Source organism: Apodemus sylvaticus, chromosome 14, assembly GCF_947179515.1.
Source record: "Apodemus sylvaticus chromosome 14, mApoSyl1.1, whole genome shotgun sequence".
Lineage (NCBI taxonomy): Eukaryota > Metazoa > Chordata > Mammalia > Rodentia > Muridae > Apodemus > Apodemus sylvaticus.
In genome coordinates this window covers 24,840,051-25,128,408 of record NC_067485.1, presented here as the reverse complement: position 1 = coordinate 25,128,408, position 288,358 = coordinate 24,840,051, and the positions used below count along the sequence as shown (strand labels likewise).

The 288,358-nt window shown below is 42.8% G+C and overlaps 2 protein-coding genes across 4 annotated transcripts in view; both read left to right on the top strand.

The window, feature by feature from the left end:
• The first annotated feature begins 49,281 nt into the window (after positions 1 to 49,281).
• Positions 49,282 to 175,338, top strand: Hivep1 (HIVEP zinc finger 1). Of its 3 annotated transcripts, none has more exons than XM_052156388.1 (9): positions 49,282 to 49,375; positions 55,354 to 55,496; positions 120,512 to 120,565; positions 142,782 to 148,699; positions 151,697 to 151,830; positions 152,645 to 152,820; positions 155,935 to 156,036; positions 171,744 to 172,246; positions 173,672 to 175,338. In XM_052156388.1, the coding sequence occupies exons 2-9, from the start codon at positions 55,457 to 55,459 to the stop codon at positions 174,809 to 174,811; spliced, it is 8,067 nt and encodes a 2,688-aa protein (XP_052012348.1). In that variant the 5' UTR covers positions 49,282 to 49,375; positions 55,354 to 55,456; the 3' UTR covers positions 174,812 to 175,338. The 3 variants fall into 3 exon arrangements, with proteins under 3 accessions (XP_052012348.1, XP_052012347.1, XP_052012349.1); XM_052156387.1 differs by lacking the exon at positions 49,282 to 49,375 and adding an exon at positions 51,937 to 52,054; XM_052156389.1 differs by lacking the exon at positions 49,282 to 49,375 and adding an exon at positions 52,350 to 52,408.
• A 111,034-nt stretch (positions 175,339 to 286,372) lies between these two features.
• Positions 286,373 to 288,358, top strand: part of Edn1 (endothelin 1) — a 6,849-nt gene continuing 4,863 nt past the window's right edge. The window contains exon 1 of the mRNA XM_052156736.1: positions 286,373 to 286,862. Within this exon, the coding sequence (XP_052012696.1) occupies positions 286,799 to 286,862 (64 nt within the window). The 5' untranslated portion in view covers positions 286,373 to 286,798. The remainder of the gene's footprint in view (positions 286,863 to 288,358) is intronic.

Below are 288,358 nucleotides of genomic sequence, written 5' to 3'. Positions count from 1 at the left end.
ATTTTTTTTTACTTTCATAAATAGAAAAGATGATTCAGTAACACAGCAACCATGGAGAATTATTACTTTTCCTGGAAAGAATTTATTCTAATGTGTTCTGCAATCTGAAGAAATCCCTTCATGAAGTGAAAATTCAGAATTCGATGGTAAGAAAAAACTCGCTTCTAGATTGCTTACACAATGGTTCTTGGAAGCTGTGAGAGATGACATTGCAATGGGTCTTTTTTTTTCTTTGCTTCCTTTCTTTCTTCCTTCCTTCCTTTCTTTTTGAGACAGATTCTCAGTATATAACTTTGACTGTTCTGGAACTAACCATATAGACCAGGCTAGCCTGGAACTCCCAGAGATAAGTATAGGGATTAAGGGCATGCACCACCATGGGTCTTCCTTTTAATCAAGAAACTCAGATATAATTTCAACTCCCTTAAATCACACAAAGTAGGAACAGGGTTCCCATGTCTCTGATTGAAATGCCCATATCTAGCTTGTCGAGATAAAGATTTGGGATTAGCTCATATCCTCAGAGTGTCCTCTTGGTTATCATCACCCTTTATATTTCTCTTCACTTAAATATTGTATTATAGATAGCAGGAAGTGAAAATGTATAGCAAATAACATTATAAGTGGAGAAAAGCGGAGAGCAGCAGTGAACTCAGAAACTGGGAATGAGCAATCTCTCTGAAGAGCATGCAGTTAATCCGCAAGCTTGCTCTAGGTGAACGCACTCTTTGAAATTCCTGTGGGCTTACAAATCTCCTGTCTCCTGTAGAAGACGCTGGCTCTTTTCACCAGCTTTGAAGTGCTCCTCAAAATCCAAGACAATGGCCCAGTTCATCTTCTGCTAGGTCTTTATCTCCCAAGGTGATGGAGATATAAAATCCACTGAGTGACCAGGTTAAGAGTTAGGAAATAAACATATTTTTATATCTAATGGGATAACTATAGTATAAGGTTGTTAAAATTCTATAGACATATGAATTCAAGAGGATTCCAGGAACCAATGAGTTTGTTTCTCAGCGATGGCCTGCAAATACTTTCCCACAGAATTAGCAATACCTGGGAGATGTAGACTTTAGCTCACAACATGATGTGCATGAGGTTGCCTGGAGATATCGGACTTGGAAGATCACCTGTAGCATCATCTTGCAGCAAGCCAAGGCCCATGTCTCAATTTCCAGATATCATAGACACCTCCCTCTAGAGCCACAGTGACAATGAGGACAAACAAGATCCTCTTCTTTATCCCAGTACTGAAAGAACCTCTGAAAGAAAAGTGGGTCCCAAGGAATCAGGAAGATAGGACCCCAAAGCCTTCCATAGCAAGGGAGGACAAAACGCAAAAAGGGATACAAAACAGTGTTCCGGCATGCTGCATAATTTCACTTTTCAGACTTAAAAATAAATTGCCTTCCGGGAGGTTGGCTCTTCTGTTCTTTCTAACTGTAGGAGTTTCAGGTTCTGTGGCTGCATCCCAGCCATGGCAGATGCTGGTGACATTTATGGGGAAAGGATGGGACGGAAACCACCTGTGGTGTCTCATGCCTATCATCCTAGCACCAGGGAGACTGAAACAGGAGAATTGCCAAGGTTTGAAGGAAGTTTTGAATTGTGAATCCATGGCCAGCCTGAGGGATAGAGCAAGATGCTGCCCTGAGGGAGACTGGGAAGAAGAAAAGGAGGAGGAAAAGGAAGAAGGGAAGGAGGAGGGAAAGGAGGAAGAGGAGGGGAGGATGAGGGGAAGAAGGAGCAGATAAAATATGTATATATATATTTCTTGTAACAAGTTTATAAGTGCTAGCGATGGCTGGGAATGTGACTGTGTCCTTGCCTGTAGAACGCAAGCCTGATAAGGGAGCCTGTTGCTCTTCCATTTTCCAGGGCTGTTCTGACAACACATGCATTGTGTGTCTTTGTCCGGCTTTGGGCCCTATACATGAATCATGGTAACTTAATGCTTGGTTTTTTTTTTTTTCCAAGCTCAAATGATTTAATTTATATAGAAATAGGGCAGGAAAATGTGTGGGTTGCTCTTCTCATCAGTGACCTGACCTCATTTCTTATCTGTGCTAATCCCACCTGTGAAATCCATGATATTTAAAAAATAATAATAATAATTAAAATTTAAAGCAGTAGTTTTGTTTTTCTATCTCATAGTTTGCTTCTTCCCATTGGCAAGTTAATCACGTGGTCCTGGATTTTCTCTTTTGTAGAATATAAGAACTACAGAAAATAATATCCAAAGGCTTTTCTAACTGAAATAATTCCACAGCATTCTTCATCATTAAATTCAGGCTGGCTGGTGATACTTAAGTTGTTCTGCTCTGTGGGAAAATAAGGAAACAAGGGGGAAAAATAACTGGAATAATCTCTGTAACACTGAGCAGATGCTAAAGGCAAAGGGATTAATAGGATTAAGATTGTATTGTAAGAATATTTCTCTGCTGGGCTGGAGAGATGGCTCAGTGGTTAAGAGCACTGCTTTTCTGAAGGTCCCAAGTTCAAATCCTAGCAACCACATGGTAGCTCACAACTGTCTGTAACAAGATCTGATGCCCTCTTCTGGAGTGTCTGAAGGCAGCTACAGTATACTTACATATAATAATAAATAACTATTTTTTTAAAAAAGAATATTCCCCTGATAGCTGATTAACTATGGAATTGCCAGTGCTTAGTTTATAAAATCCATACAGTATGATGAACAAAGGTCCATGGCATGTCTGTGCACACAGACTCGTCTCCCAGACTCTAGTTCTAGCTATGGAGAAGTTCTAGAAATAGTGACAATCCAGTAGCAACTAGCAAGCCGAGAGCACAGATGTTGCTTCTAAGTATGAATTCTCAATAATAAGGCATCCAGGGTGTAAGCAGAACACAGAAGATGAGCCCGGAAATCCTGTGATGTCACAAAGAGCAAGGTAATGATAGAAAAAGAAATAAGGCTACATTAGAAAGAGAGACAGAGGAAATGCCTTGGAGGTGTGCCCAGACCGGAAGTTTATGAGTGCTGAGACGTGTAACGACTGTCAGACAGCAACCCATGGAGTGAGTCAAGTACCCACTAGTACAGGCTTAGTCAACCAACAGGGAGTGGGGAATACTCTTCTTCATAATAGAATCTCAGTAATGTGAAAGAAATGGAGATTGGAAATGTCCTCAAGGCATACAGAAGAAAGATTTAAAGATGCTTAGTTAGTGGGCGAAACCCTGGGAGGAATGAAGATTTACACTTAACCATTTAAGGAGGGGAAATCCCCAGATTTTATCATGAAGAAACTCAGTAAACACCAACTGAGCCAAGTCACTGAAACTAGCATCAGTAAGAAGACACCCCAACACATACCACCCTCTGATTTGATGTCTGAGAAGGATGTAGCATTTCTTCAGAATTCATTCCAGACATGAATGACACCTGCCAATTACTGAGAAAACAGTGGCTGGATATATGTTGAGGAGCATTATACAAAGTAACTGGCCCGGGCTTTTAATGAAAAGTCTCATGCTTGGCCTGGGGATGTAGCTCAGGGGTACGATGCTCATGGGACAGGAATAAGGACCTAGCATTACATCTCCTGAGCCAAACCATGACGCATCAGTATGTTTACTTGTCATGAATTAAGAAAGGACAATTTGATGTCACAGGGCTTGGGTCTCAAAAGGAAATCAGACAATAGTGGAGGAAATTTGGAAACTGGAGAAATATGACTTTGGTTTAATGGCAATTCTTTCTATTGTACCACAATTACCTTATTTCTTTCAGTCATTACATTGGAGTTATGTAGGATGCTTACAGAGGATGTTGGTAAATGTGTCCAGGAGCTCTCATGAGGTATTTTGTTTTGTTTTATTTTGTTGTTTTGTTTTATATATTTTTTCTTAAGTATAAAATCATTCTAGTTTTTAAATTAACAAATATGATACAATCATTAAAGTGTACAGATTCTGAAATGACGATGTTCATTTACTTAACAAATGATTATTGAGCAAATTCCCTGTGCCAGGCACCACATCTAATAATTCTACGAACAGTTATGTGTATTTTAAGTAGTCCTTATCATTGGTGTTAAGACAGGAGCTTTAATGTTTCCAAAAAAAATGAAGAACAGACTTCTATCCTTGTAATGCTGATATCACAAGAGGAACATAGAAAAATACTTTTCATATTAATATAGTAATATTAGATATTTTCAGTATAAAAACCCCACAGAATTATATGGGGCTTTATAAGTTAATGCTAACATTTATATGGATGATAATATACCTAATTCTATGCAATGACTAATAACCAATATTAATAAAGCTATTGTACTTCCAATGTATAGTAATTAAAATGGTTTAAGAGAACAGGAAGAGAATAATGGGATACAACAGAGGACCAAAGCATTTCTGTGATACTTTAGCACTAAGCGCTGATGGCTAACTATATAATAATTTTAATTGCATTAATTAAAATATTTTGGGAAACAGTAGATTCATTTACTAATTAAGCAAATATTTAAATTCCTACGTACTTTAAGAACAAGACTTGAATGTGCAGTATAGCCAATTCTGCCTGCATAAAATTCATTTCTAATGGAATGAAGAGGTAAGTAGCCTTTTGGTTTATGAAAATTATTAGTATAATACAAGAGAGAATTGCCTTTATAATTTTGGATGAGAAAAGGCCTTTCTTTCTAGCTAGCATAGAGGATCTGTGGTGGTTTAAATAAGAGCAGACCCCATTGGCTCATAGATGCTTGGTCACTAAGGAGTGGTACTATTAGGATGTGTGGCCTTCTTGAAGGAAATGTGTCACTGGGTGGTGGGCTTTGAGGAGCCCAAGCAGGCCCAGTGTCTCTTTCTCTTCCTGCTACCTGTGATTCTGTACATAGAACTCTCAACTTCTGCAGTGCCATGTCTACCTGCATACCGCCATGTCAACCCGCATACCTCCATGTCTACCCGCATACCGCCATGTCCACCTGCATGCCGCCACACAATGATGACAATGGCCTAAACCTCTGTACCTGTAAGCAAGCCCCAGTTAGATGCTTCCCTTCATAAGAGTTGCTGTGGTCACAGTGTCTCTTCACAGTAAGAGAGCACTGAGGGGACAGGACCTATAATGTATTAGGAGAAAATTAAGGTTTAATATCATCACATTATAAATTTTTACACAATAAAAGATACAAAAACACATTTAAAATGTAGAATACAGTGAAAACATTTTAAAACATGTAACCAATTTTGAGAGAAAATAAAGGGTTCCTATAATAACAAAAGATAACTCAACAGAAAAGCAAAGAGCAGCTGTAGATGGGCCTCCTACATCAACCTCCTTTCCTTATTCCCTTCCCCAGGGCATAGGGAATATCATGGAGACAGGGTCAGAAACAGCCCAAGACACAAAGCCGTGGAGTTCAGTCACTTGAACTTACAGTACCTGTGGTCACGTGCACAGGGTCCACACAAGAGCAAGCCAGCTAAAATCCCAGCATGGATGGGGGAGGGGTCCCCAGCTAGTGGAGGAGCTAGTGGCAATTGATTTCTTCTTCGAGATGGAAAGTCACTTTTCCTTGGGGGTTTGACCTCTAGTCAATTGCCTATCCCCCAGTGGGTTCCCCGACATTGATATGCATCTGGGCAGCATTAACAAGGCTCAGTGTGTTATTTAAAAATCCATGGGACTTGATGCTTTCTTTTAAAAGAACAATAATAAAACTATATACTGAATAAATAAATCAATCAATCAGCACAGAGATACTTTCACCAAATTCAAAAACATGTGAAGATCATTAAAATCCAATGTTGATGCTTGCTTGTATGCAAAACCAAAAATTCATATGGATTGTATAATCCGTTGATGGCACAAATTAATTTCAATGACTTTATATTCAAATTTGTGCCAAAAAAGTACACATATAAAAGATCACCTGACTTGAGTAACAAGATTGAAAAGCAACCTCAATATTTCTTTAAATAGGGATGCTTAAAAAGTATAGAGCATCCAGGTATGATTAAAATACTTCCCAATAAATGTAGTGATCTAATGGGGGAAAGAGGAATAATGGAACAGGAAGGGTTAAACGGGGTGCAGATCAGAGGGCAGAGTAGAGGGGGAAGAGTGGAGAGGAATAACTAACTCTAAAGGCTTTTAAAATATGTAATATGGAAGCCTACCACTATAGAAGCCTCTTAAAATATATGCATACATAAAGAGAGTTTAAATGGGGTTTCCTTATATCAAGACAACAATGCCACTCTAATGACCACAATCTAGCCAATAAGATATTCAGTGCTTGCTGGTGGGGTTGCAAATTAGTACAACCACTCTGGAAATCAGTCTGGCGGTTCCTCCGAAAACTGGGCACCTCACTTCCAGAAGATCCTGCTATACCACTCCTGGGCATATACCCAGAAGACTCCCCACCATGTAATAAGGATACATGCTCTACTATGTTCATAGCAGCCCTATTTATAATTGCCAGATGCTGGAAAGAACCCAGGTATCCCTCAATAGAAGAGTGGATGCAAAAAAATGTGGTTTATCTACACAATGGAGTACTATTCAGCCATTAGAAACAATGAATTCATGAAATTCTTAGGCAAATGGATGGAGCTAGAGAACATCATACTAAGTGAGGCAACCCAGACTCAAACGGTGAATCATGGTATGCACTCACTAATAAGTGGATATTAACCTAGAAAACTGGAATACCCAAAACATAATCCACACATCAAATGAGGTACAAGAAGAAAGGAGGAGTGGCCCCTGGTTCTGGAAAGACTCAGTGAAGCAGTATTCGGCAAAACCAGAACGGGGAAGTGGGAAGGGGTGGGTGGGAGGACAGGGGAAGAGAAGGGGGCTTACGGGACTTTCGGGGAGTGGGGGGCTAGAAAAGGGGAAATCATTTGAAATGTAAATAAATTATATCGAAAAAAAATTAAAAAAAAAAGATATTCAGTGCCAAGAATGGATTACCCCCTTTAGAGTTGTTAGTGAATGGTACAATAGACCTCTCAGCAGTATGTCCCACCACCATTGCTCTTGGTTTCCCTCCAGAATTTGATAGTAAAACCCCATTGCTCAACAAAACATGAAGAAATCAAGCTGATACGAGATTCTCAAAGAATTAATAAATATTTTTAAAAGGAAGAATGAGATAGCATTACAAGTACAAACATGGAATTTTCATTCAAGTATCTTATGTGTGAAATAAAAGTTGCATGGCAACCAACAGAGAATGACTGTATACATGTATATTTTCACTTTATACATACTTGTAGGAAAGGAGGGGTGTATAATGTATTTGTATTTGTTTCCTGTAATTCTTGGTTTGAAAGTTTTAAATTTTTAGCATGTATGCCTCTCTCTCTCTCTCTCTCTCTCTCTCTCTCTGTGTGTGTGTGTGTGTGTGTGTGTGTGTGTGCTATATGCATGCAAGGACCCGAAGAGTCCAAAAGAGAATGTCAGATCATCTGGAGTTAGAGATGGTGGTTGTCATGAGTGCTGGAAACTGAATTTGGGTCTGCTGAAATAACAGGGAGTTCTTAACCACTGAGCTGTCTCTCCAGCCCTCTTGCTCTGCAAGTTTACATTGATTTACATTGAACATGCATTCATGCATGCTATATGCAGCTGTAAACATAAAATAAACCAAATTAAAGCTTCCACATGGTCTGTGCAGTTCCACGTCACTGTGACTCCTCTCCAACTCTCAAGGTCAAATTTAGAAGGGGGAAAATAGCTTAAGGTAGAATATACAGCCCGAAACACATATTCTTTAGATCAAACTGTACAGTTGTTTCTTTTGTAAAGCTCCAAAATGTGAATGACTTGATCATCAAGGATACATCGGATGAGATGCTGGAAACAACATCTGTATAATAGTCATGTGGGAGGGTCAAGTGGTGTGGAGGAGCCAGAGACCATCCAGCATCCGTTAAAGATATGGCGGTTCATGCAGTCCATGCCCAGGACCCACGAACCTCTTAGACTTCACTGAGTGCCAACGGAATGGGTTCAACAGTTGCAAAGCATCCCTGGCACATTATAGAGATCAACCTTAGAGAAGGGGAAGTGGGAGACAAATGCTGGTTGTGCCAAACAAGGTATAGAGAAGCCCTGGAGCAAAACAACAAGTCAAGAGGTAAGACTGTCCGTAAAAATCTAGAGGAGAAGCTGGAGGGATGGCTTAGCAGCCAAGAGCATCTACTTCTCTTGCAGAGGGTCGAGTTGATTGGCAGCACCCGCTTTGGACAATTAATTGACAGTTGCTTGAAACTCCAGCTCCATGGAATCCACTGCCCTTCCCTGGCCTTTGCAGGTTGTCCCTGGTCCCTGGAAGATGCAAGATGCTGGTGAGCTCAGATAGAGGGAAGGTGTAGAGCATCTACTATACTGACTGCATCAAATTTCTTACACACATACACACACACACACACACACACACACACGCGCGCCTCTATTAAAAAAATATAGAATATAAAGGAAACCTTTGACAACCAGTGGGCAAATGATGGACCTACAGGACATATTTAAGCATGCATTTGAATTCTGTAAGAAGACCTATGGGGGAGGGGTGTCTAGAAAATGAAGTTTTGCGTCCATCTGCCGTTAAGAAAATTAGAAAGCCAGGAGTCATGTTTCCTACTTCTCTTCATTCTCCAGCATTTTGAGAGAAAAAAAATACACCATCAATTCAACTTTCAAAGTATCTCAAATCTTCTCACTGCCTTCGACTGTCAGTTCCAACAGCACGTGTCCCGCACATGTCTCGAAGCAAAGGCACAGCATTGCTCCTGTTCTGAACACCAGTCTCCATGGCAGCTCGGTGATCCCAAAAGTGGCTCACTCTATGTGCATCTCTCCCATGCTGTCTAAGGGGACGGCTACGCCATGACCTTCAGGACAGAAGTTCTTATCATGAAATGACTTAGCTTTTCCAGCTTCCGTCCAGCCTCTCCTATTCTCTAGGCTAACTTTTCTTCCTCTTTCTCCCTGCATCTGTACTCATTATTCATCTCACCCCTGATTTCTTCCACGTTGATTCTTCTCAACAGCCAGGCCTCAACTGAAATGACAGTTGCCAATCAATGCTTCCTCTACCACACTGTCCCTATTTTGATCTTGGGTATCAATTACAAAAATGTGTCATCACCTACTCTTTTGAACCTATTATAGATATTCCAAGGCAGAGACTATGTCTCCCTCATTCACTCCTGCACTTAAGTGTCCAGCCTTGACATGTAGTGGTTATCCAGTAAATGAATTGGTAAGCACACTTCCATAATCAGGTCCAGAAATACCTTGAAAGGATGGAAATACCTACTGAAGTGAATATTAATAGGAATAACTATTGATTTGGCTATTTAAAAACAGAAACAGTGTTACAGGGATAGATGTAAGGCCCTTGAGGGAGATTGAATGGTTTCCCAAATAATACAGCAGAGTTGCAATGTGTCTTTCCTCCCTATCTGTTCTACTACTAACTTGTGAATGAAGGCACTAAGAAACAGCATTTGAACAATAATAAATAAACTATGACAGATTTATTTGTTCATTATGAAATATGATGATCAAGTCACCATGATCTTTTGTTCTTTGTTCAGAAGTACAGTGTTTTTAAGTAAAATCTTCATGAATGTTGGGCAAATCCCCCACCAAGTTCTATCCACAGTGTCCTTTCCATGTTTTAGTTAGAGTTTTCCTAGGTTACCAGGATAGTTTCAACTTACTCTCTACTCCAAGCAAACCTTGAGCTTGTGATCTTCCCTGCCTCAGCCTCCCAAATACATGAGACCACCAGATCCAGCTTAACACTATCTTTGATACTTCTTCAATTCAGTTGCTGTCTGTAAGAGAAAGACAGATAACTAAATTATTAATTTTGTGACTAAATGAATAAATGGGTTGAAAAAGATTTCTGGTCATATATTATTTATACTGCTGAGGTACCACCATATTTGACTAAGCAGGGGCAACATGGTGGAATGCTCCATCCTCACAGATTTCCCTCAAGTGCTCTCTCCAGCACTCCACATTCTTTTTTCTTCCATCCATTCTGTGGACCACATCTCCACCTCCTCACTTACTGGCTTCTGTCCTTCTTTAGAATGTTTTCTTTTAGAGGCCATCCTTTTTATCCATAACTCACCCCTTGTTGGCCAATCTTCCAATATCCCTGAACATTATGGTGGTTCCCACCAGCCTGCTTCCAGAAACTGATGACAGGAAAATGTCTACCTGACTGCAGGATCTAGATACTGAAACCATCATATCCCCAACTAAACTCCTGAGTCTCACCGCAAACCCAGCATGCTCCTAGTGTACCTGTCTTAATCTACACTCCCAGCAAGGAGCAGGGTCCTCTATGTGATGGGTTGGAGCACTGGTTTGGCTTTTCCTGATAGATCCTAAATAGGGGAAGTTCTGAAGGTGCTGCCAAGACACCAGGTGAGGTGAGTCTTGAGAAGTCACAGGTATAGACCCTTGTTGACCTGTAAGTTTAGGGGTTATGAGGAAGCCTGATGGCACAGATGAAAGAAAAAGCAGGAGAGGATGGAAGAAGTTAATGCTATTGCAGCTCTTATCCTCCCAGATGCTTTTTTGTTGTGTGGCCAGGGGTCTGATTTGTACATGGCTTTGTCATGACCTTCTGGGCATGAGAAGGGCACACATGTTTCTGCCTTGACTGCCCAGACAGATATCCAGACCGTGAAATCTGCAGCACCCACCCAAACCCTCTTCTGCTGTTCTGACTTTGCCCCACACGTCTGAGGCCAACCTGCTGCCCTTTGTCTTTATCTCAACCACTCCTCATCCTCTCCACTTAGAACTGGCAATTACTCAGACGATTGCTTCTGGGTTGTATTTCAGTTGTCCCTACTAACTTGTGCCCTCCCTTTACCCCTGGACACCTTGAGCTGTACAGAATTCCTTACATTCGCTCCTTGGTGTCTTCCACTGGCTTGTTTGGTTAATGCTCTAGCCTGGAGTCTCCGTAGGACCGCAAGAAAGTTGATCTATTCAATTGAGATTGTTTGATTTACCACAAATTATATTTATTTTTCTCAGAAGAGGATAGATAATAGGGAGGTAGTTAGATGATAGAAGGTGAGAAAATAGGAAAAATAGGCAATAATGACAAAGTATGGGGATATAGTTGAAATGTAGATAAATATAGAAATATAGTTATATAGTGTCCTAATTAGGGTTGCTATTGCTGTAATGAAATTCTGTAACCAAAGCAACTTGGGGAGAAAGGGGTTTATTCAGCTCTGTTCATCATCAAAGGAAGTCAGGACAGGAACTCAAGAAGGGCAGGATCCTGGAGGCAAGAGCTGGTGGAGAGGCCACGCAGGGGCACTGCTTATTGGATTGTTCCTTATGCCTTGCTCAGCCTGCTTTCTTATAGAACAGCACCACCAGCCCAGAGATGGCATCATCCACAGTGGCCTGGCCTTCTCTCATCAATCACTAATTAAGAAAATGCCCTACAGACTTACCTACAGCCCCATCTTATGGAAACATTTTCTTAATTAAGGTTCCCTCATCTCAGATGACTTTAGCTTGTGTCAAGTTGAAAGAAAACTATCCAGTACAGATAGACAAGAGATTGGGGATAATAAATTCAGAGAAATGTTTGAGATGGAGATGCGTGGAACACTTGGATAGGAATTCTAAGATGGTTTCTAAAATTATTACCTCATCTCCTGCCTGTGTCCACACCTTGTGAACTGTGACTATCACAGAATTTCCTTATGTGATTAGGTTGCATTCTATCATATGACTGACTTTAAGGGATGGGGTGTATTTAGGCCTGTATCACCAAGTCATGTTAGCCTTTTAAAAATAGTTACAGCTGGGCAGTGGTGGCACATGCCTTTAATCCTTGCACTTGGGAGGCAAAGTCTGTAGAATCTCTGTGATTTGGAGGCCAGTCTGGTCTGCATAGTGAGTTCTAGAACAGTCAGGACTGTTAACACAGAGAAATCCTGTCTCAAAACCCCCTACTCACCAAAAACAAAACAAAACAAACAACAACAAAAACAGAATAAACCAACCAACCAACAAACAAATATAGTTACGTGTTTTAGCTGCAGTCAGAAAAGCAAAGAGGAGATCCAATATATAAGAAAGGCCCCACAAACATGTTGTTTCTGTAACAGATCCTTAGGTATTTATAAAGCAAGGTGACTCCAGACTGGCAGAGAGAACCAGGTCCTGTGTAATGGGTACAGCAAAGTATGGTGCTGACCAACGGTGATTGTACAGCAAGGTGCATGGGACCCTTGGATTCACTGAGGCACTGAGAGGAGCCAGGGAGAACATGATTGCTTAACATTGCAGAGTCCCGAAGTAGACGCTCTATATAACCTTAGAGCCTCTTCCAGATCTAGCATTCTAAAGATGTCTAACAGAAGTCAGTGTTGAATTAAGGCTGAAAAGGATGGATGAATGCAGAAGCAGCGTTCTCAGCTGGGGTCCAGATCTAAATGTTGGTAAGTTAGGGTCCGTAGTCAAGTCAGCAGATGGATGAGCTGAGAAGATTCATAGAGTGTGGGACCATTGAGAAAAAACACAAGAAATTACACTGAAGAACTTACATGTAAGGAGTACTTACATTGTACCAATATCATCACTGACGAATTACACATGGATTTTCTTTTTCATTCCCTTGTACACGAATTTTCTTCTCCCAATAAGGTGCAACTGTCTCCACCTTAAAAGGAAGAAACCAAGACAGCTGAGATTAGATAAATGCCTCCTCTTTCCATACCTCATAACGTAAAAGTTGGGGTGAGACATGAAGTGACTTTGGTTCACATACTGTTGCTAGTGTCATCTTTTTTTTTTTTTTAAGGTAATATGCCTTTTTCTTTCTTTCCTTTTTTTTATTGAGTATCTTCTTCATTTTCATTGCCAATGGTAAAACCTTTCCCGATTTCCCCCATCACCAGAGACCCCTAACCCCTCCTTCAACCCCCTGCCTCCACATATATGCCCCTCCACCTGACCCATCCTCCCCCCCCTCGGTTTACCTTTGTTGGGGCATCTATTGAGCTAGTGTCTTCTTTAACTGGACTCCAATGACAATTCTGTTCAAGGAAAGTATCTTGAGTACTTAGCCACCCCCTTTACCATCTGTTGTGGTTTCATAGTGCTAGAATGAGGTCCAGTGGGAACTCATTCTGGGGTGACTATCTCGGTAAGTGGGATTTCTACAAGCATTAGAAGAATGGTAAGAACGGTTATGAAGTCAGGCTTTGGATGCCTACTTCATAGAGTATGCTAGATCTTCACAAATGTCATAAATGACAAAGCATGATAACTACTTAATGATGACAATTTCTGAGCAGTTGTCACCATGGGGAAAGCCTGTAAAAACTTCAAGAGCAGACCTAAACAGTCTACCAGTCTTTAATGGGGTGTGTGTGTGGGGGGGGGGGGGGAGTCCTAAAGCCTTGTTTGCATTTGAAGTGAAAGTAGATCAGCTGGCCTGGATGAGATCAGAATAAAGAAGCCAAGAGATTTCCAGTAAGTACATGGCTTGAGACTTTGGGTGAAATCCAAGCCCCAAATGCTTTTATCAAAGTCATCTAAAGAAAGCAGGGAAAGAATGAGATTGTAACTAAGAAAGGTCGAATCTAATCAATATACCCCCATCTGGACAAATCTGTTAAATGAAAGAATGGTTTGAATAGAGCTTTAAGGGATTTAGCAGAGTAGAAATCTAGATTTTTCCCAGAGATAATCTAATGCTGCCTGATAGATCACCAGAGAGGAAATGGCCATGATACCAAACGTCAACTCTTTCCCTAACCATTGGAATCTCTCTTAATATTACTTCTAATTCCATGTATATGTGTAGTCTTCCAACTGCTAATAAGAATTTGGCATCAGAACTTAGTATCTAGATTCCAGACAAATGATTAAATTGGAAGTCTTATATAGGCACCAGTCTTTTATAAACTTGAATAATAGTTTATCTCTGAGAAACTGAACTATCACTTAGGAAAACAAGATCATAGTATCTAGGCTTAGTCATTTTCTAGGAATTGGTGCATCTACTTAGAACAACAGAAAGTCAAGAACTAGGTTATGAGGAAATGGATACCACACTCACACATTGCTATCTTAGGGACTCTTTAAGGAGACTGCTCTATGATGTCTTTTTAATTCTGATAATTATCAGTTTCCTTAAGCAAAGGAAGGTGAAAAGGATGAGGAAGATAATAGTTAAGGGATAGCAAGATAGGGTAGGGGTGTGGTGGTTTGCATATGCTTGGCCCACGGAGGAAGGGGTACTATTAGGTGTGGCCTTGTTGGAGGAAGTGCATCATCAAGGGGGTAGGCTTTGAGGTCCTATGCTCAGGCTCCATTGAGTGCAGAAGAGAGCCTCCTCCTAGCTACGTACAGAAGACAGTCTCCTCCTTGTTGCCTTTGGATAAAGAACTCTCTTGGCTCCTCCAGCATCATGTCTGCCTGCACACATGCTTCCTGCCGTGATGGTAATGACTGAACCTCTGAAACTGTAAGCCAGCCTCAATGAAATGTTTTCTTTTATAACAGTTGCCTTGGTTGTGAAGCAATGAAACCCTAACTAATGCAGATGGGCATGGTGTAAACATTACACATGTGTGTGCAGTATTATCACAGTGAAACCCACACATAAGTACAATTATTCTGCATGTGTAACTATAGTTTAAAATCCCTGAGAGACAATATTCTGGAAGCGGGATTAGCAGTAAATAATGAGCCACAATTGAATCTATTTCCTTCTTGGCCACTGGAGGAAGATGGAGAGACTCATCTTTCCTCTTGGAATCCACAGGTAAGAAACAACTCCTGGGACTTCACTGCCCAGCTCACCTTTTTACACTTTTTTTTGTCTTTGTTGCTAAAGAACTGGCTTTTTGCATTCTTGCTCCTTGTATTTGCATTGAGAAAATGTAAATCTACCTCTGTGGCACTGACCTTTGAGGCTCTGGGGCGCCTCTGAGGTCTACTCTTCTTATGGTAGAGGCTCGATGCTGCAGGTTATCTGTATCAGATGCAGTTATGCTGATTTCTGTGGCTGAAAGTGAAGGTTTCTCTCTCTCTCTCACTGCTTGGGGGTCTTGCCTCAGGTACCCAAAATAAATCATCTGACTGTCACATAAGCTTCCTAAATTCAGCATTAGTAGATACCCATGAATCTAATATGTAAACGATGGCCAATGGAACTTGGAAAACAAAACAGCTTTCAAGAAAAATTGGATTTGGTTAGTTACTTAGCTTTAATTTCAAGAGTCTCTGCAACCAGACTACCTTCAAATTTATAATCTTCCCATCTTTATGTCCTGATAAAAGAGCTGGAGTTACATCTGTATCACCATGGTCCTGTCTTGCTGTGTGCTTTTTGCCTCAATTAAAACCAAAGTGTTTTAGTCTAGTGTGATGACACGTGTAATGTAATTCAAGAACTTGGGAAGTCGAGGCAAGAGTATGGTAATTTTGAGGCCAGCCTGGGCTACATCTGGAATCTATCTCAAAACAAAAACAAAATTATTTTTATACATTAACTTCTTGCTCATCTAAAACACAGTTACTCATGCTAAGTGTGTTCACAGTATTGTGCAAGTGATCACTAATCCATCTTTTCCATCTTCCAAGACAAAATTAGGCACCCATTCAACAATAGCTCCTTGCCCCTTTCTCCTGACCTTCGGCAAACACCTCTCTAGTTTCTGTTTCTTTGTATTTGACTTCTCTACATACCTCATCTATTAGTAGAATCATACAGTATTGCTCTTCTGACTGGTTTCCACCACACTTTTAATGATAACCGGGCTTCCCCAACTGTATGTATCTTCTTAGCGGTTATAAGATACTGTTACCATGTCATCTTGATGTGAGTTAACCTTTGCTTTAGTATGCCGGTCAGCATGCTGAGCCTCCTAAATGGAATCTCAGTTCATCTTCACCACAGCTTTAAGCATAGTGCTTCCTAAGTGAGGACACAGGCCAAGGAACTATACCAAGGCCACAGAAGGAGCAAGTGTTAAAGATTTTGTTCATACTCAGGGAGTCAGACCTCTTAACCAGTAGACTATACACCTACATTTGTAATTTTCCCGGAGTGTAAAGGCAGTCTCTCCCAAGGGGACCAGATATTCTTCACAAGAGAACTCTGGTTAAGTAACTTCCAGTTTCACAATCTCTTCAAAGCATTCATTCTAAAGATATACACAGGCTGCCACGTGTTTCTTCAAGGTAATCGACGCGGTTAGTACAGTAGATGCTCTGGACCCTCCCTCTGTCTTGAGTCACAAACATTTTCCAGGGACAGTTCCTAGGTGCCTTGATGGTTTCTCTCTCGGCTGTCCTGCCTGCATCTTCCACAAGTATACAGTCCTGTCACCTTACCTAGCCAGCATATCAAGCATTTGAGAATACATGTGGGGAATGTTATCATTTCAGTGACTGAGGAGACAGGTAAATATCTCACCTGCCCTGAGCACTGCCCCTCCCTTTACATCTCCCCACCCATCCCTGTCCCTGTGCCCCATTAGTGTTATACCTGGATGACTCTATAAGCATCTTTCTCATGCATGCACTTCCCCTTTGTCTCAAGGCCACCAGGTATTCCAAACTAAGTCAATCAACAAACGTGAAAAGGGAATTGCAAGGGCAGTTATCCCTTACTTTATTATTTCGATGTGTGTTTGGAGCACCCAGGGAGACACCATCTTGACAGTGAGGTCTTGGATAAACACGACTCTGAGGTGAGCTCCTGATCCGCCATAGCATGGAAGCACTAAATGCAAAAGGAACTTCCCGCCTTGCTCAACAGCCCTCCTGGTAAACGCAGCAGACACCGAGTCATTTTAAACAACAAACAGCATAAATTAAATTTGAGCTGCAGCGTACATGTCTTTGTTGGCTCTTTGCAGAATAAATGCGATACAAGCTGAGCAGATCTAAAAGGCAAGTCATTTCCTCTGTTTCTGGGGAAGCCACCTGTAGGTCTCTGTTTACGGGTCCTCAACGTCACCCTCGGAGCACCATCAGGGGTGCACAATGGGTCTGCATGGCTTTCCCATTTATACCGCTATTGAGATAAATGAGGCATTCATGGGAAATAAAACAGTAAATGCATGTTGTACGTTGCTTTATAAAAGAAGCACGGCTATTCATCCAAAAGAGAAATACCCACATTGAACTCATTAGAGAAATTATGAAAACACCATTTTGTCCCAGTCCTACGCAGCTGGGTCTAGTAGAGGTGAGTGGAAGTTAATCAATCATAAGCAATCAAGAAAATGCCCTATTGGCTATTTGCTCATAGCCAGCAGCAGCTTACAAAGCCCATACAGAAACCCAGCAGACAGTCCTCAGATACGCTGGAGCAGAAGAGGTGGAGCATCGCTGGCCTAGGAGTCCTTCAGTCCAAAGGATGAGCGCCTGCCCATGATGACTCACACAGGAAACTCAAGGGTGACAAGCAGAGACTTAAATCTAACCCAAACAAAAGATTCCACAACAACTCTTGGTACTTTCAGTTCCTCCAGGAAATGTGTTTTTGGGAGGAAGGGTGCACAACCCAAAAGGAGAAAGTGAGAATTAGGATAAGGGATGCTTCTAAGTAATAAAGACATTGCTGTTTTTAAGTCAAAATTGGTTGGAAAATTACCACATGATCATGGACACTGATCAGTGTCCCTTCAGTGCACCTTGCCATAGCAACCATGGAAGAAAAAGGAATAGGGAAAGGGGGAGGAACCATACGATGAGACCAAAGTGAATGGTTATCTTCCATTTCACAGAAAGCAGGAAGCCTTGAGGGAAGGGATGTGGGGACTTCCTTCATTTTACTCTGGCCGAAGTCTATCTGCAGAACGCCATCCCAAAGATTCATTCTGATGGTCTGCCTTCTTATCTGTCACTAGGTGTGTCTGTGGTGCCCGTGTCCAGAATGGAAGATTCTAGAGTATGAGAGTGTGCTTTATTATGGATAATGCCATTGCATTTGTGGGACAAAAGGAGAAACAAGCCTCTCTGTGCTGATTTGAGGCATGGCGGGCAGTTTGCTGTATTGCATGTGGTGCTGTTGCCAACATCACAAGGAGCTTGCTTGAGCACTTGGATCCTATGACGTCCCAGGTAGACATGGTACCCTCTGCAGGGATGGAGGACACCTGGAAGTATTTACCTTTCAGTGAATGTTGAATCTGGCCTGTCAGTGAAGTCCAGCAGAACACTGCAGAGTACTATCATTAGGAGATATAAATGTAAGTAAATATAAAATATATGCCAGGTCATCTTTTAATATCAACATTTAAAAACTTTGACCTTTTAAAAGAATCAATTCGAAAGTGGTCAAATATTATGTAGATTACGTGGCAAACTGCTGACACTTTGCAGGATATAAAAGTATTGTTTCAGCTTAGTGCTTTGTGTGCCCAGAGTATATAAAAGTTTGGATGAATAATGGCAGTAAAATTCTTTTTCTCAGTGAGCTCATACTCTGTTTGTATAGGGATATCAATTACTTTTACAGAAAGTGGTAATTAAACATAGAAAACTCACCTATGAGTCAATATGTCTTTATATACAATTATGTCTAATACGGAAAGTATGTGCGTATCCATCCTTACTTAAATTATCCCTAAACATGTCTGTTTCAATAACAGCAGTATGTATAAATATGTTAAAGGTATACAGCTCTTTCTGATTTGTGTAAGAATAATACACATGTACACACATTCATCTGCTACTTTTCTTGATGCTCTCACCAAATACTTAAACAATCAGCTCACAATTTGAAAGTCCATCAAGGCAGGAAAAAGTAGCAGGAGCAGGAGCTGCTGGGTGTCTTTGTACTGTAGTCAGGAAGCAGGAAGAAGTATGGAGAGCCTGTGTTTCAATTGCTCTGTTCCTTTTGATTCAGGGTGGAACTCCAGACTACAGAATGGTGCCTATACTCAGGGTGAGCCTTCCGCCTTAGTGAGAACCAGATCCCCACTCCCCCACTCCCCAGAAATCTCCTGGGCAATTCTAAATCCCATCAAGACTAAGCACCCCAATCTGCATCTTTTTCTTTCTCACTTCATGCAAAAAAAAAAAAATTAACCTATCTACTCTATCACAGTCTGGGCTCGCTAAGCAAGAAGGGTCTTGTTCTCATTTGAGGAGATCACAAATATGCAAATGTAATATGTGTGCAATATATGTGTAATCAGCTTTTGGTGCCTGTAAAAAAAATACTGGACATAATCATATTGATGAGTTTATTTTGGCTCTCAGTTTTGAAGGTTCCCCCCCCCCCCCCCCCCGCCCAGGCTGGTTAAATCATTGCTTCTTAACCTGTTGTGAGGCAGGTACATCATAATGTGAACTCTTAGAGGTGAGTTTCTGCTCCTAGTTACTGTGTGGTTTGCTGAGACATTTTCTGAAATGAGACCAGAAATGCCCTGCAGGGGCTGGAGAGATGGCTCAGTGGTTAAGAGCACTGACTGCTCTTCCAAAGGTCCTGAGTTCAATTCCCAGCATCCACATGGTGGCTCACAACCACCTATAATGAGATCTGATGCTCTCTTCTGGTGTGTCTGAAGACAGCTACAGTGTACTTATATAAATGAAATAAATCTTAAAAAAAAACAAAACAAAAAACAAAAACAAAAAAAAACAAAACAAAAAAACCCCAACTTGTTCTTTTTTAAAAAAGAGAGAGAAAGAAATGTCCTGTAGAAGTAAGGATTCAAATGTGTCAGTGAGCTCATATTCATAGATAATTATGAAGATATTGTTGCATAAGTTGCTCCAAGAGTCAAATCATCACTGTTGGAATTCATCTTTGGCATCTGTCTTACTATTATAAACACAGAATAAACACACACACACACACACCACGTTTTTGCAACCACTCCTGTCTCAGAACATTCTCTGTGGTTCAGTCCAGGTCGCTGCAGGCACTGTCAGAAGCAGCTGTGTTGAACTCTGTGTCTTTGTCAAAGATTGTCACCTCCTCTATGGTCAGAACGCCACTGTGCCTGTGACCTCTGTCAATTTGCTGAAGTAATTGCCTGCCACTTCAGCTCTCTACAGAGTTCTCTAGTTCCTTGGCCTGTTTCTTGATGAATCTTTAATGTTTCTTGGCCTCAAAGTTAGTAAGTCAATAAAAGTTGAATTTCTCAGTGTGAGCCTCTGCTAAGTGTGTCTCCTGTGACTAGCCAAGGGGCTGGTCCAAACAACAGGTTCAGTTTAGCTCCGTGTATTGAGGGTTCTGAGTCCTGAAGACTCAGTTGTTACTTTCTTGCAACAGGGTTGGGCTGTGTGGTCTGTGTTCTGTGTTCTGATCCTTTCTAATTTCTGCCATTTTCCAGGACTGAAGTTTTCAAAAATGTCAGCTTCTGCAAACCATATTTTTAATTACACATTGATTCTGAGGACGGCATTTTTAGCGAAACAAGCACATTCAAATACAAGTTATTTTTCAGCCCTAGTTTCTGCCAAGAAGTTCATGAAATGATTACTTTCATGCCAAAATAACTCTAGCTAACGCCAAATGGATAGTACACTGGTTTCATATCACAAGAAGACGTGTATGAGGTATTTAGAATGCTGGACAGTATTTGGATAGCACACAAAGTCCCAGAGTCTTTAAAAAGGATTGATGGGCATCTTCCCCCTTTCCTTGGTCCCTTCTGCACCCCCCCCCAAGATAAAAGAGGTTGATTAAGGGGGTCACACCCAGAACGGGGCAGTGTGCTCTTGACTCTCTTTCTTTGCACATGGTCTGAGTGTGCCTCTGGTTTCTGAGGAAACCTCAAGGTGCCAGACAGCAGGGATATTACCCTTTCATTTGGTCCCATCTGCACCACCTCTGATTGAACACAGTAAGATGTTCCACTGCTCCATGTTGTCTGCCATTAGTACCTGTCATTTGCCCATCAACCTCTTCTTGATGGACATGTGAATCCTATTCTTTCTATTCAGGTCGTCTATGGCCCTCGCTTTCCATCAACTTCATTGTCATGTGACTGACTAGCCATCTCGTGTAGTTCTTGCACACACTATTGTGACTACTCTCTGTGATTATTGCCTGATCAGCTCTACAAATCCCCAGCAACTAGCAAAAGATGAAACTCACTTTGGGTTTTCAATATACATCTGTTGAGTGGAGTGTGATGAGCTGAAATCAAGATAGATCTGTTACTTTTTTTTCATTGCTGTTATGAACACGTGGCAGACACAACCTTGTCTTGTTTCCGCAGACTTGTTTCAGCTCATGACTTCAGAGGCTTCTAGTGACCTACTGGGAATGGCACGGTGAAACAATTCACACTGTGGAAGACAGAATGCAAAGACAAGTGGAATCAGTTGGGGACTAGAGCAAGATACAGCCCAAAGGACACTGCCCCTGGACACCTAGTTCCTAGAGATACAGTACCTCTTACATTTAAGCACAATCAATAATACTACCATATTATTAATGTATCAAGGATTAATCTATTAGCTAGGCCAGAGCGTCCATGATCAAATTGTTGCTGGAAATGCTTCGGCAGACACATTCAGAGGCATGCTTACCTAATCTCCATGGTGATTGGGTTTGTGATACAATTAAGTCGCCATAGGCATCAACCATCCCAGAAAGGTGACTCAAGTAGCACTCCTTTCTTCAAAGCAGTCTAACAATTTGTGGGGAGAGGTGGCAATTTCATCTTTAGACCAGAAAACAATAGTAACGGTGAACACATTCCGCTCTCTTATGCACATACGGACAAACAGCCTAACAGCAACTAGCATGTAGGAGAAAGGAAAATGAAAGAAAACAAAACAGAGCTCAGGGGGGCAGCCTGGACTACATAGTAAGTTTGAGGCAAGCCTGGGCTATATAGTCGAATAAATAAATAAATAAATAAATATAAATGCACAAGCCTAGGCTATATAGTCGGACCCCTTAAGTAAACAAAGAAACAAATAATAAATAAATACATGAATGAATGAATGAATGAATGAATGAATGCACGTTTTTAAAAGAGCGAAAAATCAGGAAAGAATTGGGGAAAATAATCATTTAAATATCAATGAAAGGCAAAAAAATCACTTGCATAGTAATACTTATACCAGGGAGTCCTGGTGCTTTCCTCAACTGGCCTTCAGTCTTTGCAGGAGGCTCTGCCTCACAGGATGCCAGGACAAGCCTTGGGGCGTCAGACTCCTCTGTCTTAGGGCAGAAACAGCAGCTATCTCAGTCCATGCTGGAGCAGACCAGGGATGAGCTTGGGTGCTCTCTCCTCTGTGTTCTTGGTGATCTTTTTCAGCATGTCCCTGAAATACATTCGCTATCACGCATTTTCTGTGACATTTCAACTTCCTGTTCTCTTCTGCAGTGCCGCCGTCCTTGTAATCAGCTTTATTTCACATGGACTGTGTGTGCTTGTACATTGCTGTTTGTGCACACACATGGGGGAGAAGTGCGTGAGTGGGTGCATGTATATGTGTGTGCATACAAATAGGGTGGAGGAGTGGGGAAGTGTGTGTATGCACGTATGTGTGTGTACATGTGCATGAGTGTGTACATGCACACACACAGGAGTGTGTGCATCCCATAGTTGCCAGCACTACAGTGTCCATGACCTGAGGAGGTCGGAAGACAACTTGCAGGAGTCTGTTTTCTCCTTCCCTGTGGGTCTGAGGAATTCAATTCATCAGGCTTGACAGCAACAGCCTTTGTCTGCCGAGCCATCTCACCAGCTGATAAACCACAGATTGTTAGATTATTCCATTTAATAAAAGGAATGGATCATATTATCAAAGGGGAAAAATTAAATTTTGGCAGGAGCTACAAACATCAAGGCAGATGTAGTATATTGTACCATCAAGGACAATTTATTGAAAGAATGAAGCTGATTGAAGGCATCTCTTAAGACAAGACTCTACAGAAGACCACCTGGAGTTCCCTAGGTCATCCAATTCATGAGTGAAAGAAACGCTTGAGAAGTTTTTCAGTTTTTGCAGTTCATCCTCAGTCCTAAAAACTCACCTTCCACTCTCTATTCATAGGTAATTGTAAAGAAGCAGGGAGCTTTTCTATATGTTAATTTAAAGGACCTGCTTTGGGCAAACAGAAAATACATGCCTGCTTTGGCTTTTTATTTTCTCTTTAGAAAATACTTTTTAAAAATTCTTGTCCTATAAGGTGGCAATCTTGTAACAAACAACATAGAAGAGATTTTTGGAGTGCATTTTCATGAATGTTGAATTTGGGGGAATTTCATGCGGCCTTTTACCAGCTGTGTTTTCTCATCCAAAGTAGGCATCTACTATGTCTCTAATTCTGCATCTTAGTTTTTTTGCTTTGTTTTGTTTTTGCATTATTTTGTTAAATGCTTGCTCTAAAATTCATTGGACTTGGTTCCGAGAAAAATCTAAATACTAACATGTTCTCCTGTTTAGGGAATTTTTCTGAAATGTAAAGATGATTGGTTTTTACATTGGAAATATTTGTGTTTGTGTGGTGTGTATCTGTGTCATATGTGGGTGCCCATGCTGAGGCCAGAGGAGGAAATGGAATGGCTGGATACACTTACCTGGGATGTCCCCCTCCTGGAGCTTCCGTGGCACATGGTCTCGCGCTAAGCCTGTCCCCACTCGTGGGTTAGGCTGGCAGCATCAAGCCCCAGTGGGCCTTCCTTCTCTGCCACGGTATGGACTCCTCACCAGCACTGATGTTACAGTGAGCTGGGCTTTTTAAGTGGATTCTAGGATTCAAGCTCTGGCCGGGCTGGTTGTGCAGCATCTGGTCTTACTGGCTCATCTCCCAGTCCATTCCAGACCATATTTTAAATTTTTATGTTTGCATATCAGGATTGAAAAGTTCTTCCTGCTGGGCCGTGGTGGCGCACGCTTGTAATCCCAGCACTCTGGGAGGCAGAGGCCAGAGGATTTCTGAGTTCGAGGCCAGCCTGGTCTACAGAGTGAGTTCCAGGACAGCCAGGGCTATACAGAGAAACCCTGTCTCAAAAAAAGCAAAAACAAAAACAAAAAACAAAAAACAAAAACAAAAAGAGAAAAAGAAAAAGAAAAATTCTTCTTCTTCTTCTCCTTCCTTTTTTTCTCCTTCCTCTTCTTCTTCCTCCTCCTCTTCTTCTCCTTCCTCTTCTTCTCCTTCCTCTTCTTCTTCTTCCTCTTCTTCTTCTTCCTCCTCTTCTTCTTCCTTCTCTTCTTCTCCTTCGCTTTGAAGTATACTACTAGTTTCAACATCATTATAAATGATCCATATACATATCTCCTGTTGCTAATAAAGTTACTGTGGCATGTTAGAAATTCTTAAGAATGCCTGATATCCTAGGGCCTTCCCTCTTCCACTGTACTTGCTTTGTCAATTGTATTTTGAAAGCTATTAGAAAACCCCTTCTCATTCTTAGGGATTTTTCTGGATTATTAGAGTCTATTTTTCTAGGTAATCTTTGAAATCGCCTTCTTCTCATAATTAACTATTACATAAGGCTACAGGGGACAGGAGAGATGGCTCAGGGGCTGAGGGGCGCAGGTTTGATTCCCAGCACCTGCATGACAGCTCACAACCATCTGCAATTCTATAACATGCTCCTCTGAACTCTGCAGGTACTGCGTGCAGATGATACACCAACATACAGGTACAACACTGACACAAAACAAATTTAAATGTTATTGGTAGAATTCTGCTAATTTGTAATTAACTACCAAAACTGTTATTTTAATAATGCTAAATCTTCTTACTTGTTTGGGTCACTTTGTAGTTGTTCTCATTCCTTGGAAATGTTTCAAGTGTGTTCTCATGGGTTCTGGGCATTGCCAATGCATTCTCATGGGTTCTGGGCATTTCTGATTAAGAAGCCATCTAGGTCTCTTGCTTTTTTTTTTTTTTTTTTTTTTTTTTTTTTTTTTTTTTGGAGAAACTGTTTTACAAGGAATGTGCCTATGTGTGTTTCATAAAAGGCCCTTTGTTCAACATTCATATTTAAAGAATATTCAGATACAAATATTGATACGTCTTTTGACTATTTTAACTTATTTTTCATTATAGTGACTAACATTTACCATTCTGCAGTAGTTATTTATAGAAAGTATTTGTGAATTTGGTAGTGTTGTGAATTTGGTAGGATGTGAAGGAGGAAGAGGGAGGAAAGAATGGAGAGAGGGAAGAAGGGAGGGAAGGATAGATTTTTTTTTTAATCTTGGTAGCTGTGTATGTATTTGTGTATATATGTACATATTCAATGGAAACACGTTCTCTCTAGCTTCCCTAATATTTGAGCAATCCTAGTTGCTAAAGAACTAGGCTTTGTTTGGGAGGACCCTTGTCGGATGATGATATTTCAAAAATAATACTTCTCTATTTCAATAATAGCCTTCTTTATACTAAGCCGTCGTTGGTTCTGAGAATAAACCCTACCATGGTAGTGACTCGTTGTTCTGTTAATATACGTGGGCTGATGACTTTATTTAGGGTTTTTCTTCCTCTATAATCACCAGTGAGATTTAGCTCATGGTTTTCTCCCATTGTGATGAGTTTATCGGGTTTTGGTATGAGGTTAAAATAAACTGGGAAGATTTCCATTTTTCCTTCCACTTGCATATTTTAAATTGCAAAAGAAATCTGTAATTTCAGAGTCGAAAATAACTTCCATAAACTCATCTGGGTTTGGCAAATTTGGGGATAATTATCATCTTTTTCGATTTTATTCAGGGCGGATCATCTACACATTGAGCCAGTTAGGGTTATTTATATATTCCACACAGACCATCCACTTCACCAAGAGTTTCAGAGGGAAGCGGCTCCGATTGTTCTTCTTTGCAATACCACTAGTTAAAACAACCTTTGAGTTAGAACATCCATTGCTTGTTCTAACAGTGTGACTACAGAATTGGCTGGCCTGCACTGAAGACTGTGATACGCAGACTGGCTTTTTTTTAAAATTATTTTTAAAATTACATTCTTTCATTTATTTGAGTGGTATGTGTGTGTTGTGGCATGTATGGCATAGCGGTAGGCAGAAGACATCCTGTGGGAGTTATTTCTCTCTCTCTCTCTCTCTCTCTCTCTCTCTCTCTCTCTCTCTCTCTCTCTGACACTTGGGTTCTGAGGACCAAATTCAGTTCATAAAGCTTGGGAGCAAGAACCTTTACCTACTGAGCCTTCTCCCTGGGAACACACACACACACACCACACACACACACACATACACACACCCCACACACACACCACCCATCTCATTTAATTTTAGCTTTGTTTCTTAAAAAAGACAAAATCTCAGTATGTTCTGATGGTTTCAAAAGACCAACTACTCAGCCTCAAGGAGGGTGAATATTCCTTGATATCCCCTAGCTTAACAATCATGCATGTGTGTGATACATAGTGTGGTGTTCTAACATATGTACACATCGTGCGAGGATCAGGATCTTTGGGGGCAATTAACATATGTATCATCTAAATCATTAATCATTCCTCTGAGGCAAACTATTCAAACTCTCCCTTTCTGGTTATTTTGAAATGTACCGTGCACTGTTAACTATCATGGGGCACGATAGATAGCTTTGTACTCTGGAAGCCGTTTTGCCTACCTTCTACCTTTCCCTTCTCTCTGATGGTTAGTGTCCATTGTCAGCTTGACACGGTGGGCCCCTGCATGCCTGAAAAGGATTGTCGGTTGTCTTCACTGATGTGGAAAGACCCATGGACTGTGGGTGCCACTCTTCCCTGGCTGAGATCCAGGTTGTACAGATGCAGAAAGAGAGCCGGGTGGAGGTGGGGACGGGGCAGGTTGCATTCGTCTCTCTGTTTCCAGATTGTGGCTATGATGTCAGAAGCTACTTCATACTCTTGATTTCCCTGCTATGGTGGACTGTCCCCAGGAACAAGGAGCCCAAACCAACCCTTTCTCGCTTAAGCCGCTCTTGACAGACTATTTAAAAGCAGTGACAGGAACAGAAACTAAGACACCATTCCAGCATTTAGTAACTTTTATTCTGTTCCCTACATCAATGGCATCAGTTTTTTGAGATCCTAAAAATAAGTTTATGTGGTATTGGTCATTCTGTGTTTCGTTCATTTAACATAGAGCTGTACAAGTCCATCTGTGTTGCCTCAGTTGACAAAGATAGTATCCTTCTTAGTGGCTGAATAATATTCTCTCTCTCTCTCTCTCTCTCTCTCTCTGTGTGTGTGTGTGTGTGTGTGTGTGTGTTTGTGTTTTGTCATAGTCTTCTTACATATTCATCTACGTATGAGCATAGGTTATTTCCACATGTTGGCTGTCTGGAATGCTGATGTAATTAGTACAGGACAGATTGATTACCTCTGACATGTTGACGTCACTACCTGTTGGTAAATGCTTAGTAGTAGAATTGCCAGGGTCGTATGGAAGTTCTACTTTTTAGCTTTTGGAGGCGTTTCCAGACTAGCTGTACTATTTTATGTCCCTACCAACAAAAGTTCCCATTTCTTTACCGGCATTTACATTCCATAATTTCCATCAGAGTTACGAGGTGCAGTGGCAGACATCTGTAACCCCCACACTGGAGGTGAGGGGCAGACCCGGGTGGATCTCTGAGGCTCATTGGCCAGTCTGTATTGCCACATATTTGAGCTGCAGGTTCAGTGGAGGATTCTGTCTCAAGAATTAAGTCAGAGGGCTAGTGAGAGAGACAGCTAACATCTATCTGTGGCTATCACATATGTATACAAGCACACATGTGCAAAATCACAAATATAAACTAGCAAGTTTATAAAGATGTAATCTGTGTACTCAGGACTATACCACTGATCTTAAGTTATCTTTAGGTTTCATTAATAGTGTTACCATCTGTACTGGCTGGTTTTGTGTGTCAACTTGACACAAGCTGGAGTTATCACAGAGAAAAGAGCTTCAGTTGAGGAAGTGCCTCCGTGAGATCCAACTGTGGGGCATTTTCTCAATTAGTGATCAAGGGGGAGGGCCCCTTCTGGGTGATACCATCCTTGGGCTGGTGCTCTTGGGTTCTATAAGAGAGCAGGCTGAGCAAGCCAGGGCAAGCAAGCCAGTAAGAAACATCCCTCCATGGCCTCTGCATCAGCTCTTGCTTCCTGACCTGCTTGAGTTCCAGTCCTGACTTCCTCTGGGGATGAACAGCAATGTGGAAGTGTAAGTTGAATAAACCTTTTCCTCTCCAACTTGCTTCTTGGTCATGTGTGTGCAGGAATAGAAACCCTGACTAAGACACCATCCCATAGGAACTCAATACTAGCCTCCACCCATTCTTATAAATCACATTTTTAAAAGTCAGAAATTACATCTGATCACTTTTTGCTCTTCAACATCTATCCCCATTGTATTCCCAATGATCCTCCCCAATAATTCCTTTTGATATTTATTTAGTTATTATTTGCCTTTTTTAAATTATGGAAATAAATTTTTTCTATAGCAAGATAAGCATATGAATTGAGAGCTCATTTAAAAAAAATTATCAGTGAACAGAAGGCTGTACGTGTCAATTGCCTCTTGGATAGAACTATCACTGCTATTGTTAGTACATAATTAGTCAAAACAACATAACCATGTCACAAAAATTTCGTAAATAATTACTAAACAAAACTCAGTTATTAGACATGAAGCACGATGAGGCGAACCGGGTCACATTGCTTTTATGTCTGCATAATAGCTAATCATCATTTGATGGGGGCTCACATCAGTTGTGCGCATAATCCCATATTGCTGAGCACAGGCCCCGAGAAGTCTCTTTCTTACACACTGAGGTGTAAGTTCTGTAACAGTGGTACTGCTGCCAAGATCAGCCCCTTCTAGATCACAAGCTGACACGTTCCCAGGGATGACAGCAGTTCGAGCTTATCCTTTGACCATGCAAATTTGTTTCTCAGTTTTGGTCTTGCTGTGTCACCTGGTCATTGAGACCCACTCATTCAGAAGTTGCTGGTGTATATGAAATGATATTTCATCGGTAAGGCTTCGCTGCGTAACAAAATGTCAGCAGCATACAACAAAACCAACTTTCATCACAACAAAGGCCAAATTTGGAGTTATCAAGGAGGGGTCTTCTTGGTCTTCAGTGTTTGGGGACGTATTTGGTCTCTATGTCTTTAGCTAAATGTTATTCAGATCCAATTATTTCAAATAGTAAAATCTAAATTCTTTGAAATGGGGTGATAATACAGAATTATGAATATCTTTTATGTTCAATAGAGATTTTAAAGTTCTTTTCTTTTAAAAAAATGTATTTAAGAGTTTTCTAAACAATATTCTTTAAATGGAGCTAAATGAGATGTTCTTTAAGTTATGTGAAGATTTTATTAAAGTTACATGCTACAAATAGTTTAAAGTGTTGGCTGTGCACAGCTCAAGTCTGACACAGGCGTTCTGTGACATATGTGACAATGGGGGAACCTCATGATAAACCCACTGCCATTTTTTTCTCTCTAGCATATACAGATAAACTGAGGCATGCTTGGTTTAAATGCCAGGTTGATCCTGGGGTCCACGGTGCAGCTGCCTTGCCACCATGGTGATATGGTCTCATGGGAGAGATGGAAGGAAGCCATCCTTCTCAAAGCCACGCCCCACTTCTGCCCATGGTTATCTGGCCAAAGAAAATCAGAGGACCAAGCCCAGTGTTCACGGGGAAGACTGAACAGTCCAACACACCATATCTGCTGATTATTCTAACAAAGTTTGACGTGAAGATCCATATCCTGGCCAGGCTCCAGCAAAGCCCTCCCCTTCCTGCCATGGAGATCAAAGACCTTCCGTTCAGAGACTATTGGAGTCACAGACTGAGGGCAACATGATGCCAAGATTCAATCCTCCCTGGCATGACATGAGAAAAGCATCCCCGATTCAAACTGGTGAGATGTTGGCATGGTTTTGGTTCACAGAGAGCCCTGGTCAATTCATGGCGTTTTGCTTGGTTCAGCGTTTCTAAAGTAAGGTAAGGTTTTTGGACATTTTAAAAGGAGGAGCCTGTGGATCTCTGGGCCACCCTGGTCTACAGAACAGGATCCAGAATATGTGACATATGGAAATACACAGAGAAACCCTGTCTTGAAAATCACTTTTATTTTTATTTTATTTTATGATATTGACAAGGGAAGTAAAAACACTTTATGATAAAATTAAAGATTTACATGGAAAATATTTCAGATAAAATAGGAGAGATACATAGAAAAACACGTTAAAATTGACAATTTCATGGAAAATTAAAGAGTAAAGTGGTAGACATGTAAAACATTGCTAAATTAATTGAAATATGAAATAGAACCATTTTATGATAGAATTGAAGATTTACAGGAAAATATTTCTGATAAAACTGTAGAAAATTTTAGGTGTTAAAAAATTTAAACATGTTAGAATTGAAGATTATCATGGAAAATTTTATATAGATGTAATAAAGGTAGGCATAAAAGTATTCCTAAATTGATTGAAAGTGGAATTATAAACATTTTCTAATAAACTTGAAGATTTACATGGAAAGTATTTCTGATAAAATTGAAGAAATATATAGAAAAACATGTTAAAATTAAAGATTATAATGCAATTATACAGATACAGAGATAGGCATAAAGATAATTCTAAATTGATTGGAGGTAGAACCATAAACATTTTCAGGTGCCGGGTGTGGTGGTGCACGCCTGTAATCCCAGCACTTGGGAGGCAGAGGCAGGCAGATTTCTTAGTTCGAGGCCAGCCTGGTCTACAGAGTGAGTTCCAGGTCAGCCAGGGCTACACAGAGAAACCCTGACTCAAAAAAACCTAATAAATAAATAAATAAATAAATAAATAAATAAATAAATAAATAAAAACAAAAATAAAATTGAAGATTTACATGGAAAATATTTCTGGTAAAATTCAAGAAATATATAGAAAACATGTTAAAATTGACTATTTCATGGAAACTTTTACATATAAAATGGTAGATATAAAAACTCTAAATTAATTGAAGGTGGAAATAGAAACATTTGTGATAAAAAAGATTTATATTGAAAACATTTCTGATAAGATAGAGGAAATATGCAGAAAGACATTAAAATTGAAGATTATCATGGAAAATAATGAAGATAAAATGGTAGACATAAAAAACATTACTAGGCCGGGCAGTGGTGGTGCAAGCCTGTAATGCCAGCACTCTGGGAGGCAGAGGCAGGCGGATTTCTGAGTTCGAGGCCAGCCTGGTCTACAGAGTGAGTTCCAGGACAGCCAGAGCTACACAGAGAAATCCTGTCTTGAAAAAAACCAAAAAAAAGGGGGGTGAGGGCTGCCCCAACTCCAGGACAGCCAGGGCTACACAGAGAAACCCTATCTCGAAAGAACCAAATCCAAAAAAAAAACCCAAAAAAACATTACTAAATTAATTACAAATTTAATTACAAAACATTACTAAATTAATTAATACAGAGCACGATCCAGAACATTTGACACCTGGAAATACACAGAGAAACCCCGTCTTGAACATCTTTTTTTTTAAAAAAATAAAAAAGAAGGAGAAGTCTAGACTGTAGGGAGGAGCAGGCGGACGCTCCTTCACGCAATGGTTTGACTTAAGTGCGGTCAGTCCATGAGTCGTAGTTTCACTTCCATGTTAGATCTGTTTCCAATTAGCAGTGTGAGCTCTGATTTATACTTGCCTGTGTCATGCACGACTCTTGTAAGTTTTGGACTTATCACAGAGCTGTGCAGTGACATCATCCAGTTTCATGACAGTTCTACCATCGTAATCTCACGCCATCCCTCTGCACGCTCACCTCGGCCTACGGCGAACAGTAACGTTTCCGTTCTGGACTGTGCCTTCGGCGTTTTGACCTTTCCTGCGAACAAGCTTCTCCCACTTGAGTGGCTCGTCTTCCACCAGATGAGTTCGAAGGTTCTTTCTCACTGGCTTCTACAGAAAACTATTTCCAAAATTAAACTAACCTTCATCTTATTTTTATCTTTCTTTGTAGATGACTTGTAGATAGCAAAACAAAGACAGTTTGAGGGTCATTTTTCTCTATTTTTGACATTGGATATAAAAGACTCATTTTTAACAAATTATTTGATTTACTGGAAAAGGCTCTCACCTATCTATATAGCAAGGGTTGGCCCACAACTAAGAATCTCCTGCCCCAGTCCCCTGAGTGCTAGAATTATAAGCATATACCACCATGCCCACCTTCACCCTGCACATCTGATATGAATGAATTATAAGCATATACCACCATGCCCACCTTCACCCTGCACATCTGATATGAATGAATTATAAGCATATACCACCATGCCTACCTTCACCCTGCACATCTGATATGACAAGAATTCACTTGTTCATGTTATTGTTTTTTTCTCTTCATATCTGATATTTACCATTTTTTCTGGATTTTTCTTATATTTCCTTTTTCTTTCCTTTCCAGAATTTTCTGAAATCAAATAGCTTCTAATATTTTATGTTAAATACATATATTATTATACATATATTATATATATTCCATACACACTTTAATTTCATGAAGTAATTTTAAAGGCGAATATGTGCATATCAGTGTGGACAAGAGTCATTTATAATTTTATTCTCTTATTCTCTTTGTTGTTCTTTCTAGGGTGCAAGGTACTGGAGTTCTTCAGGCCTTGTGAAGTGATAAATAGTCCCATTTTCTGCTCTTCTTCAAAGTTTTGATAAAGCCTGTGCTATCGGTTTAAATAACTTTTAGGTTTTATTATTATTGTTATTATTATTATTATTATTATCATTGTTTTTTTGAGACAGTGTTTTTCTGTGTAGTCTTGGCTGTCCTGGAATTCACTCTGCAGACCAGGCTGGCCTCGAACTCAGAAATCCACCTGCCTCTGCCTCCCAAGTGCTGGGCTTAAAGGTATTCGCCACCACTGCCCAGTTTTAGGTTTTATTTATGTAACAGATTTTAAACTACTGATTCAGTTTCCTTAAGATACAGGAATAGGTAAATTTCTATGTCTTTTTAGGTTTATTTTTTTCTCTAGAAACTAGTACATATTTTGCTGGCACTTTCAGAAGTACTGGACTATTTTTCTTTTTTAAATAATTTATTTATTTTCAGTTTTTATGTGCTTTGGTGTTTTACCTGCATGTATGTCTGTTTGAGGGTGTCAGATTCCCCAGGAACTGGGGTTACCCACAGTTGCAGGTTGCCATGTGGTTGCTGAGAATTGAACTCAGGACCTCCGGAAGAGCAGCCAGGGTTCTTAAACACCGAATTATCTCAAGTCCCCTGTTATTCTTAATGTGACAATGATCATTGTCATTTTCTAAATGAGCCAGGCTTCCCTGTGTGACTCTTGCTGTATAGATACCATTCTCTGATTTACTTTTAAAGGAAATATTTTTGGCTTTGCTAATATTCTTTATGTTAAGTTCAGTTCCTATTTATGATCTGCCTTTTATTTCACTTCCATTTTAAAAAGGTGTTTCTATTTTGAAGATTAGAATGTAACTCACCGATGTCGGTCTCCCTCGTTTAATTACGTATTGGAACCCACACTGCTCTAGGTACTGTGTTAACTGGACTTACAAGTCCGTATGTGTGCCGCCTAGTTTTATGTCAACATGATGCGAACTATGAGAGGAGAGAACCATACTTGTGAAAATGTTTCCATAAGATCAGGCTGTAGGCAAGCCTGTAGGGCATTTTCTTAGTTAGCGATTGATGTGGGAGGGCCCAGCCTATTGTGGGCGGTGCCTTTCTTAGTCTGTCAGTCCTGAGTTCTATAAGGAACTGGGCTGAGCGAGCCATAGAGAGCAAGCAAGCTCCCCTCCATGGCCTCTGCAGCAATTCCTGCCTCCACGTTCCTGTCCTATTTGAGTTCCTGTCCTGACTTCCTGAAGTGATCCACTCTGGATTTGAAAGGTTAAGCCAAATAAACCCTTTCTTCCCCAAATTGCCTTGGTCATGGTGTTTCATCGTAGCAATAGTGATCCTAACTAAGACAATATGTAATGCCTTATTTTATTTTCTAACTTTCTTTGTAGTATCATCAGGGTCAATGTGCTATTTTGAACTAATCTAATAGATTTCGTTTTGTAACTTTTCGTTTTGTTATTATATTTTGAGGGTTTTGTTACTATTTGCTTACATGGAGTCCATCCAGATATCTCAAGTCTGACCTTGTGACCACAGCCAAGTCCTTTCGGTTTTCCAGTGTGTTTGAACGAGAGAGGTTTGTCCTGAACCACATCATTGGCATGTGTACATCAAATCCTGCTCTCTTGTCGTTAACATTCAGCTTTCTAAAAACTGGCTGAGTTTTAGCCTATGGTTCTATTATGAAGAGATATGCTAAAAACGAACAAGTAAACAAAAACCCTTGAGTGTGGTTTAGTATGGTAGGAGATTAGCCTGTTTTTCAGAGTTCTGCTAACTTTGTTTACATATGTTGAGGCAATATTGAATCATGATTTTACATTTTAGTTTCTTCCTCGTTAATGACAACTTTATCATACAAGTGTCTCATTTCATACCTAGTAAAAAGAATATATCTTTTCCTTAAATAGTAACTTGAGAATCAAGGATCTAGGAGCAGTGGTTTGGGGGAGCTGACAGTTGTATAGCATATTTTTTTTATTGTTTCATTTTCAGTAACTGAATGTGTACCCCTTATTTCAGATGTCTGATGTAAACTGCTCACTGCCCCACGTTGTTCAGACTGGGGTCTTTATCTTTTAATTGGGCTGTTCAGTCCATCACTACATCATGAAGCTGTTAATACTTTGTTCTAAAATCTCCATCCCATTGAGTGCTGCATAAATTGTCTTATCTACTTCTTGTTGCTCTTTACAGTTGTCTTCTCTTCTTCCAGACTGGGTCTTAGATTCATCCTTCAGTTTCCTCTTCACTACGTTGAGAGTGAGAAACTCATTCATTATCATTATAGTGGTTAGTCTCGAGAAACAAACAAGGAGTCCTAACTTATTCAAGTCTAGAACTAATCACGTTTATTCTCTTTAGGGGAAATATATGAAATTAGAACACTCTAATTCCACTTGTCTTATTTTAAGAGTCTTTATTTTTGATTACTACACATTTCATAGGTTTAAATGTGCTCAAAATTACACTGGAGTTGCAGGTTAAAGGGTTCTCCGCCCCCCCCTATTGTTTCCTGCAATAAACAGAGAAGTGGGGTGATTAAAAAAGGAATTTCCTGTATTGCTCCATCTTAGTTGCCTTTTTTTTTTTTTTTTGAACCAACAACTCATTTCAGGAATTTGTTATTGTTTTCACTTGGTTCTGCCCTATTGTTCGTTGATGGTCTCGGTGGGTTTCTTAGAAACTTGACTGTATAAAACTGAAAGCCAGTATTTCTCTCACTGACTCCTTAGTCTTTTGCTTGGGTTATTTTTCAATTTCTCCCATCAAGTGCTAGATCCTGTCTTTTCTACATGGCTGGTCCTGTGACTTGCTTTGACAGACGATCTTATAATCAAGGTCACTTTTTAACAGGTAGTGACTCTAGCAGGCTATAAGACAATCCCAGGGAAGCCATCTTGTGCCAGCCAGGCCCAGCCACACTCATGACCAGTCACATACACAAGTGAACCCAGCAGAGACCACAAGTGCCTTCATGATTGTAGACTAAGCAAACGGCAATTATTTTAGGCAACTGCTCACTGTAAAGTCCTTCCTTAGTCAAAACTTTTCACTGTCAGAAGAAAGGAGAAAGGAAAAGCTTAGATGTTTGTCAGATTTGGCAGATTAGAATTCTAGCAATCCAGAATAGGGTGGGGGTCAGGGGTGGGCAGGGAGGCAATGACATGCGTGCCACCAGCATGGTCAAGTCACCTTGTACTGGTGGATCTTTTTCTCAACCAGTAGTTCTTGGAGGAAAAGGCTACAGCATTTTAAATCATTAGTGAGTCACCATGGTGGTTTCATTCTGTGGGATATTGCTAGTCATGCTCTTGGCTTATTTAACGTCAAGTTCTTGTTGGGCAAAGCAGTCGCCAATTATAACACTAAAACTGCAGAAAAAAATATCATTTATTTACAGCTCTCAGGGGTTTCTGCATAAATCCAGCAGAAGCTTTAAGTATTTGTTACCTGTACAGGAGACATTTAGACCTTGTGCTGGAAGGACTTGGACTGGTCTAATTTTTAAGTGGGAGGTAAAAGCTCCAGGGAATTGTGCTTTACAACTTCAGGAGAATGTGGGGCTGGGGGTAGGGGGAGGGAGAATGAGGATTATAAAAAACAAAAGCAGATACTTTAAGTATAATACTGAGAGAGAGTCTAGAAAGAGGAATGAGAGAAATTGGGGGTGGGGTGGGGGAGCATTTGTGTGACATTTTGGTACTGCTAAGGGAAGGAAGTTTCCGATTGTGTTAGTCATCTTTAACGTTGCCTGGATAGAGTAAAACCAGAAGGAACTGACACTGAGCAGGGAGTGAGGTTTGCCTGCGTTCAAAATAAATTCCTAATTGGCCTCATTGAACAAAATCAAAGATACATTCCATTAGCGTTATCCAGTACAACGTTAACTCTACACACATCTTAATGGTATTTTTGACATTTCTAAAGGTGTAATTTAAGTCAACATTTACATTAAGAACATTTATGATATAGCTAAAGGAAGAACCACTTAGCTAAAATAATGATCAACATAGCAGTTTTCCCCAGAGACCATATCTAGGTATAGAAACTATCTCTATGTATGTATTAAATATTAATGATAAAGTTAAACAAAATTTTATGTGTGACTCTGTCCTCAACCTTGACCTATTTTTTTTTCTTTTGAATGACAGGTCTATTATTAAAGAATGTCAAGCTAAAATGTTGTCATTTTACATTAAATGTAGATTCTCTGACCTTCCTTATTTCTTCCCTCATTATCATTGTCCTATGTCCTAAGAAAGAAAAGAAGTCTATCACCAGGCAGCAGAAAGGGCTAAACAAAGTCTACATTTGCCAAGTCTATGGTGGAGGGAAAACATGGCTTAACAAACACATAATTGGACAAAGGCAAATGCCTAGACTGGCTAACTTAGACACAAGCAAAATATTACACAGAATAAATCCACCCCCACCCCCTTTGAAATTCATACAGATAGCTTTCCCATCGGAACTGTATGTGTGTCTGCTGGCAGACAAGTATAGGTAATTGCCTCCAGGTGTTTGCCTGCAGGAAGTCATTGAAATTCAGTGCCAGCAACAGCAGCTTTCTCAGCAGCAAAATCTAACCTGCAGGAACCTCCCAGGCACAGGTACATTTCAGAATAGCAATGGCAACGGCCTTGGAAGGGCCCTAGACCCATAATGCCCAGCTTAAGAGAAAACAGACAAAAAGGAGGGTGTACTCATTAATCAAAATTTAAGGCTAAAACCAGATGTTCCCTGGCTTTTAGGAAAGTTTTGAAAATGTTACTCTTCTTCCAGAGAGGATATAAATCATGAGCACGATTTCACTTTTCTTCAAGTTCTGCTTTCACACACGGTCACAAGTTAAAATAATTTCGTACTGAACAATGACCTACATGCTTTAGGCACTGTGACTAGACTAGATATTGTCGGACATTCAATTAAAGATGTCAGACGAACCAGTAGCTTTCAGATGAATTCTCCACCTCAGATGAGAATACACTTTTTGAAAGTCACGAAGTTAACAAATGCACACCAAACAAGAGTATACAATGTAGCAAAAATTTCATTGCTAGAAGCAGATCTGAGAAAGAATCTTCAGCTCACTGTGAGAAAATCTAAGCAGCTGCCTTCTCTATTCGTTTTGGAAAGGATTCCAATGGAAATTCAGGAACTGCAAGTGAGATTGAGAACCAGGTACATCTCAGGAGGACCCCCCCCCCCCCCCCCGCCTCTAGTGTCTTTGTGGCAGATAGTGACTACCACAAATGAGAGGTTGACTTCCTGGAGACAGACACCCAATAGGGCACTATAATCAGGGAGACTGAACTTAAAACTCTATACTGAACACATCATGGATTTTGATGGTTTTTTGTTTTTTGTGGGTTGGAACACTGTGACACCACACACAAACACACACACACACACACACACACACACACACACGCACACGCACACGCACACGCACACGCACACGCACACCAAGCTGAAGTCTTTCTGAATAATCTGATCAGCCCATGAGAACAGATCTGAAACAACTACAAAGACAGACTTCAAAAGAAGCGTAAACCAGGTCAGCTTGGAGGGAATTAATTCCCTGGTCAGTGCAGACCAGCTCTGCCCATCAGTAAAGAAGGCTCTAACTAGTCAGCTTTTGGGGTGTTGCTCCTAGATGAAGGTTATCTGAGTCTCAAACAAGAGGAAAATAATTAGAAGAAGCAAGCAGACAGTAGGAGGACAAGTAAAAAATGAAAAACTACCAGTAATATACTAGGGTAAGATGTGTATAGGGAGAACGTAAGAAAGGGGTTTTCAGAAAAAATATTTTGGGGAAAAGAGTCCTTAGATATTAAAAATTGAATTGTGGAAATGGGAAAAATGAAGGCAAATATTAGAAGACATTGCAGAGAAAAAAATTCAAATGAGAAGCCAAAGTAGAAAAATATGTGATAAAAGATTATGAAAAAGAGTCGAGATGCCCAGGTGGTATAATGGCTGGATTGTGAGTGCTTCCTGAAAGGAATCAGAAAGAGTCGATTAAAAAAACAAAAATGGAGGGGGTATGATTTGAAAATATTTTCTCCAAATGAAATAACACCAGATTTTAAGCCAAAGTTTAACCGAAAGAGCCTAAAATATGATGATGATGATAATGATGATGATGATGATGATGATGATAATTAATTTAGATATGTTACTGTGAAATTTAGAATATAGGGGCAATAAAGAGAACTAACTCTGGGTTCCAAGAAAAAAAGACATCTCACGTGAGCAACAGCTATTCAGAGAGTCAGGAAGGCTCTCAAGTATCTGGAAGTCAGAGGAACATGGGTTTAATGCCTTCACAATTTTGAGCCAAGAAAAAGCTTTCTATCCTAGAATTTTCTCTCCATTTAAATTGTGTGTTTAAACCTGAGCATTAAATGAAGACATTCTCATGTGTAACGTCTCCAAGAGTTTTGTTTTCCATGAACCTTTTTCTGGGAAGCCACTGGAGGGTGGACACACCCAAAATGAGGGAATAAACTCAGAAAGAGGAAGTCACAGGATTCTGGAAATGTTGTCCAGCAGGGGAAAAAAAGAAGATGACAGTCAGGATGGCTGTGGAAGGGTACCACAAAACCTGGCAAGTCAGACCTCAAATGTTTGGATGCAAAACTAGGCAATGGTGGCTCACACCTGTAGTCCAGGTACTCTTGGGAAACTGAGGCAGGAGGAGCACACCCTCAAGACCAGCTTGGCCTCTACTGTGCAAGAAAACCAGAGATGTTCCACCAGGCAAAATTAATACTATATACAGTGAATTTAAATGTATTGATATGCTTACTTAACAGGATGAATTAATAAATACATATATCCAGGTAAATACATAGATCAAGAATTTTCTTTAGGGAGCTGAAATAAAAGGGAAAAAAATGACCATAGTATGGTGTGCAGATTGGCTTTGGGCCATATCCACAGTGGCAATCATGGCCATTAGATACATCTAAATACTGGTCGATGACTCAATCAAATGATTGGGTCCCATGGGATGATGTGTGCTGGGCCCTGGGGACATAGATGAAAGTGAGGGAAAAACAATCTGTTTGAGAGAGTGATGTCACGGACAATATCTAATAGCCAAAATTTAATATTCAGGATGCTTATATTATTTTGAGACATGTGCAAATATACTACTGCTGGTTTTAAAGAACTGAATCCTTTTGCTCCTCAGAATGAAAGAATAGATGCTAAGAGACAGCCTTTTCTACCATACCTTACTACCATCTAACTCTCTAAGCCAGGGATTGTATATCGGATACTTACAATCCATAACAGTAGAATAGAAAAATTACAGTTTTGAGGTAGCAATGAAATAAGTTTATAGTTGGGGGGGGGTCTATATGAGGAACTATATTGAAGGGTTGAGGCATTAGGAAGGTGGAGAACGACTGCTCTAAACTTCCAATCATCTCCCTAGGACAGAGCGGTGGGAGGCACAGATGTATTATGCTACCCTACCCATCTCCGACACATCTGAGTTGGACTGGAATGAAGGCACACATATTTATTGCAAAATGTTTAAGGGTAGAAAGAGTTACAACAGAATGGAATCTGGAATGGAAAAATACCTCTCTGGGACAACAGGAAGCCTTTCTGATTGTACAAAATTGAAGAAATGAACAAGATAGAAAAAGGTCTTGTGTTCTATCTTTGGAGACTTTCCTGGGTCAGACTGCTTGGAGAGGCAACAGTTCTATAAATATCTCTTTAAATGGCGATGGAGGAGTGGCTTGTTCAGTAAAGTGGTTGGTTTAAAGGCTTGGGAGCCTGAGTTCAAATTCCCAGTACCTATGTAAAAACCCAAGCACAGTGGCACCCATCTGTAACCCCAGTGTTGGGTGAGCAGGGCCTAGCGGATTCTACCAGCTCATTGGCTAGATGGCCAAACCACATCAATAAGTTCTCAGGTTCAGAGAGAGACCCTGTCTTAAGAGATAAGGTGCAGAGCAATTGAGGGATATACTCTATGTGACTCTGACATTTACATAGGTATATGAGTGTTTGGAGGTACACATGCACATGGTTACACAAACTCTACACACACACACACACACACATACAGAAGAAATAAATAAGACTTCATTGTTTAAGTCAGATTTAGGTATAAAGAACTACCACATGCCTTTAATCCCAGCACTTGGGAGGCAGAGGCAGTCAGATTTCTGTGAGTCTGAGGCCAGCCTGGACTACAGAGTGAATTTCAGGACAGCCAAGGATATACAGAAAAACCCTGTCTCAAAAAACCAAACAGAAAGAACTTTCAGTTCACCCTGTTGGTATCAGGTTTTGAACTGCCAAAGTGATGGAACAACACTGATACATTGTAACAACTAGTTCTGGTTTTGATTAGAGTCAACCCCTTGTATTATACAGCTCTATGCACTACAGAGCATTCAATGTATCATTTCTACTGTTCCATCTAGAAAATGGTTTGATTCATTAGTTTGGTGTAGATTTCTGGATTTGTGATACAGTGTCTATCCAAGATTCAAAGCAATCATTTAAAGGACTCTCTCTCTCTCTCTCTCTCTCTCTCTCTCTCTCTGTGTGTGTGTGTGTGTGTGTGTGTGTGTGTGTGAGTAGTAGTAGTAGTAGTAGTAGTAGTTAACAGTTATAGTGCTACTTTGTATTATTAGTATCACTACGTTCCCATGCCTTAACTACTTTGTATAAAGTGCCTGCCATCTATTTGAGGTTAAAGAACCTGTGGATCTGTTGGTTATTCTCTTGATTCAAAGATCAGTCATATGAGTCCCAAAGCTGGTGAGCTCAAATACCTGGTTGAGAGGAGGCCAGCCTTTAACATCACCACGCAGTGCATGGAGGAAAGGCACAGTTCTAACGGAAAAGGTGAAGGCAGGCATCGGGCACAGGGAGCAATGTGGAGCTTGAGTGAGTGAGAGAGTAAAACACAACTTCAGGCAAGGTGGAGCCCTGCAGGGGAACAAGGGCCTCGTCATTTGTCATTAGGGTAGCAGCTGAGGAGAACATTGGACATGATCTGTGGGATCACACGGAGGTGTGAATACTAGCTACAGAGTATTTGTAGGAGAGGGAAGCCATCGACTTTCTTCAGGAAGGGAGTTAACAGGATCAAAGCATTATTGGAGGAGATAATTAGGGTGGTGTGCGTGGTTAAAAGAAGCGAGGCATGTTTGGACTCTGACCTTCTTTGCCAAGCTGATGTCATGGTGGACAACTGCCTTCTCTCCTCAGACACCCTTAGATGTTAATACAGGCAGCACCAGAGGGCCCTGGGAGCAACCTGCTATTGAGTCTTTTATGGGATGTAGTAGAGATGGGTTTGTTTTTCATCTTTAGCCATCTTTTGAGGAGGATTGAGGAAAAAAAATACTATGTGTCATATTACATTTGTACAAATTTTCTAAAAGCCAGAACAAAGGCTAGAGCTGGGGGGTGGGGGTGAGAAGAGAGAGAAGAGGAGGGCTGGTTATGAGAGGGGGAAAAACAGGCTTCGAAGACAGTCGGAGTTGAGGTCAGAATTGCAGGATGTAGGCGGCTGTAAAGAGATAATTCTGATTATAATTAGTCAAGAAATCTAAATTCAAGAAGCCAGGTGTTGGGGCAATAAGCTAAAAGAGTGTAGTATTCCTCTCATCTAAAGATGAGAACACTTGTAAATATTAATACAAGTAATTGTAAGTGGATTTGAGGACAGGTGTCTCATCACGTTCATTTAATCTATGTATGTATATATTCTTGGGGTTAGGAAGAAGCCGTTTACTTCAAATGCAGAAGCAAAAAGAAAGAGGAAACAGTGCCGAGAAATGGCAAGTAGTTGCAAGTGAGGAAATAAATACTTAAAGGGGGACCTGGGGGGCTGCAGAGATGGCTTAGCCGCTCAGCACACTCAGCCTTGCCGGGAATCCGAGTTCAGTTCCCAGCACCAAGGTCAGGTGGCTTGTCATTACAGTTCTAACGGATCCAACACACACACACACACCACTGCACACAGCACCCCTGCCTTATGTTTAAAGGGAAAGAGGTCCTTAATTAGATACTTATTGAGGTAGGTGCTTCCCAATCAATCAGCACACACTGCTCTCTATAGAACATCATTACAACCTCTCTTACAGTTGAGGGCAGTGTAAAATGTTTCTGAACATATTTAATTTTAGGCTACAATCAGCAATGTGTCTGGGTTGGAATTTGTCTACCAAAGTGACATTAGGAAGGATTTCTCTTTCTAGATCTTCTAGATTAATGGAGCACAAGGCTCATTTTTACTTGTTACCCAAGTGACCAATAGCACATGCCAGGCTCTCGACACTGCCATATACATAGGCTGTCCCTGCCCAAGCCAGGAAGTGAGGTTAAGAGCAAGAACTCCACACTGTTCAACTCTGTATAGTATTTCTAAAGCACCTCCGAATTTCTCATTTTTCGTTTTTGCAGTGGTGTGCATGTTTAGGCAAATATTCTAGCTCTGAGCTACATCCCCAGCCCACCATCTCTCAGTTAAATAATCCCCATTCTCACCCAGGACTCCCATGAGTTCATAAGAGCAGATACAAACTCTGTGGAAACGTACTGCAGATTGGCCTCTGGGGATGGTGAATCACGGACCACTATCATAACGTTTGTTATGGTTCATTTTCCACAGATGTGTTTGGTTGGGATAAATTGTGTTTTAAAAATTAAGACAATCTGAGATTTCTTAAGAAGAAATCTTAAGAGGCTTTAATGAAAAAAACTTGTGTGGATTCTGTTTTCCACTGTATGCGAATGGATTCAGGACCATCAGTGGCTCAGACTAGATGTCCCTGAAGAACACACGCTCATTGAGACAGTAGAAGAAGTAGTTTTGGAAGATCCATTCTCCCCATGGTCATCAAACCTTGCTAAAAGAGAAGTATGTCTTTAGGATTTTTTTTTTTTAAATAATGGGCGAGATATTGGTTGGTACAAAACATTTGACTTCCTTTCCTGAAAGTTGTTTTATTTTATTTCATGTGGTGGACGATGGGACTTTTCTGTGAGAACGTTGTTACGAAACTGCTGTACCATCCCAGCCCGGGAAGGGGAAGGGAGGGGGACTGTTTAGACTCTCCTGTTACAATGTGAGGGATGGAATTTTACAACCAGAAGGTTCCACAGCAGTTGGGAACAACAGTTGTATGAGTAGCAAGTAGAAGACAAATGTGTGTGTCCTGTTACTCCAGCTCTGAGCGCGCTCCATACTGAGACGGTGCCAAGTTTTGCGGCTTGCCTCAATATTTTTTATAATTACCAACCCTTGTGTTCATAATCCATTAACAGGGGAAAAAAATCTTTCAAATAAGATCTATACTGTCTTTCTGCTAGGTAGCCATCTGGTTAGCTGATCCCCCGGGCCCCGACCTTATTTAGATGTCTTATTTCAACCCTTGTTCCATTTGTTTTAATCACCTTCCATGAATAAAGTTCTACATCCCCTTGCAGAAATTAAAATAGCTGAAAAATTTTAAAGCATTAGACACAGATAAGCACTGTCGAGGAGCCTTTACTTACTGTCTTGTCATTAGTGGCTAGTCTGCCTCTCCTCCTCCTCCTCCTCATCTCTCTAAAGGTGAGTTAACGCTAACTTCAGTTTTGTTAGTATTTCTGTGAAACTTCAGCTTTTCCCAAGCTGGTCTTTGACCTTTATTGGCTTCTTTTATATTAATACCTAAGGATATTTTGGCATAACATGATTTATCACAGTGGAGGGAGGAGGCAACAAAACCACAAAGATGCCGATGAGCTCAAAATCACAAATTCATAACCGGGGGCTTTTATAAATAGAAAAATTGGCAAACTAGCACTGAATAAGACAGTGGAGAATTTAGGGAAAAATTGATGCCTGGATGGTTGTTTGCTGGTAGCAATTCAGTTTCTGATTCCATGAGCAGGCACGTGGGAAAGTTCTTAGAACCCAGTAATATATTGAGAATTGGGAGCTTCTGTGCTGTGAAGCTCAGGGAAGGGGCAATGTCGAAGAGGGCTAAAGTACCAGGAGTCTAACCAGTGGGCATATATTCTAGCAGCAGTACAAGCATTACTAAGTACTCACCATTCCTCAACTAAGAATGTGTTTGCTTTTTAAACCTCTTTAATTCAACTATTATAGCAACCCAGAGAGAAAAAGCTGAGGCACTTAAGTTGAATTAGGTGGGATCAGTTGACACAAACTTTTTCTTATAAAATCACCCTTGAACCTTTACTCCATGTACAGAATTTCAAGACAGGTTTCTCTGTGTAGTCCTAGCTGTCCTGGAACTCGCCCTGCTATCTGCCTGCCTCTGCCTCCAGGACTAAAGGTGTGTACCACCACTACCTGGCCTTGACCCATAGTATTTTTCCCTCGATATTTTTATGGAGAAATGTTTCCATCGTTCCCTCCTTCGTCTTTCCTTCACTTCTCTTCCATTCACCCAAAATGCTAAGCCACGAGAACTATCAAACCGCAGCCAATGAGAACTTGTGTTTCTAAAACAACCAAAGAAAATTATGAGCCAGCACAGTCAGGAGAGTGGCTGGTGAGAACAGGTGCAGAGAATAAAGGAACGGACTTGGGAACTGGCGGATGGTCTGAGAGTGCTCCACGCATGCTCTGCTCTTTCTGCAGTTTGCTGGTGATGCTGTACTTCTATGGGACCAGTCTGTAGCCTCCCTACAGCCTGAGCAGATCTCTTTAAACTCTGCTATATAATCCTGAGTCCGGAAATGAAAGTTGAGAAAGATGTTTAAAAAGAAATGATGAGGTAAGAAAAGGCTCATTTATATTGACACAGAAGATGATCAGGATTCAGATTCCAACAGGATTCTTTTATTCCACAAACATTTGTTTCTACATTGTTCTAACTGGGAATAAGAACAGCCGGAAAATGAAACCAAGTCCACTCATTCCAAGCCCTGTATTCTACTGTTCTCTCCTTCTCCCTCTCCCCCCTCCCCCTCCAGGTTTTCTCTGTGTGTTGTTGCCTGACCTGGAACTAATTCTGTAGACCAGGCTGTCCTCCAACTCACAAAGATCTGCCTGCCTCTGCCTCCGCCTCTGCCTCCTCTGCCTCCTCTGCCTCCTCTCCCTCTTCCTCTGCCTCCGCCTCCGCCTCTGCCTCTGCCTCTGCCTCCTGAGTAATGAGATTAAAGGCATGCATTGCCTTGCCTGGCTAAGGCCCCCGTATTTAAGGGTTGAGAAATTATATATATATATATATATATATATATATATATATATATATATATATATATATATATATATCTCAGCCAATTAGGTAATTCTAGAATGTTAGATGTTATAAAAGGAATTAATAAAATGATAAGACAGAGTTTGTGTATGGGGGCTACCCAGACATTAGATAGTATGATGCTTAATTTACACGTAGTCAGGAAAATGAGACCCTTCAATCATTCAGCAATCCATAAAACAGATTTATTTACACCTGTGCACACAGGTGGATTTCTATGAGGGTTTGATATCTCTTCTTAGAAATGTTAAGGTGTAGCGTACCCAGCACTATTTTAAGAGACAACTTGGTGTGGAGGCATGAGTCTTTAATATCAGCACTCAGGAGGCAGAGTTTGAGGCTAGCCTGGCCTACATAGCAAGTTCTAGGGCAGCTAAAACTACAGAGAGAGACCTTGTCTCAAAACAAGAAGAAGTCCATCTGTTCCTTTTTAAAGCATACATCCTTCCTAGGTTGGTCTGTTAACTAAAAAATAAAAAAAAAAATCATTATGGGCTGGGATTAAAACAATCTTTAACCTCAGTACTTAGGGGAGAGAGATGGGTGGATCTCTGTGAGATGGAGGCCAGCCTGGGCTACACTATCTCAAACAAAATGAAACAACCCCAAAACAAAACTATTGCATGCCATAGGACTGTTTGTCCCCTACCTCCTTCATGAGGGCTGCTCCCCAGTGAGACTGTATTTGGAATTAGGAACTTTATAGCAATTAGTTAAAATGAGGTCGTACGTTCAAACACGGACCCCATGGGTTAGTATTATCTTACTTAGCTCATAGTTTGAGAGCGCAGTCCATCTCAGAGGGGAAGACTCTGAGCCTATGGTAGCAGCCATGAAGGAGCCAAGAAAAGGAAGGAAATCATCTCTGCTATCAGACCTGTAGGCCCACCCTTAGAATCACCCACTTCCACCAACAGGGCTCTGCCTCCTAAGGGTTCCACAAGCCCCCCAAACAGATCCACCAGGTGGGGACCAAGTCCTTAAACGCTTGAGCCTATGGGGACATCCATCCTCCATCCCCAGCAGTGTCCTTAGAAGAAGAGTGACCACAGGGTTCGTTTTCCTCTTTCCTCCTCCATGCGCACCCACTGTTCAGGAAAGGCCATGAAGAGTAACCAAGCAGGCAGCTCTCTGCAGACCAGGAAGACAACAGCTCTCCATAGAAAGGAACCTGCTACAGACTCACTTGTGGATTTCTACCCTCCAGAACCGCAGGGCAGTTAATGTATGTTGCCTGAGATTCCTGGTTTATGGGATTTTTGTTCCATTGCCCTGAGCAGGCTGATACTAAGGCTTAGATGATTGGATAGCGGGTGTGTGTGTGTGTGTGTGTGTGTGTGTAGCTTTAGAGAACACTGCTCACTCCTTCCCTGTGTTTCCCAATGCTCTACTGAGGACACAGAGTGCAGAGGATTCTGAGAACTTCATGTAGCACGTCTGTTGGTCATAACTACCTTTCTTCCGGCCTCTTTAACAGGTAGTATACTAAATCATATTCATGAAATTGTCTACTTAACACTGAAGCAGGCACTTTCCAGGAGAGCTAGAGACCGGTGTGTTGTAGTATGAATTAAACACGTGCCAGGGACATCATCCCTCTCCACATTAGATTGGTTCAAACCCAAACACCTTTCCACTTTCCTCCTGTCAGCCTCAAATACCCCCAACAGCTACACTTTTATGACATCATCTATCACTTTCTAGAAACTTGAATTGCTGTAGATTTCTGAACAACCATGTCTTCTATTTTTCTGCTCCACAGATGCAGAATGTTAAGTTATTAAAATCTACTTTCCATAAGACACAGCCTTTATGTTTTAACCAACCTAATGTTCTCTGGATCCCAGTCATGAATGTACCGTGTACTAACTCCATGGCTCACCAGAGATTATGTGACATTTTAGAAATGGGATGAAGGAGAAACGGGAGTGGGATGCTGGCCACCGCCTCTACCTTCAGACCTCACTACAACAGCTAGTGTGACCACAGCTGCTGTCTTTCTACCCAGATCCCATATCTATCCGAAATCCATCAGCTACAGCAGCTTTGCTTAAAAAGACTATTCTCTGTCCAGATGTCTCCCAATGACTACCAACTGCTTGCAGTGTCTTAATTCCTTCCAAAGGATGGATGCATTGGCTCCACTGACTGGCGCCAGTTCATTCTGACTGCCTCACAGCTACTATTAGAAAAACCTACCCATCCTACTTCCAGGGACAGCCCAGGTGCACAGCTGCCGTCTGGGTTCCCACGGGAGGAGTGTCCCTCCCACTTTCATTAGTGTCCTCCCTAATTTGGCTGTCACTCATTTCTCACCTGCCTGGACTTTCTGCTGCATGTAGGAAACAACATCCCATAGTTTCACTGCTTCTCACTTACTAACTGCCTCCCTGGGCTGGAGTTCTCTGCTTATCTTCCGGGCAGATTCTGAACTTTTCCCGACCCCTCTACTGAGGACTCACCCTCTCCTGGAACTTTTTGGATAGACACTCCCTCCACCCAGAGATCTCTCAGCAGTCATATAAATATCTCCGTGTAACTTTAATTGGCTCTGTTTATATGCTGTGGCTTCTATCTTTTCTCCCTCCAGGTATTTTTCCATGTGTTTGTGCTGTCTCCATTAATTTGTAAATTCCCAGGAGGCAGGGCCTGAACACCAGCCTGGTGCTGTCATAAAGGGCATGCCAGGGAGAATGAATGGGAGACACTGCCTTTTCTTTATTACTAACCTGCCTGGTTTGTTTCTGATTTTCAAAACATCTTTCCTTAGTGATGATTCTGAGGCTGAAAACATAGCAAGAAATATATATATCCTGGTTGAGCTAGTGTCTGAGTAAATACAGTAAAATCAAGAGCTTTCTTTCCATAAGGGGGAGGATGCGCAGGTATTTTGACCCAAAGGGGAATCTGTAGTGTGTTATTATAGTTTATCATCTTGGGGGTTGTATTCTTGTCTCTTGAAGGCTGCAGGAATATCTCAGAAGAAAAAAAATAATATCTGCTTCCAAAGCTGAGATCTAAAAACTGAACAGAACCTGGGGAAACATCCAAACGATCTTATTACAAGTTTGTACTAAGTGGAAGGAAAAAGAATGTAATCTGGGAGACCTCCTTCTCTGATTCAAACAGCAAGTAGCCCAGTCTGAGACTGCGGATCTCTAGCTGGGAGAGCCCTATTCTGCTCAGGTGACAAAGGTCCTTTCCCAGGACCAGTAAGAGCTGGAGGATTCTGTCCTTTGGCCACCTGCTGCGCCGCCTTTTAGCAGCACCCACGGAGGAGAGTATCTTGACTGTCACCGGGCACTGAGCTCAAGGTATAACCCACGTAGGCGGTGCACCAGATAACATCAAAGCTCCGGGTAAGGGCCAGAAAGGGGGGGCAGCGCAGCGAGGGAACCAAGCGCCTCCCCCAGCGTTTCCTCTCACGCCCACTTCCAACCTAGGAGGCTTTTGGTTTCTGCTTTTGTTGTTTTTAAAATGAAAAGTTGAACCCAGGAAGCTTGGGAGCAGACTTTTTTGCCTTGTAGTTCGGTAAGTTTTCCTCCCTCTGTTCTTTTGTCTGCTTGGCTTGGGAAGAAGAGCCCGGGTGCAGGGGGACAGTTGCTGCGGAGCGTACGGGGAAGGGTTTGTTGCCGGGTCGCCAGAGTGAGGGGCGGGGGAGGGGACTCGTTGGTGGACGGGAAAGCCCAGCTCGCAGGGCGGAGGGGAGGGACAGGCGATGTGACCCGGGGCCAGCGGGAGGAACCTCCGGGATCTCCGCGTGGCGGTGGCGCTGCTGGCCGCACCGGGCGGGCGTAGGGCCGGTGCTGTGGAGCCACGGGGCCGTGCCAAGGGGGAGCCCGAGGCAGGCAGCGCCCGGTGGCTGCGTGGGAACCGGGGTTGGGGGACGCGCGGGCGCGGCTTCAGGTTGGCTAGCTGCTCAGCAGGAGAGATAAGGTCAGAGCACCCAGGACTCCACGTCTCCCAAGGGGTGCAACAAAGACGTTTACTTGGCCTGCAGGATGGAGATAAAGAGGCCCCCTGGAATCTCTTTGCCTTTCTAGTCTAGAGCCATCACTGGGATCCCCATTGTTCAAGGATTTTTGACAGTTGAAGCTGAAGTTTACCAGTCACCAGGCTGGTCGGGTTCACTCATCCATTTCCCGTTTATTTGCTATATTCTGAGGATCTGCTATTTACTGTGTCACAAAACAAACAGAAAACAACTACATACCTATAACATAGCTGTCTTTCCCTACATTTTGATATGGAAAAAAAAAAAAAAAAAGAAACCTCATTTAGAAAATTCAGAAAACTTACCAGGAAAGAGTTCTATATTATCTGTTTCAGAGAGGAGTCTTAATACTGGTTTGTTGCTCAAGAAAACACAATGAAATGACAAATCAAAACCAGACATGCAGTTTGCTCAAACGCTCAGAGCACTGCTGTATCTTGGAGACACACTGGGTTCAGGATACATTTCTGTTGTCTTCAGCAACTATTAAGTCAAAAAAAAAATCCACTCTGGCACTTAGCTTTTTTTTTCCGTTTCAAGTAACAAAAACTCAACTTATGAAGACTGTGTTTTTATCCTAACACATTAGCTATGTCTGCATGTTTAGCTTTTGATTCAAAGAGCTCAGCTGGGGGAGGGGCACTGCATTATATGTTTTGTAAATCCTACCCATTGGGTATTTTATTTAATAAAATAGATATCCTACTGGAAATTTAAAATGGTATCATTGTAAGACTAGCATAGCATCAGAGATTTCTAGCTGCATGATCTTTGCTCCAATGATCAAATTTACTTTTTGGTAGGCATTTTTTTTTTCCTTTGCAAAACATTATTTTTGGCTCTAAGCTCGCCATTACTGAGTATTCCATTTTTAATAATTTCCATTCTGGGGCTTTGAGCTTTTCTTAGCTCCAGCAAGCTAGAGGTAAGACTCCCTCAGGGGTCTTTAGGGGCCAACCGTTAGGTTAGCAGGAACGACCTGGACATCTTTATGGAAGCCTCAGGGAGCAAAACAACTTTGCACAGATGGTCAGCTCTTAGCGGGCGTATGGTCGGTTAACAAAGAATATTTTTGTTTTGCGCCATTTTTTTTTTACACCTTATTCTTTCCAACTTGAGGTTAAATCCCGTTAAATCCGTCACTTCTGCCGGCTTTTTTGTAGATGCGTGGAATTTTTAAGTTCAAAGTGCTAGTATTATGTCTACCCTTGAAAACCTGTTTCGCTCCTCAGATTCAGCTCTCCTGATATTTCCAGAAGTTTCCAGTTCCCGTTGTCTTACAGCTTTCTAGCAGCCGGGGTCAAACTCTGGTTTGTAATAAATTAGTCTGTCTTGCCATTTCACTCCCCCAGAGTTCCAGAAGCCTGCTGGGTGGCTCCGCCCCGCACCCCCTCCTGGGCTTCCAAAGTTCCCTGGCGGGTTAGTCCCCAGCTGACAGGCAGTCATGGAGGGGTTAACTGCGCTCGCTGCTGTTTAGGCTCTGGGAAGCACCGGCTCTCTCCGGAATAACCTTGGCTTTCCTCGGTCTTTTAATAGAACATCCGCCACCAAAAGAGTGGTTTTAGTTCAGGGCTTAATAACATGTCCCCTTTGACCCTCCAAGTCAACACCCCAGCCCCCTTTCTCTCTCTCTTTTTTAAAAGTTATTTTTCAAAGTTAATGAGTTTCAAGTTTCACTATGATTTCCCCTTCCCTCTGCGCGGAACTGAGGAAACCCCCTTGGGGTCCCCCCCCTCCCTCCCGGGTCCTCCTCCTCCCTACCAGGGCCAGGGCGAGGGGCGGGGCTGGGAGACACCATGACGTCACCGGGCCGGCCCACAGCCTGCTCTAGAAAGTCAAAAGACGGTAAAGAGAATCCAGCCCCGCCCGGCCCCGCCCCTCCTCCCGGGCCAACCGCCCCCGACTGCTGCCCGGCCGGGCTTCCCCCGGCCGCGGAGCCCCGCCTCCGTCGCCGCCCCGCCCCGCCCCGCCCCTCGGGCCGCGCCTCCTCCTGCGTCCTGGGTCCCCGCGGCGGGGCCTGCGGCGGGCGGGCGGGCAGGCGGGCGGGGCGGCAGGGGGCCCCGGGGCCGGCTTCACAGGAGCCCGCCCTCCCGCCGCAGCCCCCGCCCCGCCGCCCCCGGGGATCCCCTGCCGCCCCGCCCACGCGCGGGGAAGCCGCCGACCTTCGCCCTGGCTGCCCTCGCGCTGCTCGCCGTCCTCACGGACACCCGGGAGAGGTAAAGGCCGCTCTCCCGCCGGGTTCCACTCGGTCCCTCCCGCGCCCTGCTCGCGCCTCGGTGCCCGTCGGGAGGAGGCACCGCTTGGGTCCCGGTTGTCAAGTGCAGCGCAGTTCCCGACGGGTGCGGGCCGGGCGCGGCGGAGGGGGCGCTGCACCCGGGAGAGCGCGGCGCGGGGGGCGGGGGCCGGGACCACCTCCCCCTGGCGGGCGGGCGCGCGGGTGTGCGTGTGAGTGTGTGCGCGTGTGCCGGCGCCGACCTTGCGGAGGGGATGCTGCGTGCGGGAGTCGCTTGCCACTTCGGCGGGTCCTGGCCGCACGGGCGGCGGGAGCTGTGGTCCTGCGAGCCCAGCAGGTACGGAGGGTCGGCCTCCCGGTCGCCGCGGCCGCTTCTCGCAGCAGGGCTCGGCAGGGCTGCGGGAGACCAGGCCGCGGCTTCCGCACCTCCCGGCTTTGTGGCTCGCTTTCCCTTTCGTTCTTTGCCCGGAGTGCCTGTTTACTCCGGGCCACCTGGGTAGTTTCTCTCCGGGTAGGGCGCGCGCCCGCCGCTGGTGGGTCGGGGCCGGTGGGCAGGGGCGCGGGGCGGCTTGGGCTCGCCGCGGGGTCGGGCTCCAGCTGGAGTTGCGGCTAGAGAGGGGAGGGGGCTGTGGCGAGGCTGGCGCGAGGAGGAGTCTCAAGGCTGCCGCTCTTGCCGACTCTGTCCTCCTCCTCCTGCTCTCCGCATCCACTCCAGGCTCCTTCCGGAGCTGGCACTTCCATTCCCCCCTCCTTCTGGCATGCGAAGCGCTTTGTTCAGTGCAGCGTTGCAGAGGGGTTTTCCCAGGCTCCGCCCTCCACATTCATTCATGTTTTTTCTCCTTGTGACTGTCTTTACGCTTTTTGATCATGTCCTGTTTTTGCACCTTGTAGTATGTATTTCTTTCGCGAGAAAGAATGGTCGATCTCTGGTCCTAGTCGTTACGGGTGCTGTTGTCTTTCTCCACCGCGGATTTAAATGTGGGCTGGACAGCTAGGGACAGGGGGTGGAGGCTGCAAAACCGGGTCGCACCAAGCTGTTACAGGTTGGGAATTTGCATATTTTACATTTAAGCTTGGGAGCCGATGGGGGATCACGTGATCGGCTTACAATCAGAGTTCACGCTTTAAAAACTTCGTGATATCGTGACCGCTTAAAAGCTTTAGTTTTAATGCGGAACGTTACACGTTTAGCTTTATCTTTAAATTCTCTGTGCAGTCAAGACCTTTTTGAATGTGATAACTGATGTCTCTATGGTAAAGGGAGTTGAGGAGCCCTATCTTTTGTAGGTCATTAGCTGGTGCTGCAAGAAGCACCATCCATCATTCACCATCCTGTTTCATATTCTTCCTCTTGTGTTAGACTGGGAATAGTTTTAGCTATGCAGACTAATAGTACAGTCGCAAGGACGTTGATTGCCGCCGCCTTTTCCTTTGCGTTTTAGCTAAAATGAAAACATATATCTAAAACCTTATCCTGGAACACATGTTCGTTCCCTTAGAGGCGTTCTTACCGGGAATTAATATTTCAGCATTTTCATGTGGCAGGCAACGCTTCTACATTGTTTAGCTAAGTCCTCAGTCCTTAGCTGGTCTGAGGTGGATAATGTTTCCTGATTTTACAGCTTGGGAAATCTGATCTTCTTTTCTGAGAACTTAAGTACCTTGAACGAGGCCACCCAGTATGGGGTAAAGCCTGGCCTTGAACCCGGTCAGGTTTGATTCCAAAGTATGTCTTCATGATTTGCTGTGTCATTCATCCCTTTGGGAGGGGATTGTCCTTGGTAGGTAAGACTTATCTCCTCAGAGGAGTCGCGTGGGGCCACATTCCATAGATCTGAGGAAGATTTCATAATCTCTCCCCAAACTTGTTTTTTGTTTTGTTTTCTCTTTGTAAAATGGGTGAATTGAAGCTGTTGTCTTGTTTTATATCTCTTCCCAAAACTTTTTCTTCCCAACACTGTAAAGTGGATGAGTTCAAGCCGTTGCCTCTGTTGTTAGGATTAAATTAGGTGATAAGTAGAAACTCTTCAGATTAAATTAGGTGATAAGTAGTAAACCCATTAAGTGTTCTCTTGTGTTGTGTACTGTAATAGATGTTAGAGGTTTTAAACAAAGCATCCTTAGTCTATTGTGTTTGCTTAGTGACTAAACTTGGCTTCACCCCATAGTGCTAGCCTAATGGCTTTGCTCATCAGCATTGTTGCAGGAAGTTAAAGCTAAACTTTTAACAGATTATTGAGAAAGAATCTAGTGGAAGAGAGAAGGAGGTTGCTGATCTGGACTGATGGGTGGTTAACTTTCAGACAAGTTCAACTTTTTGACATTGCAACATATTACCGTGGCTAGAGAACCTTGCAACAGAGTTACAAATAAATAAATAAAAATAAATAAAAGAATCTCAAAAGAAATCTTGTAATATTTTAAGTAGGTTTACTATTTTGTATTAGGCAGCATTTATAGAGAACTTCAGTCAGACTTAGGTACTGTCCTTGGGCTATAGGTTAGACATGCCTGTTGGATGATTACGTCTTGGCATGATGCATTTCAGCTTGAAAAGGCACAGTCAGGACAGACTAGGTTGTGCTGCAGTAACAAGTAATTCCCAGCCCTTAGACACTTAAGTCAACAAAGGGCTGCTTTTTGTTTAGGCCACATGATCATATTGTGTCACTGGCAGTGCAACCTTTTAGTCACATATATTGACTAGAACAGTGCCTGGCTTGTGCCAGAGGGGACGGAATGCTCTGGAATATCCTGCTTTGATATCTAAGAGCAGCATGGATGCGAGGCATGTCTGTGGTCTACTCAAAGGTCAACATGCAGCTGTGGATCATAGGCGTGTGCAGTCCTGCCTTGAGCCTGGAAGGGAGACATGTCATCCCTGGGGAAGAGCCACCAAAGCAACTATGCATGTTAACTGAGTCAACTGAAATGACATGACCAGGACATTGGGCTTCCCTTATGAATGGGCATATGTATACAGCATAACTGTTTGTCACCTTACACTAACTTTAATTGTACCTAGCAGTGCAGTTCTAAAGTGAATTTTCATTCTTGTCTAACTGATGTCTGGAGACTTCCCCCCCCCCCCCCTGTTTTCTCAACAAGGGGGCCTAGAAAGTAACAAGGAGACCTGTCTTATGTTTAGTTAAAAGCAAATGGTGTTTGCAAAGGTTACCTTCGATTGAGGTTAGGTCAGCACTGCTCTAAGCCCCTGACTTTTGAAGTATCCTTCCCTTTTGAAGGTGATGAGATTTACTGCTTTTATCTTTTTCTTTGCAGCATGTGGATTAACTGATGTCCGATAGTACATGGAGCCAGCCTTTGGTAACCTGCTCTTCCAACGGTTTCTAAGAAGAAAAAGGAGCTCTTAAATCTAAGAAAAATGCCTCGAACGAAGCAGATTCATCCCAGAAATCTCAGAGGTAAGGCTTTGTGTTCAGTGAAGAAAGGCTTCCTTCTGGTGACCCCCATCGTCAGGTGCATTGCTGGTCCCAGGAATGGCTGTGGTGGGCATCTTACACACTGACCCTGATTCATGGCCGGCGCCATGATGCTCCGCTCCTCTGTGTGTTATACAGTAACTGTCTCTTACCTGCTGGATGAATTAATTCCACAAGAATTATAAATCTTTTCCGGTGACTTGCTCAAAGGCTGACATTTATCATTCCTTAACAGGAACTAGGGAATCTGAAATGGACGGTTGATGTTTTCTTATAATTGAATCACTGTGAATTTATGTTCATTTGTTAAAAAAAAAGATTCCTCCTCTATCCTTCACGTGCCTTTGGGAGATTGCCTGGGCTTCAAGCATGCTAGTGAGAGGCCGTGTTAATGAGTTTTGCTACTGTATGGCCATATCTGTTGGAGGTTTACTTCTGTGCCTTATATCAAGACAAAGAAGTGAAAGAGAGTTGGAATTGACATTTACACAGTTCTTCATTTGCAGAATTCAGAACAAGCTGACTATTTCAACAAAGAAACATCTTGTCAAACTTGTATGTAAGGCTGGGAATGTCGCTTGGGGTTGGAGTATGGGCTTTTCATGGTTGTGGCTCTGGGTTCCATTCCCAGCACCAAGCAAAGCAAAACCAACAGAATACGTATGAAACACATTTCATACAAATGCTGCAAGATAAATTTCTTTCCATTAAAGGTAAAGATATTTAATAGTGGGACACTAAGCACATTTCACCTTATCTGTTTAATGGTTTTTATTGTTTTGAGGTGTTGTATTCACTGTGACTAGCAGTTATCTTTTCTGTCTGATTCCAGTATATAGGGTTTAGTAGTATTGGACTTGTAAGAGGTCTCAGTTGGTACAATGCTGGTTGTACCAGAGGCAGTAGCATAGGTCTGCAATCTCAGTCTGTGGCAAAATAGGGCATAGAAACATGAGCATGCCCAGAAACTCGTGGTCCACACAGCCTGGTATGTCCTGATACTAAGAGAGGCTTTCTCAGACAAGGTGGCAGGTGTGAACTGATACCTAAAGTTGTCCTCATGTCCACACATGCACTGTGTCATGTGCACACCAGTATTCACCCATAAGCACACAAAGTTATGGATGTCTATGTAAAGACTGTAGCAGTGTGAAGCAAAAAACTGCCAAATCAAATGCTCTTAAGCAAAATAAAATACTGTGTGAGATAGCCTTGTCTCAATATTACAGTTGCATACCAAGGAATGCACAGCTGGTGGTTCTCTTTTAACAATTATAGATGGCTCATCTTCCATGCATCTTACATGGTCTCGACTACTACACACCTGGCCTGTGTGGTTAAGCCACTGCTCCTTGGCTGCAACCAAGAGCTTGTATTTTAGGCAAGGGCTGATTAAAGCTTTTCTATTCATAACCTCTTTTTACTGAAGAAAGTTCTACAAGCTCTTGGTTATATACAAATGCAAAATATAAAGTAGGTATATAAAGCAAGTGTTTGTTAACAGTCATAATTTAAAAAAATACTTTGTATGTTTGTTTATGCACATGTGTGTGCAGTTATCTCAGAGACCAGAAGAGGGTATCAGAGCCCCTGGAGTTGTTACAGGCACTGGTGGCTTGTCCAGTGTTGGGGCTGGCAACTGAACTCTGATCCTCTGCCAGATTAGCAAGTCCTCTTCAGCATTGAGCCAGCTCTCTAGACCTAAATCATAAAAGTTTAAAAAAATAATTATTCATTAATTTTGCCATTTATTAATGATAAAAGAGAATTTGCATGCTGAATTTGACATGCTTGTTTATTTTTATACAAAAGAGTTAGGTCTTAGCTGAATATTTGATGCTGCAGGATGTAGAGCAGGTTTTCTGTTGGTCAGTGCTTTGGGGTGATGGCTTTTGGTGTTGAGATGCTGTTTCCAAGTTTATAGTACCACATGGCAGCCGTATAATTAGGGTCATTTCAGAAATAGTTAGAAATTCTATCCTAATCCCAATCCATTTATTTGTTTGTTTGTTTAACAAAACTCAAGTCAGGAGCTAGAATAGCAGTTTTTAAAATCAACTATTGTAACACTAACAATACAGCACAAAGGTCAACACTAATTTGTTACATGCTATACTAAGTTGTTACATGTTTTTAGAGGAGCAGAAAACTTTTAACAGTGTATCATGGCAATCTAGAAGATAGAGTTGTCTGGCATCTGAGCTTAGGTGTCTCAGGCAGGGTTGGTTGAGTGTAAGATGGCCTATGCTGTCCAAAGTCTACTTGTTCCCTGCCCAGAGCCGAGGCTGCAGTACAATTCATGTGGTAACATCAGTGATCACCCCACCCCCAACATCATGCAGCAAGTTCCCCATAGGACTGCTACTGGGCCACATGGCTGCAGCAGGGTGTTCCCGTGGCGGGTCGCTGCCATGCCAGCCCCATGCAGTGACCACCCACCTTGTGGTTAACTGTCATGATTCCCAGTAACCTGGTAAAATCAAAACTCTAGAAGCTTATAATTAAGCAGTCAGATTTATATATCAGTAGATTCTCAGTTCACAAGATGCCCACACAATAATTTCAGAGCCAATTGATAATGATACAAGCTGCCCACCTAGTTAGACAAATTATTCCAATTATTCTAACCCTATATGATATTATAGCTACCTGTGGTTATTTAAAACCACGTGGAATCTGGATGGCCTTTCTCTCCCTCCATCTTCCTTTCTTCCTGTCTCTGCCAGTCTTAGCTCCGCCCCCTTTTCCATGTCCAATCACAGGCTTCTTGTTGTATTAGTAATTAAATCAATTGGACAGGGAGAATCCTGCTACATTCAGTTAGTTAATTTTTGGTCTGTGCATATTTAGAAATATTTTCTTGTTACCAAAGTTTTTTTTTTCTTTTTTTCAACATCCGCATTTAGTTTTTGAGAATTAAGCCACCCACAATGTAAGACTCTGAGCTGAGGCAATTGTAAAATTGTAACCCAGAAGTATTTGTGTATCTTAAAAGAGTAAAGTGCAGTATAAAAGGTAAAAATGCTACATCCGTCCAAGTTTCTCGCGCTGTCTTGCTGTGTGTGTGTGTGTGTGTGTGTGTGTGTGTTGCAGGCCTTGAAGCTGCTTTAGGTGAGTTAGAGAGTGGCACCCCTGATGGCCTGGGGCACAGGCACCAAGGTAGACTGAATGTTGTGGTCAGGCTGTGCGGATAAACGTTTCTTTTTCGTCCAGGAATAAATTAACATTAGTATACTTAGACTACCTTTTTTATCTAAAAATGAAAAGGAGACTTGACTTTTTGACTCTTGTAATACCAATTAGCATGAAATAGAAATAGATTTTACAACTGTTCAAATTTGTTTTTATACTCTTATTCTATCATTTTTTCTAGGTTTCTTTGCTTTTTCATTTTTTATAATTCTTTGTTTCTTTTTTTTTTCTTTTTCTTTTTTTTTTTTTGGTGAAAAAGTTGAAAGCACACACAATAGTTGAGGCCGGGTCAGGAGCATCCATGGTCCAGGTTTATACCTCTCTACCTTGTCCCCAGGGAAGGTCTTCAGGGATCTCTGCACAGAGCTGGCTTTCTTGGAGCTGTCACCTCCTGTGATGGCAGCACCTTCTTCAGGATCCTTCCTGAGGCCCTGCCTGAGGCCACTCTACAGCAGAGAGAGAGAGAGAGAGAGAGAGAGAGAGAGAGAGAGAGAGAGAGAGAGAGAGAGAGAGAATGAGAATATGAATATGTGAATATGTGTGTGTAAGTGGCCAGTAACATTGTTTATATTAGCATTATTATATACCCTGTAGTATCTGCTTTTTCATTCCTGCCGTGCACCAGATTTTCAACTCCAATAGGAGTGATGCCTTTTGCTGTGATACTGTTGAATGACAAGGAGTCTTCAGTGCTGTGGTCATTGGAAAACATACTTTAGGCACATGCCTTCAAGGTTAGAGATGTCTTAAAAATCAATCAGGTTCATTGTAAATGTTCTTAGGAATGACATATTTGGCCAGTCATCCTGAGGTGGCATTTGGACAGATGATCAATTTCTGGAGCTACTTGAAATCAGAGCTTGCTTCCCGCCTAGAGTGCACTAGAACCCTGCTGGCATTGGTGACTCCCTGGGCTCACATAGGAGCTGATGAGTGCAGTATAGACTTTAATGAGGTGGGGATTTAGATGGAGCACTTTAACTGCAGCGTTTGGGAGTGTGATCTCCCAGAGTCATGGAGAAACTGCAACTTAAATATGTCTGCCTCACTCTCTTAGAATTTGAGCCTTTTGAAGAGCTGACTTCATCTTGTTTTCTGATGCAGGCAGGGCAGTCGGGGTAGGACGCCTGCCAAGGTGGGCATTAGGAGGCTTGCCTTTAGGATTTTTCTGTCTAGAGAGAACCACATTCCCATTTGTATAAAGGCAGGAGACAAGCTAATAGCTGCCTTACTTAGCCAGCTAATAGGGGCCCAGAAATTTGTTAATGAGTCCTAAACTTCTGGATTAATTTATGGTTTCTTAGCTTTACAATTGTGTTACATGACACAAATTTAGTAGAAGCCCTCTATAGCTGTGAATGGTGACTGTGGACTGCAGCTAATTCAGGAAGCTGAGGCCTGAAGATTCCTGAGACCAGAAATTCAAACAATTGTTTGTTTGTGTATTTGTTGAGATAGTGCTGCACAATTAGTACTATCTCAACAAACAAACACACAAACAAAGCTGGTTGTTGGGTCTTTTCTTAGTATGCGCTCCTGTGATCTCTGGCTGTTGGCCCGTGGTAGGGAATATCAGCACCTAGTTAACTTTCGAAGAGGAAGGACACAGTGCACTCTGTAGAGTGCTGCACTGAGAAGTGAGAGTACTCATTAGTCAAGGGTGGTAAACATATTACTCCATTTTTTTCTTCTTTCTTTTTTGTACTGGGAATTGAAGGTAGAGCCTTGTACATGTTAGCCAGTGCCCCACCACTGAGCTAGCCCCTGCCCTTTAAACTCATTTTAAATTAAACTTGTTCCTTGATGGCTGCACATTTGTATACTTTATAATTTATATAATGCAGTCTGCCCACATCCCTCCCACCCATCTTACTCCCCTACCCGCCAGCCAAGCCCCTGTCCTCCTAACAATGCCTCCCACTTTATGCCTTTTTCTTTTGTTTTTGTTAAACACATTTTCAACTTAGGCTGTTTTCATTTTAGGATAAGGCTAAAATTAATTTCAAGGTATATCTGTTTATGATCTGAAAGTATTCATTGACTCATGGACATTAAATGTCTGTACAAGTCAAATGTAGAGTAAGAATAAGAAACTTGCTTCTTTTCTAAAATTAAAATATTTTTCACTTCTTAGAGAGGGCTTAAATTAAGTTGGGTCCACCAACCCACTACAATATAAGGTTGCTGATTTGGGCGGCCTGGAGTTAGGGAGCATAGGAGACCAGGGAGGAGGGGCTTCCGCAGGTCCACTTCCTGTCAGAGGGAGGCTGAGCCCTTCTGCTCACTGGCCAGGGCTTGCATGAGGGTGAAACTTTCACTTCTGCTGGAAAGGCTGACTGGGGAAAGGCAGATAGTAGAGTATGGAGTTCACACAGCTTTCCTCTGTAGGTAGTTAGGTGTGTGAGTGTGTGTGTGTGTGTGTGTGTGTGTGTGTGTGTGCATGTGTGTGCATGTGTGTGTGTGCATGTGTGCATGTGTGCATGTGTGCATGTGTGAGTGAAAAGTTAGGATTTAGCCGGGTGGTGGCGGCACATGCCTATAATCCCAGCACTCAGGGAGGCAGAGGCAGGCGGATTTCTGAGTTTGAGGACAGCCTGGTCTATAGAGTGAGTTCCAGGACAGCCAGGGATACAGAGAAACCCTGTCTCGAGAAAAAAAAAAAAAGAAAGAAAGAAAAGTTAGGAGTCGGAAATAAGCTGGTGAAAGAAGCAAACTATTCTTTTTGGGCAGGTGCTTTCTCACTGATAACTTGGCATGTCTTTAGTGTGCTTTCGTAGTGTGCTGTCCCCAGGGCCCTTTGGTTTACTTGCCAAAGACATCTCTTGTGCTGGGTAAGAAACTGAGAGACAGGAAGTGTAACAACTAGACAGGAGTCTGAATCCAGCTTGTTGGTATTGGTCCTGTTGTCATCGTAGCCCGGTCCCTCTGGAGAAGGAGAACAGTCTCTGGAGTATTCTCGTCTTATGCTTAGTATTGAAACCAATAGTAAAAGATTAATGTCTTTTGAAAAATCTCAACTTATATTTATTAATGCTTCCGTGCCAATCTTGACTCTTAACAATATAACCCTTGATTTATTCTCACCTTGCAGCTGGGGTTGCTATGTGCCCATGGCTGTGGAAATGGACAAGATAACACTGTCTGGAAGGGGAATTCTAACTGGGGAAAAATATAGATGAGTGCTTGCATGTACACACACACACACACACACACACACACACACACACGTTTCTCTGCATACACTAATGAGTATTATAAGTATTGGACTGTCTTGAGAGAGCACGTGTGCCCTGTGCTTCCCAAAGGGGTGGGTGGGCTTTGCACATTTCTATTCTCAGAGTTGATTTAGTGGACACAATCGGATAAGACTTGATTTGGCAAAGGCAGAAATTAAGTTTGAGGCACACGTGAGGCTGAGGGCTGAGTTACCCATGACTGGTGCTCCGCCCACTTTTTGGAGTTAGGTCTCCACATCCTTGCTCATATTACCCAGCTAGGTGTTTGTCTTGCTCTCTCCTGCTTGCACAGCATGGAAGTCGTGGCGCTCCAGCGTGGACTGTGCTCTGTGAAGTGGGCGAGCAGTGTGGCTGAGCACAGGGAGCGTGTGTCTGCTGAGAGGAGCAGCTGAGAGGGCTGTCCTGGGCTCCGGAGAGAGGGAGGGCACTGAGGGTACTGAGAGGCAGGCCGTTTCCAGAAAGATGGGACAGTGCTGTGGCAGATGTTAAGGCCTACGATCTCATGCATGGTCTTAGTGAGGTGACAGTGGTGTGGGCCATGTGGCCCCCAGTCAGTGCTTTGAAGATACGTCATCCTTCTCACCTTCCTGGGCTTTTTTCTTGGTTTCTTAGGTGGCGAGGCTTGAGGAACTGGTAACTCACAGGATGACCCATGCCCGTCATTTCAGATACAGGGCTGTTCTGTGCTGTGCCAGACATTACATTGCAAGACTGTGGAACAGGAAGCGCTGCTACCTCTTGTTCTATTTAGGTCTAAGGTTTCAAAGCCTCTGCTGCTTTAAGATTGGAATTCAGTGTGATAAATATGAGATATTAGCCTTTTTGTTTGTTTTGGAAATCATATTTTGAGAATTTGGTGTGGCTAACTTTCACTTTTACTGTTTGCATGCATTTTTGACTATCTCAAAAATGAGAACCCTTTTTACCCTCTGCAAATTAGCTTTATTAAAATATACTAGACAGCATGTGGGGCTTATCAGACAATGGGTGTCATCACCTTACAGGATAAAAAGCAGTGTCCTGAGTTTATCTAGGAGCCTTGGCACTGCTAGGCCTTGATTTCTCTGTGTCTGGTGAGGGATCATTAGCCATTCTAGAGCTCATCTTTGTACTGTTCTTTTTCTTCTCAATCTTTCTTTTTCTTCTTCTTCTTCTTCTTCTTCTTCTTCTTCTTCTTCTTCTTCTTCTTCTTCTTCTTCTTCTTCTTCTTCGCCTTCTTCGCCTTCTTCATCTTCTTCGTCTTCGTCTTTGTCTTCATCTCTTCTCTCTCTCTCTGTCTGTATGTGTATGTATGTTGGGGGGGGGTTTACCTATACTTTTGGTTTCTTCTTTTCTTCTGACAAAGTCCCTGCTGCCTACAGGAGCACAGTGGCTCCTCTGTGCCACGCCCGTCTCCTGGCACACCTGGCATTTCACCTTTGCTGATGTTTGCTGCTGCCATTGTTGGCCCAACAGACAATGGCTAGGGTGTGAGAAGGTTGTTATGGAGACATTTATGAGTTTGAACCTTAGTTAGGGATTGCTTCTTTTGATCCTTAGTCATCTCTGATTAATTTCCATGTGGTACAAAGTTTTAATTGCCTATGCTGAGAAATCATGCATTTATTATGAACTTATGTCGAATATAAATTTCACTCCAGAATTCATTTGTAAACATCTGCAAACAGGCAAATAAATCAGAATAAAACAAAACAGACAAACAGAAAAGGAAACCAAAGAAAAAGCAGGAGAAACACGTTATGTTCATAGGTACAAAACCCATAAAAACAATATCAGAAATCATAATAGAGAATCAAAAGATAAGTAAAGGTAAAAAAAAAATGCCCAGAGAAAAGCAGTGTGAGACAAAACCAAAACAAAACAACCTCCCCCCCCCCAAAAAAAATCCTCAAATCCATCAAAATACCACTGAGTTGGTTTTATGCTGGCCTTCTGCTGCTTGCATGTGAGGCCTGCTCCTAAGTGTGGTTTGCATGACCAGTGAGATGCCATTGGAAAAAAGCTTCCGGGTAATGCATGAGAGCTTGTATCTGCATCGCCTCAGCCCTAGGACCCCGTCTGACTAGACACAGTCAAGTCTTGTGGCTGCTGCCGGTAGTCTCTGAGTTCATCTGCGCATCGGACCAATTGTATCTGAAAAGCACTGCCTCCCTGGTGTCCCAATCCTCACTGACTCTCACAGTCTCCGCCTCCTCTTCTGATAATGCCCTGATCCCTGCGGGGAGGGGCTTTATGGAGAGGTTCCATTTAGGACTGAGTGTTCGAGGCCCATCTTTCTCTGTGCTTCAAACAGTTGTGGGTCTCTGTTAGTTCCTATACACTGAAGGAGGAGGTTTCTCTGATGATGGCTTTGGATTGGTGGGGAGGGAAGAGTTGGACTTTGTGATATGACCTGTGTGGTCTTGTGCAAGTTGTTTTCCTTGTCTGTGAAGTGCAGATAGTGGGTGGAGGCTAGACCATAGGACTACTGCAGTGTTTGTCACATGCTGGTACAGGCTAAGCAGTTGAAACATAACAGTCACCTCCCAGAACTGGCTTACGTCAAACCTCTGGTTTGCATGTGTTTCACAAGTGGAGGCCAGGTGTGCCCACAGAGAGCCCTTTATGGATTGCACTTGGGGCTGCACAGGCCACTTGGGGGTGTGCTCATGACTGACTGATGGAGACTGGGGTGGAGCAGAGGGAGGCCAGTGCAGAGGACGCCACACTGGCTGCCACCACTGCCAGTTTCCACTTGAACTCACTTAGCCCTTGCCTTGTATTTTCTTTTAGATTTGTTGAAAGAGGTTAAACAACATTTGTGTCCATCCACTATTCAGGAAACTGAAAGCTCTCGGATTTTATTATACTGGAGTATTACATATTTCGGCCTGACTCATCCCATGGGATTAGAGGACTGTATTTAGGTTTGGAGATGAGTGCCACCTCTGTCCCTTGTTCCCCTCCAGTGCAGGAGGAGAGACCCAACCTGCTTTTCAGGGTTATCTGACTAATGAGAAAACTTTCACCAGGCACTTCCTGAGCCTCTCCAGTGGTGGTTTTTATAAAGGCTTCTATTATGACCCAAGCTCGTTCTGTTAATGTAAGGATTATCTACGGAGTTCATGAGTAGAATCTGTCCAGTTGCAATGATTGTCACGGGCAATTCAGTTCACACATTGCTTTTCACATTTGGATGTTAGCTCAGCCATTCTGTGCTGACAGCGAATGCCTTGAGAGGCCAGGAATTCTGGAGGGAAAACAAACCCATGGCTTATTAAAAATCTTTTTTTTCTGTATGTAACTGAAGCAAGAAAGGAAGTAATAATTTAAAAACTAGTTTAAGATGATACAAGCAAGGAAACCATTGGTGTTTTTAGAAGAAACTGTCACATAAATGGCTGGCATTATTTAATTTGACTAGGATAATATGGGAATAGACTTAATATAGACAATCTCTAATTCTGTTTGGAAGGTAATTATTTTTCAGTTCATATTTAGAGTACATTTGATGTTTTCTGAATGCTTATCAACATTAGCCATTTTTTCTTTTTATAAGGAAATATAAAATGTGATAATATAATTAACCATAGTAATGATTTTTATTTTAGGGCATCTTTGCACAAAACATATTCTGATGAGGTATAATTTTATCTTGCTGTAGAACAGAAGAAAACGTAATGCGAATAAAAACTCCTCTCATGTCCAAGTCTAGGTGAGCCCCATGGTTAAAACGTACTGCTTTGAGCAAGTCTGGGCTGCTGCTTGCTCTTGTATTCAGGAGAGTAGCTTATGAATAGATGGAAGGCTGTACTTTCAGTTTGTATTTAAAACATCTAGCAGTGTTCTGCCTATCACGTAGGAATGCTCTTCTGAATGTGATTAACATGCCAGTCGCAGAACATCAATTACCTCATTAGAGCTAGAGATGGCTCACTGAACACTAGAACTTGTGTCCACAAAGGGTCATTTTATAAGAATGCTCAGTTCTTCAAGAAGGCCTTTTTTGGCTGTTAGTATCTAGATTCATACATTATTCAGTTATTATTATTATTGGTGGTGGTGGTGGTATTATTGATACATAGTATTAATATGTAGCCTTGGCTGACTTGGAACTCAATATGAAGAGAATGGGTTTTGAACTTACGATGATCCTCCTGCCTCTTCCTCCCAAGTGTTGGGATTAAGGCATGAATCACCATGCTTACCATATTATATTAATTTTTACTCTCTTCATTGTAAAAATTTAACCAAGCTTTGAGTTGGTTCTGTGATGCGTTCCATTCTAGTGAGTACTGTACTTATGTTGTACAGGGCTAGTCAAAGGTAGGAAGCCCTTACCATGTGGTTGGATACAATTAGAGTCCTTAACTTCGGAGTCCCTAGGTATGAATGGAACCATGGTAGTCCTGAGATGTGTGTACCTATCTGATTGATAGAAAGCCTGATTTGTCAGGTGCTGAATGAGTATACGTTTAATGGATTTGCTCTTGGGAAGCACACTTCCATCTTCTTGGCTTACACTGAGGCTTGCCATGAAGAAAACTGTAAGACCAGGTATAATTGCTTAGTACCTGTAACATTCAAATACAAGTAAGCCAGACTTATAGTTAGGGCAGTATGCTATGTTATCCTGGGATCCGGGAGGTAGGTCTCCAGGTGGGGAGGACCTTGCCTCGCGGTGTTTGTTCCGTTCAGCCTTCCTCAACAGATGAACAGGCGATGGAGAAATGATTCCACTTTTCTCCGCCTACTGGTTTCTTATATTTGATGTTTGTGGAGTGTTCTTTTCCAGTATTTTGGTTTATTTTGGTTCGTGTTGCGATGGGCAGCTGCCATGCTGCCCACGGTGACCTCAAGCCGTGGGCTCTGGCTTGAGTAATTCAAACCAGGTGCCTTGGCTCCGGTTGTCTTTAAATGATATGGCTTCCCATGGTCAGGGCTGCCATGGCTGGTGGCTGGCAGAGGCTGCTCCGATGGTGTCCTGGTGTCGTCGGGGTAGCTGCCCTTTCATAGGTCCGTCCAGAGCTGTATGCCAGGGGCTTTTCTTTTTCTCATGTGTGCTTGTTTCAACCTCATAAAGTAGGTGTATTATCACCTCGGTTTATAGCTGAGGAAAGTGAGGGGTGGAACGGCCGTCACTCGTCCAGAGTGTCACCAGAGCTATCCCCTTGGCTTCCAGCATGCACAGTCATGCTCATAGTGGCTAGCGTTGACCCCACCCAGCCCTTTCCTGATGGATGAGTTTGTGAATGCTCTCCAGCCGTGGAGTGGAGCTTGTTAAGAGAACTGTACAAAGCCAAGGCTGGGGGAAGGGCTAAAGGAGTATAAACGTTTCCCTTTTAAGTCTTTTCTTGTTGAGAATCCATTTCAGAGTTGTTTGTGTATATGACTGCAAGTTGAATTCGCCATCACAATCCTGGGAATTTCCATCTCCTCCTAAGAATAGCCAATCTGTAAAGACATTTGTGTATATGGCTTGCTGAGTTATGCATAGTTGGAAGTAGAGATGGCTTGTCTAAAAGTAAGAAAGGGAATATTTTACTATCTTGCTTTACAGAGGTGAACCTATTAATATTTAAGCAAAGTGTTAACTGACATTCAAAGCTTTTCCTTGTATGCTATGCACTGTAGAAATTTGGACAAGCAGTCTGTTTGCATTGTCGGGGGGTGGGGAGGGTCTCCCACACTGCACCTGTAGATAAAGGGGGGCCCAAAGCACTGTTTGGGGATCAGAGTCTGGAGGCTGTATTAGTTTTCTGTTTCACTTCCTGGCACAGTGAGAGAGAACCTAGTTCCCGCTTCTACTTTTCAGTAGAGCGTGCCCCCTTCCCCCGGTCCTAGAGGAGGCGTAGGAGTGACACACTCTACAGCGGCCACTGGATAGGGCACATGCAGTAAGGAGTGCAGAAGAGCAATCCAGAAGTGATGTCAGAGCTAGAGCAGGGTGCGTCCTTCTCAGAGGCAGGCAGGCACTTCAGTATTGTTCTGGAGGAACTCAATTGAGGCAGAGTGGCAGAGAAAATAATTTGTTTAGCTTTTCTAGAAGGAAGAGCCGGGTGGCAGGACCATCGTGGGGTCCTGGGAGGGTTGGTTTGTTTAGTTACAGTGAATTGCCCAATAAGGTTGAATTCCAAGGACCTAACAGCAAAGACTTCTTAGATATGATGTGTGTAGTTTCTATGCTTTGGTAATGATAAATTTATTAAGTTAATATTTTTATGCTATTAGGTTAGGTATATTTGAATTTTTAAACAAAGTTAGAGGCAAGGCGTTGTTATATACTGTGAACTAAAACAAAAACAAAGAGACTCCCAACTTCCATGCAGGGCCAGTATAGTTTGTGGCTATCCAGGGAAGAAGAGGGAAGGTTAATAGAATGAGGCAATCTTTAAAACGTTAGAAAACCATCCTGCAAATGAACAAGACAGCAGAAGTATAGTTGGAAGTAGAATTCGCCTGTTTGGGAGCAAGGAATGAACTGGCCAGGCCTGAGACTCTAGGAAGCAGATCTCTGCTTCACCACTCAGTGTTTGTCCTTTTGGAGCAGTGGTCAGAAAAACACTGGCTAAATCCAGACTGTGTGTTTCTGAAGTTGGTGTTTCACTCAGACACACTTGTGTCCGTTGTTCTGTCTAGGGCCATTTTCATTGGGTGGCGGCAGCTCCATGTGGCCGACTGAGCTGAAGCACCTGCTTCTAAATAGAGCCAACGTTAGCACACAGCTCCCCGCCTTCATGTGAATCAGTAACTGCTAACGTGGGTTTCCTTCTCTGACAGCAAGAGCATACTCGCTCTACCTGTGGTGGTGGCGAACAGCCACATTGACTTCCATTGCCCAGAAGGCTCTGTGTGGGTTTCTATGGCCCTGCTGTGATGTGCTGGCTGATGTGGCCCTTACCACTTCTGTCTTGCATTTTGATAAAAAGGTCTTCCTGCAGTGAGGGCTCTCCCCACATTCACTGAGTGTCTTTACTTCCCTTTCACCTCAGGAGAACTGGGTTCATGGGTTGGGCTGTTTCTTCTCTGCTCCTGTCTTCTCTTTGTCTGTATTGAGAAGGCAGCTGTTTGTGTTGTCATTGTTATTTTGCTTGATCTCTGTTCGCTGTGTCGGCTTTCCCTCAGTCAGATCCTTCGATGGCTCCCCTTGCCTTTCAGCAACTGAGTGCCATGCGTTCCTCCAATGCAGAGCTCCAGGTGCCCTTCTTACATGCTAGATGATTACACTTTTAAGGACGTTTGATATTTTATACATCGATTTACTGTGTGTGTGCTAATGTGCATATGCATGCATGTGCCAGCCAGCGCCCCTCCTCTGCAGAGGTCTGGGTTTGGGCGTCAGTTCTCTTCCATCATGCAGGGTTCCGGGATTGAACTCAGGCTGTTAGTTGAACCAGTGATTGAACTCGGTGATTGAACTCGGTGGCAGGGATGTTTACCTGCTGAGTCACCCTCATCTCACTGCCCCTTTTCTTTTAATTTAATTTAGATAACTTTAAAATTGGCATACAAGGCATTATATGTTGTTTAAATATTTTCAAAGCTCTTTAGTTGATTTTCCTCCTTGCTTCTCTCCTCCCCCTCCCCAACTACCCCCTCAACCCCCATCCCCCAACCCCCTCTCCTCTGTCTTTTCCTCATTCATATCCTGTGACCTCTGTCTACCTCCATCCTTCCTCACCCATCCCTCCCCAGCCCCCCCCCCCCCATTTTCTCTTCCTGGTCATCTAGTAGTCCCTTGGTATGTTAGGAAGACTGTTTTCAGGATTGTCTGCAGGTGCTCCAGGCCATCAGGTGGTGTGGCTGCATGAGACGCCTCTCTCCTTATCTCACATCCCTTGTAGTGCCTGACACAGTCTCAGTGCTCTGTAAATAATTGTATATGGTACTGCTGTCTGCTCCCATACTGCACAGCAGCTATGACTTGTGAGTGTGTGTGCTTCCATACTGCACAGCATCTGTTACTTGTGAGTGTGTGTCCTTCCATACTGCACAGTGGCTATCACCTGTGAGAGTGTGCTCTTGCACACATGCATGACATGCTATCTGTATGGGGGTCAGAGGACAGCATCGTGGTGGCCTGTGCCTTTCACTTTGTTTGAGGCAGGGTCTCTCTCACTGTTTGCAGCCACAGAGCCTCTGGTGGGCCATGGAGAGTTTATCCAGCACGCAGTGGTTACCTCCCCTGCCTGAGCTTCCTGTGAGTTCTTTGGGATCTTGTCTCAGCTGGACAGGACCTCACCCTCAGACACAGAGAGCCTCTGGCCTGCCAAGTCCACTTGCTGTCCTGACCTTGTTCCCTGTCCACTAGAGTTGGCAGTAGCAGTGGACTTGCTGGTTTTGCAGCCGACCTCTGGTTGAACTGTGGCACTGATGGAGCTGATGTTAAGGTGCAAGGAACAGCCCCGGGGAAGAATACTTCGGGCCTCTGCTGTGCCGCTCTTACCCTCCTGGTGGGTCTGCACTGCCGTGAGGACCTGTGTATCTATCCGAGTGTGCACATGATGGTGGTAGATTTTTAGAGTTCAGGAAATGCTTGTGACTATTTTGATCGCCTGGTTGTGTTTCAGGGAGAGGATTTGTGACCTTACTTTATCTGTGCTGGGTTAGCTGTGTGTATGCACTAGATAACCCTCTGGCAAACAGCATCCTGAACCTTAAGGGCATAGAGTTGTGCACAGTGTGTGCTAATAAGCTTCTTGATAAAGGCTCCTTGCAGAACCCCATTAAGTCAGCAGAGAACTACATGCTGTTTGAAAGATTTAAATTACGAGGTGAATGTGTGTTAAGACACTTGTCAGCATTACTGACTTTTACAAGCCATACTCACGATACCAGCATTAGCTCACTGAGAACGTTAAATGTGAGCTTTTGTTGCTGAAAGAGTAGTTGAGGTGGAGAAAAAAGGAAGGGCTCGGGGTGGGGGGTGGGCTTGGAAGCGATTGCTAGCTCTTCAGCTGTTAGCTCTGTGGATAGCACAGTGCTTTCTCTCCCTGAACCTCAGGCGTTGGAGTAAAGCCAGCCTTATAACTGATTTTGGAGGTTACCATCCAGCACACAGTAGGGACAGTCATCCTTGGACTCCTCAGGAGATTAATTATAGGACTACACAGATCAAAGTTTGAATGCTTCAATTCCTTACATAAAATGTAGTGTTTATACAAACCCATCTAACTTCATATAAACTTGAAGTCATCTGCTGCTGGACTGTACTCCACATAATGCAAATATAACTAACTATAATGTTATATTGTTCTGGAAAAATCGAGGGCCAAGAAGGGCCGTCTGTGACTGTCCAGGAGTTTGAGGTATTTTTTCTCAAATATCTTATGGTCTCCCACCTCAAAGCAATACTCCCGTCTTTGATGCAGTACGAGGAGTGCACAGTTTTTGTGAGCACACACATTATACTGTAGTACTCTTTGTACACATTGAGGTATTCCTAGTGTTTTTGGTGAATTGCTCTGACATCTCTATGTTACAGCCGTGGGAGTGTATTTGAGAGAAGAAGCCTTGGCGATGGCGAGTCAGCCCACATCATGTGACCGTTGGGGGGGAGGCCGGTACTGGGGAGTGGACTTTGTTTTTGGGCATTCTCAGGATGGCTATGGGAGGAAGCAGTCAAAGGGTTGTCAAGAGTTCACGCTCTGTCCTATGACACCTCAGGTGGCTCATATATATGTCAGTTTTGCTTTTCGGAGAACAGGATGGGTCTCGGCACATCCAGATCCTCCCCTTAGCCATTGATTCTCAGAACCGCAGTAAGTCGTTCCTCTTATGTCGGGCAAACTCTGGCAGGTTATTCCGTGTTCCAGGCTATTTTAGAATGGTTTTTAATACACTCTTGCCATAAAGTTTCTAGATACTACTCTTCTTGGAAGCCTTCAATTTATCCCAAATAATGTGTATTTTTCATGGTGTGTGTATCAAGGTTGTTCTTGGAGATCTCGCATGTGGGTAGGCACACATTTTCTAGCATAGGCATTCAGAGGATATCTGACTGAGAACCAGGTTCAGAGCTCTGTCATCCAGGGAAACCAGGAAGCCCTGACTACAGGAGGAGGATAGTACTGGTCACGCGTGGACTTGTGTGCTGTGCAGCTTAAGAGAGCGCCTGGCTGTCAGATGCCTGCTGTGGGGAGGCGCAGTCAGCATGGATGAGTCTCACTGGGCTTCTGGGATCTGTACTTGGTGTAGCAGTGAAGTTTGGAGTTGTAGTATTGGTCTGGATCTCATCAGAAGGTGATATCAGTGTGGCATTTGAGATGGTATTATAACAATAATTAGCTTTTCTCTTAAAGGCTTTAAAAACCATTTTTCTGGTGATGTAATCTGTGAAAAAAGTTTTTAAAAGACTTTATTATATGAAGTAGAAGTGTCAACTTTGCATTGACAGTGATTGGGTATTTGTCTTGTTTGCTCAGTGTTGCATGAATGGCCCATAGGACCCTGTGCCTGCCAAGAGCTATAGAGGGCGTCAGAGTGTCTCTGACAAAAATGGAGGCTGCAGTGACTCTGCTGTTCAGTAAGAGGAATAAGACAAACTCTAAATTATACAACCTGAACTGATGCTAACGGCACAGGAGAGACAGGCTGCTAGCAAAGACAGTGGCAGGCCATGCGCTCGCACGAGGGAGCTACTTCCCGATGCCAAGGTCAGCATTAGACCAGTTCTTCAGGGCTCACTCTCATAAAGCCCCAGTGCGTGCGTGTACAATTTCCCTTCATTTGCAGATGTTTCCAAAAGTAGGGAAGCAGAGGTCAGGGAGGGAGGTGTTTGACTGAGGGGAGTACCTTGGTTTAGGTGGATGACTCCTAGACTTGAGACCAAGCTAGACCAGGCTACAGATGCTGTGTGAGGCATTCTGACTTGATATGCTGTTAGAATAGCCTAGAAGTGCAGAGCATGTGTGAAAAGACCATGGAAATGGGCACTTGTGTAGGCTGGAGCTGAGAATGAGTTACACATGGAAAAAAATACCATTTGAGAGAATCACGCACTTAGTAAATATATGAGGAGCTGACTGACATGGATGGGGATATCGTTACTCCTATAGACGTAAATAAGTGTGTATGTATGTTTGTATGCATGTATGTATGCATGCATGTATGTATGTATGTATGTATGTATGCATGCGTGTATGTATGCATGCATGCATGCCAGGACTTGTACATGGTTAACTGTCATTTGAGCTCAGTCTGTGAAAATGAGAGCTGTTTATTATATTATTGTTATTATTGTTTTGGAGGCAGGGCCTCACAGAGTATGCTGGCTGACCTTGAACTCACAGAGATCTGCTCACTTCTGCTTCTACTGCCCTGGGGCTAGGATTAAAGGTGTGTGCCACCAAGCCTGGTTTGTTTAATATATTCTTAAATTATTTGAAGATAAAGTTGGAGTATATTTTTCAGTAAAATAACAGGTTAATTGATGTAAAAACATCCTAGTTTAGTCTATTAGTTTGTCCTGTCAATAGTGCTTCTGTGAGTAAAAACCAGGGAACTTTTAAGTAGTGCCCGAGCCTTAGGTTTATGGGGGCACTGGTAGTATCTGCTGTCATGCTTTCCTATTGTTAATGAGACACAGAGAAGAGTTGAGAGCGGCCAAGTCTTGTCAGCAGGTAATGCAGGTGCATTTCGTTTCAGCAAACCTTTGTCCATGGCCCTTGTGCTTGGCATGTGCCCTTAGATCTGCGCAAATATAGTTGGTCAGTGGTTCCCAAAAGTCTTATAAAGTGAATCTTCTTTTTTAATATTTACAGTTTCGTAATGAGTCTTAGTCCCACATAAATACTTACACACAGGACAGGAGCTTTTATAAGTCATGTTGAGCTTTAACTGAGGGGTGGTTTAGAAGATGACATAAGGATGCTCACCTCATGTTGTAGGGCTGGACCTACACAAAACAAGACAGCAAGTTGGGGAGTACAGGCCATCTTGCACCTGTACAGAGAGCATGTCCTCAGGCTTGGAGAATCAGAACTCAGCAGTAGAAAGCATGGCAGATGCAAAACCAGATCTATTTTTGTTAATTGATAAAGTTAGTACTAAAACATATGTAGTTTATTTTATTGCATAAGTTAATTGGAAACTAACCATAAAGTAACACAAATATGAACATTATTCTCTACAATAAAATGTAGGAGCCGGGCAGTGGTGGCGCACGCCTTTGATCCCAGTACTTGGGAGGCAGAGGCAGGCAGATTTTTGAGTTTGGGGCCAGCCTGGTCAACAGAGTGAGTTCCAGGATAGCCAGGGCTACACAGAGAAACCCTGTCTTGAAAAACAAAAACAAAAAAACAAAAAACAAAAACAAAAAAAAAAAAAAAACAAGAAAGAAAGAAAGAAAGAAAGAAAGAAAGGAAGAAAGAAAAGTAGGAATCCGATAATTTTTATTTCCTGAAACGTTTGCTATTTTTTAAAGATTATTCTTAATGTATGTGTGTGTTACCCAGTTGAATGTGTGTGTACCATGAGTGCCCATGAAGGCAGAAGAAGCTTGGTACCCCTGGAACTGGAGTCCATGGATGCTGTGTGACACCATATGGGTGCTGGAACCTGAATCTGGATCCCTTGTAGGAGCAGCAAGCACTCTAACCACTGGGCTTCAGCTGTAGCTTGCGAGACTTTAAAGAATTAAAGTCTGCAGCTGCTGAGGTTGTGTGGAGCATGTGTGCTCCCTTGTGGTGGTGGTGGTAGTTTGAAGGATTTACATACAGGTTCCATTTCTGGAAATTTATCTCTAAGAAATAACTGAAGCTAAAACACTAGTGATTTCCACTTCAGTGTTATCTGTAACTGGGAGCACTTGTGATGCTTTCTGTACCCATTAATGTAGAAAAGCAGGTGGTTCTGTGTGCTAGGTGACACACACACACACACACACACACACACACACACAGGAACTTAAAAAAAAAAAAAGAGTATGGAAACAGGAAAAATGTCTTGCAGGCTTCTACTAGGATGTCCCTTAAGTACCAATTACAACCATCAACTGCTTTTGTAGTGTCCAGAATCCCAAAGTCTTCCAAGTCCACCTAAAGACAGCATGCTCAGGTCTGCTAGTGTCCAGAATCCCAAAGTCTTCCAAGTCCACCTAAAGACAGCATGCTCAGGTCTGCTAGTGTCCAGAATCCCAAAGTCTTCCAAGTCCACCTAAAGACAGCATGCTCAGGTCTGCTAGTGTCCAGAATCCCAAAGTCTTCCAAGTCCACCTAAAGACAGCATGCTCAGGTCTGCTAGTGTCCAGAATCCCAAAGTCTTCCAAGTCCACCTAAAGACAGCATGCTCAGGTCTGCTAGTGTCCAGAATCCCAAAGTCTTCCAAGTCCACCTAAAGACAGCATGCTCAGGTCTGCTAGTGTCCAGAATCCCAAAGTCTTCCAAGTCCACCTAAAGACAGCATGCTCAGGTCTGGCACAGCAACAGCCCAGTCTGTGCTGCCAACTTGTGCCTTAGTTACATTTCTGTTGCTGTGATAAAACACCACAACCAAGGAACCTTCCAGAAAGGAGGTTTGTTGTGGACTAATGGTTCTAGAGGGGTGAGAGCCTGTCATCCTTTGGCAGGGAGGGTGGCAGCTGGCACCAGGAACAGTAAGAGGAACAGCTAAGAGCTCACATATTGAAATGCAGATGGGAACTATTGAAAGTAAATGTGAAAACTTCTGGGTCTTTAACCTTTAAAACAGACCCTGACTGACTGACTTCCTCCAGCAAGGCCTCACTGCTGGCTAAGCTTCCCCAGCAGGGTCACCAGCTGGGAACCAAGGATTCAAATTCCAGAGCCTGGGATACATCCCACTCAAACCACCACATTTGCCATATGTAAAAACAGCTAGCAGATTACACACTTGTATGATCTTCATGGAAAGTCTTCTGTTAGGGTAGCAACATATGAAGATTTTAGCTTATTTCAGAGACACGTTGAACATTTGCTATGAGACACACGTTCATTGGGTCTGCCATGTGCAGACAACCTCCTAAGGGCATGTGGGTGAACACACACACACACACACACACACACACACACACACACGCACGCACGCACGCACGCACGCACGCACGCACGCACGCACGCACAGCTGTATAGCTGGATGGAACATCTTTCTCCAGTAGACTGCCTGAGACCTGGGACTTGAAGATCGACTCTGAGCATCTGTGTAGATGGAACCCTGCAGACAGATGGTGATGTGTGAGCTATGGGGTAGGGGACCACAGGGCTGCTGAGGTATGCATCGTGGGGATGGGGGTTTCAGAGACTTGGGGTGCATTTAGTGTGAGAAAGTAGCAGACTCAGTGGGTGCCTGGGTTATGCAGTGGATGAAGGGAAGAGCCTCTTTCACAGGAAGCCTTTCATCTTTTAGGGTGTTACCTGCACCATTTATCTCCTCAGAAATGCCCTATTCTCCTCCTCACTGTGCATCGCAGGTTGTCTGCTGGTTAACCAAGGGATACAGCATCTGTATCTGTTTCTTCATGTTCTCACTGTTGTGGTCACCCATACTGATCAATGACTGCTTTGTCTGACTGTACAGTGAATTAATGTCAAAAATTAAAATTTTTTTTTCTTTTTTGGTTTTTTGGGTTTGGTTTCTCTGTTTAGCCCTGGCTGTCCTGGAACTCACTCTGTAGGCCAGGTTGGCCTCGATCTCAGAAATCTGCCTGTCTCTGCTTCCCAGAGTGCTGGGATTACAGGTGTGAGCCACCACCGCCCAGCAAAATTTTCTAACTTTTTTTTTTTTAATATTTTTTTATTCTATATATTTTTTATTTACATTTCAAATGATTTCCCCTTTTCTGGCCCCCCCACTCCCCGAAAGTCCCATAAGTCCCCTTCCCTCCCCTTGTTCTCTCACCCACCCCTTCCCACTTCCCTGTTCTGGTTTTGCCCTATACTGCTACACTGAGTCTTTCCAGAACCAGGCCACTCCTCCTTTCTTCTTGTACCTCATTTGATGTGTGGATTATGTTTTGGGTATTCCAGTTTTCTAGGCTAATATCCACTTATTAGTAAGTGCATACCATGATTAATCTTTTGAGACTGGGTTACCTCACTTAGTATAATGTTCTCCAGCTCCATCCATTTGTCTAAGAGTTTCATGAATTCATTATTTCTAATGTCTGAATAGTACTCCATTGTGTAGATATACCACATTTTTTGCATCCATTCTTCCGTTGAGGGATACCTGGGTTCTTTCCAGGTTCTGGCTATTATAAATAGGGCTGCTATGAACATAGTGGAGCACATATCCTTATTACCTGCTGGGGAATCCTCTGGGTATATGTCCAGGAGTGGTATAACAGCATCCTCCGGAAGTGACGTGCCCAGTTTTCTGAGGAACCGCCAGACTGATTTCCAGAGTGATTGTACCAATTTGCAACCCCACCAGCAGTGGAGGAGTGTTCCTCTTTCTTCACATCCTCACCAACACCTGCTGTCTCCTGAGTTTTTAATCTTAGCCATTTTGACTGGTGTAAGGTGAAATCTCAGGGTTGTTTTGATTTGCATTTCTCTAATGACTAATGAAGTTGAGCATTTTTTAAGATGCTTTTCAGATATTCGAAGTTCTTCAGAAAATTCTTTGTTTAGCTCTGTACCCCATTTTTTAATAGGGTTATTTGGTTTTCTGGGGTCTAACTTCTCTTAATCCATGGAACTATACTCCTTTGTATAGTTTATTGCTGTGTGGAAGGTTATGTTCCATATAAACCCATTCGAATAAAACAGTCATGTTGGTTGGTAAGCAAGTCTGTCTGTTAGGAGAAAAGACTTTGGAGTCTGAACTAACTGCAGAAAGCACTTTGACTCTTTTGTTTCTAAATCCTCTTGATTCGAGGAATGAAATCTACATGATAAATTCTGCTGATTACATTTCTTCTGAAAAGCATCCTGGGTAGGAGGTTACGGGACATGGCAGAGTGGGCAGATAATTCCTCCCCTGAAGACTCAGTGTGACCTTAGCGTGCTGGTCTGTGAGAGCTCCCTGCTGAAGGCAGAAGCTACTGGCCGTTCAGCTTCATAAGGAAACACATGTAGGGCCATTTCTCAAGTGTACACTTTAATATCTGAGAACTGTATTTTGGCATAATTGCTCTCCCCTTTTATCCTGTGTGTTTTATGCACTCACAAACAGTCTGGAAAGGGCCCATAGATTTTACTAGATTGCACAGGCATACAGCAAGCAGAAACAGCGAAGCTTGGATTCTCAGGGCCAGCAAGGACAAAGATGAGCTGTGCACGCTGACAAGTGGCCTGGCTCTCCTCCCCCTTTGCCCCAGTTGGATTCTGTGGAGGTGACATTTCTGCTCTGAGTGTCATTGTTGATATTTTCGAATAATTGTTGATGCACACGCCTCAGGCTCATGGTGAAGAACGAACTGTGAAGTAGCCCAGCAAGCCTCTGTGGGGGAGATCACCGTTGCCCCTTCACCCCCAGCGAGCCTCTGTGGGGAGAGAGAGATCACCATTGCCCCTTCATCCTGACGTATACCAGAAGTTGGCTTTAAGCTATGGGAGACTTACTTTCTCATGCATTCATCCATTTCCATTTGTGTGTTCTGATTTCAGCTAAAAGTAAAATCAGCTTTATTTTCAAAATACAGGTCTGCCCCTCTGTAGCTGGAAAGCTTGCGGAGCCAGGCTGCAGGAAGGGCATTGGACTTTTGTCGCTCCTCCTCTGGTACCCCTAGATGGTAGGAGGCACAGACACCCATTTGATTAAAGGCATGTGTGCTCAGGGGAGTAACCCTCATCCAAAATGCTTGGGACTAGCAGTGTTTGACATCTCTTTTCCCTGGACTGTGGACTATGCGACTAGCCGTTACCAGTTGTACGTCCCTAACCCGGTGCTAGACAAACTGGCATTGCTTTCTTATTCTGGACCACCTGTCTTCAGCAGTATTGCTCATTAAATATTTTCAAGTCACCTTTGGTAGAAATTCTGCCTTTTATAAGCCAAAGGTCATGACCTAAAGTGAAAAAAACAAAAAACAAAACAAAAAACAATTTATCTAATTGTCTTTAATTCCCACCAGAGCCATGGGGAAACTGTTTTTGCAAGTAAGCGTGCCTTGGGGTTAGGTTGCAGGAATCCTGCTCTAGTTTTGATAAAAGTGACAGTCTTTCCTTTTGCCAGTCATTCTCCTCTGCTAGTCTAAATGCCCGTCCTTCTTCATGCTCACGCCAGCTTGGCTGGATGACAGGGAAGCCTGGTGAGCGGTGCTCGACAGAGCGGCGCTGGCTCAGGTTTACACTAAGGAAGCTGGATAACTTGGGGTTCTTTCTTACGTATGTAGTACACTTATTTTTCTATGTGTAGGTGTCTTGCTTGCATGTGTGTCTGTGTGTGCCCGGCACCCATTTCACAGCTCCCCTAGGCCTGGAGTCAGATAGAGACGGCTGTGAGCTGCCGTGTGGGTGCTGCAAATCAAACCCAGTCCTCTGGAAGAGCAGCCATATTCTTAACCAGTAAGTGCGCTTACCTACTGAGCCATCTCTTCAGTTTCTCACTCAGGATTCTTGATTGCCAAATCTCTGGGTTTAAACACCTTTAAACTCAAGGAAGAAATTTGTGGAAAAACACCAATTTCTGCCACAGTGTTCCCTTACGGGTGGCTCTCTGTGTTTAAAGACAGTGAGTAACAAGAAGCTTCGCAGCTGATACAAGCAAGATCATTACTAAGATCCATTACTACGGAGTAGCTGGCTACTGGGCAGAGAGTGCTTAGGCAGGGAGCACCAGGGCACCCAGCCTGGCATGTGCCTGGCCTGGCTCTGCTCTGCTAGTTGGAGATGAGGGGAGACAACTCGGCCTGACTGTCTGTGGGACTCGTCTAGCAGTGGAGTCTCTGGCTGTGAGGAGAGAATCCTGTTGCAGTGAGGTTTTTGGCAGCACTGCTTGTGCACCCGCCCAGGAGCTATCTCAGATCCCTGAATAGAATGCGCGCGCGTGCGTGCATACACACACACACACACACACACACACACACACACACACACACACACGGTTAATTTTAAAATGTTTTGGCTACCTCATGGACTGTGCACTCTTAAACCTTCTCTTGCCACCCCAGGCCCAATCAGGGAAGTGGCCACTTATCTGAAAATCTTACCCATAAAACTCAAAGTGTCCTGCCCTGTGCCCAGCCATTGGCCTCTGGCATCTTTATTGATAGATCAAAAACCAGTGCCCGCAGATTCCCTATTAAATCAAAGCATCAGAACTACTCCTCTACAGAATCCCATTGCTGGGCAGTCATGGGGACACAGCCCCAGGTCAGATGAATGTTTTCTACAGCTGGGCCTTGGGGATTCGAGGCTGTGTTATTTGTGAGTATGTGCCTGGCTTTGGAGGGGAAGAGGTCCTTTCATCAGAGTCCTAAAAGGGTCTTTGATCAAAAGGAACTAGGCACCTCTGAAGAGAGCTTCCAGCGTTTGGGCATTGCATTTCTCTGAGAAAGTGCAGATCTGCTGGTGTTCACTGAAGGAGCTTGCTGGGAGGATAAGAAAAATGAAATTTATTCATGTTATGTTTAAGACAGTTCAGCCACAAAAATGTGAAGAATTGTTGATCTGATTCTTGATTTTGTTCTGACTTTAATAAAATAAAACATAGATTATATATATTTAAAATACATTTACTTAAATATACCTAAATAATTCATTGGTTTTGGGGCTTTTGAGACTGTCCAGTTTCTTTGTAGGAATACCTTAAGGAAAGCATCATGGACACACTAATGCTGCTTCTTTCCTCCATGTCATAGTAACTGGACATGCAGCATGGAGAATCTGGAAGACCCAATGGTCGTTAGCAGGAGAGTCACAGTAATATTTTTATACTGTGAGATCATACTAAGGGCTGTTTTAGAAAAAAAGGCAGAGCTCTGCTATATAAAAGCTTGGATATATTGCTGTTTTTCGTACACATTTAACAGGGTGTTAGTTCTCTGATAGCTCACACTTGTATATAATGCGTTACTCTGGTCGCGCCCCACCCCTCACCTCCTGGTCCTCAGTGATCTCTGTCACCTTCCCAGGCCTTATTCTCTACTGTGCCTTCCTTCCCCACAGACTCATGACTTTTTTTTTTAATTTTTAAAATTGCTTTTTCATTTTTGTAGTACTACCTTATGTACAGTGAAGTATCATCATCCTCCCATCATTCCCCCTCCCCTCTTTCCCAATCCCTCCTAACACTTCCCCTCATTCTCCTTTGTGACAGTCCACTAAGTGCAATCAATGATGTCCATATTTGTGTCCATATGGGGGGATGGAGCATTCACTGGAGCATGGGAAACCCACCAGTGGTGTTATATACAAAAGTGATAATTCTGCTTGGAGGAACAGGCTCTGGGCAGTTTCCAGTCTCCATTGCGTCCTAACAACTAGTGCCAGGTCCTTGGCATTTCATGGCCAGGATGAAGAGTGTTTTGTGTTTAGGCACCCTCGACGATAGTCTTGGCACCTTGGACTTCTTATTTTATTTTATTTTGTTTTATTTTATTTTATTTTTTAGAAATGCTTTGAACATTCTGGAATTAACTGGTCAAATTTAGTTAACTATTAACTACTAGTAGAGCCTCATAGGTCTCTTACTTAGCCACCTAGCTAGCTCAGCTCTGACTAACAGCGAGGATGACTATAACAGTGATAAGGTACTACACATAGTAGATTCTTCTCAAGTCAGTGAACAGCCCGGGAGGTCTTGGGTTTTTGTTGGTTTTTTTTTTTAAGGTTTATTTTTATTTTATGTGTGTGAGTACTTTGCCTGCATGTATGTCAATATATTACACATGTCTGCGAAGGCTAGATGAGGTCTTCAATCAGATTCCCTGGAACTGGAGTTTCATTGTGATCATTGTGATCCTCTATATGAATGCTGGGAATCGAACCCAGGTCCTCTGGAAGAGCCGTTGGTGTTCTTAGCCTTTTGACTCATCTCTCCAGTGCCCTGTCCAGTGCTGTGAAGATTTGCTGAGTGAGGTCCTTTGGGCTTCAGGGCTCTGCTCTGTAAGTGGATTCTAGACCAGTGCATTTCACCCTGTTTGTCAGAATTCTTCCTTGTGGAGGAGATTTAATTATTTAAATTAAGATTCTGGCTAAGCAGAGACATTAAATACTAAAGAATCTCCCTTTGTTGGGTATGGTTATCATCGAAGGCCACGAACCACAGAAACAGGTAGAGAGTGTTTCTCCCTTGAAGAGGTAGTTTCCTTTGTAGGATGGTATTTCCCCTGTGGAAGAATCATGACAGAAGCTCTGCCGGGCTCGGGCGCTTTCTCCATGTGCTGCTGGGCCCTGCTTCTAGAGCACAGTGATCCAGCCACCTAGAGATGCCAGCTATCAATAAAGCTTGGGCTGTGTTGAACACAATCATGTAAATGACAGCAAGATTGTGCCTTATTTATTTGTTTTTGATGTTTTATGAAAACAGCAAAGTGTAATATTCAAAGTAGCAATCTAGTCCGTTTCTTCACTTCATAGTTAAGCAACTTGAACTCAGGTCTTGGTGCTCTGAGGGGGCGAGTTAAAGGGTAGCCTCCCAAAGAGGAAGAAAGGGATTCCTAGTTCATTTACCTCAGAAGGCCATGGATCTGCGATGAGTTGGTCTCTGTGTGCTCTCTGAGCCACAAATGGTGGCTTCATCTTTTCCGTCTTTGTTTTAGAACTCTAAATATCCAGAGAGAATGCAGATTGCTAGCTGTATAAGGTTATATAAGGGTGGACCGCCGCATACATTACCGTCTTGTTTGTCTCATGCCAGAGCTTAGTGTGGACTTGCTAAAGGTCATTGCACATAGATTGTAGAATACAGATTTATATGGTAAATATTTCTAGTATTTGTTCCTTAGTAGAACAAAATAATGGTTTTTGTTGTCTTTAAAAATTACTTTTCTAACTTTGGTATATTATTTTATTTGGTATATTATTGATTTTTTATGTGTACATGTATATGGTATGCATGCATGAATGTGTGCATGAATGCATGGGAAGGCCAGAGGGCAACCTTGGATTCTTAGGTGTCCTTCCTTCTCATGTTCTGTTGGGTTTTGTGTGTTTGTTTAACTTGTTCTTTGGGATCGACTCTCTTACTGTCTAAAAGTTGACAAACAGACTAGTGTGGTTGATCCTTGAGCCCAGTGGTCTGACTGTCCTCCTCCTCCGTGCTCCTCTGGTTAGACTGCCCTCCTCCTTAGTGCTCCCCTGGTCTGACTGCCCTCCTCCTTAGTGCTCCCCCGGTCTGACTGCCCTCCTCCTTAGTGCTCCCCCGGTCTGACTGCCCTCCTCCTTAGTGTTCCCCTGGTCTGGCTGGCCTCCTCCTTAGTGCTCCCCTGGTCTGACTGCCCTCCTCCTGAGTGCTCCCCCGGTCTGACTGCCCTCCTCCTTAGTGCTGGGGTTGCAAGCCTGTGCCTCCGTATCTGGGTTTGTTATGTGTATTCAAGGACTAGAATTCACTCCTTATGCTTGTAAGACAAGGGTTTCACTGACTTGTCTCTCTAACTCTATTATTATTTTATGCCTTTATTTTCACAGGACAGGGTCTTACACTGTACTGACTGAGGCGAAGCATGCCCACTCTTAGTTTTAGGAAACACAACTCCTCCATCCCATCCTCCCTCCCTTCCTCCTTCCCCCTGTTTTCCTGTTTGTGTATTCTTGTGTATGAGTGCAGGCATGCTATTACATACATGTGGAGGTCATAGAACCTGGGTGTCACTGTCACCTCACCTTGCTTGACACAGAACCTCTTTGATATTCAGTGTTGCACATGCCAGGCCAGCTTGGCCTGCAAGCTCAGGGATTCTTCCGTATCTACCGCCCGTCTCAGTATAGGACACTGTGATCCACGTGCACCTGAGCATGCCTGACTTTCACGTGGGCCTGGGGATTTGTGCTCACGTCTGCACACACACAGTAAGACTTTATTCTCTGAGCTGACTTCCCAGTCCACACTAGGTTCCTTTTTCTCTCCCCACGGCCCCTTCCCCCCCCCCCCCAGTTTTTTATTCTTTGAGAACTTTGTACGATGTGTTTTGATCATGGTTACTTCCATTCCCCCAACTCCTTCCAGATCCACTACCTCCCCCCCCCCACTCATATCCAGTCCTTTAGTCCATGAGATGAGCTGCTGTTAGTGCCACCTCTGTCTTCCTGCCTGAGCCTCACAGCTTTATGTTGTAGCAGGTAAAAGATGGTGTCTGGTGTGGTTTTGCCTTTAGCTGGGAATGGTCTGCTCACCCGGAGTCTCGGACATTGCCTGCGTCTGACTTGTGCTCGGGCTGCATCCTCTATGAGGGCTCTGGGGTTATGCTTTACTACGCCTTCAGTCGCATTCACCCAGGGGCCTTCCCAGGCTGCATGCCAATTGTGTTTGCGGAGCATTGTTGTTGTGCAGACAGTGTATCTATACCGGCTATGTCTATATCTGCAGATGGAGGGGGCTGTGGGTATTTTCTTGTCCTTATTATGAATTACCTGCATACTCTTAAAGCTTCTAATTTTTTCTTTTAGTTCTTCTCTTATAAATATTGAAACAACATCTTGTCTCTGACATTTCTTATAATGCTGTATCGTATCTTAGCTTTTAGTATTTTTTCCCTCCTTTCAGGGCTATATCAAATTATACATTGCATGATGCCTTGAATTTAACGTAATGGTTAATTTTATATTTAAATTTTCAACTTTTTATACTTAATTTTGTGTATTTTGAGGTAGGTAGATACAGCCAGTTTGCTAGGAGCGTTCACTACAGGAGTCAGTCACTGACAGTTGCCATGTAGAAATTTCCAGTGCATTAGTTCATTTCTCCATGAGATCCTATTGAAGTATTGCTGTGCCAGTGTTACCAACATTAGTCTCTGAACATTAAATTCCGAAAGGGATGGATTGGCTTATCTACTTACAGATTTCTCGATCTTTCCTTTAAATCTACTTTTCGATTCCTAGGTTTCTAGTTTTCCAACTGTCTTTACAGCTAATCACCTGTGCAGATGCTTGTGGCATGCGTGTGTGTGTGTGTGTGTGTGTGTGTGTGTGTGTGTACACGCACTCGTGTGTGCTTTCCAGTGACATTGCTTCGCTTGGTCTCAGTCCCATGAATGGGTTCTCCCTGACCCATACAGCTTGCTGGCTTGTGAGCTGCACTTTGCCTGTGTCTGGAGAGAGTGTTCTAGGCTTCCTGGAATTTCTAGGGACTCTGTATTTGTTCCTGAATGCCAGTGCCAATGCAGTGTTTATTTTAACCAGAAATTCCCAGAGCATTGCTTGTCAAGGTAACCCGTGGGGCAGGTCTCAGGGCTGCTGGAGGGGGGGGGGGGGTGTGGCGAGGATGAGGACACAGGGCAGGCCAGGTAGGTTTAGGGACACTGGAGTATCCAACAGTCAACAGTTTTTTCAGTGTCTGTGGGAGTCAGAGAGTACTGTGTCTGAGGCACATGCTGTGCGTTCCCATAAAGTGACATCATTAAAAGCCCCCACAAAGGTTCCATTAAAGTGAGTGGTGGCCAGGGAAAATGGAGTTTCAGCTTTATCAATGACAATACTTTATAATGAATATTATCTTGAGCAAATTTATGCACTTAGCTGGGCAGTGGTGGCGCATCCCAGCACTTGGGAGGCAGAGGCAGGTGGATTTCTGAGTTTGAGGCCAGCCTGGTCTACAGAGTGAGTTCCAGGACAGCCAGGGCTACACAGAGAAACACTATCTTGAAAAAATAGAAAACAAACAAACAAACAAAAATAAAAATTAGGCACTTAATGAGCTAACCAATTGTAAATTTTTTTAAGAAAATGTATCTAATTTGTAAATAAAAAAGTTAGCTGAATTTTACAACAGGAGCGTTATGAAGGATCCCCTGAGAAGCGTTGCCTCTGTCCCCATCCTGAAAGTCTGCAGTCAGGACCTGAGGAAGTCCTCTGCTTGCCACTAGTGTCACTTTGGAGCTCCCCTGCCTCCTCTGCCTGTGAGCCTTCCCAGAAGCCGTGTTTACTCTGCCACCTCGTAAGTTTGTGCTTGCTTCCTGATTCACAGGCTTCTGTGGCTCTTAGATGAGCTGCTGAGAGGAGCAGACTAATGGGATCAGCAGGGTGGGGTGGTAAGGGGCAGGGTGGTGAGGGGTGGGGTGGTAAGGGGCAGGGTGGCGAGGGGTGGGCGGGGTGGCAAGGGGCGAGGGGTGGCGAGGAGCGGGGTGGGTCTTGGCTCAGTCCCTAACTCTAGTCTTAGGCAGTTTTATTCGTACACTACTTGGTCAGAGAAATGTTTGTCCTAGTGAGCATGTGGACCCACATAGATCCGTGTTCATGGGGTGGCACCTGCATCTTGGAAGGACCAAGAGGTTGCCGTGAGGGGGGAGAGCCAGGATACTGTGTTCTGCCCAAAGTGATTGGTAGCTTTGGAAATACCCGGTTAAGCAGAGAGAAAATGGAAATTCGAGTTTTCTGTTGATATGTAAGAGCAAATGGTCATGTTTGTACGTCTTATTTAATTGTTTATCGGCTGGTTGTGTTTTTAAGGGTGCTGACAGGGTGGAGGGCTGGCCAAGGGCTACTAAGACCTCAGTGGAGCACAGCAAGGATGCTGGTACCTGAAACTGAGCAGCAGGCTCCACCTGGGGCAGGCCATTAATTTCTACAGTGAATTTATTTTATGTAAACTCCTAGTACTGAAGGGTACCCATCTGTGGTAAGGAGATCTTTGCTAGTAGTGATTATCCAGGAGGGATTGTTAGCTTGGCTGTAGCACATAAACACCTTTTTTATAACACATCTCAAACCTGATTTATTAACAATTAAAACCATGTTATAATTTCAACACTTCTTGCCTTTTAAAATGCTCTCTACCACAACTGTGGTGGTACCAGCATGCCTAATAAAAGTGTGCTCATATTTCTAATGCTGGGAAGCCTGGCTCTGTCATTGCCTTCCACATGTGTCTGTTTGGAATGGAAGAGGTAATGTGTATTTTTGGTCCTTGACGTTTCTTTTTCTGAAGTCCTGCGACCTTGGCTGGACGCTGTGCATCTTTCCTGCATCGTCCCTCCCTAGCGGTTACCAGACGGAGCATTTTACAGATCTCACTTTTTCTGGAGGCTCATCCCCCCCTTCCATTTAATCCTCCTGTCCACAGCCTGCGGCATGTTAGTCCCTACTGTAGAGGTAGGAGGCGGAGGCTTTAGGCCCCAGTCAGTGCTCTCAGAACACGGGCAGAGTCCTGTTCTTGCTGTCCCGTCTCTATAGCCTACACTTCTGGTTACTGCTCTACTGTGCAGGCTGGGGACACGCCATGCAGGCTCCTTTATAGATCAGTAAGAATGACACCTACCCCTTGTAGGGATGCCTACAAGGTATAGGTTGTAAATTTTAGTTTAGGTGTTGAAGTGTAGCCTCTTCAGCTTCAGAGGCAGTTTGCCAAGTTGTGGTTAGAGAAATCAGGAAGCTGTACACGTTCCCAGCAGGTGCCATAGTGTCTTTGGAAGGCATCCTTAGGGACGTGGAAGAATCTGATGTAACTGAATGCTTAACTATGACAAGCTCCATGTTGGCCGCTGTCTCTGTGGCTGCATCCTGGCAGCCCTTAGAATGCTGGGAGTTCAGATGGGCCCTTGGTAGCTCGCTTGTGAGCTTGTTCCCATGGCCACAGGTAGGCTTGCTGTGACACAACAGAAGCTAGGCTTGTGACACAAATACCTCACCTCATTCACTGGGGCTGCCTCCCCCTTCATTGGGTGTGGCTGGCTAAGGGACGGTGCTTCCCTTCCTTTTTTAAGTCTTGAAGTGCTGGAGGTCCTGTGGCCCAGGCCCTGGCTTGCTGCAGATGGCCAGGTGGAAAAGTCCTCTGCATCCTCAGTTGTTAGCAGTCCAGAAACACTTCAGTTTCTTTATCAGCCGTGGTGTGGGGCTCCTGGCATATGTCCGTCTAGAGCAGTGGACTCTCCCCCAAGCAGCACCTAGGGCCAAACCAACCTAGAGACCTGAGCTTTTAAGTGACCTGTGACCTTGACTCTCATTGCTGTGTGCTTAGCAGTTAGGCTGCTGATACTCAGATTGGAGTAACTGCTCTGACGTTGTTCTGCCCTCAGACATCTCTAGGCTTTCCTTTAGTTAGGTATCTCCACGTTATTCAGTTCCTTAACCTTCTTTGAAGGTCCTAGGGACCCCATGATAGAGAAAATGGGTCTTAATGGAGTCCGAGGCTGGCCGTGGCAGGGTCTCTGGGTGTAATGGAGTCCAAGGCTGGCCGTGGCAGGCTCTCTGGGTGTAATGGAGTCCGAGGCTAACCGTGGCAGGATCTCTTGGTGCTGATCATGAACACAGCATCTTCCAGAGGTCTCCTGAGTTGCATTTTAGATAAAGGAAACTGTGCTTGAGTAAAGGACCTCGCCTCTTGGAGGAAGGACCATTTAGGATGGAGAGATGGCTTAGCTCTTCAGTAGTTCAGTTTTCCCCACACCCACTGGCTCTCCAGTCCCTCCAATGCCCGTGTCTTCCATCAGAGCTTACTGTGTTTCTTACTGTTATCAGGATATTCTTGTGATTCCTAGGATATTTATACACATGCAAAGCCAATCTGTTGTTAATGGGGCCTGAGTATCCTATTTGGAAATTCCATGTTAAGTTATAAGTTGCAATGTTTGTTTTTGAAAAATGTCTGTGTAGGCTGGATGTGGTAAGCCATGCCTATAATGCCATTATTTGGCAATCTGAGGCAAGTTTAAGGCCAGCCTGGGCTATGTGGTAAGTCCCTGTCTCACTAAACCTAACCAAACCAAACTTAAAGACAAAAAAAAGTGTCGTTCCCGTTCATCTGAACAACTTTAGGGGCCGAAACCAGATATTTTGCTTTTAAGGTCACTTAGGAAAAGTAGTTCTCTGTGCTTGTGGAGTGACATTAACTTGTTTTGTGAGATTGTTAACCAGTTCATATCTGAACACAATGGTGATACTGTCCTGTATGTGTGTGTGTGTGTAATGTACAACATGTGTGTACATGTGTGTGTATGTGGTGTGTGTGGGCATGCAGGTGTGTGTGTGTGTGATGTTGATTGTGGTGTGTAGTGAGCATGTCAGCTGCTCAGTACATTTTACTGTGTGTTAGTAATGTAAAATGTAGAAACGGTTCGGTGTGTTGAGAGGCTTTAGACTACAGAGTCTAACCAGCTCTAGGTGTCCAGGGGAACAGAGCATCTGTGAGTGAAGGTGCATGTGTGGGAGGGGCATGGCTTATTCTCCCAGCCTAGTTATGCTCATCGCATTTGAGTTTCAGGATAGTCAGTAACACAGGCACTGCTCAATATGGTGTTAAAATGTAGGTATCTTACGAGGATGTGGAAATGTGAGATTAATGAATTTCCCTTAGGAGTCCTTGCTCCTCCTTAATGTGAAAGGTCAGGCTGGTCCACACCTTCATGTTGGCATCTGCCTTCTTCTCAGTCCTCTGAACTGGATCATGCACCCCTCCTTAGCACTTTGTCTAGACCGGACTGTTGGCTGTCTGAGAACTCGGGGTACCAGCGTGAGTTTTGTTTCATAGCACACCCTGATGGTAATCCTGCCACACTCTGTCACTTGTTTGAGTGGCTTCATTTGGATCTCTAACATCTTGGTTCCTTCCCTCCCATTATTCATAACAGGCATAAGTAGCAAAGGTGTGCTTCAGTTTGTGGCCTCTGATGAATGGGTGGGGAGAAGGAGAGGTAGAGAGAGATGAGTTACCTGTAGCGTGAAGTTACTTACAGACAAATTCAATTGGTGCATTCCTGGTAAAGTTGAGTTGTTACAGAAAATACACTTTATTTTCCCATTGTGCATTTATTTGGGACTTGAATCATCATCATCTTCTTCTTCTTCTTCTTCTTCTTCTTCTTCTTCTTCTTCTTCTTCTTCTCCTTCTCCTTCTCCTTCTCCTTCTCCTTCTCCTTCTCCTTCTCCTTCTCCTTCTCCTTCTCCTTCTCCTTCTCCTTCTCCTTCTCCTTCTCCTTCTCCTTCTCCTTCTCCTTCTTCCTCCTCCTCCTCCTCCTCCTTCTCTTCCTTCTCCTCCTCCTCCTCCTCTTCCTTCTCTTCCTCCTCCTCTTCCTACTCAATGAGGGAATGCTTTTGGGTCATTTTGCTTCTTTTCGATGTCACTTATGGAGTTGGGATTTGATCTCGTTTATAGTATTGAATGATGGTGGGAAGCCAGGAGCTTTTTATCACAAGGATGCTTGAGCCTGGGTGCTGTTTAACTTACTCCCTGCTCTGCAGTAGGCTGGGCCAGTATCTCCTGGGACCAGCTCAGCCTGGGACTCATCCTGTTGTCCCACAGACTACCTACCTACACCAAGCTCAGGATTACTTCATCCAGCACCCTAGCCAGAGAAAACCATGGTGCGACTTCAGACGTCAACTCTGCATACCCTGTCCGTGCACTGCATGTTAAGCATTGATCCCTCCCTTGTGAATGAGGAGAGCACTGAGGTCTGCCACTCATGGGATTGGAAAGATTAAGCTGACGCGGAGCTGGCGGGTGAAGGCAGCACCGGTTGCCTTTCGGCTTACTCAGTTCTTGCCCCCCACCTGCCCCCCATGTGCCCCCCGGCGTGGCATCTTCCTCTTGGATCTCCCTTTTCTCAAAGAACAGTTTGTTCCTAGTGAGGCCTGGAGTGATGGGTGGACCCATCCACTAATCTCTCTGGAGTGATGGGTGGACCCATCCACTAATCTAGTTGACTGTTTGGCCATTACTTGATCATCTGTGTGTTTATATCACAGCTTAGCACATAATAAAAATTTCAGGTTTTTTGTTTTTTTGTTTTTTGTTGTTTAGAAATAAAGATTTTTCATTGTATTATTCTTTAAGATATTTCTGGGGTAGAATCTAGAAAGAAAATTACTCTTAAGAAATCTAGCTTCTGTTTCTCCCCAACAATAAGTATCTACTTAAAAGTTATGGTTTATGCTGGTTTTTTTGGGGGGGAAGTAAATAAGTAATAAAATTTAAGACAGGTTTCACTATGTAGCCTAGACTTTCCTGGAACTAACTGACCCTTGCAGTCTACCTGCCTCACCTCTAAAAGTGTTGGAATTCCAGCTATATAAGTCCACATCAGGCTTATTTTTTTAATTTTTGTCTTTACTTTGTGTATGCATGTATATGTTATACAAACATATATGCCATGTTTATAGGAAAATATAACTGGGGTGTATGGTCTCTCTCTCTCTCCTCTCTCTCTCTGGGTGCATGCATGTGTACGTGTGTTTTATATTTATGGGGAGAAAGCCTGTGGAGCTGCACTTGTGTGCTGGGGTACACACTCAAGCCACTGTTTCTCTCAGGCAGAGCAGGATTATGGGAAACGGTGGTACATGACTGGATATCACTAAATTGTTAAGAGATGGAAGCCTTTGCTAGTTTTCAACCTTTGTAAACTCCTGGTTAGCTGCTCCCACCCCTCCCCCATCACCCTTGCCTGCAGCAGTCCTAAGAGAGAGCCCCTCCCCCTGGCTTCCTGCAACTGTCCTCTCCCATAAGCTGTCCTGATGACTGATAGGAGAGAGCACAGCCTCTGCTTTCAGAATGAGTTCAAGCCCTGTGTGGGGACTTTCCAAATGAGAGAAGATGCTTCGAGAGGTGGTTACCCTGAAGAGCAGAGCACAGCAATGGGTACATCTGACGCAGGTAGGCCACGAGGGTGAGAACAGGGTTGGGAAACTCCTCACACTGCTTTGTGCCTAGCTTGGGATGAGAAAAAATGTCGTTGAGGTGGAACAAGAACTGGGTTTATCCATGACAGAGTAAGTTCTCCTCGCTTACGTTCATTACTGAAGACAGGCCGAAGAAGCACGGAAAGTGTGAAAGGTCTTCAGGGGGCTTTTGTAGCACACGAATTGCCACCTTCAAAGGTTGTAATCTTTAAGATATGCACATCTTTTTATAAAATGCCCACTGTATATGAAGTAAGTACAGTTATCTGATGTCTGTGCACAGGACATTATTTGATGAGATTTAAAAAGTTAGCATTTCTGAAGATGGTGGCAGGTGCTAATATTCCTTGTGTGTCCTGCAACACATCAGTTTCTCAGGAATCAGAACCACCTTTTGAATTGAACCTAGGATGTCTTTCTTTGTCAGGAGCCAGGACATCATCAGATTCTCCTCGTCATGCTCATTGTATTGTCACCTCAGCTCACTCCCTCCTCTTGTTCTTTAGCTCAACTCAAGGGATCCTTCCAGGAGAGTCACTGGGTGACCATTTCTGCCCCAATAGCAGCCATTGGTGCTGAAGTGGCTGGGAATGTTTCCCTAGGAAGATCTGGGCTGGAAACTTGACCTCTGAGATGGGGTACAGATCTCATTGTCACATCTGTGAAGAAAATGTGGTTTTCATTATTAGAAAAGCTGTGCACTTCCTGGAGCTGGACTAAATGCCTTTATATTTTACAGCTTTAAGGATTTCATTTTAAACTACATGTCTATGTGCATGTCTGTTTGTGGATATGTGCATAGGTGTGCAGGTACCCAAGGTGATGAAGATGTCAGATGCCCCAGAACTGGTTTTACAGATGGTTGTAAGCCTCCTGACATGGGTGCTAGGAATCAATCTCAGGTCTTCTGCAAGAGTGTGCTGTGCTCTTAACCTCGGAGCCCACCCAGCCCCTCCAGTGCCCATCTACCGATCAGGAGGCTTTCTGTGCACCTGCTTTAATCCACATGTCCTTTGAGGTGGGGAAGGGAGGCAGTCTCTGGTGTTTCAGAATAGAGTGTGTGAGAGACAAGGGACATGGATCGCTCCTGATCTCCTAATGTGGTGTGTGGACAGGACTGTCTGGTGCTCTGTCTAGCCAAATTGTACTTATTCTTTAAAAAATTGTGTTCTCACTGACAGTTTGTGGTTCACTGGAAAGTTGGGTTTCCTATTGTAAGGTTTGTGAAAGGTCAGAGCAGCGGCAGCAGCAGCAGCAGCGGCGGCAGCAGTGGACAGATGTGAACTGTGAAGAAAAGAGGCTCATGGGAATGGAGAGCCGAGTGCTGACAGAGCGTAAAGTGCCTGCCTGTCTTCTGCTGCTGGAGACCAGCGGAAGAGTCCGGAGCCCTAGAGAGGCACTGACCCACAGTGAAGAGGCTCCAGGGGTATTGGAAAGGGAAGGATCTTGCCATGACATCAGGGTGCTGCGGCTGAAGGTTGTGTGTGTGTGTGTGTGTGTGTGTGTGTGTGGAGAGAGAGAGAGAGAGAGAGAGAGAGAGAGAGAGAGAGAGAGAGAGAGAGAGAGAGAGAGAAACAAGAAATCTCCTGTTGCAGCCCTGTCAGCTCCCCTGCAATGGGGAAGGCCATGGGAATGGAGGAGGGAAACCGACCTGCTAGCCATGGCTTTCAGCCTTAGCACAGATGCAGGGGGGTGAACATCTTGATACCTGCACACAACTTGTTGGCTATTTAAGGGCAATATTATTATTTTTCTCTGATCAAGATTCTCACTAGAACAGTTATGTTTAAGGGGTGTACATTTTTATTAACCTCCACTCAGAAATGTGAGCTCCCAGTGGTTAATACCAGTTCAGTAAGAGACCTTACCTCAAAAGATACAATGGAGAGCTATGGAGAATATATTGTCTCTGGCCTCCACATGCACAGAAATACAGTGTGTACACACACACACACACACACACACACACACACACACATAAACACACCCTAAAATTCTTTTTCTTTGGTAGTAAAATCTATTGTTTATTCACTTATTTACAAATAACATTGTCTCTTTGTATAACCAAGTAGGTCTCAAACTCACTGTCCTTCTAGCTCAGCCTCAGAAGTGCTGGAATTGTTTCTAATTAAAGTACAAATCTAAGTGTTGTTATCTGAGGTGTTGCCACAAATCAGAAGACACAGCATGAAATTCTGTCTGTCTCTCTGTCTATCTATCTAAAAACATGTAGTGAGTAGAGCTGCAGAGATGGCTCGAGATTAACAGACCTGGATTCTTTCCCCAGCAGCCACATGCTTGCTCACAGCCCCCCCTGTACCTAGGGAATCTGATGCCTTCTTCTGGCTTTCACAGGCACTACACACACAGGGTGCGTAGACTTGCATACAGCCAAAGCATCCATGCACGTAAATTAAAATGAAAAACAAATTAAATATGTTGTATGAAGGACAGACAATTTCTACTTCTTTTGTTTGAAAATTTGGTTTCTGGACTGGACTTACTTGTTTTTTAAAAGCTATTAAATGTCAGAGTATAAATTGAGTTGTTTCTCTTAGGATCCTAGATTTTAGGAAAGAGATTTTACTATAACAATTGCAAGGCTTCTCTGTGCTTACAAAACAAGTTAGCCAAAATGAGCAAAGTGGCTGAAGCCAATGTATCAAGCTCATGAAGCCCAAGAAAAGCCAAGCGCCCTCTAAGCCACTACTGTTCTAAGTGGGCAAGGCGAGGCAACAGGCGGGCAGTTCACCCTTGCCGTGCACTGTGGTGCAGTCATGCAGAGGGAGAACTGTCACTGGCACCTTCTGTTACACATCTGATTGCTGAAGTCTCCTGTGGCTTAAGAAGATTGGGCAGTTGTTCTGGGAAGTTAGATTAAACTTGGAACAGTTTCAGGAATGTGTTACCCATGTTACAGTGTGGGTCCATGTGCCTGAAGACAATTTAACTCCATGTTTTATTATGTACAAAAGCAAGAACAGGTGTACACACACACACACACACACTCACTTGCATACTTTTTAAAGAGGATGTGAAGTTAGGAGGGGACAGACCTGGGACATGGAGGGTGACAGTGAAGTGGGAATTTGATCAAAATAAAGCATATTCTTATTTGCAAGGGAAACAAATTGAAGACAGAATGCATGTGGCTGAGTGGAGGAAGCCAGTGTGAATTGGCTTCATACAATGTGAATTCAGCTGTGTGGCACTTAGGAACAGGTAACCTATGGAGACAGTAGCCCAGTGGGCTGTGGAGAGGGAGAGACATGGTGGTGCACAGAGAATGCTGGGGAGGTGAAGCTGTTCTATGTGATGGGTACTGATGCTGCCTAAGTGCAATCCACAGATTACGTCAGAAGTTCTGGGTGTGGTGATGGTGACAATTCTGCTTAGGCTCTTTGAGTGACAGATGATCCACTGTGGGGCTGGATATCTAGCTTCTGACAGTGGGGGAAGTGCTTGTGGTGTGGGGGTATATACGAACTCTACATTTCCAAACAAATTTTGCTGCTCTAAAAAAACAAAGTTATTCATAAGGGATTCATGTTTTGATAATGTTTTGATTTCTGGATCTGGGATACTCAGCCTAGTAGTGCACAAACGCTGACTTTAATGGTTACACATGAGCACAGTTGATATTCTGGGCATATTCTTTCTGTAGTTCTGGGAATGATTTGCACTGGCCTACTGTTTGCCCTGACCTACTAGGTGTTTTACACGGAGCAAGTTGGGACTTCTACCATTGTCTTGCCTTGCTCTGTCTGTGTAGTGAGAACATATCGTGGGTATATGTTTTTCTAATGTCAAGCCATCCTTTGATGCAAGTGATATTTTAACCATTATATGTATTTTAAGTCTATGATGTAGTTGTTTTTATAATTAATAAAACATTCATAGGTTTAAAATATTGATTTTATGTAATTTTATTATTGATATGTCTTCCAAACCAGCAGTTACTGTCACTTGGAAGATGAGGTTTATTGCTAAAGAGAGCTTGAGCTGATGGCAGTCCACCTGTCTTTAACGATCAAGTCTCCCTCTTGTCCTCTACCACATAGTCTGGGCTCTAGGAGGTGGCTCTGCTGCTCATCTGTGGTTCTCACAATCCAAGGTGAAAGAACGAGAGTGTATTAGTCAGGCTTTTCTAGAGTCACAGAACGTATGGATAGTAGAATTTGTCGATGACTTACAGTCTGTAGTGCAACTCCCAACAATGGTCTGCAGCAGCTGTGTATGGAAGTCCAAGGATCTAGCAGTTGCTCAGTCCCACAAGGCAAGCAGGTGAAGAAGAGAGAATTCTCCTTCTTCCAATGTCCTTATGTAGGTCTCCAGGAGAAGGTGTGGCCCAGATGAAAGGTATGTGCCACCATGCCTGGATTTGGGACTTGCTTAGTCCCAGATGACCTTGAACTCAGAGATCTCCCTGTCTTAATCTTCTGGGATTCATAGCCAGTATGCCTCAAGATCTCCAAGCCAAGATCCAGGCCAGAGTTCATTCCAGATATAGTCAAGTTGACAACCAGGAATAGCCACTATAGAGAGGTTATCGCAAGTTTTCTCCTCTTTCTATCATCAAAAGCTTGCGGGTAGCAAGTTCACAGTAGCTCCTCTGCTGCTTAGCTGTCTGAGGTGGACTTCCTGCCCTGGGTACTCTGATTGGTAGCCTGCTATTCAGGTGATCCTCTGTTGAGTATTTGGTAAGACAATTCCTTCTGAGTTGATGAGAATGATGACTAGAAATGCTAATCTGGGCAGGGAGGAGGAATGGGAGGAGTAACTATTTCTTCAGTACTCTTCTCAACAATCAGTGGAAAAATGTGATAAGTACTGAACTTAAAGTTTCTAAGTTCCTGAAGCCAGCATGCTGAATTGTTCCATCTATTTCATGTGTGTGAGGTAGAAGGAATCTTAGGAGTCAGACGATTTACATCTGTTTCAAACTTTGCCTTTGTTCCTCCAAGGATCATATGCATAGATTCAAAATAAGAGGTCATAAAGATGCCGTAGTAACGTTAGGGCACTGAATTGACAGACAGCATAGGCCAGTGCTAGTAGTGCCAGAAACTTGGAAATGTGTATAGCTTATCTATGTTAGCATATACATACACTATTTAGTGGGAATACTGAAAATGTAGTTTTCTTTAAATAGCATTCACTCGGTCAGTCATGTGCTTAGAAAAATGGAAAAACTCCAGAGACGGTTTGAAAAGCTCTGATGATGTCAGTTCCATTGCAGGGCCACCCCTGAGTTGCCTGTCTCTTTTGAAATCGACTCACAAATAAAATTCTAGAATTACTGATCTTATAGTTGAAAGGAAGCCTATAAAACATTCAGTTAAGATTTTTTGTTTGTTTGTTTGTTTTTGGGCATTTCTGATGGTAGAGTTATAAAAGTGAAAAGATCTAGTTGTTGTTGCCGAGAATCTAGCATGGAAGATAGTATCTGAACAAGTACCTTGTTTCTGAGTACGAAGTTCTGGAAATAGAACCCTTGGGTACGAGCTGGATAATCTGTGTGCACAGCCGGCTGGGCATGCAGGGCAGTTTCCTTCAGCTCCAAGAGGTGGCTGCTGCTGGGACCGTGAATGACAGGCCACACCGAGTGACTTGGCTGACAGGAAGAGCTTCCAGTGCATGTGCATGTGTGCACGGCCCAGCTCACTCTGCAGCAGGCAGCTGTGTGTAATGCTTTCTGACTCTCAGCTTCGGTGTTTGGGGGCGTTGTGGTAGGAGCTGGGGTATTGGGAGCAGAGCAGTTAGTAATTTAAGTGGGTTTTGATCCGAGCATGTCCCTGTGTTATCTGAACTAAGGTGTGCCTGCTCTAGACTCAGGGTGACAGTCTGGCTCCTTTCATCATGCAGCACCAGTCTCCTTCACTTCCCTCAGATGTTCTGCTTTGAACTTGAGCTTTAGGAACACCGCACCCTTCCCTTTGTGTCCCTGCAGCCTGGTCTGTTTCTGGGCAGGTCACACTTTGCTTTGTGTCTCTTGGTTCTGCTCTGGTCTGATATTCCTGGTATCCTACTGAAGGCTGGTAGGCCAGGCTGGGTTTGGCTCCTTGAGATGCATCTTCATGGCCCCAAGTGACCTTCTTACCTGTCCCCAGGCATCAGGGGACAGGCAATGTGCCCAGAACACTGATAAGACTTAATAAATGCTTGTGGAATAAGTAAATGAAGGTTTTGTTTTTCATTTTATTTTACAATTTGTATGTGTACATATGTGTATGTAAATGAACTATTCTACCACATTGATTTACATGCATGTATCCAACTCATGTTCTCTAGAAGATATGTTTTTAGAGGTTATTAAAAAAACTATTTAAGTTTGCCTAGTGCTTTTTCAGTTACAATCCTTATTTTGAGACAACCAGATATTTAATAACAATGTACAGAAATTTATATTTTTGTTGTAATATATGGATTAAAACATACTCCAATGTCACCACTAGATGCCCATCAGTTATTAATGTAATGTGTGTTTGGGGACCCTGCCACTGTGATTCTATAGTCATACAAAGCAGACACCATTGTTACCTCTTTAAATACATATTCAAGACATGAACTTAAACTGTTTAAATATAGACTGTTAACAGCTAAAAGGGTTTCTGGTCATTTGTGATCCCTGTGCGATTCTTACTAGATAACGGACTAGTTGTTTCAAAAAGCAATTAAAAATACTTGACTTTTCTAAATAAATGCCAATCTCCAAAGGAGGCAGTATATATTGGATAGGGCTGGTTTGGGATCATTATAATGGATGGTCAAGGTCCAGCCATTGTTTCCTTCTCTGTAACCAAATTGCAGGCTAGCTAAAATCTTAAAGGACTCTTATCTAGGAAACCAGATACATAGGGTTTTGCAGAGATACTGAATTGGGAATCAGGCCTCAGCGGAACATAGTCGTCTCTGGATCTTCTGTCAGCTTATGTAAGAGGTCAGACAAATGGATTTTTAATTCTGATTTTCCGAAGTTCAGAAAGGTGTTCTAAATCACAGACCAGGAATGTGCCGCTGTTACTTTAAGAAGGAAATTAAGTCTGGAGGGAAAGCGTCTGTTGTGACTGCCGACATCTGTGGCCTCCTTTCATTTGCGTAAGAGGTGGACTGGCTTCTCTGTGGCTGCGGTTGCCATGGAGAGGTAGTGGGGGAGGACTCCCAGGACTGCAGCCTGCCAGCCAGTGAGCCACAGAGCTGCTTCTGAGAGTGACTTGAGGGGCTGGGAGCTCAGGTGTGCCAGCACACAGATAATGAGGATGGCTGACCTGCCAAGGCTGGTAACGTGACTGCACAGACCGGGGTGGTGTGTGTGCAGCTGCCTGAGGTTCGCGGTGTGAATGGAGAAGACTGCTGTTGTGTGTTCCCACCCGTTCGTTCATGTGATTTTTCTCCACTTGATTCCACTTGGTGAAGAGTTTAAACAGTTAAACGAAATGTGAACCCTGATTATACTAAGAAACTGGTTAACTTCAGCTGGCTTGTTTGCATCTAGAGAACAGCATCTTGTTGCAAGGCAAATAAATAATACATACACTCAGAAAAATCTAATATGGTAGACTGAACAGTAACCGAAAGGAATGTGTTACTAGCTGGAAATACTAACACATGGGTGTCTAGAGCAGTGCAGCTTCCTAATGCAAGGGTGAGCTGGGGAGCTGGAAGATGATTTCTCTCTGCAGAACATGAAGAAGCAAAGAAGCCAGGTGCTCTGGAGAGGAGCGTGCTGCATCTTGAGATGAATTTGATCATTGCTAGTTATATTTTGGAGGGAATACTTTAACATCAAATAGAAACTGGTTAAGGTTCTAGGCACTCCTTATGGCTTGCTTCTGTGGTCTACGAGCCTGTCAGGCAGGAAGCTTTGCTAGTTTTAGTTTCTTTTTCTTGTGGATTGGTAATTTCTTAAATATTGTACTTTAATTTTACTTTTGTGTCTGTGTGTCTGTGCCTGTGGAGGTATGTGCATGGGATTGCAGGGGTCCAGGGAGGCTGGGGGTCAGATCTCTTGGAGCTGGAGTTAAAGGAGTTGTTGGGTGTGTGTGTGTGTGTGTGTGTTAGGAACTGTGGGGGTCCTCTGTAAGAGCAGCATGTGCTCTTAACTGAACAATCATCTTTCCAGCTCCATGATTGGAAATTCTAATTTTAATTTAAACTCTAAACTACTACCACTTCAGAAAATATTTCTAAGTAAATATATGCTTTTCAGCATGTATTGGAGAAGTAATTTAGTAATGGAGCACTTGCCAAGCATGTGCAAGGCTCTGGTTCGATGACTATTCTCACCCAAAAAGATAGACTGTATAAAGTATAGGCAATAATAAATATAATGTAAGGTTTGTAGAATGTAAACATTTATTGTATCATTTACTTGGAAAGTATCATTTTAACTTAAAGTATCTCAGAAGCTGTCAGTAAATATTGAAGACTTTATATATATGAAATTCTTTAGATGATAGCCTTCCTTGGCATCGTTGAAGGTTCTGTTTCTTTTGTGCTGAATATTGTATCTTTTAAACAATTATTTATCTATTTGTTTATTTATTTATTACTTATTTACTTTACATCCCACCCATTGTCCCTCCCCTGGTCATCCCCCCCATACACACAATTCTTCTCCCATCTTACCCTCCCCTTCTCCTCAGAGCAGGTGGGCCCACTCTTTGTATTCCTCCCATCCTGGCACATCAGGTCTCTGCAAGGCTAGCTGCTTTCTCTCCCACTGAGACCAGACAAGGCAGCCCAGCAAGCTGCATATTTGCTACATATGTGTGGGGAGGCCTAGGTCTAGCCCTTGTATGTTGTTGTTTAGTTAGTGATTCAGTCTCTGAGTCCAGGTTAGTTGATTCCATTGGTCTTCCTGTGGAGTTTCTATCCCCTTCAGGGCCTACACTCCTTCCTCCCTTGCTTCCATAATAGTCCCCATGCTCCATCAACTGTTTTTCTGTGGGTCTCTGCATCTGAGTCAGCTGCTCGGTGGAGCCTCTCAGAAGACAGCCATGCTAGATTCCTGTCTGCAAGTGTAACAGAGTATCATCAATGTCGGGGACTAGTGCTTGCCCATGGGATGGGTTTCGAGTTGGGCCTGTTATTGGTTGGCCATCATCTTAGTCTCTGCTCCGTCTCCATCCCTGCATTTCTTGTAGACAGGATAAATTTTGGGTTGAAAGTTTTGTGGATGAGTTGGTGTCCCAGTGGCACCATTGGGGTTTCTGCTTGGCTACAGGAAGTCGCTTCTTCAGGCTTCATATCTCCAGTGCTGTGAGTCACAGCTAAGAATACCCCCACTGATTCTTGGCCTTTATAAAGAACTCAAGGAGTTAGACACCAACAACCCAAATAACCCAATTAAAAAATGGCGGCACAGAGCTAAACAGAAATTTTTTAACAGAAGAATCTCAAATGTCCAAGAGGTACTTAAAGAAATGTTAAAGTTCTTAGTTACTAGGGAAATGCAAATCAAAACAATTCTGAGATTCCATCTCACATCCATCACACTGGCTAAGATCAAAAACTCAAGCACATCCTGGAGAGGATGTGGAGCAAGGGGAATACTCTTCCATTGCTGGTGGGAGTGCAAACTTATGCAACCACTTTGAAAGTCAATTTGGTGATTTCTTAGAAAATGGGGAATAGTTCTACCTCAAGAGATAGCCATACCACTCCTGGGCATATACCCAAAAGATGCTATAGCATCCTACAAAGACTCAGCTGTGTTCATAGCAGCTTTATTCATAATAGCCAGAAACTGGAAACAACCTACTTGCCCCTCAACTAAGTAATGGATAAAGAAAATGTGGTACATCTATACAATAAAATATTATTCAGGTATTAAAAACAAAGCCATCATGGATTTTGTAGGAAAATGGATGGATCTTGAGAATATCATCCTGAGTGAGGTACCCCAGTCTCAGAAGGACATGCATGGTATGTACTCACTTATAAGTGGATATTAGCCAGCCAGAAAATACAGGATGCCTATGCTACAATCCACAGATCCAAAGAAGCTAAACAAGAAGGAAGGCCCAAGAGAGGATGCTTGAATCTCATTTAGAAGGGGAAATAAAATAGTCATAAGAGGTAGATGGAGGGAGGAAACTGGGTGAGAGGGGAGATGGAGAGAAGAATGGGGGCTTCAGGATCAGGTGTGGGGAGGGACAGGAGGATGCCCAGATGGCCATGAGAATGAATGGAAATCTGCAACTGATGGGGTGTGGTGGTGGCGGTGGCGGTGGCAGTGGTGGTGGTAAGGGGCATCTCCAAGATAAGACAGAGAGCTGGGATAAGGGAGGTGCCCATGAATAATGTATCTTAAGAAAGCATTTCCTTGCTGTCTAAACTAAGCGTTTGTAAATTATTATATATTGATGTTGAAGAAGTTGATTTTAATTTTTTAATTTTATGATACATCTTTGAAATTAAGGGAAATAAAAATTAATTTTCTCAATTGAGAAGTGTGAGAAATTATATATAAGAGGTTTTATGTAGGTCCTCATTGATGGCGCCCAACTGCTTGCAGCATACTATTCTAAATGTGCTTACACTCTGGAGTCTCAGACAACGTTGTGAGGTAGATGTTTTCTTCTTCCTGTCCATTCTATTAAGGTGCCTGTCTGTGCTGAGTGAGGAAGGAGTTTTCCTCTTCGTGGTTTACTTTTCTCAAATTTGTGCAGTGAACACACGTGAGCACTTTAGTGTTGAACTAAAGGCCTCCTCCAGAGGATTAAGTGTTGCTAACGTGAATTGTTTCAAATGATAAAATTTAAGAGAATAATTCTAATTCCATTAATTTTCACTGCTTTATTTGAAAACAATTAAATCAAAGAGGAATAATGAGAGTGTGGTAATGAAACCTTTTCTGCTGTCATTCATTTATTGATTTTCAGCGGGGCTTCTGTCCCTTGCAGTCAGCTACTTGAGATGACTAGTCTCTTTCCTGGAGGCTAGGAACCTGAGCAGAGCCACTGACCTGCTCTTGTCAAATACTAGTTCCAGCCTCTGTCCCTCAATTGTAACAAATAGAAATGTCTCCAGACATTGCCAAATGCCCTTTAGGGAACAAACTCATTCCTGGATACAGCCACAGGTGATGCAGGCATCACAGACAATAGCATCATAGGATAAGGAGTTGGGATGAGGACATTGATAAAAATGGAGAGGATGAAACTTTCATCTCAATGGGAAGAGAAAGGCTAGTTTTGACTGGCCGGTGTGGCTACATTCAGTATAGACAGGCTATATGCAGTATGGACAGGCTATATGCAGTATGGACAGGCTATATGCAGTATGGGGCAGGACATGACTACTGCAGAGAGACTCAGAGAAGATCTACTTGGTAGGGGGATGTGGACTAGGGTACTGAAGCTGTCTGACTTGGAGAGGTATTTTGGTGGTAGAATCAGGAGACTTGGGGTTTCCCATAATGTTGCCCCTCTGACCAGGGATAGAGGATGTGGAACAGCCTCCAGGGCTGTCCAGCTACTAGAGGGAAGGCTGCTGGCAGCCTCTGCCTGGGACTTACAAGTATTTTGTTGGAATGTTAGCAAGGACTGAATAGCTCAGACCTTCACGAGTATTACAGCCTTGGTTCTTAGTCAATGACTGCCATGTTTAAAATTAAGAATTGATTTGCCTGCTGGCAGATTAGCTGTGATTCCTTCTTCTACATGTATAAAAGTAGATGATGTGTTGGACATCAAATAAGTATTTTGTTCTCAAGTCACCATTGAGAGCTTTGTAAATTGGTTAAAAGAAAATCCTTTTCCCCTGGGCTGGTGCATTCCTGCTTTCTTAACACACAGAGGCAGGGGGATAGTTATTTGAGACGCTATCTCAAAACAAGGAGAAAATAACCCAGAAATAGTAGCTAAACAAACAATGTCAAAGATAGAAAGGATTCACACAAAAATAGAGAACCTAAGGTTTATTATCTAAGACCATAGTCATTGTGGACAAATGAGATAAATTAATATCACGCCAACCATATGGCATAGATGATGCTCTGTGTGAGATGAGGGAAGGTGATACCTTTCTGGCATTGTCAGCAGATATTTCTGTGAGTTGGAATGCTAATGCAGGCTAGAGCCCCATCGTGGAGTTGATGACGTCACTTAGTGGTAAAACATCAATGGCTGCGGTTACTGATGGTTACATTAGAGTGGACCCAATGAAGGCCAGAACAGGGCTTCATAGGCAAGAGATGTTAAATGTGACACCTGGGAGATAATTAACTGCCATGTTATGCAAGGCGCCTTTCTGGTGTCCATGAAGAATACAGACCGTTCATGTGTATAGCATGGTTCCGCAGGTTCACACTGAGAGCTTCTGTGCCGGGGTTAACCTGGCACTTCCCAGGTTAGTACAGTATGCTTTTAGAAAGACCAAGGGCACACAGCCTTCCTCTGCACTGCTAATTCCCTCCTTTTCTGCCTCCCCCACTCTTCCCATCATCCTCTCCCTTCCCTCTCGTCCACCTCCGTCTCCTCCTCTTCCATCATCCTTATCCTTCTCTCCCGTACCCTGCTGCTGGGGTACACAAGTTCTGTACCACTGAGCTGTATGTACCTCCAGCCCCTGAGAAGAAATTCTCCTTGTGGTTGGAAACAGCATGTGCTGTCTCCATTCCTCGATCTGTTTAAGAGCAGTGCCTGTTCATTGATTTTGTTTTGCTGGGTTACTTATAGCTCAAGGGGTTTAAGAAAGAGTGAACCTTATCAGCTATTTAAAGTAATAGCATATTTGTACGTCTGACATTAACTGGAAATGCATTTGCTAACACATTTTCCTCCTGACTTGCTTCCAACATGGTTTCTCAGATGCACTCAGACTCCCAAACCAGTGAGAATGCCTGAACAAAGGCTGAGAAGCCATTTGGGTTTGGCTAGTTGAGATGGGCCTATGCATATGAAGTTACAAGTCTAATTACTGTTACGTGTGGCATTGAGTTGGCCGAGTGTGTCCTATTATGAGCCTCATGACAAGTCCTCTTTGCAGCTGTGTCCTCAGAGTTGCTTGGCTTAGGGACATTAGGTTGAAATTCCAAGCACTGCAAATTTTATCATAAATATTTGTTTAGAGGCACTTGTATGCACTAAGAACATTCAGTACTCATAATTTTCCATGAGCTGTTATGTCAAGATAGCAGTGGAGAGGACAGCAGACTGTACACATGACATCGGGTGGCATGATGGCTTAATCTCAAACAAGGGTTTATTCACTGTATGTATATAATACACATGTACATACAAAATATATGAGCTATTACCTAATTATTTGGGCTAATGGCCTGGTAAGATGATATTAATGAACTCAGAGCAATTTTCCCTTAAAATTTCAAGTATTTTAATAGGCAGATTTGGTGATTATGTTTTATAAATACTAGTTATTTGAAAGTCAGTTCAGGGGCATTGTCAGAGACTGGCCAGTACTAAAGAGCTGGCTTTTAGTGAATAGTTGGCCAGTAGTATTAAGAACACATGGTTGAGACTTCTGAGTTTTTGATGCTTTAAAAATAGTTTTCTGTTTGTAATGAGGTCTGTCACTTAGTAGCTGATACTGTTTGCATTTGAAGTTAGAGCAGTAGTAGAAAATTAGTGATCAGAAACATATTTAATCTATTTATAGTTATCACCATGAGACAATGACACCTGTGTGACCTTCCCTCGGTGCCCCCTGTGGAAGTCCAGCTGTCCCCTCATTTGTCACACTGAGATGGCAAATGACTACTTAAATGCTGTAGCTAATTTTAAATTTTTTGTTTGATGTGTGTGTGTGTGCCTGTGCTCATGTGCCTTCTTGTTATACATTTTAATTCTCTCTTGAAGAGCCATAGACTATGCAGAAGAGTGAGGAGTCACTACTTTTGTATGATGCCACTGTCTCGGTTGTTGGGCATGGCAAGGGTCATACGTGCAGTGTGGTGCTAGGGACAGTGCAAAGAAACACTGCTTGGCCTCTTCCCCTCAGGACTTTGGGTCCAGTGTGGGCCCTTGCAGTAAAGCGAAATGAGCACTGTGGAAAAGAGACCCCAGATCTCAGGACTGTGGGGACGGACACCTGAGCATTGCTATCAGCCTGTCTCCGAGGGCTCTAGAGCTCCGACTGATCCAACACGGGATAGTGTTTTGGCTGATCGCGACTGCAGGTCCCCACACAATAGTCACACCAGTAGTTGATGACTGAAACTGTTGACCTAGTCTGTTGTTTTCAGCCTCAGTTTCCCACATCCTCCACCTACACACAGTGTTTCACGTCCTCTTCTGACTCTCATGGTTGAGGGGGTCATCACTGGAAAATACGCCAGCTGGGTTATGTTAAAATACATGAACATAGTTCTTAATGGACTTTGGAACGTTGATTGACATTCTGACTAAATTGAAAGAATATCTTACAATATTTATAATACCATTATGATGGCTAACATTGTTGATAGGATTTAGAGGCTCCATGGAAGCAAACGTGGCATTTCTGCATGGGATTTACTAGATGAGGTTAATTGAGGCATCCTACCCATAATAAATGTGGGTGGCATCAACCTGTGCTCTGGGGTCTAGCACTGAATAAGAAGGAGAAAGGGACCCAGGTGCCAGCATCTGTCTCCTTGCCACCTCCCAGTCCTCCCACAGGCTTCCTGTCATGCTCCCATCCTGGCACAGTGCACCCTTGAGCTGTGAGCCAAAATAAACCCCCCTTCCTGTCAGCTGCTCTTCTTCACGTGTTTGCCATAGCAATAAGGAAAGTAATGAATGCAGGCACCTTTGCCGATGGAAAGGACAGTACCACTGAGTGCGAGGAGGAGACCGGCATCAATACATAATAAAAATGTCACTGCTCAAATACCTGCAGCTTTGAGGTAAAAGTGGATGTAAAATCCATACCCAGGAAAACATAATCCCCTGACCACTTAGGAAATTTGACTTCATAAAAGTCTGCATGGTTTTAGATGATTATTTCTACAGTAAGTGTGTGCATAGGAATGTATACATATACATGTAGTTACAGAGTCCCACACATCTGGTCAGTACCTTTTGAGTTTCCTGGTGATTTTTTAAAAATTTTTTGTAAGAATACTAAAACAATAAATAATTTATAAACATATAAGTTCGTATAATATGAAAAGTAATACTATTTCAAATACAATAGACATTTGCAATAATAAAACTTTAAGCATCTGTAGGAATAATACAATTCATGTATAAACTAGAATCAGTTAAAATAAATGTGAAATCTAACTCTCAGTTCCCAGTCAGAATTTACAAGTCTGGCTGCGAGCTGTGCAGGGTGTTCTGAGTCAGTTTTCTTTCTGCCGTCTTCCTCTGGAATACTTTTGTCTTAGAGTTGGGGGCTCCTTTCCGTGTGTGAGGCTGACTTTCCATCATAACAGGTCCTTGGTGATTTTGTTTTTAGTCATTTTTCCACGTATTAACCTATTGATTCTAAATGCTTACACTTGACTGCTACCCCTTTCCCTGTTATCTACAGTGGATGACATCCCAAGACCCTAATTAGATGCCTAAAAGGTAAATAATTTTGAGCCTTCTGTATTCAGTGCTGATTCCTATACATAGTTACTATAGAAAGTTTTACATTGTAAATTATGGACTCTAGGAATTATAATTACTAAAGTAGAACAATCATAACAATATACTGTAATCAAGTTATTTACAACTTAGGAATAAGTTCTGGAGTATTGGTCAGTATTCCTTCTAACCTTGGGTAACTGAAACTAGATAAGAGAAAGCAAAACCATAGTTAGGGGAGATCTCTGTGTGTAAATTGTGTAAGGTGCTGAATGCAGTGTGGGAGCAAGTATGCGTGTGTGTGTGTGTTTGTGTGTGTGTATGTGTGCGCGTACGTGCGTGCGTGTGTGTGTGCATGTGTGTGCGTGCATGTGTGTGCATGTGTGTGCGTGCATGTGTGCGTGTGCATGCATGTGCGTGTGTGTGTGCGTGTGCGTGCGTGCGTGTGCATGTGTGTGCATGTGTGTGCGCGTGCGTGTGTGTGTGTGCGTGTGCATGCGTGTGCGTGTGCATGTGTGTGTGTGCGCTCCAGTAGTGAGAATCATTGGCTCTCAGCCTCTGGTCTGATTCCTGCATCATATGGCTCCTGTCTGCTGAGTTCCCAGGACCCTCCATCCCTGGGCTCCTGCTCACAGCTTGGTGTTTCTCCCATGCTGTTCTCTCCTGCTGCACACTTCCCCACCTCTCCTGCAGGAGCCTCTGCACTGTCAAACACTCTGATCGTCCCTACACTTTGCCTTGTCTAGCAGGAAGAGAGAGAAGAAACTAGAAGGTGCTTCCATCAAAGAAGATGCTTTCAGGTTTCCCGGAGAGTCTCCTGGCGGAGGAACAACGCACCTGCTCTTTGTAGTGTGTAGTAGAGGGTAGAGCTGTCCTTTCCTGTCAGGTAGTATTGGTCAGTAAAAAATTTCAGACTTACGGAAGCAGCATGAAACAAGTCAGTGATTCCAAGATCTGGGATTGCAAAGTTTGCTTTTGATAGGACCACTGGGCCTGGGTGTTCTCAGAAGAGCTCTGGTCCTGTCTTGTGTTTATTTATAATGCACTGTTACTTTTTGTGTGAAGCCCTGAGTTACCTCTTGAGTTATAGCAACATATGAGGCTGGGGAGATAGTTGAGAAACACAGGACAGGAACTTGGTCCTCTGAGTACAAACAAAATACATTTTTTGTCCTCAGAAGTGAGGCTGCAGCTTGGAGTCCCAGCTCAGCCCTGGGAGGCAGAGGCATGGTCCCAGCTCCAGACCACTGAGTGACCCCTGACCCCTCTCAAAAGGAGGGAAATGAGGACGGCCGGCACCTGAGGAATGGCATGCCTCCTATGGCTGTCCCACAGGCTGCCTTACACATGCGTGCATGAATAACTAACACACACACACACAGACCATACACATACACACACACAAATATTAATACATTTACCTTCCCTCTACTGCATTCTTTTTATGAATCAGGTTGTAAACATCTTAGCAAGAAGCAGATGGTAAATACTCTGGCCGTTGTATGCCTCATATAATTTATGGTATCTCATATGGTTTTTTCCCCTTTGCCTTTTTACATTTTAAAAGCTAATAAGCAGACTGTAGTGGGCAGCCCCAGGCTATGGTCTATATATGGGCCTTAGTTATTGTTCTTGCCAAAAAGGTCCCTCTGGTCCTCAGTGCCCCTTTCTCCTCACCCAACCAGCTCCTTTTAATTTTTTACATAATACATATTTTTCTATTTTTGTTTATATGAAGTTATCTTTTTGTGCTGAAAAGGAATATAGAATTTGAATTTTTAAAAATATTTTAGTTGTTTAAAATTCTATGTCCCCCTAGCATGTCCTTTGAATAGAAATTCCCAAGAATAAAATAGCTCAGCACATGCAGTGTTAATCAAGACGCAGGACCCCCGTCGCCTCTGCTCCTGTAGAGTGCCATAAAGTGGTGATTCATGAAGAAAAAGGTGTGGTTCTGACAGGTCTGGGCGTGGCACGGTGAGGATCAGATGCTGCCCTGCACTGTAGCCTCCCTCACATGAGGCCCTGGCTATGTCTCAGGAGAGTGGCAAAGAGCAATCCTACTGCAGAGAGTGGCCTACTGCAAGGCCATTGTGCAGTGGCTGGCAGGACATGGGTAATGTACCATTAGTCCCCAACTCCCTACTTGTCATTGGAAATTGTTTGCAACATGAATTTCAGAAGTGGCAGTGACACTGGAGCTAGAGCAGCCAGCGGCCCCTCCCCATGCTGCAGGTCGTATGTGCATTGACTCGGTCATTTGTGGTAATGGTTCAAGGAATAGAAGTGGTTTATACTGAGAGTGTGGTCAGCCACTCCTGTCCTGTGGAGGAAGGCCTGTGACAGTTTCTGATGTGCTTGCTCATGGGAAACCTGAACTGTGAGTTCTCCTCAGACATGATTCTCACTGAAGGACTCCCAGGTATGGGTGCAGAGGCCAGAGCCAGGCAGGAGCCTCCCTGGCTCCTACTGGCAGATGCTTTCCTTCGCAGGTGAGCTGTCTGAAGCACGGTGAACCAGACTCACTCACGTGTTCATGGACCTTGTTAGAAACCTAGCAGAGAGAAAACGAGTTTCAAATCAGTGGTCTGCCTCTCAGATCACATTTCCCCTTGGCTGTAGTGCTTTCTCTCAGAGCAGGGATGCAGGCTAACCCAGGGTACCGTGGCTCACTTTAACTGGTAACATAGAGCCCATTCTCTTATGCTGGTATCGGACCCAGTGCATGAGACTGGACGAGAAAGCGTTGTTGGTCGTCACAGCTTGGGATGTGAGGCGGCTAAGAGCTGATGCTCGGTGGGTCCTTCTCATGTTTTCTGTCCTAGCATGTGACCGCGCAGAGCTTCCTGAAGGAACATGTGCTCTCTTCACTGTTCCCAAGCGGGAGGAAGGGCTCAACATGGGGAATAAACCCAGTGGCTTTGAGCTAACAATGCTCATTGCTGAAAAAAAAAATAGATGTCAGAGTGTCAGTTGAGACCCACGTTTCATTCTGCTGGTTCTTGAAGTAGCATGGTTACCTTTTTCCCTACACAGTTCTCCATGCATGTGGACACTGCTCTTTAAACCCAAGGGAATGACCACTGCTATTTTTCTTCTCGCACATTCTTTCTTTACCATCTCCTTTCCCCCTTGTTAGAGATGCAGTCTTGCTTGTGTTTGTGGTGATCTGAGGTCCTGGAACACAGCAGTGTTCTGTTGTGATAAGTGGCTGTTGCTGCTTGCTGGTGTATCCCCCCAGTGGATTCTGGGAAGGATTGAGAAAAAAGAGGATGCTGCTTGCTGAGGGGACAGGAAGTGGCACACAGGACACATTTACAAGATGGTGGTGGTAATTGCTAATCGAAGGCTCAGCACCTGACTGTGACTTCTTCCCTAGAGAATGGCTGTGAAGGATGCTGTGGAAGTGTTGACTCTGCTGCAGTTGAAGAGCAGTTGGCAAATTATAATATAAAGATTAAGAAAATGTAAAAGAACTCCCAGTGTTTCTATAAGCTTCTTCTGCATTCAGACTCATTATCTCCTTTTCCATTGTTTCTTTCTGTAAGAGCCTCTGCTCCTCACTCTGCCCCAGCACCAAAAGATCAGCCTGGTTTTAGACCATCCTGTCTAACAGAAAGAAAACCTTGAGATACCTAAACATAACTTACCTAGCTTGTAGGACAGTTAATCAGCATGTTGAGAATGTTCCTGAGTGTGAGTTTGTGCTGAAGGTCCTGAGCATGGCAGAAGGCTGGATCAGGGAAAGTAGGAGGGGTGTGTTACAAAACTTCCTGTGGAGATACAACGTACTTGTCTACTTATCCCAGATAGAGATCCCGTAACAGACCAAAGTACAGACACTACCAAAGTCCCGCTTGGTGAACCAATGAATTTGATTAGGGTTACTCAGAGGAACATAGGTCAGGGGTTACTCACAGGAACAGAAAGAGTCAAAGACAACTGGATCACCAAAGCCAACCAATCCATCATGCGTGACAAGTCACAAATGCTGGGAGCCGGGAGCACACTGCACAGCCTGTGGGCAGCTCAGCAGCGTGGAGAGTGTCCTTTCCAGGCACTTCATCGGATCTTAACCGCTTCTAGGCAGCTCTGCCAGGCTCTGTTTCTTCCAGGGTACTGGTCTGGTGTCAGAGTCCTTGCAGCTCAGCCTTCTCCTGTCTGACGGGCCTCAGCTCTTACTGCTTACTCTGGCAGGGAGGGCACAGTGAATCTAGTCAGATTCAGGAACTTCCTGAAGCTATTTTGACTTGCTTACTTTCCTGCTTAAGGAGCTTCCTGCAGGATGGAATATTTCCATCTCAGAGGAAAAATTTATGATATAGGGAAGCATTATGACCATAGGCAATCTGTTGGCCAGCCAAGTAGGTACACAGTACTTATATAGTTTGTTTGCTTGTTTGTTTTTTCGAGACAGGGTTTCTCTGTGTAGCCCTGGCTGTCTTGGAACTCACTCTGTAGACCAGGCTGGCCTCGAACTCAGAAATCCTGCCTGCCTCTGCCTCCCAAGTGCTGGGATTAAAGGTGTATGCCACCACTGCCCGGCTACTTTTCTATATTTTTGACTAAGCAAATAGACCTATATGTTAGTCTTTTGTCTTTGATTCTGGAACATTTTAAAATATATCAAAGGAGAAACATATATTAGTTGCCCACAAGGGATGAGGCATACAACAAACCGTCCAGAAAACCAGAGCAGCATGTGGCAGCTTTGTGTAAAGTTTGGTGTCCATACTTCTTGAGTCTCTGTTTCCTTAGAGGTGTGTGTGTAGGTGTGTATGTGTGGGTGTGGGTGTGCGCGCGCACATGCATGTGCATGTACATGCAGATACATGAGTGTGCAGGGCCTTATATACATGGTCATATATTTGTTGGAATCCATCGCTGACAAGGTTAGCAATCCACGTGCAATGGATCCTGGCATTAAGTGGACAGAGTAAAGATGGTCTTATGGCCTAGATAGGGGAAGGGCTCCAGTGGCAGTCAGAGTCAGAGACGGTCCCTGCTCCAGTTGTTAGGGTACCCGCTTGAACACCAAGCTTAGATGCATTTATTCCTGCTGCAGTTTCATATCCCAAGGTGGAGTGGTACCCAAGGGGACTTCCCCTTCTCTGAGGAGAAGAGGAGGTGTAATTGGGTAAGGAACTTGTAAGGGTGGGACTTGGAGAAGAGGAGGAGGTGGGGACTGCAATCGGGATGTAAAGTGAATAAATAAATTAATTAATGAAAATAAAAAGTTCTGGCTCCCTTACCCTTCAACCATAGTTACCGTGACTCCCACTCCCTTCATTTGCTGCATCAGAAATCCTCAGTAGTGAGAGAAATGGGTGTTCTCATCCTCTGTGCATAGTGGGCAAAGCACTGTGACCGTTGAGAAGATGGCAGAAGCATGTGCTGGAAATCATGCTGCTTTCAATGTCTTTATGCGGTAGGTGACTGCTTAAATAGTTTTTGCATTTTCCAGGCTAGAAAGTGACTGTAGTATAGAGCTGGAACTAGTGAGAATTACCAAGTCTGTTCTTGGGATAACATTGTTGAGAATGTGTACCTTTGAGTTTTAATTTAATTGAAGATCCTTAGCTTTTAGGTGCATGTGGAGCGTCTCCTCCTCCTTCCCCTCCTCACCCCTTTTCCTCTTCCTCCCCCTCCTTCTCCTCTCCCTCCTCCCTGAGCATCCCCTGGCATCAGCGTCAGCATTGGTAAGGTGCATGGATGATGTAGCCATCTGTGCACCTGATAACATGGCAGCTGATAAGGCTTTTCCCAACAAGTTTGAATTAGCCTGATAATACTTGGAGAATATTACTTGTCAAGATTGGTTGCTCGTTGGACTCTCTCTCTCTCTCTCTTTCTCTCTCTCTCTCTCTCTCTCTCTCTCACACACACACACACACACACACACACACACATTTTCACCTAACCCCGACTGCTGCTGACAACAAGGTGGGCAGGCTTTGCTGTTAGCTTGTCCTGAGTTTGAAAGCACAGCACAGTGAAGTGTTGTCTGCTTTTCTCTCAGAATTCAAGATTCCCTTAGTGCCGAGACTGAGGCAGACTTGGTGAAAGCTCTATAGCTAATCGACATGAGGACTGACACGGTGTCTATGACGAGATTTCGGTACAGTACATCTCAGTTGTCTTTGTTATCAGAAAGGAACTTTTGGTGCCCAATCAGCCCGTCTCCTCTAGTCTACTTCATTCAGAGTTCATGTTCCTAAAGCCTAGAGCCCATCACTAGAAACTGATATCCCTTTAGACCCCTGTAGTTGAATCTTTAATTTTTGCATTTTTCAGACACTGTTTTCAGCTAGAAAATGAATTTAGTATAGGGCTGACACCTGCCCTAGTGTCTCTCCTCCCCTAGTCTTGGTTAGTTTTTCCTAAAGGCATCATTGTTAAAGGAGAGTAGTGGTTCCCAAGATCTTGTTATCCGAGTGAGTCTTCAATAGTTGCATTTCTGCATTCAGGGCTCTGGGTTGCGTTAACTGCCATGTCTGTAAGAATCCTCTGAGTTCGGTTTCTCTTCATCTTCTTTCTATAGTCATGTGTCCAAACTGTCCCCACCCCAGACTGTTTGCTTCCTGCCTCTTTATATTCCAAGTCCTTGACGCTCCTGCCCAAGTGTCCGTCCTCTGTGGATGTTGTCCCTTCCCACTCGGTGGCCTTGTGCGTTTATGTCTTTCAGTTACTTGCCTGCAGCGCTTTCATCCTGACCCGGGTTCACATGGTCAGGATTAATTTCTATTGAACTTAAGTTTTTATTTTTATATTCCTATTCATTATAGGTAATTTAGTAATTGAAGAAAATGTAAAGGATGAAATTAAAATACTAATGTACTAGGAGGCCTCCCTTTTTTGATCAGAAATGGAGGAGGAGGAGTGGATGTGGGGGAGAGGAGGGGAAACCGAGGTCAGAATGTAAAGTGATTAATTAATTAATTAATTAATACAAATATACAAATGGAAAGCACAGCTACCCACCACCAACTGCCACGGTGGATGTGGGGACAGGAGCCTTGCACACTGGGTAGGAGTGCAGTGGGACTGCTGGAGCCACTCTGGAGATTTGTCTGGAGGGTTTTCAAAAACCAGAAATGAAACTACCTAGGCTAGAAAACATATATTAATGTACTGCTCCCAGATGTGTGTGTCTTGTTGTCTGTGTATGGTTGACCTGCCTGCCCCTTGATACCTAAGTCCACATTCTTCTTTGTGGTACAGCATCTTCCTTTATCTAACATAACCTGAGTATCTCCCCTGAGCAAGCATTTTTAAGGACTGCTATTAGAAGCTAAATGATGTCGTATATCATGGAAGGTTTTTTTCAGTGCTCTCCTGTTATACATGGGAACCCTTCCCATGCCATTGGTAACGCATGTGGTGATGCATGTGCTGTCATAAGCGTTGTAGCAGTGCTTCATGTGTGAGGTGAGTGTGGTGCTGGGTGACTTCTGGTCTCACTGTACTCTGCTGAGTAGATGGAATTTAGTGAGGGAAACAGGAAGGCAGGGAAGGCAACTGGAGAGGGAAGAGGAGAGTCCGGTAGGCTGGGATGGGTCTCTCCAGGACAGACTCCCTTAACGGCTTTGGGTGAAATGGACAGCATGGATTTGGACTCATCTGTTTAGGTGTGTGTGTTAATAATGCTGTTTCTCTTGTGTCAGGTCCCCTTCTACTCAGTATTGAGGCTTTTGCGGAGAGCACAGTCAACTGTGACAGTCAGGAACACCGTGGATAGTACGCAAGCCACTTTCTCTTCTTATCCTGTTTCTCTTACAAAATTATATGCCAACTAAGCATGTCTGGTCCCCAAATCCCAAGGCAGAAGTGCTAAAAAATGTGAAACGTTGCAGACATGATTATCATCATGGAGAAAATTCCATAGCTGAGTCCACATAGTAAATCTCATGTGAAATGCAGGTGCCCTAGAAATGCTGTGTAGAAGGACCTTCAGACTCTGTGTAAGAGGTGCATAGGAAACATCAATAAATCGTATATTTACACGAGTGTCTTTTTAAGATCACATATATGAAAAGAATTCCAAAATCTAAACCATGTCTGGATTTACTCCCTACTGAGGGATGCTTGATCTATACGGTGCTTTTAGTGAGCAATGAGTTTGTGGTGCATTACTTGAGTGTGCTTGTCTGTGTTGTGAGTAGTCTTCTTGGCCAAGATTTATATTCATATAAAACTTGTTCAAGGTGTTGGTTTTCATATTAGCTTTGGAAAGTAAGTCAGAATACCTGTGAATCTTCTTTTTTGGAATTCTTTAGAACATGTTGGGTTTTGTTTTTGTTTTTGTTTTTTGTTTTAACTTTTGAAAGAATGTGAGAAGTTTCTAGGCCTGGAGCTTTACTGAAAGCCAGTTCGTTCTCTCTCTGTAGCTCCAATTGTCTTCATGTCGTCTGTGAAGTCATTCTGGTCAGGGTTTCTTCTTCCTGTGTCACGTTGGTAACTGGATCACATTCTATCTTTTTTTCCAGTTTGTCATATTTGTTAGATTATTAACACAGAATTGGATTTGTGGGATTTTTTTCTCATTTATTTCACTGTTCTGTGATTTGAAACATCAGTAGTCCAGAATTCCATTTTTAGGTTTGCCTGTGTAGTCCAGAGGTCATGAAGATGCAGAGCTTGTAAGGTGGGAGAGGTTGCTGATGGCAGACGCACTTGGTTAGGGGTCAGCAAAGACTAGGAGTGTCCCTTATGTTGAAGAGTACATGCGCATGCTTGAATGTGCCTTGTCGCTTGGTGCTGTGGTCTTTCTGGTGTCACTGAGGTGGCCATGGCAGTTGGCAGACAGTAACGGGGGTGTTCTGATCTATGGTAAGAGGAAGAGGAAGTTACATTGCATCCAGGAGCAAAACCAATGCGCTCACATTGCTGTTTCTTTTCTTTCAGTCAAATGAGAGTAAATTGATGACTTTTTACAGTTTATAGGCTCTACATTTTAACATTTTAGGAATTTATGAGATAGGCATTGGGGTTTAGGATAGAGACTGTAGTGCCAATCCAAGGAGTACAGTGTTAGAAACTGACATGGACAAAGCTAAACCTTCCCCACAGCAAACCCTGACTGAGTCTAGTGATGGTCCCAGGTCACCACAGTGGTGCTGAAGGAATGTTGAGGCTGTCTTAGAATCAGATACCCCATCTTTCCAACCCCCTACTCGCCTTTTCTCCCCAAGTAAGAATTACGGTAAGATGTTATTGCTGGGACATTGCATTGCGTACTTTTCCTCTGTGTTGTGACAAAACCGCAGTAGCAGCTTAAGGAAAGAAGCATTAGTTTTATCTCATGGTTGAGGCATCCCATGTGTCATAGTGGCTGGGTGTGGCAGAGTGTGGTGACACGGTGTCTGTGGTCAGAAAGCTGAGAGAGGGGACACTTTCTCCTTTTTTATTTAGTCTATGACTCCTCCTCATGGGGCGGTACTGCCCACATTCTCAGTGGATCTTCCCATTTCAGAAAGCCTCTTTGGAAAGGCTATCCAGACCTGCCCGAGGTTTGTCTCAGTCATGGTTCTAAATCCCATCAAGTTGACTCTCAAGAGTAACCATCACCAGTGTGTTGCCGTCACTAAAGATGCTCAGTTTTATCATGACATCAAGCTGTAGCCTGGCAGCCAACACTGAGTCGGAAGAAGTGTTGTAAGGACAGGACTGTTCATGTTTAGTAGTAAAGGGTACCAAGGACAGTGGTGTGGACATGTCTGTGGCAAGTTATTCTTGACCCCCCCCCCCCCACACACACACACTTCCAAAGGACAGAATGTAAAACTGTTTCTTGCTCCAGGTCACACTGAAAATTATATATTCCATTAAATATTGGCAAATTATCTTCTATGAACTGCAAACACAGAATCTATGACCACAATCTGGAATTTCAGAGATAATGTTAAAAATACATCATGTTTGTGAGGGTGTAAAGCACAGGTGAGATGTGAAGAGGGTGTTTCATGAAAACTGATGGAAGCAAAGCTTTCCCAGTATCTAATTGAAGATCTTCTTCACCTGTTGAACTGCGGCTGCAAGTGAATGCTTCCTGTACTGAATATAGTTATTCTAGTCAGGGCCCAAGTCTGTGTAGCATTGTCAAGGCAAAAGGCAACCAAATTGAAAATTGAGAAATGAAAACTAGTATTTTGTGATCAGGGTCATTTTTGTAAGGCATTGTATCATGTGCACACAGGAATAGCCAGCATCAATATGCTAAATATCCACACAGATGTGGCCAACCTCAGCATCCTAAATATCCACACATATGTGTCCAGCATCAATATGCTAAATATCCACACAGATATGGCTAACCTCGGCATCCTAAGCCATATAGACATGGCCAGCCTTGGTATTTTAAATAACCATTTTTAAAGTATTTGTTAAATCTGAAGTTTTTCAGCGACAGTAGAATCCATCAATAAAAAGCTGCTTTTCTTAAATTATGTCAAATTACATGTGCATAAAGTCTAGAAACTACAGCCATTACAGCTGTGAATACATATAATATATGCATCGTTATTTATTACCAAGGTTTATGTGAACTGCTGGGATAGTAATAACAGTTCTTTGGTAATAAAACAGTTTTTATGTTTCTCAAGGGCTGTGTTTTTAAGTCATATGATTTGTTTATTTATAGTTTGAATATCAACAATGTACTTAATACTTTGTTTAAACAATGGCCTTTGTGCTTTGGTCACTTGTGCTTAGCCAGATTCGCCCTTGCTGTTGGGTTTGTTTGTTTGAGAAGAAAACAAATGCTTAGTGCTGGGCTTATATTTTTACACCATTCTTAATTGTATCTATTTTAAGTTTTAACTGTTACCCAAAACCATGTAAATTATACATCTTTGTGAAGCAACATGATATTTCTAGGTATGTGGCCATTGTAAAATGTTCAAAATTCCCCAAAAAATACCTATTTCCACAAATACTTACCATTTCTTTGTGGAAAATATCAAAGATCTTTCTTCTTGGATTTTCTTCTTTTTATGCCTGGAGTGTGTCTAAGGTCTTGCATATATCAAACATGCTCCATCCCCAGGTACCATTTTTTGCTTTGAGAGAGACAGAGACACACAGATACACAGACACTCACAGTCACACACACACACACACACACACACACACACACACACAGAGGAGAGAGAGAAACAGAGACAGAGACAGAGAGAAAGAGTTGTGTTTTCCCACATTTCTCAAGCTCTTTGCACTTGCATTCTGATGATAAGTAGCAGGAAGCAAAGAGACAAGATTTGGGGTGTGCATCTGTTCCTTAGGATAGAAATGCAGTGTAAGGCCTCAGAGCTCACAGCAGCCTGCTCCCTGCCTTCTATGGCTCCCGCTGGGCCTGCATGAGCACTGAGCAGTTGGAGGAAGTTTGATGAGTGAATTGAAGGTGATTTGAGCTCTGCCTTTCTGGCAGGAGATGGGGGGGGGGGAGCTGCAGCAGAGGTAAAGGCCCCTGGTGCGAAATGCTTCTTTGATTTATTTAGAGTATGGTCCTGGGCCAGAGGCCCTGGGCTCCCTGGCTAGGAATAATAGGTTCTGTATTGTAGACAGTCCAGGGCTAGTGGCATGTGGTAGGGGCTGGAGGCTATCATCCGCTTGGCACAACATTGTAGAGCATTTATCTAAATTAGACTTTGAGATATCTAAAATGCGGTGTAGTTGTTGGCACCGTGCTTAATAGAGTACAGAGTAGTGCCCTGGGAAATCTGTGCTCTTTATAATCAGCATTGGGTCTGACATTGAACGTGAATGACTTATACCACCATCACCATCACCATCACCATCATCAAATTTGTACAGCCTTACAAAATTCAAAAAGAGCTGAACCTAGATGTATTTATAAAACCTGGCTGTGCCTAGAGCCACAGGCTGGTGACCAGCAGAGCCTGTGGCTGCCCTCCCCTTCCTTCCCTGTACTGCAGCAGAGTTCAAGTCCACCTGTTTGTGTTTGCAGGGCTGAGGCTAGCACCCAGGGCCTTGTACATGCTAGGTGACCTCTTTACCACTGAGCTATTTCTTCCTACCTGCCTCAGCTCTTTGACTTTTGGGTCCAGTCCCTCCTGGATCACCTGGATGTTTTTGCCTCTGGGCTACATCTGCCTTTTGGAACTTTGTGCTTTTCAGTAGTTGAGTGCTGGTTTTCTGTGCTGTCTCTGCCACACCCTCTAACTTTGTAAATACTCTCTGGCAGCGTAGGGGATGGGCGATGTTCTGTCTCAGTCCTCTTCAATTCGTCATTGTCTCAGTTTTTCAATAGTGTTGTTTCTTGTGTTTGTCCTAGGTCCCTTTCTGTCACTGTAATGAAATACATCAGGCTGATTCTTCCTAAAGAAAACGGCTTATTCAGTTCAAGATTAAAAGTCTAAATAGTGTAGTTGCTGGCTCTGCAAGAGCCAGTTTGGCCTCAGGCAAATCAGCACTTTGTGCAGGAGCACTTCCTGGTTCCTCACATCTTGGAGGACTCCTCATGGTGAATTCACTTACGAAAGGTGGAGAGGCTGGAGACTAGCCTGATTGTTCTGTACAGTATCGCTTTCAAGAACTGACTCGGTCCCATGAAAACAACCACAGTCCCTCTGAGAGCAGTTCCCACTGTCCTAAAGACTGCTCCCTCCCCCTGCATGCATGCACTAAGTATTCCCACTTTTTAACACTCCTGGACTTTATAACACTGCTCCTCTAAAGACCAGCCTTGCAACTTGAGCCCTTGGGGACACTCAGACTGTGTTAGTCCACGGCACCATCTGGCTTGGTCATGCTGATCCCAATCTAATAAGCATTTGTTTTAACAAATCCTGGGTTGTGTACACATCGCATACAAGGAAATTATTGTGTTTAGACATAATTTTTAGCCTACAAAAATACTTCCTAGTTATAAAATCGAGTATCTAGAATGATAAATTGAGCCTCTAGTATCTTACTAGAGGATGGGTCTATCTCAGCTGGTGGAGTTCTTGCCTATCACGCATAAAGCCCTGGCTTTAATCTCTGTCACTACATAAATTGGGAATAGAGGTGAAAGCCACTGCCCTTTTGAGGTGGAAGCAGAAAGATTACAAGTTCAAGACTCTCTTCCACTGTTGGAGACCAGCCTGGGCCACACAAGGCCTCGTCTGTTGAAGTGGAGGAATGGTGAGCAGATGAATGAACAAATAAGAATGTAGTAATTTGCATTATGGGGACAATTAAGAGAGATTCTTGTAACTATGAATTGATTAAAGTTGCAGATTTGAAGGGAAGTGTTCTTAACTTTAATAGTAAAATTTTCACAAATAAATGGTTTTGATGTGTTACATGTCTGTCACTGTTATAAATAATGTGTGAGTTTTTCCATATTCCTTATTTGTTATTATTGATGTGTACTTTTTTTTTCTTTTCCTCAGACAAAATTGAAGAAGCACAAAAAGAGCTTAATGGGGCAGAAGTTTCCAAAAAAGGTAAGTGAAAATCAACCCCGTGTGACGTCATTCTTTAGAGTTGCTTGTACCATGCCTTCCTGCCAGAGGCTGATGCTGACGGGGCGGACATCCCGGGCAGTCTCAGCATCTCCTCAGGTGTGCTCCTCTGCTCCTGCTGCTGGCGGTGGCTCCTTTGTGAGGGCTGCAGGAGCCTGTTGTGTATAGCCTAGGCCGTGTGAATGCCATGACCCACCTGGGTGTTCAGGCATGTTTTGTTGAAGAAGCTCGTGTAGCTTTTAAAAAGAATGTTAATTGTTTCTATGGATGGTGATGACTTTGTTAAATAAGAAAAATAAACCTGAAATAATAGCATCTAAACTCCTATTTTTTCCAATGAAAACAAATCAGGGGTGTGGCCTTATATGCGTGGATATATATATATATATATATATATATATATATATATATATATATATGTATGTATAAACACACTTATGGGACTGGACAGCATATGCCTCCATTAATGCAGAAGTGCTTATGGGTGGTGCTAAGGAAGACGACTGTACTGTGTTTATGTTGCTCTGAATTATACAGTGGCCATAATTTATATTAAAAATCAAATTGATATGCAAAAATTGATCTTATGGCAGAAAGTATCTTGTCTTCCAGGTACTAGAACCTGCATGAGATGCGGGCTACATGGGAGTGCCCCTCCCAGCGCGGTCTCCTAGCAACAGGGTAGCATTTCTACCATTGGGGGAAAGAGGCACAGTTCTCTTAGTGTTCATTTTCATGATTTAGCGTTTACATTTCCTTATTATATTTCCTAATTTGAGTGGACTATTGACAGACTAAAAAGAGCAAAGTAGAACAGCAGTGGAAGGCCTCTTTCTGTCTGTCTGTCTATCTGTCTATCTACCTGTAATCTCTCTCCCCCCCCTCCCCTCCCTCCTTCCCTCTCTTCCTCCCTCCCTTCCTTCCTTATTTTTTTCTCTTTTTCTCTTTTGTTCTTTCATTTAAATCTAAATTGATTCCTGATTGGGCGATTTCAGAGAAAAGACTTAATTTCCAAGCCTCCGTTCCTTGCAGGCTTTGACTCTGTTCATATGTGGTGTTGCAGCAGGGTTAGCATCTTCCTTCAACCTCCCCCATGGCTGCTCCCTGGTAACTCGGATAGGAATCTGGCGCTTGACAATTCTTGCAAAAAAGCCAGGCAAGAAAGGGTACATGTTACTACAGCCATGTTGTCCCCTTGAAAGATGCCTGGCCAGCCTTGCCACGTGGCCACACTATGATGTCCAGTGGTGTTAGGACAGGCCCCTCAGACACTGCTGCAGCCAGCGCTGCTCACTGCCAGGAGTGGGGAGAGCTACTCCATACAAAACAGATGTCATGTGTGTTCCTCGCTCTTCTCCTGGCCAAAAGTTCTCAAAAATGTGAACCAAATGCCAAGAGGAGGGAGGAAAGGCAAGAGCAGCCGGAGGGCAGAGGCTGGGTAAGGAGCCTCCTGAGCAGGCGGCAGTGGTGCTGGGGCTAGACTCCGAGTGAGTAACAAGGGAGGGAGGTTTGCCCTCTGTAGCTGCTGCCTGTAATTCTTCACACAGAAGTCCTGGCAAGTGAAAGAAAACAGCGTCCTTCAGCTTGGAAGTGAGAACAGCAGCTTCTCTCCTTGGGCACGAGGAGAGGTCTCTGCCCAAGAGTCATGCTGAGGTTTCATGGCTATTTCCTTTCTGACTTACCTGTTTTACACGAGGAAAACCCGCTTGTTCCATGAAAGGAGGCCATAGACAATGGCGGTACTTGGCTGTGGGTGATGGTGAGCCATCATGACATCACGTCATCTGCAAACTTCTGACATGAGTGAGGCTGGTTTTGTTTTGTTGATTTTATTTTGCTTTGGTCTTTTGTTTTATTCTTCCTAGAAAATGGTCCTAAAATGCCTCATGTCCATAGAAGACCCCTCTTATCTCACCTCCTCCTGGGCTCCCCTCTGCTCCCGTCACTTATGTCCATGGAAGACCCCTCTCATCTCACCTGCTCCTGGGGTCCCCTCCCTCTGCTCCCGTCACTTATGTCCATGGAAGACCCCTCTCATCTCACCTGCTCCTGGGGTCCCCTCCCTCTGCTCCCGTCACTTATGTCCATGGAAGACCCCTCTCATCTCACCTGCTCCTGGGGTCCCCTCCCTCTGCTCCCGTCACTTTGCTAAGGTCCTGATGAGTCACTGAAGTTCATTGGTAGCCAGTGAAGCTACAGAGCTTTCAAAACAAAAGCCAACAAAAATGTCCAAGGATCAAATCACATTTTTTTTTTGTTTTTAATGTATGAAGGAAGGGCAAATATGTCCAGTATAGACCCTGACTTTGATAGTTATAAATCAGTAGGATAAAGACGTGACTTAAATTGTGCTGGAGAGAGGTTCAGGGGTAGAAAGCACTAGCTTCTTCTCCAGGGACCCAGCTTCAAGTCCCAGCACCCACACAGCAGCTCACAGCCATGAGTCTGTGACTCCAGCTCGAAGGGACCTGGCACCCTCGCACAGACACACATACAGGCAAAATGCCAATACACAGGAAAAGAAATAAATCGTAAAAAACAAAAGGCAATTTAACAAAAAAGGAAGGGTAAAAAATGTTCAGTGTAGACTGACTTGGCCAGTCATGAACCAGTAGGAAAGGAAGTGACTTAAATTATTCTAAGGCACCTATTCTATTCTTTTTATCTGCTTATAGATGAACACTAGTCACCTTAGATTTAATTTAAACAGTTTGGAGGTAGCTATGCTCGTGAGGCGGACATGCCATCCCCATGAAGCCGTGTGCCCCTCCCCAGGTGCTGTCCATTCCTTTTTTAATCATTTGGAGGAGGGCATAATTGGATCCTTATTTCCCACCTGACAGGAAAGCAGATTCCAGAGAGGTTCACTATATTTCATATGTGCCTACCACAGAACAGCAGAGACAGTCACGTGACCGTGTGAGACGGGAATTATTTCTTAGCATAGCGTTTAAGTTAGCTATAAATTATGCTTGCTCATTCTTGCACTGTTCGTCACAGTATTTGTTGGACAGCATTTAGATGAAATGCTCTTACCAACATGGTCCTGGAACGTGAGTAACAGAAGAATCAGATCAGCTCGGAGCGGGTAGCCTGTGCCTTTGCAGCAGGGCTTTGTGTTAGTGCTACATTCTCTTCTGGAGATCAGTGTCCATGTGGCCAGTTTGACCTGGAAGTTGTGACCCTCCTGCTGGTCTCCTAGTGGGTTACAGGCATACACCACACAGCCTGCTTAGGTTTTGTGCTGCTTCTTGAATCAATCTAATGCTTTGTTTTAAAACAGCGTTCTATGGTATTCGTCACCACTGTAAACATGAAATCGTTCCTTTATGAAGCTTTAGGACAGCTGGTAATGGAGTGCTGACACCCGGGCAGGGTGGGGGATGCTCCTTCCCAGTATTCCTAGACTCCCAGTGTGAATGGATGTAAAACTCTGGTTTTTACATCCATGTTTTACTTGTTTGATGACTAAGCTTAAAAAAAAAATAACACTGGAAGACTGAACACATTCAGTTTACTTGAGCAAAGACAGCGTTCCTGAGTTGCGCTGTACCCAGAGCCCTGTGATGGGAGTGTGGAGAAACTGGTTCTGTTGAGCTGGCTGCCAGTAGTGGATTGAGGTTCAGCTGCAGCAGCAAGTTATACTTGGGCTTTTCACTCACTAAAGTGGGTTATAGTTAGGTAGGAGCTCGGGGTCAGGAAGCACTGGCCACACTGGGTGTCCCAGGAAATCTAGCTCTAGTACTGGGCTTGTCTTCTCCTGTGTGAATTTTGCCAGCGCCTTCTATACCTTCACAACGCCTTTGAATACACATCCATTCTTGGTCCCCTTTCCTCAGCCTCCTCCCCTCCCCTCCCCAATCCCCCCCACCCCCACAAGCTGGGACGATATACCTGCACCCATGGCCACTCTGGGGGTTTCTTTCTAGTTAGACAAATATTCCCTGCCACAGTCTTACTTCCCAGCCCCCGTTTTCTTCTGAGAGATTTCTGTGTTTCAGATTAAAATCCAGGCTTGTATTTTTGGTTTTGGGGTATTTGTTTTGTTTTGTCTTGTCTTTGGCTGTATTTTAATACAATTAAGCAACTCTGGTGATTTGACTCAGCAGGTAAAGGAACTCCCCCCGCCCCCCCCCCCCCACTGCCAAGCCTGACGATCTGAGTTCGGGTCTCACCACCCATGTGGTGGAAGGAGAAAACTGATTCCCACAGGCTGACTTCAGACCTCCTCCACAGGTGCATTGTAGAGCATCTACCCACCCATAGCACACATTAAATAAATGTAAAAATATTTCAGATATGTTCAATTGTTTTTAATATAGTCTTCCAATTTATTTTTTGAAATGAATAGCCATTGCTGATGTTTTTCCTTTTCATTATTTTTTTTTGAGAGTTTTAAAAATACTTGAATTAGTTTCATAGGTGGTACATTGTTGGGGTAACCTGTGTTTTGACAGTATGTGTAATACTTACATAAACTGGGCACAGGCATGCTGTTCCCAGAGGCTGCCTTACTATGCAGGCGGCAGTGCGCCACACCTCCTGGCTCCTGGCCACTGTGGTGCACTCTCGGGCTGGCCTTGCCCCACCCTTCCCTTCTGTCCTCCAGCCTCTGTAATGGAGTTCATGCTTCCCTGGGGGGCATGAGGTGTCCTCGTCAGGTTTGCATTTGACTTGCAGTGCTTTCTATGCCTGGCTTTCGTCACTTAGCATAGTGTTCCCACCATTCTGTTGAGGTCATTACAGGGACAGGATTTCATTCTCTTTATTGTAGCATGGTATTCCACTAGGTGTACTACACACTAGGTGTGTACTACATCTTCCTGCTCAGTTTTCTTTATCCATTTACCAATTGCTCAAAACTCCCATGCTTCCGTAGCTATTCTGACACTGGAGTCGTGAAGTCGTTATTACATTTTCTCTCTTTGGTGGCTCTTACATTTCAATATATAACTGGGCTCATTAGATTTTTTCCGTCCTCGTTGTCTGTATGGGTTGATACTGAAGTGTACGTGGGCTGTGAATAGTAGAGGGACCCTCAGGTTTGGTTTTCAGGGTGTTTGATACTAGAAAGAAGGTTTTTACACAACTGTTTAAAACTTAATATTATGTAGAAGTAAATAATTTGGGTTTTTTTTTTCTTTTTTGGATTTAGGAGAGGCAAATGAGCCCTCTTTGTAGACTGGCCCTGCTCATAAAGATGGGGATGGTTGGAGGTTTTGTTGTTTGTCTTCCACTGTCTTCACAAAGATCTCATGTATGCAGTCTGGGGGTTGACAGGGCTTTCTGTACTTAGCTTTGCCCCCTTCATTGAATTTATTTTTTTATTGTTTTGATACTGGGGACTGTAATCTGGGCCTCAGACATGATAGGTAAATGTTGTATCACTGAGCTGTATCTCCAGCCCTACTAATTTAACCAATTTTTTTTTTTTTAGTTAATTGGGATATTTATTTAATTCTGTTTTACTAAAAATTAATTTTTCTTGTCAGAAGATAAGATGCCAGATAATTCTAAAGATAGATTTTTATCTAATCATCCACCTGAATTCTTCCTTATTCTGAAAATCTGTACATTGGTATGGTTTTGTCATATTAGCTGGGAATAATCGAGGTTCTGTTTTTTGCTTTTTACACCATTGCTATGGTTTTACTTTTCCTTATTCACTTGGGTTCAATAAAATGGTGACTAAATGGTAGTGTGTAGGCCAGTAAGATGGCTCAGCAGGTCCTGTGGTGGCTGACCCAGGACATAAGCCTGATGGCCTGACTTGAATCCGCAGACCCCACACAGAAGTGACAGGAGAGACAGACAGACTTCACAGATTCCCTGACTACTGCAAGCACTTCCTCAATGTGCACTTCCTCAATGTGCACTTCCACAGTGTGGCCTTTCACACATATAGGCTCACAACAAACAAACAGAAATTAAAACTCAGCTTCCGACATGGGCACAGACAGAAGTGGGTTTTGAAAGGTCCGTTTGCACCTTGCATCTTTTCTGCATACTACTCTCCCTTGACAAATCCCCTGCAGGCTACCCTAGGTCCGGCTCTTTCCAGCAGACCTGCTTTCCTTCTGACACAGTATATTTTAGCTGCCAGAGATATCATTTTAAAATAATGTCCATAAACCATCTTTATATGAACAAGAAGTAATGTTGGCAGGGGTCAGTGGTTTGTGTGAGTGAACAGGACGCGACAGAGGGAGTAACCCACTAGCGCACAGTCTGCTCATGATTGGTCGACAAGTAGGAGTTTTGTTAACAGGGCCTGGATTTTATACACTGGACTTCAGTATCAGGGAGCTTGAGGCCAGGTTGCAGATCTCAGAAGTGATAGCCAGGCAGGAAGCAGATGACTAGATCTGGACCCCGGGTGGAGTGTAAGTAAGAAAACTGGACTTGCCCATACTCCAAATGGTGTGTGTGTGTGTGTGTGTGTTTAAACACATAGTATAAAGGAATTTCCAGGTAGTAAAAAATTGGTGACTTGATTTTCAAATTGTTTTCTAAACACATACATTTTTAAAGGTGATGGCTAATCTGGACTAAGAGTGTACTTTAATGTTAATGGTGTTCTCCTTAAAAATCGTGCTGAGTATAATAACGAAGATAGAGCATTATCAGCAAGAAGGACAGTCCTCATGGAGGATAGAGATTTGGGTGACAGAATGGAAACGTTGGGCAGATATCATTAAATTAAAATATAATTTTAATATACTTTGTGGTAAGATAAAATATTTTTTTAACCATTCTAGGGAAAGTATATATAGTAAAAATACTTGAAAAACTTGTTTGGGTTTGTAAATTGGAACATCTTTAACAGTTTACATGACAAATATGTCAATAAAAGAAACACTAGGGTAATGATTTAGATAAATAACTGGACTCCAGAGTTCTTTAAAAGGATGGGCCTGCTTTTCAATTTCAGTATTATACTGAAACTAACACACATCTATCTGTATGCTACTGAAAAGTTGTGGTCTTTAGGTTTATAAATAAATATTTAAGAAAAATGAATTTTATTGAGCACATTTAAAGAGAATTTACTTTAAGTAAGAGTTTATAAATCCCATTCTCATAATATTAAATACCACAAATCAACTGTTTCTTTATAAAGTTGCTAGTTCCTTCATTTCAAGAAATATTGATTTTCTATCAGCATTCTTTGTCTAAGTCTTTGAAAGCTTCAAGGAAAGTTGCAAGTCTGAGCCTGAAGGGACCCGCAGGCTTACTCCCAGCTCTTACCCCCGGCAGGACATCCGCACTGCTGCAGAGCGGTTCAGACAGGGAGCCTGCCTGACAGACTACCACCTGGACAGCAGTAGCAGACGGCCATACGTTTATGGAAAAGAGAATCTTTCCAATTCCCCATGTACACAGAGATTTCCCATGTGCACTGCACACAGGCTTCCCATGTGCACTGCACACAGACTTCTCATGAGCACTCCCAGATCCTTTTGTGTGTCCTGTACAGATTTTAAATTAGAAAATCAGGCTCCAGATCATTCTCCTATATAAAATCTGATGCAATAATCTTGGCTAAATCTTAGTATATTACTCTTAGTTTATCTGTGCCAGATTTTTAAAGTTATCACATGTCAATTCTGACAGCAGTTTTTGACTTGAAACTGAATAAGTGTCTAACTCCTCTGTCCTCACTGTGTTAGACTGTAACACAGTGCTATAGTATAAAACCCTGAACTTTGTGTAAAATACAGGAGGTAAAAGATCTTAAGTGTTTTTTATAGTTTTTTATTTTGTATATGTAGAGTGTTTTGCATGCTTGTATGTTAGTGAACAACATGCCTATAGTGCCTGCAGAAATCAGAAGAGGATGTTGGAACTAGAGTTACAAATAGTTGTAAGCCGCCATGTAGGTTCTAGGAATCAAACAGGTCCTCTAGGAGAACAGCCAATGCTCCTAACTGCTGAACCATCTCTCCAGTCCCTCCTCACCCTTTTCTAAGGGTGCCACCAACTGTCTGTCAAGCAGGTAATTAAACTAGAGATTTAGGCAGCTAACATGATGTTAATTCCATGAAGTGTAATTCATTAAAAGATGCAGTCTGCACAGTTTGCACTATGCCTCATTCAGCCAAGTGCTGCTGGTTATAAATTGCATAGTAACTTTGTTTAGCACGAGACAAGTCACTACCAATTATTACATCATGACACAGTGCTCTTATGTTTGCTTAGCAGATGTATTCTGATTGTATAGAAATGAAAACGTGTGAAAGTCCCATTTGCTCAGCTTCTATTACATGTGTTTATTGCTATGGCTTTGTTTTTGACAGGGGCAATTAAGATAAGGATGTGTGTCCTGAGCTGCGCTGTGACAGCCCAGCATCCCTCGGGACTACAGAGGGTAGCAGGGCTTACACGCCCACTGCATTCCTGGACCAATGAAGGAGACCTGTGGCTTGTTCTTAGACAACTAACTTAATGTCACTCTAGACAACTAACTTAATGTCACTCGCCAGAGTATTTTTTAAATAAATGTTACAGAGCAACTCGAAGAAATTATGTGCTGCTGTTTGTCCACTACTCCTTTTCTCTAGCTTTGCAAGCCTAGCCTCTGCAAAAATAGGTAATAAAAAAGCAAGCTCAGACCCTGGTTCCTTCCATAGGAACCTGCTCTTGTGTCTCCTTAAAAATAATATCATCATCAACAGCAACAACCAAAACCAAACAGCCCACTGCAGATCTGTGAGGAACACAATCCAAGGGGAAAGAATTGAGAATAGAAATGAAGGAAAGAGAGGGACTGGAGTCAGATGAATAACTAGAGGTGCAGAAAGGAAACTTGATTTATTATATATAAGTACACTGCAGCTGTCTTCAGATACCCCAGGTGTCAGATCTCATTACAGATGGCTGTAAGTCAACATGTGGTTGCTGGGATTTGAACTCTGGACCTTTGGAAGAACAGCCAGTGCCCTTAACCGCTGAGCCATCTTTCCAGCCCCAAAAGGAAACTTGAAAACTGCACATAGCAAGACACTTTTGAAAGTAAAGGACTATTCCACCCAAGCCAGAGTGCTCTTTCCTGCCCTGCTATCCAGAGCATCCCACAGGTTCCGCTGTGCAGAAAGAAAGGTGGCATAGTAGAAGGATAACTTGGAATTTTCGCCTGACCACCAAGGCTCTGAAGGAAATTATTTCATTCAGGGAAAGATTGGGAAGCACCTTGATATAGTTGGGTGAATGGCCAGAATAGGCAAGAGGGGGCCTGGGCGCTCAGGGGAGCCAGTGTGGATTATAACATCTAGAAAGTCCAGCATGGTTGTCCCCCAGCCCCAGAGCCCATCGCTGAGTCGGTCCCTTATTGCTGTGATTGACCATGTCTTCATTACTGTAATGGTCAGTAGAAGACATTAACATCAAACAACAAAAGAGAGTCCTTAAACCAAGGTACTGTCACAAAAGTCATTTGAAACTTGCAAATTGTTTATTTTTAGAACTTTGTATTTGTAGTTTTCAAGTGGTTACAACTGAAAGTAGGGAGAGCAAAGCTATGGGTGAGTTCTGTGTCCCTGGGGGCCCTGAGGGATTCAGTTTCCCTCACACTGCCCCAGTCTCAGCTCAAGAGGGATGTGCCGTGTCAGCTTGTGGTGCGTGGCTTATCAGGCCCTGGACTGAGTATGCGCTTAGTGGCTTTGGAGCTGCTTAGCAGACCCTTCTCCAGTCATGACAGCTCCACAAGGTGACCCTCAGGTCTTCATGTCATTCTCCTCCTTGTGGCTCCCTTCTAGTCTAGCCCTGCCATGGGCATCTTCCTGTAATCCCTCCATCTTGGCTTTGCCCATAGTCATGGTGCCCACGGGCACCTGCGGCTAGGGAGGTCTTCGGCAGTTGCCGGGTCAACAAGGATGGGTGGGGAATGGAGAAGACGGCGTCCTTTCCCTAACAGGCAGGGCTTGTGAACAGTATACGCTATTGCTTTTAGGTCTCAAGTGGAGTTAAGTAGCTATTCATCTCTCCTGGTACATATAACCTAAATTGCTTATCTGAAGGAAGCCGTCTGCTTTAGGGTCTTCATTTATCTGGCACAGTGATGTGTACAAATCATTGCTGTTTGTCCCAGTAACAAAAGCCTTCATTCTTATAGTCTGTGGACAGCTGCAGATTGCTCCATCCTCAAGATTTTGCTTAATCATAAAGAATTAGACTCTTCTTGTTGTATTTAATATTGTAATATCAACTTCTTTTTATCCTGGTCGATGAAACCCTGAAGCGAAGATTCTAGATTTCTGACAGTTCAATACTGTCAGAAACAAGAATGCAGGAATTTCCACTGTTTTCCACTGTCTGTTTGTAACAGTGTTATATACAATTTATAACTTGTGATGAAGGGCTAGCATTATGCTGGTGAACCACGGAAAGTTGGGGATTGGACACTTTTTAGCATTTGTCAAATTGGTAGACATATCCCCTGCCATGGTAGATGTCAGGCTACCAGTGGCTCTGACGTAGAGGCTTCCAGAACATCACTGAGAGTGGCCCTGAGCACATGCTGCTTGGAAAGATGATCATCTCATGTCAGGCATAGTGTGAGAGAATCCTGGAACTGCACGAAAGGAAACGTAAAGTGTGAACAGCTTTGGACTTTCTTAAAGACAGCAGTAAGGTCTTTGAATCTTTCTCATCAAAGTGGGTCAACCAAAAGCACCTGTGGAAGAGATGTTTAGATGCAACTTTGTATTTTTGTATAGTTCATGTTTTAGTCAGAGGTGGAGTGGACCTCCTATTACAGCATTTTATGAAGTGCAAAAATACATCAGGATATTTTGGCTTAGACTTCTTATTGTTTCCTTTTTTTGTTTTGTTTTGTTTTTCGAGACAGGGTTTCTCTGTGTAGCTCCAGCTATCCTGGAACTCACTCTGTAGACCAGGCTGGCCTCGAACTCAGAAATCCTCCTGCCTCTGTCTCCCAAGTGCTAGGATTAAAGGCGTGAACCACCACCGCCCAGAGTTATTGTTTCCTTTTAAGTCCTGCATCTGTGTGTCTGTATGCTGTGTGGTGTTGGGCACTCATGGGTTTCTGAAGAAAGAGATGGATCTTCTAGAAATACAGCTACATGTGAACCTCCTTACAAATAAGCTCAGAGGAGCAGGCTTTGCTTTTAACAGCAGAAGCATCTCTACCCTTTCTTTCTTTCTTTCTTTCTTTCTTTCTTTCTTTCTTTCTTTCTTTCTTTCTTTCTTTCTTTCTTTCTTTCTTTCTTTCTTTCTTTCTCTCTCTCTCTCTCTTTCTCTCTCTCTTTCTTTCTCTCTCTTTCTTTCTTTCTTTCTCTCTTTCTCTTTCTCTTTCTTTCTCTCTTTCTTTCTCTCTTTCTTTCTCTCTCTTCTCTCTCTCTCTCTCTCTCTCTCTCTCTCTCTCTCTCTCTCTCTCTCTCTCTCTCTGTCTCTCTCTCTCTCTTTCTTCCTTCTCTGAGAAAGAGTGTCACCATCCAGCCCACTGCTATGCAGATTACTCTGGCCTCAAACTCACAGAGCTTCAGCAGCTCTGCCTCCAAAGTACTCGTATTAAAAGGTGTGTACTACCACATCAGCTTTACCTGTTGAATTTCTATTTTGCATGACTCATTATTCAAAATTAGAGCATGCTAGAAGAATAGAAGATAGAGTTATATCATAGCACCTAGTATCAGTTGTGGTTGATCTTCTGTTACCTGCTTTGCTAACTTGTCGTAGCAGCCAGAGAACTTGTGTTGAGGTGCAGGGTTGTGTAACTTTCTTTGTGGTGCTTGTGAAAAGGATTAGAACCAGCACTAGATACAGCCTGCTCTCCTCTGTGTAGTATCTTTTAAAAAGTATCTGGAGAGCGCAGTAACCAGTGTACTGTTGGGAACAGCATTTAGGGAGGTGGTGAGTAGCAGGAGAGTGAGATGCTAACACAGGCACGGCTTCTGAGCCTGTCCTAACCCCTCCTCGTCTCTGGGCACCCACTTACTCTCTTTGGCCTGACCCACTGTTGTCCTCTGTGTGATTCTTTGTATTTAAGTTTCATGCAGGTTGGATAAATTGTCCATCAGACAGAATGCCATAGCTAATAAACACGGAGAGAAGGAAATTGGCGTGGATGGTTCTGAGCCTTGGTGAGGCACAGCATGGTGGGAGCGTGGAGCAGAGGAGGCAGCTGAGAAACTGAGTGCCCACAGTCCCCAAAGACCTAACACTTGTGTCCTCAGAGTCTATACCGCCACCCAGTGCCAAGCTGGGAACGAGCCTTAACCCATGAGCCTTTGGGGGACTTTACATTCAGTTTGTAGCATGGTTTGGGTATCAATTTTAAATATTGGCTTTGCTTTATGTGAGTTCTCTCTGGAACTTTGCTTTATCTTAAGGAACAATGATAAATTTCTCTGTTAGTGTGTGCCTAGTACATTGAATTTCTCTGTTACTGTGTTGTCTGTTATATTAAGTTTCTCCATTAGTGACTGTTGTGTAGGGTTTCTCTGTTGATATATGCCTGTTATGTTAACTTTCTCTATTAGTGACTATTTGTTGACTTTTTCTGTCCACTTCTACCGCATTGAATTTATCTATTAGAATTTGCTGTGTTGTTTCTCTATTAATATGTGTCTGTTGAGACAGATTCTACGAAGTGTCATCTTTTAGGTGCCACCTACTTCACCTTCACCTGGAGAAGTCTTTCTGGGGTGGGAAGTGGAAATCCAGCATGGCAGTTCCTCTAGGACATTTTATAATATATGTCAAAACTGTCGCTCCTGTGGAAGCAGTCTGGGTTTTCAAAATTATAATTAATGTTCTTTTCTTCCTAAGAATCATGTCTTTGACTTTCGCAGTTTTCTACTGATGAACACAGGGTCTGAGATTCTTTATCCTTCTGTGCTTTATAAAGTGCTGTTAAAACTGTAAATTTATGAGTTTAGTTTTCCACAGTTTTTTTGTCTTACCTCACAAAGGATGCCCATTGTTTATCCCTGTACTGTCAGAGATCCCGAGAGTTTGTGGTGGTTTCTTACCTGCCTTCAGATCCTGGTGTCCTTTGTCTTCTGACGGGTCCTTCAGTACAGTCTCTTTCCAGTTCTCATGTTAACTTAAATGAGTTGAGTAGGTCTAAGCCTCCTGGGTCCTATTTGCCTTTTCCCTCTTCAGTGTCAGTGTTGGCTCCGGTATTTCTCCTCTAGACCCTCAGTATTCCCCAGCAACATAAACCAAGTCTTTACTTGGTCTGGTACACTGGCTCGGGCCCCTATACCTATGGTGAGGGCTCTCTCGTGCCCAATTCTCTTCTCAGGTGACTCGTTATCTTTGAACAGGTACTGGATATTTGAAAACTACTGAAGTATTTTGAAGACTTAGTTACAATCTTCCTTCAGAGATTTTAATTTTCTGCTCCCAGGCTTCTGGATAAATAGCAATCTAGTATAATCTTACTAGTTTCAGGTTTGCGACTGTGGGAGCCATGAAAAGTGAACTGCAGGAAAGGCAAGGCTTGGTTTTCATCCAGTGCTCCCTCATCCCTGGCGGAGGCCCCTGAAGCTCCTCGCTAGGAGAACATTGGGCACTCACTCACCGTGAGCAGCATGCGGGGAGCCGCCTAGTGTGCTGTCTCTTTCTGCTTTGTTTAGACAGCCTGGAGTGCACAGCCTTAAGCTGGAGCCTTCTGAATGTTCCTGCCTGTCCTGGCAGAAAGGACGCTGGTGTTTTCATTTGGGGATCTTTAATCCCTCAGGGATCCTGATTAGATAACCTCCTTATCTTTCTAGTGCTTCATTGCCTACAGGCTGATAATGTGTGTTCTCAGAGCAGGTCTGGATTAGTTCATTTTCTTTCACTAGCAAGACCATATAAACATTGTTTGTACATTACTTATCAACCTTTCATCTGTTACAGGTACATTTCTCGGATTGTTTTAACTGTATATATTTACATATATTTATATACCTAGAAACTTTAGTTTTAATGTATTTAAATCACTTTTCTTTTGTTTATTTGGTTTTTTTTTAGAAACATAATATATTTCTAGCACAAGATAAGCCAAGAATGTACCTGTAGTTTTCTAGCTGTCTCTCGGTTTTATTTTTATATTGAACCTTTGAGTTTATTTTTTACACTGTTTGCTTATAACTTACATTTATTTTATCTCATATATGAGATCAGAATTTTATATTAAAAATGGTACCATCCTTTTTCTAAGGCTTTGAACTCTGGCTTTATAACATATTAAACCTTTATAAGTTTCCATTTCACAAGTGATCTGATCTTAGGGATGTCCAGTTTTAGTTGCTGTGTTGAGGCAGGGACTGTCTTTACAATTCTTTGCAGGTCTCCATTGTCTAATATGAGTTATTTTTCTGAATGAACACTATAGTTTTTCATTATTTTAAAACTGAAAGTTTTTTCTTTAAAAATTTGTAAAATTCAGAATTTTTTAAAGAATTGATTTGGCACTGTCACAGTATTAATGGTTGCCCGAGGCCTGATGCACTGCCTGCCCCGGGCTCTCTAGAGACCGCGCTGTCTGAACTTGCACATAGCCCAGGTCCCGCTTTCCGTGTCCCAGGTCCATCATTCCACAAGTCTGTTGTATTGTCTGAATGATTTTACTACTTGGTATAAAATTTCCTTTATAGTGTTTAGGTTTCTGTTATAAATAAAACATTGTCTGTTATATTTTCTACCAGCCTTAGTATGGTATAAATAAAAAGATTGATGTTTGTAAATATGGTAAGGGTTTACCACTCATGATTTTTGGTCATTTCGTTGGGTCTTTTTATATGACTGTCCCAACAAAATACTGTCCATCTTTATCATCCACTTCTGGCTTATTGCATAAGCTGGTTGCCCTCAAGAAATGATTAAGAACAGCAGTGGTTCTGACAGAGGTCCTCTTGTCTTGGTCTTGCATTGAGATGTCATAGTGAATGGCATCGTGGTGGGTGTGACATTCTGATGGGTGTGGCATCATGGTGGGTGTGGCATAGTGGTGGGTGTGGCATGATGAGTGTGGTTTGTGGTGGGTGTGGCATTGTGGTAGGATGTAGCATTGTGGTATATATGGCACTGGCATGAATTCATCACAGTTTCCTAGTTTTCAAGTTCTGTTTTGATTTTTCTCGTTGCCCTGGTGACTTCTTTTTCCTCTTTAGCTAGTTAGAATTGTATTGCTTAATTTCCATACAGCTGGGGACTTTCCATATATCTCCCACTATTTATTTCTAGTTGAATTTTGCTGTGGCTAGAAGACATGGTATGCTCATTTAACTTTTCATGAGCCTAGTTTGACATTAGTGGATTCAGTCTACTTCTGTTGCTCTAGACAGTTCACTTTTATTTTCATTTACTAAGATTATTATTATTCATGATATTAATGTGTGTGAATTGAACCCAGGGCAGGGCATTGAACCCAGTGCCCTAAATCTTGAGCATTCACTCTACCATTGAGCCACACCCCGACCATGCTCACAGTCCTGTCATTCTGTGGGTGGGAGCATGGGTGTCCAGGGCTGCTTCCTTCTAGAGGTGATGAGGATAATCTGTTTCCTTGCTTGCTGAGCCTATTGGCAGTGTGGGGTATTGTGGCTAGGCTCTGGAGGGCACTGCAGCCATCAGAGCAGCGGTTCTCTTCTGAAGTCTCTCACTCATCCGTTCCTTGTGTTCAATTAGTTCTTTATTGTGGAATACAGCAGGTTGAACCCTTTGCATAATGTTTAGCACAGGCTATCTGAGTCAGCTTTGCTTGCTGTAACAAAATACCCAAGACTATCAGTTTAAAGGAAAGAAAGGTTTTTCTGGGTTCAATTTCTTGGTGACTCAGCTCCATGCCGTTGAGCAGGAGGTAAAGCAGAGAATCTTAGACAGACTGCTCACCTCCTGACAACTTGCCACAAGGGAACAGAAAGGCCAGAGAGTCCTCTTTGTGAAGATCTATTCCACAGTGAGGCAGTCTGATTATGAACCCATCAGTTGGTCAGTCCCCTGAAGAAGTCTGAGTCCTCATGATCCGATCCAGCTGACTCTCCAGAGTTTCGCCTCTGAGCACAGTTGCCTTGGGGTCAGGACTCTGGGCCTCCGAGTCTGAGGCCTCTGGGTCTGGGTGCACCCTGGCTCTCCTTCTTAGGCACAGCCCAGCTCCCCTGCAGCTTTTGTAGCCAGCGTGGGCAGGTCACATCTTACAGCCCAGGCTTTTACCTGAACTGCTGCTTAGCCAGAGACTCTGCTGTGAAGTTTGAAAGGGCCCCATGATACTTCACAATGATTTCTTCACCCCGAAGTCTGTGACCTTGTCAGGCTGGCATAGCCTCTCCAGCACTGAAGGAAACCTGTGTACGTGGTACCAGGGTGTCACATTTTTCTGGCCCTTTCTTTGCTTTGTGGCCACATGGCTATGTGGGAAACACAGCTTCATGAGAGCATCGTTAAGGTAGGGGACTTCAAAGCAGAGAGGCAACGCCCGCCATCTTAGGATTCCTTCCCCAGTGCACTTCCAGAACTCCTACATAGCTTAGATTCAGGTTAATGGTTGGCTCAACATTTCAGTACAGGTCTGCTGACAGGGAAGTTTGTATTCATTTTTTCAGATTAAGTCTTTGCCTTTGTATATATGAGAGGGTTGTAGATCCATGTATATATTCATGTCTGTGCGTTGCATATATGTTCTGGGGACAGACACTGACACTGGTTCTCTTTCCTGGGTTATTCTTGTTTTCGGAGACTTTTTTTTCACATACCAAACATGGAGCTCCTGATTCTGCAAGGCTAGCTGACTAGCCCAGAAATCCTGGCTCCACTTCCCTGGTGCTAAGATTACAGACATGCACTGTCACACTGCTGTCCCATCCCCCCACCCCCATGTTCCTCTTTCCCCTTCTCCTCTTCTCTTCTTTTTTTTTTCTTGAATGTGTCTTCTGGGGATCCTGACTTCATGCTTGCACACAAAGCACCTTACTAACAGGACCCTATCTCTTTTCTGTTCTTTACCGTTGTCGTCGCTGAGTGCTATTTTGCTTCTCAGTACAAAGTTTTGGACTGGTAGAGTAGTTTTCTTTAAGTGGTGTAAAAATGGAGTAGATAAGAGGTTGGAAAGATGGGTGAGACTTAAGCAGCCACCACCACATTAACATTGCTTGATCGTATTTCCTGGTTAATATTTCTTGATCATATTCCTGGAGGGAAGGAAGAGCTAGGGAATGAATGGCTGTGGCTTCCTGTTCCTACGGTGCGAACCCCCACCTCTGCTGCCTTGCATTCAGGGCTGAGGACCAGCTGCTGCTGGAATACCTTTCCCACTGTGCCTTCCTCTCTGCTGGTCTGTGTGCCGCATGGTGTGCTTGCGGTTCCCCATGAGTGTTTTCAACACGTTTTCTGCACACCACGTTCATGAAACCTCCTTGACTTGAAAGTGCTTCCTTCTGCTCCCTGCCCAGGACAGTCAGAGACGTGCTACCTCCATGAAGCTGCTCCTGCTGTGTCTTCATCCCCAGGAGTCACTTGTCCATTGTCCTCCCTAGCTTCCTGATTATACCTCCTCTTTGCTATGCATTTGATTGCCTAGTTCTCTGTCTTGGGGCTTCAGTCTCCTCCTCTATACTGAGGGGAGCTTCCTGTTGACAAGCACACTCAGCCTCTCACCCTGAGAAATCTCTCTTCTGCCCTGTCAGTAACATCTGGGCTTGCCCTTCATGTCCAGGTTCTCAGGAAGGGGTCCAGTGTAGCTGGCTCGCCCTCCTCCCCCTTCCTCCCCCGTGACTGAGATGGATTTGACCCCTGGCTCCCACTGACCATGCTTTTAGACATGAGACCATCCTTCCCACTCCCATGGCCACAAGCCTGGTGACTCTTCTTAGTACTGTCCTGTGTGCTTCCTACCGGCAGCCACAGGAGTCCCTGTCCAAGGCTTCATTGCATCTTCCCAGTGCCTCCCTCGTTTCTTCCCACTCCTCGCTCAGCCCTAAATATTGCAATTACCCAGGCCTCTGATGTCAGGCTTCTTTTTCTCTCCACAACATGTTTTCTTTGGCCGGACGTTTATTTACCTTTACAAAAACAGCCCTCACTATATATTCCCAGATTTCGCCTCTTAGCCTAGACCTCTCTCTAGGGACAGAATAGAATGTGCCTGTATACTTTATGTCTCACAATTTTCAGATTGCTGTGTAATCTTAGTAATTATTTTAAATGGTTCTGTAATGTTATGTTAACTGGCACTGCCATAATTAGCCTACTGAAAATGACTTGTCCTGAATTCCCAGCTGTGGTTCACAGGCCACACATGCGTGTTGAAGTGAGGTTCTGTGGAATGCCAAGTGAAGGGACCCTCTCCCCCCTCAGACTAGCTTTGTGCGCCCATATAAAGGCAGGAACCCTCTCCAACTGTTGGAAAACCATTCTCAGGCTTTGTGCTCCCTCTGGTAAAGTGCTGCCATCACTGCTGGACTGCAGACACTTGTCAGTCTGACACGAAGCGCTGTCCCCTCTGCACAGCACCGTCATCTGGTCCCCTTCCTAGCACCTATGACAGAGATCCGGCAGAATCAAGAAGGAATGTGCACGTGTCCTTGAGTGACTGGACTGGCACTCCATATTCTCAGCCAGAGAAAGACAGGGAGGACATTAAAGACAGAAAACAATATGGCAGAAGCCCAGTGTGACCAAGAACACCGGAATTAAGGATATCATAAATATTATAATCAGAGCGTGAACTTAAGAGAATGGAATGAGAAGAAATGGGAAATGAATCAAAGCAGTTAAGAGTTTAATAGCTTGAAAACGAGATTGTTGGCATTAACAAAGCATTATGTAATTGTAGAGAAAGCCAAACAGGAGAAACCAAAGATAAGCAAAAGTAGAGATCAAAACAGTGGAAATCACGGTGAGGGTGACTCACGAGGAATGGTTGGCATTAAAGAAAAGAGACTATCACCAAAGAAAAGTGTGTAAGAAAGTATGCTGAGAGATGCATTAGAAGAAAAGTGTTTTTAAATAGGCTAAGCTGCAGGAAGGCAAAGGAGAAGGCGGTGCTTTGAAGGGAAGAAGTGTTCATTAGGTACTAGGATGCCAGTGGAGTCAGGTTTGAGGACATACACCTATAATCCCACACTCAAGAGGATGAAGCAGGAGGATCACTGACAGTTCAGGCCAGAACTACTGAAACCATGTATTAGAGACCTGGGGGATGGTGGGGGAGGGGAGATTTATCTTCAATAGACACATAGTAGAGAGAACGAGTTCTGAATGAGTTGTCCTCTGAACCCCGCCTGCTTTATGGCATACAGACCTTCACAGACAGATGGATATACATACATACATACATGCATGCATGCACGCACGTGTCCACATGCGCACACATACATACATACATACATACAAGAAAAGAGTGGTTGGAGAGATGACTTAATAGGTCCAGTGCTTGCTCTGTAAGCATGAAGACCTGACTTCCATCCCTAGCACCCACAGAAAAGCTAGGCATGGTGGCACATGTCTGTAATACCAATTCTGGAGGGCAGAAAAAGGAGGGGCCTGGAGAATTGTCAGCTAGCTAATATAGCTCAAATGACAAGATTTAGGTTCACTTGAAAACCTTGCCTTAAAAATTCTAGTGGAGAGGAATAGAAGAAGACACAATCACCTCAAGCTCTGGTCTTCAGATTGTACCTATGGGCATGCCCACACACATAGACATATAACATCCACATCCACATGCATAGGTGAACAACACAAGTACACACACATAGGCATACAACACTGGTGCACCTACACATATACATAGGCATACAGTACAGGTGCATGCACATGCATAGGCAGATGTACTCAAACATATCAGTATACTATACAGATGTACTCACAACCATACGCATATGGTTGCACCAACACATAAGCATACAATACAGGTGCACCCACACATAGGCATATGACAGGTGCACACACATATAGGCATATGACATAGGTGCACACACACATAGGCATATGGCACAGGTGCATACACACATAGGTATATGGCACAGGTGCACACACACACTATACCAGGTACTGAAATTACCTTTACACATGAAGAATTAACAATAAACATTTACAAATGTAAATGACATGTATGAAATGCAATGACAAGTGACAGAGGGTCTGGTCATATTGAAATCAGAACAAGTTGCTCAAAATATTCTTCTAATCATTAACTATAGGTGTTTTTTCAGGAATATCATAAATAAACAGAAATATTTAGAAATTCTCCTATTTTCTCAATCTCTTGAGGCAATCTCAGTATGTCGTCCAAGATGGCCTCAAGTACATAGCTCCTCCTGGGTGCTGAGATTAAAGTCCACCTGCATGTCACAGCCAGCTTTTATTTTCTGTAAAAAGCCAAAAGTTTTATTATGTTAATTTAAAACAACATAATCTTGAGTATTTCACCTACTGATTGATTATTTGTAATGGTGGACACCACTTAATTAAAACAACAATATGAAAAGCATCTATCATGGTTTATAAATCAGTGATCCCAGCTCTCAGGAGGCAGAGGCAGTAAGATCCCAAGTTTAGGACCACCTGGGCTACACAGCAAGACCTTTAAAATATAGAGAAGCAATTTAAAAACAGCTTATTCTGGGAAGTTTGTAAAATAGTAAGATTACCATATGTACCCAGTCGGGACTTTGATAAGACTTGGCATGGAGACAGGGTTTCAGGTCCACAGGCTATGCCACCAAGTGGCTTCTCATCCCTGCCTTTAGAGTTACTTTTATCACCTAATGGTTTGTTCTTTGGTCACAGCTCATCTCCTGGCTTTTGGAAAGTGAGTGGGGAATCTACCGGCTTTGGGTGATCCATTGATTGATTCTGTTTGTTGCCTTTGTGTGATAGCTCAGAGAGTATGAGCTAGTCATGACACAGGAACAAGTTATGTGTGTCTTTAGGGGAAGCCGGTGAGGAAGATGTCAGTTCATAAAAATGACTGGAAGACACAAAAGGCTTGCTCGGCACCACTCGGGAGGAAGGAGCCGCTACTTGTGGGATATTCCCCTGTAGTGCTTGAGCGATGCCCCAGCCTTCCCATCCTGCCCTCAGGGAGGAAAGGCGTCCATTCAAGTCAGTATCTTCGGTTTACTCAGAGTATCTATATGAGCTTGTACATCATGTCACAACAGGAATAGAACTTTTTCTGTATGATTTTCATCATCACCAAAGCAAAGTAGTTATAGCACTTTAATGTTTTGGGCCAGTATGAATTTCAAATATGTACATTGTTAACAGCCATGTGAAAGCAATGAATTAAAATATTTGGCTTTTCTAAATAACTAATATATGGAGGAATGATTTCTGTTTATATGCCCAAGGATCCAACAAATCAAAAACAGACTGAATAATGGCAAGTAGTCATTACTTAAATGCATAATAGTTTAGAGAAATTGTGGTAGTTCATGACATTTAAACTGATTTACTTCCAAAGAAGCTAAAAATGAGGTCAGTGTTTGCTTTATTGTAGTGGTTTCTACTTGCCTGGCTAGCTCTGTCTGCCTACTTGACTTTCTATTCACCATTAATGCAAAAAAGCTCTTGTAGTGGGTACTTTTGTTCTATTACATTGGTGACTTTTATTAAACCAAGAGCTATCACAATCTTAGGACTTCTTCATGTTTTGGGTGATAAACCACAAATGAGTGTTTCCTTATTTTTGTAACTTTCTGTTCATTGATGTAATCTCTATGGTCCCAACACTTCCTGATCCCACTGTTCACTGCATCATGACCAGGAGAGGTAAAATACATTTACTGCTATATTTATTACTACATAGGAGCCTTTTTACTTGTACAAATATCAGCATCCTTTGTCCAGAGGCTTGGGAGCTGTCAGTGAAGGGTTATGAATGCGGTTGTCAGTTACTCCTATAGGAAGGTGGAGTTTTCTTCTCTGCTTGGCCAGCCTTTCTCAGAGTGTGGTGTCAGTAGAGTCTGCGGTTGGATGAGCAATGTGGGGAGGACTCCCCACTTGTGAAAGATATAGTTCCATGACCCGGGTTCCTCCAGAAAGGAACGGAGTGTTCCAGAGAGCTCGGCATGATCTCTATTGGTGTTTCTATGGAGTTGGATTGTGAATCTTCTTAAAATGTCCACACTTTCAAGAAATATCTTTGATAAAGGAGGCTTCTCACCTTTGGATATTAATCTTAGTTTTTAAACAATTATGACACATGTACAATTTTATCAACTGATTTTCTTTTTTGTTTTAACAGAAGTCTTAGAGGTCGGCGTTAAAGGAGCTTCAGAGTCTCTTAAAGGTGTGAAACGAAAAAAGATTGTTGCTGAGAATCACCTGAAAAAAATACCAAAATCCCCCCTGAGGAATCCTCTTCAGACAAAACATAAGCAAAACCTAGAAGAGCCGTCCTTCAGTGTTCTCCCGAGCGCATCGGGGTCTCATAAGAAACACAACTGTGTCCCTGCTAGACAGGAGAGGCAATTAACCAAGCAAAATGGAGAAACGCTGGGGATGACTGCCAAGGCCTCAGAATCTGGGGACTCAGTCTCCCCAAAGAAAGCCACATCTCCTCACCACCGGTCAGAACTGCGGAGATGGAGGTCTGAGGGCTCAGACCCAGCCAGGCTCAGCGGCCTTGATGGGCAGCGGGACTCCAACTCCTCATCCAGTAAAACCAGGACTGACAATAGTGAATGTAGCTCTCTGTGCTGTAGCACCACGCCCCCCTCCTATACTAGTACCGCGTTCGATGTCTTACTGAAAGCAATGGAGCCAGAATTGAGCACCTTGTCACAAAAGGGCTCGTCTTGTGCAATTAAGACAGAAAAATTGAGACCAAATAAAACTGTAAGATCCCCTTCTAAATTAAAGAACAGTTCCCTGGATGCCCCAAATGCTCCGTCCCCAGAACTGGTTGCTGAATCGCAATCTCCGTGCACCTCACACCCAGCACATGTGGCCTCCACGCAAAAGAGTGAGCAAGTAGCGCCTCAGGGTGCTTCTCACCTGTACAGCCCACATGATCACCTTGTTCCCAAACTTAGCCAACAGAATCAGCAGCTTCCGGGGCATCTGGGCTTAACAGGATCATTGACAAACCTGCACACCCACGAGAGCACTAAACTCGAGCCGGTCTATAATATAGCAATGCCACCCGCTATAGGTCTCACTTCGCCCTCCACTAGAACTCAGGTCACTCCTCCACACCAGCAAATGGATTCTGTGTCACCTTTGTCAGTAAGCCCTGCCGTTTCCACACAGTCGCCCCCAGGGCCAATTTACAGCTCAACCCATGTTGCTTCTGTTGTTAGTCAAAGTGTAGAACAAATGTGCAGTCTTCTTCTTCGAGATCAGAAGCCAAAAAAACAAGGCAAATATATCTGTGAGTATTGCAATAGAGCATGTGCAAAACCCAGCGTGCTTTTAAAGCATATCCGCTCCCACACTGGAGAGCGGCCCTACCCCTGTGTGACTTGCGGGTTTTCATTTAAGACTAAAAGTAATCTATATAAGCACAAGAAATCCCATGCACACACCATCAAACTGGGCCTTGTCTTACAACCAGAGGCCGGTGGTTTGTTCTTGTCCCAGGAGTGCCCCAAAGCACTTAGTGTCCATTCGGACATTGAAGACAGTGGGGAGAGCGATGAGGAGGGGCCTGGAGACGGGAGACAGAGCGACCCGAGGGTCAGGGCCCTACAACCTGTGCAAGCGATGAAGGCGGTGTCAAATCCTGAAGCTTTACCCAAGGCCACCCCCAGCAATTCAGATCATGTGGTCAGTGGCTTCTCTTCACAGGACAGACCTTCAGAGTCACAAGCCCTGACAGAGTTACCAAAAGTTGTGGTCCACCCAGTAAGCGTGCCCCCCTTAAAAACTGACAGTCCTCAGGTGGCCAGTCCCAAGCCTGAACTTCCTAGTGCACAGAGCCAGAGGGACCGCCATGTTGCAAGCATACTGTCACATTCAGGTGCTGTGTCATCCCTAGAGACGGATGAGGCGTGCCCTCAGAAAGGCGATGGGATTCAGTCAGAAGGGAAGCCAGATCCTCACAGCGGAACAGCACATGCGCAGCTCCAAAGACAGCAGGCCACAGATGACCCCCAGGAGCAGCAGGGGAAGCTGCTGCTGAGTCCCCGGAGCCTGGGAAGCACGGACTCTGGCTACTTCTCACGGTCAGAGAGTGCCGACCAAGCCGTGAGCCCGCCCACTCCATTTGCCAGGACTTTTGCCACCATGGACCCAGACCCAGCTAAGAGCAGTGGGCCCCCAGGGCCTCGAATCAGTGCTCCAGCTCCTGCTTTGGCCAGCGCAGAGAAGTCATCAGTCGTCACAGGCCAGATGCGCCCACCCTTGGCAACCAAAACTCTGGAGGAAAGGATTTCCAAGCTGATCTCAGACAACGAAGCCTTGGTCGATGATAAGCAACTGGATAGCGTGAAGCCTCGGAGAACATCGCTTTCTAGACGGGGAAGCATTGACTCCCCCAAATCATACATATTCAAAGATTCCTTCCAGTTTGACCTAAAACCAATGGGACGGAGAACCAGCTCCAGCTCTGATATACCAAAGTCCCCGTTCACCCCAACCGAGAAGTCAAAGCAGCTGTTCCTCCTGTCTGTCCCTTCCCTGGACTGCCTGCCTATCACGAGAAGTAACTCCATGCCAACCACGGGATATTCAGCAATCCCTGCAAATATAATTCCTCCCCCTCCCCCTCTGAGAGGAAGCCAGTCATTTGATGATAAAATTGGCAACTTCTATGATGATGTCTTTGTGTCGGGACCCAACCCATCCATGCCCCCAAGTGGGCATCACCGTCCCCTGGTCAGACAGGCTGCAGTGGAAGACTCCACAGCCAGTGAGAATCACCTGGGCTCTGGGCAGTCTTTGGATGAGAGCTGTCAAGGGTGCCCAGCCTCTGGTGAGTCTGGGCCAGTGCAGAGCAAAGCAGCACAGACCCCTCACCCAGAGAAGAAGAAGTCACATCAAGGACGAGGGACCATGTTTGAGTGTGAAACGTGTCGGAACAGGTACCGGAAACTGGAGAATTTTGAGAATCATAAGAAATTTTACTGTTCAGAGTTACATGGGCCCAAAACAAAGGCAGCTGTGAGAGAGGCTGAGCACGGCCCGGCACCTGGTGGGGCACAGCCCCAGGTTCTCCACTACAGAGTCGCTGCTCCCACAGGTGTGTGGGAGCAGACGCCCCAGATAAGAAAAAGGAGGAAGATGAAGAGCGTAGGCGACGATGAGGACCTGCAGCCACGGGAGAGTGGGCGGTCTCCAGAAAGCGCTGACACACTTCAGCTGCAGCCAGTCCCGGGGTCTGCTCCCAGTCCATCCAAACATGCCCCTGCCACAGCAGGTGAGCAGGCGCAGAGAGGCATCCAGCTTGTGGCCAGGGTCCCTGAACAGGCCTTGCACCTGAAGCAATGTCCTGTGGTTGAACAGCAGCTGAATTCTGCAGCTCAGGACAAGATGGAGGTGAAGAGACAAGGGGGTGGCATCTCTGTCATCCAGCACACCAACTCCCTGAGCAGGCCCAGTTCATTCGACAAGCTGGAGCCCTTGGAAGGAGGCATCACCTTTTCTTTACAGGAGTTAGGCAGAGCTGGTATGCCCGGGGCCCTGAAAGTGATAGGGATGTCCCCAGAGGAAGGTCACGCACCTCGGGATGCCGCACTGTCACACACCCTTAGAGGGGAGCCACGGGAAAGTGCTAGGAAGACTCCAAGCGAACGGTACGTGTTAGGGCAGCCCTTGAGACTTGTCCGGCAGCACAATATCCAGGTCCCAGAAATTCTGGTCACTGAAGAGCCAGACCGGGACCTGGAAGTCCAGCGGCATGACGAAGAAAAGTTGGAGACGTTCACTTGGCCTCAGCGTAGTGAAACTTTGTCAAAACTGCCGACAGAGAAACTGCCACCCAAAAAGAAAAGGCTTAGGCTGGCTGAGGTAGAGCACTCGTCAGCCGAGTCCAGCTTCGAGTCCACCCTCTCCCGGAGTCTCAGCCGGGAGAGTAGCTTATCGCGCGCATCCAGCTTCTCCGCCTCCCTAGACGTGGAAGACATTTCTAAAGTAGAGCTGTCCCCCAAAATTGATTTACCAAGTAAAGCAGAGTTTCTTTTGATCCCACTGGGTTCCAACACATTAAGTGTCCCCGGAAGCCCCAGGGAGATGAGGCGGGCAGCATCAGAGCAGAGCAGTTGTGGGCCCACACTGATGGACATCTCCGATTTCAGAAGTAAGTCGTTTGACTGTGGGAGCATTGCTCCTTCCCATGCAGCTCCAGCGCGTGTTGAATCACAGCCCTCCAACTCCCCGTCCACCGCTGGAGGCCCTGGGCATGTGCCCCTTCTAGAAAGGCGGCGAGGTCCCCTGACCCGGCAGATATCTTTAAGCATAGCTCCGGATAGTCACCTAGCTCCTGGCAGTACACCAGCTCTGCAAACTATTGTCCTCCCGAGTGGGAATGCAATGCCATTTCAGGCCCCGAGGCTTCCCGACCTGGCTTCTGCTGACTGCCCTGCACATACAGTGCACTCCCAGACCCTGGCTAAAGATCTTCAGACAGAAATGTCAAGTTCCAGCTCTACTGACATCTTTCCTCCTCAACAACTGTTTGGTGCCCACCTACTAAACAAAACCAACATACCCCTTAGTCACCAAACCACACCCCTGCCTCTGCCAGTGTCGGCACAGGGTGGCACACCGGGCACACCACCCACTACTGCACGCGTGTCTTCAACAGGTGAGGGTAGCTTTGCTCCCAAGTATCAGCTTCAGTGTCAAGCATTCACTTCAGGCCAGGCTTGCTCGGCTAGCCCTTCCCGTCCTTTACCTAATCACGTTCCTCCAGATCAAACCGGAGCAGCTCCTCACCCAGCTTCAGTAGTTCTGTCAGCCAAAGCAGCCGATGCCATGTCTAAAGCCTGCCCTCTGCCACTGCTGGAGCATGGGCTACCGAATGAGGAGGTGCAGACGCCGCTGCCTTCCTTTGTGTTGCCTGTGTCCCAACAGAGGAGTGTCCCAGTGTACTGTTTCGCTACTGTCACATCTCTGCCACAGATCTTAGTGACTCAGGATCTGTCCAACACGCCAGTTTGCCAAACTAATCAAAACATAGTGCCAGTCAGTGAAGAGCAAAGTACCATGCCAAAATCACAGAACTGTCTCCAAAATGCATTGCCAACACCGGAGAAGGACCTCGCAAGCAAAACTGTTCTCCCAGAGATGGGCCAAAGTGCTCCAGTTTCCGAGTCCTCACTGATGGTTCAGAAGATGTCTGTTGGTAGGCTCTCCCCACAACAAGAATCCTCAGCCTCGAGCAAAAGGATGCTCTCCCCAGCCAACAGTTTAGACATTGCCATGGAAAAGCATCAGAAGCGGGCTAAAGATGAGAATGGAGAGGTTTGTAGCACAAACCTAAGACCCCTGGAGCTGCCAAGCTCGAGAGCTAGTGAGAGTCACAAACAAAAGAAGCCAGTACTGGTAAGGCAACTCTGCACCACGGAGCCCCTTGAAGGAGCGGCAGCGGAGCAGGACACTTGTTCTGCCTCTGGAAGGAGCAGCGAGAATGCTAATTTGACTCAGGTTTTACCAGCTGATAACCTGTTATCCAGACCCTCTACGTTTGCAGTGACGGACCATGTCAATGAATTGCAGGAGTTTAAAAACACCAAGTTGTCCACATCGCTGACTCCTCCAGTGGGAAATTCACCCGCCCCATTGGAAAGTGCCTGTGTTTTGCCTTTGAAATCTATAGACAACAACCAGGAAAAGGGGTCACCAGGGGTTAAACATGAGGAAGACAAAGTCATCCAGGGGCAGAGGCAGCCTCCAGTTCCTGAACTTTCATTAGTGAGCAGCTCTGACACTCAACAGCCGTCATTCCCCAGCCTCAAGACTGCAACTAGCTTTACATGGTGTTACCTGCTAAGACAGAAGGCATTGCCCGTGGCTCAGAATGGCCAGAGAACTTCAGCCTATACGGGGTGGACAGTGAGCTCCAGTAACCCAAATCCACTTGGTTTGCCTACAAAAGTTGCTCTTTCTCTTCTTAATTCTAAACAGAAGACTGGAAAGTCACTGTATTGCCAAGCAATAACCACCCATTCAAAATCAGATTTAGTGGTCTATTCAAGCAAGTGGAAAAACAACTTAAGCAAGGTACTTGAGATATAATTTACCTTCACATGTTGTTTGTGCAAATTAGTTTCAACAAGTCTCAACACCTTTAAGTGTTTTTCTTACAATAAGTATTTTAATTGTGAGTGACAAGTTGTGCTATGTGATTATTAGATGGGAGGTGACAGTCTTCCCAGAAGTCCCACAGGGAAGAGTCACCAACAGTTCTGGCAGTGATTCTGTCTAAATATTTTGCAAGCAGTAACTTTTGTGGGCCACCAACTCTTGGTTTGTTTGTGCTTTTCCCTTCAGCTGACTACTCAGGGGGAGTTAGCACTTTGATTTTTCTCTTCACTAAGGAGTTATTAGCTGAGGGAAGATCATTGCTATAGTCTCTCAAGGTTAATTTGGGAAAGCCAAGATGTAGATTTCCAGAGGTGATTGTATTCTGTCGTGTACTGTACAAAGAATCAGTAACACTTGTCCTGTGCCTCCTGCAGACTGATCTGTTCCTGCCGTGCCCATTGCAATGTTCTGAGTGACCCTCTGAGAGCCACTGGTTACTGACAAAAAGATGTGTGTGAGAGCTCATTCCCTTAGTAGCTGATTTGATCAAGATTTATGGGATAATTTAAGGTCATGGCATTGTAATTTGGAGTAACTTGTAGAATCCTCTTTAGATTTGTTGGCTTTATAAACTAGGGGAAGTCATTTAAATAATCAAATAAATAAGGGCATTATTTTAGGCTCTGGTCATTCAGAATTATTGATGACCTTTTTGATGTCTGCAGGTTCACAAGCACATAGTTCTGATCCAGAGGCATTTATGAATCTAACCACATGAAATATTACAGGGCTAGCATTGCAGTAGGGGTCTGCGGGGCTCTAACGTGGCTGTTGTGGATGTGCATGTATGGGAAGGCATGTGTATGGGAAGGCACGCCAAGGCAGTGGTCAGCAGGGTCAGGGATGATAATTGCAGTAACAGATATTTTAGACAAATTAATCTTCTTTAAATTAGTAGATCTTTAAATCATATGAAAATAAGAAAACTTGGGCTTAATTAAGAAGACTGAAGGAACAGGAGGTTTCATAAGGAGTTTGAAGTTGACAACAGGAGTGACAAAGTCTGGGCGTGGTGATGGAGAACCTGTATCAGAGAAGGAAGGGGCATCTAACGGCATGGGGATTTAGTTGTTTTTAACTTCTCAGAACCCAGGACCCCTAAATTAGAACCTTGGTTGGGCCATGCCTCCTCGTGAGAACACAAGGAGTTCTTAGTTTGTATCCCTAATTTTCCTATGAGCTTGGGTCTCCCAGGCTGCAAGTGTAACTCAGTGTTGAGCATGTGGAGAATATTCCCTTCCATCCCTAGAACCCAAGCCTAAGTACTGAGTGCAAGTACCAGGTGCCCTAGAAGAAGCCCTGGCAGTACTGGTGCTGTGTACTCAGCTTCACCAGTCAGGAGAGGGCTGCAGGTGGAAGGTCTGTCCAGAGGACTGTCCACATGCAGAGGGAGGAGAAAGGAAAGAGGAAGGGAGGGGTCTACTTGGGAAACAGAAAGAAATTCTTCCTAGAATAAGGAGAGCCCCAGAAAAAATAGTAGCAAGCCCAACTCGGAGGGTCATAGTTTAAGAGTTGTTAAGATTGGTGCTGTCATAAAAACGAGGTGAGAGTCTCTGCTCTACACATTTTGTCACTGGAGACTTGAGTCCATGAACAAGTAGCCCAGAATCGGGCACCTAGCAGGCTGTTATATATAACCCATATGGGAATAAATCCATGACTCAAAAGGAAAAGAAGCAGGAAGACAGTATAGTGTGGAAACAAGGGCACAGGATCGTCATAGACGAAGCACACTGGAACCACTGAGATGCTGATTTGAGGCCTTTAACTCCCTGATGTCGTTAGCAAGTAGAAGCCAGATTCGATGGTAGCAAAGTGATCGAAAGATCCAGGGAGTGAGGGCTGAGGCATGCTCTTGGATGAGAGCTTGCCAAACATCTGCACGTTCTATTAAAGGCTGCCCAGGCCCCACAAGAAAGGTAACATGAATTTGATTTTTTTTGGAAAGGGGTAAGCAAGGCCATTGTTAAGTAGTGAAGTCTGCACCAGGAGTGTGTTCTATGAGGGAATCTGGTCAGCTTGCCTCCTAGGGACAGGGAGGGAACAGGTGGGCACGTCAGAAATCACCATTCTCCCTTCTGTGGAACTGGCCAGCAGCCTTTGCTCCCAAACTGTAGCCAGGACTGGGCCTCCCGTCCCTTCCACGTGTTCATTCTCTGGGCTCAGGAAGTCATTTCAGTCTGGTTGAGTCTCATTGTGGGAATGGAGCTCTTCCTGTGCCCCATGTGGAGGCACTGGCAGGAGCTGTATGTATGTAGCCTTTGCCGTTAACACTTGGCTTTGACAAAGTGGATAGCCCTATAAAGTCTTGAATACAGCTATGAGGCAGTATTCACTCTGAGATAGCTATGCAAGCTTTCTTGGTCTCTAGCTGTTACCTTTTTCCAAAGATGTTATCCTTTTCAGCCCAAACTCTTAGTTTGACTTGACCTAACTTTTTATGCTAGCCAGGTTGTGAAAACTATTTATTCTAGAGAGAGAAACTATGTTCTGTTTCAAAGTAATAGGGGCGGGGCAAGCTGGGGCTTCTGCTGCACCTTGGTGCTCTCCCGGGGAAGAGGCTTAGGTGGTGTCTTTGAGGGGCTGGAAACAGTATTGTTCTTTCTTCAAGGAATAACTCTTTAAGAGATAGGCTTAAACTGTGGCACAGTTGGTCAGTAAAACAAAGATTGTTTAGTCTGTTAAGGAAGGATTTCTGTTGAGTTCCTGAACTCCCAGGAAAGGTGGTTCACTTGAGCATAAGGCGGGAGACTGGAGGAAAGAGCAGAGGGTTGACCCTGCTAACTCTGTGGATTCCATTTCATTGAGTAAGCACTTGACTGTACTTTGTTATGCTAATTGCTAGTGAAACATTATAGTATTTGTGTTTCCAGGTTAATGAAATTAGTTTCTCTTTTTGTTTTTCCCTTTCAGAGAGCATTAGGTAATCAAAAGGCCACATTAGTTGAATTCAGCAATAAAGATGACTCTGAAATTAACAGTGAGCAAGATAAAGAAAATTCCTTAATCAAAAGTGAACCAAGAAGAATTAAAATATTTGATGGAGGGCAAGTACATATTTTATTCTTAACTGTGCATTTAAACTCACCTTTTAAATGTGCATTTAAACTCACCTTTTAAATGTGCATTTAAACTCACTCACCTTTTAAATGTGCATTTAAACTCACCTTTTAAATGTGCATTTGCTGTCACGGCAATGAAGGCCTGCCAGCGATGCTTTTATTTAAAGGGTTTTTGTTTTTGTTTTTGTTTTTATGCTAGCAGAATCTTTCCAACAATATGTATTAGTATTCTGTTAAATAATTCTATTTTGATAGAAGAAATGATGACCAGGAAAAACTGTGGATCCTGCAGGCCTTTGAGACTGGCTCGAGAGTAAGCCTGGCTTCCACGGGCATGTGCAGCAAGGAATGGCTGGAAGTGTCTCCAAGTGGGGTGTGCTTACTGCCGTTTGCTGTCCCTCTGTTTGGTACAAGAATAATCTGTAAGAGCCAGTGTCTGGGATTATGAGAAAAACAAGCTACAAGAGCCAGTGTCAGGCAAGGCTTGGAAGTAGCTTAGGCTTTGCAGTCAGTGTGGTTGAATTTAGCAATGGAAAGCCTTTCAAACTGGTATCTTAAAAATCATGGAAATATTTACAAATTAAACTTCACATTGAATGATTATGGTAGAATTAGCTGTCACAGCTTCGGCATGGTGCAGAAACTAGGAATCTTCTCTTTCTGAAATGTACATAAAAAACCATTGGAGATTTGTGTATAAAGGTTGTGCTGTATTTTTTTTTAGGTTGAATTTTAATCAGTATTTTCTCAAAGATGTAGTGCCCAATTTTTCTGTTCTTCTTATTTTTTTCTTCTTTAGATACAAGTCGAATGAGGATTACGTATATGTCCGCGGCAGGGGAAGAGGAAAGTACATTTGCGAAGAATGTGGAATACGTTGTAAGAAACCTAGTATGTTAAAGAAGCACATCCGAACCCACACAGATGTCCGCCCCTACCACTGCACTTCCTGTAACTTCTCCTTCAAGACGAAAGGTATGCGCATTGCTGGGGTCCTCCTGTGTGCTTTTATAGGGAAAGCCAGTGCCTTTGTAGTCCGAGGATAAGCAACTGCCACAGGCTGTTACATCTTCCAGCATTGTAATATGTGTTCTTTATGTTTCTAGACCCTTTAAGGAGAATGCTTTTAATTACAGGATTTTAGAAAAATACAGAAGTAAAGGTAACATTTTAAAAGGATTAACTGTTTCTTTTTATATTTTACTCCCCAAGTCATAGTTCCCGCTAACATGTTTTCAGAATACGTATTTTGGAACTAAAGAGGAGAAAGAAATTTTTGTGATCACAAGTAAATTCATTAGACTTCAAAAAGATTTGAGACAGATTTTAAATAATAATCAGAATAAATTTTATAGTCACTCATTTTACTATCTTATTTTAGGCACAGATAGCCATCTTTTATGATAAAGCTTAACCTAATTATATTAAATTACATTAAATTTCAGATTTGAGGTGTTTAAACATTTCTACTACTAAATGTTGTTAATGGACTCTCAGAATTAGTCATTAAAATTATATTTAGCATGCTTCTGTTCTATGTTTATTTAAAGCATAAGCCCTCGTGATGAAGCAGTTTTGCCTTTCATGGGGTTCCTGTTATGCATAATGGATATAGTAGTATAAAGCATTTGCTTCTTGTTCACAGGCCGTTATGTAACAAGTCATTAAAGATGGCAGTTTCATATACTATCCTTTATGAAGTAGGACTTTCTTCAGCAAAGCAATCCATTCATGGGCATACCTGACTTAAATGGCAGTGTCTATTAAAAAAAAAAAAGTGGTCATTTTATTGAAACTGTACCCTTTTGAGTTCACATTTCCCTTTGCTCTTGTTCTGATTATCTTTATGGTTCTCTGGTAAAGACAAATCATCTCTTTAGCTAATTTTGCTGCATTTCTGGCTCAGATTTATTGGCATTTAAAGAAAGCTACAGCTGTCACAACTGAGTGCCTTTCCATGAAGTCAGACATCAGTGGTATCTGGGAAAGGATCAGAGAGAAACAAAGTGTGCTTCAGAAAGCTTTGAGCAGTTCCACAGAGTTTCAAACAAGCCCCGAGGTGAGAGCAGTCCTCAGGTCTGGGCTCTTTGCTAGGTACTAGGCCCTCCTTCCCCTCACGTGGGCCAAGAAGGAAGTGGTCAGCCCAGTTCCTCAGGATTGCCTCAAAATGGAGTCTTGTGACCAATGCCTGCTCATTGGTGTAACATTGTGATTTGGGAAGGATCTTTCCTTGGGACAGGAGAACACATGTTTAAAAAGCTAATTTAGTAAAAAAGCATTGCCACATATACAACCATGTCACAAAGAAGACTGAGGTGTGACAGGAAATGAGTATGTCCTGTACATGTCAATGCATGCTTTTCTTTTTAATTATTTAAGGAGTCGATTGATAGTAATTGATTATGGGGTAATATATTAAAAACTTACATTTCCAAATTCACTCAGGCACAATTATAGATTAGTTTCTTAGCACAAGACCTTGCTCTGGCTAAGGAGCCAAAGCTTTTGAAAGTGAACTCCTAGTGAGCTTTTAATTTATCTAAGCATGCTGGCACTTCTGTGAGAGCATTTTGACTTACAAATGGAGACCTCAGCTACAGCAAGGTGGCTTTTAACCGTTGGTTTATTTATTTATTTACATTTTCGTGTGAAAACCTTGAAGCTCTTACAGGACATGGAGATTTATATAACAAATGTCTGTGTATCTTAATGACTCTTAGCATTCTGGCTTAGTCTTCAGATGTGAATGTCAGTCGCAGGCGGACCGTCTAAGCCCTGTGCTATCTGTCGGATCCACCTGGCTGCAGTCAGCAGTAATGCCTCTTAGCAATCCTGTGCTTCAGAAGCATCTTAGACACCGACTTCTTAAGCACTTGGCTTTGGGGTGCTGTGTGGTTGTTTGACAAGAATATATTGGGTATTGCCAGAATTGGCATATGCGGTTGTGACCAACTTCTCAAACTATGCATTTATCAAGAAATCGAAGCTGTGTAAATCCAACTGATTTGCATGGGTTTCTAGCACAAGCACAACATTTGGAACAAAGATTCCAACATTTTCAGCATTTCTGATTTGTTTCTCCCCCTAGTTCAGTATGTAAATGTTGTTCTGTGTTTGCTCTTGTTGACAGTGTTTGGAGTGTCCACTCAGGATGCCGGGGGTCCTTGGGAGGGTCCGAGCAGCTCCACATCACCCTTGCTCACTCTGGGCAGGGGTGCCACACAGGGGGCCCTGGCAGCTGACAGAGCAGAGAGCCTAGAGTGTCTCTGGACACATTTCCTCCACATGTGACGTGAATGCCCTGAGCTTGTCCAAGCTGCTGGGCCATACACAGTGCTGCTTACGATGCTACAAAGCAACCCAGAATAGTCATCAGTGGTTCAACTTTTAGAGCCATACATGCCCAGGTGCCAGGAAGGAAGGAGAAACTAAAACCTAGCAAGGCAGAGGACCATTAAAACATCATAGGGGGGCCAAGGCAGCATTCATGCCTGTGGGTCTGGGACGGCTCTGCCTGTCAGGTACTGCTGGAGTACCCCTGGCCCTCCTTCCCACTGACTGTGGGCCATATAGGAAATAAGCATTTGAAATTAATGAACTAGTTAAGGTTGCAGGCAGAAAACTTAGAAGAGATGCTTCTATAACCTGGAGTCCTTAGAACACTGTATTACTGAAGATGGACTAAAAATTAAAATGAGAACACATACAGAAAAGTGATCTACTGTGAGAGCAAACCAGCAGCACAACTAATGGATTGGTCACATGCCAGTAACTGCAGGTCAGACGCACTCTGAAAGACACAGAGTGGGCATACGCTTGCAAAATAAGAACTGGAGAATATGCCCCCAACAGGCAAAAGTAGCTACCATCAAAATAGACAAGGCAGGTTTGCAAACAGAATGCCATCACTAGTTAATTCAAAGGTCATTGCAACTTCCTGTAAATACCAGAGGTTTTTATATACAGTTTTAGTTGTTGGGATTGTCTAACCACAATTCTATTTCTTTGAAGAATAGAATTTTCCAGAGCTGACAAATGAAATAGCTGAGCCCCACTACATAAGTTTAATTGACACTCTTTCCCCTCAAGGAAATCTGACAAAACACATGAAGTCCAAGGCACATAGCAAGAAGTGTGTGGATTTAGGCATCTCGGTGGGCTTGCTGGATGAGCAGGACACAGAAGAATCAGGTAAGCCTCCCTCACCCCGTGCTTCCCGGCACTGTCTGCATCATACCGCTGATGCCGACTACAGAGCCTCCCCGGCCCGCTGGATTCTGTCAATTCCTCTTGCAGTGTTTTGTTTTTTAAGTATATTTATCCTATAGCCCTGATCAGTGTTTTTATCTACTTGCTTCTCTTACCCTACTAGGGAAGAGTTCAGCATACAGAACTTAAATGCTTAAGTAACTGTCTCAGAATGTGTGTCCAGTCACACTGGTCTTTGGCCAACATTTTGAATTGGTTTCCATTTGCCAATATAAACTGCAAGTCACCTGAGAATCTTCAGAACACTGTCTTCTTCCTTGCTCTTCCCTTTTTCATTGCCAGCCAGGCTCACACTTGTATGTCCTGTGGAGAGGACCCCGTGCCCTGGTTAGCCCCGTGCCCTTGCCCCTCCCCTCCTCATCCCTACCCTCTCCTGCACTGTTCATATTGCTGCAGTAAGATGTAGCTCAGCCCACTGCTGTTTTGACACGCCATGTGACCTTACCTGACCGTCCCTGCATGGCTCTGCTGAGAAGCATTTTCCTTCTCTGACCTCCCAGCTCTTAAGGGTTTCCTCAACAAATCTTTGATCTGTCTTCCTTGGTGTGTGATTATTCCATCTCTCTCTCTCTCTCTCTGTCTGTCTGTCTCTGCTGAGCTGCTGCCTGAGTGGAGCCCACTGCCTAGCTGTCACCTTCTTTGAGGCACTTAGCTCAGGGCCTGGAGGGCACCAGCGTTCCTGGTGTTGGCACAGGCTAGGAATGCAGCTCAGTGCTTGAGTTCCTGTGTCGTATGCTGCGGGGCTGGGTTCCAACGCTAAGCCCAACACCTTCCTCATGAGGAGAACAAGAAAGAGGTGCTAGAAGCATTTGAGGATAAAATATTTTACTTATTGAAAACATTTATTGTTTTGAAAAATGTTTCTTTTTCCCTTAATAATATTAACAAATGTAGATATTCATTTATGACCAGTTTAGAGGGAAAGACAGTCTTTTACTCTATTCTGACCAGAATATAGAAGTATATTTTTGTAGATTTTTCTGTCTTTAACTCAAGAAGTTATCAACTCAGTTAATGCAGCTTTTCAACCGGTAATCCATTCAGTGAATTGTCCTGAATTAATTTCTAAATGTGTAAGAACATTGACCTAGTCTCAGGTAGTAAGAACTCGTCCAGTGTAAAGAGCTAGAAGCAATGTATACGGACTGGAGAAGGAATGTACCGCCACTAACTGGCACAGGTGCCCAGGGAAAGCTGGACAAGCCGCGCTGCTGCCACACACACACGGCCATGCGCACTTGCAGGCGAGCCTTGGGAAAGTGGAACACGCGTTCAGATCCCGTCAATTCCCACGGAAGCTGGCACTCACATCCTGAACCTGCGGAGAAGCCGGGTTCCGTGACTCGCACACTACTAGGTGGACTGACTTGCTGGCCCACTCACAAATCTGTTCACTTTTGTGTTTTTCTTCTAATTCCAAAATTGCCCTAAGGTTCTAAGTAAAAGTTTATAGCCTGGTTCCCTGTTGGGATAAAACAAGCCTCTTTCACCTGTTGGCCCTTTGCAGTTCATGCTCTTAGGTTGCTGTATTCATGGGAAGTGTGCTTAATTTTGTCTACTTTTCTCATTTAGTAAGGCATAGTGTGCACATGCTAAACCCAGGGCACTGTGCCCTGTGTGAGCCCGCGTGTCTCCGTCACTGTGCCAACAAATGCAGCCTCCCTTTTGCTTTATTAGAGGCTTACAGTGCAGGTGTAGATACAGAAGGCAGGCGTAAACAATTGATCTTGATTTTTCTAATTTTTTTGTTGTTGTTGTTTAAAATATTATTAAATAATACATGTTCATGCCTGAGAGGGCGATTAAACATATTTTAAATGCTCTGTGCTGATGACTAAGGTAGATTGTATCTCCTCACATCTACCTCATCCTTTGCATACAGTCAGTGGAGGTTTGGAAAGCACTGCATTCTCCGTTGGTTCATTCTAGCCTCTCTCTGCTCCCCTCACAGACAGGTTTTCCCTTCAATTCATTTAACATATAAGTTATATTCATGAGACGTGGTTTTCTTCATTTTGGTGTTTTTAATGTGGAGGGGAAATAGTACTTTATATTCAGTATATCGCATAGTGTCTATTCTTACTATATTAATTTTCAAAGGGGACCTGACATTCCCTCACCTCTTTAGTATATCATTGTCTGGATTTACATGTTGGCCCAGTTGCACTGATGATAGTTGTGTGTTGTGTTGTCCTTTCCTTTCCTTTCCTTTCCTTTCCTTTCCTTTCCTTTCCTTTCCTTTCCTTTCCTTTCCTTTCTTTTCCTTTCCTTTCCTTTCCTTTTTTCTTCTTTGCCATCTCCTCTTCTTTTTCTTCTTCTTTCTCTTTTTTTAAAGGCAGAGTTTCTCTCTGAGGCCTGGCTGTAGTGAAACTCACTGTGTAGACCAGGCTGGCCTTGAACTCAGAGATCTCCTTGGCTCTACCTTTCAAGTGCCACCACTGCCTGGCTAATTGTGTGTTTCATAATGGCTGATGCTTGGTCTCATTATTCTTTCTACATACCTTTCACTCCGATAAGATAATGATAGTTAGGGAAGGGATCTCTGTGTGTGTGTGTAGGTGCGGGTGAGCTGTGGTGTGTAGACACGTAAGTGCTTGTTTAGGAGTAGAGGAGGAAGTACAGTATGCTGCTCTGTCGCCCCCTGCCCTGACCCTGGAGCTACACTGGCGTCCAACAAGCCCTAGCCATCCTCCTGCCTCCAGCCCACTCTCCTGGTGACATAAGGGTTAGAGGTATGTGCATGCCTGGTCTTCCTAGGTGGGTTTGTGTTGCTGTGTAAAACACTGGCCAAAAGCAACTTGGGGATGAGATAGTTTATTTCAGATTTAAAGCTTCCATTCTATCATAAAACTCAAGGCAAGAATTCAAGAGAGCAACCTGGAGGGTGGAACTGAAGCAGAGGCTGTAGAGGAATGTGAGTGGCTTGCTCCCCATGGCTTGTTCAGCCTGTTTTCTTACACAACATTGAGTCTCTTGCCTGGGGGCGGCAGCACCCACAGTGGCTGAACTCTCCCACGTCAATCATTATTCACGAAAATGCCCCCAGGATTGCCTATAACCTAATCTGATGGAAGTATTTTCTCAGGATCGAGGTTCCTTATTCCCAGATGACCCTAGCTTGTGTCAAGTTGGCAAGAAAACTAACCACACTTGGCTTTTTATATGGGATCTGAACATAGATCTGTGTTTGTGTCGGAAGCCCTCTCCCCTACCAAGAAATCTCTCTGGCTCTATAGACTGAGATTTTGCTTATCAGGTCTCTAAATGTTTGGCAAGCAGGACTCAGAAACCTTCAGTGTAGGCCTGTTTGTCTGGAGGCTGTGCCAATTCTTAGCCTCCCAGTAGCCTAGAATATGCTGGACGTCCTTTTCCTGGCACTTCCTCCGGGACCCTAGCCTCTGCATGTTTCCCAGGGCTGAGGCCTCTGGCCTTCCTGTCTTTGTCGTTGCTCAACCCCACAGGCCACCCTCCCTCCCACATCTTCTGCTCATCCTCTGCAAACCTGCCGGCAACCTTCGCTACTTGGATGTCAGGTAGATAGGATTCATGTGTAAGGTGCCCATACTTCCAGGCTACCCTTTCCCTACGAGGCGTGCTTCCTCCCTGTCTTCCCTCTGCTGTTCCACCACAGGGCTTGAAGTTGCCTTGATTTCCATTTTCCCCCCATTTTGCCTCTCTTATGTCAATAAAGCGGGGATAGGGGGCTCAACAATTAAGAGCACTTGCTTGTAATTTAGTTCCTAGCACCCACATTTGGTGCCTCACAGCTACCGTCAACCCTAGCCTCAAGGGATCTGACCTGGCTTGGCCCCCATGGCCATCCACACACATGTGGTATACACAGAGCATGTATGTGGTGGGAGAGATACAAACACCTTCTTACCCTGTCTATCAGTGCTCTGTTGGCATTTAGTAGTTCCTGAGTGGTGTTTGGTTCAGCCTTATACCAACTGTTTTCCATAAGACAACATGTTATATTTAGTCCTCCTGCTGCCAAATGTCGTAGGCTTGTCTCCTGGCCCTCCATCCCTCAGTCCCCCTGGCCATTGACTGCATAGACAGACCCAGCAAGTTCCTGTGCCAAGGCCTCTGCGCTCCTTTCCGCGGTCTTCACATGGTTGAATGCCCTCGGATGCTTAGGCCGATCTCCCTGTGCTTGCGGCGCTGTGCTGAGGGGGCATCCTCGGCAAGTACAGGTAGAAAGCACCCTCTCCTGCCGCCAGGCTTGCCCTGTCTCTTCTGTTTGACTCTGCACCCCGTTCGCACATGCTGCCATGTATGTGTACATGTGTAGTAGGTGTATTGGTGTGTGTGTGTGTGTGTGTGTGTGTGTGTGTGTTCCATTCCTAACAAGTAGAAGATAAATTACAGGAGGATAAGCTTTTGTTTTATTCACGGCACAGTGGCAGGAGGTGGGGGCAGTTGGTGATTGAGTCAGTGATGAGGATGCCATCTGATCTAACAGGAAGGCCCTGCTGTTAGTGCCTGTACAGACTACAATCAAATGGTCATATAATAGACTATTTAATACCATTCGCTATAATGTTTCTGTTACCACTCCAGATTAATAATAGGTATTACTACAGTGATGGTAGTATGCATGTTTATTAATTTGTTGGGTTTTGACCATTGGATCAAAATATCAGAAGTTTTAAGTCTCTGGCCCTTACATATCCTCATCTGTGGTAATAATCCCTCCAGATTGATGAAGCTTATTTCCATTTTTGTAATAACCCCTACAAAAAAAATTTTGTCCTTTGGACAACATTGGAACATTTAAAGCTGATGGAGTCAGGTCTTGGCCCTTTCCTATAGTTCATTCTGTGGGAAACAGTGCTCCCTAATTTAATAAAAATACAAGATTGCAAATTAGTCTTTGTGCCTTTATGAATCCACACAGAAAATTAGAGTCACCAAAGGATACCACATCTGTTCCCTACCCAAAGGGAGAGTCTACCTAGCGTGGAATAAGGGATTTGATACCCTGAGATGCCTTGTTAATACTAACTTCTACCCATTCAGGGTTGGCACTTCCAAGTTAATCACTACCGCACGGGGCAGTGTTAAACTAAATCAGCAGTACAAGCTATCGGCATCAGCACTGCCTCAACAAGGAAAACCCCAGGGCTGCAGGTAACTAGCCAAATAACCTTTGCCTTCACATTTCTAGAGCCTTGGAGAAAATAAAATTGTGCAGGATTTAAGCAAATATACAGGGTACTAGACTGTAAAGACTTCAGTTGACGTAGAATAAACAAAAGCAAACCAAACCAGGCATTATAAAAGAAGTAACATATAATTTTAACCACTTAGAATAAATGCACTGGCAAGAGATATTTACCAGACATTGGTGTTCACGTATGAAAACATGAAGCTGTTGATTCTTACTGCCCAGCAGAGGATGTCAAAGATCACATGAATGTCAATCAAATATAAATCTCAAATGCCTGCTTCCCCCTTCCCCCTCCGAAGTCCCTTGGCAGCATTCTGCCTGTTCTGTACCCTTCCTGGTGGCTGCCAACCTCTAGCCTCCATAAGCTCTCTTCTCTCCTCTTTTGGACCCCTTTGTCCCAAAGAGCCCTAGTCTGGAAGACTTAGTTCCTCCCTGCCTTCCTTCTGGGCTAGCCTAGACATACTTGTCATCAAGCCTCTCTGGATTCACTCTGACATCTTAGCTTCAAGAGCTCCTAGGGGACAGAAGTGCCCACACTCGCCCTTGTCTGTGCAGTGCAGAGACATACATATGTCAGGAAGCCCACACCGGTGCCGACAGTCACCACCTTGAATCTCCGCACTCCTCCCAGGCCTGTGCTCATGGTGTCTTTCATCACTCTGGGATCAGTAATAGACTGGGCCTTCACATAGGCTAGGCCAGCGCTGGACCGTCAATCTACCTCCAGCTCTCAGAGACCTCTGTCCTTCCTGCCTTAGACCCATCCCTACTATGAGACATCAGATTAGCTCAGTGAAAACTGGAAATCAGAAGTAGCCCAGTGAGCTCCTTTATCTCTTGGGTTTTTGCTCTGACACAGGTAAAGTCTGTCATTTAATCCCAGTAACAGATTACAGCTATCCACTATGTAAATATAGTAATTAAAGAAGTAGTAGCAGATGAGTGAGCTGGGGAGCCAGTACCAGGAAACACCAAGTCTGTAGCAACTGGAAAATTGTGACATCATCATCTTGAGTATGATAGCATACTTTAGTCCAGCTGCTTGGTGTGCTACAGGGAGACAGATCTCTTGAACTGAGAAATTTTCAGGCCAGCCTAGACAATGGGGATAGTCTATCTCAATAAAATAAAATCTTAAAATCCCTAAACAAAAGAGTTTTTCCTCTAGGTTTTATTAAGAGATGCCAATAGGCTGCTAGTTATGACAACCATGGGGTTCTACAGTTAGTTTTTCAAGGAAGACTAGTAGGCAGTGGAGGAGTTAACTCCTTAAGTAAAGACCTTGCTGTACAATATGAGGACCTGAGTTCAAGTTCCCTGGTCCCCAGAACAAACCCAAATGGCGGTTCATGCCTGTAATCCTATGGGCTCCCTGGCCAGCCAGTGTAGCTGCAACAGCGAGCAGTAATATCATCTTTAGTGTAAGCAGTCCAAGAAGAAAACCAACCCTGACCCCTCCACACACATGTGCATACTACATACACGCACAAAGAAGAGAATTAAGAAGAAGGCCTGTTACATTTGGTACGCATCCATGAACGTCACTGACTTAAACTTAGCCCTTGATTATTATGGACATGGGAAGCAGGGCGTGTCCTTAAAAACAAACAACATGGCATAGTGCAGGAGGTTTGATTCTTCCCAAGGCCTCAGTGCTTTTCTAGTTAAAAGGCACATCCAGGTCCTGGCTACCAAACTGCTCTTTTCTCTAGGTCATAAGTAATCATTACCAAGAAATGTCTGAGCTTTTCTTCATTAAGCAAGGGCATGTTAAACACCCAAATGCAACTGCACAGTTTCTGCTAAGAAAACCGTGGCTGCTCCTCCTTGTCCAAACACCGTCACCATTTGGTAATCTCTTGTTCAGCTGTACTGCTTTGTGGGAAAACTTAAAGCTTTCAAATATGCTGTTGTTTAGTGATTCCTTTGTAGAAATAACTTGTTCTGTTGCGAAGATTTTTATTGTTCTTGATTATGTATGTGCATGTTTGTCTGAGTGTGGCTCTGTGTGTGTGCACACGGTGCTTGCTGAGGCCAGAAAAAATACTGGATCCCTGGGAGTTACAGGAGAGCTGCCTGACAGGGTGCTGCACCCTGAAGTCTGACCCTCTGCAAAAGCAGCCCATGCTCTCCAGCCCATACGCAGTTTTCACTGAAGGTTTTCCTCTCCGTTTATTCCTGCTAACTCCACTGGCCTTGCTGGTTTCAAGGTATCATCTTTAGTCTCTACAGCTGTCGAACAGCAGCACTGTCCCAAGCTGTCAGCTGATAGTTTTCCTTATGCACATTCTCCACTGACAGAATGTGTTCAGTGAAGGTCAGATAACCTCCGGGAGGTGGGCCCCAGATCCGTGAGCCTCTTGCTTCTCTAAGGGCCCTAGCAGAAGTGGGCTTTGTGGCTTTCTCCTCCCTTCTTCTAGCTCAGGAATTCATGATGTCATTTTCAGTGGAGCTGACTCAAGGATGGGGAGTCAGGCAGAGTTGAATATACATTTTTGTACACAGCCATTATAATTTGGACTTTGTAACTTAGAAGTTGTTCCCACTTAGCTTTAAAATGAGCAATGTATAATGTTTAATTATAGTACATGCTCATGAAAAGTTGGATCTTTCTAAGCTCACACTGCACATTCCCATCTTCTGGCCATATAAAGTTACGCAGCCTCAGGAGTTTTGCCCTCGCGTCTGAGGGTATTAAGGAATACGTCTTCATTTGCACCTTTGTGTCAGAAATGGTGCCACCAGCAATTTGCTTTTCAGCCTTTGATCCAAAGAATGTTTTCATCAACACTGCTGGACTTCAACACAAGGAATGTTAATATACACCCTCAGTGGCCAGCCCAGGGACAGCAGCCCCGGAGGGCTGGTGCAGAGAGACACACGCTCTGCAGTGGAATTTTAAGTAGTGACCTATATGCATGAGCTAATGATTCAGACCACAGGTTTGCAAGCCTGTGTCACGTTTACTCTTGGAAACATTTAGTGAATTTTATAAAAGTACTAGCAACATTTTCCTTCTAAATGAGGCCAGTAGACTGCCAGCCCCAGAATTCTCACACAAACGTGTATTGCTTTTTAAGTTTCTTTGTAGAATAGGAAACCATAATGGCCTTTAAGATGTATACTTAATACATGTTGACAGCAATTACTTACAAACAACAGAACAAGGGTGGCCTCTGGTTTATTGCCTAAAGCTAACAGGCCTGCAGTTCTGGCCCACTGTGTTCATGGAGAACCATTATACACAAGCTTTACAAAAATGTTTCCCTGGTTGCTGTTGTTTGGCTTCCAACCTAGTACTTCCTAACCAGGAGGAAAACAAACCCAGACTAGCTGTAACAAAAGAGTTGGGGAGGGCACCTTGTCTTCTGGGCTGGTGCTGTCTTGGTGGCCCCAGCTCATCCAGCAGGTGTCACTGTCTGGCAGCAGTGGGGCAGATTGTGGCTCCTCCAGGCAGCCTTGGGAAGAAGGCCATTTCCCAAAGAAACTTTCAGGAAAGTCTTTGTTATAAGCTTTTGTGAGCATTCATTTTGGAGGAAAAAACAAAACAAAACATTGCTACATTAAAAGATTCCCTTTTCCCTCTTGGGTTAAATTGTACACACAAAAAAGGAATAATTTTTATAATCTAAAAATTATGTCATGTGTTAGAAACATTTACAGTGAATGGGGATTGTGTCTAGAGGAACAAATTGCATGGAGCTTTTAAGAGCCATCTATTTACAAATGTGTTAAACAAATGTGGATGTCTGTGTCTTCTCTATAGCCTCTAATGGCTACCACAGAGAAGCCAGAGCACTTATCTTCCTGGGGTATTAGCCTATGTAGTATACAGTAAAAATACTAATAGCTGCAATATAATAAGAAGGCAGTGTATCATATGGGAATGGTGAGGGGAGTCTAGGAGTCACATGCTGGCTTGGAAGCTTTCTAGCCATCTCAGCCCCCTAACTTCCTTTGTAAGGTGTGTAATCTATTGACTGTCACATCATGGGGATTTTGTTTTGATTTGGAAATATGATACAAATAACCCGATGACAGCAACCTTTTTCTGAAAGTGCCGGGTAGTAAGTATTTGTCACTGTTAGCAAACTCCAGTTGCACTGCAGCATACAAACAAGCCTGGCTGTGTCCCCACAAAACGTTCTTTACAAGACTAGGCAGTGAGCCAAATGTGGGAGTGAGTAGAGTTGCCAGGCCAGGTAACCAAGGTACTGCGGGTGCCGTCATAGTTGCTATGTTAAATAGCACAGGCAATTTCATAAATTCATATTCAGTGAGGTTTTGGAGAAATGGTCAAGTCTGTTTCATCCTCTTTGGCATACTGATAAAAGCCACAGACAGGGCTCAGAAGATGGCTCAGCAATTAAGAACACTCAAAGGACCTGCAAAAGACCCCCATTTGATTCCCAGCACCCACATGGTGGCTACAACCCTCTATCAATCTGGTTTCAGGGAAATCCTGAAGCCTCTTCTAGCCTCCATTAGCACCTGTGTATACACACTATACATACACAATGCAGACAGAACATTCATGCACATAAAGATAAATCTTTAAAAACATTTTTAGTTTAAAAAACCAACAAAAATAACAAAACAAACAAACAACCAGGCACTCCTCTGGGGACAACTCCTGATTCAGTACTAGCAGGCTTCGTTGGAAGCTGGCCTCTTAACTAGCATAAATCCCAGTAAAGAAGAGCTTAATGTTTAGAGTCCTGTGAAAATAACTGTTTCAAGGTTAGGACCTGGAAATAATGTGAGACAAGGTCAGGGCTAGGTTCAGATCCATGTATACAAGGTGCTTCCCCCAGCGGGGAGGTCTGAAAGGCTAACAGTTCAGAGTTGGGGTGACTCTTCTTAGTGCTGTAGCTGCCCATATCTGTAACCCCAGTTCTAGCCAAGCTGGACTTAGGTGGAGTGATTGCTGTGGTCTGGCTATTTAAGGTTCTCCAGAGCCTTTTCATGTGTCTCCAGGAGACTGTATCTTCTACTCATGGATATTACCCACCTGATTTTCTTTCATTCCAAAATATTGGACTGGCTTGACAAATAGATGGTAATCCACTATTAATTTGTAGATTTCCAGAACTTTTGACAGTGGCCTTTCTCTTTGGGAAATTGCAAACACCAATTCAGAGAAAAACCAGCATTCTCCTCAGACCTGGAAAGGGAGCTGAGAGAAAAGATGGGCAGCCTCCTTGGGTCCCTCCACATCCAGGCCACCAGCTCTGTCGAGGAAGGAAGTTCAGAGCTGTGTGACTGACTACCAACCCTGACAACTCACTCTTAAACTTTGTTAGGGAGATAAAACATTATTACAAAATTAAGTTCAATTATTGGTTTATACTCTCCTTGGAGGCTACGTTTCATATAGTCTGCTATCCATAATCAAATAATTATATGAAGCTTTTAATGTCTCTGCCTTTAAACAAGGAACTCATGTGTATCTTTAATAAGCTAGCTTAATGACTATAATCTATTGTTGACCTTTCAGATCATCCTGCAGTCAGTTTTAAATATGGCTGAATGGAAGTGTTTAGCACAGACAGTGTGCATTGAATCCCGACTGTGTACAACACTAAAACTCATTAACTGCACTTTCACTTGCTGTAACCCTTAATTAGTGCTTGTTTTAATTATGACCAGGTGGTGTTGGTTTATATATACTGCTAAGCTAGATTCTCTACTAGTATAGTTGGCTGGAGCAAGAGTGGAGCCATTTTACATTTATCTGTACAATTGGGTAAGAAAGGGAAGACGTGGGAAGAACACTGTTAGATAGTGAAAAAAACATAGAGCATGCACCTCGGTTAGGGCACATACATAATCTCCAGCGCCTGCAGATCCCAGTGCTTGTAGAAGAGTTAGAATTCATTTCAGGAGTTGACTCCTATTAGCAGTGGAAGATGCTTACCAGAGAGGTCTTGATGTGATGTGTGTTATAGAAGAGTGTGTTGTCAGGTTTATGAGACACAAAATCAAGACCAAGAGAGAGCACTGACAGGGTTGTTTTTTTTTTATTTTAATATCTTTTCTATCACATGGAAAAAATTGTAACATGGAGAGATCCTGAATACTCTTGGCCCAACCCCCCTCTTGTGTGGTAGCCTCACATGGCCATAGACCACACATATGGACACTAGAGTTTACCTCAGCTCATTATTGACTGGAATAAAGCCCTAATTCATGTTACACGGATCCTTTGGGTCCCATATCATGTTATACCATCACTTTTCTGGGTCCTGTAATATATCTATTGTAGTTTCCTTTTGAACCTTGACAATGAGTATTGTTTACCTTGAAGTATAGTTTTCAATTTGGCTCTTAAGGTGTATTTTCAAATTAGTTGAGGTGGTACATTATTTGGAAGGAGGTAAAGGTGATGCTTGCAGTCAAGGGACACATGACGTCATACTAGCCTCGATCCCTGGTCTTATCAGTGGTGTCACCATGGTGTGTCATTAGCTGGACTTTTCTATGGAGTTACTTTCTTTATTCTCCCACTTGTGCCTGTGGATTCAGAATGCACTTATTTCTAAAGGCATCCCCAGCTGCTGTGGTCAGTCAGTGTCTCACGCAGGTATCAGCATTACCTAGAGACAGTAAAGGCCCTTCGGGTCTGATCCAATCATCTTTCCGAAGCAGTTCCTTTCTTTGGGATCTCCCCTCCCCAAGAGGTTCTAGCCCCAGAGTTATGCATTTCTCTAAAAACTCCTGGTCCTTTTTACTGGAGAGAATAAATTTAGAAACCAAGACAACATGGCTGCTGGCTGGTGTGCTCATTGCTTTGACGGCCACCTCTTTGTGCATCAATTATTAGGTTGAACTAGGCATGCTGGCACCACATAAACATACCTATAAACACGCCTGCAACACACACACACACATGCACACAATTTTCATATATACTAAAACTTCCTGTTTTTTTCTGCCCTATATTTACCCTTACTATTTCTGCTTCCTTCATTTTGACTTTCTGCACAATAAGAAGCCAGAGCTCCTTCTTCAAGTGGCCTCATACTCTAGCATGAATGGACTAGTGTCAGAGGTCTTCACCCCACACCCAGGGAGACGGACTTGCAAGCACAGTTCACTGTGTTCACTGCTCCCAGGACTCAGGCTTCCCAGTGTACGGTCAGGGCCCAGCTGGGGTTCATTCATCAGGACCCTCCTTTCCATCCCTTTCATGTGGTTACAGAGTTGTCTCCTTGAATTCTGTACTGAGCCCGCCCCAGATCCTGTTTGATTTATATGTAATCCATCTTTCACTGTACGTAGGTTTTTAGCAAATGTAGAATTACGTGTCAGATGCCCAGGGCTATCACCTGCCGGCCCCATAGGCCACTCCATCCAGCCCCTAGCAACTTCTCCCCTAGCTTTCTTTCCAGAAGGTCTGAGGAAAACAGCATAAACTATGTACTCTTGGGGTCTGAAGGGATGGCACAGTGGTTAAGAGCCCTGCTGCACTGCCAAAGAACCCAAGTTCCGTTTCCAGCACTGCATGGGTTTGGAGGCTCATAACTACCTGTATTTCCACCTGCAGTGGGACCCCAAGATTTTGGGCTGTAGGTATGCACTATCCAGTATACATGTACATAATTAAAAATAAATCTTAAATTATGTGAGGTTTTCAGGTCTTACCTCTGTCACTTAATGAGACACGAAAGCCCACAGCACTGTTGGTGGTTCACTCTCTTTTTGCTACCGAGTAGTATTCAAAGCTGTGTGCTGTACCTCATTACCCACCAGCACATTAAAAGATACTTGAGTTGCTTCCAGTTTGGGGAGATTATACTAAAAACACTTTCATGTTGGAGTCTGAGACCTAGAAGTCAGATAGGAAGTCATATCAGTTTGGGTTATGGAAGGAACAGCCACATCGTTGCCAGCACCCACCATTTCCCAGCACTGCTAGACATTTTGCATTTCTCCTATCTTTGAAAGTTATTTCAGTGGGCATAGAATTTGAGTGTGTCAGTTTGCTTACCTGTCCTATTGCAGTGTTTCCATGGCTAGCATTTTAGTTTTAGTTTTACTTTTCATTTTCTTTACCGGCACTGAGCACTGAGGCCAGGCCCTCCGTGCTTGGTAGGCAAGCACTTCTCATATTCCGGGTGAGCCGTGGCAGGCTAGGCACAGTCTCCTCCCACTACTCAGAGCTGTGCACAGGAGAGACATTATTATTTCTGGCATCCTCTGTTTAATTTTTTTTTTTGGACCAAAATCCACTGAAACCAATATCATTGTTTAATAAGAATTTGGAATGTATCACATACAACAGAACCATATGTGGTCCGTGTGGGTTGGTGACAAAGAAATATTGTAGCTATTTTCCCGCCCTGCTTAACATTAGCTATCTGCTTTGTATGATCTTAAATAGTGAAGTTTTTTAAACCAAGTTCCTCATGAATACATGAGAATTTTGACACTATCACTTAAATCATCACGAATAGTTCTTGAAAAGCAGTGTATTAATGACTTTTTTTCAGTTTTATAATTATTTTATTCGATATATTTTTTATTTACATTTTAAATGATTTCCCCTTTTCTGGTTCCCCACTCCCCGAAAGTCACATAAGCCCCCTTCCCTCCCTCTGTTCTCCCACCCATCCCTTCCCACTTCCCTGGTCTGGTTTTGTCTTATACTGATACACTCCGTTCTTCTTGTACCTCATTTGAAGTGTGGATTATGTTGTGCATATTCCAGTTTTCCAAGCTAATATCCACTTATTAGTGAGTGCATACCATGATTGATCTTTTGAGACTGGGTTACCTCACTTAGTTGTTTGTTTTTTGGTAAGCAATGGGTCAAGTCTTACAGAACCAAGAAGAAAGAAACATCAGTGATTTTTGAAAAGAGGAGTTGATGGTGGAGGCTCAGTGGGAAAAGTGCTTGCCACACACACATAGAGAACTGACTTAGACCTGGACCCACATAAAAGCTGTGCAGAGCAGCGCATGCCTCTGACCACAGCTCTGGGGAGTGGATATAGGCAAACTCTCCAGAGGTTCACTGGCAAGCCAAATCTAGATTAAACATGTCTCAGGTTCAGTACGATACCCTATCTCAAAAACAACATGGAGAAAGAATGAGGAAGACACTTGCTGTCAACCTTTGGCTTCCGTGTGCCTGGAAGTGGTGATAGGTAAAATATACAAATGGGGGATGGGGATGGAGATGGGCGATGTCTTAGGGTCTTACTGCTGTGAGCAGACACCATGACCAAGGCAAGTTTTATAAAAGACAACATTTAACTGGGGCTGGCTTACAGGTCAGAGGTTCAGTCCATTGTCATCAAGGCAGAAGCATGGCAGCATCCAGGCAGGCATGGTGCAGGAGGAGCTGAGGGTTCTATGTCTTTATCCAAAGGAAGCCAGGAACAGACTGGGCATGCTCAGACATCTAGGAGGAAGATCTCCAAGCCCATCCCCAAGGTGACACTTCCCCCAACAAGACCACACCTTCCAATAGTGCCACTCTCTGGGATGAGCATATACAAACCATCACAGGGTATAAGGCCTTAAATATCAAGTGAGCATTGTTACTGTTACATATCAATTAAAATGTTTCTAATATCCTTGAAATTTAAATTATTTTACTAACAAATCAAATACCACAAAGAGTGGGTCTATTAATTTCATAATAAAAGGAAGATGCAAGTATATAAACTAATAACATGACCATTCCATGGCCATAAATGAAATATTTTTTATTATAGATATGAAAGAACAGCCAGAGGCGTGTGGGAGAGTCCAGAGCAGAGGAAGTGGTAGGCTGACCATGGCCAGCAGACTGGGCCTGGCCGTGAGAGCAACAGGCGCAGAGCAGAGAGAGGGGTGTGGGGGACAGAGCGAGAGCACGAATGAGGGAGGCCCAGAGGAGGACAGAGTGGTGAGCCTGTTTGGGGAGGGGGGAAGCCCATGGGCTGAGTTTAGGGGAGGGGAGGAGGTGGGGAGAGTGAGAATGAACTTTGAAATGTACAACAGGTAGTGTGATACACACACCCAGAGGCCAGCATGGCTAGGGCATGCTAACAGGCACCACAGATAGCCATTTGGCCCTCTGCCTTTGCAAGTTTGGAGAGATGGGGGTTTCCTTTGGACCCACAATGGGAAAATAGAGAAAACGCTTAGGAACTGTTGTTTTTGTCATATTTAAGAGTTTTTCAAATATAATACTTGAGGCTTTATTTCTTTTCTTTACATTTTACATTGTGCTTGTGCCTTTCTCTTTGAAGGCTCATTTCATATGCCTTCCTGCCACCCTTCCCTCATGGCCTTATCTATGCCCCTGCCACTTGACTGGCTGCTTTTCTGTCTCACTCTTCTGAGGTGTGCCCTAAATGCCATCTTCTGTATGCTACGCAGTACTGCCAAGCTTCTAAAAATGAAGACATGGTGTTTGTGTAATTGTAGAACATTCTGTAACAAATCCTTTTGGTTGCCATATTAGATGAAAAGCAAAGATTTGGTTGTGAGCGGTCGGGATATGATCTTGAAGAATCTGATGGCCCAGATGAGGATGACAATGACAATGAAGAGGATGATGACGACAGCCAGGCAGAGTCTGGCCTCTCAGCAGCACCCTCAGTCACAGCGAGCCCACAGCATCTCCCATCCAGAAGTGGCCTTCAGGACCCTGGGAGTGTAGAGGAGGATCTTAGGGTGTCCAGCTGCTTCTCAGGGGTACACACAGACCCAATGGACATTCTCCCGAGAGCATTGCTCACCAAGATGACTGTCCTGAGCACAGTGCAGACTGATCCTAACGGGACAGACTTACCAGCAAAGGCCAGGCCGAGTACTGGACAAGAGCATGAACTGGCCCCTCCTGTAGACACCCCCGGGTCCCCAGAAGTTACCGTCAGGTCTCCCGGCCATCAGATGTCTGTGCATTACTCTGAATCTGATGTTCTGAGAAGCCCTGCGGCTGGCAACACTGCTGCTTCAATACAGGTAGATGAGGGGGTGGGGGTGGGGGTGGCGGCCTCTTTGGTTTTTGTTTTCTCTTCTTATTCCATAAGGAAAACTTCATAGATTAAAGAAAATCATTTATGACCACATGAGTGTGTACCTTCTTGTTAGTTGATGACAGAATTCATTTATGTCTGTTAAAGCCTTGTGAATTATCTTGACAAAAATCCAAATAATGTATTAAAACCTGTGGTACTTCTTTAAAAAATATACTCCTTTATTATTTGTGGTTTACACCACACACACACACACACACACACTAAAATATGTATTTCCCAGTTTTAAACCTACATCCCAAGACATAAGGATCCAGAGGCCAACTCATGCTTTTCCACTAATGCGGATATGATTGGTTTACAGCATTTTCCAAATGTTGTGCTTTGCTAGTAGGCTTCATGACAAAATTAGTGTGGCACAAAAAATGATTGAAGATTTCATGTCATTTGTATGAGCACACTGCTGGGAATGCTTGGGAAAGTTTCCTTCCAGAGGAGCTCAGTGCCCAGCTCCAGAGTAGAAGAAGTTTACTGCATGCTTTGCCCGGGCTGCCTCCTAACCAACAAACAATTTTGTCTCTCACTGACAAATCTTTTCCTTCTCCTGTGTGTTGAATAAGGCAGAAGGGTTTATTTCTTTGTGGGAAACGATATTTCCCACTCACTAAACTTAATATAGAAATTAAATTATGTGAACTAATGCAGCTCCCTAACATAGATGGAAATGCATGTATATGCAAGAAAAAGCTAGAATGTAAATAAAATTCATGAATGAAAAGGAGAGGCAAGATTCATCCCTCCCCAACATTTTTAAAATATTGTTCACCTGTGTTCTAAGCTGCTGTCTCAGCATCTTAGCTATGGGAGTTACATAATGCCTACCTATGCCTGAAAAAACCAGTGTTCAGTAAACATCGTATCAGCTTATGAATGAGTTAGCAATTAATGAACAACTACAGACCTCTGTCTTAATAGCAGCTCTTCATTTCATAAATGAATAATATTTTGGTTATTGTGTGTTGAGTTGACACAGCCCATTAAGATAGCATTTCTTAGTATCTCCTAGTCTCCAAAATAAAGTGGTGCAGGAGGTACCTGAAACATATCATCGACATAAAAACAGTCATGCTCATCTATCCGTATAAATGATGCCTAAGAACTGGTTTGCAGATTGCAAAATACTATACATTTTTTTTTTCTGGTATTGGTAGTAGGAAACAAATTTAAAATGAAGTTATTTTTGCTGTTGAAAGTTTCTAAAAAAAAAAAATCAAAGCAAATTTTTGTAGCAAGCCGACAAATGTCAAATACAAATATATACTCAGAACACATTGAAAACAGACTGAACACTAGTGTCTTAGTGGTGACGAAGGAGCCCCTGCAATCTGGCTCATTGTCTCTTGTCTTTTAGGATTCATCATCTGCGGGACTGCCTCCTGCCGTAGCCCAGCTCAACCCTCAGCCAGCAGCCAGGATTTCTCCCTCAGTCTCACCTCACCCCGACAGTCAAGAACTACCGAAGCAGCAAATAACCTTGCAGCCACCTCCAGGCTTGCCTTCCCCCCAGACACATTTGTTCAGCCATCTTCCCTTGCACTCCCAGCAGCAATCAAGGACCCCATACAACATGGTTCCCGTCGGGGGTATCCACGTGGTGCCTGCCGGCCTCACCTACTCCACTTTTGTACCCATACAGGCCGGGCCAATGCAACTGACCATCCCTGCTGTGAGTGTTATCCACAGAACCATGGGCACCTCCGGGGATACCATCACTCAAGTTTCTGGCGCTCCTAACCGCCCCACCGGCGTGGCTGAACTGAGCAGTGTCGTGCCATGTATTCCCATAGGCCAAATCCATGTGCCAGGCCTGCAGAACCTAAGTCCCCCGGCCTTGCAGTCGCTCACGTCCCTGGGGATGGAAACAGTCAATATCGTGGGCCTGGCCAACGCCACTGTGGGTCCGCCGGTGCACCCCCCAGGCCTGGCCCTCAACGCAGTGGGGCTCCAGGTTCTGGCCAACGCGCCCGCACAGAGCAGTCCAGCCCCACAGACACACATTCCGGGTCTCCAGATCCTCAACATCGCCTTGCCCACTCTGATCCCCTCCGTTGGCCCGGTGGCTGTGGGCACCACGGGGACTCCAGAGACTGAGGCTTCCAACAGCAAAGCGGTGGAGCTGCAGATGCCCGCGGGCCAGGGACACCAGGGACACAGCACCGCCGAGCCTCCACAGCGGTCACCCGAAGGCCCGCAGGAAACCCCACAAACAGTGCCCGGTCCCTCAGCTGACCACGCAAGGCCTGAAGGCTCTACCAAAACGGACACCAAGAAGGGGGCCTCTGCGAGTCACGTGGCGCCCGGGCGCTCCTCTGCGCAGGCGCAGCCGACACCCACACCGGAAGCTTTACAGAAAGTTGCAACTTCAGGCCCTCCATCACTTCCCACAGACAGACTGGCTTCCAGGCCCCCCGTGCCCCACAGGCAGCCCATTGTGCACTTCAGCGACGTGAGCAGCGATGATGACGAGGACAGGCTTGTCATAGCAACCTAATGGTTTGTTTTTTATTGATTTTTTTTTTAATAACAGGTTTTTTTGAAAAACCCTCTTTCCTTAAAGCACATTTTTTCTGACGTAAACTCATGACTAATCTTTGTGCAATCATGAACTTTTGACCAATAATTGTTGTTTTGTGTTAGCTCCAGCCATTTTTTGTATATGTTGTATAGACAATTGTGCCTTTTAGGAGTTTTATGTTTAGAATCTGTACAGATGGTTGAATATCTATATACATACAATGTTATATATGTATATGAAAACCAGGTAGTTGTGTTTAGTAGAAATTTGTCAAATAAATCAGATGATTAAATGATATGTTGCACTGTTAAATATAAATTTTTACAGCTGTAGGGCAGTTTTGGTGTATAAATTAGTATGTAAACCTCATATTTATTGTATTCATATTAGTCTTTGCAAATGGACCTGTCATTGTATAAGACAGTAACTGTACACTTCAGACAGATTTTCTGTGTTATGAATTGTTTCAGTAAAATACTGTTCAGTAAAATACTGTTCACAGACTTCAGTGGTGCTTAAGTCATGCTGTTTTTATACCCCATTGGGAAAATAGCTCTTACCTCCGTGCCTTCCATAGCTGGTCCTTAGTTTTGAGAGGCAAAGTTTCAGTGGTCTCCTTTCCCTGTGAAACCATGGCTAGCACCCAAAAATCAAGAGATAAGCACAATTTTTTCCTTAGTGTCAGATGTAGTTTTATAGTTATTTAATCGTTAGAGAATTGACTACTCGTCTATATATGTATAAAATAGACATTCTAAAAATAACAAAAATCCCTAAATGTGGTTCTGAAAAATGTAAATTAAGTAAAAAAAAAAAAAAGTCTTGAGCCCCATGATGCCCCCTCCCAGGCCGCACCCATGTTCCTTAGCCAAGGGCCTCTGGATTTTCAGATCTACTTTATGTAGAGAGTTCCGTCCAGCGCCAAATCCTGAAGGATCCAACAAGGCTTACAATGAGGAAAAACCTACATGTCTACTTCAAGTGACCTAGAAATAATCGCTTCTATCCTGAGGAAGCCAGCCGTCAGTCTGGAAGATGTCACATGGGGGGCTGCACACGTCTCACCTCAGCCGTTTGCCTTGTTAGCTAAGGTTATTGCAGGTGCTGGGTTTGTGTGGAAAATATTTTTATGTTGGAATTTGAACACTTAGCACATTAAAGCAGTGTTTCCTGGGTTTCCACGTTCCTTTCATGAAGACAGAAAGCACATGAAGAAGTCAGTGAGATCATGCTATAGGGGAGTGTGAGAAGGCTTTGAAGACACTCTGTTAGCCACCCTGGGGATCATTTCTTTGGCTTTGAGAAAAGGCACCTGGAGCCCCACCTATCTGCCTGTTAATTAAGACTGCCAAGCTGCAGTCCAGTGATGGTGGCTCTGTGTCCAGAGTGCAGTGGAAATGAACAGGTGCTTCTCCTCACAGAGGTACATCTCTTCAACTTAGGTCCTGAAGTTTCCACAGATGGTGCAGACTTCCTTTAAAAAAAAAATTCCTAGAAAACTCAACTTTAGAAATTCCACTTCTCTAACATAATAGTTAAAAACAAGGTCTATTTCCCAGTTTCTCCTAGTCATCGGTTTAACTTCTTGTCATGACCTTATATTGTACTTTTGCCTGGCATTTAAAGCAATATATAAGCAACACTATTCCCAATAAGGATGCTGTAGATGACTCTATGAGTTCTCTAAACTCAAAAGTTAAGCTCACAATTTTAGCACTGAACTTTTCCAAATAGTTTAAATCGAATATTATTAATATGGAGGATTCCTTCATTTAAACTATAGTTTAGATCCTGTTTTATATTTGATGTCCTTTTGGAAATTTAACAACAAGCTACTATAAGCTAATCATATTTCATTCTCTAGATGTTTCAAGATTCATCCCATTACATACATACCAGTCATACTAGTGACTTTCTTAATGTGACTTTTCAATTATTTTCCTAATGTACTTAGTCATCATCTTATTCAAATTAAGGTTTTCAATCTGCAGCAAGGATAGAAAAAAAAAAAAAAGAAGGTGCAGATGCATTTTCAAACTGCTTGGAGTTTGGGGTTTCCTTGGCTAGTGATAAGCTGAATCCTGGCAGCAGTAGTGACGCCAGCTTCCAGTCAGTCTTGGGCTCCACCCTAGGGGTGGACAGTGGTCACCGAGCACGCTATGGTGCTGACCTAGACTGCCCAGAAGGGGGGAGAGGAGAGTAAATACATTTTTGATTCAACAATGTTTCCAACTTTTGACAGATTATCAGGATATAATTCCAATCACAATTGAGCACCATCTTCGCCAGATACAAATTAGTAACTAAAACTGGAGCCACTGTGTTTTGAAGTAATTACATGCACAAGATATGCAAGTGAATAGTTCATTTTAGGCAGTTTCTCCAGTTATCTTCCCCAACGAAGCTCTGTCCACTTGATTGTCCCAAATATGCCCAATTCACAAATGATGTCACAGGGCTGGTGACACTGCATTAGACTTCGCGACTTTTGTGCTTCCAGATGACTAGGATGCCATGACATAAAATCTATTAAATTATTGATAAAACTACAAATGAAAAGTTTGTGGGATTTGAGATGAGTTCAGGGCCTAGCATGTGTTAAGCCTTTGGTCAGTGACTCTCAACCTGTGGTCCAGGACTCCTTTGGCAAACTTCTAACTCCAAAGAGTATTTGAATTACAATTCATAACAGTAGCAAAATTGCCGTTATGCAATATAACAAAAATAACTTTATGGTGAGGGTCAGCACAACTTGAGGAACTGCATTAAATGGTTGCAGCATTAGGAAGGTTGAAGCATGAGGAACACAACCTTAGGCTCAGTCTCCAGCACTGCAAAAAAAAAAAATAAATAAATTAAAAACACTATGAATGCTAATCTCTTTTTGCATGTATCTACCACCAAGCCTCTGCCAGCAGTGTTGGGGCAGGAATATACCTGAACTGAAGGTCATTTTTCTGGCTTTCACAAATGAATCTACCTGTTAGGAAATTTTATTCTAAGTGACATAAATCAAAGGTGTTCATGTCACTTTGTTGTCATGCTCAAAGCTTCGGCCGCAGTGATAATTATTCCCTTCAGAATGATAATTAACTGACATTTAATGTAGTGATTTTTGCTTCTCGTTTCTTTTATTTTTTATTTTTGTTTTATAACACAGCTCTGATTTTTTTTTTCCTTTCACAGAAGTGGTGTAAATAACACTTTTCTCATTAATCTCTGACCTGGATTTTAAATGGTGGCACTTAGCGAGATTTAGAGAGCTTGCTCAGTATTTTTGTTCAAAGGTTGTCAAGTATGTTTTCTTTCTTTCTTTTTCTTTTCTTTCTTTTTTTTTTTTTTTCGTTTTTTGAGAAATGCTCATATCAAGCTACACCATCTTCTTGGCATTTTTCCTTTTAGCCTTGAGTTTTTCCTCTAGTATTTAATTGTTGTAAGTATATTTATTAATTCTTTGAAAACTTCATACAGTGCATTTGGTCATATTACCAATCTCCCTGTAACTCTTCTTCTTCTTTTTTTTTAATGTCAAGATTAAGCAATACCAAAATGGTGATTTTTATTTAATAACTATATAAAATTTGGGGGTAGCAAATCTTAAAACAAGTATCTTCCTTCAAAGCAGCTTCCTATGATTTTTGTCTTATTAAAGAGTTAAAGATAAATATTACAAAACTACAAATAATTAAATATGTATTTTATAATATTTTAATGACAATGACTGTTTACTGTTGAAAAATAGAGATAATGCATTTAAATGCATTTAAACATTATAGAATGTTTTTCTTCTATAAATTACAGAATCTGAAAGTCACAAGGACTTGTTTCCCTAGCTTTTCATACAAAGGTTGATCTATATAGCCTCACCCATTCTTGAGAAAGCATTGTGCACATCTGCATGCATAGCCACTCAAATGTTTGCCTGGTTTCTGAATCAGGGTTGGACCTGAAGATTCTCAGACTCTGAAAACTGAGTGCTGACCTAATTGCCAACCAATTCCAATATTATACATCTTACACAAGAACCTTCCAACCCAAAATATCACCTGCTTGAGTCATATAAACTAGAGAATCATAATAAGCCATATATATCCTAGAAACCATAGACTATAACCAAAAGAAAGTTGAAGCTTATGGTTATAAAATAATAAGTGATTTATGGGTGATGGGAACTGCTGTACTTTGAAGGATCTGTAGGATTTGAGACTTTAAAATAACCACAATGCCAAAGAATAAAACAAGAATAGTCATAGAGACTAAGAAAAATGGAAGAGAGAAGAGTCACTTAGATGTTCAGTAAATATTCATCACCAGCATCAGAGAAAGTAAAAGAAAGGTCTTTGAGAATGCAATTGTAATACAAATTAAATGACATCTTCCCTTCAGAGCTTGGGCTTCATCTTGCTTGGTCTGAAGTGGTACCAAGTAGAAATGCAAATGAGGGACATTCTCGCACCAGCAAATGCTTCAAGGAGGTGACATTAATCCTTGGCCATATGGGGACGCCCGTTAAGTAGAGAGCACCTACTTATTAGTAGGTGGGAAGAATAGTACAGACAGGAGGGAAATTAGACATAAGACATAACCAGACACATCCCGCTCGTGAGCTCAGTGGTTCCTCCTGATCAGGCTGGATCTCCATATGTCTTAAGCAAGGAAGCTGTGTCTCACAATCATGATGAAACCCTGCCTTGCTGGACTGAGCAGTACAGCAGCATTCTTTATACGTAAACCACTTGTTTGGGATTCAGGAAGCCATCTGGCGAGGCTGTGATGACATTCTAGACAACAAAGGCTAGATCTAAGCTTGCTTAGCACTGTAGGAGTCTCCACACAGGGTGCTCAACAGGTCATTTTAGTGGAGAAAAAGGGGGTACCAACTGAGGAGCCTAACAGCCTTTTTCCTCTCTTCTCCAGTGAGCTGATATTTTATGGCACTAACAAGACAGCAGAGTTGGGAGGAGAGGAGAGTCATCTAAAGGAGAGTGAGAGGCAAGAAGGCTACCTCTTGCCAAGCTGGCCCCAATATCCTTTCTTTTTCTGTAGTAGACTTGGTGAAGTAACAGGAGATGTTTGTTCATGACACAAATCAGTGTAGCTCGGTGAGCAAAGAGATTCTATCACCTGAAAAGATGGGCTGACTATGAGAGAGAATTTAAGAGGAAACCAGAGCTTTGGCATTTGGGTTGAAATTATACCAATTTACCAATTTAGTATCTGCTGTTCTCCATACCCTAGCCCACCAGAAAAAGTATAATCTTGGGGATAGTAAGAAAATGCTCTTTAGAGGGGCTGGGGATATGATTCAGTAGCTAAAGCACTTGGCACACAGCATGAAGACAACAGTTTGGATCCCCAGTACCCACAGAAAAGGTAAGCTGGACTGGTGCCTACCTATAATCTCAGAACTTCAGGGGTAGAGACAAGGGCTTGGTCCCTTGTACAAGTTGGTTAGCTGAACTAGGCAGAATTAGTGAGAGCCAGAATAAGAAACCCCACTTCAATAAATAGTGATTGAGCAAGACACCCTACATCAACCTCTGGCCTCTACACACAAGCCCACACATGTGTAGGTGTACCTTAACATGCATACCTACACACATGTGAACTAACACGTAAGTATACACAGATACACAAAAAGAATTACATTTCAAAAATCAAGTAATATTCTTACACTAGCAAGACTTGTTTGGAGATTATATGTAGACTACATTTATAGACTAATATAGTATGGAACTCACCACACACCAGGATGATTGCAATAAATGCAGTGTGCTGTTATCCCCATTTTATGGTTGAGAAAGTTCTTCACTATTCGGAAAGCTAACCGAATAGTGAGGCTATCTAATATTTCTCATTGAATTCTGCTGATTTCCCAGTCTTTATTTACAGTGGTTGAGTTATAGCACATTCATTTCTAGGTGACTGTCTTATTATTATTCAGAAAACATTCCATTTAAATTTCCTTCAAAAATGAATATGTCCAGTGCCAGGCATATTTGTGTAGATAATAGATTTTTTAGAACCTTTTCTATGCTCTTTCTCATACTCCATATAAAAGAAGCCATAAAAATATTTAGGGATGAAACGTTTAATTCAAACAGCAGGAGATAAAAAGGTAATCAAAAGTGACAGTTCTAATCACGCAGAAGACATGTAAATCCCTATGTACATTAGGTTTCAATTATTAACCATTATAGAACAAATTGTCTTTGTTACTTATCTGATGATTATAAAACTTAGACGAAAAGGAAGAAAGATGCATGTGGATTCACACTGTTTTGATTCTAGATTCGGTTGAAAACCAGCCTGGCTCTAGTATAATAAAATCCTAATATCCCCGAGTTTGTGCCTTTCAGAAATATCTTCAAAAAGAAATGGAACAAATTTGCAGTACTTATGACAAGCGTGATTACTCAAATAGCGTGTACCTACAAGACAAGGCATCAAATTGTGCCTCTTTAAATGTACTTATTTAACTACAATGAAAGGAAAGTAATCAGCAAATTTAGAGGGAATCAAAGATATTCATCACTTCTCTTTGTGCAAAAGAAGCAGCAAGAGAGAGAAAGAGACAGCTGATGGCAAATGCCCCTCAACCTGAGCCGGGATGGCCACCACACAGCACTTAATCTGGTTTTTTTCCCTCCCTTTTATTTTGGGTTTTTAAAATGTAGAAGTGAATAAATTACCCTGTTTTAGTTGTCTATGTATTTGTGGGCTAAAAGCAAATACATCTTTCATGAAGGCCAATAGACATTAGCTCCTCTTTATTCTTGCTGGAGACAAACCATCTTTTATTCATTTGTTTTAGTGACTGAAAGGCAGTATGCTTAGTTATTTACCCATGAATGTTGCCAAGTGAGATCTAAGGAAGCCAGGCTGGATGGAAGACATGAGGTTTTACATTCCTGGAGGTCAGTCATGGAAGGAAGAGCCAGCTTTGAGATCACCCAATTAGCCCAGCTCACTTCGTTTTCTTTGGTAATAGCAAGGCTTATGTTTGCCTGGTAGGGTCAAATGTTAAGACTGGTTTTGATCTGCCATTTGTATACTTTGACATATTTGGATTTAGTTATTTGGAGCATCTCCATCCATTAGACAGAAAAGTATGCTCAGTTGCTTTGGCATTCATATTCACTGGAAGAATTTTACAATTTCATGCAGAGTCTAGTTATTAATAGCCACTCAGGCAATCGTAATTATTGATTCCAAAAAAAACCAATCTTCATTAAAACCATATTAACTATCTTGATGTATAGTTAATATAACTCTCATCATTTCATACTCTACAAAGGCTCAGACATTTTTCCATTCATTTGGATGATTTCGAAAAACTCAAAAATATTTTGTAGTATAAGGAGAAAATCATTTTTAAAAAAATTACCAAAAAGAAAAAAAAAGGCTCAGTCACAAAGCGCTAAAAAACACCTGTGTATCCCGTGTATTAAAGGCTGTAGAGCTTAATGTTTAATGCAATACTTTTCTTGGCCTCAGCCTGAGTCGGAAATAGTGTAAACCGCTCAGTGTAGGGGACAGCAGCCTCCTTTGATGCCTAAGAACCCCGAGGCCTCAGGTCAGAGCTCTGAAGTCCCTTAAATGGAGATAACCATCAGACCTGACACAGGGACCCCAGAGACCTATCCCAGAAAAAAATGTTCTGTTTGTTTTGTTTTGTAACTAAACAAATTCCTTGAACCCTTTGTTTTCATTTTTTCTAAATCCTTCAAAAAAGAAAAACCGTGGGGGCAGGGGAGGGGGGTTGAAAGACACAACAGATTCAGGCGTCAAAACATGTAAAGTTTCTGCTCTGGGTCCAGTTGTGTGTTCTTTAGGATCTCAGCTGAAGTTGATATGTGCCTGGCAGGTGCTCACCATTGTCTCCTAAGGCACTGAAGGCTTCTGACACTACTGTGTTATCTTAGCTATTTAGATGCCAACCACTTCAGCATGAAGGCTACACACTGGATGCATTTATAAATGATTTTCCATGTATTCATGGTTTACAAATGAACAACTTACAATTTCTGCACATTTCCTCAATTCCAATAGAGTATAGAATCAGCTTCAATCACTGTTAAAGGCTTAAGTGGCCATAGACTATATTCTTGTTATACACCATCTCACAAATGCATTTTTTAGAGAACACGTGAATATTTTTACAAAAAAATATCATTGCAGCAATTAGTTATAGATAGTCTGTGGTTTATCTGTTCATCAAACAAAAACAAGCATATGTTCTGATTTATTTAAGTACTGGATAACAGAAACCCAGTGTTGAAGAACAAACTGCCTAAATCCAGACTCCAGGTGGTTGGCCAACCAGCTAATTCCACCCAGTCAATTGCCGAAATGTATGGTTTCTGTACCTCAGTTTTCTCATTTATCAGTCTTCAAAAATAAGTCCTTACAGTCCTTACTTGAGAGGGCTTTTGGGGGAAATTAAAGCATTAGTATTATATATTAAACAATTCTTAGGGCATAAGTAATGTGTGTATAAATGTTAGCACTGTATTAATGCTTTACAATATAACAGATACTAAGAAATACTCAGGAAGAATTTATCACTAGTGATAAGGCAACCATATCTTCATTTACACACACATACACACACACACACACACACACACACACACACACACACACACACTTTAAGATACTGTGCCTTACTCAAAATGTGCCCCCTCAGTGTTTTTCAGAAAACTCAGACAATCAGCTAGCACTGGTGACTTTTCTGTTGCTGTAATAAAACATCATGACCAGAAGCCACTTACAGAAGGAAGCGAGTTTAGAGGGTGGGTGGGGGCTTACAGAGGGATAAGAGCCCATTGTGGCAGAGGTACAGCAGCAATCACACACATGGAGAAGGGGCAGAAGGTATGACACAGGAAGGGACAGCGAAGACCTTCTCCCACCAAGGCTCCACAACTCTCCACCATGACAGCACCACCAGCTGGGGAGTAAGTATTCCAGTATGGGAGCCTGTGGCGAACATTTCTCAAAGAAACCACCCCATAGATATTAAATGATAAAATATGATAGTCTTCCAGAGACGTTTGAAAGAATGGAGTTCGGTGATGTATCCTCAGACAGAAGGGCATCATCAGGCAGAAGAGTGTGCGGGACCTGCGCAGCCGGTGATGTCAGAGTCAGGATCTGTGCTTTTCTCTGGTAGGCTTCGTCTTTGAGTGAAGCTAGCTGAGGCCTCACAGAACCTAAGGCTTCCTGGAAGCAGGAGCCCATGGATGCAGAACCGATAGAGGAAGGCTCCTTTACTCCTTGCTCCTAAGGCTGGCCCAGCCTGCTTTCTTATCACCTAAGACCACGTGGCCATGGGTGGCGGCACCACACACAGTAAGCTGGGCTCTCAACCATCCATCAAAAAAAATACCCTACACGTCCAGTCCCAAGGAGGCATTTTCTCTGTTAAGGTTTCCTCTTCCCACATGACCCTAGCCTGTGTCAAGGTGATTTAGAAACTATCCCACATGGTTCTCATCTCTAGTATTTGCCGTGGTGATAGAAAGCTAATTAGCTTGACACCACAGGACCCCGAGTTAACTAAAAGGCTTTCAGGTAAAACTAGAAATCATGAAGGCTCATGACTTCGAGTTGGTCAACATGTAAAACTTTGGTAGTATACAAAATGATTATATCATGTAGAAGATAATTTAGGTTATGAAAAGATAGCGTCTCAGATATCTGACAGAATTCTTACCCTAAACATATTTTATATCAGTAAAATATCAAAGGCTCCAATAGGGAAAAAATGTGTTTTTTTTAAGAGAAACTATGCAAATCATAGCAGAAAAAAATACAAATGGTCAAATAGGTGAAAAAAATACATGTGTTTTTAATGCAAATGAGGAAAATGGAGATTGAAATGAGATTTAAAAGCTTTAGGTATCTGGTGTCGTTGTGGGGTGAGTGGAAGAAGCAGTATCTTCCTGTACACTGGACAGAGGGAGGTCTTAGATGATGGAGTCACTTGGAAAGATAATTTTGCATTAAAACAAGATTGCGAAGTGACTGTTCCTGGAACTCTGGTTCCCTATAGTAACTCTAGAGGAATGCTTGCCATCGATACCGAAAAGCCCAGAAATGACACATACAACTTATAGTTCTATGTGCATTCTGGGAGAGGGACCTAGGATGACACTGAGCCAGCTATTGTCTTAAGAAGCCGGTGACTATTATGCTTGTTTCCTATCCAAGTTGAAAACAAACGAGTCCATGCACAGAATCCAAAGTGTCAGCTTCAGTAAAGGCTAACACGGAGCAAATCGCTTCCATCCAGGTTCACCTGTCCTTGCAATAGTCTCCCTCCCATACTGGCCATCACTGTCTCCTTCTTTGCAAGCTCCACCCACTGCTATTAGGCAATAAAGGAGTCTGGTTTTTATACAAAGGCACAGCGGTTAAAAACAGAAAATAAGGAGACAGATTCCTCAAGTTCTCCTTTCACAGCTTGGCTCAACCTTACTTAGAATCATGGTCCAATGGTCTCTACTGACAATGAATAACATATGTGTCCTTCTTATCCTAGGGAGAATGGATGATGTCGAACACACAAACTCAAGTCTATGCTTGCTCTTGCTGTTGCTGCATTTGCTGTTAGTATTACTATTAATCCATGAAAATGATAACTGTCTTTACTCGGTTTTACTTACAAGTCATGTTTAAACCTACCAATTTATCTTAAGGCATTTTAATGAGACCAATATTTAAATATAAATCAACAATGATGCTAGGCATTGGTCTCTATGGTTTCATATATGTAACAGAGTATTGCTTCCAAAATGGAATATATCTTCATGTTACATCTGTGTAATAAAAAAAGTAATAGAGAAAACAACACTGGATAATAAATAGTCATGATGCAAACTTTCCTATGAAAAACTATAAAATTTAATGCGAATGATTTTAAGGATCTTCCTATTATTATCAATGATGAAAGAGCATTTGTGAGACAATGAGAAACAGTAAATATTAGGAAATATGTACGCTTGCTTCAGGTATGCTAAATATTCCATCGCCCATGGCGTGTCTTCATTTAGTCCTCTTCTTAATGGTCTTGGCACATTTTGTGCTACAGTAACAGGATATATGACGCTGGGAAATTTTATAGAAAAGAGGGAAGTAACTTCTCACGGTTCCGGGGAGAGGAAATTCCATGACCGAGCAGCTCATGCCTGATGAGGGACAACTTCATGATGTGTCGTCTCATAACAGCAGCAGGTGATCAAGAGAGTAGAAGAAAGAGAAAATTCTAAAATGCATCCACCTTTATAAGCAGTTGCAATACATTTATGAGTATGAAGCCCTTGTTACCTAAGAACCCCCAATCTTTTTGCTTTTGTGTCCAATACCTGCTTTGAGGAAGAATCTATTCAAACCACAGTGTTAAGACAGAGTTTACATACATTTTTCTGTTAGTGGCAGTTAAGTTTAGAATGGACAAACATTTGACCAAAGTCCTAGAAAAATGTGAGCCCTCTTCTAGTGCGTTTCTGTATACTATAATTTGTTTTCATCCATATTCAATTCTAGCTACAAGGATTATCACTGGATGAGGTGAGCGTATGGATTAAAATTGAAATTCAGTTGTTTTTCTTGGCAATATATGTTTGTAGTGATTCACAAACGTTAATCTGTATCTACTGAAAATTAAGAGTCCTTCATTTTTATAAACTATAATTATAAACATTCAATATTTTGAAAGGGGAAAATGTGTCCATTCATACCAGGTATTTAGCAATCACCTATCCATTCCTTCTAATTGTAAGCTTCTGTAAGATTACTATTGTTTCTAAAATTCTTAGCAAGCTATTATAAATAGTTGTGCTAGTATGAAAAATAAAAATGAGATCCCTTGTTTCCTGTGTTTATTTATTTTATGTAAATTAGTGCTCTATTTCCATGTACACCTGCATACCAGAAGAGGGCATCAGATCCCAGGATAGATGGTTGTGAGCCACCATGTGGTTGCTGGGAATTGAACTCAAGACCTCTAGAAGAGCAGACAGTGCTCTTAACCACTGAGGCATCTCTCTCTAGCCTCTCCTGTATTTCTTAAATATCATACAATTTCTACTAAAATTTCTACTAAAATACTGAAATCACTTTAAATCATTTCATATTGTTTTTTCTATGTTATCTTAGATCTTGACCTAAAATATTAGAAGTCCATATGAAAGATAACTATTCAAATACACGAGTATGTTTTCACTTCCACACATATCAGAGTCTCTAATTGTGAATAACAATCACTGCTGAGTAAGCTGGAAAGCTGTTCATGTGATTTGCAGATGAGTGAGCATCTTGTGTTTTCCCTGGGGCAGGCAGAACTAGCACAATGATGCAGCTTGATCAGGCTCCTGAGCCAACAAAGGTAACCCAAGGCGGCAGCTGCTACTTTAAATATGCAGATAGCTTTATCATTCTGATGATAAGTATGCTTAGCTTGGCTCTGGAACTTCATCCAATCTGATACTGTAGAGAAGAGATAGGGCAGTACAAAAAGCCCAACCCCTGGGGACTTCCAATGGATTCTCAAGCCAGCAAAAATATGTTCACATGCCAAACTGGTGGCTCCTTCCCTTTGACTCATGAAAATGTGATTCTTACATAGGCTGGATGCTGACAGACTAAATGTGAGTAGGAGAGGTGAGAGCTCATATTGTCACAATGAAGATTTGACTGTCACATTATAAAGCACAAGGCTGCTGCTATCTAGTGAACCACCATAAACAATGTTGGCTCTCTCTCTCTCTCTCCCTCTCTCTCTCTCTCTCTCTCTCTCTCTCTCTCTCTCTCTCTCTCTCTTTCTCTTGTTAGTGACAATAATGAGGCACTTCATAAGCTTTGTTTGAATCTGCAGAAGTAGACTGGGGGTTAGTACCAGATCAGAGAAAGTCAAACAATGGAAACCCTTCCATTTTGTGTTTGCAGACCAGATTCCCTGGAAACCCAGAGGCAATTCTTCTGTAGTCAGTTCTCAGCTCCTAAAATTAAGAAGTTAGACAGCCTATACCTTGGACCCAAATTGTAAAGACTCCCTGCAATTGATGGTAAAGGGCAGTGTGGTGATAGGAAGAAACACAATCCAAAGTGCTGGTTAATGAGATAGCTAGAAGTCAACTTGAGGGAACTTATCATATGGAATAATAACAAAAAGAAAGAAAAAAACAACTTCTATGCATCATCACCTTATCAGTTGTACTAAGGCATTTTCCTTTGTGGAAAAAGGAAAGAAAACATACAGGCAACTTAAAAGATTACCTGAAGAACCTCACACTGAAATTGCTTCTTCACACCATCCTGGAGGAATGGAAAACGAAAAGATAATGTCCATCAGTATCTAAATCAGAAAGCTAGCAGGGTGACTGTCTGCTTTTAAAGAACATCGCCCTCTGCTAACTAGTAGCAAAAATTCTTATCATGTGACCTTTTGACAAGAAATTGAATTCCATAGTTATTTCAAATAGTCTTCTTTTTAGCTTAGGAATAAAGAAAATAGCTGACTTCAAAGAGATGGCATGACATAGTTGTGACCAAGTCCTAGCCCGGAAGGCAGATCATGCAGGTGTTCACTGCTGAGGCTCTTTGGGACTTTCTTTCTCTCATCTTACATATCTTCCTTCTTAAAGAATAGTATTTGCCTTACCGTCTCATAAGAGTCTTGTGGGGGAAAGCTAATGAAAAAACACATTAGGCTCATCAAGTAATGTAAACACCACTGTGCAACACAGAACATGTCTTGTTTGTTTATTTTTTTTAAGGTTTCTGTATTTATGACTTGAGAGTACACTGTAGCTGTCTTCAGACAGCCCCAAAGAGGGCATCAGATCTCATTGCAGAGAGTTGTGAGCCACCATGTGTTTCCTGGGATTTGAACTCAGGACCTCCAGAAGAGCAGTCAGTGCTCTTCCCCACTGAGCCATCTCTCCAGCAGAACATGTCTTTATGCATACCAATCAGTATTTCTTAGTGATCCTGATAGTGGCAACTCTTGAGTGAGAGCTGACTATGGGGTATGCAGCCAGCTGAAAGAGGTGGCCCTCTCCAGTGACTCAGAAAGCATGTAAATCTTAGCATCAAAGAAATGCTATTTCCTCCTCCTCTTCCTCTTCTACCTCCTCCTCCTTTTCCTCTTCCTCTTTTTCCTGCTCCTCCTCCTCTAAAGTGGGAGTTGCTGGTTTTGTTGGAGACTTGGTTATGTCATATGATGCTTTTCTGGAAACTGTCTTATGAGAAGATGTTTTGCTGAAGCAGACACATGAAAGGATGTTTTGGTGAGAGCCAACATGTATTTTTCTGGAAGTTGCCTAGTGAAAGGCCTTGTGATGTTTTTGCTGGAGCAAACGCTTGAGAGTCATGTGATGTTTGGAAAGAGTATAAGTATAACCCAAAAAACAGTGGATAGTACTCTGACATTGGTTCACCTTGCAACTCTTTGCGGGTCATTGTTGGTCTTCACTGATACTGGTCTTCACTGATGGTGGTCTTTGCTGAGACAGTCTTGCATGGGTTCGCTTTGCTTTCTTTTCTGATCTTCACTTGTCATGACTTCGTAGAGAGAAATACACCAAAGAACTGGTGGTATTCTAGCTGCTTCTTACCACTTCCACAGACTCATGCCCATCAGCAAATCCTTGCTATTTCTTCTAGATCAAGGCAATGCTACTGATTTATGTTTGGTGTTTTACTAATGAACTGAACTGCTGACAATGAAGATTGGAATCACCCCAAAAAACAATTTCTAAACATGTCCACAAACCCTATTTTCCACAACCTTTCTTTTCCCCTACCTCTGGTAGGTGGTGGGCTAGAAGGGAGGTAGAAGTGTTAAGAACCATAATTACAGTAGGTTTTGAAAAATCTACCTCTTCTCTTGCTCCCTTACCCTCTTCCCTCTCTCTCCCCATTCCCCTCCCCCTCTCTCTCACTTGTTCATGGCTGATCTCTACTCTTTTCTCTATCCCTCTCTCTCTCTCTCCTCTCTCTCTACTACCCCCTCAACTCCCCTCCCCATTCCCTAAATAAACTCTATTCTGTACAGAAGAAGAAGAGGAAGAAGAAGAAGAAGGAGAAGAAGAAGGAGAAGAAGAAGAAGAAGAAGAAGAAGAAGAAGAAGAAGAAGAAGAAGAAGAAGAAGAAGAAGAAGAAGAAGAAGAAGAAGAAGAAGAAGAATCTGAGCCTACACTCCTTTTTCTTCTAGCTGAAAAAAAAATATGCCAAAGACCAAACGGCAGCATAACATAGTTTCTTGGAGAGCCTCTGACCCAGAGTGTTTGAAAGAATAATGCTTAAGTCACTAAATGTACTCTCTGCTTGAATAGCTAAGAAGAATGATTTTCACAAAAAAATTCCAGGAAAAGAAATAATCCAAAATGAAAGGAGAAACTAGAGAAGCAGATCAGTGCTAATTTCCATGCTTTTGAAAGCCAGGAAAACTTGAGAACAAATGAACACAGCCATATAGTTAAAGAAGGCTGTTGTTTTTACTCATCATAACATCTCTTACAGAAGTGGAGACATTACTCACTCTGAGGGGAAGGAGATGAGAGGGGTATGGAGCAGGGTGGGGTAGAGAAATCCAACACTTTTTTCTTTTCCATGGAACACACTCCTTCAGCACCCCCTTGTGTTTGTTAAATATCCTGTACAAATGTCTGCACTACTGCACCACATATGGAGTTCTTAAAAGCATGTTCTACAGGGATACATCAGGGAAAAGCCCATATTTTATAGATGAGAAAGTGAACTGATAGCTAAGCTTTTATCACTGAATTTAATCCTGTTCTGTTTCTGGCTGACAAAAATCACATGAAAAATGCAAACTCAGTCATAGATAAATAGGCAATAGATAGACAGACAGACAAACTTCAATCTTAAGGAAGTGGGAACTATTTGTCAGAATTTTTAAAAAGAGTTGATTACAGTCTTCGGTCAGGTCAGGATATCTGGAAACACGTGGTGAAAGGTTGCCTTTTTTATATGCCTCAGGGAACTACAGGAAGAGCGTTTTAGACCAAGACTATCATTCTGCATCTCTTAGAGTCTTCACATTAAGAATGTTGTTGAGGGCTGGGGAGGTAGTCACTGGATAAAATGTGTGCTCTGCACACACGGGGATCTGACTTTGGATCTCCAACATCCATGTGAAAACCAGGCATGAGAGCATATACCTGCCATCCCAACACTGAGAAGCAGAGACGGGAAGAGCCCTAGCAATTGTAGCCAATCAGTGAGCTGCAGTGGCCAGCCTATCACAAACAGTTGCATGCGTAGCAATAGAAGCAAATGTCTAAGGTTGACCTTTGGCTTCTACACACACACACACACACACACACACACACACACACACACACACACCACAAGCCCATGTACCACACCCTAGACACAGAAGCAAAAAAAACGAATCTAATATACTAGTCTTCACCTTGTAGACTGGTCTAGAATTTTCTAGAATGCTAGCTACTGAGAGTTTATGTATAATGTCTTTAAGAACACTCAACACAAATGTCAATATTTTCTTTGTCACCTACTTCAATTATACAATCATCATAGTAAACACAGATTCAAGTAAACTTCCTGCTCTTCCAGAACTGCACACAAAAAACAGTATATTTTGATCTGTATTCATTGTCATCAATTAATGTAGCATTCACAAACAATCGCATTTTGGCAGATGATATTTGCATTTTAATGTCACTATGATCAGGATAATGAGGCTGTTGATGGTTTCTTCCATTTCCCCTTTTATTAGCCTCTTAAATTCGAACTGCAGCTCTTTTGTGAATCAATCTGTTGTCACAGATGGGAGTTTTTAGAATTCACTATCTATTCTATGAAGCAGTTAGAACAGAAAAAAATCACTTTGTACCCATAAACTTATAATTCCAGCCATAAAGTAAAAAAGTTTTATATAGTATTATTTAATTGTCCCACAAAGCAATTGGTTTGAATGGAAAATAATATGTATTAGCATTTCATTGCCACCACCAGAAATCTTCCTGAGAGTCATTATCTATTTAGCAATGAAAATCAATAAGAGAACCTTGAAATATTCTTTAAAGTTTCAAACTAAAACTTAGTCATACACATATTCATTTGGCTTAGATATACATATTTAGAAGTAATACTTGTGAGATAAACATTTTATTCTTAAAATATAAGAGATGTCTAGCAATAGGCATTGCCAGATAACAGGTATTGGATCTAGCTACTCAAGGTGATCCAGTACCACACAGGTCAAAATATTTACAGGTAGAAGTTTTTGGCATCTGACTATGTACTCTGAAGTATGCCATGCTCATAGTAGGCGTGGAGACCATTTTACCTTCAGTTCAGTTCCATGCCTAGGGCACTTTCCCACTGTATTAGGAGCTAGTTAGCCCAGTTTGAGAGCAATGGTTGGGATAGATAGAGGAAAGAGATACAGCTAAGGGCTGCTGAGGTCACTATGTGTGCAGAAGTATCCAGATCCAGGTTCAACACCACTTTGAGCACAATCCTGAAGGGTGTGCGTGTTTAAGCAGTGTGATGGTTAGCCTGGTTGTCAGTTTGACTATATCTGGAATTACCTAAGACCCATGCAGCTGCATACACCTGTGAGGGATTTTTTTTTTTTCTTAAATCATTTGACGTGGGAAGATCCGCCTATAATCTGAGGAACCTTCTGGCGGCAGTCATAGAAAGGACATGGAAGAAGAAGGTGCTCGCTCTGCCTGCTTGCTCTGGCTTGGCAAGTCCATTCCTTCCCTGGCATTAGATCTGACTACTTCAGGATGCCAGTGAATATTGAAGACCAACGGAGACATCAAGGCATGTGGACTGAACAACTACTGGATCCCTTGAGTCCCATTGATAGTAGAAAGCCATTGTTAGCCTAGCTGGACCACAGCCTATGAGCTGCTGTAATAAATTCCATATCAGTTCTGTTCCTCTAGAGAACCCTGACTAGAGCCATCAGGAAAAAGAAATGATAATTACAAATCTAGAAAGGAAGAAGTGACTAATTGATGTTTTAAACACTACCTTTGTATTTCTAAAAATGGAAAAAAATAAATTTAAAACATATCAACAATCAGTTATTTATTTCTGTAACAATAGGACACGTGAAGGAAATTATTCCATCGATAATAGTAATTTTATGACAAGAAACTAATATAAGAAATGTTCTATTTTGCTTTCAGTTTCTGTGATAAAACATTCTGAACAAAATCAATTTAGGGAAGGAACAAATATATTCACTTGTACCTCCCAGTCCTTCATTGAGAGAAGTCAGGAGAGATTTTGTTTGTTTGTTTGTTTGTTTGTTTTTATTTTTTTGCAACAGGGTTTCTCAGTTTAACCAGCCCTGGCTGTCCTGGACTGGCTTTGTAGACCAGGCTGGCCTTGAACTCACAGAGATCCATCTGCCTCTATCTCCTCAGTGTTGGGATTAAAGGTGTGTGCCACTATGCTGCACCTGGCTTCAAGTGAGAAATTTAAGGCAGGAACTTAAAGCAGAAACCATAGAGGAATGTTGTTTATGGACTTTACAAGCACATGCTTACCTAACTTTCTTAATAGCCTAGAACCAGTGCTACCCACAGTGGGCTGGGCCCTCCTACAACAATTAACAATCAAAATGGTCTTATTTTAGGTTTCTATGGTGAAAAAACACAGTAAACAAAAGCAACCTGAAGATGAAAGGTTTTATCCGGCTCATGTTTCCACAACATAGTCCATCACAGAAGGACATTAGTGCAGGAACTCAAGGCAGGAACCTGGAGGCAGGAACTTAACCACAGGCCATGGAGAAAGGCTGGCATATTTCTGCTGACTTGCTCTGCCTGCTTTCTTATATCACCCAGGAGCACCTGCCCAGTGATGGCACCATCCCCAGAGGGCTGGGTCCTCCCACATCAATCACAAGCAAGAAAATGTCCTACACGCATTCTAATGGAGGTATTCTCTCAGTTGAAGTTTTTCTTCTCAGATAACTCTAGCTTCTGTCAAGTTGACAAAACAGAACAAAAACTCCACACACCTATGCCTCTAGGCCAGCCTGAGCTGTGAGATTCCTCACTGGGACTGCCTTCTCGGGTGCCTCTAGACTGTGTCAAGTGGATGGCAAAGCTAACTAGGAAAATAGAACAAATATCTACAAGAAGACATTGTGTAAAGATCAGTAATATAAAAATAATAATCATCTAAATAGAAAAGTATAGCCTTATCTTAAATAGTCATTAATATTATAAATCACAATTTTTCAGAATTAAATGATGAGTTTTACGTGATTCCAAATAAATATGTCAGAGAATTTTTTTTCACAGAACTGTATTCATTAATGTAGAGTTCAACAGAAAAATAATGAATAACTAAGGCAGTTATAATGATAGACTAGCTTGCTCACTCTCACTGGTTCACGCTTTGCTCTTTCTTATACAGTCGAGGACTAGTGGGTTATCATAAACACTTTATTATTGGAAGTATACATATATAAATGGACATGATTGTAAGTATAAAATAGATACGTGTAGAACATGTATTTTGTATATAATATCTGAATTACACATAACTAGAAAAATGATGGCTTTATGGAGCAAATAATCATGAGGTAATTTTGTGGTTCATCTGAAATAAATTAATTTGAAATCTTCCCTTAGTTCTTTCACCAAAATAAATTCCAGGTATGTAAATACAGAAGTATTTACAACCATAAAAATATTGAATATATATATATACACATATATACATATATGTATATACACATGCACACACATACACACACACACATGCACACACATACACACACACACACACACACACACACACACACACACACACGCATGCATTTTTAGGGAAGTTCTCACATTGTAGTCTAAACTGGCATAGGATTTATATAGCCCAGGCTGGCCTCAACCTTGTGACTTTCCTCCTGCCTTGCCTTCCCAAGTGCTAAGATTAAAGGAGTGAACCCCATGCCTGGCTAAAATAATCATATCTTAATAACATAGGAATTTAAAAAAACTTACACTGCTGTTGAGTTTTGTATACTGTTTAGAAAAGGTTACATGTTAGTACAAGATACAATGTGCAAATGTGTTATAGGTAACAGATAAAATACTTGTCCATCGGCTAGAAACGAAAGTCACTCAAAGGAAAAATAGACCAAACCAAACAACACAAATATGTGCAGATAGTTCCTAGAAAGAGGAGCAACTCCTAGATGAACTATGGTATATGAAAAGACTTCAGGGACTAAGCCATCAACCAAGGGGTACACATGGCTCCAGCTGTATTTGTAGCAGAGGAATTCCTTGTCAGGCATCAATGGGAGGAGAGGTCCTTGGTCCTATGAAGGCTCAAATAGATGCCCCCCCCCCCACGTCAGGAAATTGAGGGAGGGTAGGTGGGCGTGGGTTGGGTGGAGGAAAATCCTCATAGAAGCAGGGGGAGGGAGGATGGGTTAGGGGTTTTCTGGGAGGGGGAGAAACCAGGAAAGGGAATAACATTTGAAATCTAAATAAAGAATATATTCAATAAAAAAATAAAGATGAAAAAAGCAAGAAAAAAAGACTTCATTTATGAGTAAAATATGAACTAAGAGTACTGTATACCATCCACCTCACAAGAAACAACAGTCCAAACACTGACAATTTATTGGGGGGGGGGAAACAAATGCAGAACTCTCTTACTGTACATTGCTATTATTTGCAGTAAAATAATCATTCCAACCAACCTGGCAGGCTATTTGGCATAAAACACCAACTTTAAAATGAGAATTTCTAGCAAATTACTCTATTTGTGAGAATTTATTTTTCTTAATTTTTCTAAGGTCTCATAAACAGCAAAAAAATGAACAATTACATTTGGCATGCCACTTCGGAAACATGCCGAGTGTCCAAATACAGAGCAGATTCGCCAAATGTGGCTTTTAAAACTGTAGTTCTCTTCCCCGTTGAGTTCGACAAGAGTCGTCTGTTTGACCACTCTCTGAGATAATTCTCTGAAGCTTGGCAGGCTTGCAGGTGGGTACACACCTGAAGGCAGTGACTCCCTGAGCCACTGAATGGGTCTCCAGCCAACAGTGCATCCCTGAGGAGTGGCCGATTCGTGGGCAGACCTATTGTAAGCAACCATGGCTATTACCTGACCATGCTTACAATTGTATGCCGCCCATTGATGGCTTTCCCCAGCCTTTCTCCCTTTCTTCCAGCTCTTACATACCCCTTCCCTTTCTCCGTTGTTCTCTGAGCCTTAAAATGAATTGTATAAATGTCTTGTTTAGTGTTAGGCAATCTACTATTACTTCCTGTCCTTGTTTGCTTTGTATTGCTATAATAAAACACTACCTAAAGACAACATAGGGAAGAACAGATTTATTTGCATTATTTGGGTTATTCTTTTACATCACAGTCCAGCATTGAAGAATGTTAAGGAACTCAAGAATGTTAAGGAACTCAAGCAAGAACTTGGAGACAGTAAGCAAAGCAGTAGCCATACAAGAGTGCTACTTACTAGTTTTCTCTCCCTGGCTTGCTCACTTTGCTTTCTTAAACACCCTGGAAACACCTGCCTGGGGCTGCCAGCACCACGGTGGGCTGGGTACTTTCCTATCAGTCATCAATGAAATGCCTCACAGGCTTGCCTATGGTCAATCTGATGAGGACACGTTCTCAATTGAGGTTCCCTCTTCTCAAATGACTTCACTTGTGCCACTTTGATAAAACACTAACCAGAACACTATTGGCACCTTGAATAGCATGGATGGTTCTATATACATACTGGAATTCACTACAAAAAAAAAAAAAAGACTTCAGGCTGGTTGGAGCATTTGCCTGTGAGGATATAAATGAAAATTTAGTAGAGAGTTGTATTCTATATTAATTTAGCTTGCTTTATTCTATTAAGTTCTGTGAACTCTCTATCCATGGGTGTTTGACCATATTTATCATACCATCATACCATTCCACCCTGGGAAGCACATTTCAAAACCAGGTTAGTAATATAGTTCAAAGGGTTCAAATCTTGGTAATGCCCGTAATGCCACCTTTCCCCTTCACAGTACCTTCCAGCACTATAAAAACCAGGTATTAAGCTAAGTTATGACTTGACTTCTTTATATCTTGCAATCAAAGTGTATAATGACTTCAGCAATAGCATCTTTGTTTAGTTCTTGGTAGATAACCAAGATGGCTGACAGCAGGCTGTGCTATTTGGGGGTTTGGGGGAGGTGTCTCTGGAACATCCCTAGCTAAGAACACCTACCTGGTCCTGGGTTTTTAAATAAAAAGAAGATATGGATCTAGAAAAGGGACTGAAGGAATAGAGTCTTGTGGGATAGAAGAGAGGGGAGAGAGAGAGAGAGAGAGAGAGAGAGAGAGAGAGAGAGAGAGAGAGAGAGATGCCCTTCCCCCAGCCTTGAGCAGACTAAACAGAAATTGTTTGCCACAGTCTTCTGACCTAGATGGAAGTCTCCTGCCTTGCCCACCTGCAGCTTCCAGCAAGAAGCAGACTACCAGGTGGTGGTGCATGCCTTTAATCCCAGTACTTGGGAGGCAGAGGCAGACGGAGGATTTCTGAGTTCAAGGCCAGCCTGGTATACAGAGTGAGTTCCAGGACAGCCACAGGGCTACACAGAGAAACCCTTCCTGGAAAAACAAAAAAAAACAAAAACAAACAAACAAACAAAAAAAAGCAGACTACCTACTGAGCTTGTTTTGCAATAGAATCCAGCTGAAACAGGAGATGATTCCTTGGGTTTCCCTCTATATATTCAGAGCAGAGCAGAACATATTAAACGTTGAGCCTTGATCAGAGAATTTTGTCTTGGCTCCTTATTTCTCTTGCCCACCCATCCTATTCCATCCCCAGCTCTCCTTAGCCGCTGGACAGTGAGAGAGAGAGAGAGAGAGAGAGAGAGAGACAGAGACAGAGACACAGAGACAGACAGAGAGACAGAGAGAGACAGAGACACAGAGACAGACAAAAAGACAGAGACAGACAGAGACCGAGAGAGGGAGGGAGGGAAGGAGGGAAGGAGAGAAAGAGGGAGGGAGAAATCAGAATACATTTTATACATACATGCATGACATTAGTAAAGAATAAACCTAATTCACAAAAAATATCACATGTGTGCTATGTGATAATTGAACACAATCTCCATCACATAATTACAATTATGGAGATAGCTTCCTTTTATTTTATAGAGATAACTTGTAAATTTTTTATAAGTAAATAATTTCTCTTGTAATTTAATTTTTGTATCAAATTTTCAGGTATGTAAATATAATTAATTGGAATAACAAACTGTGAGGTGTCCCTTCAATTGAAAACAGGGTAGCCACTGAAGAAAAAAGATCAGGTAGCTATCTGCATTGGTGTGGGGAAATTGCAAAAGTCTATTGAATCCAAAGGTAAGGAGAGTTGTGCTTTGTGGTGCTACATGTCTGTCATTGGGAGGTAGAGACAGGAAGATCAGGAATTCAAGGCCAACCTCAGCTGCATACAGTTAGGGCCGGCCTGAACTATATGAGAGCCTGTCTCGAAATACAAAACTAAAAAGAAAAAAAAATATAGGACAAGGCATTATTCATGTCATGTTAGCATTAGAAAAAATATGGATGTGTCTATTTCTCTATCCTATGCATTTTTAACCTGGTGAAGAAAGGATTTGTGATAAAAAAAAAAAAAAAACAGGAAGCAAAGAGAGAGACTGACTCTTCACTCTTTAACCTTTTGTTCTTACTGAATTATTTACAGTTTATGTATATTAATCATTTTAAAGGTGCAAACCCTTTCAAGGATGAATCACAGGAGCTAGGCAGTGAATATCTTAGTAACTTTCCACTGCATGCAGAATAAAAGTGATCACTTTCAGAGGTCTAAGACCTCCTTGCACTCTTTCCAATTTCTTCCATCACATCTGTCCCACTGGTATCTGGACACACCAGTTTCCAGCTCTCATGAGCTGCTCTGGGTCTCCTTAGACCAAGTCAGCATTGTCACAGTGTGTGTGCTGCTGCTATTACAGACCACCACGAACTTGGCTACCGATCAACCACAGAAATCTACTCCTCATGGTTCTGGTGCCTGAATCTACAATGCAGGGGTTGATATCTGGTGAGAATCTTCTAGCTGTGTCAGCTCATGGTTGAAGACCAGAAGGGTAAACGGAAAAAAAAAAGCTAGAGACAAAAGACTGTATTGGAAATCAATTATCTAGTATGCAAATTCTGGGATAAACAGTAAACCGGAGCCTGTCCCTTCAAAGGGTCTTGAGTTTTCTCTGTTTGCATGCCCCCCTCTCTCCCTCCTGTGACTCTCTCCGTCCTACCTTCTTGCTGCACATGGTCACCCTAGTCAGAGACCTTTCTTAGCCATCTGCTCAAAAACTAAGTGGCTTTGCCTACCTGTGATACTTAATCTCTTCTATTCTCATTCGTCACATTTATTCATTATGGCTTATCTTATGGCTTTATCTACTTGCTGTTGCAGTGTCTGTCCTCACTGTTTTCTGAGAGTGTAGATGCCCCCATTCACCTAAATTCCTGCCAGGTCCCAATAGGTCCAAGTTGAAAACTAAGCTCGTTAACACACACAACTTTTGGGGCCACTGAACATTCAACTTGTCTGTGGTTTTAAACACTAGCACATCATTCCCGTAATCTTACTGCTAAAATTTCTCATAATCACAGTAGAAACAACATCTTTAAAATGTTGTCTAATGATGCTGGGTAATTTGTCTGCCCTATTTCCCATTTTGAACATGGAGGAAGTTTTCACTTTTTGCCTTTATTCATAGTTCTGAAGTACACACTCCACAAGGCTGTCATGATCAGTCTCTTGTTCTCTCTGAGGGATGGATTCTCTACAGTGTGATTATAAGATCTATCGGAATAAATACCACTGATGTCATTGATTCATATCATCAAAGCATCTTTCTCGAAGGGCGTAATACTATCACCAACAGAGTGTGAAAAACATCCCCGGGGATTTGATTTGTTTTGAGTATTGTCATTTACAGGAAGCTTGAAATCTAACAGTCTGAAATAGACCCATTGTTCTTTCATTTTTGCATTTATTTGCTTACTAATGAGATCAAGCATCTTGCTATGTGTTTGTTTGCTGGATGTCTTTTAAGGCTAGATTAATCTGCTGCGAGTTTTAATGACCAGCTCAGATGCTAGAAATGAAAAGCCTTTGAGAGTGTAGGTGTCTAGTTCTGAGGTTCTGAGCATCTCAGTGGTGCTGCTGGGCACCTTAGTTAGCAACTCATGAGAATGAAGAAGTAAAAGGCTTGAAGCATAAACGTACATCCTGGTAAACCCTGCTTAAAACTAGCTCACTTTCAGAGCCTCCAAACTTCTCTCTGCTGTCATCAATTTTACAAGCCAAATACTTGGATGAGAGCTGGCCAGTTTCTTATGAAACGGAGATAGCAGACAGCATGGAGGCCATCTGCATGCTACGAGTTGGGTCTTAAGATAAGCTTGTCAGTCTGGGCGCAGTAGGGGTATGCGCCTTAGAAATGAAGCTGGCTGAAACTGGGATGCTTTGTAAGTGCAGAAATACAGGCCTGCTACTGAGGACTCAGGGCCAAAACAGAAAGAGAATGCAAAATTCATCAATAATTTGTATTGACTATGTGTTTAAATGTTAGTATTTATTTATTGGGTTAGATAAAAAAGAAACATATTACAGAAATGAGCTTTACTAATTTTTTTTTCCTAACAAAACTGCTACTTCTAGAAAATTACCATTGCGTATGTGGCTACTACTAGGCTAAGGCTGGCCTAGAGATAGATTTAGTATCAGCTTATGTTTTAGGAAGGCATAACAAAATATCAGCATGTTGGCAAGATTTCTAAGTGTAGACACACACACACACACTCACAAACACACACACATACATACATACACATACACACATACAGAGAGAGAGAGAGAGAGAGAGAGAGAGAGAGAGAGAGAGAGAGAAACAGACAAACGTGCAGACAGACAGACAGATGGACAGACACACATGCACAGAGACATATCCTGTAATTCAAAGAAGAAAAGGGTGATACTTGAGCATTCAGTGACAACCAGAAGGCAAATGGAGTTTATTTATATTCTAAAGGACACACACTACAAAAGACAGAAGAGAACACGGAAGCTGTAGGGCCAGGATTCTAATACCAGAGCCAAGTAGAAGAAGCCAAAGGGGCTTGACAATGACATTATATTCCTCCTGCACACACAGCCAAGGACATACACTGCATAAAAAAAAATCTGAGAAAACATTAATATATATGAGGGAGAAGTAAAAATTAATCAAGTATTGTATTTTGTTTCTGTTCTTATTTAGAGAAAAATGACCTTCACTCTGGAATAGAGATGAACAACTTTTGAGGGGAAAAAAACAGATCCCAAGACAAGAGGAGAGTTAAAAGTATGTTTAGTCTGGGTGCGGTGGTACACTCCTTCAATCCCAGGCCTTGGGTGGTGGAGGCAGAAGAATCAGCAGCAGAAAGAGCTAACCTGGTGTCTTAGTTACCTTAGTCTCTTTTCTATTGCTGCAAAGAGACACCATGGTGCCTTGCTCTCCTCTGGGTATCACCATACTGTGAACCAACCTGTGGACAAAATGACCAAGAATGCTGAACTCTACTAGTTTCCTTTTTTCAAACAAACAAATAAACAAACAAACAAACCAGTTAAGGGCTGATGCCATCTGTCAGTGATTTTCATCTCAATACTGCCCTAGTTAGCTAGGGTTTCATTGCTGTAAAGAGTCACCATGACCACAGCAGCTCTTATAAAGGAAAGCATTTCATTGGGACTCGCTTACAGTTCAGAGGTTGAATCCACTGTCATCAAGGCAGGAGCCAGGGTGGTATGCAGGCAGACATGGAGAGGGAGCTACATGGACTGGCAGACAATGGGAAGACAGACTAACACTGGACCTGGCTTGGGCTTCTGAAACTCCAAAGCCTACTTCCAGGGGCATACTTTGTCCAACAAGGCAACACCTACTCCAACAAGGCAACACCTCTCATGATGCCAGTCCTTGTGAGTCTCTGGGGCCATTTCCATTCAAACTACCACAATTATATAAAGATGTTCCCATCTCAATAGCAATCCACCCACCTCATAGAGAAACACGTGCCACCATAAAATAGGAAAAGAGGATTCCAGATAGACGTTGTTCTGTTTTGGTCTTTTCTTTCTTTTTTCCCCCTGTAGTAGTTGTCTCTATTGTTATTGTTTGGGTTTTAGAGACAGTGTTTCATGAAGAAGCCAAGCTGACCTTGAACTTGCTATATAGTCAAAGCTGGCCTTCAACTTTCTCTGTTGCACCTTCCTACACCACAAGTTCTGGCTCTATAGGATTGTGCCATGGTGCCTGGCTCTGACTCTGGGTTTTGTTGTGGTTTGTTTTGTCCTGGTAGGCTCTTACCATCCCCAGGCAGAGCTTGAACTCTTTATCTAAATGAGGTCGTATTTAATTCGCAACCTTCTTGCCTCTGCCTCCCAGTGCTGGGGGTTACCGGTGTACACTGGAAGCTGTAATCAGTGTGCAGATATGTCTGACTGTGGTCAGTCAGACTCATGACTAGAATGTTAAACCATGGAACCCAAGTACAGGGAATCAGATCAATAAAAGAAGGAGGAGGAGGAGAAGGAGGAGGAGGGAGGCAGAGGAGGAGGAAGAGGAAGAGGAAGAAGAGAAGGAGGAAGGAGGAAGGAGGAAGAAGAAGAGGAGGAGGATGAAGGAGAGCAGGAGGAGGAAGAATTTTTGCATTGTGACCCACAGCTTTCGCCTTGATTGACATTCACAAGCATGGTCAATGACTTGGAGAAAGTAATAGCCAATTTAAACTAATAACACAGTTCTTCACAACTGTTCTGCTGGGGCAAGTAGCTGACATATTGTCCTGTACTCATATCTTCTCTCCTACCTCATGGCTGAGAGGCTCTCCCCCCCACACCCAGAAGAACTGGAAGTTATCAGATAGTGATCAGTCTAATGAGGGATGTGTAATAGGAAGGCATTAGTCCATGTGCCCCTACACACAACATCAGGAATCTTTGGTTTGTTAAATATCAAAATAGGAATAGACAGCATCTCTGTGTCCCTATCCCCATAATAGCTCCCAGAGAGTTCTTGGGTATCTGTAGACCATTATACTTACCACATTTTCCTTGGTAACCAACAGTCCTGTTGCCTGTGCCCCAATGCTTTGGGATAGCTCCCCTTTATTTCATTCATCCTTCCAGCTGGAACTTACATCATGTAATTTGGAGTTTATTTTTGAACATGACCTTCCCACCCTACCACCCAACCCTAACCTTCCCATCACCAGGATGCTGAATTTGCTTCTTTGTTCTCCTCCCCTTCCTTCCTGCCTTCATTTGCAGTGTTGGGACAGAACTTGGGGTCTCAGGAATGCTAGGCAGTAGCTCATCCTCTGATCCCTGCCTCTAGTTCCTGTTCTTTGCTTTCCTGGAACATGACCCTGGTAGAGTCAGCCATTTCTCCTCATACTCTTAGAATCCTTTTCCTCTTGAAAGGAGCCTCTTGTAGTTAATGTCAAGCTCCCGTGAATAGCATATCCATTTATTTCATTTAATTGGGATTTATTTTGGATTATGCTATGCTAGGAACTGACAGGGATGTTGCCTTTGCAGTTAGGATTTCTTGATCAATTACTCCATGCCAGGAACTGAGCTGAGGATGGGAGATGCTAAAAGCTGTGTAAAGATGCGTTAGTCATCCTTGATCATGCAAAGTTAAGAAAGGTAGAGACAGCAGCTCTGCCTGGTCTTGAGCTAATTCATGCCAGAAGGATGTATGCATGTGACACTTCAAAAACCCCAAGAGAGCAATTAAGTCCTCATGAGGGAGTGAGTCTTCAGTAAGTCTGAGTTAGTCCTGTACGTCTAGTGAGGATCTAGTGTGCGTCTCAGAGAGACTGCTGCTGGTAGCCCTGGGAGAGGAGCCAAAGAAGGCCATCGAAAGGGTAGAGAGTAATCAAACTCGGCAAGAGTCTGAACAGAGCCTCTGAAAGAAAGTGGGTTTAAAGACATTTAGAAGGCGACATTGAAAATATATTTGTTGCCTGAAAATTTAGATGCAGAATGAGGAAGAAAAAGGAAGCATGGTAACTGGGTGTGTGTGTGGGGTGGGGGTGGGGGGGAGTGTCTTGGGCCTGGACAACTTGGTGGCTACTACATGCAGGCAATACTTGAGAAGGGCTGTCACCTGAAAGGGTGTATTACTGACTTCAGTACTGAGATGGTGAGTCTGCAATGTTGGTGAAACCTACGGGGACAGATGTCTGAGAGGAACTATATATAGATCCAGAATAGAAGGTTGGGACAGGGGTGTTAGTCACCTGTGTAGTCACCTGTCTAAAATCTTTGGGTCTTGCATAATCTTTCTCATATGACTTTAACCAGACCACATTAACCAGAAGGCACAGCATGAATATGCATTACTCATTAAGATTTATACACACACACACACACACACACACACACACACACACACACATTCCTTAGTCAATGTTCTATTGCTGTGAAGAGACACCATGACCATGGCAACTCTTACAAAGAAAAAACATTTAGTTGGGGCTGGCTTAAAGTTTCAGAGGCTTAGTCCAGTATCATCATGGCAGAAAGCATAGCAGCATATAGGCAGACATGCTGCTGAAGAGGTGACTGAGAGTTCTATATGTGGGTCAGGAGGCAGCAGGAAGAGCAAGCCATTGGGCCCGGCTTGAGCCACACAGTTTCTCAAGCAAGGCCACACCTGTTAATAGTGCCATTCCCTGGTGACAAAGCATTCAAATCTATGTGCCTATGAGGACCATTATTTTTTTAAATTCAAGTGTGTATTTGTGTATGTGAGAGAGGGGGGGGAGAGAAAGAGGGAGAGGGAGAAGGGAAGAGGGGGAGAGAGCGAGAGCAAGAGAGAGAGAGAGAGAGAGAGAGAGAGAGAGAGAGAGAGAGAGAGAGAGAGAGAGAAAGAGAAAGAGAGAGAGAGATGGTTCCATGGATAGATGGATTCTGGAGATCAAATTAAAATTTGTTGTCACACTTGGTGGCAAGAATCTTTAGCCATCTTTCCAGCCCTAGAGGCAACCTTCTGAAGCTCGGAGTTTATATACTCAAGAGAGAAGTGGGAACCAAGGATGTGATTGATCAATCAGGAGTGATTGGTACAGTCTTCTCACGCTGTTTCATTAATCTATGCAGATTCAAATATGTGCTTGTCTTCCTTTACATTTCTTTTGTTTGTTTGTTTGTTTGTTTGTCTTTGCCATTCATTTAAAAGAGAAGTTTTGTTGAGCATTGTAAGCCATGTTCTCTTGTATTAAAGAGTCTTAAAATATATTAGTCTGGATTTCACACACATGGTGGCAGTTTTCCATGGTGACTTGGGGGAGATCCCTGATAAGTGTCTCTGAGAATCTGCTTCTTCTTTTCTGATTCTAATACTCCTTGTTGTTTTCATTTTAATTTGCCTTTTTGAAGAGGCGCTTGCAGATGTTCGACTGGGAAGCCAAAACTAAACTCTTAAGGTACCCAGCACAGGAAATTACTTGTGTGTGTGTGTGTGTGTGTGTGTGTGTGTATGTATGTATTTAGGCATGTGTGCATGTGTGTGTATACATATAAAGGCCAGAGGTTTATGTTCTGTGTCTTCCTCAAATATTCTTCACCACATTTACTTATTTACTTATTTATTTGGTTTTTTATTTGAGGCACTATCTCTCCCTGACTGAATCTGTAGCTCACAGACTGACTAGACTAGCTAGCTGGCTTGTCCCAGGAATTCTCCTGTCTCCACCTTCCAGTGACTGAGTTTACAGGTTTGCACCAACCACATGTGGCTATTTATACAGTGGCTGGAGATATGACCTAAGGCCCTTAAGATTTTGTGACAATTGTATTATAGTCTAAGCTATCTCTCAGCCTGGCAAGTTATTTTTAAAAGGATCTTTTTTTTTTTCAGGTTTCTTCCCAATAGAGTTTAGGTAAAGCCTTTATAAGACAGTTGTTTTGATGGCTGGCCCTTGAGACTGCCACTAAACTAAAAGTTTATAGATCATGAGAATAAAGGAAGTGGGTGTCATCCAGATGCCTTGCTCCATGACAAGAATGAAACCTTCTGCATTTAAGGAGTCTTTTTTTTTTTTTATAAGTTGGTGTTTGGAGAAACACCTCATCAATTTCTCTATTTTCTAGTTTTCCAAGAACAGCAACAACAACAAACATTTTATATCAACTTTAGATATTATAGCTGACAGGTTATAAATTCTATGGCTTTCCATTGTAGAGATCTTCTCTGTTATTTTGAAAGATTTATTCCGTTTCCTAACTTGGAGTGGATCCCTCTTCTCTTGTTATTTTGACTATTTTAGGGAGCACCGGTTTGTTTTGTTTCTTTCCTTGTTTCTTTGAGCCAAGGCCCCAAGTAACCAAATTTAGCCCTTGAACTCTATTTGTAGCTGAAAGTGACCTTAAACTTTTGATCCTCCAGCCTCCACCTCCTGAGTGCCAGGATTATAGCAAAGTAAAGCCACACCCAATTTTAGCCCTGGTTCTTAATTCTCTCCTAATATTTGTTATAGTAAATTTCTATTTTGATGTCATCTTTTCTGCCCCTTCTCTTTCTCTTCCAGACTTTGGCTGCTTCATCAAAAAAGGAGGCAGAAGCCCTGGTCTGGTTTGCATTTTTATTGTTATGAGTAATCACTGGGGCAAAAGGAACATGGCAGAGAACAGGGTGGTTTTATCTTATATGTCTGTGTCACGGTCCATCACTTCATCACAGAGGTAAGTCTGGGCGGGAGCTCATCAGACACCACAAAGAAATGCTGTTTACTGGCTTCCTGTCACTGGCCCACTCACTCAGCTTTCTCCTCCTCCCTCTCCTTTTATATTCTATGTGTAAGTATGCATGTGTGTAGGTATGCTATTCAAATGTATGTCTGTGTAACAGGTACATGCCTGGCACCCCTAGAGATCAGAAGGCATTGGATTCCCTGGAACAGGACTTATGGACAGTTGTGAGCTGCCATGTGGATACCAGGGTCAAACCCAAGACCTCTGCAAGAACAAGTCGTGCCCTTAACCACTGAGCCATCTCTCTCTAGCTCCTTCAGGCAACTTTCTTATAAAATCCGGGGCCACCTTAGCAGGAGTGGCATTGCCCACAATGGGCTTGGCCCTCCTGTATGAAATTAGCAATCAAGAAGATGCCCCATGGACATGCCTGTAGGCCGATCTGATCAAAGCAATTTCCAAATTGGCTACAATTCCCTTAGCCCTGGGCCATGTTCAGTCGACAGCTGAGACTAACTAGGAGGTACTCCGAAGTGCAAATTTATTTTAATTTTTAATGCATTTTCTTCTTCTTCTTCTTCTTCTTCTTCTTCTTCTTCTTCTTCTTCTTCTTCTTCTTCTTCTTCTTCTTCTTCTTCTTCTTCTTCTTCTTCTTCTTCTTCTAGAATTTCATGCATGCACAGATCGTGTTTTGATCCAGTTCACCCAAATTCCCTCCCCTTCCATTTCTCCCCTCTCCTCGCCATAGTTATTCCCCTGTCCCAGTTTCCTGTGTTCTTTTTGCTTTTAATCCCACTGAGACTACTTATTCCTACAGTATTTACATGGGTGTGGGACCATCTCTTGGAACATAGGTAACGTCCCAAAACAGCATCTTTGAAGAAATCTGGCCCTCCATCTCCACCAGCCAATGGGTGTCAATATCTCCTCAGTTTCAGGAATGGGATTTCGTGCGCTCCCCCTCCTTCTGTGCTCCGGGGTTTGTCTGGTTTGAGTTCAGGAAGGTCTTTTGCCTGCTATGAGCTCATGTGCACAGCTGCCCTGTTGCATTCAGAGCATTTGGAGAGAGTATGAGGCCACCCATTGCGTCTACCTCTTCATTTTTGAGAAAAGTCTCACTCAGGTCACCAATGCTGGCTTCAGATGAACAGTCTCCTACCTCAGCATCTTGAGTGCCATTACAGCTATGTACCAGCACCTCTGGCTCTTTTAAATATTAAAATTAGAAGCACATCTCAAGGATGGGAAATGCACTTTACCACCACCTTCAACTAACTGTATGGATACTGGCTCCCTTTTGTCTTTCTGTGAACCATCACCTGTGGTATCAGCTTTAGTCAAAGGTCACCAGAGGGCTTTGTAGTGGTTTGAATAGGTATGTACCCCCTTGAATGCTTGGTCCATAACACAGAGTTTGGGGGTTCTAAGAAGAACCCCCAATTGTCTAACTAATGGGAGTGGCACTATTAGGAGGAAGTGTGTCACTGTGAAGGTGGGGAGTTGAGGTCTCTGATGCTCAAGATACATCCAGTGTGGCACATGGTCTCCTTCTGCTGCCTGGGAATCAAGATATAGAATGTTCAGCTTTTTCTTCAGCACCGTGTCTGCTAGGATACTGCCATGCTTCCCACCCTGATGTTAACGGACCAAATAACCCTCAGAAACCATAAGCCAGCCCCAATTAAATGTTTTCCTTTATAAGAGTTGTACTGGTCATGATGTTTCTTCATGGCTATAATACCCTAACTAAGATAGGCCCCCTAGAAATGATACACCCTTCTTAAAATTTGTTGACAATTATAATCAAAGTATACACCATTGCAAATATGCATAATAGACTCCAATACAGAACATGCATTTTGAACCCGAGGAGATGGCTTTCTGTGCATTCCAAACATAGGGTACCTTCTCAGAATGGGTGGCAGACCAGTGACAGGAGTGCTGTGACATTTAGCCATTTGTGATCTGATTCTTCAATGATGTCATTCAAGAAAACTTATCCTCATGAAGTCAGTAGGAGAATGTTCTAGCCCATGAGACATTGTCCCTGATAGCTGCATGGGAGCAGCTGGCAATAACCTTATATAGCAGTGTTGGTTCATGCTCTCCAAGCCAAAAATGTCTGTGAGAAACGTGGTGACTTCAGACTCTGATAAGGACATTCTGAAGCAGAGTGTGGTGGGCTGTGGAAGGGGGATAGCAGTAATCCCCAAGCACTGGCTCTGCCTTCACATCTGGGAAGAGTAGAGTATCACTTATCATTGATGCTAATGTGACACTGTCATTGACGCTAGTGTGGCACTGTCACTGCTGCTAGTGTGACACTATCACTGATGCTAGTGTGATGCTGTCATTGATGCTAGTGTGGCACTGCAATTGATGCTAGTGTGACACTGTCATTGACCTAGTGTGGCACTGTCATTGATGCTAGTGTGACACTGTCATTGATGCTAGTGTGACGCTGTCATTGATGCTAGTGTGACACTGTCACTGATGCTAGTGTAACACTGTCACTGATGCTAGTGTGACACTGTCACTGATGCTAGTGTGACTGTCACTGATGCTAGTGTGGCACTATCACTGATGCTAGTGTGGCACTGTCATTGATGCTAGTGTGACACTGTCATTGATGCTAGTGTGACACTATCAATTGATGCTAATATGTTGCTGTCATTGATGCTACACATTCCTACCTGGGATTTCTTTTAAGCATCTGGAATTGTCTAACTAATATGCACATTCCATGGTGTAACTTTTTCCAGTAGCCTTTCAGTGAGATAATTTCTTGAGATGGAGGTGACATTGGCACCCAGAGTCCCTGTCAAGCTATTTTATCTTTGGTGAAAGAGGCAGAAACGCTCATCAGAACACGTTTGACCTGTACTTCAGCCATATAATGGGAAAGTGAAAGGTACCAGGCCCAGTCTTTGCCGTTGTCACTGGGGAGAAAGAATGTCTCTGAAGGTGTCACTGTGGTCTAAGATGTTCCAGGCTGGGTGTGGTACCACTGAGGCTTAAAACACAGAGTTTGGGGGTTCTAAGAAGATTCTTCTCCATCTTAAGTGAATAATGAGGGATCACAGCATGCAGAGAGCGCTTCTGTCATGTGTCAGCATCTGCTGGCTTTGTCATGTCACCCCCCTGAGTGGGACACATTCCCACCATAGTCACTAAAGCTCCAAAGGGCCCACTTGCATGTTCATGTTTCTTTTCTAGCACATTCTTGTGCTGCGCAGAATAGAAGGTTTTTATCCTCTTCTTTGATTCTTTCTATCCTTCATCTTCTGTCTTAGTCCATGCTGTGTTAGAATAAGCCAGGCTGGTTACTTCCTAAAAAGTAAAACTCTTCAGTTGCCTCAGTCCTGTGGGCTAAAGACGGCCTGGGTAAATCTGGCAAGCCTCTAGGGAGGCTTCCGGCTGCTGTTTAGCGTGGTAGAAAGGAGGAAAACTGAACAACTGTGTGAGGAAGAGACTGTGCACAGCACGTTGGGTGGCCTTGCTTTGTCACTGTCCATTCCTTCAGTCAGGAAGCCCGACATAGGAGACCCAACCCACTCCCGTGAGATGAACATTAGTCCCTTCTGGAATCACTCAGTCTCCCCTCTTAAAGTTTCCCCCTCAATACCTATGCACTAAAGATCAAGTACACAAACAGTGGTAAATAAAACCCCCTAAGGAAGACATTTTGGGAGCTTTGGACTATTTCATAGTTTCAAATGTATGTCTCACGTTCTTGTAATGTTTCTGGTAAGGGAGTCGTGGGTGTATTAGGTAGCGTCATCCAAATGGCAACACCAGCCCTTTCTGTCCATCTTCTTCCTCTCTTCCTCTCTTCATGATTTCCTGAAAGCCTCCTCCACTGAGCCCTTCTGTGCAATTCAAGAAGCCCTATACCCTGCAAGATAAATTTCAGCCACACAAGCTCTTTTAAATATTGAGGGCTAAGGGGAATGCCCTAATGGAGATTGTTTTATTCTTAACCCATAATCGATTCTGGGTTCTTGGTTGGGAAACTTCATTCACTACCACTAATGGCACCCGACTTAGAGAGCAGAATGAGTCACCTCATTCTTTAATTCGTCTGTTCAGTTGCAAATGCTTATGGAGTCTTTGTGGTTTGCCAAGTGCTGGTGTTACGACAATGAATGACCATGGGAAGCTTCACAAGCATAGCTCCTGTCAGGATTCCTACCCTCCATGGACCATATGTAATTTCCGGTGAGGGACTGGGAAAGCAGAGATGTGTGCAAATGAACAATAATACATCAGCTGATAGTGATCGGCACAAGGAAAAACTGAGATAGTACATGCAGAGGCTGGCCAGATGGAAGGTGTTTTCTGAGGAAATCATTGGCGTAAGCCCTATGACAGTCGGTAAAGGAAAGCATGGTAGGTAGAAAGAGCTGTAGCTGCAGAGGTCTCACGTCACAGACAGCCTGCCTGTTCAAAGACAAACTCAGCTGCTCGGCTGAAGCAGCTGTGACAGTGGAGATGCTCGAGAGGTGATGCTACAGAGGTGTGACGAGTGACAGCTTCATAGGCTCCTAAGCCCACGAGTCCCCACAAACTAAGGTGACAACACACAGGGCAGAATCCATTGCATGCCACCATGGCTATGTCTGCAAGTCACTCTGCTAAACAGGAACCCTGCTTTTTGACGGCCTTATGACTAGCAAATGGCATATCTTGTGTGTGACTCTAGCACCTATCCCCTAGGCTTGGAAAAGGGATTAGCTGAGCTAATATTTATAAAGTGAGTGTTTGCTAAACATAGGAAATAAAAATATTTTAAAGCATTTCTGAGAATTTTCTGAGGTGATTAAGGCCAGTCTTCCAGTGAACTTCAAAGTCCACACATTGTATATCTGGTCCCCCACCAGGACTGATACCCAGATCAGTATGACACAGGTACCCATTTTATTGTCCCTCAACTGGGTACACTCCCTACCCCCTCTGCATCTTTGGATGTATTAATCCAATTAATGATGAAATCGTTACTCATCAGAATGTGACACTTAGGTATGAATTAATTATGCCTCCTGTCTAATGATAGACACATTGCCATCCTAATCCCCGTACATCACCACGTGACTTGACTTGGGGATGACCTTCCACAGGAAGAATAAGTTGGCATGAGCTGATGAGAGTGGGCTTCCACCCAACACAGCTGTCACCCTGGTTACAAGGGTAAGCTTGAATGAAGATGCTCAGACACAGAAAATGCTGCCTCAACCAACCAATCATCCCAGTCTGGAAGAGCGCTGGAGAGTGGACTCTTTTCTTGCATTTATTACCGACTGGTGGCACTGCCAACCCCTTGACTCTTGGCTAGCCACATCCAGAACTTCTGGAGAGCATGCCTCTGGCATCTAAGCCTCATGGCCAAGAGTCCTTCCTTGTGGCAGCCGTAGAAAACCAATTTGTGTTTCAGTTGTTTAAAAGATTCCATCCAATTAGATTAGTTCCTGCTGCGTCGTCTCTGGTGATAACTTGGTGCTGGGAACTGCCTACTGCAGAGGTATGGACTTTGCAGCCTCTGTGTGGTGTGACCCGGACCCTTTGCCCACAGGGTGAACAGGAAGCTGTAACAAATCATTTACAATTAGAGGCAATCGCAAGTGGGCGTGATCACCAAGGTCTCTGATGCGCAGCTAATTTCCTCCTGTAATTAACCTGCCAACACCACCTGTTAATAAACTTAGGAGGTTGCCAACACTGATCAAGTAAAACTGTGAGGAAATTGGAAATCTCATAAGGGAAAAAAATGTCACATCAAAGTACCGGGCGCATTTTCAAAAATCTGTTCGATTTTACTGACTTTTTAAGGATGACAAGTTATCCCTGATGAGCCGAGATTGCCGGCACCTGGAGAGCCCGGAAGTGTACCTCATCCTGATTGCCTGCTGTGTGGCTTCTTTGGAGACTAGAACCTTGGTTCCTGCCATGTCTCCTTGCAGTATCAGCAGGGAAAGGTGATGTGTTTTCTGAAGCTGAATTTTGTCACATTCGGCTATTATTCCTCACAGACCTAATGGGAAACCACTCCTTGTATCTTTAAAATCTGTGCAGAGCAGGGAATAGAGCTTTCCTGATAATACTTACTGGAGAATAAATGTCTGACATTTAAGCCTCATGGCCAGTAGGTGTGGTAGTCGTAGGAGACTAATTTGTGTCACTAATTAGTCCCTCAGTCTTCATAAATTCCTTATGAGATCAGAGAACTGATGATTCATACAAAACCATAGTTTCTCCTTGGAAAATACCTCCCCCCCCCAAAAAAAAAAACCTGCTGTGTCACTCTCAGGAACAGGTGGAGACACAGGCTCAAAGTCTGATGGGTTCTTTGATAATCTCCTAACTGCTTTGGAAACAAGAATCATGGATTTAATCATGCCACTCCTGTGACAAAATATCCGACACCATCAACTTATAAAGATAAAAGGTTTCTCTTGGCTCATAGCTCCAGAAGTTTGGTTTATAACTCCATTGTACTCAGGCTATAGCAGGAAATAGCACCGTGGCAGAAAGACCTCTTGGTGTCAGGAAAGCAAAGACAAAAAGGAAGGGAGTATGGTTTGGATATCTTTCCCAGGGCACACCCCAAGTGATCTAACCTCCTTCCACTACACTAATTGTCTGATCATTCTCCCATCTCTAATTAGAATACCAGAAGCTGGGTGATTAAACCTTTTAGCTCGTGAACCTGGAAGATATCTAAGACCCACGCCGCAACAGTATGATGGGTAGTGACCTTAATTGAATTCCACTTTGTCATCCACTATGACATTTTTAGAAGAGTTTTCCCAAAGGAATGCTTTAAAATCAAGATGATTGTTCCTTTAGGAAGAAGTTGTTGGTTACCCAAGAGAAAAGAAGAAACGTCACACACAACGACCAAAGGCAGCACTTCCTTCATGGTGATTTCTCAACAGGCGGATCGTGATGGTGTTGGTTGGGTTTTTTATATCTCTTGATCTGCATGTCCCATTAAACTAGATGGGTGTTCTGCAACCCTAGCTGTTTTACTCCCTTTGAGCAATTTCCTAGAAAAGTATATGGTCATGAGAACAAGACATTTATTTGGTACTTGCTGGGAACCAGTGGCTATTAAAACTGTGTGTGCATACAGATGTGTGTGTGTGTGTGTGTGTGTGTGTGTGTGTGTGTGTGTTGGTAAGTGTGAGTCTGTTCATGGCACATGTGTGCACATGTACAACAGTAAGTCAATTGTCAACCTCCAGCATTGGATGTTGTTTGATAGCGTCCGTCCTCCTTGTTCTTGAGATGGGTCCTCACTAAATAATGTAGATTACCTGTCCAGTGAGCCACACAGATCCTCCTGTCTCGTCTCCTCAGTGTTGGGGTTACAAGTGTTTGCCATTGCCCCTGGGCTCGGAACGTGGGTTTATGAGATCAAACACAGGTCCTCATGCTTGAACAGCAAGCATATTAGCAACTGAACCGCCTCCCCAGGACAAGTCATGCATTTTAAAAGTTCCTAAATCATACATAACAACCCCATTTCCCCCAGAAAGTTCATTAAGGCATGGTGGAGTTAGGTCATGGTCACACAAAGTTGGTAAGTAGTAAATCCCAGAATCCAGATATGTTATCTTCCTTGTCACCTCAACAGAATGCCTGACAGAGGCAACTTAAGAGAGTAAGGATCTAATTTGGATCACAGTTTCAGGATACAGTCCATTAGGTGGGGAAGGGGAGTACAGTGGTGGCAATGGTTCACAGCTGACGTGGCAGGAACACAGTGTGTTTTTTCACCTCTCGGTGGGTCAGGAAACAAAGAGCTGAAAGTGGGACGGAGTTATAAACCTCAAGGCCCACCTCCAGCTACCCACCTCTTCCAGCAAGGCCTCATCTTACAGGAGTTTCACAATACTAGGGACCAAGTATTCAAACAAATGAGCTTCCAGGAATATTCCACATTCAAAGTATGTAACCAAAGGAGCTGGCGTGGATCATTAAGATTGATGAGGCCAGATTTCGAAGGGATAGTTTTAGAAAAGATATGTGGTTGAACACACACACACACACACACACACACACACACACACACACACACACACACACACGCAAGCACGCACGCAAGCATGCACATGCACATGCACATGTGTGCGCATGCGCGAGCAGGCAGGGATCCAATTCTAAACTCTCCCAAAGAAACAACCAATCCATCCTCATTTTCAAAGGGAGCTAAATGAAGTACAGAGGAGTTCAGGCAATTTGCATGGGTCAAACAGCGCACTTCACACAGACAGCTGAGAGAAGTAGGGTTCATTTTACCTCAGTGTGAGGACATTTTTCATTGTGATGGAGAAGACCGTTGGTGGGTAAGGCTGTCACAATGCCGGTTATGCACTGGTAAGAATAAGTCCTCAGACAAAGGAGATACTCCTGATGGAGCATTGAGAGCGAAACCATGGAAGACAAAGACGAGACAACTGACCTAGACTGTTTATTCAGAGGCTTTTTTCGATTTAACCTTAGACATAGAGAACTTAGGAAGTTATTTTAGTCACTGTCTTTCCTTGTAATTATATTCTTTCTCTTTTGGTTCAGAAACTCCCATGCTTTCTCATTCTTCTAGGTGATAAGATGACTTAATTCCATGTAATTCACCCATAACCCCAGAATTCTGCTGCAGTGAGGCCCCTGGGACAGTGATAAACTTCTTGACATCAGGTAGCCTTGATAAATGAAAATGAGTCACCAGGCTCATCTGAAGCTGGAATCTCATTACCAGGCTCTTGCAGTGGGAAGGAAGCCTCTTGGAAGGGACTTTTGACACAGTGTGTGTGACCAAAAGGAAGTCTATGTGTGTTACAGGCTAAGCTGGAATTCACACTGATGGCCTAACGCCAATGCCTCTGAATTGTGGCTGTATTTTGAGATAAGATCCTTCGATGTTAATTAATATGAAACAGAGTCAGGGCAGGCCCTGACCCAGTGTGGCTGATGCCCTTAAAAGAAGGTGGATTGGGACAGACACACAGATTTAGAGACCATGTGAGGATCAAGAGAGAGAGAAAGCAGCATGGAAGCCACTGAGAAGTCTCAGGAGAGACGAGCCCGCCCACATTGGCTTAGTTTTGAACTTCCAGCTTCCACAGTTACAAAGAAATAATTTCCTGTCGTTTGAGGTTTCAAGCCTGCTGCACTGTGGTGACTTTAGCAAACTAAACTATTGAGTGTTCGTTTGTCTGTTCTCCCTCACAGAACACAACTTTCCCTCAGGCTCCCTGAAGTTCAGCTGCCAAGGTCTCCTCACTGTCCCTCCCATAAGCTGTCTCTTCTGCCTGGTACATACTTATCCTGGATCTCAGCAGAGCTCCTTCTCCCGCTCCTTCAAGGCTCCTCCTAGAATCAACCCCTCAGCCATGTGCGCTCTGGTCACCCTTTCTGCTCTACAACCCAACCTCTACCTATCACCCTGTCACTTTCCCAGACCTCTTTAAATACCTTTCTTACTTAACCCTTCTTTCTAGCGTCTTGTCTACTGCCAAGCATCGATGCCACCAACTAATCATCTGGCTTCTGCACGATAATACAATCTCCAGAAAGAATAAACTTGTCTATTTCACCCGATGAGGGATTCCAGAACTGGGACAGTGATGGGCACATAGTAGGTCCTCAAGAATCAATCATTTGAGAAATGAATTAACAGTAATGATTATGGGAATTGAGCAAGGTGTGTCCCCTACTATCCGTTTAAGATTTATAAATTCATCAAGCAGGTATAGCTATGACAATACATTCTATTTGATATAATGGCTTCATTCATACGATCAAAACATTCCTGTGTTGTTCAAAAACACTGACGTTTTCTCTTTTTTTATTGCATATTGTAAAAGCATGAGAAATGTCAAAGGAATTTTTTGTTTTTTTTCTGAAGCTGAACAGTTGCTGATAACGTCTGCGAGGAAGCCTTGCCTCAGAACAAAGAGCGATTTATCTTTTCAGAGAAGCAATCGGGATACACGGGAGCTGGGATTTACCAGCTGCCGAGCTCTGGTGCCACATGGAGTCTTTGCTTCCGATGACCAGGGGAGGATGGGAATGGTAGGGACGAACTGGATGTCCAGGGACACTGAAGCTTCGCCATGAGATTCCCACCTTCCTCGCTGTCACCGAGATAAGAACTAGTGTGTGAGGTGCTGGTATAATTTTAAAGCTGGCCATTTCTTTCAAGTACCACAGTTGAAACCCCACGGCTTTTGAAAAGCACTGTGAATTTTATTTATTGCGTGTTTCAGCATAGATGTCGACTTCAAGCAAGTTATGGAAAACATCAACACCCGCTGGCAGACTCTAGAATAAATAAGAAAATATTTTACTGAATCTATAGTAAAAAAAAAAAAATTGTAATGGGTGTGAAACTGTTGCCTTCCTCCTTCCACTATTTCTGGCTACAGTATATTGGGAAAGAATGCCTGGGGCTGAACTGAATGATTTTGAAAGGGGAAACTATACAACTTCTTCGCAAATTATAGGAGATTAAATACAATGTAACGAAAGCCTTGTTGGCTGTTTTTCTTTAAACAAAACAAAACAAAACAAAAACTGCTCTATAATTTGACATGACTTCCCCTTTCAAAAAAAAATGTTTCCTATGTCACAGGAAGAAGTCATTTTTATTCTTCTTGCTATTTAAAAATACTGTAAGCTCTCAAAATGTGACAAATGAGACCTTCATTGGTAACTCCGGCCTCTCTATCTTCTCCTGACCCCTACACTGTCTTCCCTCCCTCCTTCTCTGGAGGAATGAGTGAAGATTATACTGACGATCCCCTCAGGTTCGTAGGTTCGTAGACTGTCTCAAGGGCCCTGTGCTTTCCTCTCTCCCAGGAAATCTCTGTTCTGTTCCTTAGGTAAGTGCTTCATATTTATTGACTTGTTACATGAAGTCAGCGTCTGTACAAATGCACATATGTATGATGCATGTGTATGTTTTACATACTATATGTATATATACATGCATCTGTATATGAATGTTGTATTCAGTTTTCAATAAAAAAACATAAATTTGCATCATAAAGAGAATTTCTCAGAAAAATACACAAGAGGAGGAGGAAGAGGAGGAGGAGGAGGAGGAGGAGGAGGAGGAGAAAGTCACACACAATCATATCCACCAAAGGAAATAAATACTATTGACCATGGCAAACATTATCCATACTTCTGTAAGTCTACATTGCAAAGTGAAGTGCCTTCAGTAGTACAGAGGGGAACTGGGTGGTTGAGATGGGTGGGAGTAAGATAATTCATCCATGCTTCTCAGTCTACCAGAGGATTTCCCACCTATGTGAAGAAATACTTCTCTAAGAACAGTAATGGTAAATCCCAATAGTAAACAGTTGCAAATGCTCTTGCGACAGCCAGGCACAAGGTGGCAAAATACAGACTGAATGCTGAATCCAGGAGAGGCAAGAATGGCTCAGTGGAGCAGACAGCTCCAGTCACAAATATGGCCGCAGTGTTGTCAAACTTCCTGATCCATCAGAAATGGTAAGTTCTCATGGAAATGTCAAACTATCCATTTTGAAAACCATTTTCTCAAAATTGTTTAAACACACTGTGTGGAATGAATGGTGGATGGAAGGTAGCCCATCCACTACAGTTTCGCTGCGAAGAATTGGGTACATGGGTGAATACACAGAAAAGTGACCAGCATGACTAATGATTAATAATAAGAAAAGTCTATAGAGGCAACTATCTAAAAATGTCAGTGAGATTTAAGTCTCATCAAATTAAACAGGCAGACCTGAATGGGGAACATTGCTGAACCTTATTTCTTCATCTTCAAAAATTTCTCTAAGCACAAGAACAAGTTGATAAAGTCAGTATGAGATCGAAATTTTATACTTACAATTACAATGATTGCTATATTATTAACTATGTTATCCTCTGGGGTCCACAGGGTTGGGGTGGGAGGCTCATTCCAGGGTCCTTGCAGATACCTACAGCCAAGGCTGTTCCTGTGAGCTGAGCTTGAATGATTTTGAAAGGGAAAATGATACAACTTTTCAAACTATAGAAGGTTAATTAAATACAACGTAATGAAAGCCTCCTTGCATAAGCCGATGAAGTTGTTTGGCTGATTTTCTTTAGAAAACAGAACAAAACAAAAAATGCTCTAATTTGATATGACTTCCCCTTTCAAAAAAAGATTCAGCATTTACATAGAACCTATGCACTTCCTTTCATACAGTCACATGCTGCATACTGGCATCTCACCCCCATAGACTATATTTATGACAGTGACCCCACAGGATCATAATGGAACTAGAAAATCCCTATTGCCTGGTAATGGATGTTTCAGCCATTGTGATGTCACAACCCAGTGTACCACTCATGTTTGTGGTAATGCCAGGGTGAATACCCCCGCTGAATGGCCCGTGAATGTAGTCTGTGCACACTCAATTCTGTTCAACACATAATTCTTGGTCAGGATAACAGACAACAGTGGGACTGCTTGCACATAACTATTCATTTTATCATTATTTTTGTGTGCACATCTATTTATAAAAAGATATAAAATAGTTCGGAATAGCCTGCTACGTTCCGTGACAGCCTCAGCCACCTTGCAGCGCCACATCTTTGATTGAAACGAGAAGTCTTGGAGGTTGGTTAACTCAGATGATGTAGCATGACATAAGTTGAGATGTTCGTACAATTGCCTGATGTGATCCGGTTCACCAGAGCTTGTCCCATCTTGCATACTAAGTGCTGAACAATGGCACAGCAAGTCCTTCCTAGGTTACTTAAAACACATGCTGTAGTACAGTGGCCAAGTACACAGTTGCTTTATTGTACTGTTTAGAGAATAATGGCTGCAAACAAGTGTGCCCATGCCAAGCGCAGATGGGCACAATTTGTTTTTAAATACTTTTGATCTGAGCTCTGTGGAATCTACACATGGTGGTGGTTGGATCATGGAGACATGCTGACTGTTCATACTCTACTGACTGTTCAGACATACAGGTTGACTCTTGGATTTTTTGAAGACTATCGATCCTGAAAGTTCATTTTCTGGGATTGTACCAAGACATTCTTATCACCTTTGGTTTGCTTTTCTGAAAATTATGAGACTGTCTCACTGCTCACTGACCTTACTTCCTACTCCCCTAGTATCTTTCTAGAGAAAAGAGTACATGAAGGCCTGGAACTCCAGAATATTCCTTGTCTTTCTCTAGATATTAAAAAAAAAATGTCTATGACACAACGCCTTGCCTTATCTGGTTTCTGTTGGGAAAATGTTCACCTTTTAAAAATGTGGGCTTTATCTAAAGCTATCTCAGCAAGTGGTTTCTATAACCCCATTTCATTTTATCATTTCTACCTGGAACCTTCCCTTAGTCATCTGTGAGATCGGTTGCCAAGAAACCGTTGTATACAATAAGTTTATGGCATCCGGTGGTATGGCTCACAGCATCGGCTCTCCAGGACTCACAGTTATATTGATAGTTCTTGAAGCACCCACACTAGCCCGGGAGGCTATCAATATATGTCTATAAGCAAATACATCATACTCTAGTTTCCTATATTATTTGCGATAATGATGTTATCAGTACGATTTTGTGACTAAAGACATTTTGTAAATGACATTTTTTTCATCTAATCGATGTTCCGACTTAAAGCTTGTATTGCTTTCAGGGGCTACCATTCAGGTTCTCACCTGACTTCACCTCCTAAAGCGGCGTGTTGTATGATCATACCTAAGAACTGATAGGCTGCCCATAGCCATAGCTGCAAGAGAAGCTGGTGGTGAGTGAAGAACCTTCCCATGCTTTAAAGTGAGTTTCCAACCCATGACTTTACAACCCCATTCATCCAAGAGATGAAATAATTTAAAACATAGTGATCACTATTCTTAAGAATCTTTAGTCCATAACAGCTTTATCATCTTGCAGGAGTAGGAAGAGAGTGGTCCTGATTTCAAGTATCTCCTTAAGGAAGTTCCTTTTATCTCAGGGAATACTTATTTTAAAGGCTTAGTTTGTGCAAGGAATAGTGAGTGCTATACTTCTAGTTCTATGTCAACAGCCACACACATTAGTCCTCCATCAAAAATCCAGGCTTGACTGGGTATAGAACAGGACATCTGTAATCCCAGCATTTGGGAGGCAGAGACATGCATATCTGAATTCAAGGCCAATTTAGTCTCCACAGAGAGTTCCAGGCCAACCAGTGCTACATAATGAAACCTTGTCTCAAACACACACACACACATACACACACACACACACACACATGAGAGAGAGAGAGAGAGAGAGAGAGAGAGAGACAAACAGACAGACAGACACAGAGACACAGAGAGAAAGAAATAAGTAAAATTGTAATAAAAAACTTAAACAGTCCCAGTGTTCAGCATCTCTCTTCTTTTCTGATCACTATCACACATGTTAACTTCTGTCTATAACAAGCCCACTCCAACAGTTTCTTTTTAAATCTTGAAGTAAAACCAAACTGCTGTCCTTATTTAAAATAAAACAATTTTAAAAACACCAGGAAACATTTCTTATATCTGAAAAAAGCATAAAGAATAAGCATAATATTAAAATACCTTTTGCTGACCTCAAGATGTAAACTATCATCCCTGGTATTGAACTTGATTCCATAGCCTTTCCATTTGCACATCATTAGGGGAACTCCATCCCTGCATCCTGAGAACACCACCCCTGCATCCTTGGGGGAACACCATCTCTGTATCTTTATATGAACACCACAACTGCATCCTCATGGGAACTCCATCCCTGCATTCTTGGGGGAACACCGTCCCTGTATCCTCATGGGAACACCATCCCTGCATCCTCAGGGGAACACCATCCCTGCATCCTCAGGGGAACACCATCCCTGCATCCTCAGGGGAACACCATCCCTGCATCCTCAGGGGAACACCATCCCTGCATCCTCATGGGAACACCATCCCTGCATCCTCAGGGGAACACCATCCCTGCATCCTCAGGGGAACACCATCCCTGCATTCTTGGGGGAACACCATCTCTGCATCCTCAGAGGAACACCATCCCTGCATCCTCAGGGAAACACCATCCCTGCATCCTCAGGGGAACACCATCCCAGTTTTGTCCCATCACTCCCAGCTGCTCTTTCTTCCTCTGCTTCACTGCACAATGGTTCTTAGATTTCCATGTAAGCTTCTGAGTCTGTTACCATATAGTCTGCCATCTTGGATCACACCCTTTCTTTTTACCACGTGTAGGAACAATTCTCTGTGACCCATTGCTATCCTTAGATGTGACTATGTCATCATTGTGTTTTGGTTGATGTACATTTATTTCTTCCAGGTATTTGTCTTCCATTTTGGACATGCTACTCTGAACAATTTTTTATCATCTCTCTATGTACAGGCATCTGAGTTTTGCCTCTGAGAAATTTGGGTATGCCTGTTGGTTTTCATCCTTACTAGTGTGTCAAGTTCCTACCTGGTGCTCATGCCTTTTCTTCATGAAGAAGAGAAATGACACCTCTTCTTCATTAAGCAGAACTATTTTTTTTTTAAACCAAATTTGGATAACCCTGAACCTTCACTACGATAATTCCTTTCTGTTCACTGTGGCCTCCTGCCTTTTACAGAATCTTCCTAAAATAAAACCTATGTTTTGTTTAATTAGATTCATATTACATCCACATACAACAAAATGATATCTGGGCCAGTGACAGACCACACATATGACCATAGTCCTTAACGTGTATAACAGCGAAAAATTCCCCATTGCCTGTGACATCATGGCTGTCATAACGTCCAACAGTGTAATGCATTTTTCATGAGTTTCTGGTGACTCAGGAATAAATAAATCTATTGTGTGGCCAGCAGAGTGACAGTTTAGTACACATAGAGTGTGGCATAAAACATGTGATAATGATAACAACATCTATTTTATTGATTTAGCTATTTACTATCCTGTATTATATATATATATATATATATATATATATATATATATATTCACACACACATATATATGTGTGTGTGTGCGTGTGTGTGTGTGTGTGTGTGTGTGTGTGTGTGTGTATTCAATTTTACTTTATTTGTTTGAATGTTTGGTCTTTATATACATTGGGTATGGTACCACATTTATGAAGTGTCAGAAGAATCTAGAAAAGAGCACTAGATCCCCTGGAATTGGAGTTACAGAGTCTCGTGAGCTACTGTGTGGGCCTCTGGTAGAGCAGCCAGTGCTCCTAACAGCTGAGCCCTCTGCCTGCCCTGCATATGTTTGCCATTGCCTAGACTTCTGTCACCATTGAAAATGGTCTTGTTAAACCATCTGGCAGTTGTTAGGGGCAGGGGTCTTATGAATCTTCTATGTCTTTTCTCTTATTAATTTGCTATTGTTGGCATTTTGACACTTGGTCCCACATTATAGCCCAGGTTGGCCTGGCCTTCAACTCATGATTCTCCTGCCTCAAGCCTTGAGAATGCTGAAGTTGTAGGTGGGTGCCAGCATGCCTCTTGTGCATGATTCCACCTCATCATTTTCCTTTTCTCTGCTCTAACCACAATTGGCTAACACACACACAGATACATACACACAAACACCACAGACACATGTATACACACATATACACATGTATGTACACATGCACATACATACATATACATGCAAACATGCACACACACATATACACATACACATGCTTATGCGCACATACACACACTTACACATACATACACACCAACACACATGCACACACATGCACACACATCATGCCCCTCAGGAGGTTTTCATCCTGCCATGAATACATTTATGGATGAATTTACAAGCAGTTTCTGAGGAGCACAAAGGCTCCTCATCCAGGATCAGTTAACACCAGTGTGTGTTCATTTTAGCTGCCCTCTTCTGACCTGACGCAGCTTCCAGGGGTTTCTGGAGAAGCATGTCTAGGCTCACAGTTGTCTGGTTCTTACGCACATGCAACCGTTGTGTGGGTGACGTGTGAGCACAGTTTATTGTTGTAATAAAACTCAGTCTTGACATTCACTGGGTTGCCTGTAGGAAGCCACACCCTCCTCCCTGTGTTTGGCAGCCTTCTGCTGTAGGATTTGAAACCTTTCTAGTGTGTTCTGCAGTTTGGCATGGGAGTAGAATCCTATTCTAGACAAAGGGATCTGAAGATTTCTAAGAAAACCTTACTCTTTTCCTGCCTTCTAAGGAGAGGTTTCTTCTGGTTCCTTCCTTTTGTGGAGGAGGAATGTGATAGTGGCTACAGCAGGTACTACTGCAGTGACAGTTTTGTGATTAAGAGGAATAGTGGCAAGGACTGTGCAGAGAATGAATGACCCAGAGCTGAGACATTGCTTCTCAAGAAACACCACTTAGGGAGGATTTTCCCAGAGCCTCTCCTGAACTTTGAACTCTGGCACCTAGTACTTGGAGATACTGACATAATCTCAATCAAGGAGGCAGCCCAGGTGAGTCCTTGATAGACTCTGTATACCTACTGTACTGTTAGATCCCAGAACCTTGACACCATGTCCAGCTCGGTTAGTCAGTGAGCAGCAGTATACAACTCATAACGCCTAACCTAGCATGAAGTCAGCACATAGCAATACCGCTGAGTAAAAGGCTGTGCTAAGCAGTGATTAAGAAGAGAGTTGGAGGTATGTCATGAGGAAGTAAAGTTAATGAGTGTTATAGTCACTATAATATAGTCACTATAAATAAAGGACAGGCTGGCTGGTGGTGGTGGTACATGCCTTTAATCCCAGCACTCAAGAGGCAGAGGTAGGTGGATCTCTGAGTTCTAGACCAGCCTGATCTACATTCTAGGAACAGATCTACAGAGTGAGTTCTAGGAACAGCTAGGGTTATACAGAGAAGCCCCTGTCTCAAACAAACAAGCAAAAAACAAACAAACCAATGCATGAATGAATGAATAACAAATCTTTTATGACTTGTTTATACATGCATATTTCTGTAAATACATGACCTGCATAGTGTACATGCGTAAATATATTTTCTGAACTTTCCACGATTATTGGAGGGTCTCACTTTTTCTGGATGGGTTTTCTTCCCAGAACAAGCAAGGGCAAGCATCCCCTCCTCCTTTTGCCGTCATTGCCCTTATTTCCTCTCGCCGTGGGCTCCCTCTACGAGTCTCCTACTGTTTGCCCTCTGTGCTTGTGCCTCCATAGGCTATGCTCTCCGAAACTACTTGTTCTTTTCCGTGGTCTCTGGATGTCCGAGTCTCACCAATGTGAGTGAGAGGAAAGAGTGAGAATGAGGAAGGGAAAGGGGAAGGTGGGATCTACTTCCCAAACTCTATAGAAAGATGACCTCAAGACAGAATGACAGATGGCCTTTCTTCATGACCCCCAAATGTCCTCCTCAAACTCTGGTGTTGGAAGAGTGAACGCTTCTGGCATATTTGTTCATATTTCTTTCTGTTCTCTGTGTGGGCTCATGAGTTTCATGATAGCCAGGGCGATAGTTTTAATCTAATGCAGTAGCAATTCAATACCTTATAATAATGATACAGACAGAAAACACAATTCCTATCTCCTTTTACTTATTCCTTCCAATGTTCAAAATCTTCATTGACTATCAACCTGAGGAGTTTTTATTGTACCCATTTTCTTCTGTCACATGACTCCCCAACATGCACGTGCACTCACACACACACACATGCACACACACACACACACACACACACACACACTGCACACATGCACACATGCACACATGCACATGCACATGGTGCAATTTGGACCCAGAGATAAGAGCATTGAAGACACAGAGTAGGCAGACAATACAGAGACCAAAAGTTTGAAAACTCCAGAAGGGGAAAGGGTTGGGGGTGTCAGGAAGTTAACAAAAAATTAATAACTTCGTTACGTAACGCCTGCAGCTCAGGACTCCTAAACCTCTTCATGTCATTTCCCCCCCCCCCCTAAACAAGGCCAAACCAAATTGCCTTTAGGACTGTTTTCTTTTGGTTTATTTATTTATTTATTTGGTGATTTTATTTTAAAAAATCTACTTTTAACCATTCTAAAATATGCAATAACTTATTAATGACTGTGGTCATCAGGCTGGCCAGAAGCCCTCTAAAAATTTTTTTTCTGTCAAACGTACCAACACATAAGTAGATAGATAAATGAAACAAAAATTTTGTCTGTCCACTAGCTCCTTCAATATTTTACACTCTCTCTTTTTACAATGTATCAGTTTGTACATTTATCAAAACATCACTCCATTCTCTGTGCCCAATGCAGTTACAGTTTGTCAATTGAAACTGAGAACACCAAATAAAAATGAAAGCTACTCTTGGTAGGATTTGAGTTATGTGAATGAATTTCTGTGACATATGGAGATAGGTCTTGTTGCACAGTGGCAGTATAAATATTTGCAGGGTAGTGAGTTCACACAGTAATGCTGGATCCTGGACCATCTTAAGGGCTCATCTTAAGTCTTCTGAACTGTCTGGCAATCTTTCTGTAGAACGCATGTCTTTTGTGCTAGGTGTTGGAGTGAAGGCTGAAAATGCTGCTTCTTGGAGAGCTGACACATAGGTTTGAGTATGCCTCAGGCAGAGGAGGTGGAGGGAGCTCAGTCTATAGGGAAATGCACTTGTAGCCTGGGAAGGGGTGTGAGACACCTCTAGGGTGAGAGGAAGAAAGGGGGTGGCCCCAGATACACAAGATTTTCTACATACTGACTCCCGAGCTTAGTATCTAACCAGAAACAAATAATAAATGTGGATTGGGGAAGTCCAAGACCTGTTGTGTCATAGAAAAGCAACTTCATAGCTTTCCAGAAACTGTCTCCAAGATGGTAATGGTTATAATTTGTTAGTCTATGACTATACTAAGCCCTGGGCTATGACTTAGAGAAAAGAATGGTATCCAGAGTAGAAGTCTATTAGCCCAAGGAAAGAGATATAAGTAACTAGGAAATTATGAGACAGTGGTTTTCTTACTCATGCTTGAAATAGCTTCTCAGAGTACCTATGATCTCTTTTGTAATTAAAATCAAACATTTTTATGTGTGCAGTGACTTGTTTCATGCCCTTCTCCCTGACATATCATTAGCTCCAAGAGATAGAACTTAAGGGCCACCTTGTGAACTACTACACTCTGGTACCTTATGCTGGAAACTGCTTCATGAATACCCATGGCTTTCCAATTTAGAATGGTTCAGTTTTTAATATTTTTTGGCTTTAAAATGGTATGAAAGTGATACATACCATTCAATAGAAACTGACGTGCTATTTTGAACCCAAGCTAAGGATTATGTGGGCCCAGTCGTCCCTTGTGGTGCCAGGCTGAGGCAGTGAACTCAGAGAAACAACGCTCTCTACTGTCCTGCAAAGCTAAGCTGGTGTGTCTATAGGCTCAGTGAATTAAATGTATATTTGATTTATGGTGGACCTATTGGGGCATAACCTATAACCTATACGTTAAAGAGTATTTGTAATCCCTAACATGTAAGTGGTCAATTAAATGAATTCCAGGAGAGAAGTAAGCTTGGTAAGTTGAGGAGCATCTTAGCCTCCTGGGAGTCAGGCTTTGGAAGGAAGAATGATGTTTAAGCTGATACCCAGGCAGCAGCAATGTTTAGCCAGGTTTAAAAAAAAAAAAAAAAAAAAAAAAAGCAATTACATCTGAAGTAAGAGGGTGTGGTGCCTCCTAGGGGTTGTGAAATGGATCTGCCTAATAGAACCTAGGAGATACTACTTTATCCATGGACCCTTGTGCAAACTAAGATAGAGTATCAGCCCAAGGTCAATAAAGTGAAAAACAGTGTTCCTATCTAGGACAACCAAGTGGAGCAGACATGTCCCCCAGGATGACAGAGTCTCTCTGCTGTGCCTCCGCCTGAGTCCATCTATCTCATGTACTGTCACAGCCAGTGTTAGCATTGGACTCAGGAGCAGAGGGTGCCCAGAGTCAAGCTGTATTGTAGTCCTTACATGGTTTTCTACTGATGTGATAAAACACTCGCCACAAAACAGTTTGGGGAGAAAGGGGATTTGTACAGTTTACAATCCATGATGGCGAAGTCAGTGTGGGAACTCAAGCAGGAACTTGGAGGCAGAAATGGAGGCAGTGGCCTGGTGGGAAGAGCCGCTTGCTCACTGGCTCGCTCCCCAGGCCTTTCTCAACTTGCTTTCCCATACGACTCAGGACCACCTGTCTGCAGTGTGGGGGTGGCATGGTTCAGAGCAGTCTGAGCTCTTCCATATTGATCATCATTGATGTAAACAAATGCCCCACAGAGACATGCTCACAGGCCAGACCAATGTTCAATGAAGGTTCCCCTTCCCAGATGACACTAAAAATAACTGGTACAATTACCAAGCATGGGCTGATCCAGGGACAATTTTCATGGCATCCTGAGAAGTCTGGACTTTACTCTCTGGATAATGACACACTTCTGAAGTATTCTCACCTGGACTTGACTCAAACAGGGATTTATTCAACAGGTAGAGTTTTTTAGATCTTGCTTCATAAGCAAACATTGTGAAATGAGTTCTGAGGACACACACTGGAAATACTTCATGATCCCTTTATATAGCTCTCTGGTCAGAGAATGAGCTAGGCAGGAGGGGGGGGGGGAGTCAGAAAGGCCACAGAGAAGCTGAAGTTAGTAAGGGAATGTTTTAAACAACCTCTCAAGGAAGACAATGGCTATCCATTTTCCAGAGGAGGAGTTAGAATGTTGTGAGGAGAAGCTTCAGATTCACTTCTGTGAAGCTCCCCAAAGCTAAAAAATAGGTTGCTATATAAAATAGAAATGATTATAAACAGAAAGTCACTACACACACACACACACACACACACACACACACACACTTTCTTCCCACTCATCCACTATGAAGGAAACAAAGACCTGCAGGCCTTACTTTCCAGGAAACATGGCCTGGAACATATCAGTCAGCACACAATTGGTGACTTGGCTTTAATCTTTATGTGGGGATTTTAGAGTAGTTAATTCCATCCTAAACATCATTTTGATGTTTAGGGAAACAACATTTTGTAATCTCAGACCTTACCTCCCAGCCAATTGGGGTCCCTTGCACAGGGCCACTGTCCTAGAATTCCTTAGCTGGGGAAAGGCCATTAGAGAGGGCCTGTTTAGAGACTGGAAGCTCGGGTTAGGGAAACTTGCAAAATAATATCTGTTGTTTCTTCTCTGACTGAAGCTCTTGAAGGGTGGAAACTCAGTCAGTTAAATGGCTCCCAAGTTGGAGGGTGGCTTTCTCTGCTTGCCTGCACCTCTGCTCCGATGAAGATTAGGAAGACAAGTCTCTTCTTAAATTCACCAAGTCTCAGGCCTTCTTATTCCTTCCCCGAATTCTGTTTGGGAAAACAAAAACAAAAACAAAACAAAAAACACATTCATTGGTCTTCTTTTAATGAGCTGCTTTCGGTTCTGTTTTTAGGCAGGCACGTGCAGTATAGGAAGGAAAAACATTACCAACGAGGGTGAAAATGTGCACCCATCCTAGGTTGTTGGCTTGTTAGTCTCCTGTGCGGTCTCTGTGACCACAAGTTAGTGCTCATTCACTATTGTTCCTAGGAGAATTTGGGGCTCAGTTCCTGCATTATTCCTTATCAGTCAGTCAACCAGTGCACAAACCTGCAGTGTGAGTTTTTGTGTGAAGACACACTACGTACTATACTGCGTACTGCTGATCCATTTAAAATGGAACTCCTCACCAACAGTCCCCTAACCCATTGTCTTACTTAGAGTTTCCATTGCGGTGAAGAGACACCATGACCGAGACAACTCTTATAAAGGACAACATTTAATTGGGCATAGCTAATAGGCTCAGAGGTTTAGACCATTATCAAGTCAGGAAACATGGCAGCATCTAGGCAGGTATGGCACAGGAGGAGTTGAGAGTTCTACATCTTGATCTAAAGGCCACCAGGAGAAGACTCAGCATCCTCAGGCAGCTTGAAAGAGGATCTCAAACCCCCCCCCCCCCCACAGTGACATACTTCCTCCATCAAGGCCACACCTACTCCAACAAGACAATGCCTACTCCAGCAAGACCACACCTCCTAATAGTACCACACCCTGGGCCAAGCATATTCAAACCACCCTTCCACGCCCCATGAAAGTTTATCTAAAATGTATATTTGTGTGCCCCCATTTTCTTGCGCTTTCAGGCTCTAGAGAATCTTTCAGCTCCACACCAGTGGACTATTTTAAACAGTCAAAATCACACACGCAACACATCAGATGACAAAAACGTCACACTTACTGTGTGAGAGCAGGATGTCATCTCATTTGACCTCAGTGTGACACACATGTTAAGAGATTAAGCATTTTAACCTCTGCGTGAGCATGAATCACTCGAAATGGCACTCGAATGGATTTGGGGGACGATAAACAGATTTTACCAAGTAAGCAAATTGATGGATAGTGGAAATCAAGGGAAATAAACTTCTATCATATTTGTTCCCCTCTACTGAGTACTGAAGTCTGCTGTGGGTAGCAGAAAGAACGGTGGAGAGATTGCTGGCTAACTAAGACGGTTCTGCAAACGATTTACCAAAGGCACAGAACCAAAACAGTAGTCAGCTGGTCCAATGTAGAGACAGAGAATCCCTTGCATCTCTGGCAATCTGTTTGTGGTTCTGTTCAAATGAAAAAAAAAAATGCCTTGCCATAAATGTGAGCTCTGTTCCCATGTAAGGATAATTATATTTTATTAAAATAGATTTACAGCCAGGCAATGAGCCATGAGATTATCCAGCCCATAACTGGCTTCACATTCTCAGCCATCCAACCCTGGACCTCCACACTGTGTCTGTGGCCTCCACACTACCACAGACTTCTCGTCCTGTGTCGGTGACTAAACATGGCTGACACATCAGCTGCCAGAAGCCACATACATTGTTTGGAATGTTAACAGCAACAAGTGTTCTGAACTCCTACTTAATCAATCAGAAGTCAATTTCAAGTACAACGTAAGATAAAAATGCTAAATGGAATGAGGAAACCCTGAATCCGACGGAAAATGAAAGTCAGACGAAATAAAATTGATGAACCAATTTCTTGCTGTCCCTTGTGCATTGACAGCCCAGTCTCGTTTATTTATGAAAAATTTAAATAGTATTATTGAGTTTGTGTGTGTGCATGCACACACAATTACTGCAGGTGCCACCGCCCACGTGTGTAGCTCTCTCCTTCCACCTTCCCATCATTTCTGGGGATCACACCCAGGAAAAGTTCCTTCACCCACTGAGGCATCTTGCAGCCCTCTTTCTTGTTTATTAAAAGTTATATTTTTTCTTTGAGCAATTGACTGTGATTTGAAAGATTCTTCCAGGGCCACACTCTGAAGAGAAGCAAAGAGACAATCATTTAATGGTTTCTTAGACAAGTACCAAGAGAGGACAGCCCTCATTATCCATAGATTTGTATTGTTAGGTCCTAAGAGGAGAAAAGTGGGTGGAATTTAGACACCAAATGCTGACTTCCTGGGAACAGAGCTCCTATCTGCTTTATCCCATTGGGTTATTCTCACAGACACCACTAGAGACACATGTGCTGATCTCTAAGTCTCAATCTTATATCACATGTTTAGTGATGAATGCACACCAGATCACTTGCCTGTGATTTTTTTTTAAGGGAGGTAAAAATGATCAATGAAAGTTCCCAGTCATTACCTAGTCAAAAGTCTAAAAACTATAAAGACATAAACTTTAAAAAGCATGAAGAATTCTTTTTTTAAAAGAGTTTATTTATCTAATGTATATGAGTACACTGTCATATAGTTACAGGTGATTGTGAGCCATCATGTGGTTGCTGGGATTTGAACTCAGGACCTCTGAAAGAGGAGAGCAGTCAGTGCTCTTAACCACTGAGCCATCTCTCCAGCCTGAAGAATTCTTTAGTATTTGAATAGATGAAAAAAAGGTAACGTGTTGACATTTTCCCCAAAAACCAGCAGTGTGCTACTTTGTAGTGTCATCTCTTTATATAACCTATAATGCATGCATTAGAATTACATAAACAAATACACGATTACATGTGCATATGTAACTATCTCTTCTGATAATGAGGTCACAGATTCCAAGGATACCTCTGTCTCTTTAGATCTCCAGATGGCTGGTCTGTTTCTACTTTTAGTTATGGGATTTATTATTTTCACTAGACAATAAAACGTTCAGTGTCAAATAAATAAGGGTCACACAGTTTCCAAATAACACATCAGGGTGCTCATAAAATTCAAAATTGCCGAGTCAGGGCATTTTCAAAGGGCAGAGCCAGCACTCTCCAAATTCAGTAACTCTTGGAATGTGGCAGCTTCTCATGCTGATTCCTGGTGGCCTGAATCTTTCATCCCCTCTGCCTTCCTCCAAGGCTAATGCTTTTATTATTGGGAGGGGGAGAAGTGCCAACTTTCTTAACTAAAGTAAAATTTTGTCTATTAAAGTGAAGTTTATCCTAATTGATGAATACACACACGGACATTATGCATAAGGATTCCCAGTGTCATCATGAGCTGCAGCTATTGGGAGCCATGTGAAGACATTTTTTTTTTTTAAATAAAAGAGCATTGCTTATAGCCTTAAGAGCAGCAAGTGGATCAACAGAATGTTCTTGGAAAGGCTGCTTGAAAACTTGCCTGCTTTTCTCTGGTCTCATTAGTGGAAGGAACGGACGGGACAGGTCACTTTCAGAAGGATTAAAGGGTCAGGGAGTTTAGTGAAGGGAAGTCCCTGAGGCCTTTAGAAAGAACTTGGGCTATAGTACAATCTGGGAGCTAATCCTCTGGGTAAAACCTGACAGATTTAGGAAAGCTGTTTCTTCTTTTCTTTTTGGTCTTTAGAGGGACAATTTCCCATTATGAACAGATCTCAGATTGCCTTCATGTTTATCCCAAGTTGCAAGATCCGCTGCTCCTGTCTTCTCCGAAGTACACTCCCTCCTGGGCATTGCATTTATGAGGCTTGCAGCATCTCCCACCCCCACCCCAAACTGTCCCTATCTTTGCCTTTTCTGACCAGAACTACCTTTGCTTGTTTTCCTCTCTTCCTACCCTCATCTACAATTATCCAAACTTCCACTAATTTAAACCTCTTTAAAGGGGTGGTGGTGGATAAGGCTGACTTTCAGGTTTTGTTCATTTGTAGGGGAAGGGGGGCAGGGTTTTCCTATGCAGGCTGGTACTGACCTGGCACTCTCTACATCCTCCAGACTGGTCTCAAACTTGTAGCAATCCTGCCTTGGCCTCTCAAGTGCTGGAATTACAGTAGCAAGCCACCATTCCTGACATCAGAGTATTTATCCTAAAGAGGATCTTTGCAGTCATCTGGTCTACCTGGTTTTTTTGTTTTTGTTTTTGTTTTTTCCTCCATCCTTTATAAAGAACAGAAACTCCCAAAGTTGGTGACAGAGCAGTGATTGCTCAGGACTAATTCTGCATTTTCTCTTAATAATGATTGTAAAGTTCTGACAATCTAATCTCCAGTAAATTAAAGCAAAGGTACTGTTATTCCTCAGATTCCTTTGGAATTTGATAATTGGTTCCAAGACCCCTGCAGATTTTAGGCCCTTTGATATTTGTTTCCACCATAAAATGGGGTAATGTTTGCACATAACCTTCACAATCCTCTCATACACTTTATTTTAAGTGTGTGTGTATGTGTGTGTGTGTGTGACTGTCTGTCTGTCTGTCTGTGTGCCTGAGGAGGCTAGAATAAGGTGTCAGGTCTGCATCTGAAGTCACAGGTAGTTGTGAGCCACCCTATATGTGGCTCGGAACTCCAGTCTTCTAGAAGAGAAACGTGCACTCTTAACTGCTGAGCCATTTCTCCAACCCCTCCTATGTACTTTAAAGGCTTAGATTATTTATAACACCACATGCAAAGTCAGTCCTGTAAATAGTTGCCATACTTAGCCCTTTAGATAATGATGACAAGAAAATATCTGTTCAAATTTATTTACAAAGACAATATATATGTGTCCACTTAGGTGTGTGTGTGTGTGTGTGTGTGTGTGTGTGTGTGTGTGCATGGCTGCACTTCCACACACATACAAAATCCAGAATAGGATGATGGATGTTCTGCCTTCTTGTTCTCTGTCTTATGACCTTAAGATTTGGTCTGGAGCTTGCTGCTTTCTGTAGATTGGCTGACTAGCAAGTTTCAGGGATGTGGGAGCTAGGGATCCTAACTTGGGGTGTCTTGCATATGTTACAAGTGTTCTTAAAGCTAAGCCACATTCTCAGAACCTCAGAAACATTTTTTTTAAAAAAAGAGATATTTGCTGTATATCTGGTTGCATCTGGAGATGTGGAAACCACACAGGAAGCTGATGACCCACAGAGCTTCACACCCATGGGCAATGGGCTATCGGTGGTATGATGTCAGTTCAGTGAGACCCAGTGGCATGCATGTGAATGTGTGGAAAACATGAAAGGAGGGTGGAAACATGCTTTGCATGCAGAGCCCCATGACCCTGGCTCATGCTTGTGGCTGGAGCTATCAATGGGGAAATGGGCCATTTCCTACTTCAGGATCAACATCACAAGGTTACCCTCATTTTGCTCATCATGTCTGCATTCTTTGAACTGTTGCTCACTGGGGGACTGAAGGGACACTGCACCACTGTAGGTTTCATACAAGATTTATATAATACCATTGAAGAGGGAACTATGTAAAGGCATCAGGCTTGCCATGCATCTTACCTCTTATCGTCTTCCTGTCCTGGAAGCTCTTTTTGTGGTTTGTGCTTCTTGGTGATTAGTCACCGGCCTAAGGATTCCACACAGATGTGTGCATCATGGTTTGGAAGTTGAGCTTAATGACCCAGAATGCATTCGCAATATGCTGTACCCTGTTGCAGTTGGAAAAGCCTCCTGGTATGAAATTTTAGAATAAAGCACCACCTTGTGGTCTGATGCATTTATTAAAGTGGAAGAATTGAAGACCTGAAGCTGGAAATGCTCCCTCAGCTGGTGGTAAAGAAGCCAGGACCGAAAACTAGAATCTCAGGAAGCCCAACGAAGCAGACACCCCCAACAGGCCTTTCTATTGCTTCTGAAGACCCTGAGATCAGCTGATGGTGGCATGCCTTTTCAAGGGGTGTGTCCCAGGTTTGGGACATAAATTTGCTCAGCTCATCACACATCACAGTCATTTAAGACTTTTACAACCACAGGGAAATTGGCCCAATAATATCAGTTTATAAGTGAAGAAACTGAGGCTGAGGCCACTAAGTGATCCCATCATATATAAGAAAGGCTAAGGACTAGAAGTCAGGTGTTCCCAAACAAAGTCACTATTCTTAACAATGGTTCTGTTGACTCCAAGGTCAAGACCAAGACCAGAGACCATGCCTGGCTTCCTCCAAACCAGTGCTGCTAGAATCCTGTTTGGCACTTTCTGATAGGATTTGAAGTTGCTTGCTCTTCAACATTGCACTGGCCAGGAAGTTTCTAGACTCACAGAGGGGCACTTCACTGGTACCCCACCACTTTTTTGAGACAGTCTGAAGAGAGGAGAAATGTCTTGTTTGTGGAGGTGTGCAAGAGTACATGGGGCCATTGTCATAGATCATCTCATAAGCAAACAAAACTGAAAAGTATTATTTGACAAATATTCCCTGGGACAATTAGAGTGTTTACTCTAAGCATGATAGACTCTTTAACAGGTAGTTATTTTATAATGTAGGTTGCTTTAGGGGGAGGGTTGGATATCTGCCTGGCCAACCTGTAAGGTAAATCATAGCACTATGAGTAAATTCAAGGGACAGCTTGTATGTTATATATCTTGTGACATTGCTCATATCCTTTGCTATGTCACTTTGTCCATAGGATACCATTATGTCACTTGAGGGCCAGGAAATCCATTACAAGGATAGTGACACTGAAACAGGGCTCAGCGAAATGGATGGAAAGAGTGAGTCTCAGCTGTCTCTGTCCTAGAGAAAGCCCATTCTGTGCAGACTTCCTTTCTGTTCACAACTGAGTCTAATGCTAAATTTAGTAAGGAGATCACTTGCCTACAGTCAGTCTCATTCGATAGCATTTCTAGGAACCACGATTTGCAGGACTTGGAATCAACTTTTTCCAAAGGAGGCTAATTCATGTAGTTCAAGTTGGGATGAGGCTGTATGGTAGGAAGTCCCCTATGGGAGACCAGATAAGAAAGTGAAAAGCTTTTCTAAAGTACATAAGAAGAGGAAGCGTCATACATCCCGTGGATTGCCTTCCCTTGGAGGGTGAGGATCTAAGACTGAACTTTTGCCTGGTACTTTTTTCAGAGCTGCTCTTCCCTTCTTTCCTTCCTGTGCTTTTCTTTCCAGTTTCTTTGGTTTTGAGTTTCATTTCTATTCTTTCTTTGTTATTATTTGTATGGGGTGGATACGTGTGTGCGCGCATGCATAGGTTTGTGTGTTTGCAGGTATACTTGCCTGTGCATGTGCGTAGAGGCCACAGGTCAATAGCAGGTGTCTCCTGCACTGTCTTCACCTTTTGTTGGTTAGTTTTTGAGATAGGAGCTTGGGGGTACAGCTGGGCTAGGTGGGAAAAAGGCCCCTTGGGTCTGCCTGGCTTTACTAATCCCTCTCAGCCAGGCCTGGGCTTACAAATACAGTCTTTGTCATTTTTGAAAGCAAGATTTCATAAGAATAACATTGTGTGGCCAGGCAGTGGTGGTGCCTGCCTGTAATCCCAGCACTCTGGGAGGCAGAGGCAGGCAGATTTCTGAGTTTGAGGCCAGCCTGGTCTACAGAGTGAGTTCCAGGACAGCCAAGGTTATACAGATAAATCCAGTCTCAAAAAAAACCTAATCCAAAAAAAAAAAAAAAAAAAAAAGAATACCATTGTGTGAGTCTTTGTGAATGTATTCTGTCTTTGGGAGGAGGTGACTGAAAGTTTTCTTGACTAATTTCTCATCGAATGGCAGAGAAGTACCTCTGTTTCATTCCAAGGCCATAAAATTTATTTCTAGGCTTCCAATAGAAAGAAGGAAGCTTCTCATACTGGGGATTTTTGTAATAAATAGCATAATCAATTTTAATGCACACTTTATGATTTCAGTTAATGAGTATTTGCATGACAGCAACTAATTTAATAAGTGAGATTTGCCTTTCTCAAATTATGGCTTTTTTATGTAAATTTGCTTTCTCCAAAATGTTAGATAAGGAGGTTGGACTTGGGGGAGGAGCCAGTTCTAAATCACGTAACTCCTATTGTGACAGTTCTGAAGAAGTGATAATAATGTAAACAATCTGCCATTGTGGGGAACGAGGTATAAACTTTAAACAGTCAGTCACATCACATCCACACCCAAGAGCATACTAAATGAACGCATATATGTTGCTTATTTGGTTGCTCAGATTGATTTCTCTATTCTTATGTAGTTTAGGATGCCCTGTCTAGGGAATGGTGTCACCCACAGTGGGCTGGTTCTTCCTATTTAAGAGCATTCCCCACAGGCATGTCCATAGACCAACCCAGTATAAACAATCTTCATCAATACACTCTTCCCAAGTTAATTCTAGGTTATGTGAAACTGACAAAAAAAAAAAAGTCTTACAAAATTATAAACACATTTTGTAACTAGATTCTTATACAAAAAACACATAGCTATGTGTTAGAATTTATGGGTGATATGCAGCAAAGAGACACTTTTTATGTGATTGTGACTTTCTATGGAATAAAAGAATGGACCTGACAAGTATTTTCTCATAACATTTAGTAAATGACTGAGCCTTTCAGAGTAGGGACATCTGATAGTTTGCTGGCTGTTTGAGACTCTTTTGTTGTGTATAGATAGCATTATACTGTGGGATCAAAACTCTGAAGAATTCTTCAGTTTTTTATACAGTCTCCACTTCTGCGTCTTCCTTTTGGTTTTACATAAAGTCTACTTCACAAAGTGACTTACAACTTGATATTTCTCATCTTCTCAAAGATTGATATAATGAAAATATTTCTTGGCCCCTGAAGAACATCAAAATGGTGTGAGAAACTGTGACTCTCGCTTTAATTATCGAGTTGGCAAATGTAGAATCACCTAAAAAGAGTGTCGCGATGAAGGGTTTTTACATTGTGTGGGCCTATGGACATGTCTGTGTGGGATGCTCTTAATGAACTTAGTTGGTATAAGAACCAGCCCACCATGGGTGACGCCATTCTCTAGACAGGGGATCCTGAGCTACTCAAGAATAGAGAAACTGGGAGGAGCACAATGAAACAAGCAAGCATGTATGCATTCATTCAGTTTGCTCTTGAGTGTGGGCACGATATGATGAGCTGTTGGAAGTTCTTCCCTGATTTCCCCACATGATAGACGGTAACCTAGAAATAAACCCCCTTCCCCTTAGGTTGCTTTAGTTAGGTTTTCCCCCTTTCTTTTCTTGTTTATCTCAGCAACAGAAATGAAACTAGAACAGAAACCAAGTCAGATGTTCTATTGTTTCTTCTTTATTGGATTTTCAAGGAAGGATATTTCAGCTGGAAGGGATGTTGTGATCTACTGGGACAGCACATCTGTTCCATAACAAGATCAGTCCATGTCAAAGCTCTCTGTTTTACAGAGGAAATGAAAGCTTCCCACTCAGCTCCCACTCAAGTGGCTAAAGTAGAGGGAATCATCAGACCCATAGGAAAGTATCATAGAATCAATGTCTTCTGGAGGAGAAGTACCATAGAAACACAATAATCACTTCTGAGACCTATGCCACCAATAATCTAGCCACTTCCTATTATTTTCTTGCCTTCTAAAGGCTACACACACACACACACACACACACACACACACACACACTCACGCATACTCCTCTCATGTAATAGATCTTGATTATGGTTCTACGGCATCTGGTCCTCCCAATTCCTCTCCTCCTCCACTTCTATCCAGACCTACTTCCTTTCTGTCCCTCATTAAAAAAACAGGCTTTTAAGAGATAATAATAAAATAAAAGAAAACAAACACTGAGAAATTAGAATTGAGCAAAATAAACAAACAAGAAAAAGAACTCAGGAGAAGGCAAAAGAAACAGACCCTCTCATTCAAACACTCAGGAATCCCATAAAAACACTAATCTGGTTTTTATGCACAAGGTGCTAGTGTAGACGCATGCAGGTCCCTTGTGTGCTGCCTCAATTTCTGTGAGTTTATGTGTGTTTTGCTCATGTTGACACAGAAGGCCTTGTTTTCTTGGTGTCCTCCATCTGTCTGGTTCTTACACTTTTTCCACCTCCTTTTCTTCAGAGCTCCCTGAGTTCTAAGGAGGAGGGATTTGGTGGAGGCATCCCATTTAGAGCTGAGGGTTCCAAGGGCTTTCTTTCATTCTCTGCATATTGTCTGGATGTGGGTCTCTGTATTTGTTCCCATCTCATGCAGGATGGTTGAGCAAGGCACTGATCTGTAACCTGTAGCAAGAGGGTATTAGGAGTCATTCTGCTGCTATTCTTTTTAAAAGAACAGTTGTGTTTGCTATTTGTCTAGATACCTAGGCTATCTAGTCTCTGGTTCTTAGTCAGCTAAGCAGTGTTGGATATTGGTTCCATCTTGAAAAATGAGCCTTAAGTCAAGTTAAAGCATATATTGGTTGGTTACTCCCACAAGATTTACACCACCATTGCACTATCATATCTTACAGGCAGGACACCATGTTGATCCAATGATTTGTATCTGCGCTGTCACTTACATTTCTCTTTTTAATAACATGCAGAGAACCTTCCTGTGCCAAAGATGCTAAAACACAGGGGTGAAGGCTCTATGTAGGCACCGCCTCAACTTCTGTTCAGCGAGTTGTGTGGGGGTTGTCTTCAGCAATGGAGCCTTGCTGTCAGTTTGTGGAGAACAACTATAGTCTTGGAAACAGCTCTTGTTGTTTGGGGATTCTCATAGGATCATTCAGCCAACAAGTCAATTAGATGCAACCCAATCTCAGTATTGGAAGCTTCATTTGGTGACAAGAGATGTCCCTTTGGGATTCTGTCTCCCCCATGGTGATTTCTGTTACATTGCTCTCATATATGTATATATTTTAGGAACTTTCTGATGTATTAGGTTCCCATAGTTCTCCTCAAATGTCATTAGTTTTAGCTGTCTCTCCTGTATTCTCTACCTTATCCCCCTCCCCTCTGCCTCCCATTTGATTCTCCGGTTGAGTTCAAGCCAGCCTGGTCTACAGAGTTAATTCCAGGACAGCCATAAAGACATAAAGAAACCCTGTTTCGAGTTGCACCCTCTCAAATGCCAAGTTTAACAAGTTCCTTCATCATACATAATGTGGGCAAATGCTTCATTCATTGATTCAGGTCATGCATGACTCTCGGTTCTGTTACAACCGTGGGCACAGAGTAGACAAATGAGGCAAGGAGTACAGTGCCTTTCTCAGGATGTTGCCTCAGAACTATGGTTTGCCCCATTCTGACTGGCACACACATGACACTCCCCTTGGCAGTTATTTACCTCCCTGACGTATGCAACTATGGTAGAGTGCCAGTGGTTTCCAAATGTTCCAGGTCCTCCATTATAGTATCACTGAAATATGTCTTAGCCATGACCAGAAGAGCTGTGTGTCCTAGGTCCTCTTGGTAGCTAGAAACGGTAGAATGACTAAGCTTTGGTGGGTGGCTATGAACAAAGATGAGTATGTCGGGATTCTAGGGTGTGTCATTGAGGGGAAAGCTAGCCCTTCTTTTTCCTATTTCCTGTTGTAAGAACCCTAGTAGGATGACTTATGTTAGAAGAACCATCTTGGACCATGAGGAGAAACTGTTGAAATGGTTGCACAAGATGATAAAAAGAAGGAATTAAAGTTGAGAAAGGAGAGGGAGAGGAGAGAGTAGGAGAGGGAGAAGGAGAAGGAGAGGGGGAGGGGGAGGGAGACGGAGAGGGAGAGGATGAAGATGGTGGATAATTGAAGTTACAAAGTGAAATATAACACACTTTAGGCATAAATATTATGTGTAGACAACATCGATACCGTTGCTTAGAAGCAGAATTAAAATTCAAAGACATATGTTTCATATTGGCAATTCAGCAAACCTGTGTTGTATAAAGGTGACCATCTGTTCTCCTCCAGCCAAGCTCAGCAGAAGGTGACAAGAGATGAGAAGGCTTCAGGGAGGGCACATGCTTCAGAGTATCACAGCCAGTGGGAGAGACAGAGCCCCCAGGTGACATTATACAAAGACATTCTTCCCAGGGTGTGGGCAAAGACCTATCTGACCACTTTCTAACCACTGGACCTTTCTCAAAGACAAATACTTATGAGTTGATTCTCACTTTTCTTCCTTAGTGGGATAAATAGTTGTCTGCAGTTCATCTTGTACCTATGGTATTCTTGGTACCTTGATACTACAAAGTGTCAACATCTTGATACCAATATCATAGGTATCAACATCTTGATAACTATGGTGTTGTTTCAGGATTCCCAAGAACGTCCATAGACAGACTTAGGCCTAATGGAGACCAAAGATTATCATTCCCAAACGTGAACTTATTAGATTTGTGAAGTTGTTGAAACTGTTTTTGTTTTCTTTGGTGTAACAGGGGTTGAATTGTTATATACATTGAAATAAAGTACACACACACACACACACACACACACACACACACACACACACTTAAGAGGAATGATACAATTACCCTTGGTCTGTCTGTCTTCCTTCTTCCTTTCCTTTCCTTTCCTTTCCTTTCCTTTCCTTTCCTTTCCTTTCCTTTCCTTTCCTTTCCTTTCCTTTCCTTCCTCCCTTCCTCCTTCCCTCCCTCACTTCTCTCTTTTCTATCTATCTATCTATCTATCTATCTATCTATCTATCTATCTATCTATCTTTCTTTCTTTCTTTCTTTCTTTCTTTCTTTCTTTCTTTCTTTCTTTCTTTCTTTCTTTCTTCCTTCCTTCCTTCCTTCCTTCTTCTCTCCCTTCCTTCCTCTCTCTTTCTCTTCCTTCCTTCCTTCCTTCCTTCCTTCCTTCCTTTCATCCTTCCTCCCTTCATCCCTCCCTTCCTCTCTTTCTCTCTCTTTCTTTCTTCTTTCTTTCTTTCTTTCTTTCTTTCTTTCTTTCTTTCTTTCTTTCTTTCTTTCTTTCTTTCTTTCTTTCTTTCTTTCTTTCTTTCTTTCTTCCTTCCTTCCTTCCTTCTTCTCTCCCTTCCTTCCTCTCTCTTTCTCTTTTTCTTCCTTCCTTCCTTCCTTCCTTCCTTCCTTCCTTCCTTCCTTCCTTCCTTCCTTCCTTCCTTCCTTCCTTTCATCCTTCCTCCCTTCATCCCTCCCTTCCTCTCTTTCTCTCTTTCTTTCTTCTTTCTCTCTCTCTCTCTCTCTCTCTCTCTCTCTCTCTTTCTTTCTCAGTGGAAGAGCTGAAGGTCCAGCACTGATGTATACAGTCAGGGCAGTTATTAATAGGAAATAATGGAACTTTATATTGTTTTGTTAAAACAAAATCTGGTGTCTGGAATGCAGATGTGATGTTTGACTTAGGGTCCTGTTCTGTGCTGCAGAGGCTGCAATACTGTATAGAAGGCACTAGATACTCAGACTGTGGTGGAGCCATTGGGCCACCCTGGATCATTCACATTCATGTGAGTAGTTGTGCAAACCTTCAGGAAACTCAAAGCCCCTTTTATGAATTTTTCTGAATTTTCAATCGCTAGTTGAGCCCACTCTTAATTAGGAAGCTATTTTCACTGTGGAAGCCCAATCCTAAACATGGTGGGAGAGATATACAGTTAATAAAACTGCCAACTTGATTAATGGTATCTGCAAAGGCACAGCCTCATTTTCACTTGAAGCTCATTATTGCCCCGTGATCAGTGGAACTAAGGAGCAATTAATTGCTCATTTGCTACCTTCTAAATGAAACCTCAGTTAGAATCGAAACCAGTTTCTTCTTTGATAGGAGACAGTTACTTGAGTGACACCTTTTGGAAGACTCCATCTTGGCTTCCACTCTCTGTGAAGTGTTCTCTGCAGCAGATGGCTCCGGCACACATGGTTAGTGCATATTAAACTCAGTATGCCGAAGAAAACAAAGGTGGAGTAGTGGACATTTCCCCTGGAACAGCCACTCAGGGCTGTTTGAGGAGAGCTGCACCCCTTTTTACTGCCTTTCCATAAAAGCCTTGTGAGAAGGAAGTTAAACCACAACCGAATTAGGTAAATGACGGGGCATTAATGCAACTGATCTGGAATGAGGAAGAGAAGGACACAGCGTCGAGAGAATTTCCTCAATAGCATATTTGTCTTTGTTGCAAAGCAACAAGTAGGAGCCAGGCTGTAGCCTGACTAGAGTTGGTCCACCTAGATACCAAAGGCTTTCAGTAGGTGTGGGCTATCTCGAGATGGTGAAGGGATTGTTCAGTACAAGGTGCAATTCTATGACCAGGCTGGCCAGGTGAATGGCTAACTCAGAGAAAGGCAATGGTCATTCACAAAAGCACAGAAAGAAATGCTGTAACCTAAGCCTTTCTGAGAGCTCAGGGCCTGCAGCTGTCGGCCTAAAATAGGAGGTGGTATGGAAAATAAGGGAGACTGTGAGCTTTGTGGTCAAATTGCTTTGATTCCAACTCATCTTTCTGCACAGCATTAGGTATGTGGTTTATCTCTCTGTGCCTCAATCTTTATATCTGTCAGGTGGGGATCTCTCTGTTTCTTTTTTTTTAATTAGATATTTTATTTATTTATATTTCATATGTTATCCCCTTTCCCAGTTTCCCCTCCAGAAATGCCCTATCCCATACCCCCTCCCCCTGCTTCTATGAGGGTGCTCCCCCACCCACCTGTGCACTCCCACCTCACTGCCCTAGCATTTCCCTACAATGGGAATTGAGCTCTCACAGGACCAAGGGCCTCCCCTCCCATTGATGGCAGACAAGGCCATCCTCTGCTACATATGCATCTGGAGCCATGGGTTGATGAGTACTCCCTGTGTACTCATTGGTTGGTGGTTTAGTCCCTGGGAATTCTGGGGGGTCTGGTTGGTTGATATTATAATAATAGTTCTTCCTATGGGATTGTAAACCCCTTCAGCTTCTTCCGTCCTTTCTGTGCTTGTGTATGTGTGTGTGTGTGTGTGTGTGTGTGATGTGTGAAAAAAGCACAGGTAGGTATCCATGTGAATATCAGAGGACAACTTTGTGGGATTGATTCTCACCTTCTACCTTGGCATGAGTTCCTGGTAGCAAACTCAGAACAGGGCTTTCGAAACAAGTACATTTATTCCATGAGCCCTAACTCACATCTTTTAATATATATATATTGTTTTTTGAGGCAAGGTCTTACTATTTAGCTGGTCTGGAACTCTTGGTGTAGAGCAAACTGACCGTGAACTCAGAGAAATCTGCCTGCCACTGTTTCCTGTATGCTGGAATTAAAAGTATATGCCACCATGCCTGTTTCTAATGGGTCTTTTAAGGGGAGTTAAGAAGGTGCTAAAGAAATATTCTGAGATAAGGCTGATCCCTGGTTGCATGCCTTGAATGTATACTCACTTTTCTACTTGCCCTGGCTCTGTCTTTCCCTGTCCATACATGCTTTGAGTACTTCTGCTTTCCCAGTCTTCCTTGTGATCTGCATATAATATTTTCTCTCGATGACATTGCCCCACTTGCCCATTCTTTTCCATTGAGGGATCTCTCTTCCCAGACCAATTTCCGGTACATTCTTGAACACTCTATGTACTTGCTTTATTAAGCACTTATAGTCACGGTGATTCATTCATTTATAAATATTCCTGCCTTTGTTGAGGGACTGCTTGGTGGTTTGAATGGGATTGCTTCCTGTCTTCTTTAGGGGCTCATATATTTTAACAGTCAATCCTCAATTGAAGGAACTGTTTGGTAAGGATTAGAAAGTGTGGCCTTGTTGGAGGAGGTATGTCACCCGAAATAAGCTTTAAGATTTCAAAAGGCTGGCACCGTTGCCAGTGTCTGTTTCTGCCTCTGACTTGTGGATCAAAATATAAGGGCTCTGCTGCTCTTGTCATGTTACCTTAGATCTGCCATCATGGATTCTAAACCTCTGAAACCATAAGCTCCAAATTAAATACTTCCTGTTATAAGTTGATCACGGAGTTTTATCACAGCAATAGAAAAGTAACTAAGCCAGATTGTGAATTCCTAACAGGGTTAACAGGCTTGTGCCTGTCATCTCTGTGAAGGTGCTAATGCCTGATTCTGAGAAGACTCTCAGCAAGTGTCTATCTGTTACATGTATACAGAAAGAAAGGAAAGGTCACAAGAATTTGCTCATCTGATGGTTGTAAGCTTGGTCCATTTATCTTTGCATTTCAAAGATTTAACACAGTACTTGGCTATTATAGCACTGATGGACTTGTTACATGTAAGTATATTTTATTATAATTATGTATATTCAGTTCATTGGAATGTAACATTTAAATTAGAATATAGACATCATAATGTCTTTATAAAAGCTTTTGTAAATATAACCCAATCCCTAATGTGTGAAAGTTCTTCACAAAGATTAGATGGTAGTCAACATGAAGTGACAGTTGATAGAAAATAACTATCACAATTGACTAACAATATACATATGAATTAGTTTAAGTCATCAAAATTCACTGGAGATTGAAGTACTATTGTTTCCTCTTAGGAATAATATTATTTCATGAAACATAAGTTAAGACTTGAAAGGCAGTTACCACATTAGAAAGTAAAGCTAAAATAATAAAAAATAATTTTAACTGATGTCAATAAACTCAATATAATCTAAATAAAGTAACTTTCGAGAAATTGCATTTTTCTGATGGATCTTTTGCCATTGCATGTTATGCAGTGATTATCTAGAAAATATCAATTCATTAAGTGAATCCTGAACCTTCTAAATATTGACTACAAAATGGTGATTACTCTTATTTGTTAGTGTCATTGATCTTAACAGAAAAACAATCTCTAAAGCACAGGGCAGGCACACTGTCAGATTTATATTAGCATATACAAATTTTCAACTTCTGAGTTTTAGTCAAAATGCCAAACTTTTAGTAACAATGTCTTCATTTTCCTTAAAGTGAAAAGCTTACTGTTCAGTTTTAAGGATTCATGCACCAGGCAAGGCTTTATAACAATAATTTTCTAACAGATGTCTTAAAGGAAAACTAGTGTTCCGAAGAAAAACTATGTGATGCCAACCTGTGATCAAAACACTTGTAGACATGCTAGGATGTCGAAGTGATTTATGCATGTCTCCATCTCATCAGACATATTACGATGTGATCAAAGGAGGCCTTGGACTGAACTTAATCACTTTCCCTATCTTGCTGAGGTTATAAAATCCTCTCTTTCTGCCAGTATGTAGCAAGGAAGAAGGCAGTGATTCCTGGTGCCGCCTTGAGACAGCCCTTGACTATTAATCCTAAGCCTATAACTGTGTTGGGTCTACCATTACAATTATTGCATTAACTAGCACAGAGGGGGGAAAAAAGCAAGTAAAATCTGCTTATCAAAGAGTTCCTTTTATTTGTGTGTCTACAAGTGTGCTATGTGTGTGGAGGTACCCATGGAAGCCAGAAGGGGGCGCTGACAGGCGGTTGTCAACTCCTTGACATGGGTGCTGGGAATAGAACTTGGATCCTCTGGAAGAGGAATAGGAGGGATGCCATCACTCCGGCTCCACATTTTATTTTAGGGGTCACTGAGATAAAGGTATTTGTCACCAAACAGAGGACCCAAGTTAAATTCCTGGAACCATATGGTAGAAGGAGAGAAATGACTCCCACAAGTTATTCTCTGATTTCCATGTGTGCACTCTGGAATTTAACACACACACATACACACACACACACACACACACACACACACACACACACACGAGTGAATAAATAAGTCAATGTAATATTTTTTTAAAAATGTTTTGATGTCACGGACTTGAATGGATGTTGGAGAAGGCAACAGGTCACACTCTGAGACTCGGTCTTGGAGAGATGCTCATGTTAGTTAAAATATTCACTGCCACCACAGGGATGACAATTATACCCACATGTCCCTTTGCTTAGGCATTAGATCTTCTGCCCCACGGGAAATAAAGAAGCCAAGAACAAATATTACAGATGTTATTATTGCTGACAGCCAAGCTCAAGACCAACACACTAGAAATTTCTCAGCCAATAATTGTAAGTGAAAATAAAATCTCAAAATAAATTTTACTCAGAGTCACCACACACACACACACACACACACACACACACACACACGCTACTCCTGTAAGTGGAAAGGGACTAATTAAGAAGAGAGGAGGGACTCAGAATGAGACAGATAATACAGGTGACTATGATAAAAATACATTATATATAATATATATATGAATGTCATATTGAAACCCATAATTGTGTATACTTAATATATGCTAATAAAAGTCTGAACAGTGTTTTCTTTAAATTCTTTCCCTAGAAACACTCTGTAATTTAAGAGTTGGTTGAAATTGCAAACAGTGAGTATAGAACACATTTGAGGTCGTGTTAGCAGGAGGTTTAAGTAGTTTCACCTCCCGAAACTGACATCGCATTTTAGTTTAACATTAAATTATTGTTGTCTGTAGACCTTGACTGTGCATCGCAAGTGGAGAAAATGGAGAGGAAAATGACTGGGCACAACACACCCACAGTCGCCTGGGAGTTGGTGGAGACCTGGATACTTCTCTTTAAAACCTCTTCTTTTTTGCTGGGCCCGTCACATGGCTACTTGACAGTCAGTCAGCACAACTCAGCACAACATCCCATTGTAATGAAATGACAGATTCCGAGAAACTCTGTTAACTTCGGAAATTCCTAATGTGGAGTTTTCCGAGTGATAGGCCATCCTCAGGGGCAGCGTGAGCACCAGTGAACTTTTCCAGCTTCCATTTCTATTGATAGGCGCCAAGTTGCTGCAAAGAAATCCTCTCAGCCCCAGCCGCATCACTTGCTAAATATAGAATTCCAGATTACAGAAACACCCTGGGATGACAGAGCTTTCCGGCCCCAGATCAAGAGGCTTTCATTCTGAAAGTGCACAACATTTTCTCTTCCCCTTTAAGACCGGGAAGGGGTTGGGGGCGGGGGCAGAACCAGGCCAAGGACTCTGAGGCCACTGACCTGTTGGAAGCTAGAGGGGATTATCTTGGGAAACTGGGCAGAAGGAGTTGAAGGGAGGAGGGTGTGGATGAGGATCGATGCCACACCCCCTGACTGATGAAGTAGAAGTCTTTCAGCGTGCTGTGTGCTCTTTGCTAGTGTCTTAGTCCTAACAGCGTCTCCCTGTCATCACCATCACCAGCGAGGGACTGCCTCATGATGGGGTATTTATGTGAAGTATGTTTGACCTCCCAAAGATGGAGGAAGATCTGTCCATTATGTGCAGGAAAGAGCAAAATCTCCTCCCTTCCTCCTACCCAGTGCTTTTGCTCCTGTAATTAATTAGTGTTCTTTTGGGCCAGCCCAGTGGCTCAGCAGGTAAAGATGCACAGGCGCACAGGCGCACAGGCGCACAGGCACACAGGCGCACAGGCACACAGGCGCACAGGCGCACAGGCGCCAAGCCCGACAGCCCGAGTTTCATCCAAGATAGCTTCACTGTAGAACCAGGAAGTAGAGAACTGGGTCCAGCAAGTTACCTTCTCGCATGCCCATAGTGTGTGGCATGCATGCCGTTCCCTCCATACTCCATAAATATATAAAAACATGTGTTTACTTATTTATTTACTCTTCCTGTTATCCCCAGCATTCCTTCTGTCCTTTGAATCTTGACTCGCAATTGGGAGTGGGAGGAGCATTTCCAGATAGAGCCCTGTGATATAAACCACCTGGTAGGCAGAGAGCCGTATCCTCCTATCCTCAGCCTGTTTCTGTATGCCACCTCTTAAGTCCCTGAGAGATATCCAGAATACACCAAACTCAGATGCAATCACTCCTTAATGTTTGGAAAAAAATCTTGCCTGGGTGGAAAACCATTTTCTCAGACAACAGCCTAGGGATTGCAACAACAACATCCTGTGCCAAGAGTATCAATTCATCCAAAAGTCCCGCTCCCAGAGGCCATGGTGAAGCTGTGGTCATGCCCATACAAGCAGGTTACACTTATGACCCTGCTGCTCTGGCCTGGTAGAGATGTCAAGGATTTAGGTTGGAATCAACTATCTTTTCTTTTGGCTTCTCTGTCTGTCTTGATCTTGTCCTTTCTACTTTTAGCAATACTAGTTTAGAAGAGTGACAATTTTGGACTAAGAAATATTATACAGCAGGAAAGAATACCAGACCCATCCAGGCAGGGGTGGCACATGCCTGCCTTTAATCCCAGCGCTTGGGAGGCAGAGGCAGGCAGATTTCTGAGTTTGAGGCCAGCCTGGTGTACAGAGTGAGTTCCAGGACAGCCAGGGCTACACAGAGAAACCCTGTCTTGGAAAAAAACAACAAAAACAAAAACAAAACAAAACAAAACAAGAACACCAGACCTGTTCCTTGAGACCTAGGCACGAGCCTACACTGCCTGCCATATGCTAGCTTTTTCCAAGTCTCTAACTCTCTGTGCCTCGGCTGTCCATCTTGTATTGTAGGGAATTGTTTTCTATGATTCTGTGATTCAGCTCCATGATGCTTTTGTATCAGGTTTTATTTAAGCGAGAATGAAGTTCATTTCCTTGAGCAGATTTTACTCATATTAAATCTTCTTGCTTCTTGAGCACACAGGATAAAACTGCAGCCACATGCAAAGGAGAGAGACTGTTTGGGAGAGCAGAAATGTATCTACAAGATGGTTGAAATCCAGCAGGAAGATTATACGTGAAAACTGGGGGATTCATTCTTGGCTCTAAATTTTTCAAATGACTGGTGCTATGATCTTCTCATTGCTTGAACACAAGAGATGAAATACATAAATGCACAAAAATTAATGAGAGCGTGTCTTAAAAACTTTTCTAAAAATCACCTGAAACACTTATTAAGATACAAATTCTGACCCAGCGGGTTTGGGGAGAGTCCTGGATCCTGAAATTTTGGACAGTTTTGACTGGTCCTCCCGGTCCTTCGGCCACTTTTGGACTTACTTACGAAGGTCTACTATAATAAAATATGAGGTATTCTGGGAAGATTGAGTCAGTTAATTTTACAATTCCTTTAAAAAACATGATTCAAAATGTTCTTCTTTGAAGATGTTCACTGTGAGGATTGTGAAATGGCCCCATGAGCAAACTGTTGACATAAATAAGTGCCTAACAGATATCGACTGGTTGGTTTCTAGAAGATCAGGGTGAATCCTTCCATCAATGGAAAACAGAACACTGCCCGCCCCCCCTCACCCCCCACCGCACGCCTTGAGAGACTGAGAATTTTGTACATCAGAATCCTGTCAGTTCATGGTGGGAAGAGAGTACGATTCACCTGAGTCTAGAACACAGCTTCTTGATCAATATCTAATCACATGGTATGAATAACGGCTAGAGGATATAAAAATATTTCTTTCATCATTTTATGACTCTGTACCTCCCAGACTGTAGGAGTGACACTGAAAAGTTTGGCAGGAGCTGGGGAAGCCGGGACACTTATTTGCAAAGCTTGATGAGGTCATGGGTGTGCCGCCATTACTTCACTGAGATTTATGACGAGTGAATTCCTATGGCTGATTAGACATTCCTGGCCCACCTGAGGTTGATTTTAGGCTTGTTTAGAGCCTACCGGTCATCGCTCCCAGACTCCAGGGACTTCCAGACCTAGTCTCACCTGTGGGTGACACAAGGAAACTCCCAAGGTCGAGAGAAAGCTGAAACTCTCATGTGAGGTAATCTATACTTTTCAGAGTACATGGATGTGTGTGATGTTTCTGGTAAGAGATTCTTAGGGAAATTCATGACAGCTTGGACCTCCCAAAAAGGAATGATACCCACCAGTGCATACTGAGCTGCATCTTTCCAAAGTATACAAAAGACGAAACAGTTCATTGACACTTAAAGATAAAATGGCCACCGGTGGTTGTCAATAGCCTGAGTGGGTAAACTGTAGCACATGTTACTCTAATTTTCTTGCTTTGTAACTAGGCCATTGTTGAACATGAGAGTCTCTTGTTCTAGCCATCAGGTCTTGCAGTTACAGATGTACACATTCATAATCAAACCTCTTCTCCTTTTTCAAGTTAGACTTCACCTTGAGATTGACATTATCGACACAATCTTCATTCCTTTGTTTCAGCTTTTTTTTCTCTTTATTTCCCTTTCTTTTTTTCTCTCCCCCTCTCACTCTGTTCCTCCCTTCCTTCTTTCCTTCCTTCCTTCCTTCCTTCCTTCCTTCCTTCCTTCCTTCCTTCCTTCCTTCCTTCCTTCCTTCCTTCCTTCCTTCCTTCCTGTCTTCCTCCTGTCAAAACCTCACTAAGCAATCCTGGTTGACCTGGAACTCACTATGTAGACCTGAAGTCACAAAAAATTTCCCCTAAGTGTTGGGATTAAAGAGATGTGTCCCTAGTGTAGCTATGACTTATTTTAAGTGTGTGTGTGCATGTGTATGTGCATGTGTGTGTGTGCACGTGTATGTGCATGTGTGTGTGTTGGTGGGAAGAGAACATACACGCACACATGTATCAGACCCAAGCAACAGATGTGGAGCCCTGGTGTTCTGCAGGTGCAGCAAATGCTGTGAACCACCTGGCCATCTCTCCAGGCTCCTCTCACTTCTGCTAGAGATAAGCAGAAGAGTCAAATGGTTTTCAGATCGATCAACTTGGAGTGAACCTATTTGCTTCAGATGAATATCGTTAAACTCCTTACCAAAATAATTCAGAATATTTGGCTTTCTTATCATTATTAAAAAGTAGATTGATTTTTGAACGGAATCAAATACTGTTGCATTCCATAGGAGACACACTGGGTGAAGCTGATTTCTAACATGTTTTATGTTGAGCAGTCTATGAAAATTCCTGTTTATACAAATTTTTTTAGTGCTTAATAAAGGGAAAATACTCCCCAAGTTCCAAATTTGGCAATGAGGAACATGTCTAGTGACCTAATGCCCCTTATCTAACTTAAAAAAACAAACAAACAACTGTTATATATTCCTTTTGATGCAGCATTTGTGGTTGAATTAAGATTGGTCCTTGTGTTCCTTATGAATTAGCATTAGCTTTTCTGCATAGAAATCAATACAATATGGTTTTCAAGACAAAACTACAGGAAGCACTCTTATTTGCTTGTTTTGGTCTACACTAATCTGTCCATATACTGTAGAAAGAAAACTGACTGAGGTATGTTTTTGATGATAAAGGGCATATAACCCTAGTTAGTCAGAAAGCAACTCACTTTATTTCCATAGCTATTAACACTTAAGGAGCATCCACCATGTCTCAGCATTGTAGAGACGTTATATAAATTATTAATTTAGTTATTATTTTTCCCCAATTTTTTTTTAAATGAGGTCATTTATATTGTAACAAGCTGCCAAATAAAAATGACACAGAGCCAGACTGAGGTAGCTACTCAAAAAAAAAAAAAAATCCCTGCTTAGTCTCTAACTCTATACATCTGCATCTGAACAGGAAAAGGACACAGTAGTCACAAAGAGGACATAACAGATCTTGTTTTCCTAGCTTCAATTGTCATAGTTTTTCTCTCTTTATGGTAAATAATTACAGAACAATGAACAGTGAAAGTGTAAAAAAAAGCTATACTTAACTACTCCAAAGGGGTCCCTTTGGAACAGCGGTTCTCAACCTGTGAGTCGGGACCCCTTTGAATGACCTTTACACAGGGGTCACCTAAAACCATTGAAAACAGAGATTTGCATTATGGTTCACAACAGGAGCAAAGTTAGTTTTGAAGTCGTCATAAAAATGATTTTATGGTGAGGGGGTCACCAAAGCGCGAGGAACTATGTTCAAGGGTCGCAGCATTAGGAAGATTGAGAACCACTGCTTTAGATTAAAGGAAGCATCCCTTTAAAGAGCTGCTTTTGAAAGACACTTTTGAGGGGAAAGAAACCAGAGTATGGTGGCAATGGGCTTGTGTGACAGGGAAGTCACAGGCTGCCTAGGCACAAGGTGCTTCTTGCCTTGTTTGTGTATTCCAGTTGGAACGTGGCCATATATTCATCGCCTATCGTGTTATTCAAATGAATAATAAAATCCAACAAGTCTCTTCTGTCTAACTGATGGAGCACGGATTAACCCACGCCTACAGAGATGGAAAGGTTTGCATAGATTACTGTCTCTGTCTATTTTGTGTTGCAAGAGCACAATGCCTCAAGTGGGGTGATTTATATAAAATAAAATCTTATCTCCCTCGCAGTTCTGAAGGCAGACATCCAAGGTCAAGGCGCTGACTTTTGGTGAGGCCCTTCTTGCGACATCATTAGTAGGAAGGAAGGTAGGAGAGGGAAGAGAAAGAAGCTGAACTTTGTCTTCTGTAAGAATGGTCCCTGCCTTAAGGACAAAAGCCCCTACAGTTCACACCCCTTAGTGCTATTACAGTGACTTGCCTTTTGGAGGTATATTAGAAGCATTGAAATCTAGCTAGAGGCAATGCCTCTATAATCACCAAAAGTATAAAAGGAATATTGAGCTGATGGAAGGTATAGACTAGCAGGATATTGTGTCTGGCTGTGGAAACTGGCTGAACTGTTAGAGGAAGGTGGTAAGGGGAAGATCATAATCCTGGAATTTTAAGATGTTAGAAACAAAATGGAAATAAATGGCCATTAAACGTGCCAAGGAGACAAAACAATACTCTGTTCAGAATGGGCACATCCTAGGTGGCTCTTGCAGAGGGATGCTTTGTGTCCATTTGTGCATCTAGTTAGCACTGTCCTCTCAATGTTTCTGTTAGGCCACGTGCATACACTTCCTAGGTATTGTTTGGTTGGCTTCTGTTGTCTTTTTGATTTGCTATTAAAGTCTGGCTAATACGCAAGACTTCATGATGTTTGTAGTGTACTAACAACCAGTGGCTGTTCTGATGGCTAGCCATATGGGGAAGTATAAAAAAAATCGACATAAAGACTGTCTTTAACTTCATACATATTTTGTTTTGTAGGTTTGTGTCGTTGACGTTTCTGTTTTGTGTTGTCAGCAACACAAAAACCCTCAAAGCTATGAAGAATTAAACTTCATTTTTATTCCGTACCATGTGCAAAATGTCCAATATAAGGCAGAGAATGAATTATGAAGCAGGCTCTGAGGTTTGCTACCTCATCCAGTTGCCGGAAGAATAATTGGGTTGGATTCTAAAGGCAGAAAGCTTTCCTTAGGTCAGGGTGGCTTTCCAGAACTTTCTAGTCTTAGCAAATCTTCAGGACTGTACAGTGGCCAGTCTGACTTCCTTCAGTGGTGGTGCTGTCAGCTACACATGTGACTAATAGTGAACTAGATGAGTGGCCAGTTTTAATTTAGCCTGGCCTCCTCTTATGCCTTTATCCGTGTGTATTTCATCTGCCATGTGTTCTACAAGATTCTCCACATGCGAATCAAATAAGGGGGGCTTGAGAAGCAAACAACTTTAAATTTCAAAGATAAAGAAAGAAAAAGAAGAAATCCCCCAACTTTCAGCAAAGAAGAAAAAGTCACCTGTAAAAGAATTAAATGAAATTTGACTCTCAGAATGTTCTTTCCAAAGACTAAATGCCTAAGACAACAGCGCTGGTCACAGGACAGAAGCTGGAAAGTTTGCTGCTAAACCACTACTCTGTGTGTAGTCTCTGCAATTAAAATAAGAAAACATGCTTTCACAGATGTTTCCAGGGGGAAAATGCTTGCGCACACATAGTGCGTGGTGGTGAGGTTTGAGTTCATTTGGGCAATGAACTTGTGTTGAAAAACAGAAGTATTTGCTAGATGCTGTTATGGGAAGGCAACTAAACAGATCAGAAGGAGAATTTCATCATGGAGTAGATGTTCAGTGGACTCAGAAGTGAAGTGAGAGGAAACAATTGAAAGTCATCCTCTAAATCACACCTAGCAATGGTTTGGACATGACACTACAGAGTCTAATGACAAAAGTTAGAATATGGCTCCAAAGAGACACAACGGAGCAGAAGGGTGCTAAGTTCCTATGTCTTACAGACAAGAGGAAAAAATGGCGGATAATTGTAGGCATTTACAGGTATGAATACACAGGAAGCACAGGATGGAAAAATGACTCTTCACACAAAGTCAGAGTCAATGCTAGCAACCTGCTCCAGCAGCCCTCCTTCCAGGCCGACTCGGGTGACTGGTGTAGGACACCACAGTCCCCACAGCATCCGACCACACTCGTTCCCCAGGCTTCTGTCTCATTTCCCACACAATTCATTTTCCACCCGAGGATCAAAGTAATCTTTTGAGATTCCAATCTGTTGGCGTCACTATTTGCATTTCTGCAGACATTCTCAGGTCTCTGGCATCCTATCGTCCGGGCTCGTCAGCCACCTTTTACGGTTTGGCTGTCAGTGATCTTTCCAGCCTGGCCTCTGGAGTTTGCAGCTCTTTCTGCCCAACCCTGGGAACATTTCATTTCCCAAATAAGGACCGGGCTCTTTCTCACCCCCAGGCCTAACCCAGGCTGTCTTCCTCCGTTCAAAGTCCTCTCCTCTCTGTCTTTTAAAACAAAAATTATATTTTTCTTCCATTGTAGCAAAGTATTTAGCTACCGATTTGTACAGTTGGTTTCTGATGACTTTGATCCGTTTCAAAGTTACAAAAGCAAATTGAAAACATAAAAGAAAAATGAAAATGAGTTTTTCTTTGCTGCCAGATTTCTGACTGGTCAACAAAGGGAACAAAATAAATGCTCAACTCTTTGCCTTCTGAAAGTCTCAGTTTCAAGATCCCTTTGAATATTTTTAAAAATCGGAATCTTTTATTCAGCCATGATGACTGAATCATATTCACAGGAATATGAGCTGAAACTCTGATTAATTTTAATTTTTTAAATACGACACAATGCAGTTAAATATGGGTTTTAAATTGAGGGACCTAGGTGACTCATGAGTCGATCTAGGGCATATTAACAAGCAGTTCAAGCTTTCAGAGTAATAATTATCTTCAAGGAATAATTAACCTTTTAAAATTCAGAATGCATATGAATATAGCAAACTCACAGTTCAATCAACTGATATTTCACTTTTGCATTTTAATCTTTGCTGTTTTTATCGTGTGTGTGTGTGTGTGTGTGTGTGTGTGTGTGTGTTTGTCCATATGGATATGGGTGCATGTGTAGCATCAAGTGCTTTGAGCCAATAAGCCATCCTACTGGCCTTAATTTTTTAAATGTAACAAGTTATGGAAAAGATACTTGCTTCATTGGTTTAAAACACAGAGGTCACTAATAAAAATAAATCAGTCATGAATTGAGCACAGGAAACTGTGTGCTTCTTGCTCATTTTTTCCTATACATCTAAAATAAAAAATAAAATAATAAACAATAGAAAGATAAAGATAAAAATAAAAACTAATATATATTGTTTTTTAAAAGATTTATTTATTTAGTTAGTTAGTTAGTTACTTAGTTATTTTATGTACATGAGTGCAGTATAGCTGTCTTCAGACACACCAGAAGAAGGCATCAGATCCCATTACAGATGGTTGTGAGCCACCATGTGGTTGCTGGGATTTGAACTCAGGACCTTCAAAAGAGCAGTCAGTGCTCTTAACCACTGAGCCATCTTTCTAGTCCCTATATTGTTTATACACACACATACACAGACACACACACATCAGTAATAATACATATTGTGTGGGTGGGTAGGTGTGACTGTTATTATGTCAAACACCCTCCATTAACATGGAACTACAAATCGCGTTAACACTATTGTCGTTGTGTATGTCTCTTTTCTCCATCTACCTCCCTTTGCCCAGTCTATTCCAGCTCTAAGCTTAGTCACATTTTTTGCTGGCAATCCCTTCTGACTCTGACTGAGTCGTTAACTCTATGCATCCCAAACCCTTGCAGGTCTTCTATCACAGCATTGTTTCTACTTCACTAAAATACCACACCTTTGTTTGCTCAAGAGAATTTCATTACCTAAATATAATACTTTTTATTTAAAAAAAGTTTTCTAGACAAGGTTTTTCTGTGTAGCCTTGGCTGTCTAGGAATTTTGTAGACCAGGCTGGTCTTAAACTCAGTGATCTACTGCCTCTGACTCCTAGGTCCTGGGACTAAAGGCCTGTGTTATCACTGGCCTGGCCGTATAATACTTTAATTTTTTTTTAAAAAGCATAAGAAGTTAAAGAACAGATTAATATTTTAAAGCCAATGGAAATCAACAAAGGACACAAACAAAACACTGCATTTTTCTTCTTTTCCTCTTACTAAAAATATATTTTCCCCTCATATCCTACATCCTGACTATAGTTTCCCCTCCCTGCTTTTCTTGGGCTCCCCCCCCATCTACCCTCCTTCTGTCTCTCACCAGAAAGCCAGGGGATTCTAAGGGATAATACTAAAATAAAATAAGATAAAGCAACAACTAACACATTGGAATTGGACAAAACAAGCCCAAGAGAAGGCACAAGAAACAGACATCTACAAGTAAGGTAAAAGAGAGAGAAGGATGTGTGTGTGTGTGTGTGTGTGTGAAATGAAAATAAAAATAATAAGATAAAATGTAGAAAAGAATAAAGGAAGGCCCCTGACGTGGCATTATGAGACAAGGAACTTCCCACCTGCCAAAGACACTCTGACTTCATTCTCTATCAGCCATCTGCTGCTGGGCATGTAGTCTGGCCTTAAAAACAGTTTGTTCCCTAAATGAGATTTCCTTGGAATAAATTATGAAAACAAAAATCATTTGCAAGTGGTTATCAATTGGAGAGGGCTTTTGGGTTAGGGATGGGGTAATGTGTCCTCCTTTCCTTTCAACTCTTGGACTCCCAACTGGTACAGACTTGTGTACAGCGCCTGTGCTCCCTGCCTCCATCTGTGAATTCATGTGTGTGTTGATCATGTTGTCTTAGAAGACCTTGTTTCCTTGATATCCTTCATCCTACCTGCCTCTTACATTCTCTCTGCCTCTTCTTCCTTAGGGTTCCTTGAGAGCTGATGGAAGACATTTGATGGAGACATCTTGTTTAGGGCTGAGACACTAGAACACAGGAGTGAAGGCTCTATGTAGACACCAGCTGGACTTCTTCATGTTCACGAGCTATGTAGGTGTTGTCTTGAGCAATGGAGGCCTTGCTGTCCATTCATGGACAGCAACCGATAATCTTGATAACAGATTGGCCTGTTGGGGGGCTCCTCTGGGACTTCTTCAGCCAACAATTCAATTAGATGTAACCCAATCTTGGTACTGGAAGCTTCATTTGGTGACAAGAATATCCAAATGGGGCTATATCTTCCCCATTCTTTAGCAATTTCAGTTAGATTGCCTTTATATATATATATATATATATATATATATATATATATATATATATATATATATATGTGTGTGTGTGTGTGTGTGTGTGTGTGTGTGTGTGTGTGCATACATACACATATATATTATACACAAACACACATATACTATATATATATCTATATATATATTAGAAAGCATCTACTGTATCAGGTTTTCATACTACCTCACAGAGGGCCCTCAATATTAACTGTCTCTCTCCATATTCCTTCCCTCATCCTCGGTTCCTTCCCCAATTTGATCTTCCTGTTCCAGCGTGTTTTTTTTTTTTTAAAGAAAAAAATGTATTGAAAGAAAAGAAAAATGTTGAAAGTAAATATGTGCACAACTGTGTGTGAATCTATGACTAGTCAAGACGAAAACTCGCACTGGGAAACTTGGCATGAGGAAAAGCAGCAGCTATCAGGAATATTTAAAAGTACACTTAGGATTTACAGCAACTTTTAAAAATAACGAATTTCCTGGATAAACATAAATGATCAAAATTGTGTGTGTGTGTGTGTGTGTGTGCGTGCGTGTGTGTGTGTGTGTGTGTGTGTTTTAATTAAGAAGGCTGAAAATTCCAGTAACTGGAAGAATTTAAAGTTGTTCTCAAGTTATTACGACAAAGGGAGAGAGAAACAATAAGTTAGACAGCTTTACAGCTCTCGGGGCTCTGAGGAGCAGATAATTTCTTCTTGATACATTTTCCCAGGAACCGGAATGAGACAACAAAAGGTAAATTCATTTTCCTAAAACAAAATGGTTCTGCTTCAAACAGTCGAATAAGTAATATACAATTTGGGGGAGGGAATTAAATTGAATCATCCTTGAATGTAACTTGCAGAAGTCTGATTTTTTTTTTAAAGTACAATAAAAATATAAACATAAATCATCCAAAAAAACACCTGACAGGAGCTGGAGCTGTTCTGGATTCAAGAGCAACTTAATAAGAGAAGTAAGTTAGCACACTAAATCAATGATATAACGAGGGAAAAATCAGACAGCTCATAAAACCAGCTTGCGGCCATTATGGGTAATAACTCTTAGAAAACTAAGCTGCAGAGGACAGTAACCCAGGCGGCTAATGAGCACCTTCTGCCTGAAGAAGCAGAGAATCTCTTTGACGACAGCCAGAAAATGGATTAAGACTAAATGTTACCACTCTATGTGTAAGAATGTTCTTAACATCAGTGTTTGCTTAGAATGGACCAAAATTCCCTAGGACGGTTTGCTCTGATGGTGATTGTGGAAGACTGAATAAGCAAATGTCTTTTTGTCAATTGTTTTGGCTGCCTCAGGATTGTGCCTGGGCAAAGATCATGTGATCACACTGATAACCATCACAGTTAATCAAAGATGATTTACAGTTGTGGGTATATAAGGCCTGTGACATTTTCATTCTGTGTGTCTGTGTCTGTGTGCTTTCATGTGCATGGGTTCGTGTGTTTACAGATAAGTGTGCAAGTGTGTGTGTCTGTGTGTGTGTCTGTGTGTGTATTTACATAGTTTATGTAGGTTTAAGGCCAATCTTGGATGTCTTCCTTGGTGTTTGAGACAGTCTCTCAGTAACCTGAAGCTCATCAATTTGGCCAGGCTGGATAGCCAGGCATCCCCAAGGATCCATCTGTCTTTGTTTCCCCAGTGCTGATACAACAAGTGTGCACCACCATGCCCAGATTTTTGATGTAGGTTCTGGAGATCCAACTTGGGTTCTTTTTATTTTAATTAATTTATTTATTATATGTAAGTACACTGTAGCTCTCTTTAGACACACCAGAAGAGGGTGTCAGCTTTCATTACGGATGGTTGTGAGCCACCATGTGGTTGCCAGGATTTGAACTCAGGACCTTCAGAAGACTAGTCAGTGCCCTTACCCGCTGAACCATCTTACCAACCCCCAACTTGGGTTCTAGTGCTTGCATAGCAAGCTCTTCACTGACTTAGCTTTATCCCTAGTCAAATGGAATTTTTTGGTAGGTTGAAATGACATAATGCTAGGAATTACTTATGGCTTAATCTAACACAACTATTGAGAGTATAGGCTATTAAATATTGATAAAAACTTCTTGGAAGACAATATATCTGTAGAGGTCATTAGGAATGTGTCATAGAAAATGAAGTGATGGCAGGCATATAGTAAAGATAGATCTGCCCTCACGTTTGCTTTTTACTTTCTCTTGTCTTTCATTTTTTTTTCCTGCTTCCTGGTACAAGAGCTATTTATTTATTTATTTATTTATTTATTTACATGCCAGATTTTATTCCTGCCCCCTCCATCTGACTCTGACTGTTCCATGAGGATGTCTCCACCCTCTAACTCCCAGCCTACCTGACTTCTAAACTACCTAGGGCCTCCGGTCTCTTGAGGGTTAGGTGCATCACCTCTGATTGAACACAGACCCGGCAGTCCTCTACTGTATGTATGTTGGGGCCTCATATCAGCTGGTGTATGCTGCCCGGTTGGTGGTGCAGTGTTTGAGAGATCTCAGGGGTCCAGGTTAATTTAGACTTCCTACAGGGTAGCCTTCTTCCTCAGCTTCTTCCATCTTTTCCCTAATTCAACCACAGGGGTCCGTAGCTTCTATCCACGGTTCTGGTTGGCTGCAAATATCATCTGCTTGTTGGGTCTTCCGGAGTGCAGTCATGCTAGGTCCCTTTTTGTGAGTGCTCCATAGCCTCATAATAGTGTCAGGCCTTGGGACCTCCCCTTGAACTGGATCCCACTTTGGTCCTGTTGCTGGACCTTCTTTTCCTCAGGCTCCTCTCCATTTCCATCCCTGCAGTTCTTTCAGACAGGAACAATTATGGGTCAGAGTTTTGACTGTGGGATGGCAATCCGCTCCCTCATTTGATGCCCTGTCTTCCTGCTGGAGGTGGTCTCTGTAAGTTACCTCTCCCTATTGTAAGGCATTTCATCTAAGGTCCCTCCCTTTGAGTCCTGAGAGTCTCTCACCTCCCAGGTTTCTAATTCAGCTGTTTAGATACCATCATTGCATTTCTCTTAAAATGTTTGCAATAAAATGCAATATAGCTTGGCATCTGAAATTAGTCTTCCCTCTGGATGGTACTTATCATCACAACAAATTCTCAGGCCTCATTAACCATAAACAGAACCAAGTTTGGGGTCTTATTTGAGAGCATGATGCTAGGTGCCTCCAATTCTGACCATAAAACACGTGTACAAACCTGCAGAAGATAGGGTTAGCTAACATCTCATAGTAGAGAGGAGGAGGGGCTCACAAGATTCCACCCTTCCCTGAGTGGGCACACACACACACACACACACAAACACACACACACACACACACACACACACACACACACATCTCAAACAAACAAAATAAAATAAAACCCAATAGTTGTTTGGTAGAGAGACCTAGCTTCTGTAAGTAACCTTAATGAAATTTATTATATTGTCAATAGACAAACAGACAACAAATAAATCATTAGTGAGACAAATTAGCACTACAAACATATAAATATTTCTCAATATTTGTAACTTACTAAACTCCTAGTTACAATTCCAATGTAACTTATTTTGAAGTTCACTGAGAGTTTTCCAAGGATAGGCCAGAAGACTAAACACAAATGCATCCAAAAACTATTGATGTTTGTTTGTTTGTTTAGTGTGAGGACAAGAGAATTATAAGAATTATCTTTTTCAGGCATATATATATATATATATATATATATATATATATATATATATATATATATATAATCACATTCAATACAAAAGTGATTTACAATAAATCTGAAACAAGATTGAAAGTCAAAATTAGATCCTAATCTCATAAAGAAGACATGAAATTTGTTATACATAAGGAAGATTAGTTGTTTTGTTTGTTTGTTTTTTGAGACAGGGTTTCTCTGAGTGGCACTGGCTGTCCTGGAAGTCACTTTGTAGACCAGGCTGGCCTGGAACTCAGAAATCTGCCTGTCTCTGCCTCTGCCTCCCAAGTGCTGGGATTAAAGGTGTGAGCCACCACTGGCAGAAGATTAGTTTTTAAGGGAGACCAGTAACAAACAGAAGTCATTGAATTAATATCTAAGAAAAGCTTATAAAACATATGGTACTAAGAGATATTTTAATTTTTGAAATGAAATATCCTTTAGAAATAAAGAAAATATTAATGAATGCATAACTCATATAGAGATTTTTGTTTAAAATGTTTGATATATTTGGCTACATTTTGTTTGGCATTAGAAACAAAATGCCAAGCAAATAGACACCTGGATGAAATACATATATATATAAATTAATAAGAAGCCAGAAATACCTGGAGATAAATAAAGTGCAGAAGCAGGATAGTAAGAAAAGAAACATGCTATTGGAATATTCTGATAGATTTATGAAAGCAATAGCTATTCAAGATAAAGCAAATGCTGAAAGGCTAATAAAAGCCTTTGTATTTTAAGACAGTGCTAATTTTTAGATTCAGAGGTAAAGTGTTCACGATTGAGAGTTCATGGTGCAATCAGCAGGCTTGGCACCTCGCTCCACTGTTTCCCACATTAATCTTCAGATCTCTGAGTAATCCGCTTCCATTGCTTTTGCTATTTAATGAGTTTATACATTCAGCCCAGCTGTCTACACTGACAGAGGAGGTGTCTATTCACCCCACACCCTCCTTCCCTTCCTACACTGGCAACTGTATGAGTTTTAAATCATTACATTATTATGACTGTGTAAATATTTTCCCCTACATGGCCCAGTAATGTTTTATGACTGTGTCTTTTATGGCATTTTGTCCTCTGTCTCTCTGCACTCTAGTTGCTTTTATATTTTTATAGCAGTCATTGCTTTTATGATATTTAAAAAGGACCCTTTATTGTGGTGGGCATAGTAGAAACTCTTTCTTGGGCTTGGATCACTGTCCCATAATCCTAGATCTTTCTGCTGGTCACGCTGTTCATATTTGTTGAAATGATTCTGTGGGTGTGGCAAGTCACTCACCACTCAAAACCGGCAGGTGGAATGTGAATTGTTACAGCCGCCCCACAGAGCAGGTTGTCATCAAATTGCCAAACCTGTGTACTTTCAAGGACTTTGGCCCCATGTTTTTCCCGTAGAATGTCTTCTAAGAATAATCAGGGATATTTTTTTTAGATTGATGTGTGAGTATAATCACTGTTGGTATGGTGTAAAAGATGAAAAAATCAGTAGACTGTATGCGTAGTTGTGAGCTGCTAATTGTCCCTGGAGACTGGAGGTTCTTGACCTACAGTAGCTCCATTTGGTGAGTTCTAGCTTCAGCACAATATAAAAGCCATATGTGTTCAGTAGGAAAAAAACCAAAAACACTTGGAAGTTTATTGATTCTTCTCCTGGGCCAAGGATGGGAAATGCAAGCCTCTTCCAAGATACTGAACAGTATTGTCAGCCACAGTTTCCAGGGGAACACGGGGCATATTAGCCCTCACTGTAGTCTATTGGACACTACATTCAGTCAATTATGTGAGCCGGTTAACACTAAAATGGGCTTCAGTTAACACCAAAACGGGCTTCATGTTTAATGGTTTTGCCGTCGGCTAATATAAATGTTCTGAGCACAATGAAAGTCAGCTAATCAGGCTACAGGTTAGTTAGAGTAAATACACTTTTGACATAATACCTTCAATTTACGATGAATTTCAGCGTGCATCTCCATTGTACATGGTGGATGATTAACTCTGGATTCATGGAGGAGTCATTGGCCCAGTGCCTTTTGAAGCCTGCCTCTGGGAAACAACACAGAAGTAGAAACAGTAATCTCTTAAGCCGTGAGGACTGAGGTATAATGAAAGAAGTTCAAGGGTTTTAGGCATCAGAACCATGTTACTTACCTGGAGACTACATGGATACAGCAAACATCCTGCTTTCAAAGTGATGTGCAAACTGAAAGGACGAAGGTTAAACGTTTTACATATCTACACTGCATATTCTGGCCACTGTAGATCACACTCAGGCCTCAGATGGATCCAAGGGGACACCAATGGAAAAATAGGTGTCAGAAGCTAGGCAAGGCTTGTGACATTAAGAAGCTAAAAGTTCACACGGGGGCCACGGGACGCTTGGCCCTGGTTGTTAGGGCAAAAAGCAAAGAGGTGTGTGGAGAACAAATAGACCCACCTTGAGAATTGCAAAGAAGTTATGTCATCAGGGGAAATCCAGGTTTTATCTGGGATGAGGCAGAGGAGGGGTGTATTACAAAGACAAGATTCCTACTGGCTGATGTTTCTTGCAGCAGAACAGGGCTCCAGAGGCTGTGGGAGATGGTTAGGGTCAAGGGAGGGCCAAGATAGGAGGATGCACCACCAAATGGTCTGGTTGCTCATACTGAAACACATAGTGATCTCAACCAGAATAAAACCTTTGGAAATCAGAAATGAGAAATGCTGGGATATAGGGATAGAGAGGAAGGAAAAGAGCAGAGCCAATGCGGTGACAACAACCCTCCCACGTTTCAACTGTAACTTGGGAATGAACTTGGGACAATGCTACCTCAACCTATTGTTTCAACACTCTTGGGTCCACCTACTTGCCTCAGGCCTATCAAGATTTTTGTGGCTGATCTCATGCACACGTAATGTTGGGGAAAACCGCTATGGCTAAATGAATAGTTTGCAAGGGAATATAGCGAAGACAGACAAATGGATTTAGGCTCACTTATTGATTATGGTAAAAAAGAAAAAACAAAAACAAAAAAACAGGGATGAAGCAAAATATGAGTGTGCCATTGAAGGACCAAACATTTGATCTTAGCTAGAGACATCTGGAGCAGGCTGTGTGTGACCAGAAAGAAAGGGAGTTTCTGTCAGAGCACATGGGTGGGGACTGTGTGGAATCCTGGTTGAGTGTGGACTTGGTGCTAAGTCTTGGATTGAGACAGAGATCTACAGAAATAGGTGTGCATTTGGATAAAAAGAAGGCGAGACTCAGCAAAGACCTACAGAGGAAATGGAAAAGATGCACACTTCAGGAGCAGATGTACAAAAGGTTCAATGCACTACCCAAGGGTCTTCTCTTCTCTCACCTTGGTTCTCTTTGGCCTTCGCATGCTCATTTCTAACCTAGGGCATACCTCAACATGGATGTGGAAGGCTGTGGGTAATTATGAGAACTGATTACACAGTCATAAAAAAATATTGCCTGATGATCCTATGCCTTACATTGATTTACATTTTAAAAAAATATTGTTTTGGCTTAGATTTGTCTTCTGTAGATACCAGATAATGACCAGTGTACTATAACATAGATGGTTCAGAGACTCACTCTTGAGATGGCTCATGACCTCATTCCAGATTTCTAACCCATTTATTTCTACATGGTAATTTCACTGCTAATCTCACTGTTTTGGGTTAAGTCTAGGGAATGTGATTTAGCCAGTCTTTAAAAAAAATTAATTATCCCAACCATGTTCTGACATATACCCAACGAAACCCGAGGCAGTGACATCTTGATGAATTGCCATTCAAAATAATCTAGTCTAAAAGATGCAGGGATGGAAATTATAAATAGAGAACAAAAATCACACCTAAGACCTGGTGGTTGCCACTGCCTTCATCCAAGGAGGCTGAACCTTCACAAAACAGACTCATTTTTCACCCCTTGATGTTGTCCAGCCCACTATGCTCTGTCTACAGGGAGATGTTGATCTTCTTGATGCTGGACTTCCATCACCCGTTCTCACAGAAAATTCTGTCCCCACCATAAATCACCTTGATTGTTATTGATACTCCGCCTGAAGTTAGACAAACACTGCAGGACCTTGGAAAGTAGGGTTAAGTAGATTATCCTGGACATCTTTCATGATCCTTTTATTTTCAGACGCCTCTTATTTCCTTGCCGTGTGTTTTTCTTTTCAGATTGGCTTCTTCATTTTCGTATCATTGTTTTCCTTATTCTTTCCAGCTTTCAGTTAATAAAAGGATGGATACAGTTCTCAAAGGTCATCTTCAAGGGCTGACCTTTGCAGTCGAGATGCTAGCTCCATCACCTTGACTTCCCTGCAGAGTAGAAAGAAGAGAGCAGAGCCAGGTTTAACTTGCCTTTGCTTTGGACATAAGTGCCTGGATTTCTTTCCTTCTAAGCTTTATTAAAACGGCTTAGAAGGAAAGCCATTATAAAATTGTTCCCACGAAGAAGCCAAATGTTATTCTGCCCGAAGATCTTGGTTAATGATTTTACCTGTTATATTCGAGGCATTTTTAATGACTTCAGAATGACGAGTAATAGTTTATCTGAACTTCAAATGCATTTCAAGCTCTGAAAATAGTGTAGCTAGCCTCTTGAGTCTTGTGATTGGATGCACACCGAGATGATGAGCTACAGGGTAGAAGGAGGTAAGAGAAGATAGTTAAGGTCTTCTCTGTCTGTGTGTCCAGAACTGTTAGCAGCATCAGCATCTTTGTACTAAATGCAGTATCCTCGGTGATTTTTTTAACTGGGCATTTCCTTTATGAACCATATTTTCAGCTTTGTGGATGCTGGCTTTCTAGTTATTTAAACTGATGTTTCCAGTGTCAAGAAAGAAAGAATAGAGGGGGCAGCATCCATTCTGATTACAAGTGTAAACAATCCACTCAGCAGAGGCGAGTGTCCAGGGGGGCTTTTTACAGGGGCGCCATAGATGCCAGCAGCACCAGAGGTCAGATGTTAGGTCTGACTAACTGGCAGGCAGCTTTTGGCTAGTTCTGGATAATGGCAAGGCAGTCTTGACAAGTCATAATTTTTACTACTGAGTGAATGACAATGTAAAGTCTGGGGAGATTGCTCAGTGGATACAAAGCTTGATGTACAAGTGTACAGAGTGAGGCTTGAATGTTGAGAACACACGTGTTAGTAGGAATGGTGGCCTGCCTATGTGTCTAGTGTTCGGATGATGGAGACGGGATTCCCCAGAGCAAGCTGGCTGGCCTCACTATCTGTATCTAAGAGTCTAAGTTCAGCAAGAGACCTTGGCTTAATTTAAAAAAAAAAGTGGAGAATGATCAAGAAACACAGCCAGTATCAACCTCAAGCCTCCACATATAGACAAATGCATGAATATACATATATATGCAAATGCACATACATGTATATCATGAATATACATAGAAAAATATGAAAAAGGAAACTATGAACCTATTGTCATGTGTAGAGCTGTATCCCCCTCCTTTTCCTAAGTTAAAGTGTTAGCCTTCTCTACCCCCTAGTGGGGTACATTTGAGGTAAAATTTTAAGGAGGTGACTAAGTGAAAATAGGGTCACCAGGTTGGATTCTAACCTAGTGACTAGGGACCTTGTAAGGAGAAGAGATAGGCCTGAGGAGATGTCTTAGTCGGTGGTGGGAGAATGAGGACATGAGTCCAGATCACCAGATAAAAAAAGAGGCATGGAAGCACGTGTCTGTGACCATAGCACTTTGCGCAGGGAGCTACAGGCAGATTGCCGTGGTCATTGAGTAGCCGGTCTAGCCAAATGGATGAGTTCCAGAATTATTGAGAGAGCCTGTCTCAAAAAATAAAGTGAAGAATGATCAAGGAAGACACTAGAAGACAGCCCCACCCTCCATATGCACATGTAGCCTTATACACACATGTACACACATGAACAGCTGTATACAACACACACACAACACACACACAACACACACACATACACACACACACACACGTGTATATAGAAAAAACAGAGGGGACACAGATTAATGATACATGATATGAATAGGCGCAGAAAGATACCTGGAGGAGGTCAGAAGAAGTGGTAGCCATCTATAAGCCAAGGAAAGAGACTTTCAGAAAATGAAGAACCCTGCTGGCATCATAAATGTGGGTTTCCTAAGGACACTTGTGTTGTGCAGGTCACTCAATCTGGAGCATTTTCTTATGCCAACCCTAACAAACAAACATGTTAGCATTTTCATTGACTTCATTATCCTTTCTGGTGACAACAGTGTTTAGTTGTTTTGTTGTCTATTCCCATGGTAATAATTCATATTTTTTTTTTATGTCCTGACTAAACCAGGGGGGAGAAGAGGACATAGACAAATGGCGGGTGTGAGCAGAAAGGAACAGAAACCGAAGAGTCCCTGCAAACCCCAGTTGGGGTGATGCAAAGTTATCATGAAATAAGATTAAGGGAGTCTACCCCTTTTTTTCCATTGAGTCACAGACTGGTCACTGCTTTAGCAGAACTTTTCCCCAGAGAACCCACTAGTGTTGGAAGAGGAGGCGAAACCTCGGTCATTCATTGTTCCAGCTATAGGCGAGGCACACGGGATGAGGAAGAAGCCGGGGAAGCTGGAATCTGGGCGTTGGTTATGGAAATGGGAGGGCCATGGGAAGAGCTTAGGAAAGAGACAATCGTTTGCTGCCTGTTGCATCCTCAAGGTGCAAAAAAGAGCTGAGAGCAAACGTGAAGAAAGAAGAAGACTGGAAAGGGTTGACTCATACTCCTGGGGAATATTCGTCAAAGAGATCTTTGAAAATAAGTGGAGTGGATCTCTCCAAATATCTAAATTGAATACCAAGAGTAGCCAGAGGGCATTGAGGGGATGGAGAAAGGCAAGTGTAGAGTGTGGCAGAGGAAGAATGCGATGGTGGGGTCTGTGTGGGGGTTAGTCTAGCTGTAGCAAATGCCATCAAATTGTCCTCATGAGCAAATGGATATCTGGAGAAGATGCAGCTCAACCTGCTAAGGTTCTGCCTGTCCAACAGTGGGTGCTGATAAGGAATGGGAAGACTATCAGTGTTCTAAGCAGCAAGATATGGCGCGTTGTACTAATGGGACTGGGGTATGGAGTTTTATGCTCAAGGGAGGTAGAAAGCAGAGCTAGGCTGATGACATAGTGGGTGAAATTACATATCACATATTGGAATATGTGATATAGGAGAGCATTGTTCATTCCTAAACTAAAGGTAGGTCCTTATGTAGGGCACAGAATGATATTTCTGAAATAGTATTGCCTCAGTAATGGTGAGGGAGACACGGAGTCTCTCTCTTTCTCAAAATTTAAAACAACAACAAAAATATGATAGAGGGCTAGGGAGATGGCTTAACAGTTAAGGGCACTGGCTGCTCTTGTAGAGAACTTAGGTTCAGTTCCCTGGATTCACATAGTGTCTTCCAATGTTCTACAACTCCAGTTCCAGGAAATCCAGCACTTTCTTCCGGTATCTATGGGAACTAGGCACTCTGGCCTTGTACATACACGCTAACAAGCACTTATACACATAAGAAGTCTGTTTTTAAAAGTATAAATTGACAGGTACATACATGTTAGGAAACATTGAGGCGATTTGCGTTATATTCAAGAACTATAGTCATACTATAATTTAAGGCACCAAATAAGATGCGTAATCTTTTCCTTAAAGGATGTGTTTAAAGGATGTGACAGGAGATGCAGCTATGGTCTCAGGCAAGAGCTTTTTATTTTTAAGCTGTTGTTTACCAGCATGTTCCCTTATGTTAACAGTAGCTCTGGGCTATGTACCATTTTAAGGCCTGAGCTAATATTCAATTTATCCAACCTGGGCTGTACTTTAGTAGCTTCCCACAGGAAGTATCCCACAGGATACTCCTGTATTACCATGATTTGCAACACAAAGCGCTCTTCCTATCAGATCTACCTGGAAAACTGAGACTATGAGAAAGTCTTTGAGGATGAAAAATGAAACAAAAATAATCACTGAGTTTAAGGAGAAGTATGAAGTGACCATAGAACCAATGAGCTACCTCTGCCTTCTACCCATCTATCTACCACGAATGTGGCTGGTCCCACAGATCCCAGAAGGGTCCCTAGAGCTGGAGTTATAGACAGCTGTGAGCCACTATATGGGGTACTGGGAACTTAACTTAAGTCTTCTGCAAGAATAGCAAGTGTTCTTTACTGCTGAGCCATCTCTCTAACTCCCATTTCTTGCATCTCTCTCTCTCTCTCTCTCTCTCTCTCTCTCTCTCTCTCTCTCTCACACACACACACACACACACACACACAGAGAGAGAGAGAGAGAGAGAGAGAGAGAGAGAGAGAGAGAGAGCATGTCTCTTTGGAATGGTTATTTGGTGCATTTTCATTGTGGCTAATAGGATCTGTCTTTTTTCTGGTATATCTGAAGTATGCACACTGCATGCCCTAAATCTTACTGGGCCAACTAAAGCTGAACTTTGAGATACAATCTTTAAAGGACTTCACTCAGATCCAAATATAGATAATTAATAACATTTGAAGGCCGGTGAGGGTGATGAGCAACTTCAAACCTTAAGTTCAACGCACTGGATGATCAGTAAAAACTCCACGGGAGAAGGCAGCCTGTATGATGAGGTTAATGTTAACAAAGAGTCCCGTGGTGTGTCAAAACACGCCAGGTATTGTCTTAGGGTTACTATTGCTGTGATGTAGCATCAGGACGGAGAGCATCTTGGGGAGGAAAGGATTGATTCTGCTCACAGCCCCATCTATCAGTTTATCATCAATCAAAAGCAGCGAGGCAGGAAGTCAAACAGCACAAGAACCTGGAGACAGGAGCTGGTGCAGAGGCCATGGAGGGGTGTTGCTTACTGGCTTGCTCCTCATAGCTTACTCAGCCTGCTTTCTTATAGAACCAGGACCGCCAGCCTAGGGATGAACCCGCCCACAGTGGGCTGGGCCCTGCCCCTCAATCACTAATTAAGAAAATGCTCTATAGATTTGCCTAGTCTTATGAGGGTATCTCCACAGTTGGGATTCCCTCATCGCAGATGATTCTAGCCTGTGTCAGGTTGAAATAACAATAGTCAGCACAAGCATAGTCAATATATCATAGGAAATATTCAATAAGAGTAGAAAGTGCCATTCCTTGATGGAAAAGTGACCATTTACTCTGCAAATACTTGCTTCATGGTGGCCTGAGTTCCTTCTCCAACAAGAACGCAAGCCTGTGTTTTACTGTTTGCAACTATGCCGTAATAACAGTGCATTCCCCTTAATGGCTGTCCATTTCCAGAATGGCCTGAAATCATGTACTCTCCTGCCATGGGGTGGCTGCTTCAACATCTTTCTCATTTAGTTTCATCCTACCTGCTCCCATGGATATTGAAACTCAGAGGTGATACATTTCCAAGACGAAGTTAGCTAGCAGTAATCTGCCTTGGTCTTCTGCGGGAGGGCTGGGCAAGCTTGTTAAATTCTTCTTTCTGTGGGGAACAAATCCAAAGACCCACAGCATGCACTTCCAGGATCTCACCATTTGGGAATTTATTAAGACAGCCTGCTCCTCCAGGTCTTCTGTCCCACATTACCTACTGTGGTACCATGGGGTTTCCCAAAGAAACTCTTGCTCAAGATGGCCAGCTCATAGGGTGGTTTGTCACCTGCAGTCCCACTGCCTGTCTTCTATGCATGCTTCCTCCTGTCACACGGGTGGACAGAAAGCACTGTGCTGGTGAGTCACTTTTGGCTGTGAAGCCTCTTTTTACCCGGGAGGCAGGACAGGGATGAGATACAGTCTTGGCACAAGTTCTTGAAGGGAGAGGCTTGGCCTGGTTATGTGTATTTTTGTTGTTACAAATTCAAGATTAAAGCAGACATGTTTTGCTTGATGTAGATCTGGAGAATTATTTTGCTTTTTTCCTACTGTAATCAAAATTGTGTTTCCCCTAAACTTTGGACCTGACCATAGCACCACTCTGGGCTTGATGATTTTTATGCATTTATATACATACCATATTTTGTAAATGCATAATGTCTCACTTTATTAAAAGGAAAACACTCTCTGGTAGGCTAAAGGAATGTTATTTTTGGAAGAGTTATTGTGACTATTTAATGGTTAGACAAAGGTCTTGACTCTGAGTCAGACATCTTCATTAGATAGCTAGACGGCAGCAGTAAGGATTTTCCAGAAAGAGGCTGGCTAGAGTGTGTGCATATAAGAGTCTGTGATTGTGTGTACCAATGCCCCAAGTGGAAATAAATGCAGAGCTTTAACATCCAAGAAGTTATGTCATTCACATGAAGATGCTGTCCACTTCTTGATCTTTGCAAGGAAGGAAAAACTCCACTCAGCTGGAATGTTTTAACAGGGGAAAGAGAAGGAGCCTATGTGGCAGTTAGTACAGGCGTCGCGCTGAGAGCCTTATGCATCTGGGTATTCAGCTTGAATTTTGAGGGGCTTCCCTGCAGACCTCCCAAAAGCAAGTTGCTCTGCAGAAGTTGAGAGAACCGAGATGAATAATGTACATTCCTTTGCACAGAGGAATTTACAGTTTAGGAGGTGAGGCGGTGAACAACGGGTGACCATAATCAGGTCTAATGAGCATTGTGCAAGAAGTCTGTGCAGAGTTATTATTCAGGAGGATGTAGGAGGGGCGCCTACACATTGTCTTAGTCAAAGATGACAAGGGTTAGTAGAGGCAGCTGGACCAGGCCTGTTCACATAGATGGAGGGATTTAGGGAGACTTCCTCAAAGAGGTCAAATCCATCTTCATCTTCAAACATCGATGTAAAAGGGTAGGATCAACATCACTTTAGATAGAGACAAAAACATGTGGGGGTTCCCCCAGGCAAGGGCGAGCTGGATAAGTTCACAGACTCTGTTTACATACTTAGAGTGGCAGGACTATTGCAGAGCATTGATTTGGATGGCTGCAAAAAAACTGGGTGAAGAATGTAAAAGCAGGAAGAAATAGAATTCACTTTGTATTTTATAGGCGTGTCAGCACTTTGAGTATAAGCATGCCAATACTTTTGCTTGCCTTGGGGGGGAGGCTTCCTATTAACATGATAAGTGATTAATATGGGGTTTCAAATGTTAGGACATTGGCATAATCTCTTAATTATTCTGATTGATTACTGTCTTAAGAACTACAGTATTCCCCCCACCCCCGTTGACATGTCTAATTAATTACAGAGTTGGTGGGCATAACTGTCAATCAATAGACTGTGGAGAAAGGCACACTGAAGGCAGGAAACCAGAGCTTGAATGGAAAGGAACCGCGTGTCAATCTTATGCCACAGACTTTAGGGATGTGAGTGCATTCAGTCCTTAAAGCCATGTAATAGTTAGTGTAAGAATTTCCCTTTTCATTTATGCAGTTGGGAAACAGAAATAAAGGATAAACAGTTCTCCCAATGTATTAAGATGTAGTCAGAAACAGATCTGCACACTGTGCCACCAGTCTATAAGGGTCTTAAAGCCTATAGAAAGGGAAGTAGATAGAAATCCCCAAGGCACATCTCCCTTGGGAACAAAGGATGGTGCCAAGGGCAGACCGGGGAAATCCCAGAACTTGGAATGGGCTTGTCTGGGAGAGAAACTGAGCTGGCGCTGCTGGAAGGGTGGTATCCTCAGACGAGAAGAAAGAAAGGTGCCAAGGCCTCAGGTCAGGACTGCGCCTGCCCTTTGCATATGAGGAAACAGTGCCCAGATGCTTCAGCACCCCTGAGGCTGTAGTCTTCCCACAGCCCAATGTGGCAGCACTGGGAAGGCAAACCCTGGGAGTCTTCCTTTTAACCTTTTGTTTCTTGATCATCCAAACATGAGGAATAAGGGTCTGAGACTCTGCTGAGTTCAAATTTCACTACCGATCATGAGTCTAGTTGTCTGCCTCTATGAATTCTTTTAGTAGACTATTTACAGAGTTAGAAACCTGTATGGTTTAAATGGTAGATCCTCTTTCCACTAAGAACACCTAACAAGGGGATCTAGGAGAAACGGAAGCTCTGGATTAGTTCTGAAATGGCAAGCCTGAGAATTTACGCTTCACGGGACTTGTGAGCAAACCTTATTTATTCTTTATAGTGATAGCTAGAGGAGCCTTAGTGAGCATACTCCTAGGGTCGGTCTCAGTAGATCTCACTTACTCTCACACATCATTGCTTCTCTCTGGCTAACCCACAACTGGCTACTTTCTTTCAGTTCTCCTAAAAGGAGAAGATGCAATATGGAACTTGTCCTTACAACAGCACAGGAACAGCACAAGGGGACTTCTTGGGGCTCTGTAACCAGTGATGTCTACCAGAGTCCCCTCTTAAACTAGGCCCCATTCATAAATACCATTCATAAATACCACATGCACTATACATTTCCTTGTCCTTTACAAAACAATAACTTGTCATAAAATATGTATTCAAAATGCTACCGCCAAAGCCAGTCAGAGTCCTTTATGAAATCTATTGCTCAGATTGTATTTTCAGAAGCTACTACCATTCCACCTGAATTTTTATATTTTTATTTTCTTGCTTTTCCCGGCCCTACTTGTCACTTAACTCCCTGTACAGTCATCAGGAGGCCATCATGGTTATAAAACTGACTTATATAGTCCTTAGCCATTCCGGGATGTTTTTATTAGGATGTTTCTGCATGTGTCTGTCTCTCCCCCTAACTGAAGATCTAAGGAGATTAAGAATCACGCTTGCTTTAAAATTGACCACTGCAATCCCTGCTTGTATTTCAAGTTCATTGTTTTGTTTTTTTGGTTTGGTTTGGTTTTTCCACTCCCAACATACCAGGACCAGAAACAGAGAAGGAAGTTCCGTTATTACATGTGGGGTTTGGGAAAGAAGAAGAGGAGGTGAAAACACGGGCCTATTCCTGAGACTAGCCAAAGAAGTGACCACTATGGGGATAGCATGAAGAAAGGAACCTGGGCCTGTAAGGAGGTGATGAGCTCAGACTAAGAAGATGAAGAGGGGCCAAAGGTCAGGGTCAGAGTCCAGTAAGACAGACTTTGCTAAGTCAGGGCACTGGGTTTTGTTGTTGTTGTTGTTTTGCTTTTAATTATTTCTCCATCTTTCTTTGTATTTTTCATGCCTTCTCGAAAACCCATATCTATAGGAAAATGTCATTAGAAATGTAGAAACAAATTAGGAAAAAACTGTCTGGAGAAATTAGAACCATTAAAACCTTCAATGAAATGCCTTATTCTACACAGCTACAGGAAGAAACTCTACAGTGAAGACAATAGACACCATGGACTCTTAGAAAGCAGACCATCAAACAAGGCAGAGCTCTCCAGAAAGAGACGTTTGAAGGAAGGTGTTCAAGAAGAACTACAAACTGAAGACACAACAAAATAAAGGCTGACTAGGTCTAGGGACACACAAAGCCCTGGCTTCAGTCCCAGTACTGCACCCAGTAGGTGTGGCAGTACACACCTACAATCCCAGAACTTGGGTGGCTGAGACAAGGATCAAAAGTTCATGGTCATCCTTAGGTACATACTGACCTACTGAGGCCAGTCTGATATACAGGAGACTGCTATTTTTTATTTTTTATTTTTATAAATAATTACAATCAGACAATTCTAATGAAAACTGAAAACCTACCTACAATATATAAGCCTGTGTAGCTACAGGGAGAACTTTTCCCAGTTCCATTTGTTTAAAGAATGTCAATGGGGGCGGTGTTCATATATGAATACTGCAAGGAATGTGACATAATCAAGCACAGAGGTAAGGATGGCTTTAATCCATTTGCAAACAAGTCTTTCTGCAACAAAATAAGGGAAAGGAAAGCTAATTGCTACAGAAAGCTTGCAAGAAAACAGAAGTGGGACAACAAAACTCATTTTTTTTTTCAAAAAAGAATTTAAGGTTTTAAGATGAAGTGTATATCTATGTGTTGGTGTGTGAGGTGTGTGCGTGCATGTATAGATGATGCTGGTACAGGTCAGAGTCATTGGATCAGCCTTGGAGCTGGAGTTACAAGTGGTAACCTCGTATAGTGCTGGGAACTCAACTAAGGTCATCTGCAAGAACAGAAAGTACTCTGAACTGCTAAGCCATCCCTCCAGTCCCCTCCTTACAGTACTTTAATTTTCCAATGTGTATATTATTGGTTTGATATCTCTATAGGTTATTTTTCCAATAGGAAAAAATCTAGACGCTAATGTAGGTGGTACACACCTGCAGTCCTAGAACTTGGGTGGTTGAAACCAGAAGATGAGAAGTTCTTGCTCAAGCTGGGCGGTGGTTGTCCATGCCTTTAATCCCAGCACTCGGGAGGCAGAGGCAGGAGGATTTCTGAGTTCAAGGCCAACCTCTACACCTACAATCTCACTGGTCTACAAAGTGAGTTCCAGGACAGCCAGGGTTATACAGAGAAACTCTGTCTCAAAAAATCAAAAAAAAAAAAAAAAGTTCATGCTTCTCCTCAGTTATGTCCTGAGTCTGAGGCCAGTCTAATATACATGGGATTTTGTTTTATCTTTAAAAAAAAAGTAAGTACAAGTAAGCAACTCTTATGAAAAATGAAAACCTTTCTAATTGTTTCTAATGAGGAAACAGTTACAGGCAACAGAATGGAGAAGCGTTTATTTCCCTCAGACAGCTGCTTTGGTTTTAGAAATTATTAACTCCAGACATGTGATAGAGAAACTTTGATTTAAGTAAATTAATCACTTTCTTTTCAGGGCTGGGTATTATGAAATTCAGGGCCTCACACGTGCTAGGAAAATATAATAACAGAGTCTCCATGACATACCTCATGATGAAATTGATTGTGTGGCACACAGTAGGTGGTACAGTGGTCTGTGCCATCAAACGTTGTCAGAGTACACTCTGTGACATTTGAATCATGACAAAAGTCGCAAAGAACACATGTCTCAGAATCGTGCTTTCTCCACAAGTTCTGCCCTTCCTCTTCCATAGATTAAGTCCCAAACACTTAGCCTGGTTTGGTAAGTTTGATAAGCCCAGCCTTGACACCGCTTTCTCCGTAGTCTGACATTTCCTTTTTTACACACTGAGGTTTTGGTCAGTGACTTCAAATAGAGGATCTCTGCTGGTCACATTTGGGACTAAGTGCTATTCCTTTGGTCAGCTTCAGTCAGGAATAAAGTCCAGACAAAGCTATTCTTCCTCAGACCTTTTAGCTCCTCTACATAATACATTTGATCTTTCCCTGTTTCCTGTAGCCTTGACTTTAAAAGACCTTTATGTAATTGTTCAAGTTAGTACTGCAATCATTGGCCTCTCTTAAACAGCCCCAACTAAAATGGTTCCATTCTGACAGTTTAAGATAACTACCGAGTGGCTGAGGGAAGCATTCAGTCCGGAAACGTGAGGGCCCTGAGCTCTACTATAGCATGGGCGGTGGAGACAGGAGAATTGATTCTCTGAAGCCTGTCCATCAGTTGAGCTGTTATATGCTGTGATAAAGAAGACACTGTCTCAAAGTGAAAGGACACCAGAGGAAACACACACACACACACACACACCATTTTTTTTTTTTTTAAGAATACGTAGCACACCATTTTCCTTCATTTTGTAATGGGAACAAGGAAAGAAAGGGAGGAGGGTGGCTGTTCAGGAGAGGACATTAGTTCCTGTTGTGTTGGATAATCTATATTTGGACAATGTCCGTATTAAGAGTTTCACTTTCCTCAGAATCGAGTGTTATCATAATTTGACATTCTGTCTAAATTATAGATGGTTCACTCTCTCTTGCTAAGTTCTATTTTTTTTTTGTTCTGACAGAATTTTCTATTTCCTCCGCCCCCAGATTCTCAGTAACTGGGCGGCATCCCTTGTTGTACAGAGACAGCTGCCCTTCCTTCCTAGACCATTCTCTGAAAGTGAAGAAAGCCCTTTGAACACTCTGAGGATTTATCACTTGTTGATCTTCCTTTCTTGGTCTTTTATATCTAGGGTTTTAAGCCAATAGCATACAATCTTTAATTTAAAGACATAGAATTCAGTATGGGTCTTACTGAGAGAAGCTAAAAAGGATAATTCCAGTTAGGATGTGCTGGATATTCATATTCTGGTCAACCTTTGAGAATAAGAAACAAATTTGCATCTATTCTGTATCTACACAGAACTTGCTAATCAGAGATGGAGGCTGGGGGTTAGGGAATTGGTGTGGGTGGATATGAGTTCAAATCCCTATCATGCATGTAAAGGCTGGGCCTATATCCCAGTGTCTAGTCAGCCTAGTCCAAAACATCAGCTTGTGGTTCAATGAGAGACCCTGTTTTCAGGGCAATAAAGCAGCAAGCAGCAGAAGAGGCCACCTGATGTCCTCTTCTGCAGCCTTCCCATCAGTGACCGCTCCTCACTCACGTGCTTTCGTTACACACAGACATATGCACACACCCTACGGGAGAGGAACTGGGGGTTGGTTGGAAATTTGTGTGCTTGGGGACTTCTGCTCTTTGTCACATTTTGTTGGGTGTAAGTCATCACAAAGTGGCAAATTGCTCTCTGAAAGGGGGTGGGGGTAAACGGAGCTGTGGGCGTAGCGACCTGTTCATTAGTCCAAAAAGATAGTTTCTTCTAGATAGCTTACAAAAATAGAATGGATGTTGGGGGAGAGAGAACAGGCAGGGGGTGGGGCAGATACAAAGCTGTAAAAATATTTTATCTAGGAAAATGTTATCCCTCCCTGACTAATCTTGAAACAAGTTTAGGGGGAAAAATGTCAAAATAAGCCACTGCTGTCGTGGGGGAGTTTCCACTTTGTCCCAAGATGCTGTGTCTCACAAACAGCCTCACTTTCAACGTGCTTGAAGGTACCCTCTCTCACACATCCCAGCAAGGGAGGAGCTGCAGAGGGGGTCTGCATGATCCGTCCACTCTTCTCTCTTCTATGTTATTCTTTTCTCCTTAAAGTGACCCTACAATGAGATTTCCTTGAAGCATCGCAAGACCTCACATTCAGCCACAAATACATTCATTCTCCTTACGTTCTGCATTTTATTACATTTGTTCTTTCCCATGTCGCTGTGAAGTGACTTGACATACTAAGATGGCACAGACACAATGAAGTCACTCTTCCCTTTGGCTCTTGCAAGTCCTGTGTTGGGAAGACATAGATTTGATGTCTTTTTGACTGACCTTGGTAAAAAACAAAACAAAACAAAACAAAAAAACCAAAAAACAAAAAACAAACAAAAAAAAAAAACCAAAAAAACCAAAAAACCCTGCATGTCAGGAAACAGCTTTTAATCAATGAATGTTAAGTAATATTAACACAAGAGAGGAGGTGCTTCAAACTACAAAAAAAAAATAATAAATCATAAAGACATCAATTTCCAGGAATGTTCTTGCCACCACCCCCAAAGACTTTTTTGTTTTCTTTTATAAAAAAAAATGGAGAGAGAGAGAGAGAGAGAGAGAGAGAGAGAGAGAGAGAGAGAGAGCACTAAAGCAAACACACCCCTTAGTTTAAATGAATTTTGGAGTCTGTAGACTTAAATCTGCATTTTAAAGTGAATCCAAATGTCCCTTTAAAGAAGTCATTCACTCTTTAGCCAATTTTTTCTTCAATAATGACAAGCAGTACAAAATATTCTTCTATTTTCCTCCTCATATTTATATTTGAGTAAAAAACAATACTTTGAAGAGGAATTTACTTTTTACAGATTTATAGTCTAGGCTGACAGTAAAGTTTAAATTGCCTATTGGTAAGGACCATGCAGGAATTCTGAAATGAATCTTTTTTTTTTTTTAAACTCTTTTCTTTCGAGGGGAAGAGAAAAGGGATGATGGATGCTAGAGAACTTTCCTAAAACTCTATAGTGATGTTTTTCCCTCCTGCAAAAAGCTAACTCCAGGAATGGGATTTGCAAGACATGGGAGTCATTTCAAATCATTATTTTAAAACACAAATAAAACCCAGACTTCTGAAGGGCAACATGGTCTGAACCTCTGTTCAAGTTCTCTGAGCTGACACTCTGGGAAGGAGGTCCTCCTCACGGAAGTGTGCCTTGTTTTTTCCCTACAATCTTCTTTTCCTTCTTTGGCCCCATGGTCATCCTCGGCCTTGAGAACTACAGTGTAAGAAGCACACAGTGGGGACATTCTGCGTCTACTGCGGCCTTTCAGACAGAGGCACGAAGTGAGCCCCATTCCTGATCATCTGGCAGCTCTAGATATGCTCTGAGTTAAACTGGAAACCCAGCAACTGAGCATTGTTAAAACTCCCCTCTTTCTCCCCACATCCTCCTCCTCCCTTCTATTCACTTCTCCTCCCTTCTCTTTCCTCCTCCTCCCTCCTCCCTTCTCCTCCTCCCTTCTCCTGTTTTTGTGGTTTGATTTGTCTGTCTTTATTCTTTTTCTTTACCCCTTCCTTCTTTCTTTCCTTCCTTCCTTCCTTCCTTCCTTCCTTCCTTCCTTCCTTCCTTCCTTCCTTCCTTCTTTCCTTCCTTCCTTCCTTTCTTGCTTCCTTCTTTTAATAAGTTAGGTTCTCACTAACTTATTTTGCAGTTGAAGATGACTTTGGACTTCTGATCCTCCTGCCTCTGCCTCTCAAGGGCTATCTTACATGCCTGGCTTCTGCTCTATCCTTGATTTATTTATTGACTGTTCCGTGCCATAACCTTTCCACCCTCTTACCCTGAAGGTCTCCTCAGCAATATGTTACTTATGCTTGGAAAATTTTAATAACCCCCCTATCAGCTTATTGATGTGTGACTACAAATGTGTCTTTCTTTCATTTTCATTGGCACATACAAAGTACCCAGAAGTATCTTGGTCACCAAGTTGTGGATCAATAAACATCTATGCCTATGAAATTAGAGAAATTGAATAAGAGAAGCTTTCTGATTTTCAGCTTATAACAGGAAAAACAAATTTCAAAGGAATCAATTTCTTGCTACTTATCCTGGGCTGGTGATATACCTTTTAGTGCAGTGCCAAGGGCTTTTTACTATAAAAATCTTGAGAAAGATTGAAAATCCCTTGCCACTTATGTTTTTAACCACTCTAGATGAGAGATCAAATAAAAAATTTAAAAAATACACGATCATTAATGAAATGGCATCCTTAAAAATAGCTATTGACTTGGGTGTGGCAACATATGAGAAGCTGAGGAAGAGGAAGTCTGTAAATAAGAGGCCAGCCTGGGCTACACATCAGAGTTGGTTAGACTTGGCTACATAATGAGAACCTGTCTCTGTAAAAACAAAACTAGAAATAGAAAAGGAAAACAAAGAGTTTGGGCTTGAGTGAACTCAGAGAGACTCCGTTGAGTGTAACCCAAGTGTAGTTTGTTTAACATACATTGCTGGTCCTTGTCTCATTTCTATGAAAACAGTTCAGAAGCAGGTTTTTGTTTGTGTTTTAGACTGCATCTCATTCTGTAACTCCGGCTGGCCTGGAACTCCCTAGGTCGACCAGGCTGGCCTTGAATTTGCAAAGATTCACCTGCTTCTGCCTTTGGATTGTTGGATTTAGCCCACATGGCTGGCTAAATTCAGTTCTTTATTTGGTGTGTGGGTGCGCAAAAGTGATGCGGGCACCTGGGAGGCAGAGGTGGGGGGAGGTGTCAAGAGTTCAAGGTCATCCTACACTATATATAGCCGGTGTGAGATCAGCCCAAGTGACATGAGCTCCTGTCTCAAAATGAAACAGTTTTGTTAGGCATCCTGTGTGTTGCTAAAATAAGCATGAGCTGCTTCATAAGACACAGTTTTATTAAGATTATAGTCTTGAAGATTCTCAAGGCCAAGATCATGACACCAATGTCTGTCAGGCTTCTCAGGAAGGCCCAGGGCTGCTTCATCTCACACTGGAAGGTAGAACATTGGGTCACTGAGGAAGGAGTTATACATTGAGTACAGCCTTGCTGTATAGCATTCCTGTCTCTTTCCCTGGGCAAAGGTCTGATTTCTCTTAGTAGACTAATGGCCTACAAAACCCATCTACACCTACACGTAGAACTGAATAGCCTGATGTTTTCATAAAGAACAAACCTTATCCTATCTGCATTACAACACCCCCTTTAGATACATGGAGGAAAGCCAGCCGAGAATAACCCCACACATCCCATTTAATGAAGGGGCTCCTCTCCGTCTCACACAGGAAGTTTTCTCATTGTCCTCTGTATCAAAGTCCCTTCAGTTCTGAATGGCATGAGTGACATGCAGGCAAAGGACCAGCCTGTGGACGCTGTCTGCCATTCTCTTTGGTGGTGTGTGCACTGGTAGCATGCTTCCATTCAGATCTATAGATGTGCGTGTGCCTACGTGTACGTGAGAGCCAGTGCCTGCACTGGATGCATAGGTTTAGGATGAGGACGGCAAGGGAACTCAGGAGCAACTAAAAAGCCCTGGGGGGATAAGTCCCTAAACCAGGGGACCTGTTAGCTGGGAACAGATGTGAGTCTTTTGTTTTTCTCATTTCTGCTCAGGACAACTGTTTGGGTTTTTCCCCCACTTTGAGGTGCACCACCCAACTGCTGTGAGAGTTTTTGATGGGAGATATTTGGTGTTTGTGCTGAAAATAGAATTGGAGAGGAGAAATGAATTTAAGTCTTACTAACACATAGGATGTCCGGATCGATGGGACAGGAATTCGGTAAGCGTGGTGAGCACGCCACTGTGGGTAGAGCGGGACAAGGTTTGTGGATGAGCATTCTTTTCTTTCTAAAACCAAAACGAACGGATGGTGATCAAATATTCCATATGCACTAAATCATAGCGTCCTGTGCACTATTACTAAGCATGGCATAAGTGGTATGAAATTTTCTGGCCTGGGAGATGAGTCAGTCAGGAGAGGGCTTGTATTTTGAAGCATGGCGACCTGAGTTTGGGTTTTTCAGCTTTCTCATGGTGACAAGGCTTGGAGTGCTTGTAACCCTAGTTCTGAGGACCAGAGACAGGTAGGTCTCGGGGCCTTGTTGGTCAGCCAGCCTAGCCCAGGGGTGAGATCCAGGTTCAGTGAAGGACCTTGGATCAATAAGGAACAATGCAAACTGGGCGGTGGTGGCACACGCCTTTAATCCCAGTCCTTAGGAGGCAGAGGCAGGTGGATTTCTGAGTTCCAGGCCAGCCTGGTCTACAGAGTGAGTTCCAGGACAGCCAGGGCTACACAGAGAAACCCTGTCTCGAAAAACAAACAAAGAAACAAACAAATGAACAATGCGGAGAGTGACCGAGGAAGACACCAGACAGTACCTCTAACCTCTAACCTCTAACCTCTACCTATGCACAGACTTAAACAGTGCACATCAACACACATTTTCTAAAATTACTCATGTAAAAGAAACAATGTTGTTAACAACAAAGCATTTTTGAAAGTCTACCCATGTCCCACAAACATGGCAAAGCAAACAAACAAAAGCGTGAAAGAGATTTCCTGGTGACTGAGCTACGGAATGCCAGGTCAGAAAGTTTGACATGACCTTTTAAACTAAATGTAAGACATACTTAATACTTTTTTTTTTTTTTGATGCATTGGATGACTTGATTCGGGCTATCTCATTTCCGGTGGAATAGTAACCATTGTTTTCTTTGGATTAGAGGGAGAAAGAAACTTTGTCCACTCACAGCTCCCGTGTGCATGCAGTGTGGCCTGGGCACAGTGACTATAATGTGCAGCATTTAGGATTAAAGCAGGCTCAGTGTCTGCATAGCTTCCCCTTGCCCACAAATAAGCTAATTTCCACTCGTCGTCGAGCGACCGCACGGCTCTTCTCTTCCCTGAGCAAAATGCAACATCTCGCTCCAAATTTATTGGCTTGGCACAGTTGCAAGTCTTGTTACGCAAAAGCTGAGGAAAGACCCAAGTCGAGGAGTGCTAAAAACAGGACACTCTGCTACTGTGTAGTCTCTGTATTTGAGGCTCAGGGTGTTTTATTTATAGCTATCTATTAATATGCAGCCAAAGATACAGAAAAGAAAAAACATAAAAACAACTTTATCAGGCCGTTTCCCCGCATTTCAAGGGTACTTCTTAAGCAGGAACAAGTTAGGCCAACAGGGAGCTGTTGTGTGGCAGGGAAAAGCCATCTTCCTTACCACTCTTCTCCCTTAAGGGTGATGGGCTGCAAAGGTTTCCTTGGGGACTGTTTTGAGAAGTGGGGTGGACCGAGGGAAGGCACCCGGGCAGTTATTAAACTTCCCTATGCTTTTAGTCCCTTCCTCCTTGGGTCTTTAGCCTCTCTAATAGTAATACCTTAAGTGGAGGTGGGCGGGGCCATTTAGCTTGTCAAACTGGTTTGCTCCCCTCCTCTCTCCTCCCCCTGCTACTCTGGCAAAATTTTATCTGGTGAAGTTACTACCTAAAGTCGCCTAGAGCTCCCCTCTCTGAGAGTTTGAATGAGGAGTCCTCCCTCCTTTCACGGGAAGACAGTGGTGGGGGTGGGGGGCACTGTAAGGGACAGAGAGGGAGAGATGGGCAGGGAGGCAGAGCCTACCCTTCGTCCCAAGCACATAAGAAAGAGACATAGGTGCACATGTATGTACACAGTGCACGTGCAAACAAGGCCTAGAGAATTCAGGATTATAGCTGGGAAAGATGGGACTCTCCCGGGGCTAAGATCTTGTTTTAATTTGCGGTTTGAGATCACGGAACTTTAGAAGAAGAGGGTCAGGGTGGACGGTTGCTGAAGTTTGCATTTTACTTTTTGAGTTATATATGTTCAGGGTGGTATGGGTAGGCAAGAAGAGATTGGGTAGTAGAAAAACATCTGGGAGTAGAAAAACCTCTGGACAGTTCTCCTTTGCTTTCCTTCTCTCCTTGATGCTGGGGCCACCTGTACCTGCAGGTGTCCCCCAGCTGAAGGATGATGGCCCAGGCTAGACACTGGAGGATGCCTTCCAGAACTGGGTTGGGCATTTCCGGGGTGGAGCTGAAGACAGGTCTGTCCTGACAGTTGCCAATGTTTGGCCAAATTGGCCAGGAGGTCAGAAAGAGGTGTGTGTGGGGGTGGGGGGGGTGGGGGGGTATACATTTTCCCAGTCACCTTCCTCCTGCTGGTGGGAAACTTGGACTTTGGAAAGGTGACATCAGCTCTCCTCTCCTCCAGGTCCTCTGAGGAGCTGGGGTGGGATGAGCTGGCTTCTTCCTGTTGGGGCCCAGTTCTAGGGGCAGCTGTCACCTCCTGGCCTTCACCCTCAGGGGGTTGGGCTGAGGTAAGCAGAACAGAGACAGAGGCTTACCAGTGGCCTTGGGCCTCAGGTGTGGGTGTGGGAGGGCGGCCGGTTCCTGCTTCTCCAAAGTCTCCAGCTCTTAGTACAGAGTCTCCTAAGGGACAGAGTTCTTAGTGACCTAAAGTTGCTGCTGCTGCTGTTGTTGTTGCTGCTGCTGCTGCATCTCCCCTACTGAGATTTCCAGAGAGGTCACTAGGCCTAACTGTGTCCCTGTCCACAGCTTGGGGATTGTTATTAAATCTGCCTTTTGATTGTAGAGGTAAAGAAATAAATGGTTGCAAGGCGTCAGTCCCCCTGTTGGTCCTGTGTTAGAAGTGAGTCTCTCTTGGCATCTACTCCCAGGGAAAACTGGAGTCAAACAAGATGGGATGGAGGAGGGAGCTTTGTGGTAGCATCCCAGGGAAACCACTCTGCGTGCTGTTTCCAGCTTCTGGGCTGAAATGCAAAGCTGATTGAGACAGCCACCGTGCTTTATGTATGTTTTGCTTTATTCGTGGAGACATGTTGTCACTTGTGCCTTAATAACCCATGGGCACCTGGGGGGAGGGAGTATTTCATGGCAAAATAGACAGGAAACTGTCTGGAAACTGTAAACACGTTATTAAACTGTGAGGTATGATCTGATCCACTTACTCGGCAGGCAGAGGCAGTCCTTCCTTCCCTCCCCACACTCCCCTTGTGGCTTCCTAATCATGCACAGAGCACTGGTTTGCCCAAGTAAAGAAGCACAGTAGGGCGGGGGGTGGGGGTGGGGGGCTCTGGAAGGTCGGAAAGGGAATAATGGAATGTCCTCTAGTCACCTCTCTTTCATATGTGAGGCGCCCTTCTCTGCTCCGCCAAGGCTTCGTTTCTAATCATTTAGAAGCCAAGGCTTTAATTGTTTTATCTTTTTAAAACATAAGCCCCTGCAGCTCTTCATCTCCCCCTGCTGTTCGTTCCTGCCATTTCTCAAGATCCTTCGCGATAGCGGGGGGGGGGGGGGGGGAAGGGGGGCGGGGGGGGGGGGCAATTCCCAGGGAGAGGCTGGGCTCAAGAAATACTGGAAGGCGAGAGAGTGGGGGGCGGGTGTACTTCTGATCAGCGATACTGGGGAGATAAGGATGTGCCTGACAAAACCATATTGCTGTTGTCGTTATCATTAATTATTTAGTTTTCCTTCCTTGCTAACTCCTGACGGAATCTTTCTCACCTCTGAAGCGAGGAACTTTTATAGTTTAAAAGGCTTGAGGAAGAGAGTTTGGAGAAGTTCTTCCAAAATAATCTGCGTCCCCTCTCGCCCCAGGAGCAGGGAGTCAAGAGTGAAGAAGGGGGATCGTCCCCTCGTTTGATCCCGACTAAGAAATCAGAAAGACATAAAAGGAAAATCAAGTGAACAATGATCACCCCCACCCCCACCCCCACCCCCGCGCGCACAATACAATCTATTTAATTGTACTTCATACTTTTCATTCCAATGGGGTGACTATTCTTCTGGAGAACCTCTTGATTCTTGAACTCTGGGGCTGGCAGCTAGCAAAAGGGGAAGCGGGCGGCCGCTCGGTGCAGGTTTTGCAGAGGTCTCTGTCTAGTGGGTGTTTTCTTTTTCTTAGCCCTGCCCCTGGATTGTCAGACGGCGGGCGTCTGCCTCTGAAGTTAGCCGTGATTTCCTCTAGAGCCGGGTCTTATCTCCGGCTGCACGTTGCCTGTGGGTGACTAATCACACAATAACATTGTTTAGGGCTGGAATAAAGTCGGAGCTGTTTACCCCCCGCTCTATAGGGGTTCAATATAAAAAGGCGGCGGAGAGCTGTCCGAGTCAGAAGCGTTCCTGCACCGGCGCTGCGAGCCTGACCCAGTCTGCTCCGCTGTGCTCCGCTGTCCTTGCGCGCTGCCTCCCCGGCTGCCCGCGACGCTTTCGCTCCGGTGAAGACCGCGCCGAGATCTCAAAAAACCTGAGGCGATCAGAGCGACCAGACACCGTCCTCTTCGTTTTGCATTGAGTTCCATTTGCAATCGAACTTTCTTTTTTCTTTTTTTTCCCCTTCTTCTGATCCCTTTGCAGAATGGATTATTTTCCCGTGATCTTCTCTCTGCTGTTTGTGGCTTTCCAAGGAGCTCCAGAAACAGGTAGGCGCCACTTGCGGGTCTTTCTACTTCAGCGCAGCGCTGGGCTCGCTTCTGTTTTCCACCTTTCTTTTTCTTCTTCTTCTTTTCTTTTCTTTTCTTTTCTTTCCTTTTTCTTTTCTTCTCTATAAAATTACTGCAGCTCCAGCATCAAGTGCTTTGCAATTACTTCTGTGTGAAGCGAAAGAAATAAAACCCCCTGTTTGAATACAACTAACAACCGACTTATCACATAGCTTCAAAATAACGTTGGAAGCAGTGCTGCTGAGTAGCTACAGCTGAGGCAAAGATCTGTTGGAAATACGTGTGTTTAGGGTTACACGGTGCATTTAGGAGCTTATTCCAACGCTGTCTTGATAGTGTGCTAATGTGTAAAAATATTGAAACACTCCAGCTTAAAGTCAGGGAATCCTATTCAGCTCATGCAGGCGCAGTGTGAAGAGTGGAATCACCTGCCGATCATCCTTGCGCTGAGTAAGCCCGCGGGCGGTTTCAGGGCGAAGCACATGCTTTCTTTAAAGTTTGTCACTATTGACTTAAGGTTTCATTTGGCAGGTTTTTGGCATCTTCAAACAGTGTGAGCTCTATTTCAGTTGTATTCACCTGTCCTGGGAGGGGAGCCGGATTCATTCCTGCCTGATTAAGGAATTAGACAGTATGGGCCGCCTCTGATTCTTTCTCCTCCCATCCTGTTTTTTGAGGGTCAATGGCCTCTTTTTGTCTTTTCCTGACCCTAAGCAAAGAGAAAGGATGCCAAAGGGATGAGAACCCTGGAATGTGTCTGATCGTTTGAAATGAACAAAATTGGGCAGATAAACTGCATGGTGAAATTGGCAATAGAAAGAGGCGATGCTGTGTTGGGCCAGAAGGAGGTGTCATATCCCATGCAAGCTGTGCAGCCCAAAGATTTTGAGTTCTGAGCACATGGTGTATCCCCCTGGGTCTCCTGAGCTGTACCTTGTCTTCCTTCAGTGGTAACTTGTCTCCCCCTGAAGTGACTATTGTGAAGTTTAGTTTCTCTTCGATGTCCAGGCATGTTCTGAAAGTTTTTGCTTCCTGCCTGTTATAAAAAGGCATCCATATGCTCCCTTGACCACTCTGTGCTCCTACACACGCTGGAATTGAGTGGCTACCCCTAAAGAGTTTATCCTGAGTAGGGAACTTGGCCCCAACGCTAGGAATAGGCTAACTTATTTCCCGGTAACCACCAGCCAGTTTAATCTATGGGAGTTGTGCTGTTCAAGTCTCACGGATGGATTCCCTCAAAATTCCACCAGTGTCCACCTCAAAGCGTCTTCAGAAGGCTGGGGAGTCCTTTCCTAGCTCTCTCTCTCTCTCTCTCTCTCTCTCTCTCTCTCTCTCTCTCTCTCTCTGTATGTGTGTGTGTGTGTGTGTGTGTGTGTGTAATCTCTCTGCAGGTGGATAAGCCAGCCAGGGTAAGGGTGAAGTCCTGTTAAGCATAGAGAACAAAGGACGCTCTTTCTTTCTGTTTGTGTTTC

Coding starts and splice junctions, on each gene's coding strand:
- Hivep1 (XM_052156388.1), top strand. CDS start 55,457: ATGCCTCGAACGAAGCAGATTCATCCCAGAAATCTCAGAG. Junction 120,566..142,781: donor GGCAGAAGTTTCCAAAAAAG/GTAAGTGAAAAT, acceptor TTGTTTTAACAG/AAGTCTTAGAGGTCGGCGTT. Junction 172,247..173,671: donor ACACTGCTGCTTCAATACAG/GTAGATGAGGGG, acceptor CTTGTCTTTTAG/GATTCATCATCTGCGGGACT.